The sequence below is a fragment of the Sus scrofa genome, chromosome 1 (genome assembly GCF_054392235.1).
Source record: "Sus scrofa isolate SSC_HxYL_T2T_F1_AM1 chromosome 1, Sscrofa_HxYL_maternal_Yorkshire_Landrace_v2.0, whole genome shotgun sequence".
Classification (NCBI taxonomy): domain Eukaryota; kingdom Metazoa; phylum Chordata; class Mammalia; order Artiodactyla; family Suidae; genus Sus; species Sus scrofa.
Window position 1 is genome coordinate 238,675,352 of NC_139383.1, and position 246,587 is coordinate 238,921,938.

Below are 246,587 nucleotides of genomic sequence, written 5' to 3' on the forward strand. Positions count from 1 at the left end.
TAGCACATGAACTTTGGGGGGATAAAACTTGGCCCAGAATACACATTATGGATTTCTTTTGGTTACCAGAAAGGGCATCCTGAGGTTCTATGACCTCTTACTGGTAACCAATGTGATACAGAGAAAAAGATTCATTAAAAGCCAAAGCACAAGAATTTTTGCTGTGGCTCAGTGGTAAAATGAACCCGACTACTATCCATGAGGATGTGGGTTTGATCCTTGACTTTGCTCAGTGCGTTAAGAGTCCGGCATTGCCATGAGCTGTGGTGTAAGTCACAGATGTAGCTCAGATCCTGCATTGCTGTGGCTGTGGCATAAGCCAACAGTTGCAGCTCTGATCTGACCCCTAGCCTGGGAACTTCCATCTGGGGTATATGAGGCCCTTTAAAAAAAAAAAGAAAGAAGAAAGAAAGGAAAAAAGGAAGAAAAAAAAGCTGGAATGCAATCACATGTCACCAATGACAATTTCCAATTTCCCCAAAATCCTTCCAACAAAATTATTACGTCCACATATGGTCATTGCCAAAGGGTTTCTACCATAACAACTGTAAGGACTTTCTGACTAATATAGCAGATGGAATTTCTAAAGGTTCAAAATGAAAACAAAACAGCCAAAAAAAAAAAAAAAAAAAAAAGCCCACTTGGGTAAGATGAGCATTCTAAAGAAGTTAGTTACTAAAAGACGCTGACAAGCTATAGACCAAAATTTTCTTATCAATAAACAGCCCTATACTAACAAAACCTAAGAATTCATTAAATATTTTGTAAAACATTGAGCTTTACAAATACCAAGACTCAAAACATGTTCTTTTTTCATTCCTAAAAATGTCACCACTGATGGTGCCAGATTAGGGCTTTACTTATCCCGGAAGGCTTTCTTTGAGCCAAAGGTGGAAAAGACATTAGCTAAACCCATCAAAAAACAAAATAAATAAGAGACATTGTGAAATGGTGAATATCATGATTTTTGAACTACTTAATTAAGCTTCAAAACAAAAAGGGAGCAATGAGCTTTTTCCCCTTGGAAAGAGATAAACAGCAGAAAGCACTTTTGTGTTTATACTGAAACAAGTCCACTGAGCATCCTCTGTAAACATGAAATAATGATCACATAATATCAAAAATGAAAACCCCTTATTATTTATTGAACTGGATCCCACGCTCACAAGAAGCCTTTAAGATGAGATCCTCAAAGGACTTTATAAATGCTCTCATTATTTTTCACCATTGTTTCAAAAGGTAAGTATCTCATCTTCGTTTCAGAGTTAAGGATTAAGACAAAGGTTAAAAGAATTACATAAAGTTATACCAAACCTGCCAATGAGAGAGACTGAGGTTGTTTCCCCCTAAGACTGAAATTCTTCTTTTTGAAAAATTAAGCAACTAATTACTTTTAGGAGGGCATTTCAGTAAAATATATTTTATCTGTACATCAAGGTCTAGGAAGAAAAATCACAAAATAATAACTGCGCTAAATAAAAAAATCAGTGTGGTTTCCAGAACCCTTTCTATTCTGTGTACCCACCCATGTGGCCGGAGATTTGAAATGCTATTTAAGTCTCATTTTCCTTCAGAAGCTAACCTCTGTGGAATAAAATGCTGTAAAGGGGGGGAAAAAAATCTTTTCTGTCATTTGACTTTAACTTATGATAAATTAGCTTCAACTAGTTTCTTAGAAAATTGCCCAAGAAATGACTACAGAAAATTAAATACCAAGACTTCAAAGAGGCAAACACACAGCCTTCAAATTCCGACCTCAGAGAATAATCCTCCCTTTCTCATGCTTTGGAGAGATGTGAGTAAAGAAATCGTACTAGGGCATGGTAATGAACCATCTTTCAAATGACTTTTCTATCAATCTGCTTTTCAAAGGGTAATAAAGTGATGATTATTTCTAGGCAGTTTCTGGGAAGTTATCATCTCATTTCAATAGTCACCAGGAAGAAGGATGGTACTTGGGTATTATCACCGCGACGATAAGGGCAAGAACTAGTTGAGAATTAAATAGACAAGGTGTAGGTTGTTAAAAGCTATTTCCTGGCAAATTAAAACAGAGAGAGATCAAAAGAATTGTGTTGAGTCTTAAGGAATTGGTAATCATTCCCTTCTAAGATTAAAAATGCAAATCTGATTTATTAACTGGTGAATGAAATCCATTGTCGTGTGAAGGTTTTATTATTTCTTTCAACAAATAATGTTGAAAGCTTATTATGTGCCATGTTTTGTGCTGGATCCTGGTAACTGATGGAGAAAGACAAGGCAGGACAGGAGCTCCTGTGTTACGACTTCTACAACCTGAGGGGTCTGTCTCACCTAAAACAGTAACAAACAGCAACAATTCTTTTTCAGTTTTTTTGTTTATTTTGCTTTTTTTTAGGGCCACACCTGCGGCATATGTAAGTTCCCAGGCTAAGGGTCAAATCGGAGCTGCAGGTGCTGGCCTACACCGCAGCCACTGCAACACCAGAGACTTAACCCACTGAGAGAAGCCAAGGATCGAAACCACTTCCTCATGGATACTAGTTAGGTTCACTACCACTGAGCCACGACTGGAACTCTTTTTCAGTTTTTGGTTAAATGGTTGTTAGGAAAGTTTTAGTCACCCAGTACTTGTTTTGCAAAGCCACAGAAAATAATAGGATGAGAAACACCCAACACTGAATCTGGGAGTTCCCTGGTGGCCTAGTGGTTAAGGATCCAGCACTGTCACTCCTGTGGCTTGAGTCATTGCTGTGACTTGGGCTCAGTCCCTGGCCTGGGAACTTCTGAATGCCATGGGCACAGACAAAAAAAAACAAAAACACAAAAACCTATATCTGACCTCATTCCCCAGAGGTGTTAAAAGCTTTAAGATGTCATGGGGCAGAAGTCTTCCAGGATATACAGCCTCATGCAAAGGAATGCCTGTGCACAGGATGCCTCCAGGGAGGACTCCAGGAACCTGGTTGCTTCTCTAGTCCCTGGATTCAGATCCCATCTGTGAGATGGACTTAGTACTCACACAAGACCTATGCAGCCCATTCCTCCTCAGTGGTTCCTAAAACCAGCCCCAGCTGTGTCTTTTTATTTGCCCTAATTCTGTTATCCCAGTCTGAACCTACTGCCTGCTAGCATAGAGTATGGAACACATCTCTGGATGCAATATTTGCCCAGAAGTCATTTTTTTTAAAGCACTAACCAGAGATCTAAACTTGGAACAATAACAAAAAAGAAAACATGAGACAACACTTTCTGAGGGCAAAGAAATGTTACATTCACTGCACCTTCATCACTTACACACTACAGAGAAGGCACTTAATAAGTATCTGCTGAACAGAATTAACCAAGTGAATTAATGCACTCATTTGTGGTCATGAATCAAAGTCAAGATGATGACACTGGTATCTTCATAGAAGCTATCCCACAGTAACGTTTGCCCGGCAGTTTATCTTTTAAAATGTTATTCTGGTAATTTTTCTTAAAAGAAAGAAAGAGAATCATGACACAGAAAATTAAAATCAAAATGTATTTTTTCAAGTTCCATTCCAGGTATCAAATATTTGACCAATGAATTGATGCCTTTAGTTTGGCCTTGTTCAGGCAAATTCTCTCCTTCCATAGTTGAACATGGCTGTCAAGTAAGTACCAATAGATCTCTTAGCAATTTGTCCAATAGGACAAAGCAGTTAAGCTCTGAAAAAAGCATTAACAGTTTATCCTCATTGCCAACCAAGAAATCACCCAAATGTCCCACCTCCTACCACCCCCAAGACCAAAGTCAAAGGGCTATAAATTAGCCCTTGTACAGCTCACAAGAACCAGACATTATCCTTAGCAAATCAAGACCTTGTTTTTCCATCCCCCTAACCCTGGGCAGTATTTCCTCCAAATACCAGCTAAGAATGCAGGAGTGTTGACGTAAAAATCAAGGCAGCTAATGTAAGGCTATGGATAACCTGAAATTTTCAAACCAAGGAGGTTTGCTGCTGGTAGATTAGGACACTTTACAATGAGGGAAGGGGATGCAGCAGGGAGGGGGGAGATTTCCCAGCCCTCCAGTCCTCCTTGTGTGAAAAGCCTGTGCACCTTCTGAGGGAGAGTGACTCTGATAAGTGCCAAACAAGGATGACTGACCTCCCCTCTACATACGTGCTGTACAGTGTGGCTTCCAGGCACCTTTCTTCAAGCCTTGGAAACTGATCACAGGTTCTCAAGGCTGTACTTAAAACATACACTCCAGTACTCTTTCAGCCACCAGAACTCTGTAATGCAGTGAAGCATGCCTTTGAAGCATGTTCTCATTCAGAAACCCCATCTTTCCAAATAGGCCCTGATATAAAGTAATTTAACTTATAATATTAGATACACAGCTTTGAAAAAGGGAGTAATGTTTTAGAAGTTAACTTCATCAATCTCTAACCAATAGCATCCCTGAGCTTAAAGAAAGGGAAAACGTTTCCAAATAATTTCTCCTTTCGTATATCCGTGTTCCCTTTAAAAAAAAGAAAAGAAAAGAAAAGAAAAAGGATGAAAGGGCATTTGTTTTGTTAAATTTCCCTTTTCCTCTCTTTCAGGCCCAGGTATCATATAATTCACTGACAATACCTCCAACCATCTAAATTTCACCAGGATGCTAACTTTTTACTGGTTAGTTTGTGCTGGAGCGTGCTCCAGTCAGTGCAAATACACCCTCACACCACTGTTCTCCTTTCCGTCTCTATTCAAAGCCCTATGTGGCTGGAAAGAGAGAGGAGGAAGTCAGGAAACTTTGTTTGCGTTTATATATATACACAATCTGTGGGTGAGGTGATGATTAGCAGTGGAGGTTAAAGTCTGCACACGCAGTGAGAAAAATAAATTAAATGTATCTGCCTGGCTCTTTGGTGTCTCTGCTGCAAGGGTTCTCTAAATGACCAGCTAACACAGTGAGGTATGAAGGAAGAGCACTCCTGGCTGATTCTTCCAAGCATCTTCCTGTGCACCTTGAGGCTGATGAACACATGCAAAGCACCCTGCACACAGGTCAATGTCTAGGAGAACATTGACCCTAGGCAAGAGAGACATGAGGCTCAGCAGGCACATCCCAGGAGGCCTCCAGGTGAGGCCATACTGGCAGAGACTCTGACATAATCAACGTTACATCTGTGTTACAACAGAGTTCATGGAAGGGAGGGCAAGGGCAGTCATCATCTTACTTCTCCCTTTTCTTTTTCCTTTTTTTTTTTTTTTTTTTTTTTACAACCGTGTGAGGTCTTCTGGAGGATTACTACCCTCTTCCCCTCCTGGAGTCTCCTCAGTCTCCTCAGCTGGTTCTATGTTGATTTCCAGTCCAAAGGCAGAATTTATCCTTCCAGGGCAATAGTCATTTCTTTTTAAATCTGCAAGGAAGACAATAAAGATGATTATAGGGAATCTTTCAGAACATAGTGTTCATACATACAGACAGAGTGGACTTTGGGACTTTGGGACAAGTGCTCAGAGAGGACTCTGCTTCCTTCAGCCACTGATATGTGAAACTCAAACCCTCAACCATGTCCAAACTATGCCTGACCCTCACACCCATATGTGACTCCAACTTCCCAGTGTTGTTTTAGGCTGTGTTCACTGGGGCAGGGGAGGTAAGATTTGGTTGCTTGATTTAATACGTGATGCCCTATCAGACATGATCCAGCCAGTGTTAGTGAAGCCAAGCTGGAAACAGGGCATTTTCACTGTTAAGTGATGTCAGAGCCAGGGAGTTCAGCCAAAACGGTGGACCCGAGATGTCAGCGGTCGGTTTCCACAAGAGAGTTGTACCTCAGGTATGGCTGCACCTATGAAAACTTCAATTATGAGATCCTGTGCTTCCCAAAGCTTCATTCTTTAATTTTATAGGGAAGTTATCCAAAGAAATCATTAATAAGGGTAACCTTTGGGGAGAAATGTGTGGAAGAGAGTGGGCTTTAGATGGGTACCATTTTGTGCTATGTTGATTAAATCTGTTAACCTTAAACATACATTCCTTGTATTATTTGTATTGCTAAATGGGGATTATCTGGACAAAAAAATCAATACAGTCCATTGTTTTTTTGTTTGTTTTTGTCATTTTAGGACCTCACCTGCAGCATATGGAAGTTCCCAAACTAGGGGTCAAATAGGAGCCGGCCTATACCACAGCCATGGCAACACAGGACCTGAGTTGCACCTGTGACTTACACCACAGTTCACAGCAGTGCTAGATCCTTAACCCACAGAGCAAGGACAGGGATCGAACCTGCGTCCTTATGGATACTAGTCAAGTTCTTAACCTGCTGAGCCACAAGAGGAACTCAGTATTATAGTTTAATAATAGCCAATAATTATTGAACACATTCATACATTATTTCAATTCTCACACCAACTTCATGAGATAGGTGTTATTATTCCCTATGTACAGATGAGCAAACTGAGGCCCAAGATCACAAAAGCAGTTAAAAAAAAAAAAACAAATCACCATTCCTGGGATGTGAGTTCAACCTATATTTCCTATGTTCTTGACCTAAACTACCTCTCTTCAAAAAAAAAAAAAAACTAAAACATAATCAAACAAAATTACTCCTAATCTATTTTTCCAAACTAAACTTTTTATATTCAAATTACTAAATGTTCAAGAAAATGAGGACACTTTTTTTTTTTTTTGTCTTTTTGTCTTTTAGGGCCGCACCAGTGGCATATGGAGGTTCCCAGGCTAGGGGTTGAATCGGAGCTATAGCCTCCGATCTACACCAGAACCACAGCAACACAGGATCTGAGCCGAGTCTGCAACCTACACCACAGCTCACAGCAACGCCAGATCCGTAACCCACTGAGCAAGGCCAGGAATCGAACTTTTCCTCATGGATGCAATTAGATTTAGAAATGGAGGAATTATTGAATTAAGCACTCAATATCTGTCATGGTAGGTCAAAAAGAAATTTTGAAAAAACCTCAACCTTGGTCATGGAGAAGAGACAACTGGTCTCAAGGATGAAAGTAGGGAACTATACTGCAAGTCTCCCTTTCTCCCGGCTCATCAGATCTAGTTCCCATGTCATTCAGAAGGGAGGCTGTCCTGCCCAGGGAACAATGCATCAGACCTGGGAAGGGTCAGCACCTGAGGACACCCAGTTCATGGGCTGGATTTCAGCTGCAATCATGGGACCCTGCCTCCCATAGGGCCCTTGCTGCTCAGCCCAGCCCCAGCTTTTTTCTGGTCTCCTTGTGACAAGAGGAGAGGACAGGGGGCAGCTAAGTTCTGTGTGTGGTGTGTGAGAAGGAGCCCTGGGCAGCTACAAGATGACAGGGACGGCCCGCCTTTCTGTTCTGCTCCAGTCTGATGTTCCCACCCTGAACACTCACCACCACCACCCCAGCTGACAAGCCATTCCCCCCAGAACTGGAAGCTTCTCCACATCCCAGTCTTTTACTACATTTGTCATCCCACAAGAGCAACTCCAACTCTAACTCCAACAAGATTAGAAATTACCTTTCTTTGTTATCAATTTATACCTACTCCATCCCAGCCTATAATAGATTTTGATCTTTTAGCAATCTCCAGGAGTTCCCACTGTGGCTCAGTGGTAACGAACCCTACTAGTTTCCATGAGGAACATGGGTTCAGTCCCTGGCTTCGCTCAGTGCGTTAAAGAACCCGGTGTTCCTGCGAACTGTGCCATAGGTTGCAGATGAGGCTCGGATCTGGTGTTGCTGTGGCCATGGTGTAGGCCAGCAGTTTTGCAGCTCTGATTCAAGCCCTAGCCTGGGAAATTCCATATGCCAAGGGTACAGCCCTAAAAAGATTCAAAAAATTACAAAAAAAAAAAAAAGTTCCAAATCAGGGTATGATCATTTCTGATTTATGATCAGGCTGGAAGGGCTATTGAGCTTAAAAGATGTGAAATTCCATTCTAAGGGCAAGTGTGGAAGAACCTAAGAAAAACTGTGGCAAGCTGAGACAAAAGCACTCCTTCCAAGATAAAAAGAAAAGAGGCATCAGAACTGGGGCTGCCAATCTGGGGGACAACAGACCTGCAGCCGCTTTCTATTATGTTAGGAATAGTTTTCTGTGTGGACTATACTGGTTTCAAACAAAGTATGCCATATTATCAAATCAGATTTTAAAAATATACCTTGCAGTGTATGTTTAAAGTGGGAGTATTTTGGGTTTGTTTTTTGTTTTGTTTTGTTTTTTTGTTTGATAGTGAAAAGCACTACCTTAATTGATAGTTGTTGTTTCCCTTCACAGCCCACCCTCCCGTGTGGCCAATGAGTAAATAAGAATAGAAGAGAAATACTTTGGGCACCACATAGGATCCAAAAGGGAGAGAGGAGGGGAACAGAGACCTGCCTCAGTCCAATTTTACCCCAATTAAGTAGGGGAAACTTTTCCTTTCGAGAGACTGTGACAAGTACTGGGCCCAATGTTGTTTTATCACATTTTGGCAGAACCTGAAGTAAATCCCTGTCCTTTTAATCCCTTTAGAAACTTGAAAAATTTGCAGTCAGAAAGTCAGGCCTCGACTGCGAATGAGATAAAAATGTGATTGAGATTTTCTTCTCTATCCCAGGTTACAATGAATGTTGTTCAATGAGAGATTTACTTAGAGAAAAATAGAATTGTTTGGGGGCATACCCGGGAGTTTGAGCTTCCGGCAGCAGGAGTTGCAACGATGTTTTGCAATGAAGTTTCTAATTGCATCTTCCCCTAAATTGGCTGGTCCAAACACCATTCCTCTTGATCTAGAGGAAATATCAGAATATCAATTAGATTGCAGCTAAGAAAAAGGAGCTCAACTAGGATTCTCTGAGATACCGAACAGTATCCCATAGTAACCCAGTAAACTTGAAGGAGCCAACAAAGAACAGAGCACTTTGGGGAAGCAACAATGTCAGGCTTGCAAATTTAAAATTCAAATGCACTTCAATCTTTGTACCCTACTCCAAGACCTACTGTGAAACTTCTTTCCACGATAATCTGATAGAAGAGTGAATTTTCTATGTACCACATTAAAACAAAATACAGTGAGACCCTTTTTAATGCATATGGGGTGAGAGAATGACATTCATCACCAACTGTTCCACTGGAATACCCGAAAGGTAAGGTTGAAAGTAAAATAAACCAGCCATTGGGCCACCCCTTCTAAAAATATTGATGCGCGCTGTTTCAAACCCAAATACTTTTCTGAGAATAACCGACATCCTCATACACAAATGCCTGACAAAACTCTACGCCAGCACTTTTGGCTCTATCAGTAGCTGCTTCTACCTTGCAAATTGCTATAGCTGGGTTCTTCATGAAAAGACAAGACAACCAGGGAACAATGATTTTGTGGAAGTAAACTACATTCACTAAACACAGATGAAAAAATTACAAAGAATCAGCATACATTAGGCACATTTTGAACAAGTTATAATTGTAACAGATCCTTAGCAGATTCTAGGATCAATGTTGATCCATTATCAGATCACACATGACCATCATTCTTCAGCTGACACACCACACACCACGGAACAGAGCACGCCAGAAACACTTCCAAAGGAACTTTATAAAAGCTAATATTTTACTTTAATGACATGCAGAGTGGAAAAGAGCACATTTTAAAATCTGAACTCAATTACCGTTCTTAAATACCACGTCTTAAGAAAAAAGAAAAGCAAACTATCACAAAAGGAAACAATAAACTTTGCTTCTAAGGAATGTGGTTTTTCAAAAGGGACGTGGTGTAAAAATGGACTTTTTTCCATCCGAGTATTGAAACATTTATCTCAATTTCCACTTCCTTTTGGCAGAATAACAGTAGCTGCTCTGAAGATGTGCCAAGCTCAGAATGAGGGCTGATGTCAGTTTGATCTCAGATTGCTTCTCTGCTCTCAGGCGAGTAGGTTGGAGGAAATCTCTTGGGAAGACAACGTGAACAGACACCCAGGATTAACTTTCCTGGTCACTCAATCGCCCTTACAAAATACGATTCTGGTGGTATTTATCAGGCTGCATAAGCTGCCTCTTGTTAACTATTCCTCTCTTCCACCCCATCTGGTAAGGAACCACTTATATAAAGTGAAACCAAACGTGGCAAAAAGTAGAATCTCTCAATATTTAGTACCATAACTCCATGATGCTGATAAAGTGAAAAAATAAAGTGTCATTTTAATTAAAATTGAAAAATTCATTTTATAGTCTCTCCAGCGTGACCTCGTTGGAATATTTTACTCTTTTGCATTCCACACTGCCATTTCTTTCCTCCCAGAAAAACATGAAAGTTCCCAACTTAGAAATGTAACACTGATTCTCAGATAAAAGCTGGAAGCTAAATCATGCCCTTCTAGGAGTTTTGTTAAAGTTAAGACAAAAGAATCAAGATTACTGCAGTATGTATATATCAGAGGGTTGACCACTCCCCGTAAAGGGGAGAGTGAAAGAGGGTTGTAGAGACATTCACACAGCATGCTGACAGCCTTGCAGTCTCAATAACCATGTTTAGAAAAAAAAAAAAAATACAACTGTTTTCCAGACTTTTCACAGCACAGGAAAGCAGGTGGTAGCTTGGTTCCACATTCAAGGAAATGCTAATTAGCACCATGTATACAGAGATTTACTAAAGAACATCTCATCACTATTATCACTTCATACTTGTCAAATGCTCAAAACCATCAAGGAACTAAGTTAAAAAAAATATATGCAATCCCAAACTACCAATAACACTAAGACAGCATCCACTGAAGGTCAGTGACCTGAGGAAACAAGTGGTCAGAGAGGATTTGGGGGAAAAGAGCAAATGACTTTGTCTTCATGGGCAAAAGGTTGGGGAAAGTTGGGATACAACAGGTCTTAGAGAATTATCAGAATTTGCACCACAAAAAATCTTCCTTTTTGTGGAGGATCATTCTCTTACACTGACCCCTTCTCCTCATAGGCAGTGACCACCTTCACTGACCTTCAATTTTCTCACTTATGAACTGAGATTGAAAGATGCTTCCTTCCAAAGTTGTTGTTGAGGGAAAAATAAACATACGAACACACCTGCTTCTCAAACTTTAATTTATACCCAGTCATTTGAGGATCTTGTGAAAATTCAGATTCTGATTCAGGAGATCTAGGGAGTCTTGAGAGTTTGCATGTCTAACAACCTCCCAGGTGATGGTGAGGTTGTTGGTCCATGACCCATGACCTGTGTAGCAAAGGTTTTAACACACAAGGGCATTTGAAAATGTGAGCCTCACTGAACTAATTCAATTAGTTCAAATTAAGAAGTTCAAATCACAGACATACAGAGCAATGGAACAGAATAGAGAACCCAGAAATGAGCCCAGACACCTATGGTCAATTAATCTTGGACAAAGGAGGCAAGAACATAAAATGGGAAAAAGACAGTCTTTTCAAAAAGTATTGCTGGGAAACCTAGACAGCAGCATGCAAATCAATGAAACTAGAATACACCCTCATACCATGTACAAAATTAAACTCAAAATGGCTTAGAAACTTAAATATAAGAGAAGACACCATCAAACTCCTGGAAGAGAACATAGGCAACACGTTCTCAGGCAACACATTCTCTGGCATCAACCTTACAAATGCTTTCTCAGGTCAGTCTCCCAAGGCAACAGAGAAAAAAGCAAAAATAAACCAATGGGACCTAATCAAACTGAAAAGCTTTTGCACAGCAAAGGAAACCAAAAAGAAAACAAAAAGACAACTTACAGAATGGGAGAAAATAGTTTCAAATGATGCAACTGACAAGAGCTTAATCTCTAAAATACACAAGCAACTTATACAACTCAACAGCAAAAGAGCCAACAACCCAATTGAAAAATGGGAAAAAGACCTGAATAGACATTTCTCCAAGGAAGATATACAGGTGGCCAACAAGCACATGAAAAAATGCTCAACATCCCTGATTATTAGAGAAATGCAAATCAAAACTACCATGAGATACCACCTCACACCAGTCAGAATGGCCATCATTAATAAGTCCACAAATAACAAATGCTGTAAGGACTGTGGAGAAAAGGGAACCCTCCTGCACTGTTGGTGGGAATGTAAATTGGTACAACCACTATGGAGAACAATATGGAGGTACCTTAGAAATCTATACATAGAACTACCATATGACCCAGCAATCCTACTCTTGGGCCTATATCCGGATATAACTCTCCTTAAAAAAGACACATGCACCCACATGTTCGTTGCAGCACTATTCACAATAGCCAAGACATGGAATCAACCCAAATGTCCACTGACAGATGATTGGATTAGGAAGATGTAGTATATATACACAATGGAATACTACTCAGCCATAAAAAAGAACAAAATAATGCCATTCGCAGCAACATGGATGGAACTAGAGACTCTCATACTGAGGGAAATAGTCAGAAAAAGAAAGACAAATACGATATGATATCACTTATATCTGGAATCTAATATACGGCACAAAGGAACTTTCCACAGAAAAGAAAATCATGGACTTGGAGAAAAGACTTCTGGTTGCCAATGGAGAAGCAGGGGGAACTCTGTCTAGTCACTTTGATGGAACATGTAATATGAGAAAAAAGAATGTATACATGTAACTGGGTCACCATGCTGTACAGTAGAAAAAAATACATATATAAATAAAAGCTTAAAAAAAAGAAGTTCAAATTGTAAGAAAACAGTACTTCTTATTATCTTCCCCATGAAGAACAACTGTACCCAAAATTAGGTGACCCCTCAAAACCAGGCAGGATATAGTGATGTCAACATATCAATTTCTAGAGTTCCTATTCTCAAATCATAAAAAAATAAAGTTTGCCATAAGACAGACTCCCAACCTTAATTACCCATTAGAGTCACCTGAGGAACTTAAATAATACAAACCTCAGGGCCCTATCTTTTGAGATTCTGATTTGATGCTAATCCTGAGCAGCGTTTTTTTTTTTTTTTAAGTTCCCTAGGTGACCCTAATAGGAATTGAGACCCACTGGCCTATAGAATGCAATTAAATATTCAGCTGTCAAGTAGAATAATATAATCTTCTTAGAATTCTAAAAGTTGGAAATATTCAGGTCATATTAAATATATATACTGAGGTCAAAATTTAATAAATTACAGAGTATACATAAACATGATTCATTACCTATGCAAAATTTTTCACTGCAAAAATTATAAAGGAAATACTTGTAGTAGAAGATTCCTACCAAATAATATGTATTTTTAGCTAAAGACACTTTGGCTTGGCTAGAGTGAAAAATAACATAACCCTTATCTGTACCCTTATTTGACCAAGGGTTACAACATGAACTCCATCATTAAATCTCATGGGAATTGGATGCAGAGAAGCAATATGGATCACCTTTATCTCCTCTAGCTAGTTCAAAAAAATAGCTAGTGCACTTTTAGGCCTCTTTGCAAATAAACCTAGAGATGGTACTGAGATTACATTGTTCAGCAAAAGAATAAAGCATTAAAGAATGGAGTGTTTACATTATTAATCTTATGGGAGGCAAGCAAAATTTTCAGATTTTATTACATAGGAATTGCCTATTCATACCATTATGTCTTTGCAACCCAGGGACAAAGTAGAGTTATTTGGGACAACTAAGAAATTAGAACGTACACTAGAAGTTCTCAAAGGGTGAGCTTCAGGCCAGCAGATTACAATCATCTTGGAATTTGTTACATTATTTTGCCCGACCCCAAACCCACTGAATCAGAAACTGGGGGTAAGGTCTGGGGTGGGGGAGGGTGGTAGATGAATTACATATAATCAGTTCAATAAGGCTCACATTTTTGGATGCTCTCAGTGTGTTAAACCTTAGCTACACAAAGCATGAGCCACGGATCAATAACATCAGCATCACCTGGGAGGTTGTTAGAACTACAGACTCTTAAGACCCTCCCTAGCCCTCCTGAGTCAGAACCTGAATTTTCACAAGATCTTCAGGTGATCTGGTATAAATCCAAGTTTGAGAACCAGTCATCTGCCATATTGACCTGTCCTTCATCACCACCATCACATCTTTCTAGTCCACCTTTAACAAAAGAATACCACCTCAAATCCTCTACTGCCAAGTCCTTCCAAAAGCCTGCTCATGGGATAAAGTGCCCATGGGAATTCACAGGACAAGCAGATGACTCATCCCTCTATATAACTTAAACTTCAGTCCTGAATTAACATTCCGATGTTCTGTATTTAAGCCCCATTGTTTTGGCCTCTCATAGACTTGCTCCTACTGAATAGCACATTTTATGACCTAAGCTTTCATTTTATAGGCATGTGATGGAAGCTGCTGCCCATGATAAGACTCCATTGTGAGGGAAACAAAGGAAACGGTGTGTCTCCTGTGACATTAATTGTTTTCAGGTCAAAGCCTATGGAGACTGAACTTAACCATATTTCTCTTGTGATTGGACCACTAGAAAACTCAGTTAAATTTACAACAAAGTTATGGCTACTGCATTGTCTTTATACATAATTTCTATTTTTGTGTACTAACAACTCCAGACTTAATCTTATTTCCTTAGTTTCTTTTTGTTCCCATTTACTTTTTTTTTTTTTTTTTTTTTGTCTTTTTAGGGCTGTACCCACAGCATATGGAGGTCCCAGGCTATGGGTCAAATCAGAGCTGTAGCCACCAGCCTACACCACAGCCACAGCAATGACAGATTTGACCATGTCTATGACCTACACTATAGCTCATGGCAACACCAGATCTTTAACCCACTGAGAAAGCCCAGGGTTCAAACCTGTGTCCTCATGGATACTAGTCGAGTTCATTAACCACTGAGCCATGATGGGAGCTCCTTGGTCCCATTTCCTAATCTATGTGTTCTTTAATATCTAATTGTATTTTATCATATTGTTTTTGGATGTGGATGTAGGCATAGATAGAGATAGAGATAAAAGCTGCCTCAAAACCATTCTGGGACCTAGGCAAATATATAAATGTTTAAAATTATTTTTAAAAACCCCTCTACAATGTGTTAAAATGCAATTTTCTAAATGATAACATCATAAATTAACTTACTGTTTGTCTTCAGGTTTTATAACAGATGGATCTGTCAAATTTTCTCCAACACCTCCAAAGGAAAAGAAAATTCATTTAGCAAATGAGGAATTTCATTTTCTCAGAATTTCAAGAAAATAATAACCAAATTTTAATTTTCCTTTAAACCTATGCCCAACCTATTTATTAAATTAAACATCACATGAATTAACTGTACTATAAAAATTGTCATTGTTCCCATTGTGGTTCAGTGGTTAACAAACCCAACTAGTATCCATGAGGATGCGGATTTGATCCTTGGCCTCACTCAGTGGGTTAAGGATCCGGCATTGCCGTGAGCTGTGGTGTAGATCTCAGATACGGCTTGGATCTGGCATTGCTATGGCTGTGGCATAGGCTGGCAGCTGCATCTCCAATTCAACCTCTAGTCTGGGAACTTTGGTATGCCGGTGGTGAGGCCTTAAAAAAGAAAAAAAATTAAAAACAAAATTGTCCAGGCAAGTTTGAAAACTTCAATTAAGGCACTATCTCTCTAAACCCCCTCTATTATGCTATAAACTTCTAGGCTAAACATGAATGTTTTTGTAATGTGTTCGCAGTTACTGATAATGGCATCCATCATTCACCATTCATATATGCTAGATGACCTAATTTTATTTTCTCTAATTCTCAGCAATCATGAAAGAAAAGCATTAGCATCCTCACAGCCTCATTTTACCAATGAGTACTTGATGTTTGAAGAGATTAAACAATTTTTCAGAAGTTGCACAGACCACAAAGGTCAAAGCTTGTATCCCTCCCCCTGGTCCATGGTCTGCTTAGACAGAGTCCACCAGCGCTCAGCAAGGTGCAAGGTGTTATGTGGTTTGGCAGATACAGTCTTGCTCCATCAAAGACACACATCAAATGTTATATATATAGTATTGATAAATGGAAGAATACAAACACCAGGCATTCCTGATCTTGGTGCTGGTTACACACACATGTTCTTCTGTGGAAATTCTTTGAGATATATGCTTATGCTGTGTGCACTTTCCTAAGCATATGTGATTCTTCAATAAATTTTACTTCTTAAGAAAGCAGCTCCAAAGCATAAAAGGATAACTAAGTGTAATTTAAAGCTAACATTTACCAAAACAGGGATCAATACCCAAGTGACTCTCTGCTATAAAAGGCAAGTGGTGGAGCGATTGATTTTCAACGGCAGCATTTCAGAGACAAGCCAATCAGACAGGTGAATGCACCATATGCTCATAAGCCAAAGATTTCTGAGATCATCCTCTAATCAGCCCTAGTTTTCTTGTTTAGGAAGAGACCAGCCTTGTGGGATATTTGAAAATCATAGAAAATGTAAAATGTTATTACATGTTTCTATTTAAAAAAAAAGTTTTCTAACCACTATTTTTAAAAAAGAATGTTTTTTTACTACTGTCTGTATGTTTTACCACATGTCAAACTTTTCACCAGAAAATATAACCCTTACAGTTTATAGACCATTTCCTTAAGACACGGACTTCCTTAGGAAAATAACCTGTTTAAATAGGGGTTTTCAACTTTTTTGTGTCATGACCCTCTCTGTCATGAAGCTAAGGGATCTTCTTAGAATGATTTAAAATGCATAATTTGAATATATACAATTGCAAGGGAAAACAATACTGAAAAACAGTGATCAAAATATTTTTAAAACTGTTGTATTGCAATACATGAGCTTCTTTATTAGAACATTAAGTGACAGGATCTAGCATGAGTCTACTAACACTCTAACACCCCACAAGTAATAAATATAACCAGTATTTTGAGATATCTTCCAACACTGTAAGATGCCATGTTAATATCTATAATTGCCAACAGTCACAGGTACTGCTAAAAATACTGTGGTTTGTTGCCTCCATTATAATGGAAGGAGAAGATGAATTTCAGCTATGAATTAGTAAAATAAAGGTAATTTTAATTGTTTTTCATCAAAGTTCACAGACTCTCTGAATTCTATCCAGGGACTTTTTAAGAACCCTTGGCTTAGAATCTCTTTGTACACTGGTTTTGAATAGGGAAAGGGAAAATAAGGCTGAAACACAGGCTCAAAGGGAAGTGTGCCAAATGTGCTTTGCTTTTTAAAGAAAAAGTCATAGGAAGAGGCTGGGCTCTTTATGCTTTTCTCATTACAGATATAAGAAAGAACAGCCTAACGGGACCTTAACTATACAGTAAACATGTAGTAAATACACAGAATAACTATGCTTAACTATGTAGTAAATAAATAGCACCAAGTAGTAAATAAACTGAGCAACAAGCAAACAGCCCATGTATCACCAAGAGAGAGATTAACAGCTTCAAATCCTTTACACATTTAAGCTCAGACCTGACTTTCTGCCTGCAATTCCTAGCAATGATGAAAGCTTTGGGCTTATATCTGAGTACACTGTACACTAAACTGGGAATACACACAGTACCTAATGAATTGGGGGAAAGGAAGTTCTATAAGGGGAAAAAAGTCTATCCAAATCACATCAGCTCCTGCATACTTTAGTCTTGTAGCTTGTTAGAATGGGCACGAGTCAAAGAATCTGGGTCTGACTCAGGGCCCATTAATCTCCAATTGTGGGACCTGTTTTTTTCTCTCTGAATCTCAGTTTTATACCCAAAAGTATGAATAATTCTGGGCTTTATCCTACAGGGTGTCTGAGCAAATTACATGAACGAGTATACACAAATTTCTTAGCAAAATGTCTGACCATGTCAAAATGGTATTTTTATTGTCTGTTCTATCAAGAGCTCTTGTGAAGGAATTCCCATTGTGGCTCAGTGGGCTAAGAACCTGACTAGTATCCATGAGGATGCGGGTTCCATCCCTGGCCTTGTTCAGTGGGTTAAGGATCCAGCATTGCCACAAGCTGCAGCAAGGGTCACAGATACATCTCAGATCCGGTGTTGCTGTGGTGTAGCCTGGCAGCTGCAGTTCCAATTGAACCCCTAGCCTAGGGACTTCCATATGCTGCAGGTGTGTCCCTAAAAAGAAAAAGAAAAAAAAAAAAAAAAAGCTCTTGTGAAGTAAAATTCTATTCTTTTAACCACTGGCAAAGTCATGTTCTGATCTCACTTCCCTAAAGTACTGTTCCCTAATGAAGAGGACCACCTGTTAGAGTATCCACAAACTTTACATCCCTAAACCCAATATGACAGCTCAAAGCTTAACTACTTAAAACATAATCTGGGGCCCTCAAATGGCAAAAGAGGCATCCCAATGAGTGAGAAACAGAAAGCAGGTGGTCCCTGGTGGCCTAACAGTTAAAGAGCCAGCATTGTCACTGCTGCAGGTTCAGTTCAGGCCCTGGTCCTGGAACTTGCACATGCTATGAGCATAGCCCAAAAAAACCCCAAAAAACCATGAAGCAGCTCAGAGAAAAAATCATGCTGCACCACTACACCCACTACCCCTACACCCCTGCCTCTCTCAGCTACACAGACTCACCCAATTGGCAAACTTTAGCATTGGTGCCCATCCTATCTACATACTCAGATATTTAGAAAGCAAGATATTTTAAGATCTAAAAATTCCAGTTTCATTTCTCTACTGGTGTGAAACAGAGTAAACGCCCATGTTTCAGGCAATACATGCCCTTATGAGACACTCAGAGACTTACATTCTGATCCCAATCACCTTGGGATGCATCAGTGAACTTCTACCTCTGTAGAAAGAAGATTCCCTCTAGCAGCACCATGCATCATGATGATGCTGAGGCTAATTTGGACTTATTTTTTAATTCAACAAAGCAGTTTCCCAAATATCTCCAAAAGTTCTTTGGAAAATATAGTAAGTTTTAAAAAAAAAATTTTTTTAAAGCAAAAAAAAAAACCAAAAAAAACCCAGGAATTCCCAAGTTCCCATTGTGGCTCAGTGGTAATGATTGAGGACACAGGCTCAATCCCCAGCCTCGCTCAGTAGGTTAAAGATCTGGCATTGCCTTGAGCTGTGATGTAGGTCACAAACACAGCTCAGATCCAGCATTGCTGTGGCTGTAGTGTAGGCCAGCAGCTTTGATTTGACCCCTAGCCTGGGAACTTCCCATATGCTGAGGGTATGGCCCTCAAAGGCAAAAAAAATAAAAAATAAAAAACACATGCCAGAGATCACTAGAATTTGAAGTACAATTGTTTTTCATTCCCATTGCTGGAAATTAAACATTGCATTTTACATTTAATGGTGATGATGATTCAGGCTCTCAGGTGTGGCATTTTTAAGTGGAGAGAGACTAGGAGCCTGCAGTATAATTACAAATGATCAGAAATCAGTCAAGCCTCTCCTTAGAGTTTAGCTTCCTGGCCTGATGTGGCAGCTCCCTGTTTAATGACTGGCACTCTCCTGGACGAAAGGAGAGAGAAGAAACTAAAAGCATAAATGGCTAGAGTGTTTCTCATTCCTTCTTTCCCTCAAGGGGATAAGGAGCCCCACAAGCTGGTCAGGGCTTTACTCTACAGAAGCCTAAGCTTGGGTCTCCCTGAAGTTCCACCAGGGCCCCACAGCTAAGAGTGACCTACCCACAACTGAAAATGAATTTCCATTTTAACAAGCCACACAGAGATTAACACTAAGAACAACAATAACATGCACTGTGTGGGGAACTTGCCTCATTCCAGCCCCTTAACAACTCTGAGTTAAGCACATAATAGTATTTACCCTAATTACCAGTGAGGGAAGTGGGACTCAAGGTGGCTGCCCCCTGGTCATGCAGCTAATTCGTGGTGGAGCCAGGAGTCAGACCCTGGCACTGCGACTTCAGAGCTTCTCCTAACCGCAGCCTTTCATCTCCACTCCCTGCCGCCCAGATGATGCACATCATCTCTCCAAAGACTAGAAACACTAATCAATTAAACAAAACACAACTGAACTGAAAACTATTACAACATTTTAAGAATACATTATATTCTCCCATTTTTCCTTTCCAACCTGGTTTGGATTATTAAACATGATAATTTACATAAGTCTTCAGCCAAGTGCCTGGCACAAAATAACTACTTAGTAAATGTTAGCTAGTAACAGTAGTAATAGGACAGCTTGTAATTACTATTCTAGGATTCACTTGTTCCACAAATTCAGGGCTAACCGATGGGCAAAACTCTCTGATAAGTATCTCAGTCTCTTTGTGCTCATTCTCTGAAGTCCACTCTTCCCTCCTTTGAAGGTCAATGTTTTGACATAGTTTATGTGGAGTGGCCTATTTCTGCAATTCACATAATTGCCCAGTAAAAAAAAATAAATAAAGTTAATTCCTTTTCCCCCCAAGACTATCAACACAGTGTTTGTTCTGTTTAATGTCACTTTGGATTACTAAGAGACATAAAAATCCCCAAACATAAACATCATTAAACAAAAACCTATTCAAGTGGAATACAAAACACACTGAAGAGTCATCATTAATTCCTTAAAGTTTTTCTTTGGTTGTTTTTTTGTTTGCTTTTTTGCTTTTTTAAACATCTCCACCCAAAACTCAAAGCACAGACACTCAAGCACAGATGAAAACAATCAGCCTTTCCCCCAACATGAGCTACAAAAACAGATGCCTTGGGCATCAGTGTGCTGAGCTTACATGGATCATGTACTTGCTGGTTTAAAAGCTGAATCATCTTGACTATTTTAACTTTGTTTATATGGATTCCTAAAATATTGTGTTTGAAGGTTAGAAATACAATTCAACCTTGTGAATGGCACAGATCTGAAAGGACAGAAGGACTTATGTGTAGTTTGAGAAGTGTATACATACACACACACATACACACACACACACACACACACACACACCCTTGAGTACATGGTACAAATTTCACTCGAATAGCTCTGCAGTCTTAGTGGGCATTGCTCACGATGCCCCAGGATTGCTTGCTCATCTTGACCATCTCTGGCCTCCAAGCGTGGCTTTCAGCACAGAATCCCAAGTCTAGAGAGACGGCAAAGTCAGAGAGAACAAGAAAAAGGACCGCTCTTTTAAAATGAACCAGAACACAGTAATGCCCTATGGGTATGAAAATTGTAAAGAAATAAAAGACAGCACAGTGAATAAGGAAAGAACATGGATGGTCAAACCAGCTTAAGTCTGCATCTTGGCTCCCTCTTAAGTTGCTGTGCAACCTTGGGCAAATTATTTAAACTTTCTGGGCCTAAATTCCCCATAAGGTCTACCTCAAGGTGCTGCTTCTGGGACTAAATGAGATAACTTCTATGAAAGTTCCTGGGCTAAATCCCTTATTTAAAACCAAAGCCCCAGTCAGTGAGCCCAGGGACTAAACTTTGACCTTAATACATATATCGTTCCGTCCCTGCAAGGAAAGCCTGCTAGAGATACTCCGTTCGTGCTGCAGGATTATAAGTCACATGTGAGGTGTTGATAGTGGAAAGATGCTCTGATCAAAGACTGCCACTAAATAAGAATGCACTGTGTCGCCTCTCTCAGACTGAGTTTGAGCTGTTGTATCAAGGTACACAGCAAAAAGAGCAAGTTCAACTATAAACTGTTCAAGTACTGAGCTCAGAAACATGAAAAGTGACCAGAATTTAAACTTTCCTCTGAGTATAAACGTATGTCTAAGTGTTATTGTGAACGTAAGTCCAAAGAAAAGCCATCAAACTGGGAAATTTGGTACCAAAATTATTCCTCCTTTAGATTAAAATTTCAGATGCCTTTAAATCTTAGGCAGCTAATCATCTGCCTGTATTTTTCTCTTGATCTAAGTGAGAAACAGCACAGTAGATGCTCGTGATCATAACTGTCTAATGTCTCTGAAATAAATGGACCCGTCTCCCTTCAAAGCTAGGAAGAGCAACTCCATACATTTCCCATCCAGGTTTTTGCATGATCTCTCAGGACACTTGTCTGGTTTCTCCCACTTAGGACAGTTTCACAAATAATAAATTCAAAAAACAAATACCCTCTTCAGTTTTCAAATTAAAAAAAGCACACAGTGCCAAGGAATGTCTCCAACTGAAAGACCTGAACTATGGCTTTGAGTAAGTAAAGAGCTGGGATCAGATGTAGGTGACTATGACATGAAGAAACCAATTCCTGTTTCCTGAACTTGATGCTTATGGTATCAAATCCTCGGCTGTCAATCACCTTGTAAATCTAAAACCAGCAGCTCTCCCCGAGTGTACTCATAGGTCCAGTGAGAGAAAGCCAACATCAGCTCCTCCAAGGTGTTGCTGGGGGCAATTTCATCACCGTTGTTGTTGTTGTACTTCCGGAACTCCCCAGTCATATACTTCTCAATAGTCAACCACTGGTTGGCTGAATGACAGTAGATTAAGAAAACTTCCAGGAACCTGTGAGGGGGAGAAAGAGGCCACTGACTCCCTATGAGACAGCAAAGGTGGGATTTATATCACTGTACAGTCAGCAGCAGAGGAGATTGCTTAATTCTAGTCTGATGAAGCCTCAATGTGCATGCCCTTGCCTTTCTGCTAAAAGACCAGAATGTGAAGAATGGGAGTTTTTCCCCATGCTTGCCCACCTTCCTTCTCTGTGAGGAACACCTTATGAGTACTGGACTCAACTTTTCTTGCCAAGCTCTATGAAGTTCCTTATAAATGAAACAATAAAACTTTACTGTAAGTCCTCAGCATGGATTTAGGATCTGTCTTGCTAATGCAAGAATGCAAGTGTATAGAGACACTCAAGTGAAAGTAACAAGAATTCATTCCTTTAAAGTTCCTAATTTCTGTAAGATATTAGAAGAAGAATAGTAGTGTTTTTCTGTCATAATGTTTCTGGACACTTGTAATCACACCCAGGATCTGCCTGTTCTCACAGCTGAGAGGTGAGTCATGGTCTTTGCTTGATCTTTTCTTTTCTAGTCACATAAATTCATGATTTAACCAAAGCACCCCTGAGAAGTCTAATTCTCTTTTTACTGTCTCCAAGAACTATGGAAGGAAGACACCAAAGTTAAGGTCATGGAGAACTTACTTCCCCCATGGGCCTGGTATTTCTCATGACTAATAGGGCTGCAGACAAACTGATAGAAATTCCTACTTTAAATGAAGGGCCAGGGTGCCCATATTTCCTCACCTTGGAGTGTAGGGAATGGTTTGTGGTTTCACTTGGTTGAAGGTATAGATCAGTTTTTGAGCAGCTCTTTGTTGTTGAATTTCCTGCAAAATAGGGAGTATTGATTTTTTCTTAAAATGTGTACTATCATACGCTTACAAATTAATGATCACAGAGGCCTCCCGAGTGTGATTTTTAGCCTTATCCACTCCATAAGCAAAAACTAAAATAATGAAATACCACCACCTTCAAAAAAAGAGTAGGCTACAGGCCATCCTTTGGGTTGAAGTGGCCTTCAGCCAGGAGGAAGCCAGATCCCCTTTCTTTGACCTATACACCTGGGCTCTGGGCCTCTGACTTACCCTGAGGCAAAGATGAAGCACAGTGCTCTCCTGGAAGATTTTGTGCCATGTCTGCACAACCTCAGGCAGAAAGGACTTCACAATGAAAACGTGCCCCGGCTTGAGGACATCACCCTCAGACCAGGTGCTAATGACTCTCATGGCTTTGCGAAGGCCACCATCCATCTCCTCTTGGGACAACACTTGGATCATTGCAGATCTCCCTCTCTGGGACCAAGAAGACATGCTTTTATCCAAGTTCAAAGGGGAACTCTCCTCCAGCCTGTAGACAGTTACTTCTTCTCCTGCTGCAAGGAGTATAGGGGAGGGGTTCAATGAAATCCATGTCTGTGCCATGAACAGCATCCTAAACATCAACTCAGAATAAGTTCACTTTCTCAAAGGAACAGAGGGGAATGGGAATTTTATCTACAGGGTCAAGTACAGACATCTGGTCATGCTATAGTCCAGTACAGAGGGAGGGAGGAGAACGGAAAAGGCGTTAGATGCCATACAAGAATTAAGTTGTTCTTATTATAGACTATAACTAGACAAAAACAAAATCAGAGTAGCAAGGCTGTTAAAGACAAATACTTTTCTATACTATTTATTTGTTAAAAGACACTTTTTTATTAAATTATAGTTGATTTACAAGGTCAGGCCAATTTCTACTGTACAGCAAAATGACTCAGAAAGACAAATACTTTCAAAGAGATAGTTTAGTCCCATTTATTATCATTCATTCCCCTTAGGAGCTGTTTTAGACTTTTTTTTCCCTAATTGCTCCCTAACATTTTAATACCAAAGATATACGTATACCTGTTTATGTACTCTGTATGTGTGTGCTTTACATATAAAAATAAAAAGATAATTTTGCTCCCTTGGGAGTGATATTACCCCCCACTGAGAATGCAGAGTTAAACCCAGGACTTAGAGCCAAAGTCATACCCCAGAGCCTCTCCTTCCTTTGTGCTTTTGGACAAGTTACTGAAAGGCTCACTTTCCTCACCAGTAAAAAAGAAGTGAACGTAACACTCACTTCACTGGGTTGCTGAAAGATTAAATATGTTAACCTGGCTAATATGAAGTAGATCCTCAGACACAAACTCAGGTCCCACTTCAAAGTTTTTACACACAAATGTTCTTTTTACTGCTCGACACTTTTACTTTTAGGCTGTTGAACAGGGAGCAATTCTTATTCAGCCTGGACTTCACCTAATACAGCGTAAAATATTTCCTAACAGAAGTAACGTATTCTATACAACTTCTGTCCAGTCTGTGTTTAATTTTCTCCCTACACTTCTGCATTTTCTTTACCAAGAGAAGAATCTATGTGCTTATTCTTGCATTTAATTGCTTACCAAAGAACATGTCTAGGTAATGCTTAGTAATATGTTTTCTAATATTTATTCTTGGTGCCCAGACAAATGCCACTGAAGATCTCTTTGGAGTTCTAAATACCTAGAGGATTTAGAATCGAGCTACTGAGGTATAAAACCACCCACGGAGCCAAGTGGAAGGAGAAGGCATTTGCATCAATAATCAGAAGCCACCTGATCTGTCCCCACGTGAAGAGTGTGGAGAGAATTAATCTAGGACAACGTGGGGACCCTTGTTATTTTGTCAATTGTCAGAATAGAAAAACTCCAGTAGCCTTGGCTTACGCAAGCTTGTTTTTCCTTATTACTCCAGCCTTTAAAAATTAATTTCCTCTCTGAGTAAAGATCAATTAGTTTACACAAAACAAAACAAAACAAATAAAAAACAATATACAAAGCATTTCTCTTTAGATGTCTGTTAGCTTTTACCATATTGACATTTAATGCTTTCTTGTTTATTACACATGCTTGGTTGGTTCTTTTCTACTCACTTCCAGCCTTAAATCAGTGAATGCCAGGTGCAACATTATTGCTTTTCCTCTCAACTGCTGCTCATTATAGGTCCCATCCCCATAGTATATTAAGTTTTGACCCTAGATGCCAGCCGGGCAGTTAACAAGACTTTCCATTTGAGCAAATTTATCTCAACAAATTGCAACTGTGGGCAAAAGAATATTTTCAACCAAAATGATGCAAAGTGGTTTCTCCTATGATTTACCCAGATGTTATGCTTTTGCCCTGGCACAACCTCAAGAAGGTAGAAATGGCACTCACCAAACAGTTGGATTGGTGTAAATGGTATGGTCTGAGAAAGCCTCATTAAATTATTCCTTTCAATGGCTGCAAACAAAAGCAGATTTACTACTTTAAGTATGCATCAGTGGGCCAAATTTAAAGAAAGCCTCCCCCAACACACATCAATATACTCATATAATACTAAAATAATTTATTTCAAGGATCTTATATTTTTTTTCTTTATCAGAAATATTATCTACAATACAGTACTTAAACTATGTCTTAAACCAGCAGGATACCTCAGTCTTTGGAATAGATTATATGAGATTATATAACATGTTCTGATGTAGGGCTATCACCTTCACTCTCCTGAATATCAAATATCATAATAATCCATCCATATGTGAAGCGTTCTTTTAAAGAGCATTTTAATCTGTGGTCTTCACTTCTCTGGTTTTTCTTTTCCAGATCAAATCTAATGCACCATGGACTGTGGGGACCTCTACTGTTGATTTTGCAGAGTTCATCTTCTTTTCCCAGAGAGAGCTAAAGACCAATTTTAATTAGAAACAAGTGATCTGCATTTTCCTGTTAAGAGTCATATCCTAACGGATCAGAGTCAATATGATTTACAGCGTTCTTCACCAGAGACTTTAAGTTGACAGCTGCAGTCAAAATAACAGATTACTGCAGAGCCAAAAGACCCAGTTAGTTACAAGAGCCTGGAATGTGAAGTCTGGAACCCACTGACACACTATTCACTACAAAGAATTCAGGATAAGGTAGCCTATTACTGGACCCTGAACACACGACCTTGATATAATAATACTGGTAATTATCACACCAGTACACTTTTACTCACATACCGAGCTTTTAAATCATATAAAAAGTTTTCCCATGTGTTATCTAATCCAATGCCGACAGCAGTGATGCCCAAAAGACCACCCAATGGCATGAATCCAGTTGCTTGTTATATTGCTTTGCATTTCAAAGTGTTTCCCTCTTTATTCTCAGCTAGCCCTTTGGCAGATTGTTCCTTAGGAAGGGCAAGCACAATTACTCCCACTTTGAAAGAAAGACAACTGAAGCACTGGGAAGTGATGTTGCTTAAGAGAGTTAAGACCCTTGACATCTTGTTTAATAACATCCTTGAAGGTGTCTTTGTTGAACTTACCCTGTAGGGTTGGCATTCATTCAGTGGTTATGTTCACTGAGGACCCAGTAAGAGTACAAAACCCTTCCAGAGAACTAGTCTCAGGCCCGTCCCTTCCCCAGTGCAAAACACGAAGATCTCTGGCTCTGGGCTGGCTTTGAGCTTGTAAGGAATTTGCAGATCTCAAAGTCACCTTTCCCATTTACAACTTGGAACTTCCCGGTAATACAAATTCTCTTAAATCCTCACTATATGTTTAAGAAATCTGAATGTTCTCTTATCAGAGTAAACAACAACTTTTCAAGTTGGAGCCACATCCACACCACCAATTCATCAATGTTTCTATTTCCAAATGCAGAGTCACAGACGTCTAACTCAGCCGACACATCTGTGTGCACATGCATCCTACCTGAATAATGATGGTGAGGCTCTTGAGGGCTTTTTAAGGAGGCAGAGATTTCTGAAATTACAGAGAAGATTGGCATTTTAATTACTTGGCTGGAGATAAATACATGCTTATGAATATATTGCCTTCAAAGTTATTATTGAACAGGTTAATCAGAATGGCTTCTTGGTTTTCGAAAAAGATTGCCTGATATCCTTTAACCACATTATTGTGCATGGTATTCTGACAGCTTCCAATCATCAATGCAATATCTCCAAACATATTTATATAGGGAATTGAAAAAAGACAGCTAATATTAGCCTCAAAGATGTATTTCCTCTGAACCAATTACACCTCTGGGTTGCAGAAGGCACTCGGCTGCCCATCACACTTCATGACATCCCAAAAGCACAATTCTCTGAGCTCCCTACCAAGATGCAGTATCCGTATAAAGACATTATTAATACCAAGTTATTAGCAGTCTACTTCACTGACTTAAAATGACAACAAAATGATGAAAACACATTAAGAGGTATATACCAGAAACAAAGGAGGAGATGGAGAATGTGACAGCAAGGGATTTGTTTCGTTATAGAAGGACTGTGGGTTGGGAGCACGTCGTGCAAGTTTAACCAGTTCTCTTCTACCTGCTCAAGTTCTAAATCACAAGGCTCCAGAGAAATCCTTTGCAACAGTTTTGCCACTTCATAAAATCAAAATTAAAGTGGAGAACTTTAGTCTCATGGTGGTAACTGCTTTATACCTCAAAGAGTAAGCAGCATAATGAGCCCAATTTCACCGATCTCTCTGGCTTCTTGTTGCTGGATAAGGAAAGGAACAAAAATCCCTTCCTTTTGGGGTGCTAGGTAAAAAGTAAGCTCATTAGAAAAAACTGTCCCTTCCTAAGTTCAATTCGGTCTTCTTTTAAAGTATTTAGCCCCCACTAAGGGTCATGTTGGATGTGACAGATGTGAATAACATGTGACTCCCACCCTAGAGAAAAGCAAATGGGAAATACATGTAAACCAGAGTCATAATACAGTTTGCTTAGTAATAATAGTGAGGTAAACAGAGGCTTTGGAAACTTTCAGAGACAAACAATGTGAAGTACTCAAAGAATATGGGCATCTGAATCTGATGAAACTGAGTTTCAATCTTGGCTTCACCACTCAAGGAGCTGTGAGATCTTTTGCACATTCATTCCACATATATTTATTGAACACCTACTGTGTGCCATGTACCAGTCCACCTTTGAAATAAAGAGCACTAATGAAAATAAAGTCTCCATCTACATTCTAGGAAAGGGAAATAGAAAATAAGTGAACAAGTAATAAATACAGTATTATAGTATATCGAGAGAAGGGGACAGAGAGGTTACTCTATTATGTACAGTGGTTAGGAAAGACCTGTCTGATAGGGTGAAATGTGATAAAGACCTAAAGGAAGAGATGGAGTGAGTCATATGGAAAAACGAAGAGTATTCCAGGCAGAAGTAACAGCAAGTGCAAAATCATGGGGCGGGGTCACACTTGCTATATGAAGGAGAGGGTGGCCAGGGTGGATCATGGATCATGCTGAGAGGAAATGAGGTGGGAGAGTTGGAGGAGAGGAAGCAGATCAGTAGGGCCTTGTAGACCGTGTGCGGGCTTTGCTTTTATGGAGTGAGGTGGAACACCATTTGAAAAGAAGAGTGACTCAATCTGATTTTGAGTTTGAAAGTGTTACTCTGGCTGCTCTCTGGAAAGAGACTCCCTGTGAGAGATAGTATGGAGGCCATCCTGAAATCCAGAAAGGAGGTGAAAAGTGCTATGTGAGGGTAACAAAGTGATCAGATTCTTGATCTATTTGAAGAGGCTTGCTGATGGTTTGGATGTGTGGATGTAAAAAAGTACAACGGCAAGACTTTGGTCTCAGCTGCTAGAGGGATAAAGTTGCCATTTCCTGAGATGGCAGAGAAGGGAGCTGGAAGGTTTTGTTGGTGATGCCTTCTGGACACTGTGTGGAGATGTTAATAGGTGGGTAGTCACATTCGGCATTGAGAAATGTTGAATGAAAGGGCTCACAAACATGAGCCTGGAAATTCAGAGTGTGGCCAGGGACTCGAGAGCATTGAGAAAGTATAAGGGATTTGCAGCCCATCCTGTAGGTAATGGGTTGCCATTTACGGTTTCACATGAGTGATGATTTATTGTTCAGAAAGAAAATTTCAGGGAAGAAGTTTAAAGGGAGCAAAAACAAACACAGTGTTAACACAAATTCAAGGGCAAAAGAGAGAATATACTTTTTATTTAGGAAAACAAATGGTGGCGGATTTAGGGAAGAGCAATAGGGTAGAGCAAAGCAGATAGCTTTTAAAGATGGGGGTAGAAAGAGGACTATAAGTGAGTGTGGTCCCCAGTTTGGGTAAAGGAAGAGGAGGCTCTCAAAGGGACCAACAGCCAGTCAACAAAGAAAGAGAAAATTAGGCACAAAAGAAGAGCCTCACAAAACTTAGAAAAGGCAGAGTACCAAGAAGGATAAAAAGGTCAACATCAAATGCCATGAGTTCAATGAGGTGTTATGACTTGGCTGGAAGAGTGCAGTTATGAGTAGAGTGGTGCAGACTGACACCAGGGCTGATGATCAAATGTTAACACTTTCAGTTAACCTGGAGGTGAGGAACAGGAAAGGCAGTTTGAAAGCTAGGTAAAATCAACAAAAAGATATTTTCTTCTTTTGTATAGAAAATGACTTAAATTTGTTTATAGGTGTTGGGGAATTAATCAACTGCACAGAAGGTACTGAAAATCCAAGAAAGTGGGATGGAACAAGGCCATAGATGAGAAAGATGCCTAATCCAGATGGAGGGTCAAGAAGATGGAAAGAAGCTCGCAGATTGTGGTGAAGTTTGTTGAGAGAGGCTTCACCAGGGAGGTGTCTCATGTGGCTTGGTTTTCCTTAGCAACTTGGGACAGTTGAAAACAGGTAATTCAAAAAATTTTAAACCAGACATCAGTCCTGATTTATCTGGAGAAAGACATACAACTTTCTACTTTTCTACTGAACTTGCCACTTTGTAGAGCAGATACAAATCATAAAAAAAAAGATTTCAAGAATTATAAAAATCTCAGCAAGAAAGCAAACCTCATCATTAGTAAAATGAAAAGATAAAATATAAAAACTTACTGTCAACTTCATTTGAACTTCTCAACCTGTTTGAAAAATTTAAGTTGTTTAGATAATGCTTTAAATTTTTCAATGATCAAAGAAAGGAAAAGTTTGTAAAAGAGTAATAATATGGAGTCTATAAATATATATGCATATACATATGAATGTATTACTTTGAAGGAAGAATATAATATCTGACCCCTATCTTTATCAATAAAGAAACAATTTACAACCCTAAATTATTTTCATAGAAAAATGAGCACCAGATATTCATATAGTTTATTTCCTGTGTATGCCTTAAACTAACAGTGAAGCAGTTGTTGGTTTTTGTTTTTAATTAGCTGTGTGATCACACAACATATATAAGATTTAACTGTGTTTGTGCTGTTCTGGATCAATTAAACTAAAGGGTTCCTGAACTATGCAAAGGAGATGCCTACAAATGAGTCTCTGAATGTCTCTGGACAAGCCTACAAATCAGTTTCATTAGCCCACGTGGCCCCTAAATGTTCACAGGCTGAAATTATCTCTCTTTAAATTGTTACGTGCCCTGCTCAAGTGCACAAGTGGCCACGGGCAAGTCAGAATAAATGCATTCAAGAATATTTCCAGTATTTAAAGTCCTTAGGGAAGAAAGTACAATTACAATTATTGTTTAATTTCATGCTGCAATAACCCACTACTCTGCATGAGCACAAACTACTGAACCTTTGGGAGAAGAAAATCATGTACACATTAAGACTAGAGGCGGCCTTAAACAGAGAGACCTCAATGGGAGCTCAAGAGAAAAGGTCATCCCAAACAGTGCTGACTGCAGGCTGACCGTCACATTCCACCTGCCTGGCATCACTGGCCCTCTGTAGAGAAGAGATGCTTTTCAATTCTGTTCCTATAGCAGTATGGATGGTCAATTTGATGATGTTAACTAGAAAAATCCATAAAATACTATAAACAAAATAGAATAATCTTTGCTTGGTTAGTTTTCAAGTTACACTCAAGTCTATGACAATGTGAGTTCTCTATCTCCTCTCTCTCTCTAGCCCTGACTTCCTTGCTCTCGTTTGTCTTAAACCTTCTCAAATTGTTACTGCTTTGACAAACAATTAGGATCCTAAGGAGAAACCAAAAAGATCAGCCTTATAAATCAAAAGGAAAAAATTTGAAAAAACTATCTTCATTCCTGTCTCTTTTTCAGTTGAGACAGATTTACTTATACTTTTTAATGCAAATTTCACTATTTACCAGAAAAAATAAGATACTCATTATTTCATGTGTGTTTTTGACACTAAAAAGACAAATGCTTAATTCACTACAGTAGTCTATGTCTCATATTGTTAAAAGGCAATAAGGTGAGATCTCATTGCCACAAACAGGGAAACTAAGAGAATAAATGATTTTCATTCTTGCTAGCAAAAGAAAGAAACTGTCGTTGGACATACACTTTTTTTTTCTCCTTTTCTGACCCAATTAAACCTTTATTCCCAATCAGGTCAAAAAAAAATAGAAGCCAAAGATGCTTAAAGATAGACATTTAGAAATACTCACTGAGAGTTCCTCCTGACTTTGGTGCTCCTGGAATTCCACAAAGAGTTTTTGCTTAGATCCTGAGCAGAAGGGAAAGGTCATTACATGTTCACTCAACACTCTCCCACCCCAAGCTTCTAGTAATACACTTGCAATTGTACCTCCTTGGAGGTACAATTCTTTTTTCCCTTCCTCTAGCTCAGTATTTCTTTTACTAAACATACTAAATTCTGCTAGAAGGATGCAGAATGTTAGCACAATATATGAGTAATTCAGTGTGGTGACTGATTTTTAACAGAATGAAATTACTTTTACAGGGACATCAAAGAGAAAATGTAACATATAACAGTTTTTACAAAAATGAGAGTGAACGTATACAATCAATTAATTACATGAAAGAAAGAAGGTCAAAGTTGACAAGAAACATTGATTATTCCATAATTATGTCCTATCATCAGTAATTATTGTTTCAGTTGATATTTCAAATATTACCTTGAATTTATCTCATTCTATTTCCTACTTAGAATCTACTAATTTTTTTTTTCCCTTTTATAGCCTCACCTGTGGCATGTGGAATCTCCCAGGCCAGGGGTGGAATCGGACCTGCAGCTGCAGCCTACATCACAGTCATGGCAACACCGGACCCAAGCCTTATCTGCAACCTACGCTTCAGCTTACAGCAATGCCAGATTCTTAACCCACTGAGTGAGGTCAGGGATGAAACCCGCATCTTCACAGAGAAAATGTCAGGTCCTTAATCAGCTAGGCCACAGTGGGAACTCCCACTGGTGTTATTTATGTTATCCATGATTAATCTTGTAAGGACAGCATTAACCCCATTTTAGAAATACAGCTAATGAAGCTCATAGGTTAACCGATGTATATGTGTGTATATACTGATGCGTATGTGTGTGTATATACTGATGCGTATGTGTGTGTATATACTGATGCGTATGTGTGAGTATATACTGATGTATATGTATGTATATATACTGATGTATATGTGTGTGTATATATACTGATGTGTGTATATATATATGTATGTGTGTATATATATACATAGCTTTGAAACTGAGGAAGTGGCAGAGCTGGGACTGGCCAGGACAGACAAGTCCCTGCCTCCAGTTACCTTCAAGCTGTCTTATATTTTACTTTCACAGATAATATTTCCACAAGAACATCTGAGGTTGTTAGTATACATTCACATGGGCAATATGTATACACTTCCCAAGGTCACAGGGATAATGTTCAAACCAGAACCAAAATTAGATTTCTTGGGCTAGTCTAACTAGATTGTGCTTCCCACATGGTGGATGGCAATAAAACAGGCACATGTTTGCAAATGGTAAGAAAAACAGACTGCAAAATCAGTGTTGGAGAAACACTGAGGGTCCTTTACCCTATAATGTCCAAATCCCCTCCAACACATCTGCAAAGAAGTTTGCTTCGCCTGTTTAATTAACTACACTAAGTGAGGCACTTATACTTCCAGAAATAAACCATTCCATCCTTGGAAGGCTCCAAATGCTAAAAATTCTTTCTCAAATTGGGCTGAAATCTGTCTCCCAGTAGTCTCTATATGTTGATTCTAGCTCTACCTCTTAAGAGTGTTTGAAAATATCTTATTTTTCTTCCACATGGCACCTTTTATATATTTGAGGACAGTTTCAAAAATTACTGAGGTCTTTCTCTTTCATATTAAAAATACTCAGGATAAATTATTGGGTGGATAAATCATACAAATTAGAACAACAAGCAAAGAATAAAGTGGGAGGAGAGGGAGTGAAAAACCGTGCTTTTAAAGTATCAAATAAAATGTTTTTACCTCTCGAGACTGCCTTAAATAATCACTGACTTGCACAGAATGCCGTTCAGTGTCTTGAGTTTTCAATTTCTGATATATGTAAGGTTCTAGACCTTGTTAAAAAGAAAAAAAAAATAAATACATGAAAATGTGTTAAATTCAAATCACAGTTCCCAAATAAAAGATCTAAACAGTGCAAACATCTAAATTTGAATACTGTATTTTTTTTCTCTTTTTAGCAAATTTTACCAAGAGTCCTTTGTCCTTTTTAGTCAAGTGGCTGAAAGCTATATATTGTATTTCTAGTCTTCGACAGCTACCTTTACATTTAGAACAATTTATACTTCTCTATCAAGTTCCCGTTGTGGCTCAGGGGTAACAAGTCCAACTAGTATCCATGGGGATGTGTGTTCAAGCCCTGGCCTCACACAGTGGGTTAAGAGTCTGGCATTTCTGTGGCTGTGGTGTAGGCTGGTAGCTGTAGCTCCAAGTTGACCCCTAGCCTGGGAACTTCCATATGCCACAGATACATACTTCTCTATCAAAGTCAAAAGTTAAGTTATTCATAAACCCTATCCTCCTATAAAAACCTTTAATAGTTTTCACATTCACCTCCTCCTGCCCCCTATCATCCATGATTTAAAATGCATGACATTTGAGGTCCAAATTGTTAAGAATTCCTTAATAACCACATCAAACATTAGAGTAGGCTACTTTAAAAAGAAAATAAAACAGGATTTCCCATTATGGCTCAGTGGTAATGAACACAACTAGTATCCAGAAGGATGTAGGTTCGATCCCTGGCCTCACTCCGTGAGTTAAGGATCCGGCATTGCTGTGAGTTGTGGTGCAGGTGGCAGATGTGGCTGGGATCCAGCACTGTTGTGGCTGTGGCATTGGGTGGCAGCTGAAGTTTTGATTCAACTTCCATATGCTGCAGACATAGCCCTAAAAAGCAAAAACAAAACAAAAGAAAGCAGAGAATGCCAGCAAATAGTCTTAGTTTTTCGTTTTGTTTTTTTTTTTTTTTTCCTTAAAAAGCCCAACAGGGATCCTTACTGTTATTATTTTTTAATACTTGGTACTTAAAGAGTCACTGGTGCATAGCAGGTACCTAACAATAATTTAAGAAGTACTTGGTTGGATTAATTATGAGAATAATACTTATTAAGAGTCCCTGGCTAAATGTAGGAGGCAACAGTCGTAATTATTTTCCTAATATTTTATGCTGAAAAAAAAAGTATACAAAAAATGTAAAAAGGCTACTGGAAAAAAATCACAAAATTTCATATATGATTTTTATATCAAATTATGATAAATATTATTTCAATGATAGCACAGTTATATTTAAAATAAAATACTCATAGGAAAAGCTAACACTCTGCATTTACTTGTCACAGTTAATTTCCTCAGAACTTTACTTTTTGTGTTTAGAAAGAGCTACCTGACAGGGTATCCTCCCACCCTCAAACTTTTTTAAAATTCTTTTTCAATTAGTTCTTAACTTAGACAAGTTCTTAAAAAATAAAATTCTCAACTCAGAATGTACTTCAAGTCCTTTCTTAAATGAGACTTAAATGAGATTCTTTCCCAGAATCCTCCTGCCATCCCCAAATTTCTCTGTTTAAAATTTATTGGAAAGAACTTAAATAATTTGGGTAATGGGAGAGTGAGCTAAACAAGTGAAGATGGTCAAAAGGTACAAACTCCAGCTATAAGATAAATAAATACCTAGAAGTGTACTGTACAGCATAATGACTATAGTTAACTGTATTGTATATTTGAAAGTTGTTAAGAGAATATATCTTAAAAGTTCTCATTGAAAGAAAAATGTGTTAACTCTGTGTGGTGATGGATGTTAACTACACTAACTGTGTTAATTGTTGTGCTACATATACATATATCAAATAATTATGTTGTAAAACTAATACAGTAATAACCCATACAGGAAAAGAATGGGTTATATATTTATGCATAAATTTAAAAAAAAATTTTAAATTTGAACAACTTGACTCAATTTGCTGTACACCTGAAACTAACACAAAATTGTAAATTAGCTATACTCCAATAAATTCTCTTAAAAAGCACATGGAAAGGAGCTCAACATCACTTATCATCAAAGAAATACAAATGAAAATCAAAACATTTTTAAAATAAAAAAACTAGTACAGTATTATATGTTAATTGATCTCAATTTAAAAAAAACAAATAATTTAAGAATGATATATAATAACTTAAATATTGGTTTGACTATTTATTAAAATATATAATGTAAATATACATTTATAAATAAAATGAAAAAATTTATCATTGGTTTTAGAATTATATATTTAGGTATAAGATTTGAAAACCATGGGCTCTAGCAAACGGTGTGGCTTAAGACAACTAAACTCTTGACTCATATCTGTAAATTGAAGGGGTTCTGAAAAATTGAATTTCTAATGTCTCTTTCAGTAGAGTCCACTTGGTTCTCAATAAACAATTAAGTATGTTTTGAATGGATTAAGATGTAGTATATATACACAATGGAATACTACTCAGCCAGAAAAAGAACAAAATAATGCCATTTGCAGCAACATGGATGGAACTAGAGACTCTCATACTGAGTGAAGTCAGAAAAAGAAAGACAAATACTATATGACATCACTTATATCTGGAATCTAATAAACAGCACAAATGAACCTTTGCACAGAAAAGAAAATCATGGACATGGAGAACAGACTTGTGGCTGCCAAGGGGGAGGGGAGGGAGTGGGATGGACTGGGAGCTTGGGGTCAATAGATGCAAATTATTGCCTTTGGAATGGATCAGCAATGAGATTCTTCTCTGTAGCCCTGGGAACTGTATCTAGTCACTTATGGTGGAGCATGATAATGTGAGAAAAAGGAATGTATGTGTGTAAGTGTGATTAGGTCAACTTGCTGTACAGTAGAAAATTGACAGAACACTGTAAACCAGCTATAATGGAAAAAAATAAAAAGAAAAAGTTGTTCAAATTTTTAAAAATTGAGTATTTTTTAAAATATAAACCAAGGTTCCTCATCTTTAGCAATGACATTTTAGATGGGATAATTCCTTTTGGCGGGGATTAGGATGGGGAGGTTTGCTGTCTCACCTACTGTAGGATGTTGAGAAGCATCCTTGGCTTCTACCCACTCAATGCCAAGAACAACTGCTCCTCCCCTTTAATTGTGGCAACCAAAAATGTCTTACAATATTTTCAGACACTTGGGGAGTGGGTGCATTTAGGGACAAAATCATTCCTTGGATGAAAACCAGTGACCATAGAGCAAGCAAAGTTTTAAACAAGCATAGTAACTTAGATTTCAATACACTATCTATTTGCATCTTAAGTTTAGTATTCCAAAAATGTTAAATATTTATGACCTTTAATCACATAGTCCCTTCTGTTTAAAAATTAGTAAAGTTCTCCTGCTATCAAATGCAAGAAGTTCAATGTTCATATTATTGTTCTCAATTCTGTGTTCATAATCTGCCCTTATCTCATCTGTCCAGGCTTATTTCACATTCTATGCCTAGCTCATAGTCTTTATTCCTAGTTTATCGATCTGTCTTCTATTCTCTAAAAATATTATTAAGCTTAAGGGATATGCACCAGTGGAATAAACATTATATGTGAGCAGCAGTAAATAACCAAATACAACTCAATCCACTGAGTTCTGTGTAGGGGCACATAGCAATGTCACTTGAACTTCAACAAATTTGTAAAATTAGAAAACTCCACCCCAAAAATCAGACTAAATGAACATTCTCTGACTAAGTTTCAACAGCTCAGAATATGAGACTATCTAGATTTTCATTACTTTTATTTTTGCTTTTTCTTCTTTTTTTTTGGGGGGGGGGGGTCTTTTTAGGGCCGAAACTGCGGCACATGGAGGTTCCCAGGCTAGAGGTCTAATTGGAGCTGTAGCCACCAGCCTACACCACAGCTCATGGCAATGCCAGATCCTTAACCCACTGAGCGAGGCCAGAGATCGAACCCACAACCTTATGGTTCCGAGTCGGATTCATTTCCGCTATGCCATGATAGGAACTCCTAATTTTGCTTTTTCTGAATTATGACAACTATTCCATTAAACAAATGGATAGTATTTTGTCGCTTTCATAAAAACTAAAAACAAAAATTATTTTCCTAAGAGAGTATGACCATCTTCTCATCCTCTCATCCCACCTGAAAGAAGAGCATGGACTCTCATTGGTCTAAAGAGTATACCCTGAGGAAACTCTACCAGGGTTTTGGGGATAGAAGAGTATAGACTGTCACATACTTATCTGACTCAATCTGGACACCGGGATCCAGTCCTTCCAACACTTCTGTTCTCCTGAGATCTTATTTTCTTCTGGCTCTGAGTTTAACTGATCACTTTGAGGGCAGGTGTTGACTGTTATGACCTGGAGAAAAAGACACATTGGAATACAGTGACATTAATCTGAACATATTTCGAATCACATTAATAAAAGAACCAGGTTGAAGAGCAGTGGTTGTTAACACTGGCTGCACATGAAAATCATCTGTGAAGACTTGGGCTCCCATCACTCAAGCTGGCAGGACACAAGCATCCATGTCACTTTTCTATTTGCAGTAATGACTGAGAATCAGGGTGGAGAACAAGGCTTCTCAAACTTGAGTGTCCATCAGAATCACCTTGGACTGTGTTAAACCATGGGTTTCTGGGTCCCACCCTCAGGAGGTGTGATTCAGTAGGTCTTAGAGGAGGAAGAACTTGAACCTCTAGTAAGTTTTTTGGTGGTGCTAATGCTGACGGGAGACCACAGTTTGAAAACCACTTGGTATAGAGCAAAACAATAGCAACATTAAAAACATAAGGCTTAGATCCAAAGGAACGTGACAGAATTTTAGCTCTGTCACTTAGAAGCTATATAAACTGGGCAAGTCACTTAATGTCTATGAGCTTCGTATCCTTCATCACTAAAACAGTAGATAGCTAATAATAACGGCTGCCTTATATATTTCCAGGGGCAGAGAAGAAGTGGGATAAATTGATAAACTACAAGAAAACAAACAAATGCAAGTTATTAGTACTTGAGCTCAGTTGTAATTCCTAGTTGAAATCTTGCCATTTTAACTATTTCAAAAAGAAATTCTTATTTCATGGGGTTCTAGCAACTTGTGGCATATCCCCTGAAAAAAAGACTCTTCTTCATCAAGATAAATATCTCTTCCAAAAGGTGATTTTACCTAATTGTCTCAATATTTATCTCTTTGCTTCTATTTCTCATTCTGAAGAGTCTGAGGGGCTTTGAAAAATGCATACATATTGTAATATGGAAAAATAGATGTAGAATAGAAATATAAAGCAGGGTATTAAGAATATGAAAAATGAATCTGCAGAATCGTCAACTCAGATCTAAGGTTTCCTAACAATAAATAATAAGATATACAAATGAAGGAGTTCCTTCATAGCTGAGTGGATTAAGGATCCAGCATTGTCACTGCTGTGGCTGTTGTTACAGATGTGGCACAGATTTGATCTCTGGCCTGGGAACTTCCATATACCATGGATATGCTCCCACCTCTCCAAAAAAGATATACTAAATGAAAATAAAAACATATCAGAATCTGTATGATATAGCCAAAACAACGATTAGAAGGAATTTATAGCACTAAATGCCTATACCAGAAAAGAAGTCTCAAAACAGTAACCAACACTTCTACCTTCACAAACCATCAAGAAAAAAAAAAAGAACAAATTAAACCAAAGTAAACAGAACAGGGAAATAAAAAAGTGAAGAAATCGATGAAACAGAATTCAAAGTAAACCAATAAAACTAAGAACTGGTTCTTCAAAAAGATCAATAAAACAGATAAACCTACAGACAAACTAATCAAAAAACAAAAGAGAAAACACAAATATAAAATACAGAAATGAGAGGAGTTCTATCACTCAGATCTCACAGATAGCAAAAGGATAAGATAACATAATAAACATTTTATGCTAATAAATTTAACAACCTAGATGAAATGGACAAATGTCTTGAAAGACACAAAGTTCATTCAAAAAGAACCAGATAACCTAAATAGCCCTATATCTATTACAGAAACTGAATTTGTAGTTAAAACTTCCCCACAAAGGCGGTTTTATTGGTTAATTCTACCAAAAAATTAAGATTGAAATAACATCTATACAAACTCACCCAGAAAAATGAAGAGGATACACTTCCCAACTCAGTCAATAAGCCCAGCATCACCCTGATACCAAAACCAGACACAGAAATTACAAGACAAGACAGCTAAACATATTTATCAAGAATATAGATGTAAAACAAGTTGTAACAAAATTTTAGCAAAATTCATACCATATATAAAAAAGATAAAAAAGATAATACAGGGAGTTCCTATTGTGGTTCATTGGTAACGAACCCAGCTAGTACCCATAAGAATGCAGGTTTGATCCCTGGCCTCAATCAGTGGGTTAAAGATCTGGAGTTGCCATGAGCTGCAGTGTAGGTCACAGATGTGGCTTGGATCTGGAGTGGCTATGGCATGAAATGGCAGCTGTAGCTCTGATTGGACCCCTAGCCTGGGAATATCCATATGACATGGGTGCAGCCTTAAGAAGACAAAAAATTAAAAAATAAAAAGATAACACATCATGACCAAGTGGGGTTCATCCCAGCAAGGTCGATCTACTATTCTAAACCTTGCTTTTGACATGATAAGATTAATTAATATATTAACATAATAAAAAATAAAAATCATCTGTTCATGTGAGTTGATGCACGAAAAGCATTTGATAAATGCCAATATGCGTTAATGATAAAAATTCTCAGAAAAGTAGGAATAGAAGGCAAATTCTTCAACCTGATAAAGGGCATCCACATAAAAACCTACAGGTAACATCTTATCTACTGGTAAAAGACTAAAGGCTTTCCCCCTCAGAACAGAAACGAGGAAAGGATATCTGCTTTTAACACTTAGAGGGTCTAGCCAGTGTAACTGGGTAAGAAAAAGAATATACATTCAGATTTGGAAGAAAAAAGTAAAACCACATTCATTTATAGATAACATGACGATTTATATAGAAAATTCTAAAGAAGTATCACAAAAAAACCCTACTCAAACAAGTTTAGCTAGGTTGTAGAATACAAAATCAGTATTTTTTAAAATTATAAAAAATCAAATTATTTTAAATAATCAAATTTATAATAAAATTAAATGTTTAAGTACATAAAGATACTTTTTAAAAATCAAGTACAAGACCTGTATACTAAAATCTACAGAACATTACTGAGAGAAATTAAAGATATAAATAGCTATATCATGCTAATGAATCAGAAAATTCATTACTGTTAAGATGCCAGTTCTCCCCAAACTGATCCACAGCAATTCCACTCAGCTCAGCAGGCTTGTCTGTAAAATGTGACAATCTGATTCTAAATTTATGTGGAAATGCAAAGAAACTAGAGTAGCCAAAACAACTCTGAAAAGGAAGAAAAAATTTGGAAGACATACGACACATGATTTCAAGACTTATTATAAAGTTACAGTATTCAAGACAGTGTGATATATTAGCATAAAGACAGTCATATAGATAAATTGAACAGAATAGAGCCTAGAAATAGATACACACATATTGTGGATTTATATGGTCAATTAATTTTTTTTTTGCTTTTTTTTTTAGGGCCACACCTACAGCATATGGAGGTTCCCAGGCTAGGGGTTTAATCAGAGCTACAGCTGCTGGCCTACACCACAGTGACAGCAACACCAGATCCGAGCTGCGTCTGTGAACTACATCACAGCTCACCACCAGGCTAGATCCTTAACCCACTGAACGAGGCCAGAGATTGAACCTGTAACCTCATGGTTCCTAGTCGGATTCGTATCCGCTTTGCTACGATGGGAACTCCTGGTCAATTAATTTTTGACAAAGGTGTCAACATATCTCTACAAGAAAAAGATAAACTTTTTACCACAAAAAAAGATAGAAAAATGCGATACTTGTATTTAAGAAAGGAAGGAAAGAAGGAAAGAAACCCAATCCTTCCTTTTATCATCATATACAAATGTTAACTCAAAATGGGTGCTAGACCCAAAAGTAAGAGCAAAAACTATAAAACTCCTAGAGGAAAACATAAGAGAAACTCAGTGATCTTGGGATTGGCAAAGATTCTTAAATATGATATAAAAAGCATAGATATAAAAGAAAAAATCAAACACTGAATTTCCTCAAAATAAAAAATGTATATGTTTCAAAGGACATTTGTGAAAAATAAAAGGCAAGCCACCAACTGAGAGAAAATATTTACAAGACATATATCCAATAATGGGCTTATATCTAGAATAAAAAAATGAAAGTAAAAAAACCCTCTCACAACCTAACAATAAGACAAATAACCCAATTTTTAACATGCACAGAAGATTTGAACAGACATGCCACCAAAAAAAGATATACGGATGGAAAATAAGCACATGAAGAGATACTGAGCAGCACTAGTCTCTATGGAGATGCAAATGAAAACCACTGTGAGATACCACTACACACTCACTCATATCCTAAATTGAAAGACCGTGCTTACTAAGAATGGGTGAGGATGTGCCCCACTGGAACTCAAAAGCACTACTCATAAACTGGTGGGAATGGAAGTTTTTCCTAAAATTAAACAAATGCTTACTGTATGACTCTAACATTCCACTCCTAAATATTTACCAAGGAGAAATTAAAACATATGTCTACACAGAGACTGGTAAACAAATGTTCGTAACAGCTTTGCCGGGAACAGCCAAAAACTGAAAAAACAGAAATGTCCTTCAACATGTGAGTTGACAGATAAATTGCGGCAAATCCACTCTGAAGACTCTTAAATTTATGTATCGTAATTCCTTCCATTACAATGCTATTTTTTGGTAATAGCACTTTAGAATAAAGAGAAACCAAGCTAAAACAGGTTATTAGCTCAATTGTCAAAAACATAACAGACACTTACTGGCACCTGTAGTCCTTGTGTTTTCTTCTTTTTCAGTGACAATTTCTTGTCCTTGGTTAGCATCTTAGCTTTGATCCATTTTGACCGACCTATCTCTGAGAACTGTGAAAGATCTGTAAGGGAAATGGTTTACATGATTAAGTTTCAGATGGTATGGGGAACCATTGTGTTCCACAGAAAGGACTGAGAGGATAGGGAGAATGAGAATGGTTACAATGGAAGAATTTAATACTGGCTTTAAAAATGTGCCCTTCTTACTTTTAATCTTACAGATCTTCGATTTCTCCTCCCTGTGCAATCTCAAACTCTGACTCCTAATGAAGGGTTTCTTCCTATGAGGAGGACTGATCTGAAAGGATGTGTTCAGCTGAGGCCATGGTCCAGTCTCTGAGCAATCCCTCTGGGCCAGTCTTGTTGAGTTATCAGATAGCGATCTGCCCCGCATCTGTCCCTGGCATTGCTCATTCCGATTGGAGTCACTGTTACAAGTGGAGGCCAAGCTGGTTTGCCATTGTTTCTTGACGCTAAACACGCCAGTCTCATCGCCCTCTGAAAATGCCCAGTTCACATATCCACCTCCAGTTTGCACGTTCTTGACTTGTGAAGGGAGGGAAGTCACTCTCTTGGGTGCAGGTGTGCAAGTCAAAGTGGAGACCATTTGCTCTCCCTTGTCATGTCTGGCCGGTACCTGAGTAGGTGACTCATACCGCTCCTTGGTTTCCAACACTGAGCCCTGGGCCGAGACACTCGGGGTCTGCCACGTCAGGTGAACAGGGACCTCACTCTCGGTGACATGTTCAGTCACCAGCACATCTGGATGTGCTTCCACAGATGGTCTGGACGCAGGCAAGTTGGTGTCTGCAGAATATGGAATTTGCTCTAGAAAAGAAGGGACCAGGAGAAATTGGCCATACTTTGGGGGTGCTTGCCTATTCAGGGACACCCCAGAAGCAGCTATACTAGTTTCTGCTTCTTGCTTTTCCTGGTAATCTCTTACATTTGAAGTCTCTCTTTCTGTAATCTCAAGAAAGGGTCCTTTCTGCATGTGTGTGGGATGCCAGCCTCTGGCCAGGCTGCGCAGCAAAGAAGGGGGCATGCTATAACACTGATATTTCTTCTTCCCAGAGACCTCTATGCTGCCCAGAACTTCAGCACAGATGACATTGCTCCAGCTGTGGGGAAGTTTCCTGCAGGGCGAGTGTTCTCTCTTGGCCAGGAGAGCCTTATCCTCTTGTAAGGTGTCAACAGCAGAAAGGACTTTTAAGGTATCCACTGTCAGGGCAGAAAGGTCCTGCAGGTGTCCAACCTGGCTATCCAAAGACAGTAAGGAGTCCTTTATGAAAGATACCTTTTCATTCATTTCTTTCAGTTGGAAGTACATCTCTGTAACCCTAATGGCAAAGGGAGGGAGAAGAAAATAAACACAGTGAGCCAATGGGAACACGCCTTACTTTCTTCCTGTCTTGCTTCCATCTTTAGGTGGCTCCTCAGTTTAAGCTGCTTCCCAAAGTTAGCGGCTTTGTCTTCTGCCTTATCTCTCCAACATGTATGTACTCTCCTCCTAGGTGATCTCATCCACTTTTATAATTACCATTAGCACCTTAATAAAGAAAGTCACAAATCACATTTCTAGCCCTTATTTCTCTCCAATATTTCAGAACCACATTTCCAGCTTCCAGCTGGTTATCCGTTCAATCATCTCATTAATCAGTCCATTTGTATTCATTAATATATTCATTAATTACATGGCAAACAATTTACTACCTCCTATTGTCAAGCACTATGCTATTCTGGTAGAGTAAGGAAATCCTGATGAAGAAACTAGAGTGATAGGAACAGAATCAATAGTCATATATGTAATTAGGAAAAACAAATTATAAATCTTTTAAAATAAAATTCCAAGTCCACAGTACAAATAGGCTTCCCAAGTTTCAACTAAAACCCATTTTAAGAAACCTACATTCAGAGAAAGCCTGAGGCCAATCTTTAAATTATTTTGAATACTTTAACCCAAAATTATGATGTCCAGCCACTGATTCATATAAAAGCAACACAAGATACTTTCAGCTATGTAAGTACAAAGGTAAATTAATGTAACAATTTATTTCATTTGGCGAATTAGAAAGAATAAAGAAAATATTGGTTAATACTTCTCTGTGTATCTCTGTAAATACATTTGTATGGGGATAGGCTTTGTTTTGTGTCCTCCCAAAAAAGAATGCTGAAGTCCTAACCTGCAGTACTCCTGGAATGTGACTTTATTTGACAGTAGCATATTTGCAGATGTAATTAAGTTAAAATAAGGTTATAAAGGAGCTCTCTAAGCCTATATGAGTGATACCCTTATAAAAGGGGGAAATATGGACACAGAGGGAAGGAGGCAATGTGAAGACACTCAGGGAGAAAACCACCCTATGACTGGACCGTCACATCCACAAGCCAAGGAACACTGAAGCTGCAAGAGGGAGGAAAGACTCTCTCCTAGAGCCACCAAAGAAAGCATGGATCTGCCAGTATCTTCATTTTGGACTTCTCACCTCCAGAACTGTGAGGCAGTAAGTTCTATTGTTGTAATACACCTAGTTTTTGGTACTTTATGATGGCACCCCCAGGAAAACTAACAGTTATCTAAGCTCAGCAATCAATGAAATGGAGTTCTCTGGTGGCTCAGCAGGTTAAGGATCTGATGTCACCGCTGTGGCTCTGGTTACAACTGTGGTACAGGGTTGATCCCTGGCCATGGCGCCAAAAAACAAAAACAAAAACCAAAAACAACCAATAAAGTAAATTACAAAATAACATCATATTTGGTTACATAAAAAGAAACTCGTCCACATCAAAATAAAAGACAAAATTTTAAAACAGAAAAAAATAGAAAATTATTCTAACAAATACAATGAAGTATTTGTATCCTTTTATAAGTCAAAAGTTTTTACAAATTGCTAAGGAAAAAAATACAAAGATCTAATCAACTATAATTCAATAAAACTTAAAAAACAAAACAAAAAACAAAGACCTCAAAGGACACAAATAGATAATTCAAAAAAGACAAAAGATAATGCAACATGGTAAAATATCCAATCTCATAAGGTAAGCAGAGAAATTAAAATTAAGACAACAAAGGGAGTTCCTGTTGTGGCACAGGAGAGACAAATCCGACTAGCTTCCATGAGGATGTGAGTTCGATCCCTGGCCTCACCTTAGTGGGTTAAGGATCCAGCATTGTGGTGAGCTGTGGTGTAAATTGCATATGCGGCTTGTATCTGGTGTTGCTGTGGCTATGGTGTAGGCCAGCAGCTGTAGCTGTGACTGGACCCCTAGCCTAGGAACCTCCACATGCCACCGGTGTAGTCCTAAGAGAAAAAAGAAAAGAAAAAAAGAGACAACGGGAGTTTCCTTTGTGGCTCAGTGGTTAACGAATACGACTCGGAACCATGAGGTTGCAGGTGTGATCCCTGGCCTTTGCTAAGTGGGTTAAGGATTCCGTGTTGCCGTGAGCTGTGGTGTAGGTCACAGACGCAGCTTGGATCCCGTGTTGCTGTGGCTGTGGTGTAGGCCAGCAGCTACAGCTCTGATTCAACCCCTAGCCTGGGAACCTCCATGTGCCATAGGAGTGGCCCAAGAAATGGCAAAAATACAAAAAATATATATATACATAAATATATATATATATAAATATATATATACATAAAAATATATATATATTTAAAAAAAATAAATATATATATATATATAGAGAGAGAGAGAGAGGCTTTCTGACCTTATAGAACTTGCAAGACTAGAATTGGCAAGGATGATGAAGAAAAGAGCACAAAATATACGTATATTCCCTTCCAAATATGCTTAATTAGAGCCTCTCCATCCAGTGAACTGTTTCATCTAATTCAAAAACAGAACGGTCTGAACAGCAGTAATGGAGACTCATTAAGTTCCATTAGCAGCCGGCACATCGAAGGGATGTCTATTGTGACAGCAGCAACTATTCACAGGGACAGGTAACAAACCACAATAGAGACTGTCACACAAATAACCTGGTCACCCTCAAATCAGGGCCTCTTGCTTGTATACACACTTATTTTTCTAAAGCTCAATGTTCTATGAAACAGATTTTAATTCTATTCCTCAACTACCAACTGCATTAATTTAATCTATCTTTTAGTCCTTCTGACATATAAAATGAATTCTCTTAATTTTAGTTTCCTCTATGCAGAGTTTGAGAATTGGGGATGGGGGAGGAACCAGTACAGTTATTATTTCACTGTGGGCCTCTGGATCAGTTATTGTAAAAATGAAATTATAACAAGTATAATTACAATCATGATAATCATAATATTCACAGAATGCGTATTATGTGCCAGGCGTTTTACATTATCTTATTTAATCCACACTACCATCCCTTTTACAACAAGAGGTCACATGGCCAGTCTCATGGTCAGTGACAGAGTGAGGCTTCCAATCCTGAGGGGGTGACTCCATCTTCAGCGATTAAACACTGCACTGCAGCACCTCTCAGCAAAGTTCTATGGGGTCCTAGAGCCCCCTGAGGAACTAAATGAATCACACCAACAGATTCCACACTGGGAGTTGCTCACAAATGCTTCTCAGTATGGTTTCAAGGCAAAATGACCCTAGGACCTGCTCAAACTGCAACTCTCATGTGTCACGATGCCCATTAGGATAAAGTGTTTAAACTTTTTTTAGATGTCCCATTCCCCACATACAATGTACTCAAACATGTTTAATAGGGGAAAAGACCTAGTTAACATCTTACTCCATAGAACGGAGAGAGGGGCAGGCTGGCTTATAGCATAAGGACAAAAAGCAGCCAACATTCCAAAGAGAGAAAGTAAGATATGCAACAGCCTTACTATGGTCTCATTTTTCTGTTTTTACAACAGTTAACTATGTAAGGATATTGGTTATCTCTTCTTCAGAAGTAGGCACACATACAAATACTCTCCTAATAAACAAAGCATGCAAATATCCTCCATGCCCTCCCTCTTCAAACCTCTGCTCAGTTACCACAGGAAAATGCTCTCACCTTCCCACCCCCATATTTCATTAATGAGCTCCCCAGAATGACGTCTACACGGACAACCATGTAAAAAGAGGGCTGATGAGATAGCGCCATCAAGAAGGAACTCCAGGAGTTCCCTTCGAGGCTCAGAGATTAACAAACCCAACTAGGCTGTACGAGGGTTTGGGTTTGATCCCTGGCCTCACTCAGTGAGTTAAGAAGCTGACATTGCAGTGAGCTGTGGTACAGGTCACAGATGCGGATAGGATCCTGAGTTACTATGGCTGTGGTGTAGTCCAGCAGCTGTAGCTCTGATTCGACCCCTAGCCTGAGAACTTCCATATGCCAAGGGTGAGGCCCTAAAAAAAAAAGGAACACGGATGGAGTGTGTTTTGCATTTACATGGGGGCTTCATCATATTCTAGAGTCCTTGAAAGCATCTAGAATCTTTTTCAGAAGGTACATACTCCATCTACCATCTAATCCTTTTCTACTCAAATCCTAAGACAAAAATCTAAGATGAATAAGATAGCGTATGAGTATTATTGACGTTAGGTTGACTATTATTATTACTGAATTACTTTTTTCTAAATGTCTGGTTCTCAAGTTTTTCCTCTGTATTCATTTAACTCATGCTACTACTTCTCCTAGCTTTTCCTATACTCTTCAAATCAATTCTTTTCCTTCTCCAGAGTTCCTCTTCCTCTGTCCATTTTACAGGTATGGACATCTCTCAGGGTGAGGCCCCCTGCCCCAGCCCACCCAGGCTTCCCACTCCACTTGCTTCCTGGGCATAATCCCTTCCTCTGTCTTGGTTTTATTTTCCTACAACACGCAGATGACTCCCACATCTCCTTGTCCTGCTCAAAATTGACCCAAGAGCTTCAGATTCATATACAGAAAGGCTTCCAGATATCTCTGGCTAAATATGCCACTAGAATCTCAGGCTCAACCAATCCAAACCTTATTGCTTCCCAGACCCTCCCTGCTGTGCATTTTGTACCTTCATTATCTCCAAAGGATCACCTTTCACCTAATTACCCTGCTACAGACATGAGTCATCCTGGGCTCTCGGCTCTCTCCCTTAGCTCCACAACCAATCCCCAACTTACCTCATGAATTGTCCTCTCAAAATATGCCTCTCTTCTTCACCTCTGCTATGTCCCCAACACCAACCCAAATTCATATGTTAAAATCCTAACCTGAAAAGGTGATGGTATTAGCAGGTGGGGGGTATTTAGGAAGTGATTAGGTTATGGGAATGGAGCCCTGAGGAGTGGGACTACTGCTCTATTTTTAAAAAAGAGACCCCACAGATCTGCTTAACCCCTTCCACCACGTGAGGATACAATGACAAGTTTGCAACCCAAAGAGGGCCCTCACCCTGATCTCAGACTTTCAGCATCCAGAACTATGAGCAACTACTGCCTGCTGCTTATAAGCTACCCAGTCTGGGGCATTTTGTTACAACAGCCCACATGGGCTGACATGCTCTTTTTTTTTTTTTTTTTTTTTTTTTTTTTTTTTAATTTTTTTGCTTTATAAGGCCTCACCCACAGCATATGGAACTTCCCAGGCTAGGGGTTGAATCAAAGGTGTAGCTGCCGACCTACACCACAGCAACGCCAGATCTGAGCCGTGTCTGTGACCTACACCACAGCTCATGGCAACACCAGATCCTTAACCCACTGAGCAAGGCCAGGGATTGAACCCACATCCTCATGGATCCTAGTCAGGCTTGTTAACCGCTGAGCCACAAAGGGAACTCCTGAGATGCTCTTTTAAATGCTGCTAGTCCTTGAGGGTCATCCGTCTGCACTATCGATCTCTCAAGCTGTCTCCCTAGTTCCAATTCTGACTCCTCAAATCCATATGGTTACTTCCTAGAAGGTAAATCTTTCTGACCATCTACAATTTTTCCTTAGCGTATAATGTAAAGGAAAGGGCTCTCCATGACCTTGTCCCGGTTCATAATCCTTAGGGGCAAGGATGCCCATCTCCATCAGTTTTATCTCTTTACCTTCTTTTTCTTAATGTTTGGAAGGGAAATTTGCATTTTAGAAGAAACTATACTCACAGGTTTTGGAGCCTAATTTTACATAATAATAGGTGACCTTCACTGCATTCTTACTATCTATCAGCAGGCTCTGCCACACAGTTCATCTGGATTACCCCATGGGGTCCACACAACTGCTATGTTCATTTTACTGGCAAGAAAACAAGGCCCAGAGTAAACTTGCCCAAGCACATAAAGCTAGTAACTGCACAAGCAGAACTTCATCCTGGCTCTGGATGTTTAGCAGTTTGCCTATCTGGGTATATGTTTCATACAAAACAGAAACAGCTGGCCCACAGCACTCAATGAGCACAGCCACAAAGAAGACAAAATGTGTGGAAGGGAAAAAGAGAAGCTCACAGAGTTTCGGCCTAAAGACATTCAGGTAAAACAGAATTTTGTGGGTTCACAAGTCATTATTTAATATTCAGCATTGTCTCAGTATAAAACATCTGAAATTCAGTCCCAAACACATATTTACATAAATGTGGGTGAGGCCTTATAAAGCAAAAAAAATTTAAAAAAAGGAGCATGTCAGCCTATGTGGGCTGGTGTAACAAAATGCCCCAGACTGGGTAGCTTATAAGCAGCAGGCAGTAGTTGCTCATAGCTCTGGATGCTGAAAGTCTGAGATCAGGGTAAGATGGTCATGTGAGGGCCCTCTTTGGGTTGCAAACTTGTCATTGTATCCTCACGTGGTAGAAGGGGTTAAGCAGCTCTGTGGGGTCTCCTTCTGCCAGGTGCACCATCCCACCTCCCTCAGGCCCCTTCTTCTCAAATGCCTTAGAGTGCCCTTCCTGCACCAGGCTCCCAAAACGGTCCAACCCAACACCCAACTCCAGCAGACCATTTGCTACCTTCATGCTCCATCCCTCATGCTACTTTTTTCTTCACTGTTCATTTACTGACATTAAATTACGTATTTCTTTTTTGTTTTCTACCCCTCTCACCCCTCCACAGGCATGAACCAGAATATAAATCCTAGGAAGGGATGGCCCCTGGTCTCTCTTAATCACCTTTTATTTCCAATAACTTAGAAGACTCCTGGAACATAGTAGATGCCCTATAAATGTGCCCTGATTACACGGCTATTATATTCTTTTAGAGAAAATTTTAGAGAATCAAAAACTCTTGAGTTATAAAAGCAGGTCTTTCTGCTTTTTGGAGATATACTAGCATAATCAGGGTTAGGTAGCAGTTTAGGGGTGAAAACACACATGTAGGAGTTCCCATTGGGACTCAGTGGGTTAAGAACCCAAAGTAGTCTCTGTAAGGATGTGGGTTCGCTCCTGGCTTCACTCAGTGGGTTAAGGATCCGGCATTGCTGAAAGCTGTGGTGTAGGTTATAGACGAGGCTCAGACCACATGTTGCTGTAGCTGTGGGGTAAGCCAGCAGCTGCAGCTCCTATGCAAGTCCTAGCCAGGGAACTTCCACATGCAGTGGGTGCAGCCATAAAAAAGGAAGGAAAGAAGGAAAGAAATGCTTATATAACTTTTACCTTTCTGATGTCACTCGGATACGTTCCTCACAGCTACAATTCAGACCTTCCATCTTCTCATGGAAGTATTTTTCCACACACTGTTCTTCAAAATCATGAAGTTTTTTCAGATCCTCCTTACTCAGGTAGAGTTCTATGGAAATAAGTATAGTACATAAAAGTATCATTATTCATCCTCCATAGGAAGCTGATACAATGTCTGAGTGAGGTTTCTTCCGCTTGTGTTGAAAATGGATAAAACTATATATAACTTGTATGATAAGAGTTTGCTGCCTTGTCACACTGTGTTCCTAATATTAGTGGAAAACCACTATCTAGAAACAACCAGAAACACCAGCATGGGTCCTTCTACAAACTGATGTGGGAATCTAAACGTGATTCATGTGAAAAAGTTATTTTACCTTCAATATCTTCATAAGTTAGAACATTTTACACATAAAATTCACCCTATTTATTGGCATATAGCAGCTCCCCCATCAACTGCTGACCAACAGTTGGTCAAAATTACCATAAGTAACCTATAGGTTAAAATCAAGGTTAGAAGAAATAAAAGTCTGTTGAAAGTAATCCAGTAACTATAAGAGAGTTTTACCTTGTTGCACTGAATTTATATATGCACTGAGTTTGTACATACGAGGCTCTTCTATTGGAAAAAGAGACATTATCACCAGTCAAGGGCTAATCAAGGCTATACATCTTCCTTGATAATTATAATTAATTAATTAAAAGACACATAATTTCGGAGTTCCCATCATGGCTCAGCGGTTAGTGAACCCAACTAGCATCCATGAGGATGCGAGTTCAATCCCTGGCACACAGTAGGTTAAGGGTCCGGCATAACCGTGAGCTGTGGGGTAGATTGCAGATGAGGCTCAGTCCCGAGTTGCTGTGGCTGTGGTATAGGCTGGCAGCTACAGTTCCGACTGGACTCCTAGCCTAGGAACCTCCATATGCCTCAGATGCGGCCCTAAAAAGACAATAATAATCATAATAATAGACATACCATTTCATGATGTTATGAAACTAATGCAGTTGTACACCAAACTTCAGGAATCACATTTGATCTACCACCTTGGCTCTCACTCTAACCTAATAGAAAAATACATTATCTTCTAAGTTTCTAAAACTTGTGAAATATAAAAATGCTGTAGCAAAAAAGATAAAATCGCAATGTTCTCATCCTTTAATTATTTCACCTAAATTGGCAGGGGGAGTTGGTGGGGGGAGAACCATTAGAGTTCAGATATGCAAACAGTCTGTTGTTTTTCAATAAACTTGAAGGTAAAATATTAATTTTCAATTTTAAAAGGTGACTAAAAGAAAATATTCAGTCAGAAAAGGGTGTTCACAACTCACATGTACCATGTTTTTGGATTTTTGTGGTGTGGAAGAATCTTTCAGGTACAAAAAAGAATCCAGTATTCCCCCCATGCCCACTCAACCCCAAATGTCTATCTGCATTAAAGAATCTTATAGCAGTTCCTGCTGTGGCACAGTGGATTAAGAATTCGACTGCAGTGGCTTAGGTCACTGCAGAGGCAAGGGTTCAATCCCCAGCAAGTACAATTGGTTAAAGGATCCACAGCTGTGGCTGGGATTCAATCCCTGGCCTGGGAACTTCCATATGCCATGGGTGTGACCATTAAAAAAAATCCCTTATAAACAAGGAGGCTTAGAATTGTGGTTTGAGCCTTCTGTGGATTCCTGAAAGCAATGCACAGAACAATTCCAGTGACAGGTGCTCCTTGCAGTATGTGGTGTGTTCTTATGATTCTCCACCAGGTGGCACTGCTGCCCCACGTGCCAACACCTTGATCTTCAATAAACAGGATGGAAAGCGTCTCATTAGAACTCGAGAATTTCCCAGAAAATCTTCGACTTGGAGGATAGACTTGTGGCTGCCTGGGGGAAGAGGGAGGGAGTGGGAGGGATCAGGAGCTTGGGGTTAACGGATGCAAACTATTGCTCTTGGAATGGATTTACAATGAGATCCTGCCGTGTAGCGTTCAGAACTATGTCTAGATACTTACATCACAACACGACAATGGGAGGAAAAATTATGTATACATATATGTGTAACCTGGTCCCCATGCTGTACAGTGGAAAAAATAAATATAAATAAATAAATAAAACTAGTGAGAAAGTGGTGGGAAAAAAATTTCCTAGAGTTCATGGTGAATGCACCATTATCCGTCAGAATACATCCTCAAGTTTTATATCAGAATCATCCTATAAGCAAGATCAAGGTGAGCCCAGGAAAAGTTCTTTGGAATGGTGCTAGGAAATTTGGAAATCTTAGTTAATTCCAGGATCTATCAAGTGGTTCACACTCTCCTCTTAGATAACATCGAGTGGGATGGCACTTGATTAGAAGCCTGAAAATTACAATATATAAGGCTTTAAATTAATTCTAGTGGTGCTTTGACTTCCTTAGAAAGGCTGAGTCTCTTCAGAAAAAGGACCAGAAAAGAAAAATAAGTCATCAAAGTGACTCAAGAAAAATACTTTACAGAGTCAACCTGAGCAGGAGCAAAAGCTTGTCACCCTGCCAACCTTGTGATAACTCTTGTCCTCCTAAGGGCTCATATAAATGTATAAATATCCACAGTCCCTTATCTGAAACTCCTAGAAGAGTGCTGTTTCAGAGTTCAGAAGTTTTCTAGTTTTGTAATTGTAACATACTGCATACGCCATGAATGAAGTAAAATCCCTAGTTGGAGCTAGGACAATACCCTGAAATTAAACATTATTTCTGCAGCAAAATCAATGAATATTCATGCTACAAAGGATAAATGGCTTCACATTAGTCCCATTCTGTCCAAATGAGTCTTTCTCTAACTGATGAAGAAAAATACTTCCATTTTCAGAAGTATTTCAGATTTGGGGATTAAGTAAAGGATTGTAGATTTATGCCACATATTTTCTCTATATCTATGAATTATCTAGATATTGGCCTAGTACCAACTGTAGAACTGCTTGAGAGGAGCTACAACAGATCTATAAACCACAAGAAGGAATGTTCTCTTCTGACAATTAGTATGACAATCATACTGTGCAGTCAAGATATGAATAAGCAAAATGAACTATGAAAAATCTTGAAATATGTCAAGTTAGTCATTGCCAAAAAAAAAAGGAGAGAGAATCCACACTTCTGCAACTTATGTTGAAGTTGTTAAAAATACGAAACACCTGGGGGTTTCCTTTGTGGCTCAGCGGTTAACAAAACCGACTAGGATCCATGAGGATGCAAGTTCGATGCCTGGCCTCGCTCAGTGGGTTAAGGATCCAGCATTGCCTTGAGCTGTAGTGTAGTTTGCAGATGCAGCTCACATCCAGCATTGCTGTGGCTGTGGTGTAGGCCAGCACCTGTAGCTCTGATTGGACCCCTAGCCTGAGAACTTCCATATGCCTCAGGTGAGGCCCTAAAAAGCAAAAAAATAAATAAATACATAAAATATCTATAAAGAATCCCTTCCATACTCAGTAGAATAGAGAGCCAGAGATCTGTGACTCTGGTGAATAAGTTAAAGTAAAATCTGGCTTATTTATTTCTCTTCATCCACAAGAGCTTCTGCAGGCTTTCTATTTGGATCCCATCTTCAACAACAATGGGTCACTGTGACTACTCTCTAGGAGTTATTCTAATGACTTTCCAGCTAAGCAGATACAGGTTTTCCAGGTAACACACAACCTTTTCATATTCAAGCAGAGATTCTGTTCCTACGTGGTCCTTTCAAAGTATCAGTTACTCTTAGCAAAAGGAACTACAAGCACATAATGAGCTCAATGTATTTACTCAGACCCAGGTCCTCAGCTGATATTCTCTTGTCAGTTAACTCCCAGAGCCTTTCATCCTGTGCCCTGAATTTAATCGACAATGTTCCAGGTGTCTTCACCTTGAATCTCCATGATTTGCTCTTTTCCTCCTGCCCCACCAATGAAAACTTACTTAATCCAACATCACCCTCTTCTTGGTCATTTGGAGCTTGGTGATGGCAAAGACGCCGAAGCAGGAGACCAATGTGACTCAGCAGGATAAAAGGTGGGGGCAGCCACGGCTTCTCGTGGTAGGTCATGATGTAGCGATAGCGATTATATTTCCACAGATTATTCGAAATGGACTTCATTTCTATGTAAACATTACTGGAAGTTTCAGTAAGAGAGGAACAGTGCTTTAATATGGAATCCTGAAATATCAGACTCTTTTTTTCCAACCTCTATGAGTGGTTCACTTGATATGACCAGCAGTCAGATGATAAAAATATTCGGGGTAAACAGATTTAATGTTCCTCTCTATCATTAACCTTATGCAGAGAGTCTCCTAACATCATATGTGAGAAATACCAGTTAAAACACTCAAATGAAAAAAAATATTAATGAAGGAGAAGAGACAGGAAAGAAGAATCAATTCATCCTAAAATAACTCCACAAGCAGAGCTTCATAAATTATTTATATAACTTTACAATAAAAGCAACTCCCTAGTGGAGTAAATATGCTGATATTACAGAACTTGTGATGAAAGTTGTGGTCAGTGGCACAAATTTTAAAACAATGTATCATCTTTAACTTTTTAAGTCTATAGCATGATATTAGTGGGGAGGGCACAATGGAAGATCCATCTTTTTTTTTTTATTATTTTCCCACTGCACAGCAAGGGGATCAAGTTATCCTCACATGTATACATTACAATTACATTTTTTCCCCACCCTTTGTTCTGTTGCAACATGAGTATCTAGACAAAGTTCTCAATGCTACTCAGCAGGATCTCCTTGTAAATCTATTCTAAGTTGTGTCTGATAAGCCCAAGCTCCCGATCCCTCCCACTCCCTCCCCCTCCCATCAGGCAGCCACAAGTCTCTTCTCCAAGTCCATGATTTTCTTTTCTGAGGAGATGTTCATTTGTGCTGGATATTAGATTCCAGTTATAAGTGATATCATATGGTATTTGTCTTTGTCTTTCTGGCTCATTTCACTCAGTATGAGATTCTCTAGTTCCATCCATGTTGCTGCAAATGGCATTATGTCATATAAACCCATGGGACCTAATCAAACTGAAAAGCTTTTGCACAGCAAAGGAAACCAAAAAGAAAACAAAAAGACAACTTACAGAATGGGAGAAAATAGTTTCAAAGAGGGCTTAATCTCTAGAATATATAAACAACTTCTACAACCCAACAGCAAAGAAGCCAATCAATCAATGGAAAAATGGGCAAAAGACCTGAATAGACATTTCTCCAAAGAAGATATACAGATGGCCAGCAAACACATGAAAAAATGCTCAACATCCCTGATTATTAGAGAAATGCAAATCAAAACTACCATGAGATACCATCTCACACCAGTCAGAATGGCCATCATTAATAAGTCCACAAATAACAAATGCTGGAGGGGGTGTGGAGAAAAGGGAACCCTCCTGCACTGTTGGTGGGAATGTAAACTGGTACAGCCACTATGGAGAACAGTTTGGAGATACCTTAGAAATCTATCCATAGAACTTCCATATGACCCCGCAATCCCACTCTTGGGCATCTATCCGGACAAAACTCTACTTAAAAGAGACACATTCACCCGCCTGTTCATTGCAGCACTATTCACAATAGCCAGGACATGGAAACAACCCAAATGTCCACCAACAGATGATTGGATTCGGAAGAGGTGGTATATATACACAATGGAATACTACTCAGCCATAAAAAAGAATGACATAATGCCATTTGCAGCAACATGGATGGAACTAGAGAATCTCATACTGAGTGAAATGAGCCAGAAAGACAAAGATCCATCTTAATGTTGTGCTTGGGCTCACATGCAATTTCGTTTTTTTAGAGAAAGACATCAGAAAAGTACTAGAGAAGGACAGCCAAATTTGGCAAGTAAAAATACAGGCAACCCTAAACTGTAGTAATGATGAAGAGAAGGAATTCAAACTATCCTGGAGAAAGCCAGGTTAGTATAAGAGGAAGACAGAAGTTTACAGAGCCTGTAAAACAGATGAGGGAAATGCAGATAACTGGGTTTAACAGGAGTTCTCAAAGTGTGGTCACTGAGCCAGCAGCACCTAGTATCATCACCTGAGGACAGGTCAGAAACACAAATTCTTGGGCTCTGGCCCAGTACTGAATCAGCAATCTGCGTCTGAGGGAGTCCTCCAGGTAACTCTGCACAATCGAGTTGGAGAAGCACCAAGATTACTTGTTGCAGCCACTCTAAGTGTGATTAAAGGTTGTCCACCAGCGGGTGGCGACCGTCACAGTGTAGTTCAGGTTCTCTGCAATGATTAAAAGGAGCCCTTTATCGGGAGCTTGGGGTTATCAGACACAACTTAGGAAAGATTTACAAGGAGATCCTGCTGAATAGCATTGAGAACTTTGTCTAGATACTCATGTTGCAACAGAACAAAGGGTGGGGAAAAAATGTAATTGTAATGTATACATGTAAGGATAACTTGATCCCCTTGCTGTTCAGTGAGGAAAAAAAAAAAAAATTCTACCAAAAAAAAAAAAAAAAAAAAAGGAGCCCTTGGACAACTCAGATCTGGGGTTCCTCAGCCTATTCAGTCCTCAGTGTGCTCATCTCAATGAGAAGACTGGTGTATGTGAGGATTTCTAAACCCCTTTGGACACCAGACATTTTTGAGAAACAAAAATCTCATATTCTTATTTGAAATGTCAAAAAAAAAAAAAAAACTAGTGGAGTTCCTGTCGTGGCTCAGCAGTTAATGAATCCCACTAGTATCCATGAGGATGCAGGTTTGATCCCTGGCCTTGTTCAGTGGGTTAAGGATATGGCATTCCTGTGAGCTGTGGTGTAGGTCAGAGACTGTGTTGCTATGGCTGTGGTGTAGGCTGGTGGCTACAGCTCCAATTGGACCCCTAGCCAGGGAACCTCCATATGCCATGGGTGCAGCCCTAAAAAGACAAAAAAAAAACAAAAAACAAAACTAGCAAATGCTATAAGTTCATAAAATGGTGAGGCTAAAGGGAGATGATAGCTATCATATAATCACGTAACAAGCAAAAAGTTATGTCTTGCTATTTATATGCAACGTCTTTTTTTTTTTTTTAAGTTTTCGGATTTATTTTGCCTTCCTCCAGCCTTCTCTATTTGCTTTAGATTCTATGCACTGATTTCCCTTTTATCTTTCTGTCTTCAGTGAGATAACCAATGAGTCAAATACCTAGAAAACTGCCTGGCATAAAAGAGGCATTCAGAAAATACTAGCTTTTTTCCTACAACTTGGTTTCTTTCATCCATTAAACAAGTTATGTGCCAGGCACTCTCTCCAGTGTATGAGATAAATTCATGGGCCAAAAAAAAACAAAGCAAACAAACATATACTTGTGGAGTTTCTATTCTGGGAGAAGAGACAGATAAAGAATATGAATATATATATATATATATATATATATATATATATATATATATATACACACACACACACACACAAACACATAAATTATAAAATATATTTGTATATATTATATAAATGGCTAGTATAAAGAAAGAAGAGTAAGGGAGACCAGGCACCCAAGGAGATGGTCGAAAGAAAGAGGGCTGCACTTTTAAATAACATCCTTAGGTTTGGGCTAATTAAAGAGGGTATGTTTGAGAGAGACATGAAGTGGGTAAGGGAATCTCCCCCACCCCGATATCCGGGGAAGGGAATTCCAGGCAGAAGGAATAGCAAACACCCCTGTGTTATCTGAAAAACTGAGGGACCAGTGTGGCTGGAGAGGAATGAATTAGGGTAAAAGCAAAATGATGGCTGATAGGAGAAGCAGCAGGGAAGGCAAATGTGAGGCCCCTTGATCACTGCAGAAACTCTGTTACCCTGAAAGAAATGGGGAATCATTGAAGGATTTGGAGCAGACGAATGACATCATCTGACATATGCTTTTAAAGGGTTACTAGGGAATAGACTGATTAAGTAACTTAAAAAAATCTCAAGTGTCAATAGAGCGCAGTAGGGTTGAGAACAGACTATAGGAGCCAAAGATATAAGCAGAGGACTAAATTAGGAGGCTTTGTAGTAGCAGTGAGGTGGTGAGAGGTGATTGGATTGATGAGCTATTTGCAGGCAGAGTCAACAGGTATTCCTAACAGTTTAGAGGTAGAAGTATCATGGCTCAGTGGTTCAAACCCAACTAGTATCCATAAGGATACAGGTTCGATCCCTGGCCTCACTCAGTGGGTTAAGGATCTGGTGTTGCCATGACCTGTGGTATAGGTCACAGACACGGCTCAGATCTGGCATTGCTGTGGCTGTGACATAGGCCTGAAGCTCCAGCTCCAATTCAACCCCTAAGTCTGGGAACCTCCATATGCCACAGGTGCAGTCCTAAAAAAATAAATAAATAAATAATGATTCCAAGGCTTTTGGTCTGAACAATAAGAAAGATGAAGATTTGACATAAACAGATTTGAGAAAGACTACAAGTAGAATAAATATATATTGAGAAAGAGGAGAGCTAAGCATTTAAAAGTTCAGAAATCTATCACACATCTGATGTGATAGACCATGCAGTTGGAGCTACAGGACAGAAGTTCAAGAAAGAGATCCAGGCTGAAGACATAAGTTAGGATTTGTCAGTATACCTATATATATCATATGATATATATGTATGGGTATATATGATACATATATGTGATATATATTCCAAGGAAATTGAACAAGATCACCAACGTGTAAACAAAAGGTCTGGGCCCAGATACATGCCCATGTTAAAAGGTTGAAGAGAAGAAGATGATCCAGAAAGGAGACTGAGAGGTGAAAAGTGAGAAGAAAACAGAAAATGAGATAAACTGAGAGTTAAGGGAAGAAAAGTTATCATCGACTCTTTAGCCAACTTTCAACCTCATCAGCTGTTATTCTCCATGATTCTAAATTGTTGCTTAATCACAATGTGCAATCTCCTTTCATTCTGCTTTTATTACATGCTATTTATTTTCTCTTCTACTACTCTGCTACCTTCCTACCAGGAGTTCCATGCCCATATTGTAAATCCATAGTAATAAAACATGAGACACACACAAAAAAAAGGTGACATACTCACAATTCATGTGACTTTTTCAAAACACCTGTCCCATTTTGATTTAAATAAAAGAACTGCATTGGATTAAAATGACCTACTTGAAGAAAGCAATCAGCAGGTTCACCATGATGATATATTGCACGAAGAGGTAGACGGCTTGCAGGAATGGAGTAAGAAAAGAACCAGGAGGGCAGGAGGGCTTGCTTGAGCAAACTACAAATAAAGAATTTGAAAGAATGAGAGAGAAGGTGAATCACAGTCCTGTGACTTTAGACAAATAGCACATTAACTTAGCAGACTAGGAGTTCCCATTGTGGAGCAGCGGAAACAAATCTGACTAGTCTCCATAAGGACGAAATTTCAATCCCTGGCCTCACTCAGTGGGTTAAGGATCTGCGTGAGCTGCGGTGTAGCTTGCAGATGGCAGAAGCGGCTTGTGTTGCTGTGGCTGTGGTGTAGGCTGGCAGCTCCAGCTTGGATTCGACCCCTCGCCTGGGAACTTCCATATGCTGTGGGTGTGGCCCTAAAAAGCAGGAAAAGGGGAGAAAAAAAAAAAAACTTAGCAGACTAGCACCAACTCTTGACATACTTAAGATTCAGAGGATGGCTTTCCAGGGTTTTTTTTTTTACACTGAGTTATCCTCAAGGGTGTGATTTCTGCGTTGAGGTGGAATCCTCTACATACCATCGATATCTGAAGCATAGACCTCTCCATAAATCATCCAGTAGGGCTCAAATACAATATCTCGAGCAAGGCTCCAAGAAGGAGGCTCCCTGGGCGAAAGGATGGCCTTGCGTGCAACTCCAAAGCTCAGCAGGACTATGGCCATGATGATCACAATGTAGAACATGTTTGCTGCCTGCAGGAAAGCCCGGCACAGCCAGAAGTTTAACACAGTTTAGAAATTTAAAACACATCAGACATCTGCAGCCATCATAATTACACTGAGACAGGGGGCGGAGGACAGCCCCAGAAGTACACATCAAACTCTGCATGAGGGACAAATAAACTTTTGCGAAGTCACTGAGATGCTCTGGCTACCTCGCCATAGCCTTCAGAATGACTACCAATGTCACCAGGACTGGAGAAAATATTGCTGGTCTAAGAGAAGAATATAAAGTAAGAAAAATCTATCTTTGCAATCACAGAGTCGCTCCCTTTTCTGTCCTCTTCCTTAGTTTCAATGCTACTGTTCCTTGTCAGGAACTTGCCCATTCACTCCCTATGAATATTCTGGAAGGAACAGAACAGATGATCTTGAGGTCCTGTGCAAAGCCAGTTGGACAGGGCTAACCTAACTGCACAGTGAGCTCAGAAAGCAGACAGAGTCAGGTTATCAGATTCAAATCCCAGCTCCTAGATTTATGCCTTTGGGAAATTTACCTAAATTCCATCTCCTTGAATGTAAAATGTGGGTAATAATAGTACCCATTTCATAAAGTTGTTTTGAAGATTAAATGAGTTAATACATACAAAGTTCTTAGGACAGACTTTGGCCCACAGTAATCACTTTTTAGGAGTTGGCTGGGGGTGGGTTTGATTCAGTCCCATGTTATTGGACCTAACCAAAGGGTGAGCTGAGTATACTAATTACCCAATATGCTATCCAAGGTGATCTGTTAAATATGAGTTTATGGTTGTAAGGAAAGTAGTAATAAAGTGTGTGCTTCTATAGATAATTTCAAAAGCTAATCTGCTAGGTGTGAACCACGAAATTTGGTAGAACTCTTAAAAAGAACACCATGGGAGTTCCCACTGTAGCTCTGCAGTAACGAACGCAACCTGTAACCATGAGGATGCAAGTTCAATCCCTGGCCTAGCTCAGCGGGTTAAGGATCCAGTGTTGCCGTGAGCTGTGGTGCAGGTCACAGACACAGCTCAGATCCTGCATGGCTGTTGCTGTCGTATAGGCTGGAAGCTCCAATTTAATCCCAAGCTAGGGAACTTCCATATGCTGTACATGTGGCCCTAAAAAAAAAAAAAAAAAAAAAAAAAAGAAGGGAATGATACCAGCAGTCTGCACTCACCATTTTTGCAATCATGGTCACATAGGGACCTGCATGTTGATTCACAGCAAAGAAATCCAGGAGCCGTGAGAACCAGAATATGATGTCGAGGGAGTATATTAGTCTTCCGGCTGTGTAGAAAGGAGGGTCGCCCCACCTAAGGCCAAAACCCACTGAAAACAGGCCAATAGCCACAGTTTCCATTAGGTTCCAGTACTCACTAATCCATACCTTCACCTTTTGAGTAAACTTCTCAGGTTCTGAAATACAGACCTAAAAGATGAAAGAGAAAAACCTAAAGAACAGAGTATAACCCAAGTCTCATCAATATGGTCTTTAATACATCAACCATTCATTTAAAGAGTAATTTGAATCCTGCCAAACCTTAGATCACAAGGGGACTTTATTTTATTGTCCTTTTTTTTTTTTTTGGGTCGCATCCGCGGCACATGGAGGTTCCCAGGCTAGGGGTCCAATTGGAGCTGTAGCCGCTGGCCTATGCCACAGCCACAGCAATGCCGGATCTGAGTCCTGTCTGCAATACACTGCAACTCACAGCAACGCTGGATCCTTAACCCACTGAGCAAGGCCAGGGATCAAACCCGCAACCTCATGGTTCCTAGTCAGATTCGCTAACCACTGAGTCACGACAGGAACTCCCAGAAATTTTTTTAACAAAAAGAAAATTTTTTTCTAGCTTTCATTAGTCCTAAACTAATTACCCAATATGCTATCCAAGGTGATCTGTTAAATATGAGTTTATGGTTGTAAGGAAAGCAGTGATAAAGTGTGTGCCTCTACAGATAATTTCAAAAGCTAATCTGCTAGGTGTGAACCACGAAATTTGGTAGAACTCTTAAAAAGAACACCATGGGAGTTCCCACTGTGGCTCTGCAGTAACGAATGCACCAAGACATTTAAAAACATAATACTGCAAGGGAATATAGCTGCAATTCCATTTCATGAGGTATAGCCTAGAACCAAGAAACTGTAATCTGGATTAAAGAATCCTGTAATCTGGTCTTTGTGCTGCTATTTAGTGAGTTGATAACCAATTACTCAGAATATGATATTAGAACTAAGAAATTACTCCTGCAACAGAATACCAGAAAAAATGAAACGTAAGACAGTAAACCTATTTTCTTGAAGCATAAAAAAACGGCAGAATTCAGGTTTTTCTGCTCAACTGTTTTCTACAATCTATAAAAACCTACAAGAGTAACTAGCAGGCAATATAGGTATAATTACTAAGAATATGTTTACATGGTAAAAAACTTTAGTCATATTAGTTCTCAGGCAAAATCAATATATGTAAATGCATAAAGTTAGAGATACTTATACAGTGATATCTTAACTTGTCTAAGTCATACTGTAAATGATTACAGTTATAACTGCATAGCAATATTTACTCCTTTTTAAGCGATTCGTTGCAAACTAAAAATGAGAAGTTTGCTTTGTTTTGTTTCTTGGGCTACTGGCCCCAGAGGGATCTTTAGCTTCAATGTTCATAAGTGTTTAGCAAGAACTTTCAAAAGCTATCAATGAATTCTTTACACATGGAAAAACCCGAGCCACTTATGTGACACTCTGTGAAATGAAACCAATAATGTGCAAGTAATATTAGGCTTTAAAAAAAAAATCAATCTTATTTTTTAAAAAATCACTTTTGGGAAATCAAACCATTGGAGGGTCTGATAACAACTAGATAACCATCACTCTAGGACTGACAAACACATCAAGTTATCCTCAACAGTAAGTGCTTTCAAAGAGCAGCAAGTATCTGACAACAATGAAGGGCTGCGATCAGGAACTCTCCTCCACATCCCCTTCCTAGAGCATGCAAATCAGGATCATTGCCTATCTCAAGCCCACCATCGACCTCTCCGTTTTCATCACCATTGCCCAGAACACGTTTATGGAGAAGACAAAGGCAGACAGGTAACTCACCTCCCTGACTTTCTCTATGGCGTTTGTGAAGATGTAAATGATAACAAGCCACTCTTGCACGCTGGGCTGGGGCTGCATCTCAACCAGCACAGTGTAAGTAAACAGCATGAGGAAGGCCAAATACACCATCTGTGAGGGGACACGCATTCCACGGACGTGAGTGAGAGCTGTAATGGAAGACATCAAGCAGACCCAGACCCACCTGAACTGAAATGCATGCACGAACATCAACATGAGAATACGAAAATATATCTGGAATCACCCTCTGATGACCAAATATTAAAGAAAGCACAAGAATCCAGTTTTCTATTCTAGGACTTGGGAAAAGGAATGAAGAGCTCTGTCCTCAAATGCATAGAAGGGGCCACTTCTCATCTTGTTGGCTCTTGACCAAAATTTTCAGAACCCTGCATACTCCGGCATGGGCACAGTCAGACTAACAGCAAGCCATGAGGGGATCACATACCTTCCCCTACATGTAAACAGAAAATGTATGCCCCAAGAGTGCCCAAGGAGCAGTGCCAGTAGGTGCTGCCTGTTTTCAAATTTAATAAGTTGTGGTGTTTACTACTGCTGGGAGTTTTACGCAGATTAAACTGTTCTGGTTAGAGGAAAAGTATGGTCTGACTCTGAGTCTTTATAATTAAAGACTATTTGTTGATTTTTTATCTACAGCTCTCAGCACTCGGCCTGACACATGAAAGGCATTCAAGAAATGTATGTTTAATCACTGTGTATGTTAAATCTAGATTTCCCATTTCTTCAAAGAATTGAAACATGGTAAACACATACACATAGGTACATAGTGACTGAGAGCTCTGTGTCTTATCTAACATTCTTAACTATTCTTACAATTCCCGGAAGTACAAGAGCTGGACACACACATTTTAAACGTGTGACACATGTTACTAAATTTCACGCCAGAAGAGCTTTATCAGTTCCATGATCACAAACTCATAAGATGGTGCAATCCTTTAAGTGGCTTCAGAGACAATGCACAGTGCTAAATGATCAACATTTGTTAAAAATTCACATCATTAGACTGGATGAGCTATGAGATCCTGCTGTATAGCACAGGGAAATATATCTAGGCATTTATGATGGAACATGATGGACAAAACTGAGAAAAAGAATATATTTATGTGTGTGACTGGGGTACTTTGCTGTACAGCAGAAACTGACAGAACTCTGTAAACCAACCATAATGCAAAAAATAAAAATCATTTTAACAAGTATTTTAAAAAATCAAGATCAATGGAAAAGTGCCTTGTGTGTTGCATTAATTTGCCCAAGAATTATATTATTTTCACCTGGATCCCTATTTGTCCTATCTTTTTGAGCTCTACCTAAGTTTTATAAGTCTTCTTCTAGGCTTAGTTCTGACTATACCATATTTATATTATATATATAATAGGTAGTATTTCAGGCAGGCTTAATGGGTGTTAGTATTGCCTGTGAGTAAAGAAGCTTAGTAAAATACAAAAAAGCTAAGGTAAAGTCTCTTAATTCTATACTTTTCTAGGTCTGTGTTTCAAAGTGTGAATATGTTTGATGGTTCCTTAGGAACATTATTTATTTATTTATTTAGTCTTTTTAGGGCCGCACCTGTGGCATATGGAGGTTCCCAGTTTAGGGGTCAAACCAGAAATACAGCTGAAGGCCTACGTCACAGCCACAGCAACACCAAATCCAAGCCGAGACTGTGACCTACATCACAGGTCACAACACCCACTGAGCCAGGCCAGGGATTGAACCTGCGTCCTCACGGATGATAGTCGGAATTTGTTTCCACTGAGCCACGATGGGAACTCCAGGAACATAATTTAAATAAATTTGTGCTATCAGCAATCATACCGTATAAAACCAAAACTTTTTTCATTTTTGTCACTGGTTTCATGGATGTCAGACAAAACATTGTAGATATGTATGATATTGCTTCTGACTCTTTTTTTCCTTCCAACTTTTAAAAAGATAACCAAAAATGTTTATGCCTTTGCCTTTCCATCATGGCATTTATAACGAGACATTCCTTCAATGAAGTACATGTACTACAACCTAGCAATGTCACGGCTGTGACCAAAATGTCTGCGCTCACTTCTAACACCATCCCTGGTGGCCGGCAGATTAGGCTGACGAGTTCTATTTTTTAGCTATTTTTGTTGTTGTTCTCTTTGCTTAGCTTTGCTCCTCTCTCTAAAAATTCATAAGCTGGAGATTTTTAAGGCAAGAAATGCTTGAATACTCTTTACCTAATGATGGTTAAATTCTCTTATAGCTACTATCAGAGTCTCTAGTATTTTCTGTTGCATATTCACAAAAATGGTGAAACTTCATCATGTGAAGGAAGATTTTATTTTTGAAAACAGATGCAAGTTATTGAGAGCTAGGTACTTATCTATCAAGTATATGAAATAAGTGTGTGGTTGGGCAAGTAAATATTTTGAAATATAACACATTTAGACAAATGTCCTTTTTATAATCACATTTCAAATGTTTTAGAAATACAGTCTTGGCCATGAGTGGTTTAACAATAGATAAGCATTAGAAAAATAAATACATTTTTTTTTGCTTTTTTTTTTAGGGCCACACCCATGGTATATGGAAGTTCCCAGGCTAGGGGTCAAATCAGAGCTGCAGCCACCAGCCTACACCACAGCCACAGCAATGTGAGATCCAAGCCACGTCTGCAACGCCGGATCCTTAACCCACTGAGCGAGGCCAGAGATCGAACCCACAACCTTATGGTTCCTAGTCGGATTCGTTTCCGCTGTGCCACAGCAGGAGCTCCGAAAAATAAATACTATTAAATAAATGTGGGGAAAAAATGTGAAAAGCAGTCAATGTACTTAAAGTACAGTTATTGCTTTCATTGCTACCATCTTTAATAAATTTAGTATTTCCTCATACAATTCAAATCTAAATTTTTTATTGTCCTCTCCATATTTATAAGCACATGCTACTGAAGGCAAAAAAACAAACACTTGCCATATTTGTCTATTATTATACATTACTCCTACAGTGAAAAAAATTGATTCAACTATTGATTTTTTTGCCTAAATGGGAAAAGAAGCCACCCCATCACTTAAGTCTACAACCACTAATGTTGATTTTATTGTTTCACAAAGTTACAAATGCTCAGTCCCAGTTGTGCTAACTGGAAGCACTCAAAAAGAAGAAAATGCTTGTGCTTTCACTTCCAAAGTAGGAGACATCTGTTCTTACCTTGTTCACCTCCCTCCAATCTTCTTTCCTACCTCCTTTGTCATCCCCCCCCCGCCTTTTTTTAAGTGCACTTTTCCATTTCTCATAAGTTAGTAAATCAGGCATATCATGATCAATACATTGTCATGAGGAATTAACCATCCTGAATATTATATACAATTTTTGAAATGAGACCTACCGTATAAAACCAAAACTTGACAATTGGAGCATTGTAGAACTCGTAGACTCTCCTGGTCCAGGGCAGGCTTTGGGGCCCACTCTTTGAGTCAAAGTGCCGATTTTCATCTGGTTTCTCATCAGGACCCCTTTCTAAATCACAGTCTTTCTGTAAAATAAACACATAATCAGTTATTGTCAGAGACTCGATCAAAATACTGACATTTGCAAGTATCTAAAGTATTATATATTTTATAAATATATAAACATAACAAATATGTTAGAAATTAATTGGGCACCCACCTGCCAAATTATAACCTTCATCTTAAAAGGAAAGTAAGTTACATGTATTATATAAATCTTTCAGTAAGGAGTACAAGGTATTTCTGAAAAGCAAGCTAAGTCTCCAATAATCAAACCCAGTCAAACTAACAGGAGTTCCAAGAATTTTAAAACTATCCTTCTTCCTGATCTGCTTAAATCTCCTTTTATCAGTAATTTTGGAACATAAAGATATTCATTAAATCCTCATGAAACAAATAATGGAAAATATAATTATTTTCATAACACAGGAGGACAAAATGGGCACATATGATAATAGATCTTTTCCAAGTCATAATTAAGTCAGTCACAGTGTTAGTTTAAGGATTCTGGCTTTGATAGTGTCTGCACTCACTCATAACAGAGGTTCTTTAACTGAAGTTCATATACTCCAAGCTTCTGATGTCCTTGAACCCCCTGCGATTATATGCAAGTATTTATATAATACATGCATTTTTCTAGAGAAAGCATCTTCCATCAGTTTTCAAAAGTCAACCTTAAGGGGTTAACCCTTGCAGGTGGTGACCAATGAGTGTCTGTGTGACAGGGAGGTGGTGGCATGAATCTAACTACACAGCATCCACACAGATGAGCTTTTTAAAAAGGGGAGAAAAGCACCTGCAGCCTGGTTGCTTTTGAGAACAGGGAACTCAAGGATGATGAAAGAGAAGTAAAAGATATGTTACCCTGCTTCAAAGATTTCTGTGAGGCTTTAATGATTTATCAGGAAATGCTTTGCTTTTGCAATGTTTTACAAGTCATATTAAAGGAAAACAAAAGAATGTTCTCTGGTGCCTCTCAGACCAGTACATTTCTTCCAGCTATCTACAAAAGATCTCTCTTTAGCACCATGCCCACATGACTACCAAGAATTTCCACACCAAAGAATAAATCAAATTTTGCCTGAATTGTCCATGTAACTGCAGGAAAATAATTTTTTGAAGTCTCAGGCATCTAGATGGGTTATCTCAGTGCCTGATTGATAGTTCTGTCATCCATGACAATCAGGAACATCCAGCTTATCTTGCAAGTGATGAGGTAACTCCTGTCCAGAAGAACCATGAATCTCAAGGAGTAAAAGTAGATCCAAGCTTAGTTAAGGATAGCTGGCATCAAGTTTATAGAAGGCGTTTCTTAAAGACAGCTCTAAATGATTGTAACCTTTGTTGAAGAGGTCTTACTACTAAAGATATCATTTGTAAATCCTGAGTAGGAATGCAATTACATTGTCTTATCTTGGTGAATACAATGCATTCTTGCTGTCACTGCATATACTTTAAGGCAGCAGCTTACAAACACTAAAATTGAACAATTACAGAAAACAGGCATTGCTGAGGACATCAAGAGAAAGTTTAATTGCTTACTGCTAAACAAGTTCAAATGGCTGAAGGCTTCAATAAAGTTAGATAAATTCAAGAAAAATTTGATGCATTTATTGAAGCTCTTGATCAGGAGAAATAAATTGTGATAAAATCCTACTCATAACCCCTTCTGCATACTTCTGAAGAAAGAAATCTCCAAAGGTTTTTTATCCTCCCTTTTTTTCTTCTGCTATTCTGCATTTCTAAACATAAAATAGTCATAGAATAAAAATTTTTAAATAAAAATAGGAATTCCCTTTATGGCTCAGCAAAAATTAACCCAACTAGGTATCCATGAGGATGCAGGTTCAATTCCTGGCCTCTATCAGTGAGTTAAGGATCTGGTGTTTCCATGGGCTGTGGTGTAGCTCCTGGATGAGGCTCTGATCCAGCATTGCTGTGGCTGTGGTGCAGGCAGGCAGCTGTAGCTCCAATTCAGTCCCTAGCCTGGAAACTTCCATATGCCCTGGGTATGGTCCTAAGAAGCAATTAATTAATTAATTATAAATTAAAAATAATTTTTAAAAAGAATAATGGCCTATTACCAGCAGTGCCGTTGCCATACTTATTATCACACTATTACCACAATGACGAAGTCCAAAGACACTCTAAAAGAGCATCTATGTTTCACCTGCCTTCAGTTTTCCCCCCAAATACACAATGCCAAGTGTGTTCCTCACTAACCAAATACATTATACCTAATTAGCATTATGAAATCTTATATGTCTCACCAAATGGTGCCTCTACCCCTTATTCTCCGATTAACAAATTCTAAACACAAAGCACATAATCCAAGACTGCTGCTTTAGGTTAAATTTAAAGACATAAGAACACTGTTACTATGATTATAATCCATTCATAACAGAATGGATTTGAAACACTTTTTCCATAAAGGCTTTAAATTGAATAATGGTGAGGCATGGTGGCAATTATGTCTGATCACAGGCTCAGTGGTGGCAGGGGCCACATCTGCTTAGTCAGTGAACTGCTCCCAGAACTTGTCTGGCACACAGAAGGTGGCTATTAAACACTCATTGAACTATGAATTGATATGACCATGTCAAAACCACCTGGCTGAGTAATTCCCATAAAAAGAACCACTATATTACAGCCAAAATTTAATTTTTCTAGGAACTGTGAGAACTCACTACTTTTTTAATATTACAAGGACACTTAACTGCCATTCAAGGAAGGAGCCTTTTCCCTAAGAGTCTCCCCTTTAAGAATAATGGCTTGATGGAATGCTTGATCACTGAACCTCTAAGAGCCACAAGTGAAGTTACATCCATTTCCAAAGTACTATTTGCTACCAAGTGCTGACATACTGACATATTTGTTTGTAGGCAGAGAGATGATACATGACTTTCTTCATTGTTCACTTCAAAGAGCTAATTACAGGGAGTTTTTTTGTGGCTCAGAAGAAACGAATCCAACTAGCATCCATGAGGACATGGATTCAATGCCTGGCTTCACTCAGTGGGTCAGGGATTCAGCGTTGCTGTGAGCTGCAGTATACATAGATCATAGTCAAGGCTCAGATCCCGCGTTGCTGTGGCTGTGGTATAGGCTGGCAGCTGCAGTTCCAATTCTACCCCAGGCCTGGGAACTTCCATATGCCGCAGGTACAGCCCTAAAAAGACAAAAAAATAAGCTATTTAATGTAAACATCTAAATAAGCAGAAAGTCAAAGAGAATGTCTCTCATATAAAGATTGCCTTCTATCTCTAATGTGGTTAGGCCAGTAGTACATTACTTCTCTTTCCTCAAAAAAAATTGAAATGGTCTAAACTTAATAAGCATATCATCTAGCCAGTATAATCACAATTATGACAACTTACTAGCCCAGCTTTGCAAAGGATAACTTCTCACACAGTCTATAGAGCTTACAATGTACCTGCCATCTTGGACTCTGGGAAATCCAAACAGAACTATCAGGCTTAGAAAAGTAAGGAGGAGAGGGAGGGAGGAAGGGAAAAGGAGAAAAACACATGTATCTACCCAAAAGGCATGACAATCAAAATGTTCAGCAACTGATCTGGCATTAACCAATCCAACTAGATACTCCACCAATCATAGACACCAGCCATACAAGCTAATTATAATTAATTCTTTTTCATTTACCATTTAGCAAATATTTTTAAATATTATAACAAATACTTCAGAAGGGCAAAAGCACATCAGACAAGATGCTAAAGATGTCTCAGTGAAGAATTAAGTACCAGAAAAGATATGTATATCCCTCAGAGTAAATGACAACATTATAAGCAATGGTCTAAATTGAAACATAAAATTCAAAACTATATGCACAGACAAGCATATTGGAGCCTCTCCAGTGAAGACAGGTTGCAAGAGAAGTAGCTCAAGTTACCCATGAAAGAGTATATACAACCGGGGGCACAAGTAGAACCATTCATACTCACTGGATATAACAAATGAATGAAGTTCTGGTGTGGAGTAGTGAATATCGACACAAACTGCATAGCAGCATCTTTTCAAATGAAGATTTTTTTAAGGCTACATGGCATCGCTTATTGTAGCTTTAGAGAAGTAGTAAGTCTCTCTATTCCACTAGTTGCAAAGGAAAATGAAAACTTACACAGCCATTAAGATATAATAAATCTTTGACTTTGGCCCTAAGGTAGAAATAGGATATTTTGCTCAAGTATATATGAGGGTTAATTGTAAGTATCACACATGCTATACATGACCATACTATCACATGATTGTTAAATAATATTTTAAATAAATTTAGTGTCTGTGTATGTTTTGTGCAGTCAATGCCATGAAAAGTTCATGCATTATGACATTGCACTAACCGGACAAGCGCTTTCTTTGGTAGTGCTGGTGTTCTGGTCACCGTTATGCCACGTAAATTGGAAGTCCTGGGCCTGGGGAACATGCGACATCTCTGCTTTGCTTTTGAATTCCAATGTCAAAATGGTGGGTGGTAAGAGAATACTGATGATGATCTTTAAAGGAAAACAAAACAAAGGAGGGGGTTATGCAAGGCACAAGAATGATCCAAATAAAGATTTGGGTATACCTAAAAAAATCATATTCATCCTCAATTCAGTGGATATCCTGATTCCATACATCCTTTCTGACTAGAATTCAATTCCAGAAGTATCTCCACCAGAAATACTCATGAGTCCAAGCACATGTAGATACAGATGATCATTGCAAGGTTGTTTGCAATAGTAAAAAACTGATATTAACCTAAATGTCCATGTGTAGAGGGACAGCTGATGTGAGACAACCTATGGTGGAATTCAGTCAGCCCTTCAGATCCATGGATTTTGCATCCACAGATTCAACCAACTGCAGATTAAAAATATTTTTTAAAAAACAGCAAATTCCAGACAGTTCCAAAAAGCAAAGCTTGAATGTGTGAATCACTGGCAACTATTTACATAGAATTTACATGGCATTAGGTATTATATATAATCTAGATGTACACATTATATGCAAACTACATCATTTTATATAAGGGACTTGAGCATCCATGGGTTTTGGCATCCTCCAGGGCTCTGGGTCCTGGAACCAAACCCCTGTGGATAGCGACAGACAACTGTACTATGCAACCATTAAAAAGACAAAAACAATTATGAATATAATGAAAGTTATATTGTTAAGTCTAAAAAAGCAAGCTACAGAAAAATATGCATAGTGTAATCCCATTTTATGAAGAAGAATTAAATACATATATATGTATATGCATACATATATACCATTTGAAGGTTTAAAAGAATATGTACCACACTGTAATTATTTATGCCCAGAGGCAGGGCAGTGAGAAGTATTCTTTTTCAATGAGCACATTGCTTGAATAATTCTTTAAAGCCACTAAGTAGTTATTATCATATAAAACACATTAAAATTTATCCATATTATAAAATCAAGAATATAAAAAAAGTCACTTTCTGTTAGATCCATCTCCTATCACACATATATTTTCTCTGCCACTAAAACCCAAGGAAGATATAAATCTAGACATGCATAATTTTTTCACTCTATTGCTCTCATTCATGAATTTATGGTCTATTCGAAAGAATTTTTATGTTCAACTTATATGACCTTTCAGGGTAAAGTTTAAAAGATTTCTTAAACGGGGTTGTGAAAATCAACTCACTGAATATTATCTCTTTCATGCTAAAATTAGGCCTAGTATTCTGGAATTCACTGAGCAAAAATAAGATTAACCCTGACTATATACCATTCATGATTAAATAAAGTGAAATCTCATCCTTGTCAACCTTCATTTTTTTCATGCCGAAATGACCTTTTGTTGTTTTGTTTTAAAGCTCGAGCTCATGTGAAGGTTATCTGGAGTTCTAATAGGGAGTGGTTTGTTTGTGTGTTTTTCTTTTCAGACAGAGAATCCAAAATACATGCAGTCTTGTAGGTATGGAAATATCACAGTTACCAGGCACAATGATAATATACTAATTAATTCCTAACCCACTTTCTGAAAAGGCTCCACATCCTGTTGCCCTTGACCGATGCAGAACAATTGGCTTGTGAAACAGTTTTCAATGACATCATTATCCCATTTTCCACATAAAACTCTACAGGGTCTTTCTCAAGTATTCATCTACTTGCAATTAGTCTGACAAGGACATTTTTCAATTATTTCCAAATATGTTTCCCAAACTCATAAGCTGATGAATTAAGATCTAGGCATGGAGAGCAATATGATTTACTGTAGCTCAGAGATTTTAAGTAGTTAATTCAGTCTTCTTTGTCAACTCACCATGTTTTGGGGCAAAACATTTAGTCTTGATTCACTTAAGTCTCTTTGTTAATATAAGACATTTGAAGAGCAAAAAGTTATTAAGTTCTCAGTAAAAAGTATTCCTATTCAACTGAAGTATGTACAGGACATAGCCATGGAGAAAATTATTTCTCAAAATTCCAACCATCTATAACCCCTTTTCACTCTCTGAACATTTAAAGAAGTTACTGCCAGAACTTGCGTAGCTGAGGCGCACTCGTTCACATCTCTGCTTCATCATTTCCAAGGCTGAAACCAAAACAGATCAAAGGAGAACTTCTAGAAACATTGTTTCCCGATATTTTGTTAAAGATGAATCTATGTGAAATAACTTATGAGTGACATTTCTCTTATTTCTGCAATCTCAATAGTGGAATTTAAATGTACAAGCTCTTTAGGGAATTCCTATCATGGCTCAGCGGTAATGAACCCCACTAGTATCCATGGGGACTCGGTTCAATCCCTGGCCTTGCTCAGTGGGTTAAGGATCGGGTATTGCCATGAGCTGTGGTGTAGTGCAGTTGCAGACTTGGCTTGGATCCCAAGTTGCTGTCAACGTGGTGTAGGCCAGCGGATACAGCTCCAATTAGACCCTAGCCTGGGAACCTCCATATGCCATGGTTGTGGCCCTAAAAAGACAAAAAAAAAAAAAAAAAGTACAAGCTCTTTTATACCATTTTATGCCTTGTATCTTTTGTGTTTTCTATAGTTTGCCCACCAAAATTATATTTTTAAAAGTCATTCTATTTGTAACACATCATACTTTTAAGAGGTCTAAGAAAAATAAAATTAAAAAATATAGGGAGTTCCCATTGTGGCAGAGTGGAAACCAATCTGATCAGTATCCATGAGGATGCAGGTTCAATCCCTGCCCTAGACCAGTGGGTTAAGGATCCAGCATTGCCATGAGCTGTGGTGGAGGTCGCAGATGTGGTTCGGATCTGATGTTGCTACTGCTGTTACTGTCGCTGTTGTTGTGGCTGTGGCTCTGATTTGACCCCCAGCCTGGGAACTTCCATATGGGTGCGGCCCTCAAAATAAATAAAAACAAACAAATCAATTAATTAATTAATTAAAATAACGTATAGTCTGGGATTTCCCTGGTGGTCTAGTGGTTAGGACTAGGTGCTTTCACTGCTGTAGCCTGAGTTCAATCCCTGGTCTGAGAATTGAGATCCCACATCAAGCTGCTGCATGCCATGGCAAAAAAGTAAAATATAGCTTATGTAGCTCTTAATGCTCATGGCTTTATTCTCTTTTATTCAGTTTCATAAGCATTCTAGGGCCGCACCCAAGACACATGGAGGTTCCCAGGCTAGGGGTCAAAATCAGATCTGTAGCTGCTGGGCTTTGCCACAGCCACAGCTACATGGGATCTGAGCCACATCTGCGACCTACACCAAGGCTCACAGCAACGCTGGATCCTTAACCCACTGAGCAAGGCCAGGTATCAAACTCATGTCCTCACTGACATTAGTTGGGTTCATTAACCACTGAGCCACAACGGAAACTTCTGCATATGTAATTCTTAAGCTTAACCATAACCTAAAGATTTTTAGGTCTAGGTTTGTTGTCAAAATTTAAATGTCTTAAGTCATTCTGCTGCATTTCTTTCTTTTTGTGTGTGTGTCTTTTTGCCTTTTCTAGGGCTGCTCCTGCGGCATATGGAGATTCCCAGGCTAGGGGTCTAATTGGAGCTGTAGCCACCGGCCGACGCCACGCCAGAGTCACATCAACGTGGGATCCGAGCCGCATCTGCAACCTACACCACAGCTCATGGCAACACTGGATCCTTAACCCACTCAGCAAGGCCAGGGATCGAACCCGCAACCTCATGGTTCCTAGTTGGATTCATTAACCACTGCACCACAATGGGAACTTAAATTCTGCTGCATTTCTTATCTCAATAAACTCATCTATCTTTAAAAAAATGTCTTCAATAATTTACTAAATTATTCTTGATAATGCAAGATGAAAGATGAGGCTCACCTGTAATGGAATAGAAAAATTTGGAGACAGTGGTGTGAACAAATGTGTTTGCAGGCAGCTTTTAAAACAGCCATTTGTTCCTGAAACACTACACTGGATGAGCAGAAAATGGAAATTGCTAATTTTATTTAGTTTATTATCAGTTAATATTCCTAAAATTTCAGTAAAAATCTCATTTACTTCTGTTATAATTATCAGAGGCAATGATATTTACTATTAATGAAATCTTGCACATGTTTGTATATGCTTTTAATATCTAACCACCTTCTCATGAGTATGCCTTTGGGATTGACAGAGGTGGTACAATTATTCCTATTTTTTTAAAAGAAACTGGTAGTGGGAAATAAAGTAGTTGTCAGTGGTTCCACTTGTGAAGATCAGCTCTTCTGTGAGAATCAAAGATATTAACTGGTTTTCCTGAAAGTACTTCTAGAACAAGGAAAAAAGATGAACTCAAGAATCCTGACCTTCGGCACTATATACAATAGCCAAGACATGGAAGCAACCTAAATATACATCAACAGAAGGGTGGATATATAAGATGTGGTTCATATACACAATGGAATATTACTCAGTTATACAAAGGAAAGAAATAATGGCATTTGCAGCAACCTGGGTGGACCTAGAAATTATCATGCTAAGTGAGGTTAGTCAGACAGTGAGCACCAATGTCACATGGTATCACTTACATGTGGGATCTAAAAAAAGGATTACAATGAACTTTTTTTGCAGAACAGATACTGACTCACAGACTTTGAAAAACTTTTGGTTTCCAAAGAAGACAGGTTTGGAGGTGGGAGGTATGGGCTGGGGGTTGGGATGGAAATGATATAAAACTGGGTTGTGATGATCACTGTACAACTATGAATGTAGTAAAATTCACTGAGTTAAAAAGAAATAAAAAACTATGTGTGACAAATTATGATGTCAAGTCCTCTTACTTGAGAACTCGTTATTGCTTATCTTAAAAACATGTATGTCAATGGGTTATCTGCTGGCTATATAAAAGGATGAACTCTGTTGAAATATGAACTTTATGGTTTAAAACTTACTTAATAATAAAACTGTTTTCATTATCTTCTAAAAATAAAAAAGAATACTGACCTTCAGACTAAACTAACATTCAACTCTAGAAAGCAAATAAATATACCTTTAACCAAGAATTTTTCCTCATTTTCAGTCGCCCCATCCACATATCTGTCAGTAGCATTTGGGTACAAGTATGTGAAACAAAGGGCCTCAATCCTCCAGAAACAGCCAGTTTCAAACAGGTAGCATTGCTCCAGTTCTTGAGTTCATAGGTCAACAGCTTCATGGCCATTCTTTCATTCTGTTTGAATGCCTTCTCCAACACGTCCAGGGCAAGCTGGCCAAACTGTCTGCAATGACACAGTAGTGAGTGGCGAAAATAAATGCAGGCGAGAGCCCTATAAAACCTTCAAAAAGATTAAATATGAGACTCAGAAAAGACCAACACAAAAGAAGGAACAGTAACTTAATCTCAGTTTGCAGAAATTATTTTAGAGAGATTGCTGCTTAGGAAATGGATTGTTCTCCCTTTCCTGGAGCAAGAGTTGGAGAGGGTTTCCACAGAAGCATAGAGAATTTGGCTTACACCAGGAGTGCATGAGATATTTATGGGGAGAAGTGACCCCACACAAGACAAGCTATACATGATTTGGTTTGGGGCTTCCTAATAAGACCAAATAAAGAATTTTTTTGACAGAAAAGACTATTTAAAAACATATAACCATTCAAGGAAAAGCTGTGGAAACTCCTCCTACCCCCTCAACCCTCGCCTGTTTAAAAAGATTTTACAAAATATACAGATGACTTAAGTAAGAAGCTAGCTGTGGAAACACTCCCAGGTGATTTTCTGGAAGGTTGTTTCTCTAAAAAGTAGATACTGTCATTCTCTGGAATTTTTTGATCAAAATTATAAATAAGTTTCTATTAATTCTAGCTTCCCTTCCTTCCCTACTTCTATAATGCTTTAATCAGAAAGTCAAACATGTCTAACTTTTCTATATTCCACTATCACTCTCTGGTAATTTAATACATAATATATTTATTTGTTTTCCTGCCTGAGAGGTACTTAAAGTAAACAATTTTTTTTTTTTTTTTAGGGCTGCATTCACGGCATATGGAGTTTCCCAGGCTAGGGATCGAATCGGAGCTGCAGCCATTGGCCTACACCACAGCCACCAGCAATGCAGGATCCGAGATGTGTCTGCAACCTACACCACAGTTCACAGCCAACACTGGATCTTAACCCACTGAGCAAGGCCAGGTATCCAACCTGCATCCTCCTGGATGTTAGTCAGGTTTGTTAACCGCTGAGCCATGACGGGAACTCCAACAACAAAGTATTGATATAATGGTATCAAAGAGTTTGAGAGCTAGCAGGGACTTTCAAAATCACTCCAGTTAAGAAAGTTCTGAAATCTGGTCAAGTGACTTGACAATTAGCGAGAAGCTGAACTAGGACTAGAACCCAAGACTCCTGACTTGAAGCCCACTTCTCTTCCCCTTATTCATCAAGACTTTTATTTATGAAAGAGTCTATGAAACACATGGTTCCAAGTCTACTTGTCTGACAAGTTCTAAGGTGAGGGAGATAAATGTGTCTAACCATTTTAAGAACTGTTGATGTTTAATATCAAGTGAAAAGAAAACTCCTACTTTGAGTAATTTTTCAGCTCTTCTGAGGCATCATCCACCATGTTGCTCTCCTTGGCTTCGCGGGCCATTGCTCGGTAGAGTATACAAGCAATCACTGCCTTGACCGTGGCCTCCTCTCCATGCTGCCAGAAGAACATGGCCATCTTCTGCCTTTTCATGAGCACAGCCCACACCAGCAGGTCATTGTAAGGATAAATAAAGCCAGTAGACTCAGAGTCATCCGATACATTTTGTTCTTCTTTTGACTTCTTCTTTGACTTATGAAGGGCTACAGACTTTTCCTGTCAGAATATAAAAAAGGAATAGGTTTCCCAATAATCAGATGCAGGATGATCTATCTGATGAAACACATCAGGTATATTAGAAATATTTTTAAATCACTGAAAAGAGATGGACATAATATAGAACTTTATAAACCAGAAACCAAAATTTTGCCCTTTTATTAATCTTCTTCTTTTTGTATCCAATAGTTCCAGGATCTCTAGGCTGAGATGCCTTAAGTTCACTTAGCCCAAGTTAAAACACCATACCTTTGGAATACAGCCACTAACTATATGACAATTTTCAATTTTTCATGGAAATGGGCTTAAAAAAACATACTGGATAAATGGGAACAATTCAAAACCTCTAGCCTCATCTTACATATAGATTCATTATTTTTCTCTTAGAAAAAAAGAGTCACTAGTATTGCCAACATTCATCCAAATAGACTGGTTTTAATTTTGCTCTCCTTTATTCTGACTCTATTCCTCTAGTGATAACAGATAATGATGAAATCCTATTCTCTACCTGGTAAACCCACCCTTCAACACTCATCTCAAAACTCATTTTCTAACTCCCCAGAGTCTCCTATATCATTCTATAGGTGTCTCTATTTCCATGCTCATCATACTGCACTGTGGTTATTACTTTGGGAGGGTGGAGCCATTTCTCAATCATCATTAATATCTTCTCCAACACACCTGCAGCTCAAATTCAACCAAATGTCCAAAATAATGTCTGGCAAATAATAAGATTTAAAAATTATTCTTTTTAATTAAAGGGTAACATAGCAAAAATTATAATAAGCTTCCTTTACTTCTATAAATAAAGGGAATTCATGTCATTGATGAGGACCAAGGGTAGTTTTATGAAGTATCTTTTCATTCTAAGAGCTATGAAAAGCAAACCTATTTCAGCCAACATAGGAACAATTTGTATGGAAACTCTTGAACAAAAGCATTCATTCCCCAAAGGAAAGTGGGATTGAGGTAGTACAGGGAAGGGGACATAACACTGCTCATTCACACAAACACACACACATAAGTACACACACACACACACACACACACACACACACGCTATAATTATCATACTGTAATTGGGCTGCAATTGGTTTCAAAAAAGCCTCAAAGAAGAAAAAAGAAGATTCCAAGGAATGGATAAAGAAGATGTGGTACATATATACAATGGATTATTGCTCAGCCATAAAAAAGAATGAAATCATGCCATACGCAGCAACATGGATAGACTTATAAATTATCATACTAATGATAAGTGAATTTAGACAATGAAAGACAAACATCATATGATATCAATTACATGTGGAAGCTAAAAAAAAGTATACAAATGAACTTATTTCAGAACAGAAACAGATTCACAGACTTTGAAAAACTTATGGCTACCAAAGGGGACATGTGGGTAGAAGGGAGGCATGGACTGGGGGTTTGGGATTGGCATATGCACACTGAGTTATGTGGAATGACTGGCCAAGGGGGACCCGCTGTATAACACAAGGAACTCTACCCAATATTCAGTGCTAATACATGTGGGAAAAGAATCTGAAAGAGAATGAATGTGTGTACATGTATAACTGAATCACTTTGTTGTGTAGCAGAAATTATCACAACACTGAAAATTAACTACAATAAAGCTTTTAAAACAAATTAAAAAAAAAAAGAAGATGGAAAAAACAAAGAAACAGTCACCTCCAATTAGCATTGGGGAAAGAGGGATGAGGGTGCAATGTTGGGCTAATGGTTCCATTTAGTACCACCCCATGGAGCCTTCCTGAATGATCATCTGAACATAGCAGAAGTGGGAACAAGGAAGAAAGCCTGAAGTGCCAGCCCCAGCAATCATTTAGTTGCCTGTCCTGGGCGTTTGTACATCACCACTGCTAGAGAACAAACATACACCTTCTCATTTATGGTACTTGTAAATGGTCCCTCTCTTTGTGTCCCCCACTCTCAAACTTTAAATGAAGCAAAGATCTCAATCTACAAGAACAATTTTATTTTCAAATCTAAAAATAAAGTGGTGGAGTTCCCATCGTGGCTCAGGGGTTAATGAATCCGACTAGGAACCATGAGGTTGCAGGTTTGATCCCTGGCCTTGCTCAGTGGGCTAAGGATGTGGCATTGCCGTGGGCTATGGTGTAGGTCGCAGACACGACTCAGATCCCACATTGCTGTGGCTGTGGCTTAGGCCGGCAACAACAGCTCTGATTAGACCAATAGCCTGGGAACCTCCACAGGCTGAGGGTGTGGCCCTAGAAAAGACAAAAATAAGTAAATAAATAAATAAATAAATAAATAAAAAGTGGTACCTTGACTTTGTAAGGCTGGGCAGTTCTAATGAACTGGGAATGCAGTGTGCTTTCTGTAGATTCATTTCTATTTCCTGAGCGGTGTCTCCGGTGAAGAGGCGGCTGGGAAAGGCTTTGAGCAAAAGTGGTCACTTGCTGACATTTATTTCATTTTTGAAATAAAAAGGGAAAAAGATGATTATAGTGGTAACAATCAGCACTGTATTTCTAGACAACAATACAAGTAAATACGGTATTGTAGCCTACCAAATATCCAATGGTTCTGTATCTCATCAGTGATTCGTAATTACTTATCCAACAGGGGCCTCTCATGATTCTCCTTCTTACTAAACACATTTATTTTCTAGCATCTTAAAGAACATGTTCTTTTGTTCCCTATTATATATCTGCATTCCTTTTCTATGTGGAAATTCCATTAGAATCGATAGATGTTCTATATCTGGAACAAGTTCAGAACAGGCAATAAAGATTCACAGTTCTGATAAGAAAAGTTTCCCATTCACGGTTCCAAGGTTAAGCTTAAGTTAGAAAGTTACGGAATTTCTCCGGGTGTTATATATCACTACTGGAATTCCAGGGGCTTGGCCCGATAACAATGTAATTAATTGCTTGTCAGCATGAACCTTTCATCAATGAGAAACAAAAACAAAAGAAAGCATTCTTAAAGGGACTGACATAAAAATACATGATATAAACCGTAGGCTTTGAATTACTTTATTTATTTACAGTTTGTTTTACAGGTATAAATTAGACATAGAAGTGATATGATCCAGATTTTTAAAGATAATACTCAAATTATCATTATTATGTGAAACACAACTCATAGCATCACTTGTAATAATCATAATGACTATTACTATTAAGTAACTCTATACCCTTTAATACCAGTAATATGGTATTATTTTCCAGGTATTATTTTATTTAACCCTTGTGATAAATTTATAAAAGGGGTATTATAATATTATTCCCATTTTATAGATGATGAAACTGATACAGAGAGGTTACGTTTTTCACACAGCCACTGATGAGCAGAAGTAAGAGTCAGTCCAAATCTTTCTGACTCCAAACCATGTATTCCTAACTGTTGCTATCTAATTTATTACCAAACACAATAAACTCTGTATTTCTTCACTAGAAAAGAATCAAGAGAAATAGGGAATTTCGTACCCATTTCTAGAGAGGGTAATAGGGGGACCGGCCTAGGGTGCTCCCCACTGGACTGCATCGAGGCCAAGTCCTAAACCTGCCACTGGTAACCTCGCAGTAAGGCCAATTTTGTTTACATGAAGGAGCTGATACCTCAAGGCAACCCTATAATGAAGAACCTTTTCTCTCTGAGAGTGGGGTTTCATTCTGTTTGGTTTTCTCATCTCCTAAAGCTATGCTGGGTTTTCACTTCACCTCATTTTTTACAAATGAGAGTCAAAAGTAGCCTGTTATTCCAGACTTTTCATGTGATCTTATCCCAAAGTATTGTTCCAGTGTCATCCCTCACAACCTTCGGGAACTCCTTGTCCCTTGTCGCTGTAACACCGCACCCTGATGTCCCCGGTACTGTGCCTGTGTTCCTGCTCTCCTCTCAACCAAAAATGCCAACTACCTTTTCTAACATTTCCCTTATCTCCTGATAAGAAACAGGCTCTTCAGTTTGCTGATTGCCAATGGTAATTTTAGAAACAAGAAATGTTTTCTCTGCTAATTGACGAAACAGCAACTCTAATTTTACATCACTAGATTTTCAAAACTACTATGGAAAATAATACATGCGAAATATGTATTTTTACATGGTACTTCTGCATGCATCTTCCAATATAACCCCTACACAATTGTTCCAAGTGTGTCATCTCCAGGCTACAAGCTATTATGAGTTTATAGAGCTAACCCCATTAAGCTTTTCACTTCTGTATTTTCAAAAGAAAAAGAACTGATCATTTCTCTCTATAACATTTCTCACCACATACTTCTATGTCAGTATGGCACATTTTATATCCTGTTTTGTATTGTGACTAGTTATTCATAAATCTGTTTCCTCTAAGAGTTTCTAAACTTCCAACCTTTATGTCCATCTCAGGCCACCATGCCAGCATCTAGCACAGTAATTTCCATGTATCAGATATTCAGTAAATGCCAATAAATAAAATGTCCATGTTGGACACTCTTCCCATCTAATCTTCCAAGCCAAATTTCTTAAAGTATAACTCTTAGTAATCCTTAATTTTACTAGAGTACTTTTCAATTACATTACCTTATGTTTTCTGTAGAGGTTGTTGTACAGGGCTCTGAATTTTTTTCTAGTGTAGCTACTGCGATATGCTCCACCAATGAGGTATTCTATTACCAGTCCAATGTCAATCAATGTTATTCTGTAGACTGGGAGAAGGGTATGCTGAAACAAAAACATGTAATAAATTATAACTGTTAGTTCTCTTGTTCTTTTTTGCCATGTCACTAGAACATAACCAAATCAACTGCAATGAGAGACACGCCCTTCAATCATCTTTACAAAGTAATCGACAAATATGGCCAGCTGTTGATACAACTTGCTTGTTCAGACAGGAAAAAAAATACTTAGCCTTGATATGTTTTTAGTGTCATAGACACGGAATGTCTGCTTAAAAGAGCTCATTCGCTCTCTTTTAATTTCTCTCTCTCTCTCTCATGAAAACATACGCTTTAGAATAATATTTAAAGAGAATATAAAAGATTGTTTTTAGGAGTTCCCTTGTGGTGCAGTGGGTTAAGGATCCAGCGTTGTCACTGCTTGGGCTGCTGCTGTGGTGTGGGTTTGATCCCTGGCCTGGGAACTTCCACAAACCTAGAGTGTGGCCAAAAAAAAAAGATTGTTTTTAACTGGAAATGATAGAACTGCTACAACAAAAGTATAATCACTGGAGGTATAGTGGAGGATCCAAAATTAACATTAAGTTAAATCTTCAGCCCCTCTCTCTGTTGAAATGGCTGTAACACTTTGTACTACATCATACACAAAATAAGAATATGAAGGAAGTAAAACAAATAGAAATAAGGAAAGTGAAACGGCAGAACAAAATGAGCTCTCAAACCATGACCAAATTTTATGGTTGGTAGGAAGCATGAGCAGCAGATTATGTACACAGTACACAGGTCTGAGTCTAAATGAAAATTATCTCCAGAGTTCCTGTCATGGTTCAGCTATAACAAAACTGACTAGGATTCATGAGGATGCAAGTTTTATCCCTGGCCTCAATCAGTGTGTTAAGGGTCTGGCATTGCCGTGGGCTTCAGTGTAGGTCGTAGACACACCCTGGATCCCCTATTGCTGTGGCTGATGTATTGTAGGCCTGCAGCTGTAGCTCTGATTCAACCCCTAGATTGGAGCTTCCATATGCTGCAGATGTGACTCTAAAAAAGTAAAATAAAATAAAATAAAACAAAGCAAAATAACATGAACAGATTGTGAATAATGTTCACAAAGCTTTGAACAAGAACGACATTTACATATATAAATACAGCACAGAGAACTCTATGCAATATTCTGTGATAATATATTTGAGAAAAGAATCTAAAAGAGAATGAATGTATGTATAACTGAATCACTTTGCTATACAGCAGAAATTATCAAACATTATAAATCAACTATGCTTCAATAAAACCTGAAAATATGAAAAAAGAAAGATGGTTACACATATAAATAAATGTAAAGAATTTCTCTTTTTCACATTCACAATTTACTTTTTTCAAGAAACACAAATAATGTTCTTATTTGCTGCTAGCTAAAAGCATATTTAACTGTTTCATTCCTTTTTCTTCAGCTTACTGTGATAGAATGAGAGTTGAAGGAAATAATCTAAGGAAAATCATTTTCACTTAGCTTCAGTCAATGCAAACTCAATTTACATCAGCATGTGCAGTTTTGTTTATGACTAATTTGCCAACTAAATGTCTTCCTCCACAATCCTTTCACCTTGGCTCTTCCACTTAGTAATCAGAAAGGCCACAATTTCTCCATCAAGATACCAGACTTAAAATATAAATAAATAAATTTTTAAAATTCAAAAAAGTATAAAAATTAAATAAAACATCAAAAAAGATACTAGACTTCAAAAAAAATGACAGAAGAATTTTTTAAAATGTGCTGCAGATGGATCTTAATCACAATGACAAAAAAACAATACTCCCAGTTTTCAGCAGGTGTAATTAAGAGAAGTTTCTTGGTAATTAAAAGAGAAGGAAAAAAATTAAAAGAGAAGGAATTAAGGCATAAACGTCTGTCAGAGTTGCAAAGTTTTGGTAAGTAATGGGGATCAGATGATTTTAGTTCTGATTTAACTAGAAGTTCAATGAGAACACCATGAACAAAATACAAGCAAAGGTACAGAGCAGAGGGATCCACCCTGGCTCCCTAGAACAGTGCTTAGATTCATAGAAATGAGAGTGCCCAAGTGACCACTCAGAGCTAGACCAATAACAAAAACAAAGGAAATCACATAAAATCCTTCAATAAAGACAAGAGAACCAGGAAGTTTCTCTATTTTCAGCAGGTATTATTATCATCATTGGCAATACTATTGTATCATGTTGAGCTAAAATTCTCCTTGGAAGTTTCTATGTCTCCAGTAGATCTTTTATAACAGAAAATAATTATTGGCTAATGCCCCTTACTTGGTAGGTCAAATCTTTAAAAATACAAAGCAAATAAGGACATGGAAACAACCCAAATGTCCATCGACAGATGATTGGATTCGGAAGATGTGGTATATATACACAATGGAATACTACTCAGCCATAAAAAAGAATGACATAATGCCATTTGCAGCAACATGGATGGAACTAGAGAATCTCATCCTGAGTGAAATGAGCCAGAAAGTCAAAGACAAATACCATATGATATCACTTATAACTGGAATCTAATATCCAGCACAAATAAATTATCTCCACAGAAAAGAAAATCATGGACTTGGAAAATAGACTTGTGGCTGCCTGATGGGAGAAGGAGGGAGTGGGAGGGATCAGGAGCCTGGGCTTATCAGACACAACTTGGAATAGATTTACAAGGAGATCCTGCTGAGTAGCATTGAGAACTACGTCTAGATACTAATATTGCAACAGAACAAAGGGTGGGGGAAAAAAAAGATGGTATACATGTAAGGATAACTTGATCCCCTTGCTGTACAGTGGGAAAAAAAATAAATTATAAAAAAATAATAAAAAATAATAATAATAAAAAGAAGGAAAAATATGAGCGTGGTTTAGTGATGAAATTATTCAGAGTCATGGGTGAGGAGTGCAGGTAATTTGCTAGCTAATTCAATTCTCATACTACAAAGAAAAAATTGCTAACACTTCACCACAAAGCTAAGACAATACAAGAATTTTAACACCTTCATAATTAGGTTACCTGTTTTACATCTCGGACAAGATGATGCAAGAGCATATTAGTTGGTCCTTGTTTCTATAATGAAGAACAAAAATAAGAATTTTAATTACCTTTTAATTACCATGTGTTAGGGAGGAAAAACACACTTTGTTTCAGAATGCATCATAATCCAGAACACTGAAAATTTTCTTCAACTTCAGTAATGAAGCTTAAGCCAAATTAATTCTAAGCAAGTTCCTTCCCAAGAGACGATATAATTAGATGAAGATATTTTTCAATGCAAGACATATCTATCTAGGTAGTAAGGCTTTAATTAACTTTACATAGCAAGAGGCAGGAATAAATTTTAACAAATCTATAACCATCCTTTATTATATATAAATCACACAATTACATTCCATTAACAAATATTTATTGAACACTCAACCTGTTCATACAAGCTACTGAGGGATTCAATGAAGAATATAAATACTTTCTTCATAGAGGTTTTACAATCTCGTAAAAGAGAGTGAGGACCCTTTTACACCAAAAATAACCAACAATATAAATAGGTATACACTAAAAAGAGTGGTGAATAATGTGTATTATAGGAGCAGATGACTGTTCTGGAGTAATCGAGAAGACAGGACTTGAATAGGGCTTTGAAGAAAGGGTAAGATTCAACGGCAAGGACACATATCTTCAGAGAGGTGCATGGCTTCAGCAACTGGTGTTTTTACAATGAGTAAGCCAGTCTAGTTTCAATAAAGGGTTGTCATGGGAAAGCTGCACGAACGGAATTTTAACCATGGCCTTAGGTTGAGATGCTTCTAATTGCTCAATAAAGCAATTGTTCTTATTTACATCCCTGGCTTAAACTATGGTACTACTACCCTTTTTATTAAATTACTTCATGCTTCTATTCTGTATACTTAATTAAAGTGGAAAACACAAAAATGACCATAGGATAAAATAGATTTAGTAGGAATGTTTCTACTATGGTTGAAAAGGCTGTCTCTCTATAGGCTATCTTTATACCTGAATATTTAAGGAGACTTGAATATTCAAGATATAGCTAAAGCTAAATCATAAGCTAATTAATAAAGAAAGCTTAAGGTGGTAACTGATGGAATGTTTCAGTACTCACTGTATTATAGAGCTCTTCCAGTCGAGAGATGGTAAGAAAGCGATGGAGGTTCACTCCATATTCTATTAAGAGCTTCACAAAATCCACCCGATCCATCACTAAAGCATCTAACATTGCTTGTTCCAGTGAGCCAGGCTTCAGAGGGCAGAAATAAATGAAACACAGAGACAATTAAGAAAGTATAAATAACTAAAGAATTACATGTATTTGAACTCAAAACTATACAGATAAAATAACCATAAAATACAATCTCGCTGAGAAATGTCCAGGACCAACCTAAAGATGTAACAAAAAGAAGGGCATTCCCATTGTGGCGCAGCAGAAACAAATATAATTAGCAACAATGAGGATATGGGTTCAATCCCTGGCCTAGCTCAGTGAGTTAAGGATCCAGCATTGCCTTCAGCTGTGGTGTAGTTTGCAGATGTGGCTTTGATCCCTTGTTGCTGTGGTTGTGGCGCAGACTGGCAGCTGTAGCTCTGATTCACCCCCTCGCCTGGGAACTTCCATATGCCTCGGGTGTGGCCCTAAAAAGGAAAAGATGTAACAAAAAGTAAACTGAAGGCATAAAAGACATCTTGAATAAATCTGTTATCAGATGGGAAGATTGACTATGGTAAAGATCTCGATGCTTCCCATATTAATGTTTGAGTTTAATAAAATTCTAAAAAAAAATTCTTGGTTTCTCCTTTTTTTTTTTTTTTTTTTTTTTTTTGGTAACTTGGCATGTTCCCATTCAAACTATACTTGACTTCCAGGTAAAATGGCAAATTAAATACACCCATATACTTTTTATGCCTACCTAAAACTCCACTAAAATTATAGTAAATAGATTTAAAAAAAAAAAAAAAGAAAAGAAATGAATCCACAAGAACAAGGAGGTCAAAAGTGAAACATTTTAGAAGCTGGAAAGCCGGTGGTCAAGTGGTAATTGGCTTAGCAGTCCCTAAAAAGCTGAAAATGGAAAAAAGTCCAGAGCTGAACAAATTTATGCCACAGAATTCTGGCAGCATAAATGGCTAATGTTGGGACCTTCCTGGCATCTTCTCGTATTAACTTCCCTAACAGTAGCAGCAACTTTTGAGACAGAGGATTAGAGGATTCCTTTCTGGTACTGCAACTAGTACAGGAGAAAGTAAGAAATATACTAACCTCCCAGGCCCCCCAACAAATGGGAGCCAGATCACCCTACTGCAAAGCCCAAGCCTACAATGTCAGAATTTCTAAGTAGCTTGTTTTGAGGGAGGCAAAATAGATAAGCATCTTCGCTATCCCTGGGCACCCAGCCTCAGAGACGCTACCCTCACCCCTCCCCAAACCAGTCTATCTTTCCTCCAATTTAATCTTTTGCCCCTCCTAACAAACTAAACACACAACATGTCTTACAAATAACTTCATTTTCATTATACCTTCCAATGTTGTCCATGAATTAGGATATGTTTCTTGGCAATGTCCATCCTGTCCCAAGCCATTGCCAGATTTAATTGTTCTGATGCTGATAAATTTGTGCCTAGGGTAGAAAAAAGCAATCACATATTCTGTTTAAAATATCAACATAAAAAGCACAAAGTGCCATGGAATGTAGAGAAAAAGAGGAAAAACTGTAAACTTATTTAGACACTCACGCTTTAGCAGAGCTGTTAGGATTGCTAAATCAAGGTCCTGTGACTCCTCAGAATCAGCATCAAATATGATAATCTAAAACAGATGAAAAACAAATTCATACATTTTGGAAACTGGCGAAGAAATGCTTTCAAAAGTAAATACTCTTGAGCTAATAAATCAAGGAAAAAATTCTTCGTCAATGTCAAAATTATAAAGCTAGAAATGTTTTTACTAATAAAAGAGAAAAAACTTTTAAGTAGAGTAATGAAGAATTATATACATGCAGGAACAAAAAAAAAAAAGAAAAATTTTAGGTATCCTAGAGAAAATATATGTGAAAGAATATTACTATATTGACTTACTATTCACATGCTATAATGAAAAGAAACTCAGTGTTAATTTCTCATGTAAAGAAAACTATTCCTGGAGTTCCTGTTATGGCGCAGCAGAAAAGAATCTGACTAGGAACCATGAGGTTTCGGGTTCGATCCCTGGCCTTGCTCAGTGGGTTAAGGATCCGGTGTTGTTGTGAGCTGTGGTGTAGGTCGCAGACGCAGCTCAGATGTAGTGTTGCTGTGGCTGTGGCATAGGCCAGTGGCTATAGCTCTGATTTGACCCCGAGCCTGGGAACTTCCATATGCCGAGGGTGTGGCCCTAAAAAGCAAAATAAAAAAACAAACAAAAACTACTTCTTATTTTGAATGGATATGATATGAGATCCTTCTGTTCACAAAGCTTTAGAACTAAGACTTTTGCTTTGTAATGAGAAATGAATCCTTAAGGATTTGTCGTAAAATAAGTGAGGCAATTACAATGTACCCAGTGAACAAGTACAATGGATGGAACAGACACCCTCACAGTGTCAAAGTGCCCAGTGCCTCCTGGAGTGCAACTGATTTTTTTAAAAAAACAAATAAGGACATTATTTATGATTACAAAAGCTCTCCTGCTATTAATGAATGTTTCTCAGTCTTTTCGGATGAAAATACATTACATGGTAGAGGGAGCTGTTCAACAAAAAAGAGCCAAGATTGCAAAGTTCTAGCCCCAGAGAGGCCACTAACTAGTCAGTTCTGGTTATATCTTAAAGCCACTGCATCTCAGGTTCCTAAACCACAAGACGAGAGGAACTAAATAATCTCTAAAGTCTCATAAGGATAGAAAAATTATGCTTCTATAATTCACACCCTTGACCTAACAGCCCCTTCATATGCATGAATATAATCAACCCTCAACTGTGTAGGAGCTGAGAACCTAATTTCTATAACCTGAAAACCCTTAGTTGCCTCTTCTTGCTCCCTCTTGATTATTACACCGCTTCTTGGTCACTCTCTTCGATGAAAGGAAGAGGTAAATATAAGGGTGATCTATTTAACATGTCCTTTTCTCAACCTACTGACTTAGTGTGGGAAACATAAACCGTGCACACGATTTCAATTGTTGAGTACAAGTTTCAGTTCTCCTATTTCATAAATGTATAACTCTGGCCAAATCGCTTAAATTCTCTAGGCTTTAGCTTCATAATCTCTGAAAGTAAAATAAAAAATCACTGCCACTCATGGAGCTATTTCAGTTGAAAAGATACACACTGAAAGCACATTGCTAATTGTAGACATGGTTGTTATTTGTCTTGTTATTAGGTCAACTAAAATCCCCAAGGGTTTTTCACATCCCTTTAGCCATGCTCAGTCTAGACTGAACTTCTTCAATCCGTTTTTTTTTTTGAGTCCAGGTGCATTAGAATTACCAAAATCTTGTATGATCTGGGAAAATCACTATGAATCATAACATGCTTGCTATATTTACTATAACTGTCAGCTAAGTTATATATATATCATCCAAGTCAGTGACAAAAAATTTTGACCAAAGTACCCTAAAACACTAAAATCTTTTCTTGAATCTGTATCATATTCCTAGCCCATAGTCTGTAGCTTCCTTCTTCTGAGAGTATATTCTCACATTTCCACGATCCACTACATCTCCAGTGACCTCCTGTAGGATATACTGAAGTTACTCTGATATGTTCATCTAAGCCCACAGACTATGTGAGACATGGAACTGTTCCTTTTCCCTCCTAAAATATTTATGTGTCATTTTCACTCAATTTGATCACTTTTCTGTAATATTGTTATATTATCTAAGTGCTTTCGCCCAGGTACCAGGAATTTGAAGAATGGTGGGAGGCGGGGGGGTGGGGTGGGGGTGAGGAGGAAGGAACAAGAAGCCAAGTTTCATCAACGTCAGGGTCAAGTTCTGTGGAGTTATATATAATATCAAGGTAAAAATGAAAAAAAAAAAGTGAAAATAAATATCAGAGTTGTTAGACAGCCGCGTTTTTTACATCGGTTGAGTCATCAACTCATCATACTCACAGAATCCCTGTGCACCATACACTCCATTAGAATTTGGAAAAGGTGCTTAGACTGTTTAAGACTAAAGTTGAAAGTGTTCTGAATCATGCAGATGATCTCCTCCTTCACCTGAGGGCGCAGGGTCCTAGGGGAGAGAGGAATGGTAGTGACTGGACACAACGCAGAGAGGGAGATGAGCCAGAAATATCAACATAAGTACAACATCCCTGCAGCTGTTCCTTCCAACCTAGGTTTCTATGGACAGTTCTGCCAAAAGACAAATGCATGGGAAGCAAAGTAAAGCAGCACCACCAGGAAAAGGCTGAATAGAAAGGGAGAATAGGAGTTCCCGTCGTGGTGCGTCGGAAACGAATCCAACTAGGAATGAAGCCATTGCAGGTTCGATCCCTGGCTTCGCTCGGTGGATTATGGATCTGGTGTTGCTGTGAGCTATGGTGTAGGTCGCAGACAGGGCTCAGATCCTGCGTTGCTGTGGCCGTGGTGTAGGCCAGAGGCTACAGCTGTGGTTAGACTCCTAGCCTGGGATCCTCCATATGCAGCAGGTACAGCCTTAAAAAGACAGAAAAAAAAAAGAAAAAGAAAAAAGAAAGAAAGGGAGAATGGGCTGATCTGCCATGCTCCTGAGAAGGACGCCCTTGGGGCAGGGTTCTCAATCTCATATATTTCCAGGGGTCTGTGAAATTGCCAGAAGTTATGAGCATCATTCTTTTTTTTCTCTTTTTGCCTTTCCTAGCTAGGGCTGCTCCTGCAGCAAAAGGAGGTTCCCAGGCTAGGGGTCTAATCGGAGCTGCCGAGCCTGCGCCAGAGTCACAGCAACTTGGGATTTGAGCCTCCTCTGCAACCTACACCACAGCTCACAGCAACACCAGATCCTTAACCCACTGAGCAAGGCCAGAGACCAAATCCGCAACCTCATGGTTCCTAGTCAGATTCGTTAACCACTGAGCCACGACAGGAACTCCAAGCATCATAATTCTTAAAGAAGCTAAAACTCCAAAAGGTTCAAGAATCACTCATTTAGGATACCCTAAGGAAAGAGAGCGATTTAAAAGAACAGGAAGGGGTTAGAGGGTGGAGCAGAGGCTGAGGACTGAAAGGGGAGAGAAACTGTAAGGGAAAAGCCATCAGAGAACAATTATAACATAAGCTACAAATGAATGTTTATTAAATAAATTAGTGAGGTCATTTCAGTTTGTAATTGTACTTGCACAATAGAAATATCATGCTTCTGAAATTGGAAGAGTAACACTGAGTATAGGGATGGCTAGAAAAAAACTACCATATTGTTTTGAAAAAGAGAAAGAATTAAAACCTCGAAGAATTCAGTTGTGGCTCAGTGGTAATGAGCCCAACCAGTATCCATGAAGATGCAGGTTTGATTCCTGGCCTCGCTCAGTGGGTTAAGGATCCAGCATTGCCATGAACTGTGGTGTAGGTCACAGACATGGCTCAGATCTGGCATTGCTGTGACTGTGGCATAGGCCAGTGGCTACAGCTCCAATTCGACCCCTGGCCTGGGAACTTCCATATGCCATGAGTGTAGCCCTAAAAAAACAAAAACAACAACAACGAAAACTCAAGCAAGTACATCTTATGCTACAAAAAAATGTCAGAATGTCTATTTCCCAAATTTCTGCTATTTCTACAAACAGCAACTGAATTTGAAGGTGATCTGGGGCCACAGCAGTCTCTGCCCTCACTGCCCCTGGATGTTTTTTCTCTAAGCTGAAACAAGGCTCGAGGTCCTTGCAAGAGACAGGCCACTCTTCATATAAGGAGAGTAACTTGCATCTTTGGAGGGCATTTTGGTGTTGCTTTATAAATACAAAAACCACTGTAAAATGAACTCCAGTCTCTCCTCCAAGGATATCCAGCGCACATGAAAGCAGAGCTGGAAGAACTAAAATGGAAAAATAAGGAGTCAGCGGAGTTTCAGAAATGAACAGTCAACAACTCACCCCTCGTCTGCTAAGTGCTTGTGGGTAAAGGCCAGGAGGTCAGCGGCCCGGCCTGTGCCCTCACACACCACCACTGGGTCTTTGTCTTTCACAGTCTCCCACACCGAAAGGATGACGTTGGGACCACCTTCCACCACCAGTCCCACCACGGGCACGCCTTGTCTTGAGCCTATTTCAGATGAAAACATCAAACTGTTATAAAGGAACCTCAGCCAATGGGCAATTCTGATTTCCAGACACAAGTCTTTCAATGATCATATATATTCACTGCTTGCACTAGCCCCTCTCTCTTTGACTCAGGGCTTGCTTAGTTCAAGACCAAGCCAGAAGCTTGGACTTTAAATAAAAGTAGCACAAATGTGGTGAGAGCATCTTCTCCCAGTTAAAAAGGTAGCTAAAGGCTTTCAGTAATTAAAAAAAATAACAAGTAGTAGTTTTCAAGAAATTTTAACTTATTGTGGAAATTTTCAAATGCACCTAAAAGAAAATAGAATGATATAGTGGATCCCAATGTATCCACCACTTCCCTCCAAAAATAATCAAACCTTTGCTAATTCAATCAACTTTTAATAGTGGTGATTTTTTTTTTTTTTTTGATTTCTAGGTCTGAACCTGAGGCAGGAAATTCCCAGGCTAAGGGTCAAATCAGAGCTACAGCTGCCAGCCTCACCACAGCCAAGCCACGTCTGCAACCTACACCACAGTTCACGGCTATGCCGGATCCTTAACCCACTGAGGGAGGCCAGGAATCGAACCCGAATCCTCATGGATCCTAGTCGGGTTCCTTAACTGCTGAGCCACAAAGGAAACTCCTAATTGTGGTTATTTCTAAGAAGAGAATGGGATGGGTAACCTTCAAAGACTTAAAACATGGAGTTCCTGTCATGGCTCAGTGGTTAACGAACCCTACTAGTATCCATGAGGACACAGGTCAGTCCCTAGCCTTGCTCAGTGGGTTAAGGATCTGGTGTTGCCGTGAGCTGCTGTGTAGGTCGCAGATGCAGCTCCGATCCGGCATTGCTATGGCTCTGGCATAGGGCCACCACTATAGCTCCAATTTGACCCTAACCTGGGATCCTCTATATGCCACCGGACATTTTTTTTGTCTTTTGTTGCCGTGAGTTATGGTGTAGGTCGCAGACACAGATTAGATCTGGTGTTGCTGGGGCTGTGGCGTAGGCTGGTAGCTGCAGCTCTGATTTGCCCCTAGCCTGGAGCTTGCACATATCACGGGTGTGGCCCTAAAAAGACAAAAATAAATAGATAGATATTAAGTGAACAAAAGTTACAGCATGATATGCCCAGTATGATTTAAAACTTTAAAACCATATATGTGGATATATATTTTATATAAACATATGCACATATCTATATGTATATCATGTTATATGAATGACCAGAAAACTCCATAAGGATATACATCAAATTATTAACAGTGAAGAAGGAAGGGAAGGATTCAGGAATATGTAAACAGTTTATTCTACAGATTTCTCATTTAACTTTTACATCATATGTGTATTGATGTATTTAAATCAAATTTTTTTTTCAAAAGAAGGAAAAATCAGCAGGCAACACCCACACTCACATGTGAGCAACAGAAGACTTCATTCTGGGCCCCAGGTTCTGCAGCAACCTCCTCTGGCAATACCCCTCCCCTCACAGTGAGGAATCTACAGGGTCAAGGGTCAAGGGAAGGCTGTGCACACCCTCTTACAGGACAGCCTTGAAACCTAAAATCCTTGCTTCCAGGGGTTGCCTGAACCTCAAACCTGGCCTTTCAGCTAAATATGAAAAGGTAAAAGTATTGAACATTATTCTCATTTTTGATTTTTTCGTTTGTCTTTTTAGGGCCATGCCCACAGCATATGGAAGTTGCCAGGCTAGGGGTCGAATTGGAGCTACAACTGCCAGCCTACACACAGGCATAGCAATGCCAAATCTAAGCCACTTCTTCAACATACACTGGCTCATGGCAACACCAGAACCTCAACCCACTAAGGGAGGCCAGGGATTGAACTCACATCCTCACAGATACTAGTCGGGTTCATTACTGCTGAGCCACAACGTGACCTCCCTGTTGCTTTTTGTTCATGTCTGAGGCATGTGGAAGTTCCTGGGCCAGAATCAAACTGAAGCCACAGCAGTGGCAATGCTGAGTCCTTAATGGCTAGGCCACCAGAGAAACTCCTATCCTCTTGTTACTTTTGATTATTAGCTTAATTGAAAGTTTTTAAATATTTAAACTAGAGTACATGGGCTTCCATCGGTACTTACATCTGTCCTAACTCCACAAATGCTAAGAATGGGGGCCTGACAGCAGGCATCTAAATGCCTCGTTCACCATATTGAATTGCTTTGACATTTTCCTTCCTTTCCTTTTCCACACACCTCCACCTCCTTATTATTTTTTCTCTATCACTAAAAATGAAACCTAAGATACACCATCTGATAGGCATAGGGTTCTTTTAAGAACATTGTCTCGTAAAAACTAAATGGTGAAAATGGTTTCTTAAGGCATAATATCAATAGAAGAAAATTTAGATAAATATTTCCTTAATTATAAAAACATTGAAATCAATGGAAAAAACTTTTTAAAGAGAATGTCTTATATCCTTTATGATGAAATATTATGCAGCCATTAAAAATGTGCTGAATTATCCTTATTTTTAAGGAAATACATCCACCTTTAGTGGAAATGGATGAGAAGACAACAAAAGATATTATATGATCCCAGTGTACATTTTAAATGTTCTTTCCATATATATATATAAATATATATATTTATATATATATAAAACTTCTGAAAACATATGGATGAGAAAATTAAAGGATGTTTATTTTTGATAGTGAGGTTATGGAAAGCTTCCTTCTGTGTTTTCTTTCTGTAACTGAATATACATTATATAACACTTTTATCATCAGAAAAAGAAATCAATAAGGTTATTTGGCAGGAGAGGAAAAGAATTCAATTTCTGCTAAGTACATCTTTTTTAAGCAATAACTAATCCTCACCAAAAACAAATTTTTATGATTTTCACCAAAAGGATCTCAGTGACACTACTAATTAAATTTTATTTAAAAGAAAAAAAATCTATAAAGTTCTTGCTGACAAATCTCAGGAGAGAGCTGCCTCTAGTCCAGGCTCTCAGGTTAGACAGGAAGACAACATTACAGCTCCAAATGAGAAGCTATCCGGGAAAGGGTGCTCTTCTCCATCAATACTTGGATTATTCCCCTTGTGTATCAGTAGTGACAAACCCTACTAGTATCCATGAAGACTCAGGTTCAAACCCTGGCCTCTCTCAGTGGGTTAAGGATCCGGCATTGCTGTGAGCTATGGTGTAAATTACAGATGTGGCTTGACTCTGGAGTTTCTGTGGCTGTAGCATAGGCTGGCACCTGCAGGTCCAATTTGACCCCTAGCCTGGGGACTTCCATATGCTGAGAGTGCCCTAAAAAGACCAAAAAAAAAAAAAAAATACTTTGATTATGAACACATGTAAAGCCACTAATCCTATGCTTTCCATCCTGACAGGCATACATCACAGGAACTGACACTGGCCATGTTTCAAATGGATGAACCCTGGGATCTCTATAGCAACTTTATCAAGTTGGTTTTTTTTGTTGTTGTTGTTGTTTTTTTGTAATTGCTCTCTCCCAATATCAAGGCTTTACAAGGGACTCCAAGAAGTGCAGCTGAAAAGAAATGAGAGCATTCAAGAAGAGTTTTTTTGTTTGCTTTTTTTTTTTTTTTTTTTTTTTAAGAGCCGCACCCACAGCATATGGAGGTTCCTAGGCTTGGGGTCGATTCAGAGCTGTTGCTGCCAGCCTACGCCAGAGCCACAGCAACGCCAGATCCAAGCCTCATCTGCGACGTACACCATAGCTCACAGCAATGCCAGATCCTTAACCCACTGAGCAAGGCCAGGGATCGAACCCGCAACCTCATGGTTCCTAGTCAGATCTGTTTATTTTCATTTCATCCAGGTAAATTCCTTTTTAACAACTTACAGAATGGAAGAAAATAGTTTCAAAGGATGCAACTGACAAAGGCTTAATCTATAATAATACACGAACAACTTATACGACTCAACAGCCAAAAAACAATAACCCAATTGAAAAATGGGTAAAAGATCTTTTCCCCAAAGAAGATATACAGATGGTCCACGGGCACGTGAAACAATGCTCAACATCACTAATTATTAGAGAAATGCAAATTAAAACTACTATGAGGTACCACCTCACACTGGTCAGAATGGCCATCATTAAAAAGTCAACAGGAGTTCCCGTCGTGGTGCAGTGGTTAAGGAATCCGACTAAGAACCATGAGGTTGAGGGTTCGATCCCTGGCCTGCTCAGTGGGTTAAGGATCTGGCATTTCTGTGAGCTGTGGTGCAGGTCGCAGACGCAGCTTGGATCCTGTGTTGCTGTGGCTCTGGCATAGGCCAGTGGCTACAGCTCCGATTAGACCCCTATCCTGGGAACCTCCATATGCCGCGGGAGTGGCCCAAGAAAAGGCAAAAAGACAAAGTAAAAATAAAAATAACAAGTCAACAAATAACAAATGCAGGAGAGGGTGTGGAGAAAATCCTTCTTTGTTGCTGAGAAAGTACACTGGTACAACCAGTATGGAAAACAGTAGGGAGGTACCTCAGAAAACCACGTAGAACTACCATGTGACCCAGAAATATGACCTGGACAAAAGTGTCATTGAAAAAGATACATACAGCTGTATTTTCATTGCAGCACTATTCACAATAGCCAAGACATGGAAACAACCTAAACATCCATGAACAAATGAATGGATTAAGAAGATATGGTGTACATACACACACACACACACACACACACACACACACACACAATGGAATACTACTCAGCCATAAAAAATAACGAAATAATGCCATTTGCAGCAACATGGATAGAACTAGAGACTCTCATACTAAGTGAAGTAAGTCAGAAAGAGAAAGACAAATACCATATCACTTATATCTAGAATCTAATATATGGCACAAATGAACCTATCTACAGAAAACAAACAAACTCATGGACTTGGATAACAGCTTTGTGGTTATCAAGGAGGAGGGAGAGGGAATGGGAAGGACTGGGAGTTTGGGGTTAGTAGATGTAAACTATTGCATTTGGAGTGGATAAGTAATGAGATCCTGCTGTATAGCACAGGGAACTATACTAATCACTTGTGATACAACATGACTGAGGATAATGTGAGAAAAAATATATATAATAAGTGGATTACTTTGCTGTACAGCAGAAATTGATAGAACATTATAAATCAACTATAATAAAAAAAAAACTTCAGAAAGCCCCCTAGTGAGTTCATCGGTATGAAGATCAGCTTTGATACTTAAAGAATTTTGTGTTTGTTGGGGCCTTTTTTAATTGTCTTTTTCTTTCTTCCTTCCTTCATTTCTCATTCCTTTCTTCTTTTCTGTGTGTGTGCATGCATGTGTGTGTTTAAGTTTTTGCTATTTTCCTGTCAGTTCTCTGTGAATAATAAATGTTACCAATCCATTGGAATTGACTCCACATTATCTCTTCACAGATAGCAAAACCCTCCAAATAAATCCTAAATTTCACAGTCTTTGAAAATAGAAATGTCAGTCACATATGCTGACATGCAAACTCAGGGCTATCTTCTTTCATCTACAAAGGGATAATCAGCAGAAAATAAGAAAAAAAGAGACTTTGCTCTCATGGGGCATACATTATAATGCTGCACAGAACCCTGGGCACAAATGGAGAGCTCAGGTCCACAGAAGCTGTAACCAAGCAGGGCCCCATGGGGCCTCTGGGCAGAAAAGCCTTTCTGTGTCCCCCATTTCTTATTTTTAGAAAACGGGCCTGATTTAGCCTTCATGACCTTCCCTGAGTTCCAAGTAATCGAGTAAGGAAGGGGATGCAAAGACAAAAGAGGAACAGTCACGAAACAATAATACGGCCTTGTGACAGAATCCTCATTCCCTCTCAAGAGATACGCAAAATGACGTAGGCATCTTATTCACCTAAGAGAAAAGTTACATTCCTCATGCTTTTTTCAGAAATGAATACTTTAAAACTGAACAGCTTAGAGTAATTCCTTGTCCTTCTCCCTAGATAAATTGTACCCTAAACACAATCACCCATAAGCTAAATAATAGGGACCATGAGCACAATTAAGCCTGTGGGTTAAAGATTATTCGCACATAATGTTCTTTAGGAACTTTCCTGGTTTGTTCTGATTTCTGATCAATATGCCCTTTTCGCAAGTACTGTTATTCTAGGCAATAAACCAGAATACCACCATCACGATCACGCCGAGATGGCAGGGCATCAGCTTTGATGACTTATGTTCCCCCAAAGGAAGAAGAATGCATGTCTGTCCCAATCCTGATTCCTATCTGAAAATCTATTTTTCTCCTTTTTACTATAAAACTCCCTACAAGTCTTCCCAATGGAGTAGACAGTCTTTAAGGTATTAGCCAGCTGTGGCCTCCTTTGCCTGGCAAAGCAATAAAAGCTATCTTTTTCTCCTTCACCCAAAACTCTTGTCTCCGTGTTTCTATTCAGCACTGGTGGACAGAAGCTGAGGCCAAGTTTCTACAACAAGGCAACAGGACCTTTCAAATAACTGATAGTTCAGATCCCTGCAGGGCTTTCCCTGCAGGGCAATCTCTACCTGCACCCCCCCCCCGCCCCTCCTCCATGGGTCTCTCTCCCAGCTGGCCACCCCTCCTCCAGGACCACATACCAGATGTTTTCTCCCTGTTCCATTCCTGACCTAAAAGAGCCTTCAAACTTCACTCACACTAAGCTCTTAATGACTAGCAACAACTTAGAGTCTCTCTCCCTGCCCCCACCCCAAACAGGAGAAGACCCCTGTGCCAAAGAAGTCTAAAAGGAAAGAAACACATTTACTGAGGACATATTATGTACCCAATACTTTTCCAGGCACATCTGACAGACCTAATCTCTTCTAACTCTCACAACAAAAAGCAGAGGTAGATTTTCTTCCATTTGGTAAGAAAACAATTTGACAGATAATTTCATTGCCCAAGGCCAGAGGCAGTAAATGTCAGAGCTTTGATCCATCTGACCTCACTACATTCTGCTGCCTCAAAGGACCCAGGTCAAAAATTCAGCAAATTCAAAGGATGTTCAGCAATTTCCAGCTCAAAGTCAAAGACTGATGAAGATAAGCCCTCCCCACCCCCACCCCCACAGCCTTCCCAATTCTTTCCATCTCTGCCCAGAGAGTGGGAGTATTTTGTGGAAGGTTATATCACCAAAAGAGGAAGGAGCCAAAAGGAATCTGACTGGTATCCATGAGAACTTGGGTTTGATCCCAGATCTCACTGAGTAGGTTAAGGATCCGGCATTGCCATGAACAGTGCTGTAGGTCACTAACGTGGCTTGGATCCTGCATTGCTGGGGCTAGGGTGTAGGCTGGCTGCTATAGCTCTGATTCAACCCCTAGCCTGGGAACTTCCATAGCCACAGGTACAGCCCTAAACAAACAAACAAACAAAAACAAATCAATAAAAAAAAAAAAAAGAGGAAGGAGCCACCTCTGCTCCAGGCAGCACCCAACCCTTCTTCCTCCCTTTAAGGATTCTCTCCTCTGCACCCAAGGACACTCACTGATTCTGCCCCCCATCTCTCTTCTCCTCCTTCAAACACTACCAAAACAGCCATCTCAAAGCACATCATCAATACCTTCAAAAGTCCCTAGCTCTAAAAGTCCTGATCTCAGGGTTCCTCCTGTGGCACAGTAGGTTAAGAATCTGATTGCAGAGCTCAGATTGCTGCTGAGGCAAGGGTTCAGTCCCCAGCCTGAGAACATCCATGGGCCGAGAGTATGGCCATAACTTTTTTTTATTTCAACCCTTCCCTGAGTAGGACCACCCCACCCATGTATGAAAAATCATCGTCCCTGTCAAGGCTCATACCCCTACTCTTCTCAGTCTAGTCCTCTTACTGCTCCTCAGCAAACCCCATCTCCAGATCACTGCCTCTCCTCTCTCGCCCTACACACCCAACCCCAAAGAATCCTGGAGGCTCTGCTAAAGTCTCCAATCTGACACCAAACCTCTCCTGACTATGCTGTCCCCAAAGATTTCTTTCTCTCCTCTGTCACCCACAGTTCAGTTCTGTACTACGTTACAGTTTACTTTCTTTCCACTGAGGGCTTGCAGGCCAGGCATTAACCTGAGGCAGCATCTTGCTCCTCAGCAGGGCCCTAAGCCCCCCAGAGTACTCACGGCTGTGTATTTTCTGCAGAGAGAGGTACTTTTCCAGGTTGCGCCTGAGCTTCATCTCATTTCCATACTTGCCCACGGTGCCATCATCAGAAAGGATGAAGTGGGAGTGCATGCAGTTGAGTGTGGTTAGTTTGCTGAGGGGGTTGCCCAGAGTCTGGTACAGGCACACCACCTGCAAGATGGTGAGGATAAAGAGGTATCAGAACCTGAGATTCTTCCTGGGTCAGCTGCTCCAAAGGCCTGGCTATGCATGACAGAGTAAGAAGTGATACCAAGAGCAGTGCTTCTCAAGCTATCTGCAGAATCGATGTGGCTTTACTGATTTTTTTTTTTTATGGATGGCAATGTAGCCCTTTAATGCATGACTGGTATACTGCTTGCACTACATGAGACTCACAAGTTCAACAACATTGGCACACACCATGCTCAGCAACGTAAGCCCACTGACCACATACTTGGATGTCATAGTACTGTTACCTTGCTAATAAATGGCTCCAAGTATTTGTTTTCAATTTCTAAACTTGCCTTTTCTCAGATCATTAAAAATAGTTCAATGATCTGCATTGGTACACAGACTACAGAGCTATCCAGAAACTATGCCTTTTAATAGATCTATTTCAAAATAATATTTGGACACTGATTTTTTTTTTTCCAAATGAAGTGAATAGCAAATGCAAATGCATTCATCCCATATAAAATATTCAGATCTTCATTAACATTTTCTGATTCTTTTATAAGCTACTTTGATTCTTAATTATTTTTAGAGAGGAGAACACAGTAACATTTTCTGATTCTTTTATAAGCTACTTCGATTCTTAATTATTTTTAGAGAGGAGAACACCGTACAGCTATTTGGTATCTGTGGGGGATTAGTTCCAGGACCACTCACAGAATCTAAAATCTGCAGATGCTCAAGTCCCTTACATTAAATGTCATAGTATAGTCGGCCCTCAGTATCCACCGGATCTGTAGTTGGGATTGAATCCTAGGATCCACTGTTGGTTGATTCCTCAGATGCAGAATCCACAAAACAGGGAGAGCTGACTGTGTTTGGAGTCCAAGAGCCCAAGTTTAAGACTAGACTCTCCTAGTTAACTCTGGGTAACTCCTACCTCCTTTCTCAGCCTTAGTTTCCTCATGTATAGGTGATGATAATAATTCCTATAGCAGAGAGCTGCTGTGAGGCTTAAAAGAAATAATGGATGTTAAAAGTACCATGAAAGTTACAAATATTAGTCTCTATTTTTTTTTTTTTTTTTGTCTTTTCAGGGCCACACCCACGACATATGGAGGTTCCCAGGTTAGGGGTCTAATCAGAGCTACAGATGCCAGCCTACACCAGAGCCACAGCAACACCAGATCTGAGCCACATCTGGGACCTATACCACAGCTCACTGCAATGCTGGATCCTTAACCCACTGAGCAAGGCCAAGGATCAAACCTGCAACCTCATGGTTCCTAGTTGGATTTGCTTCTGCTGTGCTATGACAGGAACTCCAATATTAGTCTTTAAAAGTTACCTTTATAATTCCTAAACATGACACTCATGCCAGAAACCAAAAGGAAAATGATAAATAGATTTAACACCTATTTTTTATGTGGGGAAATGTTCATAAATCATACAAATTTAACACTGGTAAATGCCGCATATATGGCAAACAAAAATGTTAATAGAATTTATATTTTGAAACACCTTTTATAAATTAAACTATGCTCAAAAACACACAATAACTCCATGAAAAGATGTTGAACCTCACTAGTAATCAGAAAAATGTATATAAGAACAACTAGGTGTTTTTATACCTATAAGAATGGCAAAATTTTTAAAAAACCAGAATACCCAAAGTTGGAAATGATTCAGGGAAATGGGCATCCTTAGACCCTAATGCTTGGAACATAACTTGTTACCATCTTTTTAGAAGGCAATGAGCCACCTTTTTTGGTTTGTTTGTTGGTTTTGCTTTTTAGGGCTGCACCCCAGGCATATGGAAATTCCCAGGCTAAGGATAAAATAGAAGCTACAGCTGCTGGCCTACACCATAGCCACAGCAATGCAGGATCTGAGCCGTGTCTGAGACCTAGACCACAGCAACGCCAGATCCTTAACCTAATGAATGAGGCCACGGATCGAACCCACATCCTCATGGACACGAGTCGGATTTGTTTCCACTACACCATAAAGCAAATTCCATGAGTCACATTTTAAAAGGTACATACCAACTGTTCCAAACATTGTACATTGAGAATGACTTTTCAGATAGTTTCAAGATATATGTTATCTTATCACAATGTTAATATCACTTTTGGTAAAAGTGAAAAAAGAGGGAACCCAAATGGGCAATATAGAGGAATAGTTAAATAAATAATAGTACGTTAATACAGTAAAACTTGATCAAGCATGAAAAATCAAAATGCACCCTAGGCCCCCAGTATGTGGTCTCTTATTATTTCCCACTGAAAGCAACCAGCCATTTCTCTAGGAGCAAAAAATACACACAATGAGCCTGGAACATTTGTTTCAGACTAAAACATAAGGAAGCAATGAAAAATGACTAGGAGAGACATGGGGTTAACATGGCAGAACAGAAGGACTGGAGCTCAACTTCTCTCCTAAAAACAACAAAATTCACAACTAAAGACTGAGCAATCTTCAACCAAAAGATATACTACTCCAGAAGACAAAGAGGAGGCCACATACAAGAGGTAGGAGGTGCAATTTTGTGATATAACCAACCCCATACCTCCTGGGTGGGAAGCTCCACAGACTGAAAACTAACTGGTTCACAGACACTCACCTACAGGAGTGAGAGTTCTGAGCCCCACATCAAACTCCCATGTGTGGGGATCTGGCACTGGGGAGAAAGAGCCCCTGGAGCATCTGGCATTAAAGGCTAGTGGGGCTTGTGCACAGGAGCTCCACGGGACTGGGGGAAATGGAGACCCCATTCTTAAAAGGTACACACAGACTTTCACATGCACTGGGTCCCAGGGCAAAGTAAAGTCTCCATAGGAATCTGGGTCAAACCTGACTGTAGTTCTTGGAGGACCTCCTGGGAAAACGGGTGAATGTGGCTTGGTGTGAGGGAAGGACATTGGAAGCAAAGCTCTCAGGAGTATTCAACAGCATGCCTCTCTTCGGAGGTGGCCATTGTGGGAAAATCTGGCCTTACACATCAGCACTGAGAAGCCCCAGGCCAAACAACAATCCAGGTGGGATCACAGCACCACCCCTCAGCAAACAGGCTGCCTAAAGATTCCCCAGGCACACAGCCACATCTAATCCCATCCAGAGACAAAGCCCCAGCTCCCATAGGGATAGGAATCAGCTCCACCTACCAGTGGGCAGGCATCAGTCCCTCCCATCAGGAAGCCTAGAGTAAGCCCTCATACCCGACTTCAGCCATAACGGGGGCAGACGCCAGAAGTAAGAGAGGCTACAACTCTATTGTCTGTAAAAAGGTCACCACACCAAAAACCTATAAAAATGAAAAGACAGAGGACTATAACTCGGATGAGGGAGAAAGGAAAAATGCCAGAAAATCAGTTAAGTGATCAGGAGATTCTCAGCCTCCAGGAAAAACACTTTAGACTGTTGATGTTAAAGATGATGTAAGACATTGGAAATAAACTGGAGGCAAAGATGGGTAACTTACAGGAAACATTGAGCAAAGAGATACAAGATATAAAACTTAAGCAAGAAGAGATGCAAAATACAATAACTGAAATAAAAAATTCTCTAGAAGCAGCCAATATCAGAATACAGGAGGCAGAAGAACGAATAAGTGAGATGGAGGACAGATTAGTGGAAATCACAGATGCAAAACAGAAAAGAGAAAAAAGATTGAAAACAAATGAAGAGTCTCGAGAACTCTGGGACAACGTTAAACACACCAACATCCATATTCTTGGGGTGTCAGAAGAAGAGAAAGAAGGGGACAGAAAAAATATTCCAAGAGATAATAGCCGAAAACTTCCCTATCAAGGGGAAGGAACCACTCACTCAAGTCCAGGAAACACAAGTACCATATAAAATAAACCCAAGGAGGAACACCGCAAGACACATATTAATCAAACCGACCAAAATTAAAGACAAAGAGAAAATACTGAAAGCAGCTAGGGAAAAGAAACAAATAACACACTAGGGAAAACCGATAAGGTTATTGGCAGATTTTTCAACACAAACTCTGCAGGCCAGAAGGGAGTGACATGATATACTTAACGTGATGAAAGGAAAAAACTTCCAACTAAGATTACTTACCCAGCAAGGCTCTCAGTCAGATTTGAAGGAGAAATCAAAACCTTCACAGATAATCAAAAGCTAAGAGAATTCAACAACACTAAACCAGCCTAACAACAAATACTAAAAGAACTTCTCTAGGCAGAAAAGAAAAGGCAGCAACAGGAAACAAAAATACCACAAATAACAATCTCACCAGTAAAGGTATATATACAGTAAAGATATGAAATCATCCATGCACAATTATGCTACCAAAATCAGAAATCACGAGAAGAGGAGGGTACAAATGCAGGACACTGGAGATGCACTTGCAATTAAGAAACCAACAACTTAAAACAATCTCATATACATACAGACTCTTATATCAAAACTTCAGAATAACTGCAAACCAAAAATCTACAATTGATACACAAATAAGAAAAATCAACTCAAATACAACACTAAAGATAATCATCAAACCACAAGAGGAGAGAACAAGAGAAGAAGGGAAGAAAAAAGAGCAACAAAAACAAATCCAAAGCAATTAATAAAATGAAATAAGACCACACATGTAACTAATTACCTTAAATGTTAATGGACTAAATGCCCCAACCAAATGACATAGACTTGCTGAATGGATACAAAAACAAGATCCATATATATGCTGTCTTCAAGAGACCCACATCACTTCTAGGGACACATACAAATTGAAAGTGAGAGGATGGAAGAAAATATTTCATGCAAATGAGGATCAAAAGTACAATACTCATATCAGACAAAATAGACGTTAAAATGAAGAATATTTTAAGGGACAAAGAAGGACATTACATAATGATCAAAGGATCAATCCAAGAAGATGATATAACAATTTTAAATATCTACACACCCAACACAGGTTCACCACAATCTATAAGGCAACTGCTAACAACCTTAAAAGGACAAATCAACAATAACACAATCATAGTGGGGGACTTTAACACCCCACTTACAGCAATGGGACAGATCAGCCAGACAGAAAATCAATAATGAAACACAGGCCCTGAATGATGCGTTAAACCAGATGGACTTAATAAATATTTAGAGGACACTCCATCCAAAAGCAACAGAATACACATGCTTCTCAAGTGCACATGGAACATTCTCTAAGATGGATCACATCCTGGACTACAAATCCAACCTCGGTAACACTAAGAAAATTGAAATCATAGCAAGCATGTTTTCCCACCACAACGCTATACAACTAGAAATCAACAACAAGAAAAAAACAGCAAAAAAACACAAACACGTGGAGACTCAACAACATGCTACTAAACAACCAATGGATCACTGAAGAAATCAAAGAGGAAATTTAAAAATACCTAGAAGCAAATGACAATGAAGATATGACACTCCAAAACCTAAGGGATGCAACAAAAGCTGTTCTAAGAGGCAAGTTTATAGCAATACAAGCCCACCTCAGGAAACAAGAAAAAGCTCAAATAAACAAGCTAACTTTACATCTAAAGCAGCTTGAGAGAGAAGAACAGACAAGACCTAAAGTTAGTAGAAGGAAAGAAATCATAAAGATCAGAGCAGAAATCAATGAACTAGAAACAAAGAAAACCATAGAAAAGATCAATGAAACAAAAAGCTGGTTCTTTGGAAAGATCACCAAAATTGATAAACCCTTAGCCAAACTTATGAAGCAAAAAAGAGAGAGGACTCAAATCAATAAAATTAGAAATGAAGGAGAAGTAACAAGGGACATCACAGAAATACAAAGGATCATAAGAGAATACTACATGCAACTATACGCCAATAAAATGGAAAACCTAGACAAATACTTAGAAAGGTGCAATCTTCCAAGACTGAACCAAGATGAAATAGAAAAGATGAATGGACCCATCACAAGAACTGAAATTGAAACTGTGATTAAAAAACTTACAACAAACAAAAGTCCAGGACCAGGTGGCTTCACAAGTGAATTCTATCAAACATTTAGAGAAGAGCTAACACCTCTCCTTCTGAAACTATTCCAAAAAAATTGCAGAGGAAGGGATACTCCCAACCTCATTCTATGAGGCCACCAAAACTAGACAAAGATTCCACAAAAAAAGAAAACTACAGGCCAATTTCACTGATGAACATCAGTGCAAAAATCCTCAACAAAATACTAGCAAACCACATCCAACAATACATTAAAAGGATTGTACATGATGATCAAGCAGGATTTATCCCAGGGATGCAAGGGTTCTTCAATATCCACAAATCCATCAAGTGTGATACACCACATTAACAAACTGAAGAATAAAAACCATATGATCCTCTCAGTAGACACAGAAAAAGCCTTTGACAAAATCCAACCCCATTTCTGATAAAAACCCTTCAGAAAGTGGGCATAGAGGGAACCTACCTCAACATAATAAAGGCCATATATGACAAACCACAGCTAACATCATTCTCAATGATGTTAGGCAGAAGAGCTAAATACACAGTTCTCCAAAGAAGACATACAGATGGCCAAGAAACACATGAAAAGATGTTCAACATCACTCATTATTAGAGAAATGCAAATCAAAACCATTATGTGGTACCACTTTACACTGGCCAGAATGGCCATCTTCCAAAAGTCTATAAACAATAACTGCTAGAGAGGGTGTGGAGAAAAAGGAACCCTATTACACTGGTGGTGGGATTGTAAATTGGTGCCACCACTCTGGAAAGCAGTATGGAGATTCCTCAGAAAACTAAAAATAGAACTACCCTTTGATCCAGCAATCCCACTCCTGGGCATCTATCCAGAGAAAACCACGACTCGCAAAGACATGTACTCCAATGTTCATTGCAGCACTATTTGCAATAGCCAAGACATGGAAACAACCTGAATGTCCATCAACAGAGGCATGGATCAAGAAGTGGAATCAAGAAGTAGATCAAGAAGTGAATCAAGAAGATGTGGTACACAATGGAATATTATTTAGCCATTAAAAGGAACGGAATACCAGCATTTTTAGCAACATGGATGGACCTAGAAACTATCATGCTAAGTGAAGTCAGTCATACAATGAGACACCAACATCAAATGATTTCACTGACATGTGGAATCTGAAAAAAGGACAGAATGAACTTCTTTGCAGAACAGATACTGACTCACAGACTTGGAAAAACTTATGGTTTCCAAAGGAGACAGTTCAGGGGGTGGGGGGATGCACTGGGGTTGTGGGATGGAAACCCTATGAAATTGGATTGTGATGACCATTGTACAACTATAAATGTAATAAATTCATTGAGTAATAAAAAAATAAAAATAAATTGAAAAAAATAAAAATGACTAGAATTGTGTTAAAAGGACACAGGAGACAACTTGAAATGCTCCACTGGCATAATGGTACAATATGAGTATGATAAAGAATAACAACTATATTGGAATAATGGATAAAAACATACAATATATGTTTATCTTCATGAATCAAAAAAAAAAAAAAAGTCTTGTTCACCTGGGAGGATGGTAGATAATCAACGTGTTGTTTTGAAAACTGGCAAATCAAGAGGAAGAATCAAACATTTCTCTATCCTTTCCCATACAACTGTACCACAAGGTAAACCAAGCAGTTGATGAGAAAATAGTTCTCTTTTTAGACTACTTAAACTAATAAATGATGAAAAACACTATAATTAAATATTAGCAGTTTTGCAACCCTACTGAAATAATAAATCTAAGCAATGACATTATAAAAAGAAAATAATCATATATTATGAGTAAGGACACATCTCATCCTAGGGAATAAACTTGTACAAAAAGAATCTAAACCTCATCATAACTTTCAAAGCAAACTACCAATTTATAGGAAAGACCAAAGAGAAATAGGTTGAACACTACTATATGAGGTTAAATCTGCAAAATCCAAACTATGGGCAACTCTTCAGGAATGGCCAAGTTTCTTCAACAAATAAATTGAAAAAAAGAAAGAAAGAAAGGTCAGGGGGCGGGGAAGATAAAGAGGAAATTCCTAGATTTAAAGTGACCCAAGAAGAGTTCCTGTCATGGCTCAGTAATTAACGAAGCCAACTAGTATCCATGAGGACTAGGGTTCAATCCCTGGCCCCGTTCAGTGGGTTAAGGATCCAGCATTGCTGTGAGCTATTGTGTAGGTCACAGATGCGGCTAAGATCCCGCGTTGCCTTGACTGTGGTGTACGCCAGTAGCTACAGCTCCAATTCAGCCCCTAGCCTGGGAATCTCCATGTGCTGCAGGTGCAGCCCTAAAAAGACTAAATAAATAAATAAATAAATAAACAAACAAACAAAGTGACCCAAAATACATAGTAACCCACCACAATGTAGGGAAATTTGGAGGATAATAAAATCAAACAACTAAAAAATTATGAGACTATCAGAAACTTGAACATAAACTGGATATTTGATGATATTCAGAAATTACTATTAATTTTTTATATAGGACAATGTCAATATGGTGATATTTTATAATTGTCTACATATTTTAGAAATAACTACTAAAATATTTACCAATGAAATTATTTGATGTCTGGAATTTGCTTCAAAATAATGGAGGCAGGAGGTTGAGAGTGGATGAACGATGGCATGAAACAAAATTGGCTATGAGTTCATAACAGTTGATTATTCTAATCTCTCAACTCTTTAAAATGTTTGAAGTTTTCCAAAATAAAAGTTAAACCATAAGCACATCTTAATACATTGACATAGAAAAATAATTAAATAGTTAAGCAAAAAAAACAGATCATAAGAGTTGGTTTCTATTTTTTATACTTTTTTTCTTAATATATGCAAAATTAAATTTTAAAAATTCTGGAATCATACACACCAAAATATTAACAGTTGTTATCTTTCTTCATGTAATTTTTGGTAATTCTTGAGATTGCTACCAAAAGCATACATTAGTCTTAGACAAGACCATTACCCTTAGGAAAACAGCATCAAAGAATCAATGTACAGGAATGAATGAAGCAGAGAGCAGTATGGAATGAGGGATAAGGGCAAATCATGAATGTCCCTGGTTTTACTGCATGCAGTTATTGTGAAAAGCCTGGCTAGTACAGTCCTTCCTCAGCACATGTGGGGGACTACATCCAGGACCCCCATGGATACCAAATCCACCAATGTTCAAGTCCTTTGCATAAAATGCCATAGTATCTGCATACGACCTATGGACATCCTCCCATATACTTAAAATCAAGATCAGGGAGTTCCCGTCGTGGCGCAGTGATTAACGAATCCGACTAGGAACTATGAGGTTGCGGGTTCGGTCCCTGCCCTTGCTCAGTGGGTTAACGATCCGGCGTTGCCGTGAGCTGTGGTGTAGGTTGCAGACGCGGCTTGGATCCAGCGTTGCTGTGGCTCTGGCGTAGGCCGGTGGCTACAGCTCCGACTGGACCCCTAGCCTGGGAGCCTCCATATGCCGCAGAAGCAGCCCAAAGAAATAGCAAAAAGACAAAAAAAAAAAAAAAATCATCTCAAGATCACTTACAATATCTAATACATGTAATTGTTATTTTTTTTCTTGTATTTTTAGGGCCGCACTTTCGGCACATGGAGGTTCCCAGGCTAGGGGGTCCAATCAGAGCTCTAGCCACAGGCCTACACCACAGCCACAGCAACCAGAATCTGAGACACGTCTACAACCTACACCACAGCTCACCACAACACCGGATCTTTAACAGCAGTTAATGAACCCAACTAGTATCCATAAGGATGCAGGTTCCATCCCTGGCCTTGCTCAGTGGGTTAAAGATCCAGGAACTTCTATTATTATAAATAGTTGCCCATGAGGGGCAAATTCAAGTTTTACTTTTTGGAACTTTCTGGAATTTTTTTCATCTGTGGTTGGTTGAATCTGAGGATGCAGAACCCACAAATATGTGAGGGCATGCTGTACTCTGAGCGAGACAGGAGGCATTGAAGAATTTTTTCACAGAGGAGAAGCTTGAGGTGGTTTATATTTTAGAAGACTTATTCTGGCTACTCTGCTGAGATTAGACTGTTTAATAAGAGCATGGATGAGCTTAGGGGAGGCCACTATAATCATCCAGGTGATAGAAGGTGATGGCTGGTACCTGTTCAGTAAGAGTGGAAGTAATGAGAAGAGGTAAGATTCTGGATATAGTTTTAAAGTGAAACTAAGCTAATTTACTGATGAATCAAGTTTGAGCCTGAGGTGGAACTCATTCCAGGATTGGTTCAGGGTTTTTGGTTTGAGCAACCGCAGTATGAGTTTGTCACTTTCTAAGACAGGGTAGGAAAAGCAGTAGGAAGGCCGGAGTTGGTTTAGGATATGTTATTTTCAAGATGTCTACTAGATATCCAGGTATGGTGCTAAGCTGGCAATCGGATACATGCGTATTTCTGTTCATTGTGAAAGGATTGTCTACTTACATCTCTTCCCGTAAGATCTTTCCGGTTCTCAATGACACCCCAAGGAGGGATTCCAACTGTCCAGATCTTTCTCAAGGACTGGGAGGAATGGGCTTTCAGGGCATCTCCAACATGTTTGGACACACCTATAAACAACCAGTTTAGAAGTCAATTTTTAACTCGCAAATCATGCAAAACATTGTGATGGCCAGAAAGAGGCAAAGAGACAAGCACATGCCAAAGGTCATTACCAAGGAAAGTTGCCGGCACAGTGGAATTAATATTGGATATCTTAGCTTCCTCTTGTCCCTCTTGACATCTCTTTCCCCCATCACTGACCTTTATACCTGAATAATTTTCCTCTCCCTTTGGCAATGCCTGCTTATAACCTCAGTGCTGCTCCTACTCCTGTCTGACCAGAACATCTGGCAAGCCTACAGGTGACCTCATGAATGTTGCATGTATTTTTTCCTCTAACCTTCTCTGCTGTCCCAGCAAAACATCCTGAAGATGTGTCCCTTGCTTCACTGAGGCAAATTAATTTAACAGCTTTATATACATAAATATTCCACAACAAATACATTAATGTTTGCCTTTCTGGGATTAATAATATCAGTAATAGCCAACATCTATTCAACTTTTACTACCCACCAACATACCAAGTACTTTAAGTGTTTTACATGCATTTACACTAAAGTGTAAGTAGGGATTTTTATAAGTCTATTTTATAGGCAAAATCTGAGGCACAAAGAAGTGAACTTGCCCAAGGTTAGAGTCAGTAATCCGCAGAGTCTGGATTCCAATCCAGGAAATCTGACTTTGATTTTTTAAAGACTTTACTTTTTAGAGCAGTTTGAGATTCCCAGCAAAATTGAGCCAAAAGGACAGAGATTTCCCTTATGCCCTCTTTCCCACACACTTACACCCTCCTTCACTATCAACATCCCCCACCAAAGTATGGATAAATTGTTACAACTGATGAATCTAAACTGACACATCATAATCATCCAAAGTGCACAGTTTAGGGTTCACTTGTGGTGCTGTACATTCTATGGGCTTGGACAAATGTATGACATATATCCAGTATGACAGCCTCATACTGAATAGTTTCACTGCCCTAACAATCCTCTGTGCTCTGCCTATTCACCCTCATTTCCCAAACCCCTGACAACCACTGATCAGTTTATTGTCTCTAAGGTTTTGCCTTTTCCAGAATATCGTATAGTTGTAATTATGCAACATGTAGCCTTTTGAGATTAGCCTAATCGTCCTTTTTATCACACACATACTCTAAGCATAGTCTGACTCTGTGTGCGTCATCAGCACATGAAAAAAAAAAAAAACTCCATATTGCATGCATCTGATGGATAGCAGCTAAATTGTTTCCCCTCACTCTGGCATCTTCTCCTCCTGCCCATCTTTTGCACTTTTCTCAGTCATTTCCCAGAATCCCCGGCCTACATCAATACCAACAGAGATTCAGAGACCTAAGTTTGGCATGGGTTACCACCATGTGATGGTGGTGGTTTTTCAGCAGCCCACATATCATCATAATACATACTGTCTGTTGAGACTCTCTATAAAATAAAATCTGATCATGTCATTACCTATTCAGTCTTCTGTTCAAGGTACTTTAAACGCTCCTTACTACATAGAGAGTAAAACCTCAACTCAATGGGCATGGCATCCAATCTGGATCCAAACTCCTTTGCTGTCCCTGTGCTCTGCCACATGCCACATCCAGATAGAAGCCTTATCACCTCTTCCTAAACATGCATTAATCTCCAGATGTATGCCTGGCCCTGAACTTCCACCTCTGCCTAGAATGCTTCTTCTTTCCCTTCCCTCAAGGCCAGCTTTAAGTGCTATATCTGTCATCAAGCCTTTTCAGGTGCCCTCAGTTGGAACCAGAATTTGTCATCCTCTTCATTTTACTTCCAAACACTTTCTTTGTACCTCAACTGTAATTGATTCGGCATCGATTTTTAGTTAGTTGCTTACTATCTGTCACAGTCACCCACCCCATCACTAAACTCAGGGCCTGTATCTTACTCATTTTTCATCCAAAGCATCTATCCCAATGTTTTATACACAGTAGATTCTGTCATTCCATTTAAACAAAAAATGGAACATTCCATTTCTGGCATTCCATTTAAATAAATAGAACATTCCATTTATTCCATTAAATAAATTTCAAACATTCACACCAGATATTCAATTATAGTTGGGAAGCATCTGAAGCTGGTAAGTAAAGCTTCTCCAACTCAAATCTGTAAAAGAAGCATTTGGGGATGTTATTAAAATGCAGATTCTGATCCCACAAGTCTGGAGAAGGGCCTGATATCTGTATTCCCAGGAAGCTCCTAGGTGATGCTAATGCTGCTGGCCTAGGGACCACTTCTTAAGTAGTCAGGCCCTAAGGAGTTGTAGTTCAATCAGGTCAGACCCTGATTATTGTTTAAGGAAGCTACAAGTGTATCTCACCTCTCATTTCTTTTGTTCATATGAACTATTTCAATAGTCTTCACACTATTACATTTGTGGTTTTTTTAATAATTATTTATTTATTTAGTCCTTGTGAGTGCGTGTGTGTGTGTGTGTGTGTGTGTGTGGTTTGTTTGTTTAGGGCTGCACCCTCCGCATGTTGAGGTTCCCAGGCCAAGGGACAAATAGGAGCTGTAGCCACTGGCCTACACCACAGCCACAACAACTCAGGATCCAAGCCACACCTGTGACCTATACCACAGCTCATGGCAATGTTCGTTCCTTAACCCACTGATGGAACTGAGTCCTCATGGTTGCTAGTCGGATTTCTTACCACTGAACCACGATGGGAACTCCATATTTGTGTTTCTTAATTGGTGCAAACCTGAAATGCTTGTTAAAAAAGCAATAAGTAGGAATTCCAATCGTGGCTCAGTGGTAACAAACCCAATTAGTATCCATGAGGATGCAGGTTGTATCCCTAGCCTCACTCAGTGGGTAAAGGATCCAGCATTACCTTCAGTATAGGTTGTAGACACAGCTTGGAAATGGTGTTGCTCTGGCTGTGGTGTAGGTCAGCAGCTGCAGCTCTGATTTGACCCCTAGCCTGGGAACTTCCATATGGTGCAACCCTAAAAAAACAACAAAAACAAACAAACAACAACAAAAAAAAACCGGCAGTGAGTAAAATAAAGCATATAACAAGGTGTTCAAAGAAAATGCCTTGCCCAAGCTCACCTTTTACTGAACTACAAAACATCCCCCACCCCTTTCTTTTTACTGGGAAAAAAAGTAAGTACTGCACATTGGACTTAGAACTCTGCAACCTTCGCATTCTTCCAAGAATGTGAAACAAATAATTATCTCAATGAAATGTACAAGAGGAACTCCCTGGTTACCCATTAGTGACAGGCCAAATCTTTTGGTTTTATTTATGCTCTCTTTTTTCAGTCATTTGCTTTCTTCACTCCTTTTCAGCCAAAAGAAATGATTTGTTACATTAGCACATTGCTCAGGTCTTAGACACATGTGAAGACCGTAGCCTCTACCTCACATCATGTAGAAGAGCTGATACATAGACTCATCCTAACTTAACTTGTAAGGTAAAACATAAACATGCTAAAAGTGCTCTTTACTGATCTCTTCTGAGAGATAAATACACGCTATAAAGTGAGAAATCTAAGTGAGTTGACATAGAGAATACTTCCTGAGTATGTTGACAACTAATGTAGATCCTAAAGGACTGGCAGAACTTAATAGGAAACATTGGCTAGGGCTTCCCAAATTAAAAGGAGAAGTAAAGGGAAGATGGAGAGGTAAAGGTATGATATTGTGATTTATGAAAAAATGTATATTTCATCCTGTTTCTGTTAGTGACATAGAGCTCCCAAAAACCCTGGAATTCCCTAAATGGTAAGAGTAGCAAAAGTATCTTTTCTTAATGAAGTGACTTAGGGACCTTCTGATTTGGGGGAGCAGAGCATGCTGGTTGCCAGAGAAACCAAATCCCTTCCAGTCCCAACTCCAACCTCAGGTAAGAGATGGGCTAGAGATTGAGTTCAGTCATCAATGGCCAATGATTTAATCAACTGGGCCCCGTGTAACCAGTCCTCCAAAAAACAAAACAAAACACAAAAAAACAAACAAAAAAATCACAATTCTGACAGCTTCCAAGTGGGAGAACACATGGAAATGGGAGGCAGCATGGAAGCGCCATATCCTTCCCACATGTCTTGCCCTCTGTACCTCTTCTATCCACTATTCCTGATTTACATCCTTTTATAATAAACTGGTAATCTAGCAAGAAAACTGTTTTCCTGCATTCTGTGAGCTGCTCTAGCAAATTCATCAAACTCAAGGAAGGGGTCATGGGAACCTCTGATTTATAACCAGCCAGTCAGAAGCACAGGTAACTTCCTGGACTTGAGACTGACATCTGAAGTGGAACAGCCTTGTGGGACTGAGCCCTTAACCTTCGGAATCTGAAATTAATTCTAGGTTAATAGTGTCAGAACTGGATTGAACTGTAGGACACTCAGCTGGTGCTGGAGAACTGCTTGGTGTGGGGAAAGAACCTACACATGGGAATTGGTGCCAGAACTATAACAGGTTAGTAACAGATTGGTCAGAGAGGAGGGTTTGTGAAGTCACTAGTTCTCAATCCTAGCTGCATTAGACACTGTTCAGAAGCTCCACCCAGAGAAACTCTTGATGAATCCGAGGCAGAGCCTGTGCACTTTTTGCAAAGCTCCCAAATGCTTCTCTAACAGGCATATAGTTCATAAACACGGATGCAAAGGAGTAGGGTTAGAGGTTCAGGGGCTACTAAATGATGTTCTCGAATGTCATATTTCAAGGAGTACGAGTCAGTGAAAGAGACTGAGTGAACTGGTAACTATATCGTTAAACATCTCCTTAGACCCAATAGTCTCAATGCAATTGCTGCACATGTCATTGGTTTTAAATGCCTGAGAACTTGACTATGGTGAGTTTAGTTCATGTCCACGCCCACACACTACAATGTTGCATGGATTCCATGTCCTTTCTAACCTCATCACAATCCAAAGCTCATGAAAGACTATTTTCTTTGCCAGAAGTTTAGCGAAACTTCTTTTAAAACAGCATATTTTATGGGTTGTGATGATTGTTGTATAACTATAAACATAATAAAACTCATTGAGTTAAAAAAATAAAATTCCTTTTCAGAAAATTCCAAAAAAACATAGCAGATTTTAATAACAATAGTTAAAACACATTCCAGGGAAGACCTATGATTCTCTGGGTTTCTTTTCCAGTCACTATACTTTGTCTTTCTCCCTCACGCCACTACATCCCTGGGGAATGCTGCAGAGTGGAGGTTAGGTGTTATACTGCCTGACTCACAGTTTCAAAGAAGAAATTTTTTTTTTTAAGAGTGAAACAGGGAAATGTGTCTTACCAGTATTAATGCCTTCGGTTATTATCCATGCTCCTGTTGTCTCTGCAGCTTTGACCAAACCTTGGCTGAAGATCTCTTTAAGTTTGGAGGGCATCTTAAAGTTTTGGATGCCCCCATGGACAGAGATCACCAGCTTTGGCAGTTCCATCTTCCACTCTTTCAACATTAAATGTAACAGATGATCCAACTTCGTGTCATAAGATGTTCTAATATACTGGAAAATATGAATATACAGGGGTACATAAAATAGTGAAAAATATATGTCAGCTCACAATAAGCACATAGCAGGGTAAATGAAATGGCCAAAACCTGAAAGAAAGTATCTAGGGTCTCTTTAAAAGTTCATCTTTGTATAATGGAAATATTTACTTTAAAAGGATCTCACACCCTCTTTAAGTTCCTTCTGGGAATTACAAGTCTCAGTAGGAAGGCTTCCTCTCGTTTTGAGGGTTGGTCCACTAATGTTCTCCAGAAGGTCTGAGGTGGTGCAGAAATACTTGAAACTGGCAAAAATCACTACTCCCATTTTTTTAAAAAAAAGGTTTTAGATACTGGATAGCACAGGGAACTTTATCCAATCTCCTGGCATAGACCATGATGGAAAATAATATTTTAAAAAGGATGTGTCTGTGTATATATATATGTGTGTGTGTGCGCGCATATATATACACATATGACTGAGTTGCTTGGTTATAAAGCAGAAATTAGCACAAGTATAGCTGATTATATATCAACTATATGTTAATAAAAATATTTAAATAAAAAATTTGAAAGTTTTTAGAAATAGGTGAAGTGAGCTTTTTCATAAATGCTATGGCTTTTAATTTACTGGGCCATTTCACGTAAGTGCATAATTTAAGATAATAGGAGGAGCTCTCTTGTGGCACAGAGGGTTAAGGACCAGTGTTGTCCCTGCAACAGCTTGGGTTACTGCTGTGTTGTAGGTTTGACTCCTGGTCCCAGAACTTTCACATGCTATGGGCAAGGCCAAGTAATTAATTAAGATCTAGGAGCATGTACGTATATTTTAAATTTTACATTCTAAACACTTCCTCTACATATCATTATCTCTCTAAAAACATTTTTTCTCATAATAAATACTTTTCACAAAAGAGTTGACATAACCAGGAGTTCCCTTTTTGGCTCAGCATAACAAACCTGACTAGTACCCATGAGGACCCAGGTTCCATCCCTGGCCTCATTCAGTGGGTTAAGGATCCAGCTTTGCCATGGCTGCGGCATAGGCTGGCAGTTGCAGCTCCAATTCAACCCCTAGCCTGAAAACTTCCATATGCTGCAAGTGCGGCCCTTAAAAAAAAAAAAAAAATTTGAGTCCATGTAACCTAAAGAAAAGATGAGAGAAAAATGGGTAGCCCCAGAATCATTTTGCATTTTGCCCAAGATCATAGTATATGATTGGTTTTCTTTTCCCAGCCAATGCAGTCACATATAGACTCTTAAAACAATAGATGAGGAGATCCTGTCATGGCTCAGTGGAACTGAATCTGACTAGCATCCGTGAGGATACAGGTTCGACCCCTGGCCTCACTCAGTGGATTAAGGATCTGGAGTTGCCATGAGCTGTGATGTAGGTTGCAGACACAGCTCAGATCTGGTGTTGCTGTGGCTGTGGTGTAGACCAGCAACTACAACACTGATTCGACCCCTAACCTGGGAACCTCCATATGTCACAGGTATGGCCCTTAAAAAAAAAAAAAGATTACTTTGGCCCAGCCAACAGCAAAACTAAGTCAGATTTACAGAAAGAAATAAAGGCCATAAGAAGCCATGATTTATAAATCTATAGCAAAAATAAACACAGGTGGAGATTGCCACAGATCTGTAAAGAATTATCACGATATCCTCCAGAATGTGACAGCGATTTTAAACCAATTGACCAGCCATCTTTGAATTCTTAAGATATAATCCCTTTATTTCAGGATTATAATTAGCATTTCTGATCATCAGGATGGTGCAGCCATGACAGAAAGTAATAGAAAGAATGTAAGGGTAACTAGGATTCAAATTTACTAGTGAAACAACGGAGTTGCCATGACTTTATCACACATTCAAATAGTAGGGAAAATACAAGGTGAGCTTTGTGAAATGGTTTATGTCATGCCAAATAATGAACTAGGGCAGAGGAGGCAGCTCTGGTTTAGTTCTCCTTCTCTCTGCCTCAACTCTTTCTCCCAGGTAGCCCTCTCTTTCAACCATAAGTCCTCTCAGTCCTAGAAGATACCTGAGATTTCAGGATAAACACCCTTGATTAACTAAGTTATCAGTACTAGAATCTTTTATTCCAAAGGCCTAGAGAAGAAGACAGTGCTAAGGGGTAATGACTTTCTCTCTTTCTTTCTTTCTTTATAACTAACTCAATTCCAATCCTTTGTAGAAGGAAGTGGGAGGAATAACAATTGAGAAGGGGGAATGCAGTAGAGGAGATGATAACCAGCTCTCACAAGTTCTGCTGCTGTCCAACCTAAGCCTGAAGTTCAATTCCAGCTTCCTCTCTTCTGAGAGATCAAATAAAATTCATTCAGGCATAGAGGATGTAACAGGAGCCTAACGCTAAGCATAAAACGTATTACTGATCAGGAGATCTGTCAAACCATGTTTTCAGTTTCCCTAAATATACCATATTCCTCCTTGGCCTTTGTACAAGCTATTCTTTATGCCTAGAGTGGTCTCACCCTTCTGCCTCTCCAGACGCCAAATGCCTCACTCATCTTTCCCATCTCAGTATAGTTCTCCCTACTCTCAGGTGGCTTCCTTGACATATGCACACCACCCCAGTAAAACAGGAAGAATTCCCTTTTCATTCTCTCAAAGAACGCTGTACTCCACTTTCCTGGCATTCCCCACCCTCTGTGATAATTGCATATTTATTCCCTGTTTCCCTCACTAGACCTCAGCAATGTAAGTGCACGGATGGACAATATGCTCTTTGAGGCATAGCAAATATGGGCATCCAATAAATATTTGGTGAATGGATGAAAAAGTGAGTAAATGAAGATGATTATGAATAAACATAAAAGCAAAAAGACTATATATATATATATATATATATATATATATATATATATATATTTTATAAGACTATATAAATATATATATATTTTAGGGCTGCACCTGAAGGCATATGGAGGTTCCCAGACTAGGGGTTGAATCAGAGCTATAGCCGCTGGCCTACACCACAACCACAGCAACACAGGATCTGAGCTGTATCTGCAACCTCCACCACAGCTCACAGCAATGCCAGATCCTTAACCCACTGAGTGAGGCCAGGGATCAAACCCAAGTCCTCATGGATGCTAGTCAGGTTCATTAACCGCTGAGCCACTATGGGAACTCCAAAGATGGCAAATTCTTAAGGGAAAAACTACATAAAGAGTTCTGTAAGAGTCAGCTTCCAAAAAGGACTGAGGAGGAGAATAAGGATGGTTTTCTTGCTAACTTAAAAAAAAAAAAATCATTGCACAAAGTTAAATGCAAGAGGATTAGTAATCAAAGATGGGGATTATTATACAACTAAATTATGAAACCTTATTATGATTGTACTATTAAGAATTATTGTTTCAGGGAGTTCCTGTCATGGCTCAGTGGTTAACAAATCCGACTAGGAACCACGAGGTTGCGGGTTCAATCCCTGGCCTTGCCCAGTGAGTTGAGAATCCGGCGTTGCCGTGAGCTGTGGTGTAGGTTACAGACGCGGCTCAGATCCTGCATTGCTGTGGCTCTGGTGTAGGCTGGCGGCTATAGCTCCAATTCACCCCCTAGCCTGGGAACCGCCACATGCCGCGGGAGCGGCCCAAGAAATGGCTAAAAGATTAAAAAAAAAAAAAAAAATTATTGTTTCAGGAGTTCCCACTGTGACGCAATGGGATCGACAGCGTCTTGTGAGCCCTGAGACACAGGTTCGATCTCAGACCCAGCATAGCTGGTTAAGGATCCAGCATTGCCACAGCTGTGGCTTAGGTCACAGCTGTGACTTGGATGTGATCCCTAGCCCAGGAACTCCAAATGCAGACAGGCAGTCAAAAAAGAAAAAAGAATTACTGTTTCAAATCCATTCAGTTGATGGTCATACTCCAGGATATAGCTGATTCTGAGCTCTCCTGAGGTTAGTTCCCTCTGCATTTTCCCCAGGGAGAGAGAAAGGAAAGCTATCTCTAGTAAAGCAATGGGTAGTTAACGAGCTCAAGAGAAAACAGCAGGAGTTCATGTTGTGGTCAGCAGGGAGGAGAAAAAGTGTACTAGTATCCATGACATGACATGCGGGTTTGATCCCTGGCCTCGCTCAGGTGAATTAAGGATCTGGTTCTGGTGTTGTGTGAGCTATAGTTTAAGTTCTAGACATGGTGTGGATCCTGTGTTGTTGTGGCTATGGTGTAGGCTGGCAGCTGCAGCTCCAATTCGACCCATAGCCTGGGAACTTCCACATGCCACGAGTTTGGCCCTAAAAAGCAAAAAGAAAAAAAAAAAAAAAATAGAGAAAACAGCAGAGAGATAGCTGACTTGTCAATACTATGCAAATCACCAGGTAAAATTACCATATTAAGGACTGGAGAAGAATTGGCCTGGAAAGCCCAGCACTGTCATTTGGGGGGGGGGGGTACAGAAAAAGCCTCTTATTTCTTTCCTGAAAAGAGGCTCTCATGAGGACATATCAGGTATCAACAGCCACAGGTTAAGTTACTGATAATTGCTATAGGCATGCTTCAGGTAAAGCCTGTTCTTTGCAAGTAATCTTTCTACATTCCTTAAGAAAAGGGCAGCCCTTTGGCAACTACCTCAAGAACAATAAGCACGTCTCTTCTGCAGAGGGCATAAACTGGCTGCAAAAGGTCAAGCAAATAAACAGCTGACTACACCACACCTAAGAAAGGTCCAGTGCCCCTGGGACATAAAGGAAAGAGAAGGATCAGGTCATTTTTGTCAATAGGTCAATAATATGGATCGCCTTTCCAATAAAACCTAGACATCTGATCATCAACACTTTTAGAAATGCAATTTGTAGATATATTTGGAGGTTATCCTCCGCTAAAAACCATCAAAATAATGTGGGTTATTAGCAAACCTTGGAGTGGTGGGTGTGCTCTCCATCTTGGAAGTTAATTGTGCCAAAGGTATCTGTAGGGCTTTTTGTTGTGTGCTTTTCAACAGACCATTGTTCATTTTCAGTACCGTCAGTGGCTGAGATGGTCCAGGCATAATCTATCCCAGGATGGTCTCTAATTAATCGTCCACAGTAACACCTTAAGTTTGGGATAAAAATCAATTTCAAAATTGAAAGTATCCAATTTCAGAATAGAAAAGAGATGCAACATGTCTACATGTTTCTAGGGTAATGTACATTAATCTTTAAAACTTCACTTTGAGAATAGATTTCTAATATTGAGTTGTTTCCTAAGTTTAAAAACATTCTCAGTTTTTATTCTCTGCAGTATATTCTCTTCCTTGGCTGAGTATTAGAATCATTTTGGGAATGCTTTAAAAAAATACTAAAATCTCTACACATCCATGTTCATAAAAGCATTATTCATAAGAGCCAAGAGGTAGAAGCAACCCAAGTGTCCATCAACAGGTGAATGAAGGACAAAATGTAGTATACACATTCAATGTTGCAAGATAAAAAAGTTCTGGGAGTTCCTGTCATGGCTCAGTGGTTAACAAATCCGACTAGGAACCACGAGGTTGAGGGTTCGATCCCTGGCCTTGCTCAGTGAGTTAAGGATCCGATGTTGCTGTGGCTGTGGCATAGGCCGATGGCTACAGCTCCGATTAGACCCCTAGCCTGGGAACCTCCATGTGCTTCGGGAGCAGCCCTAGAAAAGGCAAAAAAAAAAGAAAGTTCTGGAGATTCATGATACAAAATATGAATAGACTTAACACTATTAAACTGTATATTTAAAAATGGTTAAGTGGTTAAAAAAATAACATAAAATTGTAAATTTTAAAGTGTTCCCACTGTGGTGCAGGAGGTTAAGGATCTAGTTTTGTCTCTGCAGCAGCTCAGGATCGATCCCCAGCCCAGTGCAGTATATTTTAAGTATTTGTGGTTTATTTTATGTCAGTTATATTCCAACAATCTTGTTTTCTTAAAAAAACAGATCTCTAATATACAATATTTAAGAAGAGTAAGAAAACATCCTCATGTAAAACACAAGATGCACATCAAAAGGAAGGAAAGTTAATCAGTGCAAAAAAAGAGATGCAACTTCAGAGAAATATATAAACATAGAACAGTCTAAGTCTTACCTGATTAAATTCTGACACACCTGGCATCCTGTAGTACACCTAAATTAAAGAAATAAAACCACTGTTAGTTTACTAATACATTTAAAAACATATTTTATGCTTATACAGTAAATATCTGCTATCTTCCAGAGCCTGGAAATCAGGGTTTATTGGGTACTCATAGATCATCTCCCAAATTTCCCATATGTCATTTACCAAATATAATTACACAGCAGCTACTATGATCTAATTAACAGAATACTGAGTTTGGAACAGAAATACTTGGATTTAAATCTCATTGATTTAATAATTCCTCTAAGCCTCAGTTTTCACATGTGAAAAAAATATCTGACCCACACAGTTATTAAAAGGATTAAGGGGAGTTCCCGTCGTGGCACAATGGTTAACGAATCCAACTAAGAACCATGAGGTTGCGGGTTCGATCCCTGGCCTTGCTCAATGGGTTAACGATCGGGCATTGCGTGAGCTGTGGTGTAGGCTGCAGACGCAGCTCGGATCCCAAGTTACTGTGGCTTTGGTGTAGGCCGGTGGCTGCAGCTCTGATTCAACCCCTAGGCTGGGAGCCTCCATATGCCGTGAGAGTGGCCCAAGAAATGGCAAAAAGACAAAAAAAAAAAAAAAGATGGGATGATAATATATGCAAAGTGTGTTACAATTCCTGGTACATTGCAGTATGTATATTAATGGTGGCTATTATTATCACACTATGAGGATAACACAGTATTCTTGAGAATTAATACAATATACATATACAATTTTAAAACACTATCAAATTAAGGAACAGTTGGTAAGACTTTAATTATTATCTTTATTAATCCCTTTTCCTTTTTTTGGCCATTCCTACAACATGTGAAAGTTCCCAGGCCAGGGACTGAACCTGTGCCACAGCAGTGACAATATCAGATCCTTAACCCAGTCACAAGGGAACTCCATCTTTTCTATAACTCAAAAAAGCCCTCTGGACTTGGAAATTAGCATTATGGTCATTGATGATCATATTTGAATGTGAAAAATTTTAACTAGAAGAGAAGTGTAGTTAAAATATCATAAGAAAAGGTAGTGTTCATAGAATTAGTCATTCTATATTATTCAGAAATGAATATTCAGGCCTTTCCCTTCTTCCTGTCTCAGTCTTTTATCAATGTTTTCTCAGAAGCTTCACTTCAACAGGTACAAAATGAGAAGGAAAGATACTGTAATCAAGTCTCTCAGATTTGTTTCTTATTGGGAGCTACAGAAAGAATCAAGAGAATAAATCTTTAGCTAAATTTAAAACAGTTAACCACCACTCTTTGTTGTGTACCATACGAAGAAAAACTGCATCAAAGCTACATTTTTGAGAATCTTTCTATGATTAAGAAAAAGTCTGACATAGAAGGAATAGCAATAGTCATTCATTAACATTTTTTTTTTTTTGGCAATCACACAAAAAGAGAGACTGCTTTTTTTCCCTAAAAAGTGGTATATCTTGGACCATTCAGGGAATTATGATCATTGATGTTCTTCCTGAGTCCATGGACTAGTGACCTATGGTTTATCACTTTTCATTGATGTTGAAGGTGACATGATGATTTTCCATCAAGAGAGCAGTAGGAGCCACCTGAGTTCAATCTGCCCTCCATTGCAGCCACCATCATACTATAAAATGCCATAAAAGATGAAGGGGAAAAAAAAAGATTACCCTGCCTTTTTATTCTATAAACATTTTGTAAGTAGGCAAAAAGAAGATTTCCAATCATAGGGCTTACAAGCCACAGGTAATTCAAAGAAGGTGGGGCTAGTAAATGTTTAACAAAGGCAAAGAACACTATTTTAGTCATCCCCAAAGAACTAGAATTTCAGTGACCTCACTGCACTACTTTTTCATGAGCATACAGCTGTAGTTTCTAAACTTCAAATGAATATAAGGCCAAATGTTCAACAGAATCTAAAAATAGAGTGGTCCCCCTAATTAAAACACTGCTCTCCTATTTTTCTTTCCTTTTAATTCTTTTTCCCAAGGGCAATGCTACCCAATCTTAATTTCATGGACCTGATTACCCTGGGGAATTTTCCATAGCCCTCTCTTCTCCTATCTTTCACTAGCTGCTGTTTTGAACTTTGCTCCCCAAGGAGAATTTCCAAAGGGTTGTCAAAACCTCTTAAGTAGTCAGACCCAAATCATTCCATTCTGCTGCCCATTTATCTGCTCAAGCAAAAAGCCTGAGGGAGGAAAAAATTAACTGTGTGCATAACCTGAGCCTGGAATCCCAAAATATCCTAGCTACTATATTCCACAGAGTTGGGGATAAGGAAAGTCACACTATCTTGAATATTCAATATTCATAAGTTACATATATAGAGGGTTTTTTTTTTGTTTTTTTTTTTTGTCTTTTTAGTGCCATACCCACGGGCATATGGAGGTTCCCAGGCTAAGGGCTGAATCAGAGCTATATCCGCAGGCATAAACCACAGCCGCAGCAACGCAGGATCTGAGCCGAGTCTGTGACCTACACCACAGCTCACAGCAATGCCAGATCCTTAACCACTAAGCAAGGCCAGGGATCAAACCTGCATCATAGTTCCTAGTCAGATTCATTTACACTGACTTCCAGAAGTGGTAAATTTTTTATCCAAACCCAGTGGAGATGTAGTACTAGGTATTTCCCTGGTATCCATCCTCCCACTAAGAGGAACAAGAGCAACAAAGATAAAACAGAGTGAAATTCTATTGCAACATTAACAGTGGCTCCATCAGGGTAAATAAGTCAAATTTCAAAATTTCAATAAACAGTCCTCCAAGCACTGTTGCTTTCAAAAACATGATTTAAAATTGTACCTGTGAGGGTCTTTCGAGCTGGGTATGATTTTGTTACATTCCCTCTTGCTGAAAACTCCTTCAATCCAGGATTTCTGGGACTAAAGAGAAAATGCCATTATTTTACAGTCTAATAAAATGAGAATGCAATGTAACCACAGTAGTTCAGGTAGGCAAGATGCATTTAAATATAGTGGTCAGTAATTAAAATGCCAAGAACAAGAGTTCCCTTGGGTCCTAGCAGGTTAAGGATCTGGCATTGTCACTGCTACAGCTCGGGTCAGTGCTGTGGCACAGATTCAAACTCTGGCCTGGGAACTTCTGCATGCCACAGGTGCAGCCGAAAAGGAAAAAAAAAAAAAAAATGCCAAGAACAACTCCAAACAAAGCATTTACTGACTTCTATTTCAGACAACACAGACACAAATAAGCCAATATGAAGGCAAAAACAGTCATAAAGTTAAAAAAAAAAAAAAGAATTTATAAGGAGTTCCCGTCATGGCGCAGTGGTTAACAAATCCGACTAGGAACCATGAGGTTGAGGGTTCGATCCCTGTCCTTGCTCAGTGGGTTAACGATCCGGCGTTGCCGTGAGCTGTGATGTAGGTTGCAGACGCAGCTCGGATCCCGCGTTGCTGTGGCTCTGGTGTAGGCCAGTGGCTACGGCTCTGATTTGACCCCTAGGCTGGGAACCTCCATATGCCGCGGGAGCGGCCCAAGAAACAGCAAGAAAAAAAAAGACAAAAAATAAATAAATAAAAAAAAAAGAATTTATGGACGCTTTTTTTTTTTTTTTTTTTTTTTTTTTTTGTCTTTTTGCCTTTTCTAGGGCCACTCCCTTGGCATATGGAGGTTCTGAGGCTAGGGGTTAAATTGGAGCTGTAGTCACCGGCCTACACCACAGCCACAGCAACACAGGATCCTAGCCACGTCTGCAACTTACACCACAGCTCACAGCAACGACGGATCCTTAACCCACTGAGCAAGGCCAGGGATCGAACCCTCAACCTCGTAGTTCCTAGTCAGATTTGTTAACCACGGAGCCATGACAGGAACTCCCCTGTATTTGTTATTTTTGATTAGCATTTCTCTAATAACTGGTGATGTTAAGCATATTTTGTGTGCCTGTTGGCCATTTGCATGTCTTCTTTGGAAAAATGTCTATTTAGGTACTAAGATATTTTGAACATTTATTTACTTATTGAGTTGTATCTAGTCTTTTAAAAGATGGTAATGATTGGAGTTCCCCTTGTGTCTCAGTAGTAATGAACCTGAATTGTATCCACGAGGACATGGATTAGATCCCTGGCCTCGCTCATTGGGTTAAGGATCTGGTGTCACCATGAGCTATGGTGTAGGTTGCTGATGTGGCTTGGATCCTGTGTTGCTATGGCATAGGCTGGCAGCTGCTGCTGCAATTTGACCCTTGGCCTGGGAACTTCCATATGCTGCAGATGTGCCCCAAAAAGACAAAAATTAAAATTAAAATAAAAAAATAAGGGAATGATTGAGCATAGCTTGTTTAATTTTTGTATATATAGGCTCCTAAATTAGGTACTTTTGTTGGAGCTGTTTTGAATAGTTAGTTGTTATGCATGAAGTTTAATGATATCAATTTGTTACCTATTTCCTGCTTTTTATTCTAAGTTCTTTCAGATTAAGAACTTTGATTTGCCATAGAATCCCCAGCATGCAACATGGAGGCCTATTCTAAAGTATTTGTTGAATGAATTCAGGCATTTTGAAATGTAGTCAGCAGGAAGCCATGGTTATGCACTGTGTATCAAATTGTTAACCTAAGTAAAGAGGAAAACTGAGGCAAGCCTGAATTACCAGAAATTGATTTTATTTGGGTGTAGGAGTTTCCATTTGGGAAATGCATGCTGTATCAAGCTGCAGGCTAGTCTGCTAAGGGTTTGGGTCAGGGAGTGCAAAGAGGGAGATGTCTAGCCAGAGTCCAAGCAGGAAATTCACTGTCTTGAGGATGGTGATAGATTCTTGGCAGATGGCCATTAGTTAGGAAATAAGCCTTGTCTTCTGGGAATCAGGCATTTATGGGAAATCAATCTCAGGTAAGGTCCCTTATTCTGAGGAAGCATGTGCATGCTTCTCCATTTTGTATCCTCTAGATTAGTTTTGGATTGAACTTTCAAGATTCTTGATGAGGTTATATCTCTCCTTTGACGCTTCTGTTTTCTGCCAAATTTTTGCCAAAGTGTGACTTTGTGAGAATTTTAAAGTTTGAGAGCTTGGTGTTCACTCTGTAGGATTACAGTACAAGATATATCAGTGACTTTCATTAGAATTAAAAGGATGCTTCAGCTATGTTTACTTTCTTGCTAGAGTTTTGTGCATCCAGGGATCTTTCACTTAAAAATAAATGTATGGCATTCCTGTTGTGGCACAGTGGTTAACGAATCTGACTAGGAACCATGAGGATCTGTCCTTGCTGTGAGCTGTGGTGTAAGTTGCAAATATAGAATTACCATAGGGCCCCGCTTGCTCCCAGCCTGCTGAGCTCTCAGGCTCTGCCTTGGGGCTCTTAACCACAGCATATTTGATACATCTCTAGCGAGCGGCTCCTGAGGAAATCGATGCTGACAGATCTCATCAGAACCCAAAGAACCTCTCAGGGATGTTGTAGGCTCCATATCCCCTGTTGCACCCCTTCCTCCTGCCAGCTGTGGGGTTTCACAAGTGGCCAAGGATGGGACAACTGAAAGGAGACAGGATTAAGATGGCGGAATAGAAGGACTGGAGCTCAATTTCTCTCCTAAAAACAACAAAATTCACAACTAAAGGCTGAGCAATCTTCAACCAAATGGACTGGAAACTGTCAAAAAGATATCCCACTCCAGAAGACAAAGGGGAGGCCACATACAAGAGGTAGGAGGAGCGATTACATGATATCAACAACCCCATACCTCCCAGGTGGGAAGCCCCACAGACTGAAAACTAACTGGTTCACAGACACTCACCTACAGGAGTGAGAGTTCTGAGCCCCACATCAAACTCCCATGTGTGGGGATCTGGCACTGGGAGAAAGAGCCCCTGGAGCATCTGGCATTAAAGGCCAGTGGGGCTTGTGCACAGGAGCTCCACGGGACTGGGGGAAACAGAGAACGCATTCTTAAAAGGCACACACAGACTTTCACATGCACTGGGTCCCAGGGTAAAGCAAAGTCTCCAAGGGAATCTGGGTCAAACCCGACTGCAGTTCTTGGAGGACATCCTGGGAAAACAGAGGTGAACGTGGCTTGGTGTGAGGGAAGGACATTGGAAGCAAAGCTCTCGGGAATATTTAGCAACAGTGCCTTTCTCTGGAGGTGGCCATTTTGGCAATATCTGGCCTCACCCATCAGTCAGCTGGAGAAGCCCCAGGGAAAAAAACAATCCAGGTGCGATCACAGCACCACCCCTCAGAAAACAGGCTACCTAAAGAGCCTCAGGCACACAGCTGCCTCTAATCCCATCCAGAGACTAAGCCCCACCCACAGAGGGATTAGAATCAGCTCCACCTACCAGGGGGGAGGCATCAGCCCCACCCATCAGGAAGCCTACAACAAGCCCCCATACTGACTTCAGCCACAGGTGGGCAGACACCAGAAGTAAGAGAGGGTACAACTCTATTATCTGTAAGAAGGTCACCACACAAAAAACCTATAAAAATGAAAAGACAGAGGACTATAACTCGGATGAGGGAGAAAGGAAAAACCACAAAAAAAAAAAAAAGCTAAGCCGTGAGGAGATTCTCAGCCTCCAGGAAAAACACTTTAGACTGTTGATGTTAAAGATGATGTAAGACATTGGAAATAAACTGGAGGCAAAGATGGGTAACTTACAGGAAACATTGAGCAAAGAGATACAAGATATAAAACTTAAGCAAGAAGAGATGCAAAATACAATAACTGAAATAAAAAATTCTCTAGAAGCAGCCAACAGCAGAATACAGGAGGCAGAAGAATGAATAAGTGAGGTGGAGGACAGATTAGTAGAAATCATAGATGCAAAACAGAAAAGAGAAAAAAGACTGAAAACAAACGAAGAGTCTCAGAGAACTCTGGGACAACGTTAAACACACCAACATCCATATTCTTGGGGTGTCAGAAGGAGAAGAGAGAGAAGGGGACAGAAAAAATATTCCAAGAGATAATAGCTGAAAACTTCCCTAACATGGGAAAGGAATCACTCCCTCAAATCCAGGAAGCACAACGAGTACCATATAAAATAAATGCAAGGAAGAACACCCCGAGACACATATTAATCAAACTGACCAAAACTAAAGACAAAGAGAAAATCTTGAAAGCAGCTAGGGAAAAGAAACAAATAACATACAAAGGAACGCTGATAAGGTTATGGGCAGATTTTTCAGCACAAACTCTGCAGGCCAGAAGGGAGTGGCATGATATACTTCACATGAAGAAAGGAAAAAAGCTGCAGCCAAGATTACTCTACCCAGAAAGACTCTCATTCAGATTTGAAGGAGAAATCAAAACCTTCACAGATAAGCAAAAGCTGAGAGAATTCAGCAACACTAAACCAGCCTCACAAGAAATACTAAAGGAACTTCTATAGGCAGAAAAGAACAAGAGAAGAAGGAAAGAAAAAAGGAGCAGCAAAAATAAATCCAAAGCAATCAATAAAATGGCAATAAGAACATACATATCAATAATTACCTTAAATGTTAATGGGCTAAAAGCCCTAACCAAAAGACATAGGCTGGCTGAATGGATACAAAAACAAGACCCATATATATGCTGTCTTCAACAGACCCACTTCACCTCTAGGGACACATACAAAATGAAAGTGAGAGGATGGAAGAAAATGTTTCATGCAAACGGGGAGCAAAAGAAAGCTGGAGTAACAATATTCATATCAGAAAAAATAGACTTTAAAATGAAGAATATTTTAAGGGACAAAGAAGGACATTACATAATGATCAAAGGATCAATCCAAGAAGATGATATAACAATTTTAAATATCTATGCTCCCAACACAGCTTCACCACAATCTATAAGGCAACTGCTAACAACCTTAAAGGGACAAATCAACAATAACACAATCATAGTGGGGGACTTTAACACCCCACTTACAGCAATGGGACAGATCAACCACACAGAAAATCAATAACAAAACACAGGCCCTGAATGAAGCATTAAACCAGATGGACTTAACAGATATTTACAGGACATTTCATCCAAAAGCAACAGAATACACATGCTTCTCAAGTGCACATGGAACATTCTCTAAGATGGATCACATCCTGGACTACAAGTCCAACCTCGGTAACTTTAAGAAAATTGGAATCATAGCAAGCATCTTTTCCCACCACAACGCTATACAGCTAGAAATCAACAACAAGAAAAAAAACAGCAAAAAAACACAAACACGTGGAGACTCAACAACATGCTACTAAACAACCAATGGATCACTGAAGAAATCAAAGAGGAAATTTAAAAATACCTAGAAGCAAATGACAATGAAGATATGACACTCCAAAACTTATGGGATGCAACAAAAGCCGTTCTAAGAGGCATGTTTATAGCAATACAAGCCCACCTCAGGAAACAAGAAAAAGCCCAAATAAACAAGCTAACTTTACATCTAAAGCAGCTTGAGAGAGAAGAACAGACAAGACCTAAAGTTAGTAGAAGGAAAGAAATCATAAAGATCAGAGCAGAAATCAATGAACTAGAAACAAAGAAAACCATAGAAAAGATCAAGGAAACAAAAAGCTGGTTCCTTGAAAAGATCACCAAAATTGATAAACCCTTAGCCAGACTTACCAAGAAAAAAAAGAGAAAGGACTCAAATCAATAAAATTAGAAATGAAGACAGAGAAGTAACAACAGAGGACATCACAGAAATACAAAGGATCATAAGAGACTACTATATGCAACTATACGCCAATAAAATGGAAAACCCAGAAGAAATGGACAAATTCTTAGAAAACTACAATCTTCCAAGACTGAACCAAGATGAAATAGAAAAGATGAATGGACCCATCACAAGAACTGAAATTGAAACTGTGATTAAAAAATTTCCAACAAAAAAAGTCCAGGACCAGGTGGCTTCACAAGTGAATTCTATCAAACATTTAGAGAAGAGCTAACACCTCTCCTTCTGAAACTATTCCAAAAAAATTGCAGAGGAAGGGATACTCCCAACCTCATTCTATGAGGCCACCATCACCCTGGTACCAAAACCAGACAAAGATTCCACAAAAAAAAGAAAACTACAGGCCAGTTTCACTGATGAACATCAATGCAAAAATCCTCAACAAAATACTAGCAAACCACATCCAACAATACATTAAAAGGATTGTACATCATGATCAAGCGGGATTTATCCCAGGGATGCAAGGGTTCTTCAATATCTGCAAATCCATCAGTGTGATACACCACATTAACAAACTGAAGAATAAAAACCAATATGATCCTCTCAATAGACACAGAAAAAGCCTTTGACAAAATCCAACACCCATTTCTGATAAAAACCCTTCAGAAAGTGGGCATAATGGGAACCTACCTCAACATAATAAAGGCCATATATGACAAACCCATAGCGAACATCATTCTCAATGGTGAAAAGCTGAATCACGGCTGAGATCAGGAATAAGACAAGGTTGTCTGCTCTCGCCACTACTCTTCAACATAGTTTTGGAAGTCCTAACCACAGCAATCAGAGAAGTAAAAGAAATAAAAGGAATCCAAACTGGAAAAGAAGAAGTAAGACAATCACTATTTGCAGATGACATGATACTATACCTAGAGAATCCTAAAGACTCTACCAGAATACTGTCAGAGCTCATCCATGAATTTGGCAAAGTTGCAGGATACAAAATCAATACACAAAAATCAACGGCATTTCTATATACTAACAATGAAATATCACAAAGAGAAATTAGGGAAGCAATCCCGTTTATCATTGCATCCAAAAGAATAAAATACCTAGGAATAAACCTACCTAAAGATACAAAAGACCTGTACTCTGAAAACTACAAGCCACTGATGAAAGAAATCAAAGATGACACAAACAGATGGAAAGATATACCATGCTCGTGGATTGGAAGAGTTCATATTATCAAAATGACTATACTACCCAAGGCAATCTACAGATTCAATGCAATCCCTATCAAATTACCAAGGACATTTTTCACAGAACTCGAACAAAATATTTTAAAGTTTGTTTAGAAGCACAAAAGACCCAGAATAGCCAAAGACATCCTGAAAATGAAAAATGGATCTGGAAGAATCAGGCTCCTGGACTTCAGACTATACTACAAAGCAACAGTCATCAAAACCACATGGTACTGGCACAAAGACAGAAATATATATCAGTCAAACTGGAGAGAAAGCCCAGAATTCAACCCATGCACCTACAGCCAACTAATCTTTGACAAACGAGGTAAGAATATACAATGGAGAAAGGACAGCTTGTTCAATAAGTGGTGCTGGGGAAACTAGACAGCCACATGGAAAAGAATGAAATGAGAACACTCCCTAACACCATACACAAAAATAAATTCCAAAAGGATTAAAGACCTAGATATAAGACCAGACACCATAAAACTCTTAGAGGAAAACATAGGCCAAACACTCTCTGACATAAACGACAGCAACATCTTCTCAGATCCACCTATCAGAGTATCAACAATAAAAAGAAAAATAAACAAATGGGACCTACTCAAACTTCAAAGTTTCTGCGCAGCAAAGGAAACCCTAAACAACACAAAAAGACAACCCACAGAATGGGAGGAAATCTTTGCAAGTGAATCAACTGACAAGGGAGTAATCTCCAAAATTTATAAACACCTTCTGCAGCTCCACACCAAAAAAAACCAAACAAGCCTATCAAGAAATGGACAGAAGATCTAAACAGACAGTTCTCCAAAGAAGACATATAGATGGCCAAGGAACACATGAAAAGATGTTCAACATCACTCATTATTAGAGAGATGCAAATCAAAACCACGATGAGGTACCATCTTACACCAGCCAGGATGGCCATCATCCAAAAGTCTACAAACAATAAGTTCTAGAGAGGGTGTGGAGAAAAGGGAACCCTAGTACACTGTTGGTGGGATTGTAAATTGGTGCAACCACTCTGGAAAGCAGTATGGAGATTCCTCAGAAAACTAACATAGAACTACCATTTGATCCAGCAATTCCACTCCTGGGCATCTATCCAGAGAAAACCACAACTCACAAAGACACATGTACTCCAATGTTCATTGCAGCACTATTTACAATAGTGAAGACACGGAAACAACCTAAATGTCCATCGACAGAAGCATGGATGAAGAAGTGGTACATATACACAATGGAATATTACTCAGCCATTAAAAAGAACCAAATACCAGCATTTTTTGCAACATGGATGGACCTAGAAACTATCATGCTAAGTGAAGTCAGCCATACAATGAGACACCAACATCCAATGCTTTCACTGACATGTGGAACCTGAAAAAAGGACAGACTGAAATTCTTTGCAGAACAGATGCTGACTCACAGACATTGAAAACCTTATGGTCTCCGGAGGAGACAGTTTGGGGGGTGGGGGGATGTGCCTGGGCTGTGGGATGGAAATCCTGTGAAATCAGATTGTTATGATCATTATACAACTACAGATGTTTTAAATTCATTTGAGTAATAAAAAATTAAAAAAAAAAAAAAAAGAACTACCATATGATCTAGCAATCCCACTCCTGGGCATATATCCAGACAAAACTATAATTCAAAAAGATAGATCCACTCACATGTTCACAACAGCATGATTCATAATACCCATGACATGGAAACAACAGAAATGTCCATCAACAGAGGAAGGGATTAAGAAGATGTGGTACACATATACAATGGAATACTACTCAGCCATAAAAAATGAAATAATGCATTTGTAGCAATGTGGATGCAACCAGAGATCCTCATACTAAGTGAAATAAGTCAGAAAGAGAAAGACAAACACCATATGATATCACATATATGTGGAATCTAAATTATAGCACAAATGAACCTATCTACAGAATAGAAACTGACTCACAGACATGGAAAACAGACCTGTGGTAGCCAAGAGGGAGAGGGAAGGGAGTGGGATGGACTGGAATTCTTAGGCTAGTAGATGTAAATTATTACATTTAAAATGCATGAGCAATGAGATCCTACTGTACAGCACAGAGAACTATACCCAGTTTCTTGGGATAGAACATGGTGGAAAATAATCTGAGAAAGGGAAAGTATATGTATGCATGACTGTGTCACTGTGCTGTACAGCAGAAATTGGCACACATTGTAAACCAACTACAGATTAATAAAAAAAAAAAACAAACTTAAGGCTGGATAGCTGACTCTAGTAGAACTAGCCAGAACAATCACTTTCTTCATGCCTGTTTGGTCATCTATTAAAAATGGAGATAACAATGAGAGTACTACCTCCTTGGGCTATTGAAAGAAATCAATGGCTTAGATTTTTCCCTGGGACTTATTAAGTGTCAGTAAAGCTTAGTTATTATTATTGGTAATATCAAAGGTAAAAACTAGCTTTTGGTTGATAGCCTGGGAACTTAACTTTGATGTATTTTTTTTCCTAGAAAAATATTTCCTGACCTACAAATCTTCCTCTTAGGACCTCTCGTACTACAAACAAATAATTTTTATGGGTCCATTTCTTCCCCTGCTAGACTCCAGCTCCTACAAGCCCCGTGCCACTCACTTCTGTTGCCATAGGGCCCAACCCAATGATTGTTGAATAAGCAAAAAACACTTAAAACAGAGCTTCAAGAATCCACGTATACAACTTTCCCCCCAAGGGTGTAAACAGGAAACCTATGCCATTACAAGAACGTGGAAACTTTGCTCCTCCAACTCCCCTATCTTATCTCCAAACTACAAGAAAAGAAAAGTAGGCTTAATTTTCAAGTGTTTCAAATAATTCTCAACTTAGAAGTTTACTTTTTCCCCCTAGTTCATAATGGTAGCCTTTTCAATATACTCTTCAACACTTATGGAGGAGGCCCCCCATGTTCAGTTCAGCAAAGAACTACTAGGAATTAAATGTTCATCGGTTCTGATTCAATAGCCCAAATCTATTGAGGGCAAACCCAGCATGCTGGATCCTGCCTCTTGGAGCAGCCAATTATTACTGATGGCAGAGAATATGCCATTTCTACAGCTATTGTGGCAATCTTAATAGCCTGGGTATTTTGTATATCCTGGGGAAGGTGGGTTGTATTTTAATTACGGTTGTTCTTTGGGAAAGGGAAAGAGGACAAAGAAGGGAAATAGTGTTGGTGTGAGGCTGTGTTGGCACAGTTTGCCTCATGCAAAACATAATAAGAGTTTACATCTAATCCCAGGACCGGGCTGAGGGTGGGAAATAGCAAAGAAATGTCCAAAGACCAATCATCTAACAGTAGCTATATGTGAATTAATTCCTAATGTCACTGAAAGCATTTCTACACTGGGGCTTTTCAGGATTTGCAGATAATAGATTCTCTCTCAGGGCAATCTCTGAGAAGGCAAAATCTTGGATTAAAAAAAAAATCATTCTAAATGTGCATGGATTTTTTAAACATCCAGGGAGTTGTTTGTGTGTGACTGGGGGTTGAAGTGCATCCAGCTAATAAGTCATCTTTTTTAACTTTTTTGTACTTAAAAAAAAATCTAATACCTAAAAAATACTTTTTCCAGGTGAAACTGATTACTTCCTTTTTGTATCCCCCTTTATCTTATACACATCACAACACTCACAGTGCTTAATTACGCTTATTCAGTTGTTTTTTCTTAACATTATTCAACTTCAAGACAGGCGCTAGTTTATCACGGAATCTACAAAATGCAAGGAAGCACCAGAATAAGCCAAACAGAGAAGTAATATTTTCAGACGCCAGATCAACATTTGATGTTTTCTCTACACAGTTCCATCCCTGAAGTGAGGACCTCTTCAAGCTGAGTGCCAGGAATACGGATTTTCACAATGCACAACGTGACAGCTGGGGAACCTCAACAGTGCCAAGCTAGCCTATCCACTCGAATGACTCAGCTCAAGTGTCCCACAGTGGTGGGTGTGTGTCCACATTCTGAGGGGACACCTCATGCAACTCACTTGAACTAAGATTAACAGACTCAGGAAAAGAGCTTCTAAACCTAAAATAACCCAAACCCAAGGATCTGGTTTACCAGCACTGCCACAAGCTGACCTCACTGGTTTTCCAGGAAACAATCTTTCCAGGAGGCAGCATTTAGGAGTACTTTATAAAGAACAGAAAATAACCTTACATGTTTTCTTCTCTTTAGATAGAAGTAAGCACTGTTTTGCTGGTAATGATTTTTTTTTCCAGAAACATCTTTAAAAAATAAAATGTCAACTAAAAAACTCATAATTCCCTAAAAGACCACTTCTTTTGTTTAGGTGAGAAATTTTACTAATATTTTCATATACTGCCTTGTTGAGCAAAAGCATTCAGAACTTCACAATGACGACCTAGATCATAAATACTCATGAACACATGAGTAGAACATTTATAAACTCTCCACAGAGCCTAATGGGGAATTAGAACTCAAAAAATCTAATTCGCCTAGTGGGGAATTAGGTGACCTACATATAGAGCATATCATAAATGTTCAAACTAAAATGATGTCATACTCCATCCTTCCCCTCCCCAAATTATTCAGAACCCTCATGTTATTCCCAAAACATGATTTCAAATGCAATGAGAAGACATTCTTTCCTAAGCTTCAAGGGACACATGCTTCAGCCTTATCCAGTATCCTGGGGAATCAAACTTGCAAACACGGAGTTCCCGCTGGGGCACAATGGGTTAAAGGATCCAGCATTGATGTGTCTTGGATTCAATCCCTGGCTACAAATTAGATGTTTATAATTTCAGATCATGTAAAATCATTTTGATAAGAAGGGAAAAATAAATTCAAGGTTCCTTTGTGAGTGTTCTTTACAATGGCCCCTGGATAGTGAAATACAGAATCTGACTAAATGCTAGGCCTATTTGTTGAATAGCCACTATAATCTATTAAGGTTTTCAAGTTAGATACACTCAATCTCCAATACCCATGCGACAAAATATCTACAAATTCATTACCCAAGTACACAGATGGTCTTTGTTTATGCCACAAATATCTTGTTAAATTGTCTGAACTTCACTAGGACTATATCCAAGTGAACTACATAGTCTAAAATACTTTTCCTTGGAGTGAAACTATACTCTTTTATCACAAACTTCACTATTAGTGGAGCTATGCTCAAATAATTGCCTTTATTTTACCTTAGGGCTACACAAGTGGCATATGGAGGTTCCCGGGCTAAGGGCTGAATTGGAGTTGCAGCTGCCGGCCTATGCCAGAGCCACAGCAATGTGGAATCTGAGCTGTGTCTGCAACCTACACCACAGCTCACAGTAACACCAGATCCTTAACCCACTTAGCAAGGCCAGGGATCGAACCTGCATCCTCATGGATACCAGTCAGATTCGTTTCCGCTAAGCCGGGACAGGAACACCATCAAATAATTGCCTTTATAAACTCACCATCCTCTGAGACAATAAAGCCTTTATTAGCAATTATAGGTTAAAGTCAATTTCATTTGTTATCTATAGTAAGGTGTATACATACAATGAAGATTACTTGTTTCATTTTCTCAGTGAAACACAGCAGAAAGAATACTGAAACAGGATTACGCTTCTTGAAAGTCCATGCAGACACATGCCACATACTTAACTTGGACAAATCTAAAATCTTTACCAAAAGAATAAAAGAGTGCTTATCATTTCAAATGAAGTAAGCCAGACAGAAAAAGACAAATATCATATATCCCTTATATGTAGAATCTGAAAAATTGGTACAAATAAACTTATTTCCGAGACAGAAATATACTCACAGATGTAGAAAACAAACTTATAGTTACCAAAGGGAGGGGCAAGGGATAAATTAGGAGTTTGGGATTAACATATATGCACTACCAAGGACCTCCAGAAAGCTTTCACTTATAGAGTATAGCTACCATTATTTACATATTAGAAATCGGAATGGAGACTTTTTAAAATATTTATCCATCATTTCATTTTAAAATAACAACAGTAAATCTATTACATGTTAAAATAAATATATTTTTATGGAAAAAATGTTTAAAGGTTAATGAGAAGAGTATTGTCTTGCATTTTTTGTCTGGCTTAAGACAGCTGGATTTTCCTATCCACACCTGAATTTAGTCTGTCGCAAGTGGGTTTGGTTGAAGTATTTAAGAATATTTGGCCTCAAACAGACATGAAGTTGGAAAAAGGAAATAGTATTTTAACAGCCTTTTCAGATATTGTGGATTTGTCAGCCAACCTCAGGAAAACTCAGCTGTGTGCTCATGACAGAATGAGTAAAAAAGGTAAATAATGTACCACTATAAAAATAATTTTGATTTTGAGGGTCTCAAAGATCCCTAGGAGTCTCCGGGGGGCACCACATATGAAAAACAACTGCCCAAAAGTGATGGCGTATGGGCTACCAGGGTTAAGTGTGAGTGAGAGACAGGACCAGCTATCTCCTGGTTGGTCTTGGTTCCACGCGCACTTCTTAGTCTGAGCATCTCATCTCAGTAAGTGAACTCTGGTACTTGAACATCCCCTATTTAATCTGGTGCTAAAAAGAAGACACACCAAGATAGAGAAAAAGCAACTAGAGAACAAATCCTAGTATGCTCCTTTTTCTGAGCAACGTAACGGCCTTTTGAAGGACAGTTTTGACTGTGTCCATATTTAACTTTGAGAGTTGACTTTAGTACTTACTACATCCTTACTCCCTAAGATGTCAGTGAAGCATGATGAGTGGGGAATCAAGCTTTCAAAACCCATAGATAGCATATCTCCTATCAGCTTACTCATTCTTTGGTTAAAATATTGATATCTCTAAGAACAATAGATTATTCCTTCATTAAAAAATACTTTGGGAGTTCCCGTTGTGGCGCAGAGGTTAACGAATCCAACTAGGAACCATGAGGTTGCGGGTTCGGTCCCTGCCCTTGCTCAGTGGGTTAACAATCCGGCGTTGCCGTGAGCTGTGGTGTAAGTTACAGACGCGGCTCGGATTCTGAGTTGCTGTGGCTCTGGCGTAGGTTGGCAGCTACAGCTCCAATTAGACCCTTAGCCTGGGAACCTCCATATGTCGCGGGGAGCGGCCCAAGAAATAGCTAAAAGACCAAAAAAAAAAAAAAACTTTGATGGGCATATCATATTATTCTAACAAAAATAAATAAATAAAATGGTGTCCCAAAGACCAACGCCAAAGGAGAAGAACCTATGTTTACAAATAGATACCCCATAAGGTACAAGCACAGGCTGTGGGATTCCTTGGAAGAAGAAATCCCTTCTGTCTGCTGACATTTGGGAAGTTTTCATGGAGGACACAAAACTTAGGCAAATCCTTGGAAGATGACAAAAGTTTTGAAAGGTGGCTGATGAACTTCCATGGCAGTTAGAAATGCAAAGATTTGTCATATTAAAGTATGGCAAAAGTCATGAGGTCACTGGGGAGCAAGAGAGAGAGAGGATAAAAGAACCAAGAACCTTTGAAAGTGTCTAAACATATGGTGCAGAAGAACTCAGGAAAAAAAGAACTGAGAGTTACTAATCAGGATGATGTCATGATGCCTTATGTTGGGAAAGGAGAAAGTTTCTCTCTTTAATGAAATGTTTATTACCAAAGTATGTAGTTTCAAAGGAAAAGTTAGAAGTGTTTAATACCAAAAACAAAGTAAGAAGGACAATTTTTGTCCATGATGATCAGATTGAGAGTCAGGAAATAGGTTGTAAAACAGAGGAAGCAGCTAGCGCAAGATATCCTCAGGAAAAATAAATAATAAAAATAGCTATTAGGTCAGCAACATAAAGCAAAAGCCAGCATTAATGTAGACTCTCCTATATGTCAAAGGCTATGCTAAATGCTTTATGCACTAGCTAAAGTAATATTCACAACTGTGTGATAGATACAATTATTATTACCTCTACAGAGGAGGAGCAGGTTTCATCAAATACCAGCACCAGAGCACTTTTACACTATGTTTAATAGGCAAAGTTGAGACAAGATTCATTTTATGTTAAGAAAGCTTGAACCTTGTATGTAGATAAAAAGAGAAAGAGTGAAGATTCAAGAGAGAATAAAAGTGACTTTAGAAAATTTGGGGGTGGAAGGCAGGGAAAGAAATGGTATGAACAGCCAAAAAGGAAGGCTCAGCGTTGAAGGAAATGCTTCCTCTTCTGACAGAGGCAGGAGTGGATGACAAACTTTCCCCTTCTTGGTAATTTTGCCCCCAACTCTACTACTGGTGCTTTACAGAAAGCCGTGGCCCATTTAGCTCTGAGGGCTGCAAATCTCAGCATTCTCCTTTGTCCATCTTACCCAGAGAGAAAGGAAGGTAGGAGGAGTTCTCTGGTGGTACAGTGGGTTAAGGACCCAGCATTGTCACTGCCCTGGCTTGGGTCGCTACTGTGGCGTGGGTTTGATCCCTGGCCTGGAGACTTACACATTCCATGAGGGTGGCCAGAAAAAGAAAAATTTAAGAAAACAATGTAGGAGTTCCTCTTGTGGCTCAGCAGTAACAAATTCAACAACTATGCATGAGGACTTGGGTTAGATCCCTGGCCTCACTCAGAGGGTTAAGGATCCGGTGTTGACATGAGCTGTGGTGTAGATCACAGATGCAGCTCGGATCCCACGTGGCTGTGGCTGTGGCTGTGGCCAGCAGCTGCAGCTCTGATTCAACCCCAAGCCTCAGAACTTCCCATATGCAGCAGGTGTAGCCCTAAAAAGACCGGAAAAAAATTAAAAAAAAAAAGGGGTATAAAGGCAGCCGGATATCTGGAATGGAAGAAAAAAGCAAAGCTGCCTGTATTTCAGAGAACATGATTACTTATGTAGAAAATCCTGGGGAATTTCCCCCAACTCAAATAAAAATAAAGCAAGGAAGGTAGGAGAAGTTGTACAGTCACAGTGCCCCTTTTCATTAACCACCATTTACAGTACAACATCAACATGGCATTGTATGGATTCTATGAATCACAAAGCAGATGAAACATTCTCTCAATAGAGGATCCATCAAACTTAAACTAGATGAGGAATACCAATAGTGTCCCACTGGTCACCCTATGGAGAAACTGCCACGCCATATTCCAGGGATGTCCTTAATATGCCAGCCAAAAAATGAGTACTCCAGAGGGTACTGCAGACGATTAGGCTAAGTAAATGGGAATTTGGGGTAAAGGATAAGAGTAAATTGGAGTTCCCATTATGGCTCAGTGGTAACAAACCTGACTAGTGTCCATGAAGACATGGGTTCAATCCCTGGCCTCGCTCAGTGGGTTAAAGGATCCAGTGTTGCCGTGAGCTGTGGTGTAGGTCACAGATACATCTCAGATCTGGAGTTGCTGTGGCTGTAGTGTAGGCCAGCAGTTGCAGCTCTGATTCGACCCCTAGCCAAGGAAATTCCATATATGTCACGGGTGCAGCCATAAACAGACCAAAAAAAGAGTAAATGTAATCAGGGATTACTGGGCAATTGGACAAGTCAGGGCGAGGTATAATGAAAGGAAATGGGGAGCAAGAACAAGGTAAATGTTTTCTGCTCTAGTCTGTAAGAAATCTCTATCAGCAAACGAGAAATCCTGTTCTTCCTAGGTAACTGACCCCAAGCATTGTTAGAATAACTTCAGCCGTCCCACTGTCTGGCCGTAAATTTTCATGAGCATTCCTTTAGCTGCACTGTACTTAGAGGAATTTCATTTCCATCTTTTTTTTTTCTATTTTTTTTTTTTATTTTTTGGTATTTTTGCCTTTTCTAGGGCTGCTCCCACAGCATATGGAAGTTCCCAGCCTAGGGTCTAATCAGAGCTGTAGCACCAGCCTATGCCAGGGCCACAGCAACATAGGATCTGAGCCGCGTCTGCAGCCTACACCACAGATCACGGCAAAGCCGGATACTTAACCCACTAAGCAAGGCCACGGATCGAACCCATAAACCTCATGGTTCCTACTCAGATTCTTTAACCACTGAGCCATGACAGGAACTCCATTTTCATCTTTTAAGAAATTAATTACTTCAGGTAAATCTTTTACAACTGTGTGCCTAATTGCCATATAGCAAAAAACAAATAAAACAGATTTTCTATATTCTTATAATTGTTAAAAATGCCACTCTTAGTTCTTATACCCTAATCCTTTGCTCTATCATTCATGGGACATGTAAGCCAGGCTCCAACAACTTTTTTTATACGTAATTTTACAAAGAGTGTAAAAGCCACAAGTACAACAGATAATACAGCCAAAAATTGCCTTCCTCCCAGCCTTGTACTCCAGCCATACAGTTTCCTTCCCTGAAATCTTTTCAGTGGTTCTCCTGTTGTCTTGAGGATTAAATTTAAGTCCTTCATGAAGTTTACAGCTCATTGCCCACCACACCTGAGGGACTCCCCACCTGACCTCATCTCTCAACCCTTCCAACTTCAATCTCTACATTCTAAATATACTGAACAACCTTGAATTCTCTGTATTCACCTTGTGGTGTTTCCTACACACTGCTCCCAGCCTAGGATACTTTCCACTCCCCTCTTTCTCCACCAGTTTAGACATCATGTCTTCTAGAAAAACTTTCTAGAAACCCTCTTTCTGGATCTCTGATTCAGGACCTTTCTTCCACATGCCTTTGCACCCTCTGTGCTTACCCCCCTGCACTGTACTGTCATGACCTATCGAGACCCAGAGGATAAAAAAACTGTCTAGTCCATTGCAGTAGGCCCATGACCCATGTTCCAGGCACATATATAAGCATGGTATCAGAATTTCTAAAGTATATTCTGCAGAATCAAGGTAGTACATAGAGAAACAGAAAATGTTTTCTGGTTATGTAAGCACATGCAAGTATTATGATTCCTCCAAAAAGATTAAACTATCCATTGTTCCCCTAAATATATTTAACCAAAGACCATCTCTGAGGATATCACACACTTGTTTCCACAGGGTTCCACTTTGGGATGTTCTTTACCAAAAGATTTCCACTAGTTACCAACTAAGAATGTTCTCTCCCCTAAATTTTACATCTTTTTTTGTTTGTTTTTCCTTTGGGGGGCTGTGCCTATCACATATGGAAGTTCCCAGGTTAGGGGATGAATTGGAGCTGCAGCTGCTAGCCACAGAAACTTGGGATCTGAGCCATATCTGCAACCTACACAGCAGCTTGTGGCAATGACAGATCCTCAACTCACTGATGAAAGCCAGGGATGAAACTCGCATCCTCATGGATACTAGTCAGGTTCTTAATCCACTGAGCTACAGTGGGAACTCCTAAATTAATTTTTTTAATATCTTTAAGATGTTTAACTTAGTCTAAAAGACAGAAATCTTTCAGTTTTGTTTTTTTTTGTTTGTTTTTTTGTTTTTTTTTTGTCTTTTTCCAGGGCCGCACCCACAGCATATGGAGGTTCCCAGGCTAGGGGTCTAATTGGAACTGTAGCCACCAACCTACGCCAGAGCCACAGCAACGCTGGATCCGAGCCATGTCTGTGACCTATACCACAGCTCATGGCAGCGCTGGATCCTTAACCCACCGAGCAAGGCCAGGGATCAAACACACAACCTCATGGTTCCTAGTCGGATTCGTTAACCATGGAGCCACAACGGGAACTCCAATCTTTTGGATTTTTATCTAAATTTAAGCTGAAAGATTTAGGGTAAGGTTCAAATAGTGTGTTCTTTTTTTTCTCAGAAAAAAAAAAAATTGCACCAAGAGTAAACAATTCCCCTAAAATTCTAGGTGGAAAAAGATGTTGTAATGGAATGAGGGTGGTCCAGGAAATTCAGAATCAGAATTCTGTCAGTGGGATACCAAGAATTCTGTAACAGGGGTTGGCAGATATAAAATATCATTTGCTAGGAAAAAATTTCCCAGCTTGTGTTTCTGGCTGTTATACTAGATTTTCAAAGTTCCACTGTTGTTGTTAGAGACTGACTGTACTTGGAATAATTCAGGAAAGAACAACTATATTGTTCTCAGGGGAACATAGCTACTACACAATGCCTTTCCCTAAGTCATTGAGAAGAAAAACTACAGAACAGGTTGCCATTTTCACTGGGTTTTGATTATTTAGACATTTCTTCTCTATTTAACTTCTTCTGCTATCATAAGATAAGAAATATACTCTAATCATAAGAAAAAGACCTTGAAATGATCCAAAAACACATTTCTAAAAGACGGTCTAAACAAAAGCAGCTTTTCTTCTTTAAAGAATATGCTACTCAAATGCTCATGTATTTTGTGATTGATTGTACTATAAAGAATGTTCTACCTTAACCACCTCCAGATGCAAACTGAGGAAGATTCTTCCCTGACCAAAACTGAGTCAGGCTCCTTCTTAGACTCTGTCCTTGGCCCACTCAGTACATTTTTAGCAAGAATCCTGCTGAATTAGTTTAGCAAAAATCTCTCACGCTTGGTATCTGATCACTCTGGTCCACCTTCAGCAAGAATCCTGTTGAGTTGGTCTAGCAAGAACCCCCTATCCTTAATCTATTTATTGGCCTTTTTTCTGTCCACTGACCCCATCCTGCTCCTTGGCAATAAAACTCCATTTAGCTTACATTTGGAGTTGAGCCCAATCGCTCTTTTCTACCGCAAAACCCCCACTGCAGTTGTACCTTTAATAGTCTTCCTTGTCATCTTTAACAAACACCATGAAAAAAATTCTTTAACAAAACCCATGTGCTACACACACACACATCATTGTGGATCAGAAAACAACTGACAAAACATTGGGATTCCAGTAATTCTCAAAAATTCTCCTGGCCTAAACCTTAAAGAGCTCTTCCATTCAGTTAAACTTAAATGAAAGACTCTAACATCAGGAAGACCCCACAGATGACTCCCTCTGGGTAAATGGCTCCTAGTCCTTTATCTATCACCCCGCTTTTCACACTTAGTATTTGCTGAATCCAAACACCAATCAGCAAGATGCACTTTCTTTCTTTTTGTTTTTTAGGGCTGCATCTGTGGTACATGGAGGTTCCCAGAGTAGGGGTAGAATTGGAGCTACAGCAGGCGGTCAACACTGGATCTGAGCTGCGTCTATGACCCACATCACAGCTCACGGCAACGAAGGATCCCCACCCCACTGAGCAAGGCCAGGGATCGAACCTGCATCCTCATGATACCAGTCAGGCTCATCACCACCAAGCCACAACGGCAACTCCAACAAGACGCACTTTCTGTCTAAAATGTCTCCACTCCAAGGGTTGTTTCTCAAAATGCGGTTTATCTTTCAAAGTAGTGGCTGTGAGCAGCTCAAGAACCACAACATCACCCTGAGGGGCTTGCCTCTTTATTCCATCTAAGAACAAAGATATAATCTGTTAAGTCTTATTCCAATTCTCTGACTCCCTCCTAGTCTGCCTTTCTTAAGGCTATCCTCAAGACTCTAGCTAATACTAGAAAGAGCTCAAGTCTTAAGACTTTGGACCCTCTTTGTTTTAATCCAACAGTATCTAATCACTTGACCTGATCACAGAGCAAAACTGCCTGCTTGGAACTTGAGTTTCTCTAGGCCAGATAAGGACAAGTATTGGGGGTTTTGTTTTTTCTTGTTGTTTTAAATCACTTTAAAGTAGGCACTAATTGTGGTGACAAAGGTTAGAGAGGATTAGCTGATCCAGGCCAAGAATCTGACAAGTACCCTCTGGACTTAAATCCTTCTGGGAGGAAAATTCTCTTTCCTAAATTTACAAGATTATTTTAGAAAACAAAAAACAAAAAACTCTTGGCTCTTTACAAGATCAATGGAGGATATCTATTTTTTTTGCACAATCACTAATAACCTGTTCTGTCCTATAAGATGATATTAATAGCAGGTATCTTAGTCAGTTTGGGCTACTTTAACAGAATATCATAGGCTGGATGCCTTGCACCATGAACATTTATTTCTCAATGTTCTGGAGGCCATAAATCCAAGACTAGAGTCCCCTCCTGGTTGAGCTCTAGTGAGAACCTCTTCCTTGTTTACAGCATCTTCACATGGCAGAGAAAGCACTCATCTCTCTCTTGTCTCTTCTTGTAAGGGAACTGATCCCATTCACAAGGGCTCCACCCTCAAAACCTATTTACCTCTCAAAGGTTCCACCTGCAAATACCATCACATTGTAGATTGGGGCTTCAACATGAGAACTTTGGGGACACACAAACATTCAGCCCACAGAGCCAGGTTAACAATTATTCAGCACTTTCAAGGCACCCACCTGCACCATGCCAAGCACTTTGTTGCTATTAACTCTGCCCAAGAGCATGTGGGATGTAGAGACAGTTATTATCTCCATTTTACAAATGAAGACACTGAGTCAGAGGTTGAGTAATTTGCCCAAGAACACAAATGCTCATAAAAACGACACTAGGATTCAAACATAGGCAGTTCATGCCCTCAACAACTTCATTTCACCATCACTTGCCTGCATAACTTGCACCTGTAACAATCCCTGAAGCTGAATTGTGTCTTAGGCTTTACAAATCATTTTCCTGAATGTCTAATCCTCACACAAATCCCATGAGGTCCTTATTAGATAATAATAAGTGAGCTCAAGCATATAAAGTACCCAGAAAAATCTCCACTATATAGCACATCCTCTGTGGGTATCCTCAGACTCATAGAGAGTTATCAAGAGGGTCATGAACATCTAGAAATTATGTAACAACTTTTCTATAGATATGAATGTGTGCATTTCCCAGGAGAAAATCTCAAGAGCTGGATCAAACCTGAGTGCTGCACAAATGATCCGAATACTCTGTTCTCCAAAGAAGGTATATAAATAGCTAGTGAACATAGGAAAAGATTTAGATGCAAATCTAAATCATTAATCATTTAGATGCAAATCTAAACCACAGTGAGATACCTCTTCATACCTACTAGAATGGCTATGATCAAAAAGTCACATAATACAAGGTACTACTGAGGAGTTTCCACTATGGCTCAGCAGAAAAAAATCTGACTAGGAACAATGAGGTTGCGGGTCTGATCCCTGGCCTCACTCAGTGTGTTAAAGATCTGGCATTGCCGTGAGCTGTGGTGTAGGTCACAGATGCAGCTTGGGTCTGATGTTGCTATGGCTGTGGCGTAGACCAGCAGCTGTAGCTCCAATTTGACCCCTAGCCTGGGAGCCTCCATATGTCATAGGTACGACTCTAAAAAGCAAAACAAAACAAAACAAAAACAAATAAAACCAAAGTACTGCCAAGAATGGGGAGAAATTGGAATTCTCAGAGCTTGCTGGTGGGAATGTTAAGTGGTGCAACCACTGTGGAAAACAGTCTGGAGGCTAAACATAGAATTATGATATGACCTGAAAAGCCCACTTCTTGGTATCTACCCAAGAGAAATGAAAACACATGTCCATGCAAGCACTTGTACAGAAATGTTCATAGCAGTATTATTCACAATAGACAAAAAAGCAAAAACAACAAAAATATCCATCAACTGATGAATAGACAAATGTGATGTGCTGTAGCCACACAATGGAATATTATTCAGCAATACAAAAAAATGAAGCATGGATACATGGCACAACATGGATGAACCTCAAAAACGTTATGCTAACTGAAAGAAATCAGTCACAAAGGAATAAATAGTGTATGAATCTATGTATGAATCTATTTATATAAAATGCCCAGAAGAGGCAAATCTATAGAAGCAGAAAATACATCAGTGGTTGCCTAGGGATGGTAGGGATGGAGGGGTTTGGGATTGACAGCTAAGGAGTGTGAGGGATAATGAATATGTTCTAAAATTGACTGTCATGATGTATGGATAATCCTGTAAATATAATAAATTAAGCCATTAAGTTGTACACTTTAAACAGCTAAGCTCTATGATCTATAAATATATCTCAATAAAATTGTTAAAAAAATTTAAGGTGGAAGTGGCACAGGCAGAAAGGGAGAAAAACCCATAAATAAATCCATAAATAATATGGGTTTACCCATAGTAGAAAAAAAAAAAATACAAATATACGTCTGCCTATAAGCAGAAAGCTGGCCATAAATGTGTTTTGTTCAGCCCCTAACATGTTTTCAATAATCTTTGGAGTTCCCTCATGGCCTAGCAAGTAAAACATCTGGTGTCATCACTGCCGAGGCTTGGCTCACAGCTGTGGTACATGTTTGATACCTGGTCGGGGAACTTCTGAACTTCTTTGGCCATAGGCATGGCCAAAAAAAATGTTTTTTTTTTTTTTATTTAAAAACAAAAATCTTTGAAGCAACTAGTAAAATATAAAAACCCAGAAGCTTCATAATTCAAGAAAGAATATGTACATCTGCATTTTCTTTAACAAGGAAAGTTGATTTAAAAAAACAAAAAACAATAGAATTTGGCAATACTAAACTTGCATTTCAACTTGACCACAGTCTGCTGAGGCCAAGGGTGGGTAGCCATTTTTAGACAGAGCATACACTAACCAGTAGGCCTGAGTGCCCAGCAGGTCAGGTTTCCACTCTAGTTTGAGTCTTTTAGTTGCTTATCTTTCATTTTCATCAGATTCTCAAAGGAATCTCTTAACTCAAAGTTCTACAAAAGAAGGGGCCACAAATGGTGGCCATTTACTCTATAGATAAGGAAACTGAGCTAACTTGCCTGTGGGTATGCAGTCAGCAGTAAAACTACTTTTTTCTAACTCTTTGCTCCCTTCATTACTCTTTTGGCCTCCCTGGTGATATTTCTAGAGAGTCTACAACTACTATGTTCTGTTCCTTTGTTGGCAGCAACTGAGAGAAATCAGTGAGAAAGGAAGGAACTTGCCAGAAGTTGTAAAATGGCATATGACTTTCAGGCTCCGTGATCTTATAATCACAAGCAAATTAAATTCTGCCTAGACCTAAATCTCTGGTTTTGTGTGAGCAACTTGAGTGGATCCTCCTGGCCCATAGCCCTCAATACACCCCTACACCAAGGAAGATAAAGAGAATGTTAAACTCGCATACAGGACAGGGATAGAACCTCAAGAGTGTTTTCTCCAAGTGACTAGCACACTTGCTACAGAAAGCACAGCTCCTGGCAGACAGGGGTGTTTCCACCCTGCACCAAGTGGTTTGCTTATGTCAAAAATGACCATTTACAGGAGTTCGAATCATGGCTCAATGGTTAACAAACCCAAGTAGTATCCATGAGGATGAGGGTTCGAGCCCTGGCCTCCATCAGTGCGTTAAGGTTCCAGTGTTGCTGTGAGCTGTGGTGTAGGGTTAAGATGTGGCTCAGATTCCACATTGCTGTGGGGCTGTGATAAAGGCCGGAGGCTATTGCTCTGATTCAACCCCTAGTCTGGGAACTTCCATATGCTCCAGCGCAGCCCTAAAAGCAAAACAAAACAAAAAAAGACCTTTTACCAGAACCTTCAAAATAGGTAAAGTGAAGAAAGAACTTCGGTTGCTCATAGTCATTCACCCTGCTAGGATTTGAGTCTGTGTGGAAGAAAATTCTGTATATGGCCACACATAGATTAGGGAAAGGTGGAAGAATAAAGAACAATCCAGAAGTTTCCATTGTGGCTCGGTGGAAATGGATTTGACCAGCATCCATGAGGAGGCAGGTTTGATCCCTGGCCTTGCTCAGCGGGTTAAGGATCTGGCATTGCCATGAGCAGTGGTGTACATCACAGATGTGACTCGGATCTGGCATTTGCTGTGGCTGTGGTGTAGACCAGGGGCTACAGCTCTGATTCCACCTCTAGTTCTGATCTTGGAGCACTTTAAGATCTAAACACCAGGGGGTCCTTCCACATCAGGTGAGGGCTGGAAAGCAAATGCCAGTAGGGAAAATGCAGAAAAATGAGGGCCAGGGAAAGCACCTGTCTGTGCTATTGAGTAAAGGTCTGCTCCAATCAAAATGGACCAGGAGGTTCCTGCACATGATTGCAAAACCAGAGAAAGAATGCAACCTCCAAGGCAAACAAAATGACTTCTCACTGTCCCCAGTTGTGTAATTCTGAAATAATCTCAAAGTTTATCTGTGCTATAAAGGACTGGGGAACCTTTTCCCCAGAGATGTGAAAATACCAACACTTGTAGGAAGAAAGGGAAAGCAACACTGGGCTACCCCAACAAGGGAACACGCTAAAAGCTCTGCTGCCAAGTCCATGAGAAGCAAGTTTCCAGGCAAGTTGCCTGATGGCTCAGTGGATTAAGGATCGGCATTGTTATTGATGCGGTGCAGGACTGATTCCTGGCCTGGGAACTTCCATACACCGTGGGTGTGGCCATAAAATAAAATTTTTAAAAAAAGGAGAAAGTTTCTAGGAAAGTCCACTGCTACCTGCTCTCCATACCCTAGAAAAGCTACAATTATAGACAAAAGGTGAACCCAGGTGAAAGCAGGTTTGATCACTGAATTCACATTATAGAACAAAGCACACTATGGAATTGGTGTGAAATTCTATTTTTTAAAATTGTGATAAAATATACATAATGTGGAATTTACCATCATAGTCATTTTATAGTGTACAGTTTATTATTATTATTATATGTATAATTTTTTGCAACCAATCTCCAGAATTTTTCATCTTGCAAAACTGAAACTTTATACCTATTAAACAATTCCTAATTTCCCTGTCTACCCAGGCTCTGGTAACCATCATTCTATTTTTTCTTTCTGTGCACTGAACTACTTTAGACACCTCATATAAATGGAATCATACAATATTTGTCTTTTGTGACTGGCTATTTCATTTAGCACAATGTCTTTAAGGTCCATCTGTGATGTAGCATGTGACAAGAGTTTCCTTCCTTTTTAAGGCTGAATGATATTCCATGATATATATAGATCACATGGGGCATGGTCCATTGCTCTGGTGGCACAAAATTATAGAGTTCAATTTGTAATGATCATGATTTTACACAGAGAAAGAGAGACAGAAAAACTTGATTGAATGATGTTTGTACTCCAGGGAAGGGAAGATAAGCTAATTAAAGCTGCAGCTGAGCTCAGTTCCATTCCCTCGAATCATCTCACCATGCCTCTCTAAATCAAAAATAAAAGTTTGTTTAACTATATATTCCTTGGTTCTGGAACAGGGTTTGGCATATAGGTTGACATTCACTAAGTTTTGTTGGCAGCGTGAATCTAGAAGAGCGATTGCTCAGAAAATGCTTTGTGCTTATTCTTGACTGATCCAGCTCATGTGAACACATTAGTCAAGAGAGCATCAATAAGTACTGACATGGAAAGATGTCCAGTAACTACTCTTAAAACAATCAGGTTACATATAAAACAGTATAATTATCTTTATGTAAAAACAAATGCACAAATCAAAACAATATACACATATGTATATGGGAGTTCCCTGGTGGTTTGGCAGGTTGAGGATGTGGTGTTATTGTTGCGGCATGGGTTGCAGCTAAAGTGCAGGTCGGAGCCCTCACTCAGGGATTTCTGCATACCATAGGCAGAAATATATATGTATAAAAATATACCTAAATAAAATGCTCCAAATCCAGCAGTTTGATAACCTCTGGATTGGAGGGGGATGAGGATGAAGGATGAAAGGGGAACTTTGTTTGAATTTCTATTTGTAGTGTTTGAATTATTACAAGTAATTATTTTGGCATTGTTAGTAGAACTTTTTTAAGGAAAAAAAATCTGAAAGGATAATATGTCATAAGAATACATTGAATGTACCTTACATATACCCTTTCTCAAAGAGGTACTGGAGAATGTGCTCCACCAAAATAACGGGAAAAAAATGAAGAAAGAAAAAGACATGGGGGAGTTCCCATCGTGGCGCAGTGGTTAACGAATCCGACTAGGGACCATGAGGTTGCAGGTTCCCTGCCCTTGCTCAGTGGGTTAATGATCCGGCGTTGCCGTGAGCTGTGCTGTAGGTTGCAGACACGGCTCGGATCCTGCGTTGCTGTGCCTCTGGCATAGGCTGGTGGCTACAGCTCCGATTAGACCCCTAGCCTGGGAACCTCCATATGCCGCGGGAGCGGCCCAAGAAATGCCAAAAAAAAGAGAAAAAGACATGGGAATCAAGAGACAAGATTCGGCATAAGAAAGGGGCAAAGGGAGTCCCTAAAACAATGGTGAAGAGAGAGCCCCAAGTAACAGCTGTACATCCAACATGAAGGGCAACCAGTCTGGACAAGTAAAGGAAGTCGAAAAGCTGTATTCAACAAGACAAAATTGACCAAGATTGCTGCTGCTGCACTAGATCCTTTTTTTTTTTTTTTTTTTTTTAATTTGCTTTTTAAGGCCACACCCTCGGCATATGGACATTCCCAGGCTAGGGGTTGAATTGGAGCTACAGCTGCCAGCCTATGCGACAGCCACACCCACTCCAGGTCCAAGCCATGTCTGTGACCCACACCACAGCTCACAGCAACTCTGGATCCTTAACCCACTGAGCAAGGCCAGGGACTGAACCTGCAACCTCACGGTTCCTAGTCAGATTCGTTTTCACTGTGCCACAAGAGGAACTCCTAGAAGATCTTGATAGAATTTGTATTAGAACACCAGTCTGACCAAGTTTTACCAAGGCCTGGCTGACAATGGGCCAGAGTGCAAGTTTCTGTCACCCAAACCCAGTCTATTATGGGAAAAACCTCATCCTTGTCTTGACCCACGACTTGAATGGACAGAGTCCCTTCTCCTCCAAGAGGGAACCTTCAACAAAATCAACACAAAGACTACACACCAGGGCTTCCACAAGTTCACGAGAGACCCATCTTACATTTCTTAAAAATGTGAACACCACTGACAATGAAGCACTGGCCCTGGTCACCACATTACCAGCCCTAGGGGAGAACAATACTAAGCAAGGGAAAGTAACCATGTACTACCTAATTCAGCACTTTGTGTAAAAACGCATAGTAATGTTGACAGAACTAAATATTGACATAGGAGTTCCATTGTGGCACAGTGGGTTAAGGATCCAGCATCACCACTGCAGCAACTCAGGTCACTGCTGTGGCTCTAGTTCAATCCCTGACCTGAGAACAACCACATACTGTAGATGAGGCCAAATAAATAAATAAATATTGACCTAACTAAAAATTATGAGTTAAGATCGATGGAAGCAATGGATGCCTGTGAGTGGTAGGTGCAGGAAAAAGGAAGCTAAATATCCATATTTCATGTTGGAAAGACAGTACATGATGATTAAATCTGAAAAAAAGTAGGCGCAATAGAAGCATTATTTAGACATGAATAAGTAGCAACTAGCTAAAAAAGATGAACATGATTGCTTTTTCCGAAAAGAAGAAAATGATGGAGGTTCTGCTATTTTTAATAATAAACTTTATGCTTATTTGCCTCTGAACTATAGGTATATATGACTTCAATAAAATTAAGTAAAAAAGAGAAAAATCACAACTGAGACCCATATCAGAATATCTTGCCTACCAATGACTTATTTTTTTTTTTAAACAGGAAAATAGTTGCCATGCAGATTTCTGATGTGACAAAGAAATAATGAGTTATAGGTAGGGTGGCCACTTTCAGTTCCAATACTGGATGATTCTACTGGAAATGTGAGGAGAGTCAAACTCTAAGTGGTTGGGCTTTCCAGCCTATAATAAAACCCATGATTAAAAACTCAGGGAGAAAGAAAGAGACAAGACATATTTCAGGTCCTATATTTACCAAACACTTGGTAGTTTTGGCATAAATGTCCTGCCAAAAAAAAAAAAAAAAAAAAAAATTCAGCTATCAGAGAATTGTAAACGGAAAAGATACGACCAACATTTGTGGCAAATCACCAATATGCTGCCTGGGTCTTTCCCCTCTCTTCTGGGGTACAATTAACTTGAAATGTTATTCACAACTTTGTCTATCAAAGCAAAGTTTAATATTATCTGAGGGCTGGTCCCCACTTTTGGTCCAAAAAAGGAGGCTCATGCCCCCCTGGCAGTAGGGAAATATACCTAAGAAACAGCCAGTTTCTTACAGCCAAACCCAGGTGTCAATCAAGCCGGAGCATCTAATGTTTTGTCAGTCATGGAAAAATCCAAAGTAGATGAAAAATGAAACATCAAAATTTGTATACTGGGAAAAAGAAATTGAAGAACTCAGTCCCCACTTTGGCAGTTAAAAATGAACTACTTTCTCCCTAGAAATGAATGATCAAAATCCTGTGTATGGTATCCACAGTCTCAGTGTTTTAAAGCTCTCACCTGGGTTCCAAACCTAACTCTGTTTTTCTCCCTCAGTTTGATTTTCCTCACCTGTAAACATGGTGGTGGCAGTGGGTGGTGGTGATACTTAGGTCTCAGGATTTTTGCCTGGATGAAATAGTAACAACCAAACTTTTGTAGTCTACTAAAAATGTTAGGCACTATTCTCAGTGCAATGCATATGTAACATCTCATTTAACCCTCTAATTATAATTACTATTCCATTTTCCAGATAAGGAAAGCCAAAGCTCAAAGGTTCAGTTACCTACCCAACTAATTAGTAGTGGAGCTGGGATGCTACCTCAGGAGACCTGTGTCCAAAGAAAGTACTAACAACCAGACTACGCCGAAATGTATGAAATACAATGTGCACAATAAATAGTACTTATTCACGCACCATGTGTGTCAATCCAGACAAAATAGGTAAGTGAAAGCCAGTTTGAGGTCTGGCCACCTTACAAGAGACCAAGACACGACCAGGGTCTCCACTCCTTCCCCAGACTCCCCAAGCTCCCTTCTTTCCCAAGCATCCCCGGTCTTCTCTAAGCCCCCAGAACCTCCTTTTGAGCTTCTGGCGAGTAGTAGAGAGCAGCCCACACGCGGGACTCGAGGTTGCGACGCTGCAAGACCCCAAGTCTCAACTGCGCAAGGGAGAGGACGGCGCAGAAGGTAGAGGACTGACGTTTACCTTGACCTGCACTCTCATGGCTCCGGGACTCCGGAGCGGGGCGCGCAGGGACGCGCAGGGGTGCGCGCTACGGTCTGGACACTTCTCCCGCCGCCTCCGGTAATACAACGCCCGGCTCCTCAGGGTCTTCGGCGGCCTGACCTGCCCCTCTGCTCCTAATTAAGCCTTCTCTCCTCCCCGCTCCTGGCTCACGCCACGTCCGGTCTCCTCTGCCACCCGCCGGGAGCGGAACAACAGAGCTGCCTCCTCTCCGGGGACGTGTCCCCACCGCCTTAAACTGAACCTCCGGCTCCGTTAGGTTACCGCTCTGATGCTTCCTCCTCGCTGGCCCCATTCCAGCTCCTGGACGGGGGCTGCGGGGCATGCCCTTAAGTAATTGTTCTCGGGTAGCCAAACACTCAGATATGATAATCAGCTCCAGGTGGAGACCAAAGGACTTGAGAGCAGGCATTTCGTAAGTCCTAGCTATTCCAGATTCTAGTAAGATATCTTGTGGCTGGCCCCACCCACAGCCGCCCAGGGCCCTAGGCTCAGATCTGGTAAATCGCCTAAGGCTCTTTGCCCCGCCGGCTGGCAGCCCAGCATACCTGTAAGCACTCCCCGGCAGATCCAGATCGAGCTTTCATCCTGGACTCACAGGTTACCAAAGCCTTATCTGAGCTTCTGACTTGTGCAGTCAGATCTGGGCTCCACCTCCACACACTGCCTTTTACAGCCCTATAGACTTGTCACAATACCTTTTGGCCCCAGTTACCTCCAGTGTAGAAAGGAGGTGATTCCAACCTTACCTGGATCAGAGAGTACAGGGAGGGTCAAATAGGATGTTCATCATAACCACAGACATATTTTATTGTTCTTGTTGAGTCAGTGTGGTGGGGGGAGGACACAGAAGATTTAATCTAGTAACATGCCTTTTACTACCTGGGAGTTACTGGGTGCTAGGTGATCCCTCTGAGCCTCGGTTTATTTACCTATAGGTGAGAATGACAGCGAATAAATCCCCCTTCCTCAGACGCTATGCTGAACAAAGGAAATCCACAAAATACAATCAAAAGCTTTGTGATTTTGGTTATTTTCAGTGGGTTCCTCTGCCTTGGAAGTCGATTAAGGCTATGGTTAGTGACTAGAGTGAATCCCAAGATGCTGGCAGAGATGATGCCCTCTTACTACGTGTGTTGTAAATAACGAGGCTGGCCATTCATCCCTGATAACTGACTTCAATTTTGGGGCACCAATCCTTTTAGTCCAGTCTGAATTTCTGCCCAGTGAGCTTAGATTTGCAGGCACTGTTCACAGACTTTCCCCCCTCATTTCTCAATGTGATTTTTTCTTTGTTAGAAAACCTGGAACACCTCATATATGTATTAACATTTTGTTATTTTTCTATTAACACAATCTCCTTGACACAGCTCCTTCAGAATGTTAATCTGTGATTTTTTTTCTTTGTTAGAAAACTTGGAATATTTCATGTATGTATTAACATTTTGTTGTTTTTCTGTTAACACACTTAATCTCCTTGACGCAGCTCCTTCAAAACGTTAATCTGTTATCTGTGAGCAGTTAACAGGTTCAGAAACCCTCCTAAGGCAATTAGCACCTCTTTATTGATTTTTCTCCATACATCTCCTCTGTTAGGTCTGTCACAGCCCTAGAGACTGAAAGCTCTCAGGAATGTGCAGACTCACCAGAAGACCAGATATTTGGAACTCAAGAGTGTTGTCGGGCTGTGGTTACCATCTTTTAGTTTAATCTCTTTGATAAATTTATATGTTAAAATGGTCATGTATTCTTTACAGATCAAGCTTCAAAGCAGAGTCTAAAATAGCAGGGCAATTCCAGGGTTTAATACATCTTGTGTGCTCGTTTACAAGCTGCCTTTCGTTCCCAAACTGTATCAGAAACATCTGAGGCATTTGTTGAAAGTGCAGATTCCCAGGCCCCACCCACTCAGCTCCACCGAGAGACCGTTTGTATCAGAATTTCTGGAGTGAAACCCAGGAATCTGTATCTTTCACAAGCACCTCATTCAATTTAAAAGCTTGTCTGTAAAAGTCCTCTGGCCATAAATATATTTATGCCAAGAGGCTAGCTATGAAATTTTAAATTTAGGGTGTTCATTAGTAGTTTAGTATGGTTTAATTCAGGTCAACAAATATTTCCTGAACACAGATTGTTTGTCAGGCATCCTGCTGGTGCTGGGAAAACAAAGATCAATAAGACATTGTCCAGTCTGCAAGGAGTTTATAGGGAGGAGGAACAATAAAAAGTGAAACAGTACCTGGGACGCCATTGGTAACACTCATCAACATAAACAGCTTTATTTTCTCATTCATTGGCCTCCCTAATACCTTTTTTCCTCTTCCCATTCTTTTTTTTTTTTTTTTTTTTTTTTTTTTTTGGCATATGGGATTTCTCCAAGCCAGGGATCAAATCCAAGCCACAGCTGAGACCTATGCCACAGCTCCAGAAACACCAGATTCTTAACCCACTGAGCAAGGCCAGGGATAGAACCCTGTGTTTGGTTCTTAACCAGATGAACCACAACAGGAATTCAGAGGTACTCCAATTTTTTTTTTTTTTTTTTTTTTTTTTCTTGTTTGGCTGCTCAACGGCACAGGGAGTTCCCCGGCCAGCAATCAGATCCATCCTCAGTTGTGACCTATGCTGCAGCTATGACAACGCCAGATCCTTAACCCATTGTGCTGGGCTGAGGATCTAACTTGCATCCCAGCACTGAAGAGACTCCACTCTAGAGACTCCGCTGATCCACTGCACCAACAGCAGGATCTCCACTACCCCAACTTTTAAAGTCAACCTAATGATTTCAAAAGGGAGGGGCACAGCTGATTTTTCAGCAGAGAAAAATAGATACTTTTTATTTTAAATATATGATGGTCTTAATAAGTCCCAGTTATTGGAGGCCATAAGGAATAGTTTCTAATATATGCATTCTTCTAAAGAAAATTGTTTCCATTTTGGATTTGGTTTTGGTTCAGTTTCCATTCTTCTTCAGATTCTTTTCCGAAATAGATTATCATGAAATACTGGGTAGAATTCCCTGTGCTATACAGCTTGTCCCCATTGGCTGGTCATTCCATATACCACACTGTGCATATGCCAGTCCAAACCCTCAGTCCATCCCTCCCAACAACCTGTACCCAACTTTGGACAATTCTTGAAAATGTGAAAGAAGGAGTATGAAGATTGACTGAGCACCTGTAACAAAGTTGGGTACAGGCAAGGCACCTTAATAGCATCATCTTCAGCTGCTTCAAAACAAACACAGCTGATACCATAGCTGATTTACTGATGAAAGACCCCTCTCATCCCAGCAGCATATCTCTTTGCAAGGTATTTTGCAATAACCCTTCCATGCAAAGGCCCAGGCTCTTCTCCACACCATGAATCTGAGCTGGACTTGTGGCCAAAGTGATATGGTTTAAGTTCCTGAGCCTAGGCCTCCAGTGGCCCTGCAGCTTCAGCCTTCACCTTATTCTAACACTGCCCTGAGCCCACCATCCTGTAAGAGAGACCTCTTGGAGAGCCAACCCTCAGAATCATGAGAAATAATGAACTGATGGTATTTTAAGCCACTAAATTTGGTGGTTACGAGTTGTGCCAAAAGAGACAACTCAGTTTCTTTCTTCCTTTTTTTCTGATCTCCGAGAGGCTTCACTGAGGGTCAAAAATCTTCACTCTATCACCAGGCCCACAGCAGGTCAGAATTGAAGCCAACAAAAATCTGAACACAGATGTGTGTGGCCGTAAAGGTCCATTGTTTTCTCTACACACACCTTGAACATAACGAGCATTCATTAAAAACTTAGTTGGATGACTGAATCAGAACCTGATTTTATGATTTTTATTACTTGTATATATCAGAATTAAGAATGTATTTATTATGCAACTAGAGATTATCATACTAAGTGAAGTAAGTCACAGATGGAGTCTAAAACATGAAACAAATGAACCTAAGAAACAAAAACAGACTCACAGAGGGAGCAAACTTGTGGTTGCCAAGGAGGACGGGGCGGGGGGGGGGGGCGATGGAGTGTGAGATTGGGGTTAGCAGATGTAAGCTATGATACATGGAGGGGACAATCAACATGTTCATACTGTAAAGCATACGGAACTATATTTAATGTCCTATGGTAAAACATAATGAAAAAATATTTTTAAAAGAGCATATATATCTGAATCACTTTGCTGTACAGCAGAAATTAACACATTATAAATAAACAATATTTCAATAAATAAATGAGACAAAAAAGAGAATATATTTATTCAACAAGAAATGTCTATTAGTAAGAAATTTTTAACCCTTCATCCTTTTCTCTTGATTAAATTACTTGAAAGGAAACACTTTTCAACCTGTTCTGCTCTTCCTGAAAGGTCAACTGCAATTGTTCATCCTTGGAAAAAGTACTCTGATAGCTTAAGGAATTGTATTTTTCCATTTCAGGTGAGAAACTAAGAAACAGAAAAAAATTAATGACTTAATCAGAAGGAACCAACTAATTGAATTCTTCATACCTGATTCATTTATCTAGTACTGTCTTTGTAAAATTTTATTTTTAAATTAGTATAGCATAGCCTCACAGAAAGATGCAAAACCCTTTATTTATAGTCTGTTGAACTAAAGAGTATTTTTAAAGTATTTGAAATTATATATTTTCTTTTATTTTTTTGTCTTTTCTAGGGTCGCACGAGCGGCATACGGAGGTTCCCAAGCTAGGGGTCGAATCGAAGTTGCAGCCACCGGCCTACGCCAGAGCCACAGCAATGCAGAATCCGAGCCAATTCTGTGACCTACACCACAGCTCATGGCAACGCCAGATCTTTAACCCACTGAGCGATTCCAGGGATCGAACCCACAACCTCATGGTTCCCAGTCAGAATCGTTAACCACTGAGCCACGACAGGAACTGCTAAATTATATATTTTAAATATTCTTCCTGAGATATTCATTACATTTTCAATGTGTGCTATGAATAAAGCAGGGAAGAAATTACTACTAATTAGTAACAAATGGGCACTCACTGTGGTTTAGGCACTTTGCTATATACCTTATTTTTACTTAATACATTATTAACCACTAGTTATACAATGACTGAGCTTCTGAAAAGTCAAAACCTGTCCAAAGGCATAAACTGAGTAAGTCAGGGAGTTGCAAAGACAGTTTTGTCTGACTCCTAGGCCCATGGTGTTTCCATCCTATCAGAGTTCTCAGCCAAAATAATCTCAACTTCTATTTACTAATGAGGTTTTATTTTGAGATTATTTAATTTTTTAAAATGTTACTTTAATGAAAGTATTTATAAAACACTAGCAAAGGCTTATTTTTTTTTCAAACAACTCTCAGTGCAGTAGCCTATCTGTAAAACAAAAGAATCTCACACTTACCATGCTAATAGATCTTTCAATTACATCTTTCACTAAACAAACTGCAGTGATTTACTTGATAATAAAGATGCCAAAGGATTTCTGTAGTATCTTTGAAAATATATTAATTCAAGAGCTTTTTTTGCCACAGCCATTGCAGGTGGAAGTTCCTGGGCCAGTGATTGAACCCAAACCACAGCAGTGATATGAGACAGTGTAGTGACAATGCCAGGTCCTTAACCTGCTGTGCCGCAAGAGAACTCCAATTCAAACTTTTTTAAGATGAGTACATTATGTTTAGATATTAAATTCAGAACTGCTGCAATCCAACCACAAAATTTATTTAGTTATCTTGGGCTTTATAAAAATGGAGATTATCAAACTTATGGTTTCCAAGTGAGACAGGTGGGGGGGGTGGGGAGATGTGCCGGAGGTTTGGGATGGAAATGCTATAAAATTGGGTTGTGATGATTGTTGTACAACAATAAATGTAATAAAATTCATTGAGTAATTTAAAAAAAATGGAGACTATCTTACTGATCTAACAACAAAATGCTGTCATAAAAGGCCTCATAATCCTATGACCAAGAAAGATCACATCTAGAACTCTTGCCCAAAATCCCCTAACATGATACAAATTTACATAATAAGACATATCAAAATTATTTAACCATACATTAGGAATTAGCTTACAGTCTATTATTTGAGAAGTAATTAAGTAAATTATTCGATGGGAAATTATGTAGCTGTTAAAAAATGCTAGCAGTGAAGATTATGCAAAGCCAAAATGTAGCTTGAACATTATATGTACTGTGTGAGTTACAACTGTGTCATGCAGAGGAAGTTTGCAGAGGAAGAGGTGCAAAGGATTAAGGAACTGGCATTAGAACTGGCAGACCACAACTGTGGTGTATGTTCAATCCCTGGCCCAGGAACTTCCACATGCCGCAGTTGGTCCAAAAAAAAAAAAAAAAAAAAAAGACCACATAGAAAAAAAATTAGAAAGAAATGACTCCTCTTCATTTTTCCAAGTATTCTATAATGAGACCTTATTTTTATTTTTTATTTTTTGTCTTTTTAGGACCACACCCATGACATATGGAAGTTCCCAGGCTAGGGGTAGAATCAGAACTGCAGCTGCCAGCCACAGCTCAAGATAACACCAAATCCTTAACCCACTAAACAAGGTCAAGGATCAAACCCTCGTCCTCATGCATACTAGTCGGGTTCGTTACCACTGAGCCACAACAAGAACTCCAAGACCTTATTTTCAAAATAATTTTTAATATTAATTTAAAATGAAAATCCCGGAGTTCCTGCGGTGGCGCAGCGGAAATGAATCCACCTAGGAACCATGAGTTTGCAAGTTCAATCCCTGGCCTCGCTCAGTGGGTTGAGGATCCGGCGTTGCCGTGAGCTGTGGTGTAGGTCCCAGACACGGCTCAGATCTGGTGTGGCTGTGGCTGTGGTGTAGGCTGGTGGCTACAGCTCCAATTGGACCCCTAGCCTGGGAACCTCAATATACCACGGGTCTGGCCCTAAAAAGACAAAAGACAAAAATAAATAAATAAATACATACATACATACATAAAATGAAAATCCCATTATTTTGGAATGACTTATAGGATTAGTGTGCCTGAAATTCCCATATTACATTTTTCTGATCATTTATTCTTCCCCGCTTAATAAAACATGCATTTCACTAATTTTCCAGATCCTTTGAGCCCACAAGTACCAACTCTATTATTTTTTGTTTGTTTTATGGTTCATGTATCACATTAATAGCCTAGTGCTTTTTTTGGGGGGGCATGGTATTATGTAGTAGCAGCTTGATGTAGGATCTCAGTTCCCAGACCAGTGATTGAACCTGGGTCACAGCAGTGACAGCACAGAGTCCTAACCACTAGAACCCCAGGAAACTCCTAAGCTGGGTGCTAATTAACCACATAGTCTAGGATAATTTCATTCTTGCTACCTATTTAACTGAACATGCAACATTAATATGCCAATTTCTTCTTTGCCAAGGAAATGTGTGTACCACAATTTTATCTATACTTATGAAGATCAAGCTAATAGGAAAGAACATAAAAACATAAGAATAAAAATAATGCTATGTGAATTTCAGCATGGAATCTACATTTTATCATAATATATAAATTCTCTTATTGACCTTTCACGGTAATGACCTAAAAGCACAGACTTCACTTTGCAAGCATGTAAAGGCCTAATTTTCCTTTATCAAAAGCCACAACATGTAAGCCAAATAAAATGTATAGTCCTCTCCCTAACTTTTTGTCTGCATACCATTTTGAAAGTAGAAATGATCCGTTTTGTATGCAATTTCATGAACACGTCCAAAGCCCCAAAACTTTTGTCACTATAAACATTTTGAACTAACTCAAGACATTCCTCCACAGAGCTCCAAATTCATCTTATTTATGATTCTATGAATCATAAAATCCCTGTGGAGATGGAAAAAGGAAACAAGGGCTTTACTTTCATAAGAAAGTCAGATCTCACAGCACAGAATTATCAACTAATGTGATAAAAACTGACCAGTCTATTTGCAGCACCTCCCACACTTCCCAGAGCTTCATACGCTCTAGTCAACTGCCACCTGAACATCCCTCTACCGCCAGCGTCCAGTCTTTATTGCCCACCTGGAAAGAAGAGCTGCACTAAAAATCTCCTCAAACAAAAGTTTTGCTTCTCTAATCATCCTTCATTCTGTTTATTTTCCCCCAGCTATCTTAACTTATTGAACCCAATAATGGAACTGTCTCCTAATTATGATGTGTACTAGGAAGATAGTGCCCACTAAACATCCAGATGCAACATCTCTTCAATTCTGGTGGTCTTGTCAAGTTCCTACCATCCTTCCTATTATTAGCTGAATCATGCCTCACACTCTCCACAAAGATATGTTAATGTACTAATCCCTAGTACTTCAGAATGTTACTGTATCTGGAGATAGGGTCTTTATAGAGTGAATCAAGATAAATGAGATCAATATGACTACAATATGACTGGTGTCCTTTTAAAAAGGGGAAATTTGGACATAGAGATATGCATAGAAGGGAGTTGATGTGAAGATACAGGAAAAAGACAACCTTCTATAAGCCAAGGAAAGAGACCTGGAATAGATCTTTCCTTCCCACCCTTCAGAGGGAACCAACCCTGCTGACACTTGGATACTGGAATTCTAACTTCCATACCTACAAGACAATTAAATTTCCATTGTTTAAGCCACCCATTTATGGCAGCCCTAGCAGGCTAAAACACTTCCTTACCTTTTGGATTCATGAAAATTCTCCTAAATCCCATATTTGAGGAGTTCCCATTGTGACTCAGTGGTAACGAACCTGACTAGCATCCACAAGGAAGTGTGTTCTATTCCTGGCCTTGCTCAGTGGGTTAAGGATCCAGCATTGCTGTGAGCTGTAGTGTAGGTCACAGATGCAACTGCAATCTAGCATTGCGATGCCTGTGGCTATGGTAAGGGCCAGTTGCTGCAGCTATGATTTGACCCTAGCCTGGGAACTTCCATATGCTGTGGGTGCGGCCCTAAAAAGAAAAAAGAAAAAAAAAAAAAAATATATATATATATCTTTTAATGAGGGGCATCATAATTCCCTATTGACTTAAAATAGCCTAATATTTTACCTCTTGCATAAACATAAATATTAGTAACACCCTCTTTTAACTTCAGAAGTGTCCTTGTTTGTATGGTTATCCCACCCCTCCTGCCACCCACGACCCTTCCTATAACGTATTTCCATTCAGCCAGGAGGTTCCTCATAATCACCTTGGTATCTCTAATTATTATAGACCTTCTCTGGTACAATGACAGAAGGGATATTCATTTTAAAACCCTTCATTAATTTTTGTTTTGCATTGACTAGATTGTATAATCTGTAAAGATAGAACTGCTTCTTTCTCACTTTTGCATTACCTAGCCTTGTTTAGGGCCAGCATGCAAGAAATGTTTATGTAACCCAGTTAAACTGAAGTAGGAACTCTATTATCTTTACCCTTTAGTAAAGTATCATATTTGCTCCAAATTACCCTCTCCTAAAGTAATCAAGAAATAGATGCAAATTGCTAAGTGTCTCTGTTTTATGGGACTCAGGAATTCTCTTTTTAAAAAGTGTGAAGAATAAGCAAGTTGAAGCATTTTAGCTTTTCATGGTATTAGTATGCTTAGACCAACCAGCATGATTGTATCTACAAGGAAATCCAGACATATCAAACATGTATCATATTCTCGTACAATATTCTACAAAGTGGAAATAGCATAATGGAAATAAAAAACCATTAATGCAGATGATGACTGCAAATAATTCAACTCATTACTGAGATAAGGAGAGATTAGAAGACAATTATTCTCATGTGGGCTTGTAGACCATATTTAAAGGGCATGGCCTAAGCATGTATAGACTTAAAAGTCTCATCTAGGAAAATATGGAAAGACCCAAGTCCAAATACTGCTGTTTGAGGCTCTGTGTAGAAATGGAAAAGGATCTCTGAATATGACTGTGATGACTGTGGGACCCAAATCAGTATCAGGACTACCCAGGAAATCAAAAGTACTTCAGGAAGATATTATCTTGCCCTTCTTCCTCGCCTGTTGAGGATGAGCACTTACTGCTAGCAGATTTAGTTTAAGAATTAGGAAAGCCAGGAGTTTCCATTGTAGCTCAGCAGGTTACAAACCCAATTAGTAGTCATGAGGACTCAGATTCGATCCCTCCCTCCATCACCTGGTTAAGGACCTGTTGCCATGAGCTGCGGTGTAGGATGCAGACACAGCTCAAATCCGGCATTGTTGTGCCTGTGATGTAGGCCAGCAGCTGTGGCTCCCATTCAACCCCTAGCCTGGGAACTTCCATATGCTGCAAGTATGGCCCCCCCAAAAAAAAAAAAGAAAAAAAGAAAAAAAAAAAAGGAACTAGGAAAGCCAGATGTTTATCGACATGCCTTAAGGGATGTGCAGTTTTCAGTATAACTTCTTCCAGAATTGAGGTGTAAACCCAGGGCTTAAAGGATTTACAGCCCAGGAGGAATCAGGCTCCTCTCTTGACCCTAGCAGGGCCCTGCCCAAAGATATCAATGGTGGCTTCGTATCTCTTTGGGGAACCAAAGAAAGAGAAGCATCTTTTCCTTCTCAGCATAAGCCTCTCCTTTGTAAAGTTCTGAATTGTGTACATGCCTGTGCCCACTCAGAAGCTTTCTAGTGATGTTACTGTACCTAGAAATTACCTCACCTCTACCTTGTGAAGCACACTGCTCCATATTCCACCTCCTCTCCTGCCAACCATATTAGGAACTGCTTCAAAAGTCTGCACACACCTCTTTCATTCCAGAGCATTCTAATTTTTCTGATGATAAAAGTAATGTATCCCAGTTGAAGAGAATTTGGAGAATTCGGAAAAGTACACAAGAAAGAGAGTGGGGCAGTGGAGAGTGAGAAAGAGAGAGAATGTGAAGAATGAATCACTGATAGATCTACCTCTCAGAGACAACCACTGTCTCTCTATTTCCTTCAAGAAGCTCTCTGTGCAGTATTTCTCTGAACCCTTGTCTGTACTTCTTTGTCTGCACTTCTTATGTCATCTCTTATAGAACTATTAGTGAAGTGGATAAATACTTGAGTTAGGAAAGATTTCTCTTTTTTTTGTCTTTTTGTCTTTTTAGGGCCACACCCGCAGTATATGGAAGTTCCCAGGCTAGGGGTCCAACTGGAGCTACAGCTGCCAGCCTACAACATGGCAACGCAAGATTCGAGCCAGGTCTGCGAACCACACCACATCTCACGGCAACACTGGAGTCTTAACCCCCTGAGCAAGGCCAGGGATTGAACCCGCAACCTCATGGTTCCTTGTTGGATTCATTTCCACTGCGCCACAATGGGAACTCCATGGAAAGATTTTATTTTGTGTAATTAAAAATACCAAAGGAGTTCTCTTGTGGCGAAGTAGGTTAAGGATCCAGTGCTGTCACGTAGAGGCTCAGGTCGCTGCTGTGGCATGGGTTCGATCCCCCGCCCAGGGAACTTCCACATGCTATAGGTGCAGCCAAAATATATATATGGAGATTTTCCTTTAATATTACCCATTGCAAGTAGTGATAGTTTGTAGCAATAGAACCACGATTAAGATAGGAGTCCATTTAACAGCAGAGAATCCCTGTCCCTAACTCTCAGAAATCACATCACAACCACCACCTACAGCAATGATCAATACTGCTCTTTATAGAAATTAGTTACATTTTGAGCTACACAGACCCAGAGATACATCAGGGAATCCATAATTTATGTACCTGTTTCTATGAAAAAGTCTGTTCTGGGTTTCAATCTGCTTTACAAACTAGCTTGCAGAAAACATGATTTCTAGAAGAGAGACTGCCTATGTTCGGATCACTGGAATAAGAGAATAGAAATACCTGGAAGAGGAGGTAACAAGCCAACTCCTGGTGAGGAAACCACGGTGGTTAATTTACAAAGGGTTATGTGGGATGCCTAAGAGTTAGAAGAATAAGGAAAGAGGACTGTTCTTCAGAGTAACTGCCTATAAGGCTTTGCTTTTCTCTAGGTTTTTTTTTTTCCTCATTCCTCCTCTTTGTCTATTGAACTCATTTATCAAAACTAAGCTCCATGGAAGTGTGTGCATTAAAACTGGTGAAAACTGGAAAAGAGTTATAGGTTGTCCCAATGTGGATATGCCTTGAGTACAACTGGGCATTGCACTCAAGTTATGTAGATGCTACCACTGGGGGAAGCTGAGAGAATGGTACATGGGACCTCTATGTACTATTATTGCTAATTCCTGTGAGTCTATAATTATTTCAAAAGAAAAACTCAGCTCCAGAGCTTTCTGCAGCACCGTCTTGCCTGACCATCAGATCCACAGCACCTTCCAACTGCTTTGGCTTATTTTCGCTTCACATAAGCTTCCATACTGTGTCTTGCCTACTTTCTAACGATCTGGGCCACACTGCTTAGCATACATGTCTATTTACATGTGCACTGCTATATTTATATATGTTTACATACATTGAGACAAACACTCATATGTATATAATACATCTGAGGGGGTGGTTCATGTGTGTGTATATATATATATTATGAATCCCCATAAGATCATAAGCTCTTTGTACTTCCTTCCTCGGTACCCCCATGGCACCCCATCACTAACTGCATGGTAGGTACTCAATAAATACTAATTAAGTGACTAAAAAAGCAAAATATTAAAGGAAAAAAAGAAATAGTAAAAACATCTGACCAAGTTTTATGTTTTTTTAACAATATAATTTGGTGCCTAGGAAATATTTACTACTCCAAGACTAGCGTTTAAAGGCTGTAGAAGCCCATACGCATGTTTCCTTTAATCTTAGTTTTCTCCATAAACCGATAGTTATCAGCTGAGAAGCACAAAGGTTAGTCACAGGCGTGTTGTTTTAACACTTGCCATAAAAATCTCTGCAAGTTCACCAAGAGAAATGCTGAAGAAGCACTTTGCTAACTCCAGAATCCACCCTTCTCCAGGTAATCTTGTCTGAATCAAAGGGTGAACTGGTTTGTTTAAGCTGAAAAATTGGGTGAAAAAAAATGGACAGGTAAAATTTTAAACTCTATGAAAAATGGGTACCTTCAAAATCAGTAGGAACAGTATCTCCACATTGAGAAATCATAAACATATCTACTGACTTAATACAGTACCTACTTAGAAAAGTTACTTTGATTTAAACTGCCATTTACAGGTTTAAATATATGTACTGTATCCTAGAAATAAGAATTAACTTTTTACAGTTGACCATTGAACAACATAGGTTTGAATTGCATGGGTTCACTTGTAGTGGATTTTTTTTTCAGTAAATATAATGGAATTTTTAAGATATTTTTGACAATTTGAAAAAATGTACAGGTGAACTATGTGACCTAAAAATATTGAAAAATTTAAGAAAAAGGTGTGTCATGAATACATAAAACATATTCAGATACTAATCTATTCCTACACAGGCATAAAATGATATTTAATATAAAATTAATAATGTGTTAGCTTTCCTATTGTTTCATAATGTTGCTTTCAAAATATTGCATTATCATACAGTATGCCTCTCTCTCTTTAATTGGAGAAACTGGCATATCAGCCTCTTAGTACAGGTAAGTGATTTTTTTTAATGTAACAATGTTTCCAAAAATATATTATGAATACAATAGCAATATCACAGGCCAAAAACAATTTATTCATTACTGTATAGGGTGGTGTACCATGAAGCAATCTTATTTATTACAAGAAGCTACCATAAAGAATCACATTGCTGCCTCTTTGCTATCGATGCATGAATCACTTTACCTGTAAATAAATATGAATTTATTTTTCACATTTTCTTTTCATGTTTGATGTCTAATGTTAGTACTATGTATAATATCTACAGTGTTTTTTATCATATACAATATTTACGTAGGTTCTGACATACAATTTATCTTGTAAATAGACAACATAAACTTATGGTATTGATAGATACAGTACTGTAAATCGTATTTTCTCTTCCTTATGATTATCTCTTTTTTTTTATTAGGGCTGCACCTATGGCAAATGGAAGTTTCCAGGATAGGGGTTTAATCAGAGCTACAGCTGCCGGCCTATGCCATTGCCACAGCAATGCCAGATCTGAGCCATGACTGTAACCTACACCACAACTCACGGCAACGCCAACCCATTGACACACAGAGTGGGCCAGGAATTGAACCTGCATCCTCACAGATACTAGTCAGGTTCATTATCACTGAGCCACAACAGGAACTCCTTATGATTATCTTAATAACATTTTTTATCTACGTTACTTTATTGTAAGAAAACACAAAATATGTCTTTCTCGACTGTTAATGTTATTGGTAATGCTTCCAGTTAGGTTTTGGGGGGAAGTCAAAAGTTATATGTGATTTTTTGGAGTTCCCGTCATGGCTCAGGGGTTAGCATACCTGACTAGCATCCATGAGGACGTAGGTTTGATCCCTGGCCTTGCTCAGTGGGTTAAGGATCTGGCGTTGCTGTGGCTCTGGTGTAGGCCAGCAGCTGCAGCTCCAATTAGACCCCTAGCCTGGGAACCTCCATATGCATGGGTACAGCCCTAAAAAGATTAAAAGACTGAAAAAAAAAAGTTATGAGTGATTTTTGACTGCAGGGAGATCAGCACACCTAACCCCCATGTTGTTTAAGAGTCAATTTTAGTATTTATCCAGTTTGGAACTATGAGCTATTTAACTACAAAATAAAACATTTAGTGAAATAAACAAAGATCAGAATATGTGCATGGTATTCTTTCTACTACTTATGCCTTTAAAATAAGAAGACATTTTATACACGTTTGTATTTATATGTATATATACATATATACATATACACATACATATGTGATTTTATATGCATGAGATCTCTCTGAACAGATATACAAAAAGCAGGTGACAAAAGATACTTCTATGTAAGAAAATTCAAGGACTAGTAGGTGAATTGGGAAGACTGATTTTTTACTGTATAAATTTTTCCACTGTTTGAATATTTTATCACATGAATATATTATCTTCAGAGATGTTGTTTGTATCTTATTACTGTAAAATAAAATACAGATAAAGAAAAACCACATGAAACAAATTAACATCTCAGTAAATTATTAAAAGGTAAACATTTTTGTTTACCTTAACATCAGATCAAGAAATAAAACTTTGCTAGCCACCAGAAGCCTCTTCATGTACCCCATCTCAATTAGAGCCTGTTGCCACCTCTTTAAAAAGTAACCACTATGTTGGCTTTTAGAATAGTCATTTACTTCCACTATCCTGACTTTCATAACTTCCCTGCATTTCTTTATAATTTTATCAATCAAGTATGCATCCTAGCTGTTACAGTTAGTCCTGCCCATTTTTTAAAAAGTTAGTTTTTTAATATCTCTTGTACAGGATTTCCCTCCATTCCTTTCTTTCCTTACAATTTTTCTATTAAATAACCCAGGTCATCTGACCTATAGAGTTTTCCCTCCTCTGGATTTTTCTGATTACGCAGTACGGTTCCACACGTTCCTCCTGTCTCTTCCGGAAACTGACAGCTGAATCCACAGGCTTGATCAGACTCAGGTTCAAATGAAACTTTAGCAAGCTGTATTCTATCATCAAATGAGACATAGTGTCTGATTTTTGTTCTTCGTTGTCAACAACATTTCATGTTTAATATCTTGGTTCCTTAAATTATAGGTGGTTGCAATATGGTAGCATTTCCAATTTTATCATACCATTTTCATTAGCTGAAAAAATTTTATAAGAAGAATCCTCCATTCATCCACACTTTGGTTACCCAGTGCTACAGTTCATATAGGAAAAGCTTGTTTCTTTCACTTCCCCAGTTTTCAAGATAATGTATAGTTCTCTGTCATCCTCAAAAGAAGACCATCTGATGGGTTTCAGCCTGTGGGAGCCAGAGTCCAAGATGGCCCCGAATGATCCCTACCTTCTAATATTCACACCCTTATATAGTCTCCTCCTACACTGGACAAGGGTTGGTCTCTGTAACCAATAAATTACAGCATACCTCAGAAATACTGCGGGTCAGGTGCCAGACCATCGCAATAAAGAGAATACTGCAGTAAAACAAGTCACACAAGTTTTTTGGTTTCCAGTACATATAAAAGTTATATTTACAGTATATTGCAGTCTGTTAAGTGTGAGATCACATTGTCTTAAAAAACAATGTACATACCTTATTTTTAAAATATTTGCAGTTCCCATTTGTGGCACAGTGAAAGTGAATCTAACTACTATCCATGAGGATGCAGGTTCGAGCTCTGGCCTTGTGCTCAGTGGGTTGGCGATCTAGCATTGCTGTGAGCTATGGCGTAGGTCACAGACATGGCTCAGAACCCGTGCTACTGTGGCTGTGGTGTAGGGCAGCAGCTGTAGCTCTGATTCGACCCTTAGCCTGGGAACTTCCACGTACTACAGATGCTGCCCTTAAAAAAAAAAAAAAAAAAAAAAAAAAAAGCAATAAATAAAAAAAAAATACTTTATTGCTAAAAATTGCTAATCATCATCTGAGCCTTTATCGAGTCCTAATCTTTTGCTGGTGGAAGGTCTTGCTTCAATGTTGATAACTGCTGACTAATCAGGATGGTGGCTGCTGAAGGCTGGAGTGGCTTGGTGATTTCTGAAAATATGACAGCAATAAAGTTTGCTGCACTGATTGACTGTTCCTTTCATGAACTATTTCTCTGTCATATGCAATGCTCTTTGATAGCATTTTACTATAGTAGAAGTTCTTTCAAAATTGAAATCAATCCTCTCAAACACTGCTTTATCAACTAAGTTTATGTACTATTTTAAATCTTTTGTTTCAAAAATCTTTACAGCATCTTTACCAGGAGTAGAGCCCATCTCAAGAAATGGGCTCATCCATAAGATGTAACTTTGCTCATCCATAAGATGTAACTCCTTATCCTTTAAAGTTCTATCATGAGATCTGAAAAAAGGACAGAGTGAACTTTGCAGAACAGATGCTCACTCACAGACATTGAAAAACTTAGGGTCTCCGGAGGAGACAGTTTGGGGGGTGGGGGGAATGTGCCTGGGCTGTGGGATGGAAATCCTGTGAAATCAGATTGTTATGATCATTATACAACTACAGATGTGATAAATTCATTTGAGCAATAAAAAATTTAAAAAAATAAATAAAGTTCTATCATGAGATTGCAGGAATTCAGTCACATCTTCAGGCTCCATTTCTAATTTTCTTGCTATTGCCATCACATCTGCAGTTTACTTCTTCCACTGAAGTCTTAAACTCTTCAAAATCACCCATAGGGTTGGAATCAACTTCTTCCAAACTTCTGTGGATATTAACAATGGACTTCTTCCCATGAATCACAAATTTCTTAATGGCATCTAGAATGGTGACTCCTTCCCAGAGGTTTTCAATTGACTTTGCTCAGATCCATTACAGAAATCACTCTTTATGGCAGCTATAACCTCATGAAGTATATTTCTTCATTAATGACTTGAAAGTTGAACAAAATGACTCTTTGAACCATGGGCTGAGTATGAATCCTGTGTTACAGGCATGTAAACATTAATTTTTTTGTCGGGGGGGGGCTTTTTAGGTCTAAACCCATGGCATATGGAGGTTCACAGGCTAGGGGTGGAAGCAGAGCTACAGCTGCTGGACACATCTACAGCCATAGCCATGCCAGATCTGAGCCACATCTGTGATCTACTCCACAGCTTATGGCAATGCTGGATCCTTTACCCACTGAGCAAGGCCAGGGATCAAAACCTCATCCTCATGAATACCAGTCAGGTTCTTTCTATTGATTCTAAACAATATTAATCTTGTACAACTCCACCAGAGCTTTCTGGTGACTAGGTACATTGTCAATGGGCAGTGGCATTTTGAAAGAAATCTGAGCAATAGCATCCACAGTGGGCTTAAAGTATTCAACTTAAAGTTACCAGCTACCTAATCCCCTAACAAGAGACTCAGCCTGTCCATTGAAGATTTCAAACCAGGCATTGACTTCTCCTCTCCCTTGCGGGCATCTTCTAATATTTTCTGGATAACGTTATACAGCTTCTCTATCAATACTTGCTGGTCACCTTGCACTTGTATGTTATGAAGATGGCTTCTTTCCTTAACTTCATGAACCAACCTCAGCTAGATTCAAACTTTTCTTCTGCAGCTTTCTCACCTCTCTCAGCCTTCATAGAATTGAAGAGAGTTAGGGTATTGCCCTGTATTAGGCTTTTGCTTAAGGGAATTTTGAGGCTGGTTTGCTCTTCTACCCACACCACTCAAACTTTCTCCACATCAGCAATAAGGCTGTTTCACTTTCTTATAACTTGTATTTTCACTAGAATAACACTTTTAATTTCCTTTAAGAACTTTTCCTTTGTATTCACAACCTGGCTAACTGTTTAGCACAAGAAGCATAGGTTTCTTCCTATGTCTTTTTTTTTTTTTTTTTTTTTTTTTCAGAGCAGCACTGGCAGCATATGGAAGTTCCCAGGCTAGGGGGTGAATTGGAGCTACAGCTGCCAACCTACACCACAGGCACAACAAACAGGATCCAAGCCATGTCTGCCACCTACACCACAGCTCATGGCAACACAGAATCCTTAACCCACTGAGTGAGGCCAGGGATCAAACCCGGGTATCAAACCCCCATCCTCATGGATACTAGCTGGATTCATTTCCACTGCACCGCAATGGGAACGCACTCCTATATCTTTTAAATATGTCTCCCTCACTAAGCTTAATCGTTTCTGGCTTTTGATTTAAAGTGAGAGAAACATGCAACCCTTCTTATCACTTGAACACTTAGAGGCCACTGTAGGGATATTAATTGGCCTAATTTTGGTACTGCTGTATCTCTAAGGAGATGAAGGCCCTAGGAGAGGGAGAGAAAAGGGAGAGCAGCCATTTGGTTGAACAGTAAGAAGACACACATTTATTAAGTTTGCAGTCTTATATGGGTTCTGTTCACGTATCCTAAGAAAATTACAATAGTAACATCAAAGATTACTGGTCATCAATCACCATGACAAATATGATAATGAAAAATTTGAAATATAGCAAGAATTACCAAAATTTGTCACAGAGATACAAAGAGAGCAAATACCATTGGAAAAATTCACCTATAAATTTGCTCAACACAGGGGTGACACAAACTTTCTTTTCCTTTTCTTTTTTTTTTTTTTGTCTTTTTTTTGGTCTTTTTAGGGCTGCACGTGCAGCATATGGAGGTTCCCAGGCTAGGGATCGAATCGGACCTGTAGCCTCCAGCCTACACCAGAACCAGAGCAACAAGGGATCTGAGCCACCTCTGCAACCTATACCACAGCTCACAGCAACACTGGATCCTTAACCCATTGAGCAAGGCCAGGGATCAAACCCACTTCCTCATGGATGCTAGTCGGGTTCATTAACCAATGAGCCACTACAGGAACTCCTAACACAAACTTTCTATTTGTAAAATAAATGTATTATCTGTGAAATACAGTAAAACAAGTTTTGCCTGAACAGCAAAACTGATGATGTGTCACTTCTGAGATCAGTTTATAAAAGTCTGCAGCTTTCATCTTTGGTGATCACTCACTAGACTGCACTTACTATCTCTCTATACTCACTCTAAGCAGCCCTGTAAGTCTCCTGTCAAGAGCTAGGTGAGGGAGTTTCAAAATGGACCTTCCACGCCCAGATTCAAATAAACATATGCTCATTGAAAAGCCTGACTGTAATCTTTCTAAGAACCCTGAAACAGAATCACCAGTTAAGATGATTCCCTCAAACTGTGTGATATAATAAACATGTCTGGCTTTCAGCAAAGCTTTGGGGAAATTTGTTATACAGCAATATGTAAATAATTTACAATTCATTGCAATTTTTACTGTTATTGAAACGCAGTTTGTCCCATCTTGGCTCAGCGCAGGCCCCTTCAAATTGTCTCCTGAGCTGTTTGAAATAATTCGAGTAGTCTTTAATAGCTCTCTTGGTCTCTAATATATGAAGATATTCCAGGGTTTTCTCATACATTGCCCACCCTAAAAGTAGAATTAGCCATTTTTCCAAGAAGTCCTGGTTTATGTTATTCAGAATGGTCTTAAGAAAGACCACGCTCTGGGTGCCATGGGTGCTTGGTTGGTTGTTATTTTTAGACCATTTCAGGAGAGAGATAAAATATCTTGTGAGTTCATACTTAAAATTTCCAATACAAATTCAGGATTAAAAATTTCTATTTAACTTCTTTTTATTAAATCTGATCCTTTTCAACTATATGAAGAATCCTGGTTCTCAAGGACAGAGGCAACAAAATTAAATATCCCTTAATTACTCATTTGTTTTATACCATATAAACATGCAATAGTCTCAGGAAACAATTCCAATACTAACACCAATTATTATGATTTCTGAAAACTATTTGAAAAACTTTGGCATAGGCTAACCATAATTCCCCCCCCCCTTTTTTTTTGTCCTTTTTTTTTTTTTTTTGCTATTTCGTGGGCCGCTCCCGTGGCATATGGAGGTTCCCAGGCTAGGGGTCGAATTGGAGCTGTAGCCACCGGCCTACGCCAGAGCCACAGCAACGTGGGATCCCAGCCGCGTCTGCAACCTACACCACAGCTCACGGCAACGCCGGATCCTCAACCCACTGAGCAAGGCCAGGGACCGAACCCGCAACCTCATGGTTCCTAGTCGGATTCGTTAACCACTGCGCCACGATGGGAACTGCAGTTCTCCCCTTTTTAAATCGTTGTTCTGTCTTTTTCATTCTTTCTGTCTTTGCATTTCAGTTTTAGAAGTTTCTATTGACATTTCTTCTAAGAGTTGTTGACTTTCACTTTGTTCAAATTTTTCTTGTTGTGGCATTGGGAATGAAAAATTCTAATTTCCTTATATGCCAGATAAGAAACTGAAGTCCATTTTTAGTTCTATTATAAATATTGTTTGTGGGATTTTAGTTTTGTCATATATTTTATATGTGGGGATTTGGGAGGGTCAAAAAACTAGATAGCCACTGCTATTCTTCTCAAAATCAGAAATACTGTTTAATAACAATAAAGTAAGAGGTATTCAGTAAAAAGTAATTCAGTGTTAAAACTTGAGCTAATTTTCTTGGTTTAAAAGTTACTTAATAAGCATTCAATTATAAATTAACATGCAACAAACAAGAATCTCCTCAGGAAAAAAAAATTGACGGTATATTTACAATCAGACAATTAACAGAAGAAACTGAAAGAAACATGAAGATTTTGAAACAAAGAAACATCTATTAAAACAACAATGAAATAGCAAGTTTAACCCTGCTAGTCTAGCAAAAATTAGGAAGTCAGGTAATACTAAGTATTGATTGGGCTATGGTTTATATAAATCCTGACAGAGGGCCTGGAAATGTTCTTACAGGCAGACTATAGGGGTGAGGGTGGTGCAGAGGGAAGGAATGTGTGCATAAACTAATGCCACCATTCTGCAGTAAAATCTGGGACTTCTTAGTCAAATCAAATAGATGTGTATCCTGTGATCCAACATAGCCATTCCTGGAAATATATCCCAAATAAACTCTCAGACTAAGTCTAAAAGAGACAATATGAGATTGTGATACGGACTTTTATCACTAGAAGTGTAAGTCAGTGGAATGTGGTGAATCCATACCATGAAGTGTCATGCAACAATTAGAAACATTATACCTCTACCATAGTAATAAGTATAGATCTTTAAAACCTTAACACTTAGTGAAAAAAAGTAAAAACACAAATTGAGATTCATAACACATTTAAGCACATGCTAAAGAACAACAACAACAAAAAAATATGTATTTTACAAACACTGATACAAAGAGAGGACACACATTAACCACATTAGGATGGCTGCTATGAGAATAAAGGGGAATGACAACGGGATGGAGATAAAAAGGAACACATAAATAAACATTAAAAAAAAAGAGCAAGATCTTACACAGATCAGTGATGATAAAGTGCCTTAAACTGTGAAATATATAACCTTATTTCTTCACATCTGAATTTCTACCATACTTTTTACAAACATATTTAAACATGTTTCCTCAAAATCTGTACATTTTGGTAACACCTCAAACCACAAAGTACTGTTTAATTTTCTTGCCCTATTAGCATATCCTCTAAATATTTTCCATTCTTTGACTTCTTCTTTTAGTATTTCCTAACCTCATAATTTTATTCATCTGACTCATTCATTTATTTATTCAATAAGTATTTAAGTGTCTACTCAAATATTAAGGGTACATAAAGTATTGTTGAGTACTAAGAGGATAGTTGGGAAATAGCTTACGATCCCTTTTTCCAGGAAACTTCATTCTAAAGGTGAATGTAAAGTATTAACCCATGAAACAGCTCAAAATGGTCCAAAGCAGTATTGATTTAGTGTCTAAAAGTGAGAGGCGGATGTTAACAAGTGATGGAATCCAGAGAAGAGGCATCAGTGAGGATTAGGGTGGGAGTGAAAAAATCTGTCAGAAGTCTAAGTGCAGTGGATCATATATAATGAATAGAGGGAGAGAGAGAAAAAAAAGAGAAGGGGATTCAGAAGAGTCTTTTTACAGGCACAAAGTTAAGATTAAAAAAGGCACAATCATGGAGTTCCTGTCGTGGTACAGCGGAAAAAAGTCCAACTAGCAACCATGAGGTTGCGGGTTTGATCCCTGGGCTTGCTCAATGGGTTAAGGATCTGGCATTGCAGTGAGCTGTGGTGTAGGTCACAGACGTAGCTCGGAACCTGTGCTGCTGTGGCTGTGGCATAGGCCGGCAGCTGGAGCTCCAATTAGACCCCTAGCCTGGGAACCTCCATATGCCACCAGGGCAGCCCTAAAAAGACCAAGAAGACAAAAACAAAACAAAACAAAACAAAACAAAAAACACAAACAGAAAGTGTAAAACTAGATGATAAGAACTGAGGTAAGGAATTACCAGCAATAAGATTAAACCAGCAGTGAGGAGGGATCAAGATGGCACAGGAGTAAGAGGTGGCACTCATCTTCTCCCACAGACACATCAAAAAAAAAAAAAAATCTATCTATATGTAGAATACTTCACACAGAACACCTACTGAATGCTGGCAGAAGACCTTAAACCACCAAAAAGAGCAAGAAACCCTCCACATAACTGGGTAGAACAAAAGAAAAAAAAATAAGAGAGAGAGAAAAGGAATCAGGACAAGACCAGCACTCCTGAGAGGGAGCTGAAAAAGAGGAAAGGAACTCACACCCTGGGAAGCCCCCTAACTCACAAGGAGATTGGTCAAGACAAAGGGACTTCAGAGCTGCAGAGAAAAGTGCAGCAGCTGGACTGAGAAGAGCAAAGCACAGAGAGAGGTGCAAAGACCACTGGTACCACCACCGCCAGCACCACAGTCTGATATGTCTGGGCAGGGACTGTTGAGACTCAGGCTCCAGAGGTCAGTTCTAGGGAGAGGATTAGGGTTGGTGGTGTAGAGATAGCCAGAGAAAGCTAGGGAGTGGTACACCAAGGGCTGGGGAGCAGATGCTACAGCCAAGGGAACCTGGGAAGAGGTCTGGGCCCACAGAAGAAGCATGGCAACATTGTTAGAGAGGGTGAGAGGAGGAGGGGGAAGACCGCCATGGGAATCTCTTTCTCTGCACTTGCATGGATTCTCAGAGGGCAGGGCTATAGGCAGCAAGGACCATCTTGGGCCAGCAACTGAACTTCTTGTGCCAACTATGGCGGCAGCACCTCCTACCTGGGCTAAGCGGGACAGGGTTCTTCTTGCATGGTGTACAGGTGGTGGGGGCAAACCACTGCAGTTATCTCTTGCTCCAGAGGTGGGTATGGCCTGCCACCACTAGGGGTCTGTGAACAGGCACCACTTGCAGCCCCAATCATCTCAGAGGGCACCACAGAGGAAGGCACTGCAACTGAATATGACCTTTCTGCAGGTCCTTGCTACAATCAGAAGCCCAGCAACCAGGCACTACTACTGGCCCTGCCCATTGCCTCCTTCTCCCTGGAAACACACGCAGCAGCCTATCATGGGGATAAGAGCCTGTTCACACTGAGGTAAGAGACAGCAAATACCCAAAATTCCCATGCCAAAAATAAATAGTAAGCCCCCACAAAATACAAAGGGACATTCTTGCATATAAATAGCACTCTAGGACTACAGTAGTTGGTTTCCCTAAATTCACAGAATAAGAAAAATATAAGCAAAGTAAAAAAGCTCAGGAACCATTCCCAGTTAAAAGAATAGGAGAATTCACCTGAAGCAGCAAACAATGAAACAGATCTCTGCAATCTAATAGACACTCAGTTAAAAAAGGAAATAGTGAAAATACTGAAGGAATTAAGGGTGAATATGAAGGAATTAGGAGCGGATATAAACAGTAATGCAATTTACTTTAGAAAGGAGCTAAAAAATATAAGGAGGGGGTGTGGAGAAAAGGGAACCCTCCTGCACTGTTGGGAGGAATGTAAACTGGTACAGCCACTATGGAGAACAGTTTGGAGATACCTTAGAAATCTATCCATAGAACTTCCATATGACCCTGCAATCCCACTCTTGGGCATATATCCGGACAAAACTCTACTTAAAAGAGATACATGCACCCGCCTGTTCATTGCAGCACTATTCACAATTTGCCAGGACATGGAAACAACCCAAATGTCCATCCACAGATGATTGGATTCAGAAGAGGTGGTATATATACACAATGGAATACTACTCAGCCATAAAAAAGAATGACATCATGCCATTTGCAGCAACATGGATGGGACTAGAGAATCTCATACTGAGTGAAATGAGCCAGAAAGACAAAGACAAATACCATATGATATCACTTATAACTGGAATCTAATATCCAGCACAAATGAACATCTCCTCAGAAAAGAAAATCATGGACTTGGAGAAAAGACTTGTGGCTGCCTGATGGGAGGGGGAGGGAGTGGGAGGGATCGGAAGCTTGGGCTTATCAGACACAACTTAGAATAGATTTACAAGGAGATCCTGCTGAGTAGCATTGAGAACTTTGTCTAGATACTCATGTTGCAACAGAACAAAGGGTGGGGAAAAAATGTAATTGTAATGTATACATGTAAGGATAACTTGATCCCCTTGCTGTACAGTGGGAAAATAAAAAAAATTAAAAAAAAGATGAACCCAAACAGGCCCACACCAAGATGTATTATAATAAAAATGGCAAAAGTTAAAAATAAAGAGAGGCTTCTAAAGGCAGCAAGAGAAAAACAAAGTGGTAATTGTAAGGGAACCCACATAAGGCTATCAGCTAATGTCTCTACATAAAAAATACAGACCAGAAGAGAGTGGCAATATATTCACAGTTCTAAAAGGGAAAAATTTCCAAGCTAGAATACTCTACCCGGCAAGGATATCATTTAAAATAGAAGGAGAAATAAAGCATTTCTCCAACAAACAAAAGCTAAAAGAGTACAGCAATACCAAACCCATTCTAAAAGAAATATTGAAACACTGAAAGGGCTCCTCTAAATAAAAACGAAGTAAGAAGAAATAGGATGGAGAAAATCACAATTGGAAAGCAATCACTTAAGTAATCTAGTATACAGATCTAAAAGGGAAAAAAAAGTATTGTGAAAGTGAAGATAAATGCAAAGAACAGCAAAAGGACAAATGTGAAGATGTTAAAAAAGGACTTTAAAATCATAGAATGTAGGGAAAGAAACTAAGAAAATCTAGACTCTTTTTTTTTATGTGTTTGAGCTTATATGATTATCAGGCTAAAGCAAATAAATATGGAAAGGGGTTACCATACTTAAAAAACAGGGCAACCACAAATCAAAACCAAACATTATGTTCACAAAAACTAAAAAGAAAAGTATACAAGCATAAAATAAATGGAAATCATCCAACAAAAAAAAAGAAAGGAACAAAGAGAAACATAGAATCAACTGGAAAACTAGATTTAAAATGGCAATAAATACATATTTATCAATAATTACCTTAAATGTACATGGACTAAATGCTCCAATCAAAAGACACAGAGTGGCGGATTGGATAAAAAAGCAAAAACCTATAATCTGCTGTCTGCAAGAGACTCACCTAAGGGCAAAGGACACATATAGACTGAAAGTGAGGGGATAGGAAGATATTTCATGCCAATGACCAAGAAAGGAAAGCAGGAGCTGAAATATTTATATGAGACAAAACAGACGTTAAAATGAAGGCCATGGAGTTCCCGTCGTGGCTAAGTGGTTAACGAATCTGACTAGGAACCATGAGGTTGCGGGTTCGATCCCTGGCCTTGTTCAGTGGATTAAGGATCTGGTGTTGCTGCTGCCGTGAGCTGTTGTGAGCTGCTGCATTGCTGGGGCTCTGGCATAGGCCGGCAGCCACAACTCCGATTGGACCCCTAGCCTGGGAACCTCCATATGCCGTGGGAGTGGCACAAGAAATGGCAAAAAGACAAAAAATAAAAATAAAAATAAAAATAAAATGAAGGCCATAAAGAAAGACAAAAAAGGATCCATTCAAGAAGAGGATATTACAATGGTCAATACATATGCCCCTAATATAGGAGCACCCAGATACCTCCAACAAACACTAACAGACATAAAAGAAGAAATTGATGGGAACACAATCATAGTAGGAGACTTTAACACCCCACTTACATCAGTGGACTGATCCTCTAGACAAAAAAAATCAGTAAGTTAACAGAGATCCTATATGACACAACAGAAAAGTTAGACTTAACTGACATTTTCGGGACATTACATCCAAAAAAATCAGAATATACATTCTTTTCAAGTGCACATGGAAATTTTCAAGGATTGACTACACACTGGGGCACAAAACAAACCTCAACAGATTTAAGAATATAGAAATTATTTCAGGTATCTTCTCTGACCACAATGGCATGAAACTACAAATCAACCACGGGAAAAGAAATGAGAGAAAACTAAAAAAAAAAATCAATGGGTCAATGAGAAAATCAAAACAAAAACTTAAAAATCCCTCGAGACAAATGATAATGAAAATACAATCATTTAAAAATCTATGGGATGCCGCAAAAGCAGTGCTTAGAGAGAAGTTCATAGCAATGTAGGCCTTCCTCGAAAAAGAAGAAAAATCTCAAATCGACAACTTAACCCACCACTTGAATTAGTAAAAGAAGAACAAACAAAACCTAAAGTCAGAAGAAAGAAGGAAATCATAAATATCAGATAGGCAGTCAATAAAACAGAGATCTAAAAAACAATAGAAAAAAAATCAATAAAACCAAGAGCTTGTTCTTTGAAAAGGCAAACCAAATTGACAAACCTCTGGCTAGACTCACCAAGAAGAGGAGAGAAATAACTCAAGTAAATAAAATAAGAAATGAAAAAGGAGAAATCTCAATGGATATTGCAGAAATACAAAAAAAAAATCATAGGAGAACACTATGAACAATTCTATGCCAACAAAGTTGACAACCTAGAAGCAATGGACAACTTTCTAGAGATATTCAGTTCACCAAAACTGAATCAAGAAGAAATAGATCAACTGAACAGACTGATCACTAGAAATGAAATTGAATATGTAATAAAAACACTCTCTACAAACAAAAGTCCAGGACCAGATGGCTTCACAGGAGAATTCTACCAAATATACAAAGAACTTACTCCTATCCTTCTTAAACTTTTTCAAAAGTTTTAAGAAGAAGGAATACTCCAAAGACTTCATTCTATGAAGCCAACATCACCCTAATACCAAAACCAGACAAAGATAATACCAAAAAAGAAATTTATAGGCCAATATCTTTGATATATACAGATGCAAATATTCTCAACAAAATTTTAGCCAACCGAATCCAGCAACACATAAAAAAAAGATCATACACCATGACCAGGTTGGATTCATCCCAAGAACACAAGGATGGTTCAACTTATGCAATTCAATCAACATCATATACCACATTAACAAAAGAAAAGTCAAAAACCACATGATTCTCTCAATAGGTGCAGAAAAGGCATTTGACAAAATCCAACATCCATTCATGATAAAAACTCTTACCAAAGTGGATATGGAGGGAACATATCTTAACATAATAAAAGCCATTTATGACAAACCACAGCAAATATAATACTCAATGGAAAAAAGCTGAAAGCCTTCCCACTAAAACCTGGAACAAGACAAGGATGCCCACTCTCACCACTTTTATTCATCATAGTATTGGTAGTCCTAGCCACAGCAATGAGACAAACGAAATAAAAGGTATCCACATTGGAAGAAAAGAGGTAAAATTGTCACTGTATGCAGATGATATGATACTATATACAGAAAACCATAAGGGCGCCACATAAAAAGTACTTGTACCAATCAATGAATTCAGCAAAGTAGCAGAATACAAGATTAACATTCAGAAATCAGTTGCATTTCTGTATGCCAACAATGAAATATTAGAAAAGGAATATAAAAATATAATACCTTTTAAAATCAAAACCCCCAAAATTAAATACCTAGGAATAAACCTGAGCAAGTAGGTGAAAGACTTATATGCTGAAAACTATAAAACATTAATCAAGGAAATTAAAGAGGATTCAAAGAAATGGAAAGATATTCCTTGCTTCTGGATTGGAAGAATTAATATTGTTAAAATGACCATACTACCCAAAGCATATACAGATTAAATGCAATCCCTATCAAATTACCTATGACATTTTTCATAGAACTTGAATAAATCCATAAATTTATATGGAACAAATAAGACCCAAAAGCAATCCTGAGGAACAAAAACCAAGCAGAAGGCATAACTCCCCCAGCCTTCAGACAATATTACAAAGCTTCAGTAATCAAGACAGTGTGGAACTGGTACCAAAATAGACATATCGGCCAATGGAACAGAATAGAGAACACAGAAATAAATCCAGACACCTATGGTCAATGAATCTTTGACAAAGGAGGCAAGAATATAAAATGGGAAAGACATTCTCTTCAGCAAGTGGTGCTGGGAAAACGGGGCAACTGAATGTAAATCAATGAAACTAGAGCACACCCTCACAACATGCACAAAAATAAACTCAAAATGGCTGAAAGACTTAAATGTAAGACAAGACACCATAAAACTCCTACAAGAGAACATGGGCAAAAACTCTCTGACATCAACCATGCAAATATTTCCTTAGGTCAGTCTCCCAAAGCAATAGAAATACAAACAAAAATAAACCAGTGGGACCTAATCAAAACAATATTTTGCACAGCAAAGGAAACCATTAAAAAAAAAAAGACAACCTAGGGAATTGGAGAAAATAGTTCAAACAATACAATCAACAAGGGGTTGATTTCCAAAATATGCAAACAACTAATACAACTCAACAGCAAAAAAACAAACAACCCAGTTGAAAAATGGGCAGAAGACCTGAATAGACATTTCTCCAAAGAGGACATAGAGATGGCCAACAGGGACATAAAAAAATGCTAAAAATCACTAATTATTAGAGGAATGCAAATCAAAACTACATTGAGGTACCATCTTACACTGGTCAGAATGGCCATCATAAGCAAAACTGCAAATAACAAATGCTAGAGAGGGTGTGGAGAAAAGGGTACTCTACTACACTGTTGGTGGGAATGTAAATTGGTACAACCACAATGAAAAACAGTATGGAGGTACATCAGAAAACTAAATATAGAATGACCATATGATCCAGTAATCCCATTTTTGGGCATGTATACAGACAAAGCGTTCATTTAAAAAGATACATTCACCCGTATGTTCACTGCAGCACTATTCATAAGAGCCAAGACATGGAAACAACCTAAATGTCCACCAACAGATGAATGGATTAAGAAAGATGTGGTAGAATACACAATGGAATACTACGCAGCCATAAAAAAGAACAAAATAATGTCATTTGCAGCACATGGATGGAACTAGAGATTCTCATACTGAGTGAAGTAAGTCAGAAAGAGAAAGACAAATATTACATGATATCTCTTATACCTGGAATCTAATATATGGCACAAATGAATCTACCTATAGAAGAGAAACAAACTCATGGACATGGAGGACAAACTTGTAGTTGCCAAGAGGAAAGGGGAGGGACTGGGAGCTTGGGGCTAATAGATGCAAACTATTGTATTTGGAATGGTCAAGCAATGAGATCCTGCTGTATAGCCCAAGGAACTATATCTGATCACTTGTGATGGAACGTGATGGAGGATAATGTGAAAAAAATGTATATATAACCAAGTTACTTTGCTAGTCAGCAGAAACTGATCATCTGCTATAGAGACAATCAACTACAATTTTTAAAAATTAAAAAAAGATTAAACCATCAGAGAACAAATTACAAGAGAACTTCGAGGTCTCACCAAGTAATCTTGATTTTATCCTGTAGGCAGCAGGAAGCTTCTGGAGGTTTTTGAGGTATACATTGAATAAATTTTTCTGCATTATGTTGTCATATCAAATCACCAATTACAGCTCAGGATCATAATTCTCTTCCTGTCCATTCCCACATTGATAGACCTTGTCCAAGATGGGTCCAGTGAACTCCTACTACAACTCCTCCTTCTTTGCTGCTCCCCTGCCTTCCCAGCTTGCAGTTTTTCCTTTCACTTCTTCAGCTTCATAACTTGGCCCTATCCCATCAGAGTTTGGGTTATATGTGTTTCCCTGGCATACTGTGCTTACTTCTACTACATTATGTGATGATTAATTTATTCTTCAAAAGTTTAGTCACCCCTGACCACCTACTAGGCTGAATTCATGATAATTAGAAAAAACAGAACCAAACCCTACACTCATGTAGCCTAAAATCAGAGAGAGAAGCTGTCACATTTTAGAATCCAGTTTTTTTTTTGGGGGGTGGCCATGCCCATGGCATGTGGAAGTTCCAGGCCAGGGATAGAACCCATGCCAAAGCAATAACCGTTCAGTGACAATGCTGGATCCTCAACCCACTGCACCCACAAGGGAACTCTGGAAATCCTACTTTTCATTATAGAATTTATGACACTGCACTTCAACTGAGTTTAGAGAGTCAGGCACTTTGCAGATGCTCAATAAATATTTATTGATTGAATGAATGTGTAGATACTTGAAGAATCCAACTTAAATAGGCACAGAATTATCATCAGTCCTAGACTGATAATGGCAATCTAATTTCTTCTCAGAACTGCTTATCACATAAAAAGCACAAACTCTAGGTCAAAGGTAAGCAAACTGTATCTGTGAGGTGCTAACTGCCAAGGCCAGCTCTGCAGGATGGGGCTGAAGAACGGGTGCTATGGAACTTAAGGAAAAAATAACAAAACAACAAGACAAAAATATCAAGACACAGAGAGAGAGAGAGTAAAGGTGGGAACCCAGAGGACTCAAGGTCTCAGGGACCAAGAGCCCCGCCTCCAGTAACCACACCACTTTTACTGTGTTTCTTAAATGAGATCACGTGAGGAGGTGCTGTTGGAGGATAATCAAGGAAAATTAGAGAAACATGTCTCTCAACAATCAAGGAAGAAGATTAGGAAAACATGGCTCGCAACAGCTAACCAGTGAATATCTTAGGCTTTATAAGCTAGACATTGTCTATTATAAGTGTTCAGCTCTGCTATGGTAGTGTAAAGGCAGCTGTAGATAATATGTGAATAAATGAATGTGGTTGTGTTGCAATAAAGTATTATTAATAGAAACAAGTGTTGGGCTAGATTTGGCCCACAGGCCCTAGTTTGCCAACCTGTGCTGTAGACGATGCCATTTCTGTCAATTTTTCACAGCTACCTTCATGCCTGGTCCATATTCTATTCTTTAGTTAGATTAATTTACTTGCTACACCCAACTGCTGTGCTCCCCTATAAAATCATGCCCAACATCTGCAACTGTGGTGTTGTGAGAGAGCAAATGCAATTATAAGCAATCATGCATATAATTTGGAGCCCAAAAGACCTGTTTTACTTATTGGTTGACCTTTTGCCAAGTTACTTTAGCATTTCTTAACCTTTATTTCCTCTTTGTAAATGAAGTTTGGGTTTTTTTAAAAAAAATCCTGACTACAAAGATCAAGTGAGAAATGTATATTAAGAACTGAACGTGATGCCTATACACAGTATACAATGAACAAATATTCCCTCCACATCTTTGCCCAGTCATGTACTTTTCCACCTTTAAATCCAGTCATCACATATTTATGGAGGATCTATTATATCCAAGGTACAGTTTCAAGTTCCTTTCTTCTAACTCTTCCCTGATATCTCTCTTGACCACTGAGCCTCAAACTTGCATATAACACAATAAACCTGGGAGCCTAAAAGTAATGCTGCTTGGAGTCCCCAAAACTAAATATTCTGATATGTGTTATAAAAAGTGGCCTGGGCATCAGAATTACCCCCAGATAATTTCAATATCAAGCAAATTTAACAGTCATTGCTCTAGACAGGATTCTGGGTTCAACCAACTCAGAAGCCCCTTTCTTTCATCTTTCCAACTTCCTTCTCTTTAACAGTCAGTCCTAAATAAATGCACATCCTTATAGAGCTAAAGTTGCCTGAATTCTCACAGTGGTTACTTACTCCCACTTAGATATATTTATGTCAAATATTTAATAAGAGAGTGGTGGGCATAGAGGGAACCTACCTCAATATAATAAAGGCCATATATGACAAACCCATAGCAAACATCATTCTCAATGGTGAAAAGCTGAATCACGGCTGAGATCAGGAATAAGACAAGGTTGTCTGCTCTCGCCACTACTCTTCAACATAGTTTTGGAAGTCCTAACCACAGCAATCAGAGAAGTAAAAGAAATAAAAGGAATCCAAACTGGAAAAGAAGAAGTAAGACAATCACTATTTGCAGATGACATGATGCTATACCTAGAGAATCCTAAAGACTCTACCAGAATACTGTCAGAGCTCATCCATGAATTTGGCAAAGTTGCAGGATACAAAATCAATACACAAAAATCAACATTTCTATATACTAACAATGGAATATCACAAAGAGAAATTAGGGAAGCAATCCAGTTTATCATTGCATCCAAAAGAATAAAATACCTAGGAGTAAACCTACCTAAAGAGACAAAAGACCTGTACTCTAAAAACTATAAGATGCTGATGAAAGAAATCAAAGATGACACAAATAGATGGAAAGACATACCATGCTCGTGGACTGGAAGAGTTAATATTATCAAAATGACTATACTACCCAAGGCAATCTACAGATTCAATGCAACCCCTAGCAAATAACCAAGGACATTTTTCCCAGAACTCAAACAAAATATTTTAATGTTTGTTTGGAAGCACAAAAGACCCAGAATAGCCAAAAACATCCTGACAAAGAAAAACGGAGCTGGGGGAATCAGCCCCTGACTTCAGACTATACTACAAAGCAACAGTCATCAAAATGATATGGTACTGGCACAAAGACAGAAATGTAGATCAGTGGAACAGGATAGAAAGCCCAGAATTAAACCCACGTATCTAATCTATGTCAACTAATCTATGACAAAGGAGTCAGGAATATACAATGGAGAAAGGACAGCTTGTTCATTAAGCGGTAAATATTTAAAGCCCCTACCAGTTACATTCTAGGGTCTACAAAAGAGAAAATAAGCTTTCTCATCCAGCCCCCCAAATGGCCACTCTAAATGGTTTGGTAAATATACCTACAGACATTGTAAATGTAGAACTGGTATTTATTTGTTTCTACCAAAAAAGATGAGACTATACTACTAACTTTTTTTTTTTTTTTTTTTGTCTTTTTGCCTTTTCTAGGGCCACTCCCATGGCATATGGAGGTTCCCAGGCTAGGGGTCTAATTGGAACTGTAGCCACCGGCCTATGCCAGAGCCCCAGCAACGCGGGATCCCAGCCGCATCTGCAACCTACACCACAGCTCACGGCAATGCCAGATCTTCAACCCACTGAGCAAGGCCAGGGATCGAACCCACAACTCATGGTTCCTAGTCAGATTCACTAACCACTGCACCACAACAGGAACTCCTAACTTATCATTTTTTGAAAATTGCTTTAGAAAAATAACTTGGACTAGCTTCAGGTTAATAAATATAGATTTACCTCATCCTTTTTTATAAGTTATGTAGTACTCTATTGTATTTAACTGCTATTGTGTTCATTAACGTTTGGTTCTTTCCAGGTTTTCACGATGATGAGCAATGTTGCTATAAAAAAATGTGGTGTTTTCTATAATATGTAGTGTTTATATAATTTTTGAATACTCAGAAGAAATATGTTAAAGTTCTCCAAAATGGAAAGGTTTGACTCATAGTGCAAAAGAGGTGAATTAAATTCCTTTCAGGTAAAGACCTTATATTCTATTTCCTTTTTAATTCATCATTGACTTGTTGAGTACTTAACTAGGTTTTATACAAGTGACTAGAAAATATCTTCTAAAATCCATTAATGTAAGTGCAGACTTAAAAATAGATAAATAATCAAAAGCTATTTTCAAAAGTCTTCTATGTATCCAGGACTATTCTAGGCCTCCAAAAGAGAAATTCTGTATTTTTCTTGAAATAAAGGGTCAGCGCAATTGAAATGGGTAAGAACAGAATCAATATTCTTCTAATCAAAGTACTTCTATTATTCACAGATATCATTTTTCTTTTTTGGAAAGACAATAATTGAAATATTGACATAGGTTTCATTTATAAAGCTGTTATAATTCAGCTAATTTCACATAGATTTCAAGAAACAAGAAAAAAATCATCTTGCTAAATAAAAACATAGCCATAAAATATATTTCTATTAGAATTATTCAACACCTGAAGTCTGCCTCCAGACATTCCATCTAGTTCCTACCTTGGCTATTTCCAATAATTAAAATAATTTATGTCTTTTTGGTCACATAAAACTGTCTCCAGTCTATTTATTGAACAGTACAATATTCCATCAATGCAGAAATGCATTTCAATACAGTTTAGTTAATTAAACAAGCTGTATAATTAATAAAACTATTTTTAGGAGAAAAGTGAAACAATTTTGTTTGGCACGCATGCTTAATTGTGCAGTTTTTGTTTTTGTTTTTGGTCACCCCTGGATGCAAAAGTTCCAAGACCAGGGATCAAACCTGCACCACAGCAGCAATGATGCCAGATCCTTAACCTACTGAGCCACCAGGGAACTCCAACTGTGTGTTTTAAAATCTTGGTTTTGGCTTACGATCACTTAAAAACAAACACCGAACAAATCTATCTATATATATATATATATATATATATATATTTTGAGTGAACATGACTTTATTTCATCCAGAACCATTATTATATCCAGAATGACTCCATTTTTACCTGTTTACATAATCGAGGACACTCACAAGATTGAGAGTTTTGAAATCACAGCTTACAGAGAATGAAGGCAGATGCCTGAATCAGTTAAGGAGGGGAATAAAATTTAAGCAATTTTCTATTTATAGAGACATTTAGAATCTATTTCATTAAAGAAGATTATATCCATTTCCACCCAAATATTTAATCTTTCAGCCTAAACCCATTTCCTTTCAGGCTATCATTGGCAGTGATCTGGAACACCAGAGCAGCGCTTTATGTGTATTAAAAACTTTTCTGCTCCTCTCTCCACTTTGTAAAAACTTCTTTAGGGACCTTTAAGTGTGTGTGTGTGTGTGTGTGTGTGTGTGTGTGTGTGTGTGTGTGTGTGTTTACATAAAATTTTAAATATAAATAGGTGTATATATTATTTTACACATATAATATATATTATTTTATTATTTTACACATATAAAATGTGTATATATAATAATATAAACACACACATATATATATATTTTGGCTGTGCCTGAGCATGCATAAGTTCCTGGATCAAGGATCAAGCCAGAGCCACAGCAGCAACTCGATCCACCACAGTGACAATGCCAGATCCTTAACCCACTGTGCCACCAGGCAAACAAATCTATATGTTAACTATGAAGGCAAGATTATGCCTTTTTCATTTTATGGTGTATAAAAGCTAGCACAAGACAAAATAAACAAATGAGAAACGGAGGTTCAGTCACTTACCCGCTTCATAACCACAGCTAACGTAAACTTCACTCAGCCTTCAGCCACTGAATTTTATCCTGAGGTTTCCATCTACCACACAATCAGATAAACCTCAGTTTGTGGGAGCAACTAATGGAAATAGTGATGTAAAAAAATTACCAAACAAATGTCCATGTGCTTATTAACTTAAAAGAGAGAAATTGCAACATGAACTGAGTAAAAAGTTTTTAGCTGTTTTGAAAACAGAGGGGCTGATTTCACTTTTAGCAGGAACGTGTGACTAGGATTGCATGGTCAGGAAATGATTAACACTCCTGCTGTCGTCATCTGCTTGAGTTCTCCAGCAGCAGGAAATCAGCTAGGGAATTTTTATCAATCCCGGCTATGTTCGCTGTGAATCTTGGTTCTTCTGAGCCGGCTTGTAGTGGGCTGAATTCAACTTCAGTGTTAGGTTATTTATTTATTTATTTATTTATGCTTTTTAGGGCCGCACCCGCAGCATATGCAGGTTCCCAGGCTAGGGGTCAAATCAGAGCTATAGCTGCCAGCCTATGCCACAGCCACAGCCACAGCAACGCAGGATCTGAGCCTCATCTGCGACCTACACCACAGCTTACAGCAACGCCGGATCCTAAACCCACTGAGTAAGGCCAGGGATCAAACCCGACACCTCATGATTCCTAACTGGATTCGTTTCCACTGAACCATGACAGGAACTCCAGTGCTGGGTTATTTTAAATAAAAATGTATTTAGAACCTTTGCCAACTTCATTAGTGTTTTTTGTTTGTTTGTTTGTTTTTAATGTAGGGTCGTACCCATGGCAGATGGAAGTTCCCAGCCTAGGGGTCCAATCTGAACTGAAGCTGTATCTGCTTGAGCTATACTGCTAGTTGTGTTTGTTATCACTGAGCCACAGCGGAAACTCCCATTAGTGGTTATTTGGACTGTTATAAAAGGTTTAACTTTAACTTTCCTTTCTTTAAAGCCCCGCACCCGACCCCGCTTTAAAGGAATGATCACCACTTAAGATTCTTTTTCTTAAAATTCCAAAGTTTCATAAGTAACACTGGCAATACCTCTGTGCTCTCTCAGCCTTGCTTCTTTTCCCAACCATGCTTGTGACTATAGCTTCAGCAATATCCTTTTGAACTGCCAGTTCTCAACTCTTCTGGAAACCAAGGGCATGGAAAAATGGGGAAGAACTAATTAATAGATGTACATAATTTGAAGGCATTAGATAGTCACCAAAAGATTTTTTTTTCTTTAAAATGAGTGCCATGAATAGCAACTACTATCCGATCAGTGCTTCATAAATACTTGTAGTAGAAAAAAAAAAATCTCACCTGGATATGCCAAAAAAAAATGGCAGAGATTTATTTAGGTAAACTTCTACACAGTATGTTGTGAACAGAAGCCTGAGATGATAGAGCAAATGCATGGCTTCCCTTAGGTGGAATTTCACTCCACCAACAGGGCAAAATAGATGGTGCATTTCCTATCAAATGGCCAAGAAAAGTCAAAACTGGGCCTCAAATGCAGTGCTGAATAAAGATTTTAAGAGCTCATTGTCAGCTGTGTTTATTACACTATAAACTTTATTTTCCTCATAGCCTTAGATTGCTGATTTAGAAGTAGACTAATGACTCAGAGTTCACATCACCCTTCCTGAGATATTTTCCAAGAATTTCCAAGTTTCTTTTAGGAACTAAACTGCATCACCACCAGAAAAAGCACATTTGAACTGTTTCAAAGCTATAAAACAATTTCAAATAAATTCAACTAGTTTTTACCTCTGTACCTTTATATTGCTTTTATCTCTGAAATTTATCATGTACTCTGAATTTCAAATATTCTTCGTATGCCTAAAATGTTGAATACTTTACAGTCCTAACTACCACATCCTCACTTCACCTTGTTGGGCTACAAGAAACAGCTAGGAAGTTGGAGAAAAATGTCCATTTCTGGCCCCACATAAAAGCTTTAAATCATCTTTGTTGTTCACCATTAAAACAGTGCCTGGACCCTAATAAGCACTGAATAATCATTTGTTGTACAAAAGGAGGGTGTCCACAAGAATATGAAAAAAGTAAAAAAGCAAAAACAATCCAAATCTTCCAGAAGTGAAGTTTTTTTTTTTTTTTGGTCTTTTTGTTCTTGTTGTTGTTGCTATTTCTTGGGCCGCTCCTGCGGCATATGGAGGTTCCCAGGCTAGGGGTCGAATCGGAGCTGTAGCCACCGGCCTACGCCAGAGCCACAGCAACGCGGGATCCGAGCCGAGTCTGCAACCTACACCACAGCTCATGGCAACGCCGGATCGTTAACCCACTGAGCAAGGGCAGGGACCGAACCCGCAACCTCATGGTTCCTAGTCGGATTCGTTAACCACTGCGCCACGACGGGAACTCCCTTTTTTTTTTTTTTTTTTTGGCTTTTTTTGTTGTTATTGTTGTCAGAAGTGAAGTTCTTAACATAGATTTTAAGGGAACCAGGGTTCTATGAACACCCTGAACTGTATGTAAAATTTACATCTGTGTGCATTTTTCTGGGGAAAACACAGTAAGAAGTCATCAGATCCTTAACTGAATAGGTCAATGACACACACAGAAAAGAGCAAGAAGCAATACCACAGAGAAGTACTAAAAATATATAGTCTCGGAGTTCCCATCATGGCGCAGTGATTAACGAATCCGACTAGGAACCATGAGGTTGCGGGTTCGGTCCCTGCCCTTGCTCAGTGGGTTAACGATCCGGCGTTGCCGTGAGCTGTGGTGTAGGTTGCAGACATGGCTCGGATCCCGCGTTGCTGTGGCTCTGGCATAGGCCGGTGGCTGCGGCTCTGATTCGACCCCTAGCCTGGGAACCTCCATATGCTGCGGGAGCGGCCCAAAGAAATAGCAAAAAGACAAAAAAAAATTAAAAAATAAAAATATATAGTCTCAGGAGTTCCCATTGTGGCTTAGCAAGTTAAGAACTCGACATAGTCTCCATGAAGATGTAGGTTTGATCCCTGGCCTCTCTCATAAGGTTAAGGATCTGGCATTGCTGCAAACTGCAGCATAGGACACAGATGCAGCTTTGATCTGGCAATGCTGTAGCTGTGGCATAGGCTGGCAGAAGCTCTAATTCTAACCCTAGTGTGGGAACTTCCACATATTGTAAGTGCAGCCTTAAAACAAAAGGGAAAAAAAATGTAGTCTCAAAAGAGAGAGCACCAAAATAAACACAATAAGAAAAAAAATAGAAAATATAACCAACATCACAGTGATTTAAAAAATCATAAGAGGGAGTTCCTGCTGTGGCAGAGTGGGTTAAGAATCCAAATGCAGTAGCTTGGGTCCCTGCAGAGCCCAAGTTCGAGCTATAGCCCAATTCACCGGATTAAAGGATCTGGCATTGTTGCAGCTATGGCATATACTGCAGCTGGCTATGGCTCAGATTCAGTTCCCTCATGAACTTCTACATGCCATGGGTACAGCCATTAAAAAAAAAATTCCAAAAAATTTCAAAAATGAAAAATCATAAGAGAACACTACCATCACCTTGTATGTCGATAAATTATTCAACCTAAAAGAAATGGATAAATTTCTAGAAACATACAATTCCAAGAATGAATCAGGAAGAAATAGACAATCTGAACAGACTAATAACTAGTAGTAAAATTGAATTAGTAATGAAAGAACTCCCAGCAAACAAAAGTCCAGGACTGGACAGCTTCACAGAGAAATTCTACCAAACACATAAAGATGATCTAATATTTCTCTTTCTCAAACTATACCAAAAAATTGAAGAGGATGGAACACACCCAGATTCATTCTATGAGGACACCATTTCTCTGATACTAAAATCATACAAAGATACTACAAAAAAAAGAAAATCAGAGGCAAATATCTCTGGTAAATACAGGCACAAAAATATTTAACAAAATATTAGCAAACTGTATCCAACAATACATAAAAAGGAAAATATGCTATTATCAAACAGGATACATTCTAGGGATGAGAGGATTTTTTAAATGTGATACATGCAAATCAATGTGATACACCACATTAACAAAACAAAGGATAAAAATCACATGAGCATCTACAAAATTCAACATCCATTCATGATAAAAACTCATCAAAGTATATAGAGAGGGAACCTATCATAATAAACACCATTTATGACAAACCCACATTTAACATCAGGCTCCATGGTGAAAATACTAAAGTTTTTCCATTAAAATCAGGAAAAAGACAAGGATGCCCACTCTTGCCACTTTTATATAACATGGTATTAGAAGTCCAACCATAGCAAACACACAAGAAAAAGAAATAAAAGGTATCCATATTGGAAGGGAATAAATAAAACTGTCACTACTTACAGATAACATATTTTATACAGAAAACCCTAAATTCAGAGTTCCCATTGTGGCTCGGCAGAAACGAATCTGACTAGCACACATAAAGAGGCAGGTTCAATCCCTGGCCTTGCTCAGTGGGTTAAGGATCCAGTGTTGCTATGAGTTGTGGTGTTGGTCACAGACGTGGCTCAGATCCCAAGTTGCTATGGCTGTGGTGTAGGCTGGAGGCTATAGCTGCAATTCGACCCCTAATCTGGGAACCACCATATGCCACAAGTGCAGTCCTAAAAAAAAAAAAAAAAAAAAAAGACAAAAACAAAGAAAAGAAAACTTAAATTCTTCACCAAAAAACTATTAGAATTAATAACCGAGTTCAGCAAATTTGCAAGCTATAAGATTCTTTTGCTTTTCTATAAACTAAAAATGAACTATCAGAAAGAGAAGTTTTAAAAATCCCATTTAAAACCACATTAAAGGGAGTTCCTGTCATGGCTCAGCAGTTAATAATCCCGACTAGTATCCATGAGGACACAAGTTTGATCCCTAGCATCACTCAGTGGGTTAAGTACTCAGCATTGCCTCAAACTGTGGTGTAGGTCACAGACATGGCTTGGATCCCACGTTGCTGTGGCTGTGGTGTAGGCTAGCAGCTGTGGCTCCAATTCAACCCCCAGCCTGGGAACTTCCATGTGCCATGGGTGTAGCCCTAAAAAGACCAAAAAAAGATAAAAATAAAAAATAAAGTAATATTAAAAAGGAGTTCCTGGTGGCCTAATGGTTAGGGTCTGGTGTTGTCACTGCTGTTGCTCAAGTTTGATCCCAGGCCCAAGAAGTTCCACATGCCATAGGCACAGACAAAATTTTTTTTTAAATCACATTAAAAAGAATAAAAGCTAGGAATAAACTTAACCAAGGAGATGAAAGACCTATACCACGATAAAGAGAACAATAAGATATTGATGAAGGAAATCGAAGATGATACAAAAAAGGAAAGATAAGTGTATTCAAGGATTATAAGAATTAACATTGTTAAAATGTCCATTCTACCCAAGGATATTTACAGATTTAATGCAATCCCTATCAAAATGCCCATGACATTTTTTGCAGAACTAGGATAATAATAATCCTAAAATTTATATGAAACCACAAAAGACCCCAAACAGTCAAAATAATCTTGAGAGAGAAAAAACAAGCAAATCTGGGAGATATTATGCTCCCAAACTTTAGACTATACTACAAGCTACTGTAATCAAAACAGTATGGTACTGGAATTCCTATTGTGGTTCAGCAGTAATGAACACAACTAGTATCCATGAGGATGAGGGTTCAATCTCTGGCCCCATTCAGTGGGTTAAGGATCTGACATTGCCTTGAGCTGCAGTGTAGGTTACAGACATTGCTCAGATCTGGAGTTACTGTGGTTGTGGTGTAGGCCAGCAGCTGCAGCTCCAAATTTACCTATAAATAGCCTGGGAACTTCCATATACTGTGGGTGCAGCCCTAAAAAGAAAAATACAATACAATGCAATACAGTATGGTACTGACACAAAAATGGATACATAGATCACTGGAACAGAACAGAGAGTCCAGAAATAAACCCATATGCTTATGGTCAGTTCATCTATGAGAGAGGGGGCAAGAATATACAATGAAGAAATAAGAGTCTCTTCAATGAGTGGTGCTGGGAAAACTGGACAGCTACAAGTAAAAGAATGGGATTCGAACACTTCCTCACACCATATACAAAAATAAATTCAAAATGGACTAAAGAGCTAAATGTAAGACCTGAAAATATAAAATTTCTAGAATAAAATATAGGCAGAACATTCTTTGACATAAATTGTAGCAATATTTTTATATCAATTTCCTAAGGCAATGGAAACAAAAGTAAAAATAAGCAAATGGGACCAATTAAACTTAGCTTTTTCACAGAAAAGGAAACCACTGACAAAATGAAAAGAGAACATACTGAATAGGAGAAAATATTCACACATTATATGACTAGCAAGAAGCTAACATCCAAAATATATAAACAGTTCATACAACTCAATACCAAAAAAACCAAAAACATATGATTTAAAAAAATGGGCAGGAGTTCCCACTGTGGTACAGTGGGTTAAGGATCTGGTGTTGCTACAGCCGCAAATAGGATTTGATCCCTCCCATAGACATTTTCCCAAAGAAGACATGCAGACGGCTAACAGGCACATGAAAAGATGTTCAACATCCTAATCATCAGGAAAATGCAAATCAAAACCACAATGAGTGATCATCTCACATCTGTCAGAATGGCTATTATTAAAAAAAAAAAAAAAAACAACAAATATTGGTGAAGATATAGAAAAACACTATACACTATTGGTGGGAATGTTAATTTGTGTAGCCACCATGGAAAACAGTATAGAGGTTCCTCAAAAAAAACTAAAAATGGGAGTTCCTGTCATGACTCAGCGGTTAACAAACCCGTCTAGTATCCATGAGGATGCGGGTTTGATCCCTGGCCTCACTCAATGGGTTAAAGATACTGCATGGCTTTGAGCTGTGATGTAGGTCGCAGACATGGCTCAGACCCTGCATTGCTATAGCTGTGGTGTAGGACAGCAGCTACAGCTCCAATTTGACCCCTAGTCTGGGAACCTCCATATGCCATGGGTAGGGCCCTAAAAAGACAAAAAATATACAACAACAAAAAACTACAAACAGAACTACCATATGATTGACTAATCCCACTCCTGAATATATATCTGAAGAAAATGAAAACACTAATTCAAAAAGATATATGCACCCCAATGTTCCTAACAGCATTATTTACATACAACATCCAAGACATGGAAGCAACATAAATGTCCATCAATAAATGAATAAAGAAGATGTTCACACATACCCACACAATGGAGTATATTATTCAGCCATAAAAAAGAATGAAATTTTGCCATTTGCAACAACATAGAAGGACCTGGAGGGCATTACGCTTAGTGAAATAAGTCAGAGAAAGGCAAACACTGCAGTTTTTTTCACTTATATAAAGAATCTAAGAAATAAACCAATGAATATAACAAAAAATAGAAATAGACTCGCAGATACAGAGAACAAAGTAGTGGTTACCAGCAGGGAGAAGGAAGTGAGGAGAGGCAAGATAGGGCTAGAGGATTAAAAGCTATAAACTACTATGTATAAAAAAAAAAACAGCTGCAAGGATACATTGTATAGCAAAGGGAATATAGCCAGTATTTGATAAGCACTGTAAGTAGAGTTAATTTATGCAAACATTGAATCACCATATTGTACACCTGAAATTAATGTAATATTGTAAATCAACTATACTTCAATTTTTTTATAAAAAGAAAATGCAGTTTCAAAAAAATGTATTCTCAGGACAAATTCCTGTCACAGCTCAGTGGTTAATGAATCCAACTAGGAACCATGAGGTTGAGGGTTCAATCCCTGGCCCTGCTCAGTGGGTTAAGGATCCAGCATTGCCTTAAGCTGTGGTGCAGGTTGCAGATGCGCCTCGGATCCACCGTTGCTGTGGCCCTGGCATAGGCCGGTGGCTACAGCTCCAATTAGACTCCTAGCCTAGGAACCTCCATATGCCACGGGTGCAACCCTAGAAAAGACAAAAAGACAAAAAAAAAAAAAAAGAAAAAAAAGGTATTCTCAGAGTTACCATTGTTACTCAGTGGTAATGAACCTAGCTAGTATTCATGGGGATAGAGGTTCAATTCCTGGCCTTGCTCGGTGGGTTAAGGATCCAGCATTGCCATGAGCTGTGGTGTAGGTCATGATGATGAGGCTTGGATCCTGAGTTGCAGCTCCAATTTGCCTAGCCTGGGAATTTCTATATGCTATAGGTGTGTCCCTAAAAAGCAAAAAAAAAAAAAAAAAAAAAAAAAAAAAAAAAAAAAATTAGTCTCCAGGATGGGCTTGAGAAGCAGACTTTGAGTTAGACTGAAATATTCCAGGAAGGATTATATTATTCCCATAATATGGCAAAGCCCAACATTAAGTATTTTGAGTGACATACAGTAACACTACCTACTTTTTATTATGAATATTATGAGGTTACTAAAACTAAAGTATAATAAACACATAAGAATAGATGATCATAGTTCATGCTCAGTTGACTCAGAATCAGTTAATGATAGCCCTACTCATAATGTTACAAGGTAATTAGACCTAAATGATAAGAAAATGCAAGTGCCCAAAACCAGCATTACTTTTATGTGGTCAAATCAAAGCTCTCTCTTCATGTTTTAATTTGTTAATAGCTGCAATAACCCTACTGCTAGCATTAGGAATCATCCTGAGATGCTGCTTGAGTCCTACCTGAGATGCTTTAATCCTCACCCAGTCTGGGGAATTGGTCCTGCGTTGTAGAGAAGTCCCTAAGTAATTTTTTGTTTGTTTATTTGTTTTTGTCTTTTTAGGGCTGCACCCACAGCATATGGAGGTTCCCAGGCTAGGGGTTGAATGAGAGTTACAGCTGCCAATGCCAGATCCTTAACCCACCAAGCAAGGCCAGGGATCGAACCTTCAACCTCATGGTTACTAGTTGGGTTTATTAACCACTGAGTCATGATGGGAACTCCATGAATTCTTTATATCTTACATTTGTGCACAGAGAAGGAATCCCATCTGGGTTCGAAAGAAACTAGGAAGGAGTTCCCTGGTGGCCTAGTTGTTAAGGATCCTGCATTGCCACTGCTGTGGCATAGGTTGGATCCCTGCCCCAGGAAATTTTGCATGCTGTGAGCACAACAAAAAGAAAGAAAAAAAGGAAGGGAGGGAGGGAAGGAGGGAGGAGGAAAGGAGGGAACAAGCAAGGGGGAAGGGAGGGCAATGGAATAGGGAATGAAGCCTAGAAATGGCAACTGAACTCAAACAGGCAATGTCTCAGACTGGAAAAAAATGCACTATTCCATCTACCACCACAGCCACTGGGCAACTTACTGTGGTAACTGGGTGTCCAGAGGAGGGACGGCAAAGACATCTTTTCCCGTATTCTCTCTCACTTTATAGAAAGATGCCATCAGGTTCATCAGTTTCCACCCTACCCAAAATTCCTCCCAGAGGAAAAAAGTACACTCCTCCCCAACAAATGCTTTGGAGGAGAGAGTGTGCATGAGGACCCCAACCACCATCATTTACTAGGCTCCTATTAAACATTGGGGGCTTGCTTGCTTTACATTCATTTTCTTATTTATTCCTCACAACAAAATTATACAGTAGACATTATAATTAACCCTATTTCACAGACTACTTCTTCTCGGGCTCAAAGTAGTGTGACTTGGGAGGAAGTATGCCAGAAATCTAATTTTCATGATAATGTTTTATCAGTAAACTTCTCATTTTTATTATCATTTGGTGAAAACCATTATTTCTTCATTTCTAGACTTGCTGCCTATCTGGTTTCTTATCCTCCAGAGGCTACATCTGATTCATCCTGCACAATGTCATATTAGTACATTTGTGCGCACACACACACACACACACACACACACACATACTCACACAAAAACACAGCTCCTCAAACATAAGTGAGCCAGTAGTGGCCATCCTCACTACTGCAAGGGGATGGAGTAGACAATAATAAACACTTTTCTAGCTTCATAGAAAAAAGTAGAATTATGAACACTTTATATTCATGCTTCTTTCATATTTTCAGTGACATTTTCATGATTTTTTTACTTTTTTAATTTTATTTTTATTTTTGTCTTTTTCGGGACGCACCCACAGCATAAGAAAGTTCCCAGGCTAGGGGTCTAATCGGAGCTGTAGCTGCCGGCCTACACCACAACCACAGCAACTTGGCATCCAAGCTGCATCTGCGACCTACACCACAGCTCACAGCAATGCCACATCCTTAACCCACTGAGTGAGGCCAAGGATTGAACCCGCAACCTCATGGTTCCTAGGCAGATTCTTTTCTGCTGCACCATGATGAGAACTCCTCAGGGCTTTTTTTAAAAGGAAGATTTTTTTTCCTTTTTTTTGCTCTTTTAAGGCCTCACTCGTGGCATGTGGGGGTTCCCAGGCTAGGGGTTGAATTGGAGCTACAGCTTCTGGCCTACAACACAGCCACAGCAACACGGGATCTGAGCCACGTCTGCGACCCACACCACAGTTCATGGCAATGCCAGATCCTTGACCCACTGAGCAAGGCCAGGGATTGAACCCGCATCCTCATGGATACTAGTCAGGTTCATTAAATGCTGCACCACAGCGGGAATTCCCAAGAAAGATGTATTTTGATAGTTTTTAATCTTTAGAAGCCACTGACTAGAACATTATCGATATGACAGTAAATAAAACCTACTGACTATGATTCTGATAGAATGTAACACATGAGTAACATTTCTAACTGTAAAGGCAGCTTGAAGCATTCCTCTGATTTGGCATCACTGAGTGACATTTGGCCCAATGAGGCCATAGTTCTTGGCCACTTGATGGTCATTTGCACAAGGCTAATTGTTCCATTGAGCTATTATTACAACGGAGTCGTAGTTGGAGTAACACTTGACAAGCAGCAAAGATGAGCTATTTTTCTTAAAGGTCTCTTACACTAAGTGACCTGAAATTAAAAACAATAAGATCCATAGCAAAACTGTGTACAGATCAGAAAAAAATGTGATAAAGAAAATTCTAACAAGGCTCTGCAACAAGACCAAACAAATCTATCTTGTCTCAAGTTGGACTCTCAGTTAGAGTTTTGCAAATCCTAAAACCAAACATATATCTATATAATATATTGAGAGGTTGCCCCTCCCACACTAATACGAATCATATGTATATAACTGTGCAGTTATCAACAAGTGCATGCTCTCAGATAATTTCCTAATAGGGTTATCTTGCCTACCTTTCTAGGGACTTGGACCTCTCTAAGGGTAAGGATCATGTTTCCTGACCTCTCACTCTCCATAAGCTTTCATTCCTGAAAAACAAAATTCTTTGAAAAAGGTCAATAGTTTGATTTGATTTCTGCTACAATCCAGTTTCTTTCTTTTTCTCTTACTTTTTTTTTTCTTTTTCTTTTTTTTTTTTTTTTGTCTTTTTAGGGCTACATGCAAGGCAAATGGAGGTTCCCAGGCTAGGGGTCAAATCGGAGCTGTAGCCACCAGCCTATGTCACAGCCACAGCAACTCGGGATCCAAGCTGCGTCTTCAACCTACACCACAGCTCACTGCATTGCTGGATCCCTAACCCACTGAAAAAGGCCAGGGATGGAATCAGCATCCTCATGGATGCTAGTCAGGTTCGCTAACTGTTGAGCCACAACAGGAACTCAAGATCCAGTTTCTTGATTTCTCCTAACCACCATGACATGTGGCCAAACAGAAACCCTCTTCTCATCCTTGTTTTCAGAAATGCTACACTCTCTTCCCCCTCTTCTGACTACACTGCTGCCTCTACCTTTTCCATAGCTTTAACGAGGTCATGGTCCTAAGTATATGGCCATAGTCTTCTATCTTCTCCCTCAATATCTCAATTACTTCTGTTGGTTCAATGGGGACCTCCAGGCAAATAAGTATAAAATCTAGTACTTCAGCCCCAAGTCTTCTCCAGCCTGAGATTCCTGACTTCCTGCTGAACATGGGTAGCCACTACCAAGTTCAGTTCGACAATTCTAAACTGGCCTTGCTCTCATTCTCCCAATTGCCATTCTTACTTCTCTATCTCTAGCAATGGTTCAACTACTGTTTCTCTTACCAAGGTCTGAAACTACACTGTTTTATTTAACTCTCTTTCTGTCTCATAGGTACCTTCCCACTCACTAGTACATCTAATCATTGCCTAAGTTTTATAGTTTCTGCCCTCCATTAAAAACCTCTTAAAGTTCCTGCTGTGGCACAGAAGGTTAATGATCCAGCTTGTCTTGGTGGCGTTGCCAGTTCGATCCCCAGCCAGGTGCAGTTGGTTAAGGATCTGGCATTGCTGTAGCTGTGGCGTAGGTCGCAGATGCTCAGATTCAATCCCTTGCCTGGGAAACTCCATATGCCGTGGGTATGGCCAAAAGCAGAAAACAAAATAAAAACTCCTTTGTAAATCAACTATGATAGAAAAAATAAAAATTAAAAAAAAACAGCTCTTGCCTCCATTCCTTCTTTTTTTAAATTATTTTTCATTCCTACTGTCATTATCCTACATCCCCTTCCCTACTCTTTCTCAGTTATTCAGTCTCAAACTTCTGGGTTACTGTAATTTCCTCCTGATTGGTATTGGTATCTTCTTTTGTCTCTATTTACTTGCTACCAAATAAAATTTCCTCAGAACATCACTTCAGTAGTATCCTTCCCCTGATCAATAAGATTCAGGAAGAACACTTCACAGTTTAGGTGAGGGTTTATCAAACTTTAATGCATACATGAATCAGGAGGGGGGTCCTTCCTAAAATGCTAATTGAGACACAACTAGTCTGGAGTGAGACCTGAGAGTCTGCATTTCTAGGTCCCAGGGCATGTTGATGCTGCTGGTCCATGGGGCACACATTGAGGGTTTGTGATCTTGGTGTCCAAGTCACATTCTCCTCAACTATCAAATGAGGAGACTAATAAGAGGCCACCCTGCCCTCACTCTTGCCCCATTCAGTCTATTCTCAATAAAGCAGACAGAACAATTTTGTCAGTATGTAAGTCTCCTCACATCCCTCCTGTGATCAAAGATTCCAATGCCTTCCTTTTCACTCACTCAGGCAAAAAGAAAGTCATCACAAGGCCAACATGATCTGAGCAACCCTTTGCCTTCCTAACTGCACCTCCCTGCACTCTCCTTCTTGCTCATTCAACTCCAGCCACCCTGTCTTCTTTGTTTTTAGAACACCAACAAGCTCCTTCCTCTAGGCTTTTGCTGCCATGATTTCTTCTGCCTAGAATGCTCTCCCTCCAGACAGCTGCACAGCAAGGTCCCTTATGCCCTTTGAGCTTGGACTCAAAGGTCATTCTCTCAATGATTATCTTCCTGAGTACCAATAACTAAAACTGCAAACATCTCTCCCTCATGACCAGATCCTCACATCCCCTTCCCTACTCTTCTCAGTAATATTCATCCATAATTAATATACCAAGTATTTTGCTTATAGGAGGTAAGTTCCAGAAAGGCATACTCTTGTCAGCTTCATTTATTCATAGATTTCTGTTTCTTTTAGCTGATTTCCCAACACATGGAAAACTGCCTGGAACATAATAGGTATATAAAGAAATACATTTTAATTGAATGAAGAATGAATGAATGATAGTATCCACCTCTAGGATTATTATGAGGATAAATAAGATACCACACATTAAGCATTTAACACAATGCCTAACCAATTTCATAGAAACAGAGAATAGAATGGTTGCCACATACTCGGGAGGAGAGGAAAATGGGGTGATATAGGTCAAAGGACACACATTTTCATTTCTAAGGAGAATAAGTACAAGGATCTAATGTATATCATGATGACTATAGTTATTAATATGACATTAATATACTTAAAAGTTGCTAAGCGTTGATCTTAACTATTTCCACCACACACACAAACAAGAGTTAACCTATGTTAACCATGTGAAGTGATGGATATGTTAATTATCTTGATCTTGGTAATCATTCTATAATATATATACATATGTATACCAAACCATTGTTTTGTTTAAATATATATAATTATACTTGAAAATTACTCCTCAATAAAGTTTAAAAATATAGAGCTTGAAATATAGAAACATAATTATTTGATTCTAACTCAATTTTCCATCAACAGTAAAATGGAAACATAAACAGCAGTAAATTCATACAGTGGTATTCTAGGAAGCCATGAAAATAAACATCTATATGTAATAATGTGTATAAATAAATCTAGTAACATAATGTTGAGTAAAAGAAGACAACAGAAAAGGAAAGTACAGATATTTGTGTGTGTGTGTGTGTTTAACAACAGGCAAAAACTAACTTAGGATGGTAGAATTTAGAATGTTAATTACCTTTGACAGTGAGAGAAGAATGACTGGGAAGATGCAAAAAGTAAGCTGATTATGTTTTACACCTCGATCTTCATGGTGCTTACACAGATGTGTTTACTATGTAAGAATTCAATGAATTCTACATTTACATGTTTGCTTCGTATGTTATATTTCAATAAAAATGTTTCCTTTCAAAAAGAGAAAACAGTCTTTAGACTCAGAAATAATAAGCAAAATTAAGGTAGAGAAATTAATCTAAATTTCATGTAATAAATATCTAGACCACTAGTCTTCCCTTTACTTGACAATCAGTGCACACTCAGTCAGCAGGTCCCTTCCAGACAGCTTATTAGAAATTCTTCTCTGTGAATGCAGACTAACTGGAAGAAAAGTTCTAAAAGTATAAATAATAGGAGTTTCCAAAATAAGGCTTAGCTAGACTACTTTATATTGAAGGTCCCAGCTGACAGATGAAAAATTAGTCATAGTACACTGCATAACTTACCTATGAACAGCATTTACATATTCATAATACAATAAACCCTGAATACTGAATTAACCAGGGTAATAATATATTCATAAGGGAAATCAGTGTGTATGTGTGGTGGGAGTAGTAAAAGAGAGTTAAGTCAAAGTTCCCACTGTGGCTCACTGGGTTAAAAATCTGACATAGTGTCCATAAGGATGGGGGCTCAATCCCTGGCCTTGCTCAGTGGGTTAAGGATCCAGCATTGATGTAAGTGGAGTAGGGTACAGATATGGCTCAGATCCAGCATTGGTATGGCTGTGACATAGGCCAGCAGCTGCAGCTCTGATTCTACCCTTAGCCCAGGAATTTCCATATGCCACAGGTGTGGCCATAAAAAAGAAAAGAAAAAAAAAAAAGAAAGTAACAATCAAAGCATGTTTTTAGGGGTATGGAGCTATAAAACAAAATAATCAGCTGAAAGAACTGAAATTGGTTGTCTCTGAGGAGAGCAAAGCAGGAGGGGAATGTTGTGAAGAACCTTGTAAAAGTATTTTATGTTTAAAAAATGCATATTTTGATAAAAATTCAATATGACAAATAATTCAATAGATGACTTTTTTGAAGTCTGGTAGTTATTGAGGATCAAATTTACAGAAATATTAACTGGAAGAAATATCATGCAACACAGAGAAAAAGAGATGGAAATCATGAAGAAAAGATAAGTGATTTAGAAGACAGATAGGAGCCTTTGCCTGAAAACAAGTTATTCCATGAATTGAAAGGAGATGAAGATATAAAAATTAAATAAACTGTTAAAAGATACACATATTTCCTAGAGTTGATAAAAAAATATTGAGTCTGAAACATTGAAAATGTAAATTAAACTCAGGCAAGATGAATAAAAAAAATTTATGACCATAGTTATCACTGTTAATATTCTTTTTTTTTTTTCCTTTTAAGGGCTGCACCCACAGCATATGCAAATTCCCAGGCTAGGGGCTGTGTTGGAGTTACAGCTCCCAGCCTATGCCACAGCAACATCAGGTCCGAGCCACGTCTGCAAACTACACCACAGCTCATGACAATGCCAGATCCTTAACCCACTGAACAAGGCCAGGGATCGAACCCACAGCTTCATGGTTCCTAGTTGGATTCGTTTTCGCTGTACCACGACAGGAACTCCCATAACATCAATATTTTTTTTTTTTTGTCTTTTGTCTTTTGTTGTTGTTGTTGTTGTTGTTGTTATTGTTGCTATTTCTTGGGCCACTCCCGCAGCATATGGAGGTTCCCAGGCTAGGGGTTGAATCGGAGCTGTAGCTACCGGCCTACACCAGAGCCACAGCAACGCGGGATCCGAGCCGAGTCTGCAACCTACACCACAGCTCACGGCAACACCAGATCGTTAACCCACTGAGCAAGGGCAGGGATCGAACCCGCAACCTCATGGTTCCTAGTCGGATTCGTTAACCACTGCGCCACGACGGGAACTCCAACATCAATATTTTTATAAGCTCTGGAAATACAGGTAAACACAGAAGAAAAGGGGTGTATCTGATGGGATTTCATTGGGCCGTAAATAATGGAAAATTCAATACTGGCCTAAGGAAAGAAAGAATTTATTTGATGCATATAAGAGGAAGTTGGGAAGTCTGACTCCAAGATTAGAGCAACTGTACAAGGATCTTGGGGAACTATGCCCCTTCAGTCTTTCTGTTTGCCACCTTTAATATGTGATTTCTAACTTTATACTTACAAGATGGCTACTGCCCAACCACACAAGAGACATATATTAATTAATAAAAAATAAAATTTAAGGGCAATCCCTAACAGTTCCCACCATGGCTCAGCAGTAACAAACCAAACCAGTATTCATGAGGATGTGGATTTGATCCCTGGCCTCCCTCAGTGGGTTAAGGATCTGGCATTGCATGAGCTGTGGTGCAGGTTGCAGTCACAGCTTGGATCTGGAAGGTCACTGTGGCTGTGGTGTAGGCCAGCAGTAGCAACTCCAATTGAACCCCTAGTGTGGGAACTTCCATATGCCACACCTGTGGCCCTAAAATGAAAAAAAGAAAAAAGCAACCCCTAATAAAATATCTATTTGAGCTTTCTAGGTATAATATTTTTTAAATCTACATAGAGATCATTTTCTCCTTTCTTCTTCATGTTTAGCTGATTATTTTAGTTTCTTAAGCATCAGCTAGATGCTTTTTTTTTCTTTTTTTGTATTTTTAGGGCAGCACTCTCATCATGTGAAAGTTCCCAGACTAAGCTGTGAAAGAGAAAAGGAATCTATACCCTGGCAAGCCACCTAAACAACAGGGAGATCAGCCAAGACAGAGTGACCTCAAAGTTGCTGAGAAAAGCCTAACAGCTGAACTGAGGAGAGCAAAGCAAAATGAGAGCTCCAGGGATTAGCTGCACCACCACCTGGGACAGCATGGCCTGAGATACCCAGGCAGGGGCTAGGCACTGAGACTCACAGGGCGATGGTGAAGATACTGAAGGAATCTAGGAGTAGCCTGTGCCACCTTCCTGCAAATCCTTGCTGCTGTCAAGAGACCAGCAACCAGGCACTGACTACTAGCCCTGCCCAGTGCCTCCTTCTCCCTTGAAACACACTCAGGAGGACAACAGCCTGCTCACACAAAAGAAAGAGACAACAACTATCCAAACACCCACACCAAAAATAAAAAGAAACCCCCCCAAAAATGCAAAGGGGTGCTCTTGCATAGAAATAGCCCTCCAAGACTACAGCAGGTGATTGCCTTAAACTCACAGAATAAGAAAAATATAAGCAAAATGAAGAAGTTCAGGAACAATTCCCTGTTAAAAGAACAATGAAACAGACCTCTGTGGCCTAAGACACTGAATTCAAAAGGGAGATGGTGAAGATACTGAAGGAATTAAGAGTGAGTATGAAGGAATTAAGAGTGAATATAAACAGTAATACAGATTACTTTAGAAAGGAACTAGAAAATATAAGGATGAGCCAAGAAAAATTATAAAATTCATTTGCAGAGATGCAAACTGAGCTAAATGCATTAAAGAGCAGAATGAATAAAGCAGAGGAGGGAATTAGTGACTTGGAAGACAGAGTAATGGAAATCACTCAATCAAGACAACAGACAGAAAACCAAAAGAAAAAACATGAAAGCAATGCAAGAGATTCATGGAATAATATAAAGCAGGTCAATCTACACATAACAGGAATTCCAGAAAAAGAAAAAGAAAAGGGGATTGAAAATAACTTGAATAAATTACAGCTGAAAAATTTCCATATCTAAAGGAAACAGATATCAAGATATAGGAAGCAAAAAGAGCCCAAAAAAAGATGAACCCAAACAGGCCCACACCAAGAAATATTATAATAACAATAGCAAAAGTTAAAAATAAAAAGAGGGTTCTAAAGGCAGCAAGAGAAAAACAAAGTGGTAAATATAAGGGAACCCCCATAAGGCTATCAACTGATGGCTCAACAAAAACACTATAGGCAAGAAGACAGTGGCAACATGTATTTAAAGCTCTAAAAGGGAAAAAATCTGTAGCCTAGAATACTCTACCCAGCAAGAACATCATTTAAAATATAAGGAGAAATAAAGAATTCCTCCAACAAACAAAAACTAAAAGAGAACAAAAATAATAAACCAACTCTAAAAGAAACACTGAAAGGGCTCCTCTAAATGAAAAAGAAGTAAGGGAGAATGGATTAAGATGGCAGAATAAAAGGACTGGAGCTCAACTTCTCTCCTAAAAACAACAAAATTCACAACTAAAGACTGAGCATTCTTCAACCAAATGGACCAGAAACCTTAAAAAAGATATCCTACTCCGGAAGAAAAAGAGGAGGACACATCAAGAGGGAGGAGAGGCAAATCCGCAATATAAACAACCCCATACCTCTTGGGTGGGAAGCTCCACAGATTGGAAACTAACTGGTTCACAGAGGCTCACCTACAGGAGTGAGAGTTCTGAGCCCCACATCAAACTCCCATGTGTGGGGAACTGGCACTGGGAGAAAGAGCCCCTGGAGCATCTGGCATTGAAGGCCAGTGGGGCTTGTGTGCAGGAGCTCCACGGGACTGGGGGAAATGGAGACTCCATTCTTAAAAGGTACACACAGACTTTCACATGCACTGGGTCCCAGGGTAAAGCAAAGTCTCCAAGGGAATCTGGGTCAAACCCGACTGCAGTTCTTGGAGGACATCCTGGGAAAACAGAGGTGAACGTGGCTTGGTGTGAGGGAAGGACATTGGAAGCAAAGCTCTCGGGAATATTTAGCAACAGTGCCTTTCTCTGGAGGTGGCCATTTTGGCAATATCTGGCCTCACCCATCAGTCAGCTGGAGAAGCCCCAGGGAAAACAACAATCCAGGTGGGATCACAGCCCCATCCCTCAGCAAACAGGCTACCTAAAGAGCCTCAGGCACACAGTTGCCCCTAATCCCATCCAAAGACTAAGCCCCACCCACAGAGGGATTATAATCGGCTCCACCCACCAGTGGGCAGGTATCAGCCCCTTCCATCAGGAAGCCTACACCAAGCCCCCCATACCGACTTCAGCCACAGGGGGGCAGACATCAGAAGTAAGAGAGTGTCGCAACAGAAGAAAGGGTGGGGGAAAAAACTGTAACTGCAATGTATACATCTAAGGATAACCTGACCCCCTTGCTGTACAGTGGGAAAATTAAAAAAAAAAAAAAAAATCCCCTAAAAAAAAAAAAAGAAGGAAATTCTGTAATATGTGACAATATAGATGAACACTGAGGACATTATACTAAATGAAATGAACCAGTCACGGAAAGACTGAAAAAAAAAAAAAAGAAGTAAGAGAGGCTACAACTCTATTATCTGTAAAAAGGTCACCACACCAAAAACCAATCAAAATGAAAAGACAGGAGTTCCCGTCGTGGCGCAGTGGTTAACGAATCCGACTAGGAACCATGAGGTTGCGGGTTCAGTCCCTGCCCTTGCTCAGTGGGTTAACGATCCGGCGCTGCCGTGAGCTGTGGTGTAGGTTGCAGATATGGCTCGGATCCCGCGTTGCTGTGGCTCTGGCGTAGGCCAGTGGCTACAGCTCCAATTCAACCCCTGGCCTGGGAACCTCCATATGCCGCGGGAGCGGCCCAAGAAATGGCAACAACAACAACAACAACAACAAAAAGACAAAAGACAAAAAAAAAAAAAAATGAAAAGACAGAGAACTATAACTCAGATGAGAGAGAAAGGAAAAACCTCAGAAAATCAGCTAAGCCATGAAGAGATTCTGAGCCTCCAGGAAAAAGGCTTTAGACCGTTGATGTTGAAGATGGTGCAAGACATTGGAAATAAACTAGAGGCAAAGATGGATGATTTACAGGAAACACTGAGCAAAGAAATACAAGATATAACACTTAAGCAAGAAATGATGCAAAATACAATAACTGAAGTAAAAAATTAACAGGAAGCAGCTAACAGCAGAATACAGGAGGCAGAAGAACGAATAAGTGAGGTGGAGGACAGATTAGTGGAAATTACGGATATGGAACAGAAAAGAGAAAAAAGATTGAAAAGAAATGAAGACAGTCTCAGAGAACTCTGGGACAACGTTAAACACACCAACATCCATATTCTTGGGGTGTCAGAAGGAGAAGAGAGAGAGAAGGAGACAGAAAAAATATTCCAAGAGATAATAGCTGAAAACTTCCCTAACATGGGGAAGGAATCACTCACTCAAATCCAGGAAGCACAACGAGTACCATATAAAATAAATGCAAGGAGGAACACCCCGAGACACATATTAATCAAACTGACCAAAACTAAAGACAAAGAGAAAATCCTGAAAGCAGCTAGGGAAAAGAAACAAATAACATACAAGGGAATCCCGATAAGGTTATGGGCAGATTTTTCAGCACAAACTCTGCAGGCCAGAAGGGAGTGGCATGATATACTTCACGTGAAGAAAGGAAAAAAACCTGCAACCAAGATTACTCTACCCAGAAAGACTCTCATTCAGATTTGAAGGAGAAATCAAAACCTTCACAGATAAGCAAAAGCTGAGAGAATTCAGCAACACTAAACCAGCCTTAAAATACTAAAGAAACTTCTCTAGGCAGAAAAGAACAAGAGAAGAAGGAAAGAAAAAAGAGTAACAAAAAAAATCCAAAGCAATTAATAAAGTGGAAATAAGAAAATACATATCAATAATTACCTTAAATGTTAATGGGCTAAAAGCCCTAACCAAAAGACATAGACTGGCTGAATGGATACAAAAACAAGACCCATATATATGCTGTCCTCAAGACACCCACTTCACCTCTAGGGACACATACAAATTGAAAGTGAGAGGATGGAAGAAAATGTTTCATGCAAACGGGGAGCAAAAGAAAGCTGGAGTAGCAATACTCATAGCAGACAAAGTAGACTTTAAAATGAATATTTTAAGGGACAATGAAGGACATTACATAATGATCAAAGGATCAATCCAAGAAGATGATATAACAATTTTAAATATTTACACACCCAACACAGGTTCACCACAATCTATAAGGCAACTGCTAACAACCTTAAAAGGACAAATCAACAATAACACAATCATAGTGGGGGACTTTAACACCCCACTTACAGCAATGGGACAGATCAACCACACAGAAAATCAATAACAAAACACAGGCCCTCAATAACCAGATGGACTTAATAGATATTTAAAGGACATTTCATCCAAAAGCAACAGAATACACATGCTCCTCAAGTGTACATGGAACATTCTCTAAGATGGATCACATCCTGGACTACAAATCCAACCTCGGTAACTTTAAGAAAATTGAAATCATAGCAAGCATCTTTTCCCACCACAACGCTATACAGCTAGAAATCAACAACAAGGAAAAAACAGCAAAAAACACAAACAGATGGAGACTAAACAACATGCTACTAAACAACCAATGGATCACTGAAGAAATCAAAGAGGAAATTTAAAAATACCTAGAAGCAAATGACAATGAAGATACGACACTCCAAAACCTATGGGATGCAGCAAAAAGCGTTCTAAGAGGCATGTTTATAGCAATACAAGCCCACCTCAGGAAACAAGAAAAAGCCCAAATAAACAAGCTAACTTTACATCTAAAGCAGCTTGAGAGAGAAGAACAGACAAGACCTAAAGTTAGTAGAAGGAAAGAAATCATAAAGATCAGAGCAGAAATCAATGAACTAGAAACAAAGAAAACCATAGAAAAGATCAATGAAACAAAAAGCTGAAAAGATCACCAAAATTGATAAAACCTTAGCCAGACTTACCAAGAAAAAAAAAGAGAGAGGACTCGAATCAATAAAATTAGAAATGAAGAAGGAGAAGTAACAACAGAGGACATCACAGAAATACAAAGGATCATAAGAGACTACTATATGTAACTATATGCCAATAAAATGGAAAACCCAGAAGAAATGGACAAATTCTTCGAAAACTACAATCTTCCAAGACTAAACCAAGATGAAATAGAAAAGATGAATGGACCCATCACAAGAACCAAAATTGAAACTGTGATGAAAAGACTTCCAAAAAACTAAAGTCCAGGACCAGGTGGCTTCACAGGCAAATTCTATCAAACATTTAGAGAAGAGCTAACACCTCTCCTTCTGAAACTAGTCCAAAAAATTGCAGAAGAAGGGATACTCCCAAACTCATTCTATGAGGCCACTATCACCCTGGTGCAAAAACCAGACAAAGATGTCACAAAAAAAGAAAACTACAGGCCACTTTCACTGATGAACATCGATGCAAAAATCCTCAACAAAATACTAGCAAACCACATCCAACAATACATTAAAAGGATTGTACATCATGATCAAGCAGGATTTATCCCAGGGATGCAAGGGTTCTTCAATATCTGCAAATCCATCAGTGTGATACACCACATTAACCAACTGAAGAATAAAAACCATATGATCCTCTCAATAGACACAGAAAAAGCCTTTGACAAAATCCAACACCCATTTCTGCTAAAAACCCTTCAGAAAGTGGGCATAACAGGAAACTACCTCAACATGATAAAGGCCATATATGACAAACCACAGCAAACATCATTCTCAATGGTGAAAAGCAGAAAGAATCCCTGCTGAGATCAGGAACATGACAACGATGTCCACTCTCACCACTACTCTTCAACATAGGTCTGGAAGTCCTAGCCACAGCAATCAGAGAAGTAAAAGAAATAAAAGGAATCCAAACTGGAAAGGAAGAATTAAAACTATCACTATTTGCAGATGACATGATACTATACCTAGAGAATCCTAAAGACTCTACCAGAAAACTGTTAGAGCTCATCCACGAATTTGGCAAAGTCCCAGTCTATAAAATCAATACACAGAAATCGACGGCATTTCTACATACTAACAATGAAAGAGCAGAAAAAGAAATTAGGGAAGCAATCCCATTTACTATCACATACGAAAGAATAAAATACCTAGGAATAAACCTACCTAAAGGGACAAAAGACCTGTACTCTGAAAACTATAAGCCACTGATGAAAGAAATCAAAGATGACATAAACAGATGGAAAGATATACCATGCTCGTGGATTGGAAGAGTCAATATTATCAAAATGACTATACTACCTAAGGCAATATATTGATTCAATGCAATCCCTATCAAATTACCAAGGACATATTTCACGGAACTCGAACAAAATATTTTAAAGTTTGTTTGGAAGTACAAAAGACCCAGAATAGCCAAAGACATCCTGAAAACGAAAAATGGAGCTGGAGGAATCAGGCTCCCTGACCTCAGACTATACTACAAAGCAACAGTCATCAAAACCGCATGGTACTGGCACAAAGACAGAAATATATATCAGTCACACTGGAGAGAAAGCCTAGAATTCAACCCATGCACCTACAGCCAACTAATCTATGACAAAGGAGGCAAGGATATATAATGGAGAAAGGACAGCTTGTTCAATAAGTGGTGCTGGGAAAACTGGACAGCCACATGGAAAAGAATGAAATGAGAACACTCCCTAACACCATACACAAAAATAAATTCCAAATGGATTAAAGATGTAGATATAAGACCATACACTATCAAACTCCTAGAGGAAAACATAGGCCAAACACTCTCTGACATAAACGACAGCAACATCTTCTCAGATCCACCTATCATAGTATCAACATTAAAAAGAAAAATAAACAAATGGGACCTCCTCAAACTTCAAAGTTTCTGCACAGAAAAGGAAACCCTAAACAACACAAAAAGACAACCTACAGAATGGGAGAAAATCTTTGCAAGTGAATCAACTGACAAGGGATTAATCTCCAAAATTTATAAACAACTTCTGCAGCTACATACCAAAAAAACAAACAACCCCATCCAAAAATTGGCAGAAGATCTAAACAGACAATTCTCCAAAGAATTGGCCGAGAAACACATGAAAAGATGTTCAGCGTCACTCATTATTAGAGAAATGCAAATCAAAACCACGATGAGGTACCACCTTACACCAGCTAGAATGGCCATCATCACAAAGTCTACAAACAGTAAGTGCTAGAGAGGGTGTGGCAAAAAAGGAACCCTAGTACAGTGTTGGTGGGATTGTACACTGGTGCAACCACTCTGGAAAACAGTATGGAGATTCCTCAGAAAACTAAATGTAGAATTACCATTTGATCCATCAATCCCACTCCTGGGCATCTATCCAGAGAAAACAACGACTCGCAAAGATACATGTACTCCAATGTTCATTGCAGCACTATTTACAATAACCAAGACATGGAAACAACCTAAATGTCCATCGACAGAGGAGTGGATCCAGAAGATGTGGTACATATACACAATGGAACATTACTCAGCCATTAAAAAGAACGAAATACCAGCATTTTTAGCAACATGGGTGGACCTAGAAACTATCATGCTAAGTGAAGTCAGCCATACAATGAGACACCAACATCAAATGCTTTCACTGACATATGGAATCTGAAAAAAGGACAGACTGAACTTCTTTGCAGAACAGATGCTGACTCACAGACATTGAAAACCTTATGGTCTCCGGAGGAGACAGTTTGGGGGGTGGGGGGATGTGCCTGGGCTGTGGGATGGAAATCCTGTGAAACTGGATTGTTATGATCATTATACAACTACAGATGTGATAAATTCATTTGAGAATAAAAAATTTTAAAAATAAAAAAATATATAATGAGAAAAAAAAAGTAAGAAAAAACAGGATGGAGAAAATCACAATTGGAAAGCAATCACTTAAATAATCCAACGTACAGATCTAAAAAGTTGGGGGGGAAAACCTACAGCAAAAGAAATGATAAACACATGGAACAGCAAAAGGACAAACATGAAGATGTTAAAAAAAGGACTTCGAAATCATGGAATGTGGGGAAGAAAAGTAAGAATATCTAGACTCTGGAGTTCCCATCGTGCCACAATGGTTAATGAATCCGACTAGGAGCCATGAGGTTGAGGGTTCGATCCCTGGCCTTGCTCAGTGGGTTAAGGATCTGGTGTTTCCATGAGCTGTGGTGTGGGTCACACACACAGCTCAGATCCTGCAGTGCTGTGCCTCTGGTGTAGGCCAGTGGCTACAGCTCCAATTAGACCCCTAGTCTGGGAACCTCCATATGCTGTGGGAAGCAGCCCTAGAAAAGGCAAAAAGACAAAAAAAAAAAAAAAATCTAGACTCTTCTTTTTTATATAATATATTTGAGCCTATATGACTATCAGGCTAAAGCAAACAGATATAGGAAGGGGTTATCATACTTAATAAACAGGGCAACCACAAAACAAAACCATACATGACATTCACAAAAACTAAAAACAAAAGTACACAAGCATAAAATAAATGGAAATCATCCAACCAAAAAAAAAAAAAAAAAAAAAAAGAAACAAAGGAGAAACATAGAATCTTCTGCAAAACAAGGTTTAATATGGCAATAAATACATCTTTATCAATAATTACCTTAAATATCAATGGACTAAATACTCCAATCAAAAGACTGGATAAAAAAGAAAGAACCTACAGGGAGTTCCTGTTGTGGCTCAGTGGTTAACGAATCCAAGTAGGAACCATGAGGTTGCGAGTTTGATCCCTGGCTTCGCTCAGTAGGTTAAGGATCTGGCATTGCCGTGAGCTGTGGTGGAGGTTGCAGACATGGCTTGGATCCCCCATTGCTGTGGCTGTGGTGTAGGCCGGAAGCTACAGCTCCAATTCGACCCCTAGCCTGGGAACCTCCATATGCCTGGGTGCAGCCCTAAAAGGACAAAAAGACAAAAAAAAAAAAAAAAAAAAAAAAAGACTAAGAAAAATTTCAAATCGACAACTTAACGCATCACCTAAATGAATTGGAAAAAGAAGAACAAAACCTAAATTTAACGGGATCGCAGGCATCCCGTTTTTGATAATTGATAAATAGTCTGTTTTGAATCACCCAGGTCCAAGACACTATCTTATCCTACCTAACAGAATCATAGGCTGCTTAGAATTAGATGTCTTGGAAGTTCCTGCTGTGATGCAATGGGTTAAGAATTTGACTGCAGTGGCGCAGGTTACTGTGGAGGTGCATGTTCAAACCCTGGCCCTGTACAGTGGGTTAAAGGATCCTAGCATTGCTGCAGTTGCAACTTTATGAAGGAAATCATAAAGATCATAGAAGAAATCAATAAAATAGAAATCCAAAAAACAACAGAAAAACATCAATAAAACCAAAAGCTGGTTCTTTGAAAAGGTAAACAAAATTGACAAACCTCTGGCCAGACTCACCAAGAAGAGAGAAAAAAACCCAAATAAACAAAATAAGAAATGAAAAGGAAGAAATCTCAACAGATACTGCAGAAATACAAAACACAATAATAGAATACTATGAACAACTGTATGCCAACAAATTTGACAACCTAGAAGAAATGGACAACTTTCTGGAGACTTACAGCCCATCAAAACTGAATCAAGAAGAAATAGATCAACTGAAGAGATGCATCACTAGAAATGAAATTGAGTATATAATAAGAACACTCCCTACAAGCAAAAGTCCAGGACCAATGGCTTCACAGGCAAATTCTACCAAACATACAAAGAAGAACTTATTCCCATCCTTCTTAAACTTTACCAAAAGGTTGAAGAATAAGGAACACTTCCAAAGACATTCTATGAAGCCACCATCACCCTAATACCAAAATCAGACAAAGGTACTACCAAAAAAAGAAAATTATAGGTCAATATCTTTGATGAATATAGATGTAAATATTCTCAACAAAATTTTAGCCAACTGAAGCCAACAACATATAAAAAAGATCATGCATAGATGCAAACTGTTGCCTTTGGAATGGATAAGCAATGAGATCCTGCTGTGTAGTGCTGGGAACTATATTTAGTCAGTTATGATAGAGCATGATAATGTGAGAAAAAAGAATGTATACATGTATGTGTGACTGGTTCCCCTTGCTGTACAGTAGAAAATTAACAGAACACTATAAACCAGGTATAATGGAAAAAATAAAAATCATTATTAAAAAATTTTTTAAAAGATCATACACCACAACGAAGTGGGAGTCATCCCAAGTTCACAAGGATGGTTCAACATATGCAAATCAATCAATGTCATACACCACATTAAAAAAGAAAAGTCAAAAATCACATGAGTATCTCAATAGATACAAATAAAGCATTTGACAAAGTCCAACATCCATTCATGATAACAAAAAAAAAACCTCTTAGTGAAGTGGGTATAGAGGGAACATAACATAATAAAAGCCATTTATGACAAACCCTTAGCAAATATAATACTCAGTGGAGAAAAGGTGAAAGCATTCCCACTAAAATCTGGAACATGACAAGGATGCCCACTCTCACCACTTTTTTCCAACATAGTAGTGGAAGTCCTAGCCATAGAAATCAGACAAACAAAAGAAATAAAAGGTATCCACATTGGAAGACTAGAGATAAAACTGTCACTATATGCAGATGACATGATACTATATATAGAAAATCCAAAGGACTCCACACAAAAACTACTCAAACTAATCAATGAATTTGGCAAAGTAGCAGGATACAAGATTAACGTTCAGAAATTGTTTGCATTTCTGTATACTAACAATGAAATATTAGAAAATGGGTATAAAAATACAATACCTTTTAAATTCATACCCCGAGAAATTAAATACCTAGGAATAAATCTGTGACCAAGGAGGTGGAAGACTTACATGCTGAGAACTAGAAAACATCAATCAGGGAAATTAAAGAGGATTCAAAGAAATGGAAAGATATTCCATGCTTCTAGATTGGAGGAATTAATATCGTAAAAATGGCCATACTACGCAAAACAATCTACAGATTCAATGCAATCCCTGTCAAATAACCCATGACATTTTTCACAAAAGGACAACAAACAATCCAAAAACCTATATGGAATCAAAAAAGACCCAGAATTTCCAAAGCAATTCTGAGGAACAAAAACCAAGCTGGAGGCATAATTCTCCCAGACTTCAGGCAATATTACAAAGCCACAGTCATCAAGACAGTGTGGTACTGGTACCAAAACAGACATATAGACCAATGGAACAGAATAAACCCAGACACCTATGGTTAATTAATCTTCAACACTGGAAGCAAGAATATAAAATGGGAATAAGACAGTCTTCTCAGCAAGTGGTGCTGGGAAAACCAGATAGCCGCATGTAAATCAATGAAACTGGAACACGCCCTCACATCATGCACAAAAATAAACTCAATATGGTTTAAAGGCTTAAACATAAGACAAGACCTTATCAAACTCCTAGAAGAGAACATAGGCAAAACATTCTCTGACATCGACCGTAGAAATGTTTTCTTAGATCAGTCTCCAAAGGCAACAGAAATAAAAGCAAAAATAAACCAATGGGACCTAATCAAATTGACAAGACTTTGCACAGCAAAGGAAACCAAAAAAAAAAAAAAAGGCAACCTATGGAATGGGAGAAAATAGTTGCAAAGGATGCAACTGACAAGAGCTTAATCTCTAAAATATACAAATAACTTATACAACTCAACAGTAAAAAACCCAACAACCCAATGGAAAAGTGGGAAAAGATCTGAATAGACATTTCTGCAAAGAAAATATACAGGCACATGAAAAGATGTTCAGCATCACTAATTATTAGAAAAATGCAAATCAAAACTACTATCAGGTATCACCTCACACCTGTCATAATGGCCATCATAAGCAAGTCTACAAATAACAAATGCTGGAGAGGGTGTAGAGAAAAGAGAACCCTCCTACATTGTTGGTGGGGATGTCAATTGGTACAACCACTATGGACAACAATATGGCAGTTCCTCAGAAAGCTAAATATAGAACTACCACAGGACCAGCATATATCCAGACAAAACTTTCATTGAAAAAGACATATACATCCATAAGTTCACTCTTCACAATAGCCAAGATATGGAAACAACCTAAATGTCCATTGACAGATGAATGGATTAAGAAGATGTAATATATATACACAATGGAATACTACAGAGCCATAAAAAAGAAATAATGCCATTTGCAGCAGCATGGATGGAACTAAAGAGTCTCATACTAAGTGAAGTAAGTCAGAAAGAGAAAGACAAAAACCATAGGATATCACATATCTGGAATCTAATATACAGCCAAAATGAAACTTTCCACAGTGACAAAACTCATGGACTTGGAGAACAGACTTTTGGTTGCTAAGGGGAGAGGGAGGGAACAGGATGGACTAGGAATCTGGGGTTAATGGCCGCAAACAATTGTATTTAGAGTGGATAAGCAAAGAGATCCTGATGAATAGCACAGGGAACTATATCTAGTCACTTATGATGGAGCATGATAATGTGAGAAAAAAGAATGTATATAATATATATATATATATGTCACTGGGTCACTTTTCTGTACAGTAGAAATTGGCAGAACACTGTAAACAGATAATGGAAAAAGTAAAAATCATTAAAATATTAAAGCTGAATAAACAGGACAGGGGAAAAATTAAATTGAAAAAAAAAAAGAAAGTTCCCAGGCTAGGGGTCAAATCGGAGCTGTAGGTGTCAGCCTGCACACTAAATCCGAGCCTTGTCTGTGACCTACACCGCAGTTCACAGTAACACTGGATCCTTAACCCACTGAGCTGGACCAGGTATCAAACCCATGTCCTCATGGACACCAGTCAGGTTCATTACTGCCGAGCTGCTTTGGGAATTCCTCTATGCTGTTCTTAATTTTTCCAGAAATTGATTCAATAATTCACTGTTTTTATTTTTTATTATATTTGTAAGACTGCCAAAACAATGCAGATTCCCTTGTGGTATACAGCAGGTCCTTATTAATTATCTATTTTGTATTAACATTTGATCATTTTTATTTGCTGAAATATTTAATGGTGAAGAAGCATTTATCGATGTTTAGCAATTTCGTCTGTTTTACTTTGATTTCTTCTATTAACTTCAAGTAGAATTGTATGTAATGCCTTTCATGATGGCATTTAATAAAACTACTTCTATCTATCTTTTCTCTAACCATCAATGTATTTCCATCTATCTTTCCCTCTATCCATCAAGGGGTGCTATATATGATACTCAGTGCTGGCAAATATTACAAGGACAGTGGCCTTTTGTAATTATTCTTTGCTTTTATCTGTATTGCTTAAATTCTTGTGAGTATACTTCTTTTAATAAAGTCAAAGCCATTAAGTTTTTTAAAATTTGGGAGTTCCCACTGTGGTGCAACAGGATCAGTGGTGTCTCTACAGCACAAGGATGCAGGTTCCATCCCTGGCCCAGCACAGTGGATTAAAGGATCCCATGTTGCCGCAGCTGTGGCATAAGTCACACCTATGGCTCATATCTGATCACTGGCCCTGGAACTCCATATCCCACAGGGCAGTCAAAAAAAAAAAAAGAAGTTAAAAAGTATTTGGGAATTTCAAGCACATGGAAAGATCACAAAAGAGCATGTAAAAACAACACAAGAGTGAACTAAAAAACGGTGTCAATTTGAAAAAAAATAAAATATATATTCAGCTATGTCCCTGTATTTCTTTGATTAAATAAAAAATGATAAATTCAAATAAATCCACATAACCATAGAAAAGAAAAAACAAGCTAAAACTATGATTGTCTCTGGAAAAAGGATTTTATTTTATTTTTTATTACTCAATGTGGAAAAAGGATTTTAATTTATTCTATATCTCCATGCCTTCATGAACTTCAAAATGGGCATATAGTACTTACATACTCAGAAAAAGAATATATATATCTTAAATTAATGGATAGATTTAGCTATGCACAGATAGAGTCATATACTGGGTTAACATCTTTGCCTGTAAGACTTTACAGCTGCTTGTTTAACAATAAAACATAGTGAACAAACGATGCTTGTAAAGCTTAGAGCTGGAATTCTATTAGACATTATTGAATATACCCACACTTTTGCACCTGCAGTTTTACGAGCTGAAGTTAGAAAACCTATCATATTAAAAAAATAAAAATATTGTCTTCAAATTTTAATAAGCATTACAGAATTATGTAATAATGCCCTTTGTAATTCTGATAACTACCACTTTTCATCTAAAGGTCAAGCCAATATATTTTAAAGAGTTGATTAAAAATAATGAGCTATTTATATAGACAGCAACATTATTTTAAAAATTCCAGGTGTTCAAAAGACTCAGTAATCTTTATAAATACTCAAATAAAATAATCAGGAGCAATAATGACTACAACATCACTCTACCATAGACTGAAAAACAAAACCCAAAACAAAATAGAAAGAGAGGAGTTCCCGTCGTGGTGCAGTGGTTAACGAATCCGACTAGGAACCATGAGGTTGCGGGTTCGGTCCCTGCCCTTGCTCAGTGGGTTAACGATCCGGCGTTGCCGTGAGCTGTGGTGTAGGTTGCAGACGCGGCTCGGATCCCTCGTTGCTGTGGCTCTGGCGTAGGCCGGTGGCTACAGCTCCGATTCGACCCCTAGCCTGGGAACCTCCATATGCCGCAGGAGCGGCCCAAGAAATAGCAACAACAACAGCAAAAAAGACAAAAGACAAAAAAAAAAAAAAAAAAAAAAAAAAAAAAAAAAAAAAAAAAAAAATAGAAAGAGAAAAAACAGAATTAGCAATAATAAGGACAAAAGAACATTTATAGCTATTCAATTTATTCTAATAAGAGGGATACTCATTTTTGTCTTTTTGTATATTATCTTTTTCATATAGTGTTAGATTTATTTGTGAATATTTCCTAGAGGATTTTTATGTTTAAGTTCATGAGGGGTATTAATCTGCAGACTTTTTTTTGTAATTATTTGTCTGGATTTGGTATCAGGGTAATGCTGGCCTCATAAAATGAACTGCAAAGTGTCCTCTCCTCTTTTATAGTTCTGAAAGAGATTATATTACTTCTTCCCTAATTGTCTGGCAGATTCTCCAGTGAAACCATGGAAGTCTGGAGTTTTAAAAAAATAACTGGAAATTTAATTTCTTTAATTGATATCTACTTCCTCTGGATTGAGCCTTGGTAGATTATGCCTTTGAGGAAACTGGTCTGCTTCATCAAACTTGTCAAACTTCTGGAATAAAGTTCTTCATAACATCTGGGGCTGCCATGACAAAAATATATTATGTGTTTTTAATACACACAGGTCACAGAGGCTCCTTATTTTTTTTTTTTAATCTTCTTCTCCTTGTTTTTCAGACTGGAAAATATTTATCTATCTTCAAGTGCATTCTTGAAGATTCTTTTCTCTGTCATCTCCATTCTGCTACATAACACACTGAAACTTTTGTTTCAGCTATTTTATTTTTCTCTTCTAAAATTTCTGTTTGTTCCTTTTCTTATATTTCTATATTTAAATTCTATATTTTAATCAAGTTCATTGTCTTTTTGAAGCATAGTTTTAATTTTTTTTTTTTGGCCTTTTTTTAGGGCCAAACCCACAGCATATGGAAGTTCCCAGGCTAGGGGTCCAATTGGAGCTGTAGCCATAAGCCTACACCAGAGCCACAGCAATGCCAGATCTAAACTACACTACAGCTCACAGCAATGCCAGATCCTTAACCCACTGAGCGAGGCCAGGGATCAAACCCATGTCCTCATGGATGCTATTCTGGTTCATTAATCTCTGAAACACAACAGGAACTCTGAAGCATAGTTTCAAGAGCTGCTTTAAAATCACTGAAAATTTGGAAGAAGGGATCAAGATAGTAGAGTAAGAGGATGTGGAAGTCACCCCCCATGAACACATCAAATATTTATCTATATGTAAAACAATTCTCACTGAAAACTAGCAGAGAAGCTCCTGTAGGTCTAAAACTATAAGAAAGACATATATAATCAAGTAGCAAGGGAAGAAAAGTGATTGGGTTGGTACCTGTGCCCCTGGGAGGGGACTCAGAGGAAAAGGAAAGTTAAATGGGTGCATACCCTCCCTGAAGAATAAGTAGTTCAAGCCACAAATTGGGGGTTCCAATTCTGGGGTTCTATGTGGAAGAGACAAGCCCCTTAGCTAGTTCAAGGGCCACTGAGACAAATAGAAAGGCTGTGGAAGTCTGGACTCTGCTCATGAGCATGCTATAGAAAATGTTGAAGTCTCTACCCCAAAACTATTATAACTAATAAATGAATTAAGCAAAATTTCAGGATATAAATTTAATATAGAGAAAGGTATTGATTTTCTATAATTAATAACTATGAACTATCAAATGAACTATCCAAAAGAAAGCAAAAAAAAAAATCCATTTAAAATTATATCAAAAAGAATAAAATACCTAAAAATAAACTTAAACAAGGAGGTGAAAGACTTATACTCTGAAAACTGTAAGACATTTAGGGGGAAAACAGAAGATGATACAGAGAAATAAAGGGGCATACTGTGTTCATAGATTAGAAGAATTAATATTGTTAAAATGCCCATTATACCCAAAGCTATCTACAGATTTAAGGCAATCCTATCAAAATGCCTGTGACATTTTTCACAGAACTAGAATAATCCAAAAATTTAAATGGAACCACAAAAGACCCCAAATAGCCAAAATAATCCTGAGGGAAAAAAAAATAAATATGGAGGTATCATGCTCCCAAACTTCAGACTAAACTACAAGGTACAGTAATCAAAACAGTATGGTACCAACAAAAAACGTAAAGCTGCAGAACAGGCTAGAGAGTCCAGAAATAAACCCACACACTTATGGTCAATTAATCTAAAAGACAGTCTCTTCAGTAAGTGGTGCTTGGGAAAATGGAAAGCTACAAGTCAAAGAATACGATTGGAACATTTCCTCATATCACATACAAAAATAAACTCAAAATGGATTAAAGAGCTAAATGTAAGGCCTGAAACCATAAACCTTCTAGAAGAGAACACAGGCAGGACATTCTTTGACATAAACTGAAAAGACCATAAATTCTATCTCTTCTTCTAAGAGCATGGTTCTAAGATCAGTTCAGTTTTCAAAGCCTTGGCTCTGCTACTTTGGGCCTGTTCCATGCATGCATCACTCAGACATCAGTGAAGAAATTAGGCAGGGTATTGTACTGTGATTTATCTATCAAAGGCTATGCTATAAAGCTTTAGATCTGCTCCATGCATGTGTACCTTAGTGATGAGCCCAGGACTAGTGCTAGTTGATATACAGAATTATGGGATCACTTACCCAGCTCCCTTATCTCCAGAATGCTCTTTCTTCTGGTCAAAGTAACTCCGTTCCTCTTACTGTAGGCAAAAAGAGACACTTCTCTCAGAATCTGGGCTGTCCATGCTGCCACTGCAGCTCTTCTGGGTGTTCACTCTTGGTCCAAAGCTGGAAGAAAGAGTAAAAAATAAAACCAGAAAACTTAACTCTATATGAGTTGCTTTACCAAAGTCGACTTCCATTTCCAATTCAGTAATGCTTTCACTTACTTTTCAGAGATTACAGGTATATCTTAGCCAGAGTGTTTAGTTGTAATTAGTGGTAAAGAGAATGCAGTAAGTTTGCTCCATCTTGATCAGCTCTGAAAGTCCTAACTTTTTCTCACTTATTTTTAGGCATTTTTCTATATCATTAATATAGATTAATGATTTAACTATCTTCTATAATGCATATTTCAATTATCCATCCATTCTCTTCAAAGCTATTTTATTTCCAATATTTTACCATTACAAATAACACTGTGATGTGTAAGTGTGTATCTAGTTTTTAAATTATTTCTTCAGGATAAATTTTTAGATACAGAATTACTAGTTCAAATTATAATAAAGCTCCAAAATATATAGCCAAAGGGTTTTAGAAAGGTGTCACTAAAACTAAAGCACTATCTGAAATTTTTGCCAATTTATAAAGAAAAATAATGTCATTAAAATCTAGGATCGCAATTGATTATAAATGTTTATTTTTTATGCTCATGTCTATTTTTCCCTTAGTAAAATAGTTTTTGAATCTTAATGCATATAAATTACCCATTTACTAGAATCATAATTTTGTAATAAATTTTGTATGAATTAAAAATATATAAAGAAGAAATTACCGTCTATCTGTCCATTAATGCAAAAATAAAAACACTGGGACAAAGCAGAAACTAATGAGATTGTTTACTTATAGGGGTAAGCAGGAACAAAGCAGAAAAAAACAGGAGAATGAGAGTAGGGTGAAAGCTTTGGAGGAATGACTTCACTGATTGTATATTTTTGAATAGTTGACCTGTAAAACTGTGTGAATGTTTTATAAATTTATAAAATCAAAAGAACATAAATGGAAAGTCAAAACAGAATAGAAACAAATGAATACAACTGTATTACAAATAAATAACATGACCACTTTGAAGGGAGGGATGGGGGGAAAAACCCTAAGAAACCTTGGAAAATAACATTTCAATTGAATATCCAAAAGCTAAAAGCAAACATAAGTGTATACCGATATTTTACTCTAATTAGCCAGCCTACTTTTTACAGAAGTATAGGTTAGCAGTTTACAAACTTTATTATATGTATTTGAGGATTAAGCAAATAAATACACTATGGGGGAAAAAGCCCAGTTTTCTCACTTTTGGAGAAAGGAGTTACAGATAAGGAAAGAGGGAAAATTAGAATGAACCCTGCAATGCTGTATCAGCATGAATTCATGTATTTTAAAATATTTTAAAAATCCACTTAAAATCTGTATATACAGATATAGACACAAAATACAGATATAGAAATACATATAGTTGCATATATAAGCATATATTTTAGTGTTTAATAAAAGGACCTAGAAACAAGGATACCCATGATACCAATGAACAGATCTTGCACCAAGATCTTCATTTCTTTTTTTTTTTTTTTTCTTTTTAAGGCTATACCTGCAGCACATGGAAGTTCCCAGGCTAAGGGGTCGTGTTGGAGCTGCAGTAGCAGGCTTAGTCCATAGTCACAGCAATACCAGATCTGAGCTGCATCCGCAGTCTATACCAGAAATGCCAAATCCCTGATCCACTGAGTGAGGCCAAGGATTGAAACCGCATTGTCATGGACACTATGTCGGGTTCTTAACCCAATGAGTCGCAATGGGAACATCAAATCTTCATTTCTATTTTTCTTCCTTTTTAAGGCCTCACATGCAGTGTATGGAAGTTTAGAAGTTCCCAGGCTAGGGGTCAAATTGAGCTGCAGCTGCCAGCCTATACCACAGTCGCGGCAACGCTGGATCTGAGCCATATCCACCTATGCCGCAGCTTGTGGCAACACCAGATCCTTATCGCACTGAGCAAGGCCAGAGATCAAACCAGCATCCTCACAGACACTATGTTAGGTTCCTAACCTGCTGAGCCACAACAGGAACTCCTTGATCTTCATTTTGAAATGCCATTCTCTAATAAAGGAATTAGGGCTTTTCGAAGAAATAATTTCAGGACAAAAGTAATTACAAGAGAAATACCTGTGCCAAACATCTGTGTGAGAAGGTGAGGAGCTGTTAAAAAGTGATGGGGTCTGTATTAGTTTTCTATTGCTGCATATAAATTACTACAAACTAAGCAGCTTAGAAAAATATGTATCAATTTATTAGCTCACAATTCTATATTTCAGTAGTCCAGCTTGACATGCAAGGTTCTCTCTGATCAGAATATCATTAGGCTGAAACCAAGCTGCCAGCCAGCCTATGTTCTTTCTGAAGGCTCTAAGGAAGAATCCATTTCCAAGTTCATTCAGGTTGTTGGCTGAGTTTAGATCCTTGAGGTTGTAGGACTGAGGTTCCATTTTCTTTCTGGCTGGCCACCAGGAGTGACTCAACCTCCAGTTGTTGCTGATTCTTATCACAGGGTACCCTCCATCTACAAAACCAAAAGGAAAATTACTCTCATATTGAATGCCTCCCACACTTCGTACCTCTCTGCCCATATTTAAAGGACTCATGTGATTAGATCAGGCCCACCTAGATCCTCTACCTATCTTAAGGTCAACTGGTTGGAGACCTTAATTATACCCATAGAAGTATTCACAGTAGTACCTGAATTAGTGTTTGATCAAGTAACTGGATGTTACAAGGGCTGGGGATCTTGGGGCCTATCTCTGCTTGTAGAATCAATATTATAAGGATCCAAAATACAGCAATCAATAAATGAGAAGTGCTGTATTATTATTGTTTAGGCCTGTGTACTCCAGATAATCCAAGAGCTGAAATTCTTTAAAAGTGATCTTCCTAGGGTGTTTTTTTCAGTCAACTTTAGGTATTGAGAGGTCACTAATAGTTAACTATCAAAATGATGGTGAATGCATGTGTTTCAAGTACTATAAGGAAAGAGAGATATGTATTTAGTGTTCATTATGTGTTCCCCATAGCCACCATGTCATTTCACCCCAACTCTGCTTATCCGAGTTATTGGTGTCCCGATTTTTTGAGGATACCAAGGCTTGAATTGTTCACTGAGTAACAGTGTTGCCACTGACTTCCATCCATGGACCTTGTAAATGCAGAATTGCACTACCAATATTAACCCGTATTCACAAAGTAATAAAACACATTTTACAAGGGGAGGGCCCAAAAGCCAACTTGTAGAGACTCCCAATGGCCAAATCAGGAATAATTTGAGCAACAAAATAACGACAGTAATAGATTATAGTTAATAGAATAAAATATATACTCAACAGTTTGTATTAAGATAAATAACTCAGAGTTCCCGTCATGGCACAGCGGAAACTAATCCAACTCAGAACCATGAGGTTGCAGGTTCAATCCCTGGCCTCACTCAGTGGGTTAAGGATCCGGCATTGCCAGGAGCTATGGTATAGATCGCAGACGTGGCTTGGATCCCAAGTTGTTGTGGCTGTGGTGTAGGCCAGTGGCTACAGCTCCAATTGGACCCCTAGCCTAGGAACCTCCATTTGCCACAGGTATGGCCCTCAAAAGACAAAAAAGAAAAAAAAAAAAAAAGATAAATAATTCAATAAAAAATGAGGGTGAAAGGAAAACTTCCTTTATAGTAGAATTCCAATTAATAAATATACTAGTGATGATGGAAATAGAAAATTACCATTTGACATATATCAGAGAAGTATTTCAGGCAGGAATCAATAAAGTCTAACACTTGTGAGCAGATGAGAAATTCATACAGTTTCAAAGTATCTTCCCAGGAGTTCCTGTTGCAGCTCAGTAGTAACGAATCCAACTAGTATCCATGAAGACTTCAGTTCAATTCTTGGCCTCTCTTAGTGAGTTAAGGATCCGGCATTGCCATGAGCAGTGGTTGCAGACATGTCTCAGATCTGGCGTTGGCTGTGGCAGTGGTGTAGGCCAGCAGCTGCAGCTCCAATTCAACCCCTACCTAGCCTGGGAACTTCCATAAGCTGCAGGTGCGGCCTTGAAGAAAAAAAAAAAGACAGTGACTTCCCAGATTCCCAGATTGTAACATTACAAGAGAGAAACCAGACAACCACTAAATAATTATTACTATCACTAATAATGAGACAAACTGACATCCAGTGCCTCCTGGTATGATGCACTAAGGTTATATCACTTCTACAGAGTTCTTATCAAAAATGCCTAATTATGGGGGAAAAAAAATTGAGTGCCATGCCATGAAATACCCAGTACTCTTCAAAAAGCACCAAAGTCATGAAAGGCAAAGAAATTCTGAGCAATTGTTTAAATGAGAATAAAGAAATACAACCAAATATATAATGTGAACCAGGATTGAATCTTGAGCCCTAAAAAGCATGTTACTGAGACAAAAGTGAAATCTGAAACTTTTAAGTTTTTTGACATATATTCTTAAGAGTTATCTGGTCACTCTTTCCACATCCTCATAAAAGTGTAACAGTATTGATGTTAATTTCCTCATTTTCATAATCATACTGTAATAATGTAAGATATTACATTAGGGAAACTGGGTGAAGGATATACAACTCAAAAAAAAAAAAAAGAGAGAGAACTTTTTTTTTTTTTTTTTGCTTTCTTAAGGGCCTCACCCTGAAGCATATGGAGGTTCCCAGGCTAGGGGTCTAACTGGAGCTACAGCTGCCAGCCTACACCACAGCCACAGCAACACCAGATCCGAGCCTTGTCTGTGACCTATACCGCAGCTCACAGCAACGTTGGATCCTTAACCCACTGAGCGAGGCCAGGGATTGAACCCGCAACCTCATCGTTCCTAGTCGTTAACCACTGAGCCATGATGGGAACTCCTTAAATGTTTTTGACATATGCCTGAAAAAGTTGTTCAAGCTACTCTTTGAATCTCCTTCACTCAAGACACTGCAGTGTGCTGTCCTATGAAATTTTGTGTCAAAGAAAATAACCACCTCCTATTGTTCATCTGGAGGACATATCTTAGTGCTTATGTCATTATACAATAAATATGATAAATTTAGCACATTTCCAATGTTCTACTGCTCGATCTCTACACAAATTTTTTGTATACACTTCTTCAGGAAATGGCCTAAAATTGCTGGCATGACCTTATCAACAGTGTCCATTCATTCATTCATGCATACTCTTACTATGACAGGCACTAGGAATTGTCAACAAAAATGGCAAACTTCCTACACTCAGGTCAAATAGAAGGGAATATTTACCATTTCCACGGTACTTCAACAGCTTCCCTCCACTTGCCTGCTTTGCTTGCTACTTCTTCAATCCCAACTCTTATCCTTAAACTTCTAGAAACAATTTAAAGTGGAACGAGAAGTTCCTGGGCAGAGGAAAAGAATCTGATTAGTATCCATGAAGATGCGGGTTCAATCCCTAGCCTTGCTCAGTGGGTCAGGGATCCGGCGCTGCTGTGAGTTGTGGTGTAGGTCACAGACGCGGCTCGGATCCCACATTGCTGTGGCTATAGGCCAGCAGCTGTAGCTTCAAGTCCTAACCTGGGAACTTCCATATGCTGTGGGTGATACCTTAAAAAAGCAAATAAATAAATAAAGTGGAATGAAGTGCAACCATAGGAAGCACACTTATTCTAATATTTTTATACCTATAAGATTATTATGAGAATTAAACAAAATGATACAGATAAAGTACTTAGTACACTGCTTGACAATAAACATAGTCTGAGGTAGATACTATTTATTGTTTCTCATTTTACAAGTGAGGCATCTGGGACTTAGAGATAAGAAATAACTTGCTTAATGTTACATAGGTAGAAAGTGGCAGGATAGACTTTGAACCACATCTGACGCCAAAGCCTTAACTCTAATATTATACAGTTTGTCTTCTGTTCTAGAATATTTGTAATAATGTCAACCCATACTTAAATCCTTCAGTACACACAAAACATTGGTGTGTTTTTTTCTTTCCCCTCTCTTTCACTGGCATTTATCATTGTTCCTAAATTTCAGATCTAATATCATCAACAACAAAAGTGTACAAGCAAGGACAAGTTAGTCAATTACAAAGCCAACATTCTGGATTCAGTACAAAAGTTAAAGTAATTATTGATAGTCACATAACTCAAACACAAATTGCTTACTTTATTTAACAATGAAATTGTAATAACAACACAATAATTTATCTGTAAGAAAACCATCACAGAGCAAAATAAAAACCAAGCTGATTAAGGAGGCATTGCTTCAGTTCAATTTAGTTATCTCCTTTAAACAGGAAAAACTACCATTAGTCTAGTGGTTTTCAAACTTGTATGCACATTTGAGGAATGGGAAGAAAAAGGATTGATGCTTTTAAAAAAAAAAGCTACACCCAAAGTCCACCTAAGAACAGTTTTATGAGTATCTCTCAAGAGGGGGACCAGGCAAAGACTTTTGAAGTATTGTCTGTGTTGATGAGTCTAAAGTAATAAACTACAAATTTATTTGTAGAGTCTCCATTGTGGCTCAGCAGTAATGAACCTGACTAGTATCCACAAGAATGTGTGTTCTATCCCTGGCCTCACTCAGTGGGATAAGGATCTGGGGTTGCCATGAGCTGCAGTGTAGGCTACATACATGGCTTACATCTGGCATTGCTGTGGCACAGGCCGACAGCTGCTGCTCTGATTCATCCCCTACACTAGGAACTTCCACATGCTCATATGCAGCCCTTAAAAACAAAAACTATAAATACCATGCCCTCAAAGCAGTTCAAAACCAAGAAATTAAAATTAAAAATATATATATATATATGAAAAATATCTTCCTTCTTATCCTGGGAAGGGGGGGAAGGAAGCACCTACTCATTTCTCATTGTTCTTTATCCATTTTTGATTGCCCAAAGTCAAATTTAACAAACATTAAATACTGGAAGTTATGCAAACATGCTACCCAAATTGAAATTCTCACTACTATACATTTAGAAAGCTCTTTTAAAACAAAACCAGCTTTCAGAAAGAATCCCCCACATTTTAAGTTTGCATAGATGTTTAAGCTATCTGTTCAACTAAGAAGAGTCAATAAAATGTATTAGAAAGTATTTTATTAATAAGTTATTATAAAACAATATTCATTTCATGTACCACAAACTAACTTTTTGGTGCAACAATAGGGATATTTGAATGGTTCCCATCTATTTCTAAAACTATCAGAATTCCTTTTTATAAGATTGAGATCTTCAAATCTAGAACCTAACATAAATTTTTCTTTAAGAACGGATACATAAAATACTTTCCCTATAACTGCACTATATCCTTGACAAATCCCCATTAAGAGGTTCAGTAGTGACTGCAGGCATTTATCCTTAAAACAACTTTTCTTCATTTTACAGGTTTGGGAATGATATCATTATCAAGATGGAAAATGACTTTTTCCCTTAGAATACATAAATTCACTTAGACATGTCTCCTCAAATTCAGAAAAACCCATTTTTTCAGCTCCTCTGTCAGGACTCCATGTCAATCTCAACCACTTCATTCTTGCCCTGAAGTGTTGTTTCTGTCAGGCTGTCTTCATTTATATCTTCAATGTCTGCCAGATCAATAGGTGGTAAAGGATTCCTCCAGTACTGGAAGGTGTTATACTGCCAAAATTCTTCATTGAACTTTAGTGAAAAGAAGAGAGAGATGAAAGTATATCAATGATTTAGAGAAAGTTAAGTTTTTTTATAAAGCAAATTTTCTTCTGTTTTAAAAAGCAAACTCACGTAATATTTTGCAGTCTTTAAATCTGCATCTTCAACAAATATACATTTTTAATTCTGCCTAATCAAAAAGAAGTTCATGGACTTAGTCAAATCTATGCGTTTTCATACTCATGAATTTGTGAAAGTATTTGTTAGTGGTTTAAATTTAAAAGAATTTCCTCCAAGAGCTTCTCTTCCCAGAATTTTCTTCCATTTTTCAACCAAAAAATAATGCCTAAAGATGGTCTTAAATTTTTTTACCTTTCAGTGAGGAAAACAGCTTATTTAAAACATACATCAACATGTCTTAAAAATTACTTTTGGTCTTCTCCCTGATATTTGGTATTTTAAGATACTGACTTTACATATAGGCTAAAATATTTTGACAACCTTCTAAAAAGTATTAGAATAAACCACAGTAAATAGAATCTTAACTGATCCTCTTATTAAAGAATCCACCTTGTGAAAGACACAACTGTTAAATCAATATACCAAAACTTGTAAGTCCAAGTGAGTATCAGCCCCTTAAAAATTGAACAGCTTACTCTGAAAGGCTATAAAATTGTTTCAAGTAACTATGAAGTTGATGTTCCAATGAAGTTCAAAACCACAAAATTTCAAAAGCATCCCAAAAACACTTTGTGCAAAAGAGATGGCATTGCAATTATATATAGGCTTCCAAGGTAACCATTTTGAAGGTTAACACCTTTCCCAGATGGATATATATCTATATTTAGTCTACTAAGTTGTGTTTTTACTTTAGCACCATTATCCAACAGATATATAATGGAACCCACATATGTTAAATCTTCGAGTAAGCTCAGTTTTAAAAAAAAAAAAGGCAAAAAGAAACATGTGAAATTCACCTTGGAATTTTACTTGACCTAGTATAGTCAAAATATTATCATTTCAATATGCAGTCAATATTTTTAAAAATTTATGAGGTATTTTACATTCTTTTTGTTATACTGAAAGTTTTCAAAATCAGAGTTCCTATTGTGGCTCAGTGGTGACAAATTTCACTACTATCCATGAGGTTGCAGGTTCAATCCCTGGCCCCACTTAGTGGGTTAAGGATCTAGAGTTGCTGTGAGCTGTGGTGTAGGTCACAGAAACGGCTCAGATCCTGTGTTGCTGTGGCTTTGGCATGGGCTAGCAGCTACAGCTCCAACTCAACCCCTAGCCTGGGAACTTTGATATGCCTCAGACATGGCCCTAAAAAGAAAAAGAAGTTTTCAAAATCTGGCAGGTATTTTACATTTCTAGCACTATTCAGAGTAGTCATATTTCAATATTCACTAGCCACATGTGGCTAGCTATTTTTTTTTCCCCTTTCTTCTTTTTAGGGGCGCACCTGAGCCATATGAAGGTTCCCATGGTCAAATAGGAGCTGCAGCTGTCGGCCTATGCTACAGCCACAGCAATGCCAGATCCGAGCAGCATCTGTAACCTACAACACAGCTCACAGCAACGCCAGATCCTTAACCTACTGAGCAAGTCCAGGGATGGAACCTGCATTCTCATGGTTGCTGGTCAGATTCATTTTCACTGAGCCACAACGGGTATTCCATGGCTAGCTACTTTGATGGAGAGCACAGGTATATAAGGAAATCTCATCAAGAAGTTCACTCAGTGCCTTAGACACAAGAGTCTCTCTCGAATTTCTTAACACTGGGATAAAAAAAGTAATAACTCAAAGGATGCCAAGAAAAATTTCATTTTAATAAGTACCTAGAAGTAAAAATAGGGAACTATTTCTCTGCCTTTTGGAAAAAAATCTATTATCCCAATTATCCACCTATAAAGACAGGACAAAAAACATCCTTTCATCAAGTCAGTATAACCTAGTAGTTAAAATCACAAACTTTGCTACCATACCTTCATTTGCATGATAACTTCACCACCCACTAACTCTGATATTGACCTATGTCCGTTTCATCATCAGTAAAAAATGGAAAGAACTCGTGTGAAACATGATTTGGCATTGTAACTGCCCAACACTGCTAAGATATTATATCTCAAGAAGCCTATGAACCAATATTTCTTTCTTCTTACAAGATAACATGTCTGCTTCCTTTTTATTTAAAATAGTAACAGTAAGGGTCAGCACTGAGAGAGTACTGAATCCGCATAAAGTGACACTAACGTGAAAAGACAACTGAATACTTACTGAAGTAATACCTAGTGTTATTTTAGTTCTCCAGTTAAAACACACACACACCTGAAACAACTCAGTAAATATTCTGAGGTTCTTGGGCAGAAAGACTTTACCACTATTCTGCCTAGATTGCATCCTAAATACAGAAAAAACATATGTGAGGAAACTCTTCCTAAATGAAGTCCCAAGGTAAGGGCAGGGACTTAAGTTCTATTCTTAACGCAATACCAACCAGGGAGATATATGCTGCATGAACTGAAAAAGCTTCTTAACCATTCCGTATTTTTGCTATATCCTATTTTCCCTGGGCTATACACTAAACAAAAACTTGCATCTTTGGTGGTAGGAAAGAGAGAAATCTGAAGAAAACTTAAGTTTGCACAAGAGAAGCAGCTCAAGGAACAGATCAAAAGAAAGGAATATGAGGTTTCCTGGGCTTTTGCCAAAAGAAAAACGAACAGGCAACTACTCTTGGAGAAGGAATCCCAAGAACCAAGGTTATTCTCTGCCATGGGCTTGTACTGACTATAGGAAGCAATGAGCTGCCTGATGTGGTCACTGTTATGGAAAATACAGGCTTGTTCTAGGAGATTCTAAGCAGATGGCTGTCGGTTTACTAAAAGCTTCTCTTGGCCTGACATTTCTATTTCCTTCTTATCAATTTGTGGCATACTGCAGTCAGTATACTCTGGTAGGAAAGACAAGCCTAGGTATGGGTGGGATACCAAAAACAGTCACGTTTTCATTTTACACAGTAATTATGTGCATACCAAATAAGTCCAGATGACTATCATTCTGGCTTTTTTATTCTTCAGGTTTTGCACATTGGTACATGATTTAATTGGAAATTGTTTATTCTGTTTTCAAACTATAAGTGCTATCATTCTGTCTTAAGCTGATTTGAATTCTAAAAGCAGTCTGAAGAAAGAAGTCTAATGCTCATGTTTTCTAAATTCAAAGAAAACTGGGGGTAGAAATATTTACAATTTATAATTTCATCCATAAATGCTCATCATAATAGCTGTATCTTTTACAACACAGAAGAAAAGATCTTTCCCAGCTATAAAGATTCCCATTATTTTATTGGCAAAGTACCTGATAAATTCTCTGTAAGATACCTAAGACAATGGAAAAATGTAGGGTGAATGCTAAGATGTAGTGGTTGAGAGAATTTGCTGAATTCCGAGCCCTGAATTTGGTTCTTCCATCCTGAAAGCTGATCAAACCCAGAACTGCCAAAACTCACCTTGAACTCCTAAGACTAGACCAAATTGCCCCCAAAATACATAATGCCAGCCACAAACATAATTTAAAATTTTCTAAAAGTCATATTAAGTAAAAGAAACAGGTGAAATGAAATCTATTTTATTCAATCCAAGACCTCGAAATTATTTCAATATCATCAATGTAAACATTTTTGAGACCTTCAAAATCTAGTATCTAGTATTTTACACTTTGAGCACGTCTCAGTTTGGACTAGTCACATTTCAGGCGTTCAGTTGCGTCGCACAGCCAGCTAGCGGCTGCCACAGTGAATAGCACAGATCTAGACAGAGCTTATGTGCAGAGATGGGGCAGGCTCATTCCCAGGGAACTGAAACTCTCCAAAGATCCTCATACACAGGATTTACCTTAAGAACTAAATTAATTTTCAACAACGATCCTCTTTCACAGGATCATATTTAACACTGAGTTAAAACACCTTTTCCCAACATTCGGAAGCCCTTTTTCTCTACCAAGAGTTGTACCATGCCTAAAGGATGTCCAAGTGATGGCTACCACAACGGTCACCCTCTTTAGAAAGAAAATTACCACGAATTCCGGGGGAAAAAAATCATCGTTAAACGAAAGAAGGTGCGATACACCTTTCTCCGACGTTTGTTGTTGAGCTGAACTTATTTAGGTTCACAGTCAACGTCTTCACCAGGCGCTAAACAGTCTGTCAAGACCAGATTCCCTCTCACACAGCACAGGTGCAAGGCCACTTTTCCCCCTAAAGTATCTTAAAACTCTCTGGGGCACTTGGTGTATTTGGCGGGGGGCGGGGGGGAGGTGTTCGTTCCTACGGCGGGGACCCTGTTTTCCAGCTTTCGGAGTGTCGTGACGGAGGCAAATCTAGACCCGACCGATTCCTTCCCGGGACGCGAAGTGCCCGGAAAAGCGTGACCCCTTCAGCCCTCACACGCCCCCGCCCCCCGAGCGCCCAGCCCACCGCCAGCCCCTACCTGGCGCGGTGCTGCCCCCCATTCTCCCCGCTGGGGCTCTGCGCGCCCCGCCCCGTCGTCGCCACTGCCGCTCGGGGGCCGGACGCTCTGGGGCTCCTCCCCCGGCCCGCGGGGCCGTACAAGCGGCTGCAGGAGCGGCGGCTCGCCGGTCTCCAGGCCGCGGCCCTCACGCCCCGGGGCGCCGGTGTCCCCGCCGTCGCGGCGCTTACTGGGCGAAACCGAAGGTTCCGTCATAGCCCCCGCGTCTATTTTACGCTTTCGTGGAAGCTCTGGGACGCGGAAGGGCTGCCTGGGATGCGAGGCCCCCGGCGGCGGGATCCAGAGCGGCGGCGGTGGAGGCGGCGGCGGCTCCTCAAGGAAATCGCACAGCAGGAGCCGCTTCCAAGGCACGTGGAACGTCAGCGGCTCGGCCGCACGCCGCTTAGCCATGGGTCCCGAAGGCTCGGGCGGAGCCCGCCCGGCGCGGGAGGCCGAGCACCGATAGCTGCGGGGGCGAGGGCGGGGCGCGAGAGGAAGGGCGAGGACAAAGTCTCCGCGAGACGGCTGCTGGAAGATGCAGTGGGCGGAGGGGGTGGGCGCGGCCGGTCCAGCCCGGCCCTCGTGCACCGCCCTTACTGCAGCCGAGGTGCTGCCGGACGTTGGTGAGCAACTGCGAAGCGGCGAAGATTCGAACCTGCGCACAAATGTGCGCGCGCGCAGTCGCGCCGGCGGGCGGAGCCGCTGGTTGGTGGAAGCTAGCGGGGCGAGCTCCCGAGCGCCCCCGCGGCCGGAAGTGCGCGCCCCGGGGCGAGACGGGAAGGCTGCGGCGGGTTTATTAAAGGCCCAATCTAATCGCCCTGGGAGGGTGTGACGTTTTCTCAGGGGCTGGGAGGTGCGTGTGCAAATCCCAAGCTTGAAGTGTTTATATTACTGTTACTTTCCTCTAGTTACTGGCCACCGGGAAGTCACCAGGAAGTTAAAGCAGAATTAATAAACACACTTAAAACACACAATAAATTAGTGTTAAGAAGCTCTGGCGCTACGTTAAGTGATTATTAGAGACATACTGTTTGTACACTCAAGGCTGAGGGAAGTGGCTAAAGCCAATGAGCAAAATCAAAACAAAAAACCAACGAGAGTGTGTTTTTCGGTGGGCGCTGTGGAATGTGAATAAGCACTACATTCCTCGATCTTTTGATTAAAAATTCATTGGTGATGTTACAAAGATGTGCAGCTCATCTAAGAGCTAAGCCTGGGGCACAGCTCTTTTCCAACTAAAACCCGAAATTGACTCTTAAATTATGTAGGAATCTCACAGAGTCCCTGCTTACTCTGCATGGTGGTCATAAGTGAGATTCCAAGAACTCTCTTAAAATTGTGTGTTATCAAGAAGAAAAGTGAGGAGAGGATAACAACAATGTATTTACTACGCCTTATATTTTAATAGTTGATAAAGACAGTAAACAAGTAAAGAAATGTAAGGAGGAAAATTATAAGTGCTTTGAAGAGAGAAACTGCTATGTTCTTCTAGAGAAAAAGTTTGCAAGAAAGATAACTGTGTTCCATCCGGTTGGAATTACCTGTATATTAATTACCCCACGCCCCTGCACCTCAAGGCTGTTCTGAGAGGATAAGCTAACCACTTGTTTATAAGTAAGTACCACTATATAGTAAGTAGGGTAGTAAACATTAGCTTTTCCGTTTGATCTTTCCTTTTCCTCTCATTCCTTTTTTTTTTTTTTTTTGTCTTTTTAGGGCCTCACCCGTGGCATATGGAAGTTCCCAAGCTAGGGGTCTAATCAGAGCTGTTGCTCCCTGTATACGCCAGAGCCACAGCAACACCAGATCTGAGCCACATCTGCGGCCTACACCACAGCTCATGGCAATGCCAGATCCTTAACCCAGGGATCTAACCTGCAACCTCAAGGTTCCTGCTCAGATTCATTTGTGATGCTCCATGATGGGAATTCCTGTTTTCCTTTCATTCCCCTGTCTCTCCTCTGGTAACCACCTGTTTGTTGTGGTTTCTATGACTGGTTCTCTTGTTATATATGCGCATTTGTTTTTTTAGGTTCCAAGGGTAAAAAATCATACAGTATCTTTCTCTGACTCATTTCACTTAGCATAATATCCTATAGGTCCATCTATATTGTTGCAAATGGCAAGATTTCATTATTTTTCATAGCTGAGTAATATTTCATATATGGATCATTTTCAAGCCTGGAAGCTTAGGGCTAGATGTGCATTTATCTTTTCAAAGTAGTGTTTTCATTTTTTTTAGGTATACGTACCCAGGAGTGTAATTGCTGGATCATATGGTAGTTCTGTTTTTAACTTTTTGAGGAACCTCCTTACTGTTTTCCATGTCGGCCTCACTAAGTTACATTCCTTCTGACAATGTATGAGGGTTCCCTTTTCTCCACATCTTTCCCAACGCTTTGTTATTGTTTTTTTTGTTTGTTTGTTTGACAGTGGCCATTCTGACAGATGTGAAGGGATATCTTATTTTGGTTGTGATTTGTATTTCCCTGGTGTTTAGTGATGTTGAGCATCTTTTCATGTTCCTGTTGGCTGTCTGTATGTCTTCTTTGGGAAAATACATATTCAGATCCTTAGCTCATTATTTCAAGCACTCTGTGGCATGTGGAGTCCCCAGGCTAGGGATCAGATCCAAGGTGAAGTTGTGACCTGTGCTGCAGCTGCAGCAACTCAGGATTCTTTAACTCACTGTGCCAAGCAGTGATCAAACCTGTATCCTGACACTGCAGAGATGCCACTGAACCCATTGTGACACAGTGGGAAATCCTCAGCTCATTTTTAAATTGGGTTGTTTATTATTTCGACATTGAGTTTGTATGTTTTTTTGTTTGTTTGTTTGTTTTTTGTCTTTTCTCCTTTTTAGGGCCACACCCAAGGCATATGGAGGTTCCCAGGCTAGGGGATCTAATCGGAGCTGTTGCTGCCAGCCTACACCAGAGCCACAGCTACACCAGATCCCAGCTTCATCTGCGACCTACCCCACAGCTCATGGCAACACCAGATCCTTAACTCACTGATGGAGACCAGGGATCGAACCTGAAACCTCATGGTTCCTAGTCGGATTTGTTTCCACTGCACCACGATGGGAACTCTGAGTTTGTATGAATTCTTTGTATAGTTTGGATATTAACCACTTATTGGATATCTTCTTCTATTCAGTGTGCTCCCTCTTTTATTTTGTTGATGGTTTCCTTCACTGTACAAAAGCTTTTTAGTTTGATTAGGTCCCACTTGTTTATTTTTGCTTTTGTTGTCCTTGCCTGAGGAAACATATCCAAAAAAAATAATGCTAAGAGCAGTGTAGACGTGTGTACTGCCTGTGTTTTCTTCTAGAAATTTTATGGTTCCAGGTATTACATTTAAATCTTTAACCACTTGGAGTTTATTTTGGTATGTGGTATGAGAAAGTAGTCCAGTTTGATTCTTTTGCATCTAGCTGTCCATTTCCCAGCATTATTTATTGAAGAGACCGTCTTTTCATTATAGACCATAGTGAGTCCACTGAGAATAACTAGTTTCTTAATAACATGTATCAAATTGTTGTCCTTTTCTCACCGCTATGCAGTACCTGCTTTGTCATAAGTCAATTTTTCATCAATACACTCAACTTTTGGGGAGCTCTTTATACACTTCAATTGGTCTGTTTGCTATTTTGGGCCAATTCAACAGTGTCTTAAATACTATAGCTTTGTAATAAGTCTTTGTTATCTGTGGAGCAATCACTCACATCTTGTTCTGCAGAAATATTTTGGCTCTACTTGTCCCTTTTCTCTTACATATAGAATCAATTTGTAGCATTATGTTATCCTTTTGGAATAATTGCATTGAAACTATAGATCAATTTGAAAATGACTGTCATCTTTACACTGTGGAACCTACTTCCTATTCAATACCATAGATCTCTTAAATTATTTAGGTCTTTTTAAAAGTCCCGTGGAAATTCCCTTTTATCTCATTAGGTTAAGGATCTGTTGTTGCCACAGCTGTGGCACAGGACACAATTGCTAGGCCAGTTCGATTCCTGGGCCAGGAACTTTCACATGCACATGAAGCTATACCCAAAAAAGTAGCCCAATAAAGTTTTATAATTTTCGTAAGGTGCTTATATGTTTTTGTTAGGTTTATTCCTGGGCACTTTATAGTATTTGTAAATAGTTCCCCCACCCCCACCACAGTGTCTCTTTTATTTCTCTTCAGTATTTTCTTTCTGAGTTACTGTTGTTCTTCCTGGACCATCTTACAAAGCTCTGGATAAAACTTGAAATTAGTTTACCCCAAGATATAAATAGTGCCAGGCGATTTGCTTTGAGGAGTTTGTCCATTTCATTCAAGCTGTCAAATCTGTTGGCACAATATTTTCTCAGTTTCTCTATTTTCAGTTTCATTGATTTCTACTTAATTGGTGTTTACTTTGCTCTTTCTATAGGCTCCTTTTTTTTCTTTCTTTTTTGGCCACCCCATGGCATATGGACTTCCTGGGCCAGGAACTCCAGGAACCAGATCCGAGCCAGTTTCGACAACACCAGATCCTTAACCCGTTGTGTTGTGCAGGGCTGGGGATCAAACCTACATTCCATTGCTCACAAGACAGCACCGATCCCATTGTGTCACAGTGGGAACTCTTCTCTAGGCTCTTTTTAGGGCCGTACGCATGGCATATGGAAGTTCCCAGGTTAGGGGTTGAATAGGAGTTACAGCTGCCAGCCTACACCACAGTCACAGCAACGCCAGATCCTTAACCCACTGAGCAAAGCCAGGGATCAAAACTGCATCCTCATGGATACTAGTCAGATTCAATTCCCAAGCCTCTTTTGATTTAATCTCTAGCAGCATTGATTTCAGCCTTTCTTCTTTTCAGATATAAACATTTAAAGCTATAAATTTCCATGTTGCACTTTATCTGTAGCCCACAAACTTTCATATATTATATTTTCATTATCTTTGTTTGAAATACTTTCCCCTGATTTCTTTCTTGACTTACAAATTATTTAAATGTGTTACTTTTTCACATATCTGAGATTTTCCTAGATATTTTTCTCATTGATTTCTAGTTTAATTCTATTCTCCTTTAGTTCATACTCTGTGTAAATTTAATCCTTTTAAATTTATTATGATTTATTTTTTGACCAACACATGGATGATCCTGGTGCATGTATCATGTGTTCTTGGAAAGAATATACATTATTTGTATACTATCAAATAAATGTCACTTAGGTAAATGTGGCCGATAGTGTTTTTTAGATCTTATATGTCTGTTTTTTTTCCTTTGGCCACGCCCTCTGCATGCAGAAGTTCCCAGGCCAGGGACTGAATCTGCACCACAGATATAACCAGCGCCACAGCGGTGACAATGCCATATCCTTACCCTGCTGAGCCACCAGGGAACACCTAGTTCTTAAATGTCTTAACTGATTTTGGGGGTGGGGGTCTAATTGTTCTATTAATTGCCGAAAAAGTCGTGTTATAAATCTCCATGATGGTGATTTTTTGTTTGTTTCTCCCTTTAGGTCCATCAGTTTTTGTCTATGTATTTTTTTTTTCTTGTCTTTTTGCTATTTCTTGGGCCGATCCCGCGGCATATGGAGGTTCCCAAGCTAGGGGTCCAATCGGAACTGTAGCCACCGGCCTATGCCAGAGCCACAGCAACACTGGATCCGAGCCGCATCTGCAACCTACACCACAGCTCACGACAACGCCGGATCCTTAACCCACTGAGCAAGGGCAGGGACCGAACCCGCAACCTCATGGTTCCTAGTCGGATTCGTTAACCACTGCGCCACGACGGGAACTCCCGTCTAAGTATTTTTAAGTTCTCTTATTAGGTATGCACATGTTATGTTTGTCACGTCTCTGATGTATATCCATCTTCATCTCTGGTAATGCTCTTTGTTTTGAAGTTGTCTTAATTTACGATTTGTTGTTCCAGCCTTCCTATGCTTACTACTTGCATAGTATTATCTTTTTTTCCGTCCTTGTACTTTCAGCTTATCTGTATCTTTATATTTAATGTGTCTCCTGCAAACAACATATATAGTTGGGTCTTGCTTTTCTGGCATCCTGACAATTTCTTTAATTTAATTGGAATGTTTAGTGACTTAACATTTGATTTTTTTTTTTTTTTTTTTTTTTTGGTCTTTTTAGGGCCATACCCAAGGCATATGGAAGTTCCCAGGCTAGGGTCAAATCAGAGCTATAGCTGCTGGCCTAGGCCACAGGCACAGCAACTCCAGGTCCAAGACACGTCTGTGACCTACACTGAAGCTCATGGCAACACTGGATTCTTAACCCACTGGGCGAGGCCAGCATCAGACCCTTGTTAGCTTAATGAGTCCAGCCCTGACCATTCTATTTAAAACCACACTTCCCTTGGCACTACCCATGACTTTTGAAATTCTCTGTGCCTTTTTTCTCCCCACAGCATTTTACACCTTCCAATCTATTCTATAATTCACTTATTATTCTTATTTCCTCCCTCTTTAGAAAGTAAGCTCCCCGAGGGTAGGGTTTTTGTTTTTGTTTTCACTGATATACTGAAGCACCTAGAACTTGCCTGGCATGTATTAGGTGTTCTGTACATATTTGTTGAATGAATGACTGTTCATTTTCACCTGGGTGTTTCATAGGCATCTCATACTCCATCCTCTAGTATTCCCTATGAGGCATCATTCATCCAACAAGCTGCTCATATCAGAAGTGTACTTGTGCCTCTTCACAATCAAATGATTATAGACAGAGACAACGGCAAATGCAAAAGTCCTAGAACAAAAGCATACCTGGCATGAGCTTGAGATAGCAAAAAGGCTAGTATGGCCTTTTTTCTCTCAGGGTTTTATCTTGCATTGTTTCTATTCCTATGACTTTAGGCTCACCAATCTTTTCTCCTCTCACACTATATCTGCTATTAATCCCAGGCAATGTACTTTTCATCTCTGGAAGCTCAGTATAGGTCTTATATACATACGTCTTACATAACTTTGTGAACATACGGATGCAGTTATGCTACTTTTTTTTGGTCTGTTTAGGGCTGCACCCTTGGCATGTGGAAGTTCCCAGGCTAGGGGTAAAATCTGAGCTACAGCTGCTGGCATACATCACAGCCACAGCAATGCCAGATCCGAGCTGTGACTGCAACCTACACCGCAGCTCACAGCAATGCTGGATCGAGGCCCAGGATCAAACCCACATCCTCATGGATACTAGCTGGGTTCTTAACCTGCTGAGCCACAATGGGAACTCTGTTATGCTATTTTAAAATAAATGTTTTAACAACCTAGAATAGATTTACAAGGAGATCCTGCTGAATAGCATTGAGAACTATGTCTAGATACTCATGTTGCAACAGAAGAAAGGGTGGGGGAAAAAACTGTAATTGCAATGTATACATCTAAGGATAACCTGACCCCCTTGCTGT

At 39.0% G+C, this 246,587-nt stretch overlaps 2 protein-coding genes across 16 annotated transcripts; both read right to left on the minus strand.

The window, feature by feature from the left end:
- Positions 1-3,491: 3,491 nt before the first annotated feature.
- On the minus strand, positions 3,492-232,335 carry TRPM6 (transient receptor potential cation channel subfamily M member 6). 15 transcript variants are annotated; one of them, XM_084987940.1, is made up of 41 exons: positions 232,303-232,335; positions 229,303-229,562; positions 226,931-227,077; positions 126,839-126,918; positions 124,021-124,059; positions 122,840-123,017; positions 117,760-117,973; positions 112,359-112,483; positions 101,753-101,924; positions 93,495-93,663; positions 91,537-91,660; positions 89,185-89,257; positions 88,969-89,069; positions 87,560-87,694; positions 86,455-86,508; positions 83,323-83,463; positions 81,078-81,212; positions 78,491-78,771; positions 76,959-77,187; positions 71,865-72,017; positions 67,389-67,535; positions 63,989-64,117; positions 62,063-62,314; positions 60,720-60,894; positions 60,133-60,247; positions 54,951-55,144; positions 51,002-51,134; positions 42,688-43,820; positions 42,430-42,542; positions 37,749-37,872; positions 33,481-33,572; positions 31,677-31,735; positions 30,150-30,175; positions 27,009-27,059; positions 25,486-25,551; positions 23,354-23,640; positions 23,013-23,095; positions 22,062-22,267; positions 14,977-15,028; positions 8,609-8,715; positions 3,492-5,357 (listed from the first exon to the last, which is right to left on the minus strand). In XM_084987940.1, the coding sequence occupies exons 7-41, from the start codon at positions 117,923-117,925 to the stop codon at positions 5,215-5,217; spliced, it is 5,745 nt and encodes a 1,914-aa protein (XP_084844066.1). In that variant the 5' UTR covers positions 117,926-117,973; positions 122,840-123,017; positions 124,021-124,059; positions 126,839-126,918; positions 226,931-227,077; positions 229,303-229,562; positions 232,303-232,335; the 3' UTR covers positions 3,492-5,214. The 15 variants fall into 15 exon arrangements, 10 of the variants coding, with proteins under 10 accessions (XP_084844066.1, XP_084844062.1, XP_084844059.1 ...); XM_084987936.1 differs by lacking the exon at positions 232,303-232,335 and adding an exon at positions 230,763-231,070; XM_084987933.1 differs by lacking the exon at positions 232,303-232,335 and adding an exon at positions 229,169-229,201 and having other exon boundaries at positions 229,303-229,441.
- Positions 232,336-232,777: 442 nt separating this feature from the next.
- C1H9orf40 (chromosome 1 C9orf40 homolog) lies at positions 232,778-239,845 on the minus strand. Its single transcript, XM_003121960.5, has 2 exons — positions 239,159-239,845; positions 232,778-234,694 (listed from the first exon to the last, which is right to left on the minus strand). The coding sequence occupies exons 1-2, from the start codon at positions 239,585-239,587 to the stop codon at positions 234,536-234,538; spliced, it is 588 nt and encodes a 195-aa protein (XP_003122008.2). The 5' UTR covers positions 239,588-239,845; the 3' UTR covers positions 232,778-234,535.
- Positions 239,846-246,587: the final 6,742 nt, after the last annotated feature.

Excerpts from the sequence above, each read along its gene's own strand:
- C1H9orf40 (XM_003121960.5), bottom strand. The coding sequence starts at position 239,587 with ATGGCTAAGCGGCGTGCGGCCGAGCCGCTGACGTTCCACGTGCCTTGG. Across the intron at positions 234,695-239,158 it reads GGGGGGCAGCACCGCGCCAG|TTCAATGAAGAATTTTGGCA; the intron begins GTAGGGGCTGGC and ends TTTTCACTAAAG.
- TRPM6 (XM_084987902.1), bottom strand. The coding sequence starts at position 157,318 with ATGAAAGCTCGATCTGGATCTGCCGGGGAGTGCTTACAG. Across the intron at positions 123,018-124,020 it reads GTGTGTCAGAATTTAATCAG|GTGTTACTGTGGACGATTAA; the intron begins GTAAGACTTAGA and ends CCCAAACTTAAG. Across the intron at positions 93,664-101,752 it reads TCTGCAGAAAATACACAGCC|GCTCAAGACAAGGCGTGCCC; the intron begins GTGAGTACTCTG and ends CATCTGAAATAG.